At 40.2% G+C, this 286,756-nt stretch overlaps 8 protein-coding genes and 1 pseudogene across 9 annotated transcripts; 4 read left to right on the forward strand and 5 right to left on the reverse strand.

Annotated features, from left to right (window-relative positions):
• Positions 1 to 44,151: 44,151 nt before the first annotated feature.
• LOC310931181 (thromboxane-A synthase-like) lies at positions 44,152 to 58,888 on the forward strand (annotated as a pseudogene). Its single transcript has 10 exons — positions 44,152 to 44,166; positions 46,179 to 46,661; positions 47,346 to 47,480; positions 47,637 to 47,724; positions 55,421 to 55,545; positions 55,810 to 56,161; positions 56,259 to 56,347; positions 56,855 to 56,964; positions 57,879 to 58,041; positions 58,799 to 58,888. The product of its transcript is annotated as a thromboxane-A synthase-like (transcript).
• A 2,955-nt stretch (positions 58,889 to 61,843) lies between these two features.
• tbxas1 (thromboxane A synthase 1 (platelet)) lies at positions 61,844 to 69,337 on the forward strand. Its single transcript, XM_083893220.1, is given in 15 exon segments — positions 61,844 to 61,869; positions 63,134 to 63,279; positions 63,434 to 63,527; positions 63,963 to 64,015; positions 64,665 to 64,761; positions 64,900 to 65,016; positions 65,180 to 65,268; positions 65,364 to 65,512; positions 65,825 to 65,955; positions 66,175 to 66,529; positions 66,633 to 66,711; positions 66,811 to 66,948; positions 68,004 to 68,166; positions 68,997 to 69,072; positions 69,075 to 69,337. Coding segments are annotated over 14 exon segments (1,767 nt in total). The 5' UTR covers positions 61,844 to 61,869; positions 63,134 to 63,178; the 3' UTR covers positions 69,200 to 69,337.
• A 373-nt stretch (positions 69,338 to 69,710) lies between these two features.
• Positions 69,711 to 77,810, reverse strand: parp12a (poly (ADP-ribose) polymerase family, member 12a; the record flags this gene model as incomplete). The annotated part of the gene is made up of 11 exons (XM_083894015.1): positions 69,711 to 70,289; positions 71,730 to 71,881; positions 71,960 to 72,090; positions 72,169 to 72,256; positions 72,751 to 72,986; positions 73,823 to 73,997; positions 74,129 to 74,318; positions 74,417 to 74,569; positions 74,662 to 74,917; positions 75,032 to 75,167; positions 77,485 to 77,810. The coding sequence occupies 11 exons, from the start codon at positions 77,808 to 77,810 to the stop codon at positions 70,033 to 70,035; spliced, it is 2,100 nt and encodes a 699-aa protein (XP_083750141.1). The 3' UTR covers positions 69,711 to 70,032.
• A 973-nt stretch (positions 77,811 to 78,783) lies between these two features.
• On the forward strand, positions 78,784 to 82,141 carry cfap263 (cilia and flagella associated protein 263; the record flags this gene model as incomplete). The annotated part of the gene is made up of 9 exons (XM_083894292.1): positions 78,784 to 78,875; positions 79,021 to 79,177; positions 80,072 to 80,233; positions 80,340 to 80,489; positions 80,693 to 80,803; positions 80,934 to 81,032; positions 81,142 to 81,249; positions 81,617 to 81,772; positions 81,989 to 82,141. The coding sequence occupies 9 exons, from the start codon at positions 78,784 to 78,786 to the stop codon at positions 82,139 to 82,141; spliced, it is 1,188 nt and encodes a 395-aa protein (XP_083750418.1).
• Positions 82,142 to 83,518: 1,377 nt separating this feature from the next.
• srgap1a (SLIT-ROBO Rho GTPase activating protein 1a) lies at positions 83,519 to 159,481 on the reverse strand. Its single transcript, XM_083893571.1, has 22 exons — positions 158,865 to 159,481; positions 132,456 to 132,651; positions 126,003 to 126,165; positions 118,622 to 118,684; positions 115,277 to 115,456; positions 114,263 to 114,391; positions 112,533 to 112,754; positions 111,919 to 112,020; positions 107,033 to 107,230; positions 106,628 to 106,712; positions 105,197 to 105,224; positions 103,599 to 103,632; positions 102,784 to 102,844; positions 101,656 to 101,733; positions 101,437 to 101,571; positions 98,547 to 98,652; positions 98,204 to 98,428; positions 96,819 to 96,898; positions 93,013 to 93,193; positions 90,285 to 90,419; positions 86,806 to 87,193; positions 83,519 to 85,893 (listed from the first exon to the last, which is right to left on the reverse strand). Exons 1-22 carry the CDS (start codon positions 158,926 to 158,928, stop codon positions 85,486 to 85,488), a joined length of 3,261 nt encoding a protein of 1,086 aa, XP_083749697.1. The 5' UTR covers positions 158,929 to 159,481; the 3' UTR covers positions 83,519 to 85,485.
• Positions 159,482 to 161,162: 1,681 nt separating this feature from the next.
• Positions 161,163 to 165,078, reverse strand: rxylt1 (ribitol xylosyltransferase 1). Its single transcript, XM_083893171.1, has 6 exons — positions 164,886 to 165,078; positions 164,566 to 164,754; positions 163,811 to 163,913; positions 163,338 to 163,652; positions 163,037 to 163,207; positions 161,163 to 161,890 (listed from the first exon to the last, which is right to left on the reverse strand). Exons 1-6 carry the CDS (start codon positions 165,031 to 165,033, stop codon positions 161,488 to 161,490), a joined length of 1,329 nt encoding a protein of 442 aa, XP_083749297.1. The 5' UTR covers positions 165,034 to 165,078; the 3' UTR covers positions 161,163 to 161,487.
• A 1,723-nt stretch (positions 165,079 to 166,801) lies between these two features.
• LOC310931284 (protein C19orf12 homolog) lies at positions 166,802 to 168,112 on the reverse strand. Its single transcript, XM_083894408.1, has 3 exons — positions 168,021 to 168,112; positions 167,567 to 167,727; positions 166,802 to 167,360 (listed from the first exon to the last, which is right to left on the reverse strand). The coding sequence occupies exons 2-3, from the start codon at positions 167,724 to 167,726 to the stop codon at positions 167,095 to 167,097; spliced, it is 426 nt and encodes a 141-aa protein (XP_083750534.1). The 5' UTR covers position 167,727; positions 168,021 to 168,112; the 3' UTR covers positions 166,802 to 167,094.
• A 1,984-nt stretch (positions 168,113 to 170,096) lies between these two features.
• On the forward strand, positions 170,097 to 178,348 carry uri1 (URI1 prefoldin like chaperone). Its single transcript, XM_083893893.1, has 11 exons — positions 170,097 to 170,443; positions 172,070 to 172,104; positions 174,178 to 174,256; positions 174,508 to 174,643; positions 175,694 to 175,785; positions 175,870 to 175,933; positions 176,053 to 176,251; positions 176,327 to 176,564; positions 176,653 to 176,804; positions 176,899 to 177,139; positions 177,318 to 178,348. The coding sequence occupies exons 1-11, from the start codon at positions 170,372 to 170,374 to the stop codon at positions 177,504 to 177,506; spliced, it is 1,497 nt and encodes a 498-aa protein (XP_083750019.1). The 5' UTR covers positions 170,097 to 170,371; the 3' UTR covers positions 177,507 to 178,348.
• A 54,842-nt stretch (positions 178,349 to 233,190) lies between these two features.
• Positions 233,191 to 249,257, reverse strand: tshz3a (teashirt zinc finger homeobox 3a; the record flags this gene model as incomplete). The annotated part of the gene is given in 3 exon segments (XM_083893241.1): positions 233,191 to 236,709; positions 249,065 to 249,209; positions 249,213 to 249,257. Coding segments are annotated over 3 exon segments (3,495 nt in total). The 3' UTR covers positions 233,191 to 233,404.
• Between the last annotated feature and the right edge of the window lie 37,499 nt (positions 249,258 to 286,756).

The following is a 286,756-nucleotide window of genomic DNA, read 5'->3' on the forward strand; positions in this document are numbered from 1 at the left end:
ATATTTTACACTGAGTGGCCAGAAGTAACATAGTAAAGGTGTTGTGTTCACTTTTTTAAATTTTTTCATATGGCAGTAGAAAAAAATGGAAAATCTCAAAAACTCACTCTAATGTACACATAAACATAAAATTCAGCAAACAGATCCAAACAATGAAATCATTTGAAAATCCTACACTGAGTGGCCAGAAAGTAAGTTTAAATAGATATTATGTTCATTTTTAAGGTTTATATCATGTGGCTGGAGATTAAAATGGAAAATCTCCAAATGAGCTTAACTCACTCCAATGCGCACGTACACATAGAAAAACAGAAAACAAGTCCAAACAATGAAATAATTGCAATATTTTAAACTGAGTGTCCAGAAGAAACATTGTAAAGATGTTATATTCACTTTTTAAGGTTTATATCATGTGGCAGGAGAAAAAAATGGAAAATCTCCAAATGAGCTTAACTCACTCCAATGCGCAAGTTAACATAGCAAAACAGAAAACAAGTCCAAACAATGAAATAATTGCAAAATTTTACACTGAGTGTCCAGAAGTAACATTGTAAAGATGTTGTGTTCACTTTTTTAAGTTTTTTCATATGGCAGTAGAAAAAAATGGAAAATCTCAAAAACGAGCTTAACTCACTCTAATGTACACATAAACATACAAATACAGCAAACAGATCCAAACAATGAAATCATTTGAAAATCCTACACTGATTGGCCAGAAAGTAAGTTTAAATAGATATTATGTTCATTTTTAAGGTTTATATCATGTGGCTGGAGATTAAAATGGAAAATCTCCAAATGAGCTTAACTCACTCCAATGCGCACGTAAACATAGAAAAACAGAAAACAAGTCCAAACAATGAAATAATTGCAATATTTTACACTGAGTGGCCAGAAGTAACATAGTAAAGGTGTTGTGTTCACTTTTTTAAATTTTTTCATATGGCAGTAGAAAAAAATGGAAAATCTCAAAAACTCACTCTAATGTACACATAAACATAAAATTCAGCAAACAGATCCAAACAATGAAATCATTTGAAAATCCTACACTGAGTGGCCAGAAAGTAAGTTTAAATAGATATTATGTTCATTTTTAAGGTTTATATCATGTGGCTGGAGATTAAAATGGAAAATCTCCAAATGAGCTTAACTCACTCCAATGCGCACGTAAACATAGAAAAACAGAAAACAAGTCCAAACAATGAAATAATTGCAGTATTTTACACTGAGTGTCCAGAAGTAACATTGTAAAGATGTTATGTTCACTTTTTAAGGTTTATATCATGTGGCAGGAGAAAAAAATGGAAAATCTCCAAATGAGCTTAACTCACTCCAATGCGCAAGTAAACATAGAAAAACAGAAAACAAGTCCAAACAATGAAATAATTGCAACATTTTACACTGAGTGTCCAGAAGTAACATTGTAAAGATGTTATGTTCACTTTCTAAGGTTTATATCATGTGGCAGGAGAAAAAAATGGAAAATCTCCAAATGAGCTTAACTCACTCCAATGCGCAAGTAAACATAGAAAAACAGAAAACAAGTCCAAACAATGAAATAATTGCAACATTTTACACTGAGTGTCCAGAAGTAACATTGTAAAGATGTTATGTACACTTTTTAAGGTTTATATCAAGTGGCAGGAGAAAAAAATGGAAAATCTCCAAATGAGCTTAACTCACTCTAATGAACACATAAACATAGAAAAATAGAAAACAAGTCCAAACAATGAAATAATTGCAACATTTTACACTGAGTGTCCAGAAGTAACATTGTAAAGATGTTATGTTCACTTTTTAAGGTTTATATCATGTGGCAGGAGAAAAAAATGGAAACAAATCTCCAAATGAGCTTAACTCACTTTAATGTACACATAAAAATTGAAAAACAGAAAACAAGTCAAAACAATGAAATAATTGCAACATTTTACACTGAGTGTCCAGAAGTAACATTGTAAAGATGTTATGTTCACTTTTTAAGGTTTATATCATGTGGCAGGAGAAAAAAATGGAAAATCTCCAAATGAGCTTAACTCACTTTAATGAACACAAAAACATAGAAAAATGGAAAAAAGTCCAAACAATGAAAAAATTGCAACATTTTACACTGAGTGTCCAGAAGTAACATTGTAAAGATGTTATGTTCACTTTTTAAGGTTTATATCATGTGGCAGGAGAAAAAAATGGAAAATCTCCAAATGAGCTTAACTCACTTTGATGTACACATAAAAATTGAAAAACAGAAAACAAGTCCAAACAATGAAATAATTGCAACATTTTACACTGAGTGTCCAGAAGTAACATTGTAAAGATGTTATGTTCACTTTTTAAGGTTTATATCATGTGGCAGGAGAAAAAAATGGAAAATCTCCAAATGAGCTTAACTCACTCCAATGCGCAAGTAAATATAGAAAAACAGAAAACAAGTCCAAACAATGAAATAATTGCAACATTTTACACTGAGTGTCCAGAAGTAACATTGTAAAGATGTTATGGTTACCTTTTAAGGTTTATATCATGTGGCAGGAGAAAAAAATGGAAAATCTCCAAATGAGCTTAACTCACTCCAATGCGCAAGTAAACATAGAAAAACAGAAAACAAGTCCAAACAATGAAATAATTGCAACATTTTACACTGAGTGTCCAGAAGTAACATTGTAAAGATGTTATGTTCACTTTTTAAGGTTTATATCATGTGGCAGGAGAAAAAAATGGAAAATCTCCAAATGAGCTTAACTCACTCTAATGAACACATAAAGATAGAAAAATAGAAAACAAGTCCAAACAATGAAATAATTGCAACATTTTACACTGAGTGTCCAGAAGTAACATTGTTAAGATGTTATGTTCACTTTTTAAGGTTTATATCATGTGGCAGGAGAAAAAAATGGAAAATCTCCAAATGAGCTTAACTCACTTTAATGAACACATAAACATAGAAAAATAGAAAACAAGTCCAAACAATGAAATAATTGCAACATTTTACACTGAGTGTCCAGAAGTAACATTGTAAAGATGTTATGTTCACTTTTTAAGGTTTATATCATGTGGCAGGAGAAAAAAATGGAAAATCTCCAAATGAGCTTAACTCACTCTAATGAACACATAAACATAGAAAAATAGAAAACAAGTCCAAACAATGAAATAATTGCAACATTTTACACTGAGTGTCCAGAAGTAACATTGTAAAGATGTTATGTTCACTTTTTAAGGTTTATATCATGTGGCAGGAGAAAAAAATGGAAAATCTCCAAATGAGCTCACTTTAATGAACACATAAACATAGAAAAATAGAAAACAAGTCCAAACAATGAAATAATTGCAACATTTTACACTGAGTGTCCAGAAGTAACATTGTAAAGATGTTATGTTCACTTTTTAAGGTTTATATCATGTGGCAGGAGAAAAAAATGGAAAATCTCCAAATGAGCTCAACTCACTCTAATGAACACATAAACATAGAAAAATAGAAAACAAGTCCAAACAATGAAATAATTGCAACATTTTACACTGAGTGTCCAGAAGGAACATTGTAAAGATGTTATGTACACTTTTTAAGGTTTATATCATGTGGCAGGAGAAAAAAATGGAAAATCTCCAAATGAGCTTAACTCACTCCAATGCGCAAGTAAACATAGAAAAACAGAAAACAAGTCCAAACAATGAAATCATTTGAATATCCTAAACTGAGTGGCCAGAAAGAAAAGTTTAAATAGATATTATGTTCATTTTTAAGGTTTATATCATGTGGCAGGAGATTAAAATGGAGAATCTCCAAATGAGCTTAACTCAATCCAATGCGCACTTAAACAGAAAAACAGAAAACAAGTCCAAACAATGAAATAATTGCAACATTTTACACTGTGTGTCCAGAAGTAACATTGTATAGATATTATGTTCACTTTTTAAGGTTTATATCATGTGGCAGGAGAAAATAATGGAAAATCTCCAAATGAGCTTAACTCACTTTAATGTACACATAAAAATGGAAAAACAGAAAACAAGTCCAAACAATGAAATAATTGCAACATTTTACACTGAGTGTCCAGAAGTAACATTGTAAAGATGTTATGTTCACTTTTTAAGGTTTATATCATGTGGCAGGAGAAAAAAATGGAAGATCTCCAAATGAGCTTAACTCACTTTAATGTACACATAAAAATGGAAAAACAGAAAACAAGTCCAAACAGTGAAAAAATTGCAAAATTTTACACTGAGTGTCCAGAAGTAACATTGTAAAGATGTTATGTTCACCTTTTAAGGTTTATATCATGTGGCAGGAGAAAAAAATGGAAAATCTCCAAATGAGCTCAACTCACTCTAATGAACACATAAACATAGAAAAATAGAAAACAAGTCCAAACAATGAAATAATTGCAATATTTTACACTGAGTGTCCAGAAGTAACATTGTAATGATGTTATGTTCACTTTTTAAGGTTTATATCATGTGGCAGGAGAAAAAAAGTGGAAAATCTCCAAATTAGCTGAACTCACTCTAATGTACACATAAACATACAAATACAGCAAACAGATCCAAACAATGAAATCATTTGAATATCCTAAACTGAGTGGCCAGAAAGAAAAGTTTAAATAGATATTATGTTCATTTTTAAGGTTTATATCATGTGGCAGGAGATTAAAATGGAGAATCTCCAAATGAGCTTAACTCAATCCAATGCGCACTTAAACAGAAAAACAGAAAACAAGTCCAAACAATGAAATAATTGCAATATTTTACACTGAGTGTCCAGAAGTAACATTGTAAAGATGTTATATTCACTTTTTAAGGTTTATATCATGTGGCAGGAGAAAAAAATGGAAAATCTCCAAATGAGCTTAACTCACTCCAATGCACAAGTTAACATAGCAAAACAGAAAACAAGTCCAAACAATGAAATAATTGCAACATTTTACACTGAGTGTCCAGAAGTAACATTGTAAAGATGTTGTGTTCACTTTTTTAAGTTTTTTCATATGGCAGTAGAGAAAAATGGAAAATCTCAAAAAGAGCTTAACTCACTCTAATGTACACATAAACATACAAATACAGCAAACAGATCCAAACAATGAAATCATTTGAAAATCCTACACTGAGTGGCCAGAAGTAAGTTTAAATAGATATAATGTTCAATTTTTAAGGTTTATATCATGTGGCTTGAGATTAAAATGGAAAATCTCCAAATGAGCTTAACTCACTCCAATGCGCACGTAAACATAGAGAAACAGAAAACAAGTCCAAACAATGAAATAATTGCAATATTTTACACTGAGTGTCCAGAATTAACATTGTAATGATGTTATGTTCACTTTTTAAGGTTTATATCATGTGGCAGGAGAAAAAAATGGAAAATCTCCAAATGAGCTTAACTCACTCCAATGCGCACGTTAACAGAAAAACCGAAAACAAGTCCAAACAATGAAATAATTGCAAAATTTTACACTGAGTGTCAAGAAGTAACATTGTAAAGATGTTATGTTCACTTTTTAAGGTTTATATCATGTGGCAGGAGAAAAAAATGAAAATTCTCCTAATGAGCTTAACTCACTCCAATGCGCAAGTTAACATAGCAAACAGAAAACAAGTCCAAACAATGAAATAATTGTAAAATTTTACACTGAGTGTCCAGAGGGAACATTGTAAAGATGTTGTGTTCACTTTTTTAAGTTTTTTCATATGGCAGTAGAAAAAAATGGAAAATCTCAAAAACGAGCTTAACTCACTCTAATGTACACATAAACATACAAATACAGCAAACAGATCCAAACAATGAAATCATTTGAAAATCCTACACTGAGTGGCCAGAAGTAAGTTTAAATAGATATTATGTTCATTTTTAAGGTTTATATCATATGGCTGGAGAAAAAAATGGAAAATCTCCAAATGAGCTTAACTCACTCCAGTGCGCACGTGAACATAGAAAAACAGAAAAAGAGTCCAAACAATGAAATAATTGCAATATTTTACACTGAGTGTCCAGAAGTAACATTGTAAAGATGTTGTGTTCACTTTTTTAAGTTTTTTCATATGGCAGTAGAAAAAAATGGAAAATCTCAAAAACGAGCTTCACTCACTCTAATGTACACATAAACATACAAATACAGCAAACAGATCCAAACAATGAAATCATTTGAAAATCCTACACTGAGTGGCCAGAAAGTAAGTTTAAATAGATATTATGTTCAATTTTAAGGTTTATATCATGTGGTTGGAGATTAAAATGGAAAATCTCCGAATGAGCTTAACTCACTCCAATGCGCACGTAAACATAGAAAAACAGAAAACAAGTCCAAACAATGAAAAAATTGCAAAATTTTACACTGAGTGTCCAGAAGTAACATTGTAAATATGTTATGTTCACCTTTTAAGGTTTATATCATGTGGCAGGAGAAAAAAATGGAAAATCTCCAAATGAGCTCAACTCACTCTAATGAACACATAAACATAGAAAAATAGAAAACAAGTCCAAACAATGAAATAATTGCAACATTTTACACTGAGTGTCCAGAAGTAACATTGTAAAGATGTTATGTTCACTTTTTAAGGTTTATATCATGTGGCAGGAGAAAAAAATGGAAAATCTCCAAATGAGCTTAACTCACTCCAATGCGCAAGTAAACATAGAAAAACAGAAAACAAGTCCAAACAATGAAATAAATGCAACATTTTACACTGAGTGTCCAGAAGTAACATTGTAAAGATGTTATGTTCACTTTTTAAGGTTTATATCATGTGGCAGGAGAAAAAAATGGAAAATCTCCAAATGAGCTTAACTCACTCCAATGCGCAAGTAAACATAGAAAAATAGAAAACAAGTCCAAACAATGAAATAATTGCAACATTTTACACTGTGTGTCCAGAAGTAACATTGTAAAGATATTATGTTCACTTTTTAAGGTTTATATCATGTGGCAGGAGAAAATAATGGAAAATCTCCAAATGAGCTTAACTCACTTTAATGTACACATAAAAATGGAAAAACAGAAAACAAGTCCAAACAATGAAATAATTGCAACATTTTACACTGAGTGTCCAGAAGTAACATTGTAAAGATGTTATGTTCACTTTTTAAGGTTTATATCATGTGGCAGGAGAAAAAAATGGAAGATCTCCAAATGAGCTTAACTCACTTTAATGTACACATAAAAATGGAAAAACAGAAAACAAGTCCAAACAGTGAAAAAATTGCAAAATTTTACACTGAGTGTCCAGAAGTAACATTGTAAAGATGTTATGTTCACCTTTTAAGGTTTATATCATGTGGCAGGAGAAAAAAATGGAAAATCTCCAAATGAGCTCAACTCACTCTAATGAACACATAAACATAGAAAAATAGAAAACAAGTCCAAACAATGAAATAATTGCAACATTTTACACTGAGTGTCCAGAAGTAACATTGTAAAGATGTTATGTTCACTTTTTAAGGTTTATATCATGTGGCAGGAGAAAAAAATGGAAAATCTCCAAATGAGCTTAACTCACTCCAATGCGCAAGTAAATATAGAAAAATAGAAAACAAGTCCAAACAATGAAATAATTGCAATATTTTACACTGAGTGTCCAGAAGTAACATTGTAATGATGTTATGTTCACTTTTTAAGGTTTATATCATGTGGCAGGAGAAAAAAAGTGGAAAATCTCCAAATTAGCTGAACTCACTCTAATGTACACATAAACATACAAATACAGCAAACAGATCCAAACAATGAAATCATTTGAATATCCTAAACTGAGTGGCCAGAAAGAAAAGGTTAAATAGATATTATGTTCATTTTTAAGGTTTATATCATGTGGCAGGAGATTAAAATGGAAAATCTCCAAATGAGCTTAACTCAATCCAATGCGCACTTAAACAGAAAAACAGAAAACAAGTCCAAACAATGAAATAATTGCAACATTTTACACTGAGTGTCCAGAAGTAACATTGTAAAGATGTTGTGTTCACTTTTTTAAGTTTTTTCATATGGCAGTAGAGAAAAATGGAAAATCTCAAAAAGAGCTTAACTCACTCTAATGTACACATAAACATACAAATACAGCAAACAGATCCAAACAATGAAATCATTTGAAAATCCTACACTGAGTGGCCAGAAGTAAGTTTAAATAGATATAATGTTCAATTTTTAAGGTTTATATCATGTGGCTTGAGATTAAAATGGAAAATCTCCAAATGAGCTTAACTCACTCCAATGCGCACGTAAACATAGAGAAACAGAAAACAAGTCCAAACAATGAAATAATTGCAATATTTTACACTGAGTGTCCAGAATTAACATCGTAATGATGTTATGTTCACTTTTTAAGGTTTATATCATGTGGCAGGAGAAAAAAATGGAAAATCTCCAAATGAGCTTAACTCACTCCAATGCGCACGTTAACAGAAAAACCGAAAACAAGTCCAAACAATGAAATATTTGCAAAATTTTACACTGAGTGTCAAGAAGTAACATTGTAAAGATGTTATGTTCACTTTTTAAGGTTTATATCATGTGGCAGGAGAAAAAAATGGAAATTCTCCTAATGAGCTTAACTCACTCCAATGCGCAAGTTAACATAGCAAACAGAAAACAAGTCCAAACAATGAAATAATTGTAAAATTTTACACTGAGTGTCCAGAGGAAACATTGTAAAGATGTTGTGTTCACTTTTTTAAGTTTTTTCATATGGCAGTAGAAAAAAATGGAAAATCTCAAAAACGAGCTTAACTCACTCTAATGTACACATAAACATACAAATACAGCAAACAGATCCAAACAATGAAATCATTTGAAAATCCTACACTGAGTGGCCAGAAGTAAGTTTAAATAGATATTATGTTCATTTTTAAGGTTTATATCATATGGCTGGAGAAAAAAATGGAAAATCTCCAAATGAGCTTAACTCACTCCAGTGCGCACGTGAACATAGAAAAACAGAAAAAAAGTCCAAACAATGAAATAATTGCAATATTTTACACTGAGTGTCCAGAAGTAACATTGTAAAGATGTTGTGTTCACTTTTTTAAGTTTTTTCATATAGCAGTAGAAAAAAATGGAAAATCTCAAAAACGAGCTTCACTCACTCTAATGTACACATAAACATACAAATACAGCAAACAGATCCAAACAATGAAATCATTTGAAAATCCTACACTGAGTGGCCAGAAAGTAAGTTTAAATAGATATTATGTTCAATTTTAAGGTTTATATCATGTGGTTGGAGATTAAAATGGAAAATCTCCGAATGAGCTTAACTCACTCCAATGCGCACGTAAACATAGAAAAACAGAAAACAAGTCCAAACAATGAAATAATTGCAATATTTTACACTGAGTGTCCAGAAGTAACATTGTAATGATGTTATGTTCACTTTTTAAGGTTTATATCATGTGGCAGGAGAAAAAAAGTGGAAAATCTCCAAATGAGCTGAACTCACTCTAATGTACACATAAACATACAAATACAGCAAACAGATCCACACAATGAAATCATTTGAAAATCCTACACTGAGTGGCCAGAAGTAAGTTTAAATAGATATTATGTTCATTTTTAAGGTTTATATCATATGGCTTGAGAAAAAAATGGAAAATTTCCAAATGAGCTTAACTCACTCCAGTGCGCACGTAAACATAGAAAAACAGAAAACAAGTCCAAACAATGAAATAATTGCACAATTTTACACTGAGTGTCCATGAGTAACATTGTAAAGATGTTATATTCACTTTTTAAGGTTTATATCATGTGGCAGGAGAAAAAAATGGAAAATCTCCAAATGAGCTTAACTCACTCCAATGCGCAAGTTAACATAGCAAAACAGAAAACAAGTCCAAACAATGAAATAATTGCAAAATTTTACACTGAGTGTCCAGAAGTAACATTGTAAAGATGTTGTGTTCACTTTTTTAAGTTTTTTCATATGGCAGTAGAAAAAAATGGAAAATCTCAAAAACGAGCTTAACTCACTCTAATGTACACATAAACATACAAATACAGCAAACAGATCCAAACAATGAAATCATTTGAAAATCCTACACTGAGTGGCCAGAAAGTAAGTTTAAATAGATATTATGTTCATTTTTAAGGTTTATATCATGTGGCTGGAGATTAAAATGGAAAATCTCCAAATGAGCTTAACTCACTCCAATGCGCACGTAAACATAGAAAAACAGAAAACAAGTCCAAACAATGAAATAATTGCAATATTTTACACTGAGTGGCCAGAAGTAACATAGTAAAGGTGTTGTGTTCACTTTTTTAAATTTTTTCATATGGCAGTAGAAAAAAATGGAAAATCTCAAAAACTCACTCTAATGTACACATAAACATAAAATTCAGCAAACAGATCCAAACAATGAAATCATTTGAAAATCCTACACTGAGTGGCCAGAAAGTAAGTTTAAATAGATATTATGTTCATTTTTAAGGTTTATATCATGTGGCTGGAGATTAAAATGGAAAATCTCCAAATGAGCTTAACTCACTCCAATGCGCACGTAAACATAAAAAAACAGAAAACAAGTCCAAACAATGAAATAATTGCAATATTTTACACTGAGTGTCCAGAAGTAACATTGTAATGATGTTATGTTCACTTTTTAAGGTTTATATCATGTGGCAGGAGAAAAAAAAGGAAAATCTCCAAATGAGCTTATCTCACTCTAATGCGCACGTTAACATAGAAAAACAGAAAACAAGTCCAAACAATGAAATAATTGCAAAATTTTACACTGAGTGTCCATAAGTAACATTGTAAAGATGTTATATTCACTTTTTAAGGTTTATATCATGTGGCAGGAGAAAAAAATGGAAAATCTCCAAATGAGCTTAACTCACTCTAATGCGCAAGTTAACATAGTAAAACAGAAAACAATCCAAACAATGAAATAATTGCCCAATTTTACACTGAGTGCCCAGAAGTAACATTGTAATGATGTTATGTTCACTTTTTAAGGTTTATATCATGTGGCTGTAGAAAAAAATGGAAAATCTCAAAAACGAGCTTAACTCACTCTAATGTTCACATAGACATACAAATACAGCAACAGATCCAAACAATGAAATCATTTGAAAATCCTACACTGAGTGGCCAGAAGTAAGTTTAAATAGATATTATGTTCATTTTTAAGGTTTATATCATATGGCTTGAGAAAAAAATGGAAAATTTCCAAATGAGCTTTACTCACTCCAGTGCGCCACGTAAACATAGAAAAACAGAAAACAAGTCCAAACAATGAAATTATTGCAAAATTTTACACTGAGTGTCCAGAAGTAACATTGTAAAGATGTTGTGTTCACTTTTTTTCAGTTTTTTCATATGGCAGTAGAAAAAAATGGAAAATCTCAAAAACGAGCTTAACTCACTCTAATGTACACATAAACATACAAATACAGCAAACAGATCCAAACAATGAAATCATTTGAAAATCCTACACTGAGTGGCCAGAAGTAAGTTTAAATAGATATTATGTTCATTTTTAAGGTTTATATCATATGGCTGGAGAAAAAAATGGAAAATTTCCAAATGAGCTTAACTCACTCCAGTGCGCACGTAAACATAGAAAAACAGAAAACAAGTCCAAACAATGAAATGATTGCAAACTTTTACACTGAGAGTCCAGAAGTAACATTGTAAAGATGTTGTGTTCACTTTTTTATGTTTTTTCATATGGCAGTAGAAAAAAATGGAAAATCTCAAAAACTCACTCTAATGTACACATAAACATAAAATTCAGCAAACAGATCCAAACAATGACATCATTTGAAAATCCTACACTGAGTGGCCAGAAAGTAAGTTTAAATAGATATTATGTTCATTTTTAAGGTTTATATCATGTGGCTGGAGATTAAAATGGAAAATCTCCAAATGAGCTTAACTCACTCCAATGCGCACGTAAACATAGAAAAACAGAAAACAAGTCCAAACAATAAAATAATTGCAATATTTTACACTGAGTGTCCAGAAGTAACATTGTAATGATGTTATGTTCACTTTTTAAGGTTTATATCATGTGGCAGGAGAAAAAAATGGAAAATCTCCAAATGAGCTTAACTCACTCCAATGCGCACGTTAACATAGAAAAACAGAAAACAAGTCCAAACAATGAAATAATTGCACAATTTTACATTGAGTGTCCAGAAGTAACATTGTAATGATGTTATGTTCACTTTGTAAGGTTTATATCATGTGGCAGGAGAAAAAAATGGAAAATCTCCAAATGAGCTTAACTCACTCCAATGCGCACGTAAACATAGAAAAACAGAAAACAAGTCCAAACAATGAAATAATTGAAATATTTTACTCTGAGTGTCCAGAAGTAACATTGTAATGATGTTGTGTTTGTTGCGGAGATTTGATTATAAAGTGAGTCGACCAAAGATGGAGTTTCCTGGAGTCAGAGATGAGTTAAGTTGAAAAGCTTTATTGGAAGCAGCTCAGATCTGAGGAGAACTGAGACAATGCCGAACATAAACCAAGTATGTTAACAGTTGGGCATCCTCTGTCAGTCTGCCTGTGAGTCCCAGAGTTAGGATACTTAAAGGTGCTTCTTCTGCTGATACATGGAGCTGACCTTGGGGAGGACTGCGCAGTAGCGTCAGTCCTCTGCCCCAATCCGGTCAGGCTCAGCGAAAACATGAAGAGACGAATTCTGTAGACAACAGTGCTATACTGAGGTCAATGTGACAACAACAGTTCCAGCAGGCACTGTCCTGAATTGTTTTGGCTTGTGCTTAGGAATGGGAGCTGATAACTTTAGAGAAGGCCGAATAATATTTTTCACTTACATATATCATGTGGCAGGAGAAAAAAATGGGAAAATCTCCAAATGAGCTTCACTCACTCCAATGCGCAAGTTAACATAGCAAAACAGAAAACAAGTCCAAACAATGAAATAATTGCACAATTTTACACTGAGTGTCCAGAAGTAACATTGCAAAGATGTTGTGTTCACTTTTTTAAGTTTTTTCATATGGCAGTAGAAAAAAATGGAAAATCTCAAAAACGAGCTTAACTCACTCTAATGTACACATAAACATACAAATACAGCAAACAGATCCAAACAATGAAATCATTTGAAAATCCTACACTGAGTGGCCAGAAGTAAGTTTAAATAGATATTATGTTCATTTTTAAGGTTTATATCATGTGGCTGGAGAAAAAAATGGAAAATCTCCAAATGAGCTTAACTCACTCCAGTGCGCACGTAAACATAGAAAAACAGAAAACAAGTCCAAACAATGAAATAATTGCAATATTTTACACTGAGTGTCCAGAAGTAACATTGTAATGATGTTGTGTTCACTTTTTTAAGTTTATATCATGTGGCAGGAGAAAAAAAAGGAAAATCTCCAAATGAGCTTATCTCACTCCAATGCGCACGTTAACATAGAAAAACAGAAAACAAGTCCAAACAATGAAATAATTGCAAAATTTTACACTGAGTGTCCATAAGTAACATTGTAAAGATTATATATTCACTTTTTAAGGTTTATATCATGTGGCAGGAGAAAAAAATGGAAAATCTCCAAATGAGCTTAACTCACTCCAATGCGCACGTAAACATAGAAAAACAGAAAACAAGTCCAAACAATGAAATAATTGCACAATTTTACACTGAGTGTCCATAAGTAACATTGTAAAGATGTTATGTGCACTTTATAAGGTTTATATCGTGTGGCTGGAGAAAAAAATGGAAAATCTCCAGATGAGCTTAACTCACTCCAGTGCGCACGTAAACATAGAAAAACAGAAAACAAGTCCAAAAAATGAAATGATTGCAAACTTTTACACTGAGAGTCCAGAAGTAACATTGTAAAGATGTTGTGTTCACTTTTTTATGTTTTTTCATATGGCAGTAGAAAAAAATGGAAAATCTCAAAAACTCACTCTAATGTACACATAAACATAAAATTCAGCAAACAGATCCAAACAATGACATCATTTGAAAATCCTACACTGAGTGGCCAGAAAGTAAGTTTAAATAGATATTATGTTCATTTTTAAGGTTTATATCATGTGGCTGGAGATTAAAATGGAAAATCTCCAAATGAGCTTAACTCACTCCAATGCGCACGTAAACATAGAAAAACAGAAAACAAGTCCAAACAATAAAATAATTGCAATATTTTACACTGAGTGTCCAGAAGTAACATTGTAATGATGTTATGTTCACTTTTTAAGGTTTATATCATGTGGCAGGAGAAAAAAATGGAAAATCTCCAAATGAGCTTAACTCACTCCAATGCGCACGTTAACATAGAAAAACAGAAAACAAGTCCAAACAATGAAATAATTGCACAATTTTACATTGAGTGTCCAGAAGTAACATTGTAATGATGTTATGTTCACTTTGTAAGGTTTATATCATGTGGCAGGAGAAAAAAATGGAAAATCTCCAAATGAGCTTAACTCACTCCAATGCGCACGTAAACATAGAAAAACAGAAAACAAGTCCAAACAATGAAATAATTGAAATATTTTACACTGAGTGTCCAGAAGTAACATTGTAATGATGTTGTGTTTGTTGCGGAGATTTGATTATAAAGTGAGTCGACCAAAGATGGAGTTTCCTGGAGTCAGAGATGAGTTAAGTTGAAAAGCTTTATTGGAAGCAGCTCAGATCTGAGGAGAACTGAGACAATGCCGAACATAAACCAAGTATGTTAACAGTTGGGCATCCTCTGTCAGTCTGCCTGTGAGTCCCAGAGTTAGGATACTTAAAGGTGCTTCTTCTGCTGATACATGGAGCTGACCTTGGGGAGGACTGCGCAGTAGCGTCAGTCCTCTGGCCCAATCCGGTCAGGCTCAGCGAAAACATGAAGAGACGAATTCTGTAGACAACAGTGCTATACTGAGGTCAATGTGACAACAACAGTTCCAGCAGGCACTGTCCTGAATTGTTTTGGCTTGTGCTAAGGAATGGGAGCTGATAACTTTAGAGAAGGCCGAATAATATTTTTCACTTACATATATCATGTGGCAGGAGAAAAAAATGGGAAAATCTCCAAATGAGCTTAACTCACTCCAATGCGCAAGTTAACATAGCAAAACAGAAAACAAGTCCAAACAATGAAATAATTGCACAATTTTACACTGAGTGTCCAGAAGTAACATTGTAAAGATGTTGTGTTCACTTTTTTAAGTTTTTTCATATGGCAGTAGAAAAAAATGGAAAATCTCAAAAACGAGCTTAACTCACTCTAATGTACACATAAACATACAAATACAGCAAACAGATCCAAACAATGAAATCATTTGAAAATCCTACACTGAGTGGCCAGAAGTAAGTTTAAATAGATATTATGTTCATTTTTAAGGTTTATATCATGTGGCTGGAGAAAAAAATGGAAAATCTCCAAATGAGCTTAACTCACTCCAGTGCGCACGTAAACATAGAAAAACAGAAAACAAGTCCAAACAATGAAATAATTGCAATATTTTACACTGAGTGTCCAGAAGTAACATTGTAATGATGTTGTGTTCACTTTTTTAAGTTTATATCATGTGGCAGGAGAAAAAAAAGGAAAATCTCCAAATGAGCTTATCTCACTCCAATGCGCACGTTAACATAGAAAAACAGAAAACAAGTCCAAACAATGAAATAATTGCAAAATTTTACACTGAGTGTCCATAAGTAACATTGTAAAGATTATATATTCACTTTTTAAGGTTTATATCATGTGGCAGGAGAAAAAAATGGAAAATCTCCAAATGAGCTTAACTCACTCCAATGCGCACGTAAACATAGAAAAACAGAAAACAAGTCCAAACAATGAAATAATTGCACAATTTTACACTGAGTGTCCATAAGTAACATTGTAAAGATGTTATGTGCACTTTATAAGGTTTATATCGTGTGGCTGGAGAAAAAAATGGAAAATCTCCAGATGAGCTTAACTCACTCCAGTGCGCACGTAAACATAGAAAAACAGAAAACAAGTCCAAAAAATGAAATGATTGCAAACTTTTACACTGAGAGTCCAGAAGTAACATTGTAAAGATGTTGTGTTCACTTTTTTATGTTTTTTCATATGGCAGTAGAAAAAAATGGAAAATCTCAAAAAATCACTCTAATGTACACATAAACATAAAATTCAGCAAACAGATCCAAACAATGACATCATTTGAAAATCCTACACTGAGTGGCCAGAAAGTAAGTTTAAATAGATATTATGTTCATTTTTAAGGTTTATATCATGTGGCTGGAGATTAAAATGGAAAATCTCCAAATGAGCTTAACTCACTCCAATGCGCACGTAAACATAGAAAAACAGAAAACAAGTCCAAACAATAAAATAATTGCAATATTTTACACTGAGTGTCCAGAAGTAACATTGTAATGATGTTATGTTCACTTTTTAAGGTTTATATCATGTGGCAGGAGAAAAAAATGGAAAATCTCCAAATGAGCTTAACTCACTCCAATGCGCACGTTAACATAGAAAAACAGAAAACAAGTCCAAACAATGAAATAATTGCACAATTTTACATTGAGTGTCCAGAAGTAACATTGTAATGATGTTATGTTCACTTTGTAAGGTTTATATCATGTGGCAGGAGAAAAAAATGGAAAATCTCCAAATGAGCTTAACTCACTCCAATGCGCACGTAAACATAGAAAAACAGAAAACAAGTCCAAACAATGAAATAATTGAAATATTTTACACTGAGTGTCCAGAAGTAACATTGTAAAGATGTTGTGTTCACTTTTTTAAGTTTTTTCATATGGCAGTAGAAAAAAATGGAAAATCTCAAAAACGAGCTTAACTCACTCTAATGTACACATAAACATACAAATACAGCAAACAGATCCAAACAATGAAATCATTTGAAAATCCTACACTGAGTGGCCAGAAGTAAGTTTAAATAGATATTATGTTCATTTTTAAGGTTTATATCATGTGGCTGGAGAAAAAAATGGAAAATCTCCAAATGAGCTTAACTCACTCCAGTGCGCACGTAAACATAGAAAAACAGAAAACAAGTCCAAACAATGAAATAATTGCAATATTTTACACTGAGTGTCCAGAAGTAACATTGTAATGATGTTGTGTTCACTTTTTTAAGTTTATATCATGTGGCAGGAGAAAAAAAAGGAAAATCTCCAAATGAGCTTATCTCACTCCAATGCGCACGTTAACATAGAAAAACAGAAAACAAGTCCAAACAATGAAATAATTGCACAATTTTACACTGAGTGTCCAGAAGTAACATTGTAAAGATGTTGTGTTCACTTTTTTAAGTTTTTTCATATGGCAGTAGAAAAAAATGGAAAATCTCAAAAACGAGCTTAACTCACTCTAATGTACACATAAACATACAAATACAGCAAACAGATCCAAACAATGAAATCATTTGAAAATCCTACACTGAGTGGCCAGAAGTAAGTTTAAATAGATGTTATGTTCATTTTTAAGGTTTATATCATGTGGCTGGAGAAAAAAATGAAAAATCTCCAAATGAGCTTAACTCACTCCAGTGCGCACGTAAACATAGAAAAACAGAAAACAAGTCCAAACAATGAAATAATTGCAATATTTTACACTGAGTGTCCAGAAGTAACATTGTAATGATGTTATGTTCACTTTTTAAGGTTTATATCATGTGGCAGGAGAAAAAAATGGAAAATCTCCAAATGAGCTTAACTCACTCCAATGCGCACGTTAACATAGAAAAACAGAAAACAAGTCCAAACAATGAAATAATTGCAATATTTTACACTGAGTGTCCAGAAGTAACATTGTAATGATGTTATGTTCACTTTTTAAGGTTTATATCATGTGGCAGGAGAAAAAAATGGAAAATCTCCAAATGAGCTTAACTCACTCCAATGCGCACGTTAACATAGAAAAACAGAAAACAAGTCCAAACAATGAAATAATTGCACAATTTTACATTGAGTGTCCAGAAGTAACATTGTAATGATGTTATGTTCACTTTGTAAGGTTTATATCATGTGGCAGGAGAAAAAAATGGAAAATCTCCAAATGAGCTTAACTCACTCCAATGCGCACGTAAACATAGAAAAACAGAAAACAAGTCCAAACAATTAAATAATTGAAATATTTTACACTGAGTGTCCAGAAGTAACATTGTAATGATGTTGTGTTTGTTGCGGAGATTTGATTATAAAGTGAGTCGACCAAAGATGGAGTTTCCTGGAGTCAGAGATGAGTTAAGTTGAAAAGCTTTATTGGAAGCAGCTCAGATCTGAGGAGAACTGAGACAATGCCGAACATAAACCAAGTATGTTAACAGTTGGGCATCCTCTGTCAGTCTGCCTGTGAGTCCCAGAGTTAGGATACTTAAAGGTGCTTCTTCTGCTGATACATGGAGCTGACCTTGGGGAGGACTGCGCAGTAGCGTCAGTCCTCTGCCCCAATCCGGTCAGGCTCAGCGAAAACATGAAGAGACGAATTCTGTAGACAACAGTGCTATACTGAGGTCAATGTGACAACAACAGTTCCAGCAGGCACTGTCCTGAATTGTTTTGGCTTGTGCTTAGGAATGGGAGCTGATAACTTTAGAGAAGGCCGAATAATATTTTTCACTTACATATATCATGTGGCAGGAGAAAAAAATGGGAAAATCTCCAAATGAGCTTCACTCACTCCAATGCGCAAGTTAACATAGCAAAACAGAAAACAAGTCCAAACAATGAAATAATTGCACAATTTTACACTGAGTGTCCAGAAGTAACATTGTAAAGATGTTGTGTTCACTTTTTTAAGTTTTTTCATATGGCAGTAGAAAAAAATGGAAAATCTCAAAAACGAGCTTAACTCACTCTAATGTACACATAAACATACAAATACAGCAAACAGATCCAAACAATGAAATCATTTGAAAATCCTACACTGAGTGGCCAGAAGTAAGTTTAAATAGATATTATGTTCATTTTTAAGGTTTATATCATGTGGCTGGAGAAAAAAATGGAAAATCTCCAAATGAGCTTAACTCACTCCAGTGCGCACGTAAACATAGAAAAACAGAAAACAAGTCCAAACAATGAAATAATTGCAATATTTTACACTGAGTGTCCAGAAGTAACATTGTATTGATGATGTGTTCACTTTTTTAAGTTTATATCATGTGGCAGGAGAAAAAAAAGGAAAATCTCCAAATGAGCTTATCTCACTCCAATGCGCACGTTAACATAGAAAAACAGAAAACAAGTCCAAACAATGAAATAATTGCAAAATTTTACACTGAGTGTCCATAAGTAACATTGTAAAGATTATATATTCACTTTTTAAGGTTTATATCATGTGGCAGGAGAAAAAAATGGAAAATCTCCAAATGAGCTTAACTCACTCCAATGCGCACGTAAACATAGAAAAACAGAAAACAAGTCCAAACAATGAAATAATTGCACAATTTTACACTGAGTGTCCATAAGTAACATTGTAAAGATGTTATGTGCACTTTATAAGGTTTATATCATGTGGCTGGAGAAAAAATGGAAAATCTCCAGATGAGCTTAACTCACTCCAGTGCGCACGTAAACATAGAAAAACAGAAAACAAGTCCAAACAATGAAATGATTGCAAACTTTTACACTGAGAGTCCAGAAGTAACATTGTAAAGATGTTGTGTTCCCTTTTTTTATGTTTTTTCATATGGCAGTAGAAAAAAATGGAAAATCTCAAAAACTCACTCTAATGTACACATAAACATAAAATTCAGCAAACAGATCCAAACAATGACATCATTTGAAAATCCTACACTGAGTGGACAGAAAGTAAGTTTAAATAGATATTATGTTCATTTTTAAGGTTTATATCATGTGGCTGGAGATTAAAATGGAAAATCTCCAAATGAGCTTAACTCACTCCAATGCGCACGTAAACATAGAAAAACAGAAAACAAGTCCAAACAATAAAATAATTGCAATATTTTACACTGAGTGTCCAGAAGTAACATTGTAATGATGTTATGTTCACTTTTTAAGGTTTATATCATGTGGCAGGAGAAAAAAATGGAAAATCTCCAAATGAGCTTAACTCACTCCAATGCGCACGTTAACATAGAAAAACAGAAAACAAGTCCAAACAATGAAATAATTGCACAATTTTACATTGAGTGTCCAGAAGTAACATTGTAATGATGTTATGTTCACTTTGTAAGGTTTATATCATGTGGCAGGAGAAAAAAATGGAAAATCTCCAAATGAGCTTAACTCACTCCAATGCGCACGTAAACATAGAAAAACAGAAAACAAGTCCAAACAATGAAATAATTGAAATATTTTACACTGAGTGTCCAGAAGTAACATTGTAATGATGTTGTGTTTGTTGCGGAGATTTGATTATAAAGTGAGTCGACCAAAGATGGAGTTTCCTGGAGTCAGAGATGAGTTAAGTTGAAAAGCTTTATTGGAAGCAGCTCAGATCTGAGGAGAACTGAGACAATGCCGAACATAAACCAAGTATGTTAACAGTTGGGCATCCTCTGTCAGTCTGCCTGTGAGTCCCAGAGTTAGGATACTTAAAGGTGCTTCTTCTGCTGATACATGGAGCTGACCTTGGGGAGGACTGCGCAGTAGCGTCAGTCCTCTGCCCCAATCCGGTCAGGCTCAGCGAAAACATGAAGAGACGAATTCTGTAGACAACAGTGCTATACTGAGGTCAATGTGACAACAACAGTTCCAGCAGGCACTGTCCTGAATTGTTTTGGCTTGTGCTTAGGAATGGGAGCTGATAACTTTAGAGAAGGCCGAATAATATTTTTCACTTACATATATCATGTGGCAGGAGAAAGAAATGGGAAAATCTCCAAATGAGCTTCACTCACTCCAATGCGCAAGTTACCATAGCAAAACAGAAAACAAGTCCAAACAATGAAATAATTGCACAATTTTACACTGAGTGTCCAGAAGTAACATTGTAAAGATGTTGTGTTCACTTTTTTAAGTTTTTTCATATGGCAGTAGAAAAAAATGGAAAATCTCAAAAACGAGCTTAACTCACTCTAATGTACACATAAACATACAAATACAGCAAGCAGATCCAAACAATGAAATCATTTGAAAATCCTACACTGAGTGGCCAGAAGTAAGTTTAAATAGATGTTATGTTCATTTTTAAGGTTTATATCATGTGGCTGGAGAAAAAAATGAAAAATCTCCAAATGAGCTTAACTCACTCCAGTGCGCACGTAAACATAGAAAAACAGAAAACAAGTCCAAACAATGAAATAATTGCAATATTTTACACTGAGTGTCCAGAAGTAACATTGTAATGATGTTATGTTCACTTTTTAAGGTTTATATCATGTGGCAGGAGAAAAAAATGGAAAATCTCCAAATGAGCTTAACTCACTCCAATGCGCACGTTAACATAGAAAAACAGAAAACAAGTCCAAACAATGAAATAATTGCAATATTTTACACTGAGTGTCCAGAAGTAACATTGTAATGATGTTATGTTCACTTTTTAAGGTTTATATCATGTGGCAGGAGAAAAAAATGGAAAATCTCCAAATGAGCTTAACTCACTCCAATGCGCACGTTAACATAGCAAAACAGAAAACAAGTCCAAACAATGAACTAATTGCACAATTTTACACTGAGTGTCCAGAAGTAACATTGTAAAGATGTTGTGTTCACTTTTTTAAGTTTTTTCATATGGCAGTAGAAAAAAATGGAAAAACTCAAAAACAAGCTTAACTCACTCTAATGTACACATAAACATTGAAAAACAGAAAACAAGTCCAAACAATGAAATAATTGCACAATTTTACACTGAGTGTCCAGAAGTAACATTGTAAAGATGTTGTGTTCACTTTTTTAAGTTTTTTCATATGGCAGTAGAAAAAAATGGAAAATCTCAAAAACGAGCTTAACTCACTCTAATGTACACATAAACATACAAATACAGCAAACAGATCCAAACAATGAAATCATTTGAAAATCCTACACTGAGTGGCCAGAAGTAAGTTTAAATAGATATTATGTTCATTTTTAAGGTTTATATCATGTGGCTGGAGAAAAAAATGGAAAATCTCCAAATGAGCTTAACTCACTCCAGTGCGCACGTAAACATAGAAAAACAGAAAACAAGTCCAAACAATGAAATAATTGCAATATTTTACACTGAGTGTCCAGAAGTAACATTGTAATGATGATGTGTTCACTTTTTTAAGTTTATATCATGTGGCAGGAGAAAAAAAAGGAAAATCTCCAAATGAGCTTATCTCACTCCAATGCGCACGTTAACATAGAAAAACAGAAAACAAGTCCAAACAATGAAATAATTGCAAAATTTTACACTGAGTGTCCATAAGTAACATTGTAAAGATTATATATTCACTTTTTAAGGTTTATATCATGTGGCAGGAGAAAAAAATGGAAAATCTCCAAATGAGCTTAACTCACTCCAATGCGCACGTAAACATAGAAAAACAGAAAACAAGTCCAAACAATGAAATAATTGCACAATTTTACACTGAGTGTCCATAAGTAACATTGTAAAGATGTTATGTGCACTTTATAAGGTTTATATCATGTGGCTGGAGAAAAAATGGAAAATCTCCAGATGAGCTTAACTCACTCCAGTGCGCACGTAAACATAGAAAAACAGAAAACAAGTCCAAACAATGAAATGATTGCAAACTTTTACACTGAGAGTCCAGAAGTAACATTGTAAAGATGTTGTGTTCCCTTTTTTTATGTTTTTTCATATGGCAGTAGAAAAAAATGGAAAATCTCAAAAACTCACTCTAATGTACACATAAACATAAAATTCAGCAAACAGATCCAAACAATGACATCATTTGAAAATCCTACACTGAGTGGACAGAAAGTAAGTTTAAATAGATATTATGTTCATTTTTAAGGTTTATATCATGTGGCTGGAGATTAAAATGGAAAATCTCCAAATGAGCTTAACTCACTCCAATGCGCACGTAAACATAGAAAAACAGAAAACAAGTCCAAACAATAAAATAATTGCAATATTTTACACTGAGTGTCCAGAAGAAACATTGTAATGATGTTATGTTCACTTTTTAAGGTTTATATCATGTGGCAGGAGAAAAAAATGGAAAATCTCCAAATGAGCTTAACTCACTCCAATGCGCACGTTAACATAGAAAAACAGAAAACAAGTCCAAACAATGAAATAATTGCACAATTTTACATTGAGTGTCCAGAAGTAACATTGTAATGATGTTATGTTCACTTTGTAAGGTTTATATCATGTGGCAGGAGAAAAAAATGGAAAATCTCCAAATGAGCTTAACTCACTCCAATGCGCACGTAAACATAGAAAAACAGAAAACAAGTCCAAACAATGAAATAATTGAAATATTTTACACTGAGTGTCCAGAAGTAACATTGTAATGATGTTGTGTTTGTTGCGGAGATTTGATTGTAAAGTGAGTCGACCAAAGATGGAGTTTCCTGGAGTCAGAGATGAGTTAAGTTGAAAAGCTTTATTGGAAGCAGCTCAGATCTGAGGAGAACTGAGACAATGCCGAACATAAACCAAGTATGTTAACAGTTGGGCATCCTCTGTCAGTCTGCCTGTGAGTCCCAGAGTTAGGATACTTAAAGGTGCTTCTTCTGCTGATACATGGAGCTGACCTTGGGGAGGACTGCGCAGTAGCGTCAGTCCTCTGCCCCAATCCGGTCAGGCTCAGCGAAAACATGAAGAGACGAATTCTGTAGACAACAGTGCTATACTGAGGTCAATGTGACAACAACAGTTCCAGCAGGCACTGTCCTGAATTGTTTTGGCTTGTGCTTAGGAATGGGAGCTGATAACTTTAGAGAAGGCCGAATAATATTTTTCACTTACATATATCATGTGGCAGGAGAAAGAAATGGGAAAATCTCCAAATGAGCTTCACTCACTCCAATGCGCAAGTTACCATAGCAAAACAGAAAACAAGTCCAAACAATGAAATAATTGCACAATTTTACACTGAGTGTCCAGAAGTAACATTGTAAAGATGTTGTGTTCACTTTTTTAAGTTTTTTCATATGGCAGTAGAAAAAAATGGAAAATCTCAAAAACGAGCTTAACTCACTCTAATGTACACATAAACATACAAATACAGCAAGCAGATCCAAACAATGAAATCATTTGAAAATCCTACACTGAGTGGCCAGAAGTAAGTTTAAATAGATGTTATGTTCATTTTTAAGGTTTATATCATGTGGCTGGAGAAAAAAATGAAAAATCTCCAAATGAGCTTAACTCACTCCAGTGCGCACGTAAACATAGAAAAACAGAAAACAAGTCCAAACAATGAAATAATTGCAATATTTTACACTGAGTGTCCAGAAGTAACATTGTAATGATGTTATGTTCACTTTTTAAGGTTTATATCATGTGGCAGGAGAAAAAAATGGAAAATCTCCAAATGAGCTTAACTCACTCCAATGCGCACGTTAACATAGAAAAACAGAAAACAAGTCCAAACAATGAAATAATTGCAATATTTTACACTGAGTGTCCAGAAGTAACATTGTAATGATGTTATGTTCACTTTTTAAGGTTTATATCATGTGGCAGGAGAAAAAAATGGAAAATCTCCAAATGAGCTTAACTCACTCCAATGCGCACGTTAACATAGCAAAACAGAAAACAAGTCCAAACAATGAACTAATTGCACAATTTTACACTGAGTGTCCAGAAGAAACATTGTAAAGATGTTGTGTTCACTTTTTTAAGTTTTTTCATATGGCAGTAGAAAAAAATGGAAAAACTCAAAAACAAGCTTAACTCACTCTAATGTACACATAAACATTGAAAAATAGAAAACAAGTCCAAACAATGAAATAATTGCACAATTTTACACTGAATGTCCAGAAGTAACATTGTAATGATGTTATGTTCACTTTTTAAGGTATATATCATGTGGCAGGAGAAAAAAAGTGGAAAATCTCCAAATGAGCTTAACTCACTCCAATGCGCACGTTAACATAGAAAAACAGAAAACAAGTCCAAACAATGAAATAATTGCAAAATTTTACACTGAGGGTCCAGAAGTAACATTGTAAAGATGTTGTGTTCACTTTTTTAAGTTTTTTCATATGGCAGTAGTAAAAAATGGAAAATCTCAAAAACGAGCTCAACTCACTCTAATGTACTCATAAACATAGAAAAACAGAAAACAAGTGCAAACAATGAAATAATTGCACGATTTTACACTGAGTGTCCAGAAGTAACATTGTAATGATGTTATGTTCAGTTTTTAAGGTTTATATCATGTGGCAGGAGAAAAAAAATAGAAAATCTCAAAAACGAGCTTAACTCACTCTAATGTACACATGAACATAGAAATACAGCAAACAGATCCAAACAATTAAATCATTTGAAAATCTTACACTGAGTGGCCAGACGTAATTTTAAATACATATTATGTTAATTTTTACGGTTTATATCATGTGGCTGGAGGAAAAAATGGAAAATCTCCAAATGAGCTTTACTCACTCCAATGCGAACGTAAACATAGAAAAACAGAAAACAAGTCCAAACAATGAAATAATTGCAAAATTTTACACTGAGTGGCCAGAAATACGTTAAAATAGATATTATGTTAATTTTTAAGGTTTATATCATGTGGCAGGAGAAAAAAATGGAAAATCTCAAAAACGAGCTTAACTCATTCTAATGTACACATAAACATAGAAAAACAGAAAACAAGTCCAAACAATGAAATAATTGTAAAATTTTACACTGAGTGTCCAGAAGTAACATTGTAAAGATGTTATGTTCACTTTTTAAGGTTTATATCATGTGGCAGGAGAAAAAAATGGAAAATCTCCAAATGAGCTTAACTCACTCCAATGCGCAAGTTGACATAGCAAAACAGAAAACAAGTCCAAACAATGAAATAATTGCACGCTTTTACACTGAGCGTCCAGAAGTAACATTGTAAAGATGTTATGTTCACTTTTTAAGGTTTATATCATGTGGCAGGAGAAAAAAATGGAAAATCTCAAAAACGAGCTTAACTCACTCTAATGAGCACGTAAACATAGAAAAACAGCAAACAGATCCAAACAATGAAATCATTTGAAAATCCTACACTGAGTGGCCAGAAGTAAGTTTAAATAGATATTTTGTTTATTTTTAAGGTTTATATCATATGGCTGGAGATTAAAATGGAAAATCTCCAAATGAGCTTAACTCACTCCAATGCGCACGTAAACATAGAAAAACAGAAAATAAGTCCGAACAATGAAATAATTGCAAAATTTTACACTGAGTGTCCATAGTAACGTTTTAAAAATGTTATGTTCACTTTTTAAGGTTTATATCATGTGGCAGGAGAAAAAAATGGAAAATCTCCAAATGAGCTTAACTCACTCCAATGCGCTAGTAAACATAGAGAAACAGAAAATAAGTCCAAACAATGAAATAATTGCAAAATTTTACACTGAGTGTCCATAGTAACGTTTTAAAAATGTTATGTTCACTTTTTAAGGTTTATATCATGTGGCAGGAGAAAAAAATGGAAAATCTCCAAATGAGCTTAACTCACTTTAATGTACACATAAAAATGGAAAAACAGAAAACAAGTCCAAACAATGAAATAATTGCAACATTTTACACTGAGTGTCCAGAAGTAACATTGTAAAGATGTTATGTTCACTTTTTAAGGTTTATATCATGTGGCAGGAGAAAATAATGGAAAATCTCCAAATGAGCTTAACTCACTCCAATGCGCAGGTTAACATAGAAAAACAGAAAACAAGTCCAAACAATGAAATAATTGCAAAATTTTACACTGAGTGTCCAGAAGTAACATTGTAAAGATGTTGTGTTCACTTTTTTAAGTTTTTTCATATGGCAGTAGAAAAAAATGGAAAATCTGCAAATGAGCTTAACTCACTCCAATGCGCATGTAAACATAGAAAAACAGAAAACAAGTCCAAACAATGAAATCATTTGAAAATCTTACACTGAGTTGCCAGAAGTAAGTTTAAATAGATATTATGTTCATTTTTAAGGTTTATATCATGTGGCTGGAGAAAAAAATGGAAAATCTCCAAATGAGCTTAACTCACTCCAATGCGCACGTTAACATAGAAAAATAGAAGACAAGTCCAAACAATGAAATCATTTGAAAATATTACACTGAGTGTCCAGAAGTAACATTGTAAAGATGTTGTGTTCACTTTTTAAGGTTTATATCATGTGGCAGGAGAAAAAAATTGAAAATCTCAAAATGAGCTTAACTCACTCTAATGAACACATAAACATAGAAAAATAGAAAACAAGTCCAAACAATGAAAAAATTGCAACATTTTACGCTGAGTGTCCAGAAGTAACATTGTAAAGATGTTATGTTCACTTTTTAAGGTTTATATCATGTGGCAGGAGAAAAAAATGGAAAATCTCCAAATGAGCTTAACTCACTCCAATGCGCACGTTAACATAGACAAACAGAAAACAAGTCCAGACAATGAAATAATTGCAAAATTTTACACACAGTGTCCATAAGTAACATTGTAAAGATGTTATGTTCACTTTTTAAGGTTTATATCATGTGGCAGGAGAAAAAAATGGAAAATCTCCAAATGAGCTTAACTCACTCCAATGCGCAAGTTTACATAGCAAAACAGAAAACAAGTCCAAACAATGAAATAATTGCAACATTTTACACTGAGTGTCCAGAAGTAACATTGTAAAGATGTTGTGTTCAATTTTTTAAGTTTTTTCATATGGCAGTAGAAAAAAATGGAAAAACTCAAAAACGAGCTTAACTCACTCTAATGTACACATAAACATAGAAAAACAGAAAACAGATCCAAACAATGATATCATTTGAAAATCTTACACTGAGTGGCCAGAAGTAAGTTTAAATAGATATTATGTTCATTTTTAAGGTTTATATCATGTGGCTGGAGAAAAAAATGGAAAATCTCCAAATGAGCTTAACTCACTCCAATGCGCACGTTAACATAGAAAAATAGAAAACAAGTCCAAACAATGAAATAATTGCAAAATTTTACACTGAGTGTCCAGAAGTAACATTTTAAAGATGTTATGTTCACTTTTTAAGGTTTATATCGTGTGGCAGGAGAAAAAAATGGAAAATCTCAAAAACGAGCTTAACTCACTCTAATGTACACATAAACATAGAAAAACAGAAAACAAGTCCAAACAATGAAATAATTGCAAGATTTTACACTGAGTGTCCAGAAGTAACATTGTAAAGATGTTTTGTTCACTTTTTAAGGTTTATATCATGTGGCAGGAGAAAAAAATGGAAAATCTCAAAAAAGAGCTTAACTCACTCCAATGCGCATGTAAACATAGAAAAACAGAAAACAAGTCCAAACAATGAAATAATTGCAAAATGTTGCAGTGAGTGTCCAGAAGTAACGTAAAGATGTTATGTTCACTTTCTAAGGTTTATATCATGTGGCAGGAGAAAAAAATGGAAAATCTCAAAAACGAGCTTAACTCACTCTAATGCGCACGTAAACATAGAAATTCAGCAAACAGATCCAAACAATGAAATCATTTTAAAATCCTACACTGAGTGGCCAGAAGTAAGTTTAAATAGATATCATGTTTATTTTTAAGGTTTATATCATGTGGCTGGAGATTAAAATGGAAAATCTCCAAATGAGCTTAACTCACTCCAATGCGCACGTAAACATAGAAAAACAGAAAACAAGTCCAAACAATGAAATAATTGCAAAATTTTACACTGAGTGTCCATAAGTAACATTTTAAAGATGTTATGTTCACTTTTTAAGGTTTATATCATGTGGCAGGAGAAAAAAATGGAAAATCTCAAAAACGAGCTTAACTCACTCTAATGTACACATAAACATAGAAATACAGCAAACAGATCCAAACAATGATATCATTTGAAAATCTTACACTGAGTGGCCAGAAGTAAGTTTATATAGATATTATGTTCATTTTTAAGGTTTATATCATGTGGCAGGAGAAAAAAATGCAAAATCTCCAAACGAGCTTAACTCACTCCAATGCGCACGTAAACATAGAAAAACAGAAAAAAAGTCCAAACAATGAAATAATTGCAAGATTTTACACTGAGTGTCCATAAGTAACATTGTAAAGATGTTATGTTCACTTTCCTAAGTGTATATCATGTGGCAGGAGAAAAAAATGGAAAATCCCAAAATGAGCTTAACTCACTCCAAGGCAAGGCAAGGCAAGTTTATTTGTATAGCACCATTCTTACACAAGGCAATTCATAGTGCTTTACAGGCAGGAAATACATTTGAAATTAAAACACAATCAATTAAAAAATCAAGTATAGAAATTAAAACCATTTAAAACATCAAACAATTTAAAATCAAGCAGAAATGAGTGTAATATAAAATCATTTGAAATTTAAGCACAATAAATTCAAAAATCAATTATGAAATTAAAACAATTTAAAACATTAAACAATTTAAAATCAACAATTTAAAACATTTAACAACTTAAAATCATGCAAAAAAAATGCAATTTAAAATCATTATTTTAAAATTATTAAAATCTTTAAAAAGGAAAGTTAAAGTGTTTAAAATTGGTAATATTAGAAAGCTGCAGTAAACAATAATGTTTTTAACCCTGATTTAAACAAGCTGACAGTTTGTGCACGCCTCAGGTGTTCAGGGAGCTTGTTCCACAGGTGAGGACCATAGAAGCTAAATGCAGCTTCGCCCTGCTTGGTTCTGACCCTGGGGACGCTTAGTAAACCTGTCCCTGATGACCTGAGGGGTCTGGACGCTTCATAATCAATGAGCAGCTCTGACATGTATTTAGGCCCAAGACCATTCAGCGACTTGTAGACAAGTAGCAGGATTTTAAACTCGATCCTTTGACTCACAGGGAGCCAGTGCAATGATTTAAGGACAGGTGTGATATGGTCCATTTTCTTACTGTTGGTCAGGACTCTGGCAGCAGCATTCTGGATAAGCTGCAGCTGCTTGATTGATTTTTTACTAAGACCTGTGAAGACACCATTACAATAATCTAACCTACTAAGAATAAATGCATGAACAAGTTTTTCCATGTCTTGTTGAGACAGAAATCCTTTGATTCGTGCAATGTTTTTGAGATGATAATAGGCTGATTTAGTGATGGTCTTTATGTGGCTGTTAAAGTTCAGGTCTGAGTCCATAACTAAACCAAGATTTCTGGCTTTGTCAGTGGTTTTTAGTGTCATTGAGTCAAGTTGGTCACTGACCTCAAGCCTCGCATTTTTGGGACCAAAAACAATAACTTCTGTCTTTTCTGCATTGAGCTGGAGAAAATTCTGGCCCATCCACTGATTGACTTGTTGGATACACTCACTCAGCAACTGTAATGGACCGTAATCATGTGGTGACACTGTAATATAGAGTTGTGTGTCATCAGCATATGAGTGGTATGAGATGTTATGATATTCCATGATCTGGGCCAGTGGGAGTATGTAGATGTTGAACAAGAGTGGCCCAAGAATGGAGCCTTGAGGGACCCCACGTCATCTTTGTTCGCTCAGATTCACAATTGCCCAGTGAGACAAAGAAGTCACGATCTTCTAAGTAAGATTTGAGCCAATTTAGCGCCGTACCAGAAATTCCGACCCACTTCTCCAGTCTTTGGAGCAGCATGTTGTGATCAACAGTGTCGAATGCAGCACTGAGATCCAGTAACACCAACACTGAAGTTTTTGATGCATCATTATTAAGACGTATGTCATTTAAGACCTTAATAAGTGCAGTTTCAGTGCTGTGGTGTGGTCGAAAACCTGACTGGAAAGCATTGAAGAGATTTTTTTGGGTCATGAAAGAGTGAATTTGTTGATAAACAACTCGCTCAATGATCTTGGACAAAAATGCAAGGTTTGATATGGGTCTGTAGTTACTTATTAAAGAGGCATCCAGATTAGGCTTTTTCAAAAGAGGTTTGATCACTGCAGTTTTCAGGGCCTTGGGAAATTGTCCTGATAGAAGAGAAGTGTTAACTATCTTTAATACATCTGGGGCAACACAATTAAAGACATCTTTCAGCAAGCTTGTAGGCAGCACATCAAGACAGCAGGTCGTGGATTTTAGATTCTGAACCGTTTCTGTCAGAGATGTGTGGTCTACGAGTTGAAATGTTTCTAGGTTTCTAGAAGGCTGAGGAGGAACCAGTGACATAACCAAGTTGCCTGCGAAAGAGCCACATGCTGTTTGTCTTATCCCCTGAATTTTATCTGTAAAAAAAGCTGCAAAGTCATTGCATGACTTGTTGGACAGCAGTTCTGGAGGGACAGATACTGTAGGGTTTGTCAGTCTGTCGACTACAGTGAATAAAGTGCGGGCATTGTTGGTGTTATTTCTGATAATCTCAGAGAAAAAAGACTGCCTTGCCCTTTTCAATTCTTGGTTATAGATGTGAAGGCTATCTTTATAAATGTCATAATGAACCTGGAGTTTGGTTTTCCGCCATCTGCGTTCAGCCTGCCTACACTCTCTTTTTTGAGCTTTCACCTGAGTGGCGTTCCTCCATGGTGACTTTTTTCTTCCAGAGATAGCTTTGGTCTTAATCGGAGCAATGGCATCCATAACAGTTACAACACTGGAGCTGAAACTATTCACAAGGTCATCAACAGAGGCTGAGGGCAGAGCTGGTGCCTGAGTGAATAATGTACAGGTGTTATTGTTAATAGACCGCTTTCTTATCACCTCTGCTTCTCCTTTGCTAATACTAGCAGGGATGGTCATTTTACAATAAACACTGTAATGATCAGAAAGAGCAATATCAGTCACCACAACATCAGAAATGTTTAGACCCTTGGAAATAATTAGATCCAATGTATGGCCCTTGTTATGTGTTGGATATGTTACATGCTGTGAGAGTCCAAAGGTATCAAGAATATTTAAGAGTTCTTTTGCACATCCATCATTCACATTATCAACATGAATGTTAAAATCACCCACTAGAACCACACGGTCAAACACAATGCAGATAATAGACAGTACTTTGGAAAACTCATCAAAAAACATTGCATTATATTTTGGAGGCCTGTAAATGGTTAGAAATATTACACGACATGAGTTTCTCGACTGAACAGCAACATATTCAAAGGAGTTGAAATCTCCATACAGCATTTTCTTGCATTGGAAAGTTTCATTAAACAAAATGGAAACTCCACCTCCCTTCTTATCCACCCTAGCTTCACTAATGAAACTGAAGTTAGGAGGCGTTGATTCGACAAGGACTGCTGCACTATTTTCTTGGCCTAACCAAGTTTCAGTTAGGAACATAAAATCTAGGTGGTGCTGTATAATGTTATCATTAATTAAAAACGATTTGCCTGCTAATGACCTGACATTTAATAGTGCTAGATTTGATGTGTTAGAGGCAGTATCCATACGAGTGTGGACTGACTGCAGCTGACATGGAATAGATGTTAAATTTGATGTAACCCTGTTTCTTGGCAATTTATACATTATTTTTCTATTACCAATCATGACATGAACTAAAGAAGCTTCCAGTACACTGGGCCCCGACTTTCGCTGGGAATAGTCTGGAGTGACATCTTTAGAGCCTGGACCCAGAACACATCAGCAGTCAGATATAGAAAAATCTAAGTGTGCTGAGCTCTTATCAGCTTGGGGAGAATGAGTCTGACGCCTGTGTAGAAGGGGTGGGGGTGGTGCATGTCTTAACTTTACTGAAGGCAGGGGGCGTTGCAGGGGCATTAGGGGAGAGAAAGGTGCAGTGGGCCGGGGGGTAAATTGTGTCCCAGCGATGACCAGCTTGTTCATTTGGCCAGTGAACTCCAAGAGGGGGGACGAGGGCGACAACATGCTCACAATGGATGGTGAACTAGGTGGGGTTTGGTGGGGTGTGGAAAGTGGATCCTCACAGGCAGCTTTTGGTGTTGAGGATAGAGGATCCTCTTCCTGCTCGCCCTGACATCGCTCATGATTGTAGCTCACTTCAGCTGAGAGTTGTGCTTGGTCTCCTTCATGATGACGAGAAAATCTCCAAATGAGCTTAACTCACTCCAATGCGCATGTGAACATAGAAAAACAGAAAACAGATCCAAACAATGATATCATTTGAAAATCTTACACTGAGTGGCCAGAAGTAAGTTTAAATAGATATTATATTCATTTTTAAGGTTTATATCATGTGGCAGTAGAAAAAAATGGAAAATCTCAAAATGAGCTTAACTCACTCCAATGCGCACGTAAACATAGAAAAACAGAAAACAAGTCCAAACAATGAAATCATTTGAAAATCTTACACTGAGTGGCCAGAAGTAAGTTTAAATAGATATTATGTTCATTTTTAAGGTTTATATCATGTGGCTGGAGAAAAAAATGGAAAATCTCCAAATGAGCTTAACTCACTCCAATGCGCACGTTAACATAGAAAAATAGAAAACAAGTCCAAACAATGAAATCATTTAAAAATCTTACACTGAGTGGCCAGAAGTAAGTTTAAATAGATATTATGTTCATTTTTAAGGTTTATATCATGTGGCAGGAGAACAAAATGGAAAATCTCAAAATGAGCTTAACTCACTCCAATGCGCATGTTGACATAGAAAAACAGAAAACAAGTCCAAACAATGAAATAATTGCGAAAATTTTACACTGAGTGTCCATAAGTAACATTGTAAAGATGTTATGTTCACTTTTTAAGGTTTATATCATGTGGCAGTAGAAAAAAATGGAAAATCTAAAAAACGAGCTTAACTCACTCCAATGCGTATGTAAACATAGAAAAACAGAAAACAAGTCCAAACAATGAAATAATTGCAAAATGTTACACTGAGTGTCCAGAAGTAACATTGTAAAGATGTTATGTTCACTTTTTAAGGTTTATATCATGTGGCAGGAGAAAAAAATGGAAAATCTCAAAAACGAGCTTAACTCACTCTAATGCGCACGTAAAAATAGAAAAACAGAAAACAAGTCCAAACAATGAAATAATTGCAAAATTTTATACTGAGTGTCCAGAAGTAACATTGTAAAGATGTTATGTTCACTTTTTTAAGTTTATATCATATGGAAGTAGAAAAAAATGGAAAATCTCAAAAACGAGCTTAACTCACTCAAATGTACACATAAACATAGAAAAACAGAAAACAAGTCCAAACAATGAAATAATTGCAAAATGTTACACTGAGTGTCCATAAGTAACTTTGTAAAGATGTTATGTTCACTTTTTAAGGTTTATATCATGTGGCAGTAGAAAAAAATGGAAAATCTCCAAATGAGCTTAACTCACTCCAATGCGCATGTATACATAGAAAAACAGAAAACAAGTCCAAAAAATGAAATAATTGCAAAATGTTACACCGAGTGTCCATAAGTAACATTGTAAAGATGTTATGTTCACTTTTTAAGGTTTATATCATGTGGCAGTAGAAAAAAATGGAAAATCTTCAAATGAGCTTAACTCACACCAATGCGCACCTAAACATAGAAAAACAGAAAACAAGTCCAAACAATGAAATAATTGCACAATTTTACACTGAGTGTCCAGAAGTAACATTGTAAAGATGTTATGTTAAATTTTTAAGGTTTATATCAGTTGAACGTGTGGATAGAGTTTGGAGAGTTTGGATAGCGTTTATATATACGGAGAGTTTAGGGAGAAAGAGAGATTTATGAGAGTGAGGATGGAGCCAGTGAGGAAGAGGAGGATTTCTCCTGTCCTGTACATCCAAGTTACACATGCGTAATCTGTGCACTTTTTGTAGTTCCACAAGCACTTTCATTGTCCTCTACCTGATTACGCCCCTGCCATTTTCAGAAAAACATTGCACAACCTGCCATATTATGATCATAGCTGCCAACTCTCACGCATTGGCCATGAGACACACGCATTTGACTGACGTCTCGCGCTCTCACGCCACACCTCCGATTTCTCATGCTGAAGTACATCCTGGTTAGAAATAGTAGTGGTAGTCCAGTGGTTAACCACAAAAAAAAAACCTGGCTTTGATCCTACAACCTTCCTTATTCATACAAGGAAGGTTGTAGGATCAAAGCCAGGTTTTTTTTTGTTGTTTTTTTTTAATATATGTATACCTTATTATTGTATAAAGTATTATGAATACATAAATCATTTTGAGCAAAGAATTAATAAGCTTGGGATGCATAAAATATTACTATAAATAAATATATTGGGTGTGTGTGGTGGTAACTTTGACTGGGCCAGCCATACATTTGCCCCTCATGCCACGATGTCTCACTCACACACAGAATACATTCAAAAAATGTATCATACACATATGTGATAATTTATGTTTTTTGTTCATGCATTTTTTGTAATTCAATCATTCCCAACAGACATAAGAGACAAAAATTTAATGCATCACACATTACGTGGTTCAGATAGAGCTGCCTGTGATTATACACTTGGCCAGTAGGTGGTTTCGTGTGCACATGAAGCTTCGAGAAATGAACCCTTTCTCGAACCAATTGGCTCAAGTGTTTCAATGCCTCATGAGGCTTCATCTCACCATCACTACTGAGACGAACCCAGGAGTGTGGCGATCGTGGAGCTTCCATGTCTTTGCCGCAGGCAGGAGACGTGGCGACCGGCGGTAGCGAAACTACGATCTGACACTGGTTCCCGCTTAAGTAGCGCTCCTGATTGGAGATCAGGAGCAGCTGGGTGGAGATGCGCAGGTGCGGTGATCAACAGCGTCATCAGGAGAAGTAGGTCAACCACGCCCCCTGCAGAGATAGAGCAAAGACACGGAGCAGCAGGGAAAAACTTTGCAGGAATGGATGAATGAGTGAGTGTGGATTGTGACATAACCACTCTCGCAAGAGGTGCAATTTAAAACCACTTCACTGTGTGCTGACCACCAACGGAGAGGAAAAGGGCACTATTTTATTCAAAGCCATGAGAGACATTAAAATAAACGAAGAACTCAAATTTGACTACGGGTTTGAAAGAAAAACCTTCAGAGGAGAAGGACTGGAACTCGAGTGGCTGGATGAATGAGCAAGCCCATGTGCTGTTTGTTATTTTCACTTTTTTACATTTCTCACCATTTGTTTTGCACTTGTAACCACATTAAATATTCTCTTGCTTCTAACTACCAGTGTTTTCACTTCAATTTTGCACCAAATTCACTCAAAAACACATTGGACACACTATTTGGGGTGGACTTTCTGCTGATAAAGGGATGTTTATGGATGAATTTTGTTCATTTTCACCACTTCTCGGACTCGCTCACCAAAATCAGATACAGTGAGTGGCACACCCGCTCCAAGTCCTGGAAGTAAAAAGTCAATACTTAGTCATTTTTTCACTACACTCTGGAGGTCCACACCGGGACTTCCACACACACTTACCCAGCCCAGGAGCCCCTGGACCGGCCACATCGACCAATAACCCGCTCCAAATCATAGAAGTCCCAAAAAGTCAATTTTTTTTACCTTCCCAAGGTCGAGCCGTTACGAAATTTGCACCACTCATGCGTCCTCACGTCCTGATGAACATACTGAAGTTTTGAATCACAGAGTTTACACACACTTTTTGGAGCTTGAGTGCTCGCCGTTGGCAGAAAAAGTGACCAAAGTGCCTGAAACTTGGTCTGCGGACCTAAGCTGAGACCCTCATCAGTCTATTAGAGTCCCAGGTCTGTAGACACTCAGCAGAAGCTGAGAAGCTCTGTGGTGGTCTGATCGCAACAGGACAAAGAAATCCTAAAAGAAGGCTGTGTGGTGCACGACATAGTGAAAAATCAGGTTCCTGTGTGGATGCTTTCAGGAATTATGACCCGAAATACACCTGAACGGCTGACCTTTGCCTTCCCAAGGTTGCATTTTCTCTTGCCCCTCAGCAGCCGTAATCAGCTTCCCATGGTAGTCGCACACAATGTCTCCCTGGGCAAAAGGCTTGGCTGTGACCACTCCTGTAATAAAAGAGAACATGACATTTTGAGTTGGATCAAAATAATGACATATGGGTTAAAAATTACAGTTTGAATTAAATATTTATAAGGCAGCTTATGCGTGGTGAATTTCAGACCTGTGCGACCTTGGGAAGGGCAAAGATCAGCCCCTCAGTGTGGCAATCGGAGGTCAGAGGCCTAATATTGCAAAGTTTTGTTTTTTTTAAATAAATCATAAAGGCATTGAGCTAGAGCTCTGAATTTGTAGTATGTGTATCAGGGACTCAGTGAAAAATCATTTTCCTGGCTGTTTGCTTTCAGGAATTTTGACCAGAAATACACCTGCGGGGTGAAATGCCTGAGGTCACACGGGTCTGAAATTCACCACGCATAAGCTGCCTTATGTCCAGACACACATACAGAAAAATCAGACCTCTGCCTCTTTTCCTTTATGAATTACAGCAAGAAATCTTGGCTAAAGGCCTGTCAGGCCTGATGAAACCACACTGAGGGGCTGACCTTTGACCTTCCCAAGGTCGAGCCGTTACCAAACTCGCACCACTCGTGCATCTTCACGTCCTGATGAACATACTGAAGTTTCGAATCACAGAGTTTACACACACTTTTTGGAGCTTGAGTGCTTGCCGTTGGCAGAAAAAGTGACCAAAGTGCCTGAAACTTGGTCTGTGGACCTAAGCTGAGACCCTCATCAGTCTTTTAGAGATGATGATATATCTGTAGTTTGACTAAATATTTTTTTTAAATGTGGAGACTTTAAATAAATAATAATAATAAAAAAATGTTTTCATGTACATTGAAATTTTTTTCTCTTTAAATATTTTTTATGGGTTAGGGTTAGGCCATCAGCTGTTATGATCAGCTGTTAAATCAGCTATTATGATCAGCTGTTATGATCAGCTGTTAAATCAGCTGTTATGACGCTGTTATAATCAGATGTTATGACACTGTTATGATCAGCTGTTATGACGCTGTTATGACGCTGTTATAATCAGCTGTTATGATCAGCTGTTATGACGCTGTTATGAGCAGCTGTTATGATCAGCTGTTATGATGCTGTTATAATCAGCTGTTATGACGCTGTTATAATCAGCTGTTATGCTGTTATGATCAGCTGTTATGACGCTGTTATGATCAGTTGTTATGATGCTGTTATAATCAGCTGTTATGATCAGTTGTTATGAGCCCTGTTCACCTCCGCTGCTGTTATTACGCCGTTATGCGCTGGTGTTTACATCAGACAGCGGCGCTTTACGACAGTGCAGCCGGCATCTGTTTTGGTCAAAATAGAGAAGGGTCTTTTTACACTACCATGAAACTACAAAATCACTCAACAAAGCTTTCAACAAAATCAACAATAAACTAAACTATTGCTGATTATGTCATTAAGGAGTTGTTACCTATTTCCAGGTAGATATGTGAAACTCTGGTATCTGAATCAAACAGAGTTGGACATCAGTGGATATTTTGACGAATGAAGTCATACAAAAGCTCTGAAACACTTGATTCTGCACAGAAAGTTGTATAACTTTCAAATCCATGTAATGAGTACAAGAAATTAATGATATATTATTTTTATTCGTGTAACACAAAATAAACTTTTTACACTTTTGACAAAGTGCCCCTGCTGGAACAAGGGCCTTTCTGCATGGAGTTTGAATGTTCTTCCCGTGTGTGCGTGGGTTTTCTCCAGGTTCTCCGGCTTCCTCACACTGTCCAAAAACATGCAGATTTGGGGATTAGGTGATTTGGCCGTAGGTGTGAGAGTGTGAGTGAACGGTTGTTTGTCTCTATATGTGTCCCTGTGATGGACTGGTGAACTGTTCAGGGTGTGACCCCGCCTATCGCCCTATGTCAGCTGAGATAGGCACAGCACCCCCCGTGACCCTTCAGTGGAGGACAAAGTGGTAGGTAATGGACAGATGGATGGAAAACAGTTTGACTCGAATCACAGTCGCTGAAGAAAGTCCTCACTCTAAAGCGCTCTGGAATTTGGCCAAGAGGCTTTCGAGTTTGAGCCTTGCTTCATCCGACAGGTGGCTCTGAAGCTGTTCGCTGAGCAGCGTTATCTCACTGATAAGACAAAATGATACAACAAAATGATGAAGTCATTAATGACACTCACATACATTTGGGAATATACACTGCTGTGAAAGTTGGTTTAACAGTTTTATAAACTATCTGACTTACCTCGAGTCAAACTTATTTCCACATTTGTACATCTCAGTGGCTTTGTCCTGGGAAATGGAGTGTACAACTGCCAGGGCGAATATTGTTGCCTATGTCATGAAGATTAAGATTGTGTTGGACAGTGACCATGTGTTAAAAGGAGACATATGCAGTTATATAAAATATGTAGTCTTTGAATTAGTGTCTGATATCTCACCTCTGGCAAAAGTACATCCATGACGAAAGCCACTGGATCAGCGTACTTCTTGTCTGTCTTTGTACTTTCAAGTACTCCAGACAAGAAGCTCATCACCTTGTCCACTTGGTCGTCTTCTTCAAAAAGAATGACGACCCTGTCCTCCTTCTTGGCCCAGGGAGACACTGTGCTGCCGCTGATGATTTTCTATAAATATATTATAGGTTTTTAGTTTGGGTATTCTTATATAAATACAATAAATAAATAAATCCCACACAAAATGCTTTTTGACAAACTCACTTGAAGGTGTTGCAGCATGCCTTGATCCTCAGTAATTGCTTGAACTAACAGGCAACTGGACACGCCGTTTCTTTTTTGCCTGTTGGGCCCTTTCCTAAAATGAAATTATACAATGCATAAATATGCATATATATTCAAGTACTTTGAATAAGACAATTTCTTTCCCTGATTATTTGCACTTCCTTATGTACCACAAGACTCTTTGTGGATGCATCATCCGAGCTGACCAAAGTAACATCACTGCCCTAAATGGATACACAGATAAGTTTGAATGAGACAGAACACATCTGTGTGTTTACTGATGTATGAAAGAAATGCTTAGACTAACCAAGTCTTTTGCAGGAAAGATGTACGGCATCTTGCTGTATATATGGTCATCTGCATCCGATGGCACCTGTAGACGATCATCATCACAATCAGAATTGTGCCAGCATGTGTCATATGCAAATGTAAACAACTTCCAAAAGAGATCCATGTTGGATTCAGAATGACACAGAACCATAGTTAACATACTACATGTGTCATAACAATCCATGGAGTATGTATTACTGACCACAGTGGAGTCTGAGTGCCTTCTTTTCCGGCTAACCCTGAGGACAGGTGCTGTGTTTCCTTGAGCTGTTGCTCTGCCTTCCTTGGTGAAGTGAGCAAACTTCCTCCCATAGCTGCAAGTAAAAACACATTTCTTCTCTGTAGGACTGAATTTATGCCAGGTGTTCGCCCAAGATCACCTCCAAAAAAATTATTTTCAAAGTTGCTTTAATCGCATGCAGCATACCCCTGCAGCTCTACAATTGTAGAACTGAGGTCACGTTTTCAAATTAGCAAAGCCGTGTGCAACTTCAGTCATTTAAAGATTTAAAAAAATGACTAGATAAAACTAAATAAAGAGCATGTAGTTTATCGTAAATGTTTCTTAGTGGAAAATGTGACTCACTTTGTCAATGTTATAACCTGTATGAGTAAAGGCATTTAAGAAATCATTAAAACAAACTAGAAAAAAAAATCGCTTCTCTTGCTTACTGATACAGTCGCTACGGTTACAACATGTAGACACGAGTCACGACTGGTTAGCAAACTAAACTTAATTGACTTAATCTATAATGTATAAATAACGACAATAAATACAGTGTTCAATATCAAACTGTGTATTAAACCATTCTTACCTTTTCTTCCGTCATTTTGAGAACTTGTGTAGATCTGCAGCTTTCCTCTCTTTCTAACTTCTCGCTTCTCGTCCTTCTTCAAATTAGACAACGTCATCGCGTCAGACGTGATCTCCACCCAATCAGTGTTGAGGAGGCGTGCCCGCGTGTAAGGGGAGTGCCCGTAATGGTAAGGGGAGGGATGGCGTGGGGACTCCGGCCCGGAGTTAGACCATGGATGTATTATATGAACTGGATAGAGCTCCGCCCCCTCTGCCTTGAAGACAATCTTTGCATGGTGGCCACTCTGGGTAACTGCAACAAAAAATCCCATGGAGCCGAAAGAGCAATTTTCCCATTGACCGCAATAGTAAAAGAGACGCCTGTAAAAGTGTCCACAGGACACCTCGAGACATGGACACGGGCTTTTATAAATCTTTATATTCTATATTTTTAATTCATGGAGTTTCATGTTTGAAAAACATTCCTAAGGGCCATAAAAAGCCCAGACAAATCTTATTTCTCAGAGTGACGTCACAGCTGTGTACGAGCACAGCAAAGCGCGGTCATGTGGCGTCTCGGGAACAGCGCTGCTGTCAGTGAACCGAACGACATGAAACTTCATGAGAAATGTGAATAAATGAAGACAATGAGGGGGTTTCGTTTACATTTTTTGAAATATTATGACAAAGCAGGTTTTAGTTGTTTATTCGGCGCTCATTAACATTTATTTTAAAACGTATTATCGATGTATTAACGAGCTGTTGTGTGGATTCATTGAGGAGAGGAGACTGACATACTGCGGTCACGCCAGCCGTCTTTCGTTTTCCCGTGGTCAAGCCAGCCGCTCCAACATTTCAAGTGCGCCCTTACTGCCAACACTATGGCAAATACTTTGGGACAACTGGGAAAGTCAGCGCGTTGGCTCGCTTACTGCACCGTATAGAAACTTCCGGTTTTCAAAATAAAACGTGGGTATTGAATGTATGAATATATATATATTTTTATTATATATTTTTTCATTTTTTTTAAAGAAAGAAATAATGTGTCTCATGAAGCAAGTGTGATCCTGCACTGATTTTGGGAGAGCAGCTGAAATAACCTGGAAACTATTGAGCTAAAATGCTCATATTTAAATTATAAAAATTATAAAAAATATAAAATTACTATAATGGAATAAAAAAAAGGTGTGTCCTGACTAAGCAGTCTAGTACTATGTGTCTGCACTGATTTGGAGTCTTTAGGTCACATGATCTGGAAGCTATTGAGCTAAAATACTAATATTGACATTAAAAAAATTATTAAAAAATATAAAAAGGTCTAAAATGGAATAAAAAAAGGTGTGTCCTGACTAGGCAGTCTAGTACTATGTTTCTGCACTGATTTAGAGTCTTTAGGTCACATGACCTGGAAGCTATTGAGCTAAGATGCTAATATTGACATTAAAAAAATTATAAAAAATATAAAAAGGACTAAAATGGAATAAAAAAAGGTGTGTCCTGACTAGGCAGTCTAGTACTATGTGTCTGCACTGATTTGGAGTTTTTAAGCTTCATGATCTGGAAGCTATTGTGCTAAAATGCTAATATTTAAATTATAAAAATTATATAAATTATAAAAAGGACTAAAATGGAATAAAAAAAAGGTGTGTCCTGATTAGGCAGTCTAGTACTATGTGTCTGCACTGATTTGGAGTTTTTAAGTCACATGACCTGGAAGCTATTGAGCTAAAATGCTAATATTTACATTAAAAATAATATAAAAATTATAAGAAGTACTAAAATGGAATAAAAAAAGGTGTGTCCTGATTAGGCAGTCTATTACTATGTTTCTGCACTGATTTGGAGTTTTTAAGTCACATGACCTGGAAGCTATTGAGCTAAAATGCTAATATTTACATTAAAAACATTATAAAACATTAAATTTGAGGATTGAAGCTCAATAGCTTCCAAGTCAGGTGACCTAATGACTTGAAATGTGTGCAGAAACATAGTACTAGACTGCCTAGTCAGGACACACCTTTTTTTATTCCATTTTAGTCCTTTTTATATTTTTTATAATTTAAATATTAGCATTTTAGCTCAATAGCTTTCAAGTCATGTGACCTAAAGACTCCAAATCAGTGCAGACACATAGTACTAGACTGCCTAGTCAGGACACACCTTTTTTTATTCCATTTTAGTCCTTTTTATATTTTTTATAATTTTTTAATGTAATTAGCATTTTAGCTCAATAGCTTCCAGGTCATGTGACCTAGGGGGTCAAAATCAGTGTAGGACAGTTTAGCTACACTTGCTGTATGAGACACACCTTTTTTTTATAACATTTCAACACTTTTCATATTTTTAATACATTTTTTAAAATACATTTCATACAGTAAAATATGAGCATTGTAGCTTCCAGGTTATTTCACCTGCTGGCTCAAAATCAGTGAATGAACACACTTGTTTAATGAGACACACCTCTTAATGTTTTTGTTTATTATTTAGAAATACAAAACAAATCTTAACACTCATATTTAAAAAATAAAGTTTTGGCACATTTAATACTCACTTTTATTTTGAAAACCGGAAGTTTCCACACGCTGCAGTCAGCTCGCAAACGTATTTGACATAAAGTCGGCAGTAAGGGCGCACTTGAAATGTTGGAGCGGCTGGCTTGACCACGGGAAAACGAAAGACGGCTGGCGTGACCGCGGTGATTCCCGGGGAGGCTGTTTGTCTTATCGTCACTATCGGTTCATAAAGTTACTGTTAAATGTGATGAATACGCGAATTATAGTTGAATACAAACGTGTTGAGTCAAATAATCGGGAGTTATAAACCTACTTTAACACGTTGTTATTGTTCCTAATAATAATTATATAAGTATATAAGGGAAATCAGACAAAAACAACACGATTCCTGTAACACATATAAAGTAATAGTCACGGTCCTAACCCAAATAAACCATTTTTATTGATCGTTTTAATCTTTAACTCCGTCATTGTACTTTTCAGCTTCACTATATTCACTTCGCTATCGTTGATTTTGCATTTATTTACAAAGCCATGGTTTAAAGCTAAAGTTAACGTGACGGTGGTATTCATGAAATCCGCTAGCACACGTCATTAGCATACTCCCATCATGCCTTTCGCTGTTCATGTACGCACCGAGCAAGTCGATAACGCGGACGGCTCGTTCACATAGCCGAGAGGAATGATGGTAGGGACACTACTGCGTATGCTCTATGGGCCCCGTAAACCGGAAATAAACGCGGAAGTCAAAAACTTTTTTGGCATGTGACTGATAATGTCATTCTTTTTTGTATGATCCGTAATATAATTGTAACCTTTATTATTTTCCATTCCAGGGTCATTTTATCCACACAGCCACTCAAACAGATGCTAACACTGTGCCACTCAGCTGTCAATTGGGACTTTGAAAGAACACGTGAACAGCAAAAGTAAGTAGAATTGTAATTTTGTAGAATCCAAATACTGAAGAGCATAAAATGTTCACACATCTACTCTGTAGGGAAACAGACACCAAAATGGCGTCCATGGAGGTCAGACTGGCATCTCTGGAGGAAGCAGCTGTGGAATCCAGAGCAACAAACTGTGGTTGTTCTGATACGAAGAGCAAAAGAAGGGTCACAATCCAAAAATTGCGGTATATACGTTTCTCTCGTCTTCATAACTCAGAGTGAAATGACAGGCGTTATGACTCCATACAAGCGTAAGATTTTAAAGGTCACATAGAGTGGTCCTGTTGCACATATATGTTAGTTATGGAGGTCTACTTACATATATTAACTTGTTTTTATGGTCAAAAACCTCCTAGTTGCTGGAAACAAGCCGATAGAAATCTGTCCTTTTTGAAGCACTTGTCAGCTGCACTATTTCAGACATAAATCTCGCCTGAGAAGACAGACTGTGTTGTGATTGGCCAGTACCCCGGAAATGACATTCGGCACACCCGCTCTCAGAAGTGCAGCTCCCCCTTCTGGAACGGTGGATGCACTGCTCCTCATTATCAAAACATTGTTTTAACAGTGTTAAAAATAGCTTCTTCACGACTCCCCGCCGCAGTCCCTTTTATGACTTTGACCCGGAGTCAGACCCAGAGTCAGAAGACACTGTCGCTCGTGAAACACCTCCACAACGGACGTTATTCTTCTTCTGTGGTTCAATGTACCAACCGGATGTGCCCGGACTAGTGCCCGGAGCAGGACGATCGGCTGTTCAGGAGAACCGGTTTGTTTCCAGCTGCTGGAAGCGAGGAGAGCTGTTTTAACCAAGGATGAGATGGAATTCTGCAGGGGCATCACAATTGACCTGATGTCTGATGAGGAGGATGGAGGACAAACTGTGTTTTGTAATTGATTTGATTTGATGGCTCAGCTGATGGAGAAGCTGGGTGGATAGTTCAGCCTCCATCCTTCAACAAGAGAGACTGGAAAGGGACCCAGAGTAACAACCCACAACAGAAGGCTGCATAATGTTAACCTGTTCCAACTTCTGACCCTGAAGCAGCCAAGAGAGATTTTTCATAAAGCATGTTTGTTATTTGTGGTTTCTTTTGTAAATAAAGCTTCACTTTCTGTATGTACTTTCCTATGTCTCTTAATCTCTATTGTGACATGGAGTTATCACTAAATAATAATAGCAATACGAATAATTAGTAGTAGTATCATTAATAATAATGTTATTATTAATAAATGTATTATTATAATCATTATTAAAAATGGGAGGGGCAAATGGCCATATGTTCAAAAGGTGACCAATGAGTGAGGGATTTGCTGTCCAATCACAAAGGATTTTACTTTGGAACTGTCTGTGGTTTCATCCAATGGATCAGGGGTCACCAACCTTTTTGAGATGAGAGCTACCTTAAGGGTAAAAAATAATATGGAGGGCTACCATATAATATTTTTTTGTTTGTTTACCATTTAAATGATTAATATTATGCATTCAACTGCATACACATTCATTCCAGTGCTTACTCCTAACGATTACCAGTTTTTATAAACAATATCAAAGATATTTTACTGAGCGATCATACGGATACATGCAAGTGAAGTGAAGTAAAGTGAGCCCGCGGGCACCGTATTGGCTGCCTGCGGGCTACCAGGTGCCCGCGGGCACCACGTTGGTGACCCCTGCAATGGATGTTTGTGTCAGTCAGCTCAGTTCTGATGATCGCGACATTGACATGCTAATTTGAGCCGTTCGCACTTAGCGGGGGTTCGCGAGTGGGCGGCTGCTATTATACACATACATTGCACTCGTGTGAGTGCAATGTATGTGTATAATATACACATACATTATTACATTATATACATATTATTTAAAATCTATATATATAAATATATACATAAATATTGATTTATGTAGTTTTCAAATATACACATACACAACAAAACAATTTTAAACTGTAAAATAAATATAAACAAAAGAAAAAAAAAGTAATCTTAGGAATGTTAGACAAAGCTGAGGATTAGAGCTTTTAGGTGATCATGATTGTAAAATGTCATCAGGTTAACCTTTTTTTTTTCTTTGTCTTTCTTCACTTCTACAGATGCCACATCCTAAGGACAAGCGGGAGTGCCCCATCTGCGGGAAGTGTCTGCAGGTCATGGCGAAGCACCTCAGAGTTAAGCATGGGCTGAAAAATGCTAAGGAGAGGGCTATATTGAACAATTTGGCAAATCAAAGAACGCCTGTGCCACCGGGGCCCTGCCCTTTCCTGCTGTGTTCTCCATACATCGTGTACCTGGAGAAGCACATATGGACTCACAAGGACTTTGACGATATCCGGAAGAACAGGGAGATCCGGGCCTTGAAGAGGGCTGCTGGCATGAAGCTGCTGGCTGAGTTAAGGGCCACAAACCCTAACCATGCCATGGTCTCCAGGCTGGACCTGGCTGACCAGCAGGATTTTGATCCGGAGGAGGGGGTGTCCGGCTTTTGCCAGCGGGCAGCCTGCGTTCGGAGCAGGAAGCGGACCCGTGAGGTAGAGGAGGAGAATGCAGAACTCAGGCGGCTGTACGCTGACGTCGTTGTGAGTGAATGGACACACAACATAGCAATTTAACGTTTTATCCATCTTTAATTTCTTTGAATAATGCAGTCATTACGTTGTGAATTAATTGCAGTTTTCTCTTGCTGTTTGTTTTTCCCTCTTCAGAAACAGCTGAGGGAGAGCAGGGATGATGATGATGAGGAGGAGAAGCAGAAGGAGGAAGAGGATGATGATGAGGAGGAGGAGGAGAAGAAGGGGAAGGAGGATGACGACGATGATGATGATGAGGAGGATAATGATGATGATGATGAAGAGGAGAAGAAGGAGAAGAAGAAGGAGGAAGAGGATAATGATGATGAGGAGGAGGAGAAGAAGAAGAGGAAGGAGGATGAGGATGATGATGATAATAAGAAGGAGGAGAAGAAGGGGACGGAGGATGATGATGAGGAGGAGGAGGAGGAGAAGAAGGGGAAGGAGGATGAGGATGATGATGATGATGAGGAGGATGAGGATGATGAGCAGCTGCCGCCGCAGCACCAGCAGCAGCCACAGGTGCTGCTGAAGAGACTGCAGGCCAATCACCTGTCTGCTCCTCCTGAGGTGAGAATAAAATAGATTAGTGTCATTCATTGTCATAATCATGTATGTAACTTCATTCAAGTCAAGTCAATACACATTACATACACAGTTATTCATGTCTCTTTATTGTTTTTCTCTCTGCAGAGAAGTTCCTCTGAAGAGGACAGCGAGGAGGATGAGGAGGAGGAAGAGGAGGAGCTGTGGCAGCCACAGCCGCTGCCAGAGATGCGAGTGCTGCTCAAACGACTGCAGGTCGATCACCTGTCCTCTCGTCCTGAGGTGAGAATAAAATAGATTAGTGTCATTCATTGTCATAATCATGTCTTTAACTTCATTCAAGTCAAGTCAATACACTTTACATACACAGTTATTCATGTCTCTTTATTGTTTTTCTATATGCAGAAGAAGAGGAAGACATAATCCTCTTCTGAGGAGGAGAGCAGTGATGAGGGGCCACCGCAGCAGCAGCAGCAGCCGGCGCAGCAGCAGCAGCAACCAGTGGTGGAAGAAGTACTGAATCTCAGTACTTAAGTAAAAGTACAAATAACCAAATAAATATTTACTTTAGTAAAAGTAGAAGTACCAAAATGACAACCCTACTTAAGTAAAAGTAAAAAGTACCTGATTTTAAACGTACTTTAAGTATTAAAAGTAAAAGTACTTGCATAATGATTCATTCTCGTAATGTCTATATTAATATATATAAAAAAACAGACTGTGGCATTTTAATAAAGTTTTAGGTTCATGTAATGTGCCTGTGTTAAATATCAACAATAGAAAAACCAACAAAGAAGTCTGGTTATACATCTTTAAAAGATTTATTTAACTGCAACACACATATTTAATGTCAATTGCAGTACATTAACTATTTTAACATTGTAACAAAAACACTGTTAATTACCATATGTGTCCAGCCATGGCAAAAGGGTTCACATGTCTACTTCGGGACATTTGGAGTTATTTACAGATTCCGAAAGTGTGAAATCTAAGCTTTCCAACAATGTCAAACCCATGTCCATCTGATAATTTTTGAGGAAGATGTGGTCATTTGAATGTAGGCACTCCTCAAACTGCTTTAGGGAGAAATTCAGCCTGAAAGATTTTGACCTTCTTGAGGAGCCAGGCCAATAGCTGCTCATTTGCATGACATTAACATGGTCACAACCCCCCACCCAGTCTAGCTGTCAGTGACATCTGATGTCTGTTAGCCCACAGGACAGAAACAGTGTAGCAGTTTGGAAAAAAAAAGGAATGAATGTAGTTCATGTCAATGTAAGGCAAGGCAAGTTTATTTGTATAGCACATTTCAACAACAAGGTTATTCAAAGTGCTTTACATAAAGCATTAAAAAGCATAGAAAAGAGACATTTATAAAATCAGATATAACATCAAAATAAAAACAAGCAGGTAAAATTTAAAGATTAAGATTAAAAAATAAAATAGATACAAATAAAATAAAAAGATAAAAAATAAAATCAAGAGTATATATAAGGAATAGAGGTTACAGTGCAGTATTGGAAATTACTGAAATGCAGCGGCAAACAGAAAAGTCTTCACTCTTGATTTAAAAGAGGTGAGAGTTTCAGCAGACCTACAGTTTTCTGGGAGTTTGTTCCAGATATATGGTGCATAGAACTAAAATAAAGAAATAAAATATATCTAAGTGTGTGAAGGAATATTTTCCAGACCATGGACTATATTATCATCTTCAATACCAGTTCCTCCCCCACAATGTGACCCACTCTGTCCATCACAGTTGATATGCGGACTAAATGATGACATCACAAACGCACCCTCTTCTGCTTACTCTTCTGTGCTGTAACCTTTGGTGCTTGGCATGTGAAGTATTTTGCCTCATCAGAACAGAAAGGCCGGATTTTTTCAAAAAGATACGTCTGCCTGTCCATGGTCAGTCCAGGTGGGGCCAGGACGGGAAGACTGTCAACAGGGGGCAGAACTCCTGGGTTGCGCAGTAGCTGAAACTCGATAGGCTCTGCATCACTGTGAGTTTGAGCAAGCACCACACCTGGTCTGTTGGCATCAAAGCTGTGACAGAATAGAAGCACACAACAGTATATTTTAAACATGGCTCACTGTTCACATGGAACACTATTATGTTCATTCGTGATTTTTTATTCATAAAATGCAGAATTTTGAATATGAATACCTAAAGTGCTGATAACTCTCGATCTGTGGGAGCTTTCGAAAGTAGGGACTCAGATGTGTCTGCCAGTCGATGGTCTTTACTATCACTCTGCTATCTGCCGTTCCAACAAGCTGCGGAATATTGAGGCGACTTTCAGGAGAGCTGTGTTCCACTACCTGTTGACAGCAAGAACCACAATGAAAATAATTATTTTACTTTTCCAAAAAAATCACATTTTACACATTACATATAGCAGTCTATATAAGCATTTGGCTATTGTATAGAAATCAATTTATTCACATACCAAGAGCCTTAGCCAACCTCATGTATAGACGCCACACTGAGGCCTTGGACACATGGGTTGGCAGCAACTTCACATGTCAATCCTTATGCCCAGGATTCTGAAAAAAAATAAAAAAATACTTGTTTCAGATCATGGTTCATGTTAAAAGGCATTTAATCACTGAATCAGTATAGATTGATCAGTAGTATTGCTTGAATTATGTGTGAATGCTACCTTTATGTGCATGAATTGCACGTGTAATTAACACGTTCATCACACATTGTGTTAATCATGTGTGATTCATGCATGCAAAGGTGTGGCTTTCACACATCATTCAATGCAATGTTAGGTTTCGAACACGGGAGTTTCGTCTCAAAGCATTTGAATTATCAAACTGAACCTGCGGGTGTACAAAATCTCAAAGAGGGCCGTGACATGCTCCTCTTACGGCTTATAATACGCTCATCTGGCCGAACAAATGTTTCGATGTGCGCATCATTCTCATTGTAATAATACAGTACGGAGCTAAGCGAGCACAGCTAATAACAATGTAGCCAAACGGCGTTATGAAACGCACAGTGGATTATTAAAAGACAGCGTCCCTATGTGCGTCTGTATGTGACTTTGAATGAACACTAACATAACATAGATTAACAACGTTAATGAAAACTCACGCCATAAGAACTTCAGTGCCTCCGATCATAAGAGGTCCGGGCTTGCTTCCTTTTCGTTGCAGTTTTACGTCTGTTCGCCTCCAAAAGTCCAATTTGATAGGAGAATGCGCGGTGCTGGCGTCACGTCATCATCTCAGACAACTACCGTGTGTGTCCTGCTCTTTTTCAGCCGCGGAATAATCATCTGTTTGTTGTTTTTGTGACGATGAAGTCTGCTAACACGTTAGCATAAAGATCGCTAGCTTAAAATGCTAACAGTCCACACACAGCCGTCTCTGTGCTTTGTCTGTCCTTGTCCGTGAAGAAGCTGCTCAGCCACAGCTGACTTATTGTCCTGTTCTCTTTGTCTTCCTTTGTCAAACAAAGCTTTGATGATGACTGCTTTGATGATAATCACGCTTTAATTTCGCACTGCACACACACACACTGCACACATACGCTTGACATTCGACACACTCTCTCTCTCTCTCTCTCCCCCTCTCACCCTCCGTATAATTAGCCATGTGTATTCTCCGTGATCGTCAGCTGATTGGCTGAAAAAAACAACAAAGGCTCTGGAATGTGAGATCGCCACACCCAAACTAGGAGCATTCACAGCGATAAAACAACCTTAATTCAAACACAAAGTTTATGGTTTTAAGACCCACAATACTGTGATTTGAAGCATGTAGTGGCTTCTTCAAAACTTCAACTTGTGTAATTTTGAAAAAAACGAAAATCCCTAATTTTGGCAAAAAAAACCTTTTTCCTGTTTTTCTCGTTTTGCGCTCGGCCGACTTGTTGCCTTTTGGTCCGTGGCGGGTCACAAATGTTCCTGAATGTGTGGTGTGGATGTAAGTGGGGGTTTGCATGTTTTTCTTTTAGTATGATAAGTAGACACTATAGGCTCAGACAATTACATTTACATTTAGGGCATTTAGCAGATGCTTTAGTCCAAAGCGACTTACAATCAGCAGACGGTATTGTCTGCCTTGAAAGCATTTCTACACAGTGGACTTGGTCCACCACCCTATCTATTCCTTCAGATTATGTACTACTATATACAAAGCATATTTATACGTGTTAATTCATTGCTTTTTGAATTTTTTTCAGAATGCCACCAGCAAGGAGAGAGCCGTGATACAGTGTGCAGGATGTGATTGATATCATCCAAACTGAAGAGAGTGAAGTTGAGATGGAACTCAATGACACTGATGAGAGTGATGAAGACTCAGTTGAAGATGTCTGTCAACAAGTGGACAAAGAAAACCAACCACCCATGGACTGTCCAGCTGATAATTACGTGGACATCGAGCCAAAAACAAACAAACACATCATGCACCGTGACAGGTGTTGCTGGCCGAAGAAATATTTCATCAGTCGCAACACAGATTTTTCTGGTCTGGATATGATCTTAAGGCAAAGAGAGTCCAGCAACACAGACAGTGACATCATGAAACCTCTGAATGCTCAGAAGAGACCATCCAAGAGATGTGCACACCTGCCATTGGACGTACACAAGGACATGAAGACAGGGAGAGGATGCTGCAATAAAGGATTCACCAACACACAATGCAGCAAGTGCCTTTGCTTTTCAGAGGACAAGAACTGTTTTTAGGACTTTCACTAACAATGAAAGTTTGTCATGAATAGAAAAAGGAATGAATAAGTTGCTAGAAAAAGCTAGAGTTTTATCCTGTTTATTTATTTATGTATTTATTTTTAATAAATGATTTCATAAAAATATGACTAATGTGTGATTATTTTTAAATGTTATATACATTTATGGAGCTAAGTAAGCAATCAAACTTGCAAATAAACCCTTAGTTATTGTGAATTGTTGTTCAGACAAAGTGAGTAAAAACACAGAAATTCTGCTACCACCAAAGCCCAATGTTGTAAAATTACAACGTTTCTCTAAAAACTTACATAAACATTTTTTTTCCAAAAACTCTTTGATTTCTGCATCAAAGGCCTCCTACAACAACATCTGAATGGTCAAATAATTTTTTTTTTAGGTTTTTCTTAATTTGGGTCTTACAGGGTTAAAGGTGTTGCCATGGCAGCGATGCAAATTCGGATTTTTGCAACAAACATGCAAACTGTCAATCCTGGTCCGATCTGCACCAAACTTGCTAGTATTGATGACAGGCTGTCCTTGAAGACGTCTATATGAAAATATTCAATTTTGAAAACAGCACCCCCTGGTGACATCAGACAGAATTACATTTACAGTTTTTCATGCTGCTCTGACAGGGATTGCTGTATCCACCTTAATCGTAATATGTGAGACCAGATACCCGTCTTGAATGTCTGCAAAAAAAAGACCTCCCAACAGGAAGTGGAACGCCCGAAACATGAAGTAAAGTCTTTTATTGTCCGATCTGCACGAAAATTGATATGTGAGACAAGGGAACTCCCCTTAACACGTTCACAGACAAGTCTTTGTACCAACAGAACTCGGTCATTTTAAACAGGAAGTGCCCTCAAAATTTGCTGTACAATGACCAATCTGGTCAATTTGCAGTACACTGGTCGATGGAACGCCCAAAACAGGAAGTAAAGTATAACATTGTACGATCCGCACAAAACTTGACATGTGAGACAAGTGAACTTCCCTGAACACGTTTACGGACATACCTTTGACCAACCGGAAGTCGGCCATTTTAAACAGGAAGTGGCCTCTAATTTTGCAGTACATTGACCGATCTGCATGAAACGTAATATATGAGACCAGATACCCATCCTGAACATGTCTGCAAAAGATGACCTCCCAACAGGAAGTGGAACGCCTGGAACAGGAAGTAAAGTCTAACATTGTTCAATCTGCACAAAACCTTATATGTGACACAAGAAAACTTCCCTGAACTCGTTTACTGAAACACATTTGATCAACAGGAAGTCGGCCATTTTGAACAGGAAATGACTTCAAATTTTGCTGTATATTGACCAATCTGCACGAAACATATGTGAGACCAGGGATCTCCTGAACATGTCTGCAAAAGATGACCTCCCAACAGGAAGTGGAACGCCCAGAACAGGAAGTAAAGTCTAACATTGTCTGATCTGCACAAAACTTGACATGTAAGACAAGTGAACTTCCCTGAACACGTTTACTGACACGCGTTTAAACAACAGGAAGTTGGCCATTTTTTAAAGTGCCCTTTAACTTTGCCATTTGTTGCACGATCCCCTCGAAATTTGAGCGAGAGAGCGGGGGACTCTCTCTGACGCACTCATTGTGCAAGTCGCGATGGCTCCGCAGCCCGACATGCATGGGGAGGTCACTGAAAATATCTAACCACAGACGCTGCACTCAGGTCACATGCAGTCTCCCTGCGTTCTCACATGCGCGCGTTGCTTAGGACGAGTCACGGCCCATTTTTGTGAATGGAATACACAACAATAAGCCGTCTACACGATTGAAGACGTCATCTCACCCAGTCAAGATCCTGCACTCTGGTGAACACAACAAGCACAGGTTCAAAAACCTGAGTCGTCTGGAGACATACCTGTGCCAGCGGAGTTTCTCTCTGTTCCGCTTTTTTTTTTGACCCTCATTTTTATTATCGCTGCTTTGATATTCAATAATGGACCGTTTTTGAGCACTACATTGCACTGTAGAATAGTTAGTTTCCACCCCCGCATTGCTGCGGTTGCTGCTGCTGTTAAAAAATAAATAAAAAATTCTGAAATTCCCATCCCTAGTTACGCCATATGAACGCACTTCAAAACGGGTTGTGTATATTTTATTTATTTATCATTATTATTATTATTATCATTATTATTATTATTATTATTACATTTAATGACTGTCTAGCAGTTCACAGATGTCAAAAAACTGAGTGTGGTAAAGCCACATATTTTTATATATACATATATATATATATATATATATATATATATATATATATATATATATCTGCAATCTGCACTTTGTGTGACTTGTGACTGACTTTCATTTTAACACCAGGGTTCCTTCTCAGCACTTTATGTTCAGATGTTTGTAAGTTCCAAATATGCTATTGTGATTGAAGTAGTTAAATAAAAATCATCTATTCATGCATCACCTCATGTCATCATAACAGAGGTCTGTCTTCCAGGAAAGAACAGTTTATTTTTAATGTTATATAGTATTGGCCATACTTATGATGTATTGCTTGTCTTTGTTTAATAATACAGAAGATTAAGATCTTTAAAAAAGAATCGCATCGCAATCGCAATATTGGCACGAAAAATCGCAATTAGATTTTTTTCCATAATCGTTCAGCCCTATATAATGTGCACACAAAATGCTATTTCGTGACCAGGAAATAGTAAATTGTGGCCACAATGAGTGAGTCGCTGAAGATGGGATCATCAGCAGGGGGTGCTGCAGAACCGATGGGGTCCAGTAGAGAAATGAGGATCCTCACGTCTTCTTTCCTGATAGAAATGCCGTGTTATTTAAATTTTGTTTACATCCACCGGTCACCGTGATCCTTTCCAGGGCCTTGCAGTTGGTCAACAATGAAATCTATCCCGGCGTCCAAGTCGTACCTCCGCTGGTAAAGCAACCAGGCTCTCAATATTCTGTTTAAATATCTCTCAGTAAAAATGGTTCCTTGCAATGCCAGGCTTTTCAGAATATCTCTGTAGCTCATTCCCAGACTAAACTTTAATCATATTAGTGTTTTCCCTTTCCATCTTGTAGCTGTCTCCTCTCTGCCTCTACCTGAGACCTTCGAGAAGTTGCGCTCAATTTGGTTACCCAGCTGACCAGGAAGGATAATATTATAACTTCCACAAATTAGTATTTACTGCGCACGTTATAGCTATATTGTGGCCACAATTGAATCTTTTTTTGACCATGTCATGTCCGGGGCTCCGTTCAGGAGAGATATTTATGCATGAATACAATGAAGAAAAGACAGTGACATAATTATGCATAGGACTAGAAACTGGAGGGTTTGTAGATTCAAGATTTAAATCGCAGAAGTTTTTCCTACATAATCCATAAGTGGATCATACATTTGAAAAAAGATTATGGTGTGTTTTTGTTGACATGCTAACACATTTTCTTATGTATGCTCTGTTTAGGACTAAATGTTGTATACACACGGACACATACAAAGTGTGTCTTTTTGTGTGTGTACAGTTGCTTTTCCTCACATCATGGCTTCACTGGCGGGACTCCTCCCCAATAAAAGACTAGACCAGATGAATCATTTCTTTATCAAAACTATTCAGCGAATCATCAAGCAGGAACAGCCTCCTGAACAGGTGTGATTTGTTATCATAAAAAGTTCATCTTGTTTTTCAAATAACCTAGAGATATCAGTTTGTGGACATACATTTTTACATCCTTTAAGGAGCTTGTGTTCTTGATAGCCGACACTTGTCTGAAAGAAATGATGTCCCAGATTTCGAACATGACTGTCTGGGTGTTTAATGGCAGTTGTGTTCAATAGCTTCTGAAGTTTCTCTCATCTTCTTGTTTTTTTAATGAATTAAATTATTTGTATATAATTATTTTATTACTTGCAGAGACGCAGAGACTTCCTTCAGCTAATGCTGGATGCTCGCACCAGCAAAGAGACGGTGTCTTTGGAACATTTCGATACACTGAACCCCACCGATGACCTCAGTCACAGGAACCAGCAAGCACAGCCATCGGCCTCGGATCAGAGCAGTTCACACGCACAGGGGCCGCACACCAGAGCGCCTCAGAGAAAGATGATAACCGAGGATGAGATTGTGGGTCAGGCTTTAAGTCTTTCTCCTGGCAGGTTATGAAACCAGAAGCAACACGCTGGCTTTCACCTGCTACCTCCTGGCTCTGCACCCTGAATGTCAACACAGACTACAGGAAGAAGTGGACGAGTTTTTTACTAAATATGCAAGTATTAACTAGCCATTTGTTCTGATCATGTTTGCTTAATCTAGTTATGAAAAAACATCACAGTTGTGGGTTTATCTTGTGCGACCTGTTGTAGGAGTCACCAGATTACGCAAATGTTCAGGAGCTGAAGTATCTTGACATGGTTATATGCGAGGCATTGCGTCTCTACCCTCCTGCATTCAGGTAAAGGAAGTAGCCAAATATATATGCTATAAGGATATATTAGGTCCATTGAACATGTTGGATCTTTTTAGGGCCCTAGCATGGCCTGACGTGCTGGAGTGAGTGCGTTAGGCTTAGTCTAACACAGGAATTTTTGACACGAGATAAAGTGGTCAAATTTGCATAAAATGCAACATTTTTATATTTTTTCTTTTGTGTCTAATTCGCACATAGTTGTTCAAATTTGAACCAAACTTGGTACAGTTGTTGCTCTCATGATTCCAAACAAACTTCTAATGCACTTGCATTAGCTCCGTCCACCCAAAAGTCAGCCATTCTGAAAAACCAAAATGACTATGACTATGTCTATGAATGAAAATAAAGCGAGATGACCGTTGAGTGAGGAAGACGGTGAGGTCGGGGAACTGCTGCAATCACCGAGTTGCACGGAGCGAAGGCCCTTTCATGACTGGGCAGTCCTAGTTTTTTTTTTTTCCTTTTTTTTTTAAACTGCATTTTGTCCCTCAGGTTTGCACGAGAAATCGACCATGACTGTGTGGTGAAAGGCCAGTTCCTGCAGGTTTTCTCCATCATGACCCAGAGCATTGGCCAGAACCTGAAAGGTTCAACCCTGAGAGGTAATAAACATTGCATTTTCATAGACATCCGTGTTCATTGACTAATTAAACCTGGATTAACCCTTCCAAGTCTCGTGCAACAGTTTGCGATAATGCCCCAATATCCATCCATCCATCTTCTACCGCTTAAACTTCCACATGTTGGTCACGGGGGGTGGTGTGCCAATCTCAGTTGACGTAGGGCGATAGGCAGAATCACACCCTGGATAGATCCCCAGTCCATCACAGGGTCACACATAGAGACAAACAACCAGAGAAAACCCACGCACACAACGGGGAGAACATGCAAACTCCATGCAGATAGGCCCTTGTTCCAGTGCTCACCACGACACCAACCATGTGGCCCAGATGCTGCAATATGTTCAGCTGCAATATTATCCACACAACAGGTTTTTTAAAGTCGGCAGCTTAAAAGCATCAAAAGTCTGAAGTCTGTTGTCTGAAACTTTGAAATATAAGCAGTTGCCTGTTAGATTCAATGTCTAAGCAGTGATTTCTTTTATGTCAAGACAGATGCAAGCAACAGTAACACAGTCCTTGGAGCTGTCCTTTCAGAAAGGAATTTTATTAGCCTTCAAATCTAGATAGTTGCCTTCCATTGTGTTACATGGGATTCTCTGTCAGACCAAACCATCCAAACCTTGGCTTTTCTGCACAAATCATTGTTGTGTCTTCTCTGTCTGTCTCTAAGAACACCAGCGTGCTTTCTGGCAGATATTTTGTTCACTCCACCAGTTTTCTATAATGATTCCCAACACATTATTGGGTCCTATGAATGCTGCAAAAAAGCAAAGATAACTCTATGTTACAAATATTTGGTAGACTCAGTTAATGTTTTAACGTGTTTAACTCTATGGACTGTGTTTGTGTGTGTGTTTTCAGCTGTGTGTGTAATTTAAGTTATTGCTCCTCAGATTCACACCAGAGGCCAAGGCCAGCCGACATCCATTTGTGTATCTGCCGTTTGGGGCTGGTCCCCGAAACTGTGTGGGGATGAGACTCGCTCAGCTGGAGATCAAAATGGCATCAGTTCGTCTGTTTCACAAATACAACATTGTGGTCTGCACTGAGACGAAGGTGGGTTTGACTGGTTAAACACCAAAGACAATAATGTTTTAATTATCAAAAAAAAAGACTGTGAACCAGCAGCTGACTTCAGAGATCCAATAATTATTGGGGTGCTGAGGTGAATGGAGGATGAATGGATGATTTTCCTGGGTATGGTAACATTTAATTCAGTGCACTGCTATGCAGACCAGACACGAATCGTAAAGTTACAGTAAGTAAATAACTCACCTTAGTAAAAGTGTTCACTTGAGCCAGCAAACATCAGTGGTCATCCCCAGGAATATGTTTGTCTCCAGTTTCCCCACAGGAAGTAAATGGCTCCAATTTTAAGAAATAGCTTAACTTGTAACACAACTTAAATAAATGAGTTGATCCACAATGAAAACCCTAAATATAAAGTATATTACTGGGTTAAAACCAACCAACTTAGTGGTGGCAGCATGCTCTTCAAACAAAACTACCTGGCTGCTGCTTCTTCTTTTGGCTTTCTGGCAGTCTAGATGCCTTAAGGACTTACTGCTGCCTCCCTTAGGTTAACTATGGGATTACATATTGATTTATTTTCCTAAGTATGACAATCCAAGATGCAACGCTGCAGAAAAATTAACTTTAATATTGCCTTATCCACTCGATGATCCATAGATGAAACTAAATACCAGGTGTAAATTGTTTGAATCCTCACATGTATTATTTCAGCAGCAAAAGTATGTACATGGCTGAAAATAAGTAACCTCCTTTCACTTTTTCTTTTCTTTTCTTTGTGCAGGTTCCTCTTGAGCTGAAGTCAGGAAGCACTCTGGGGCCGAAAGACGGCATCTTTGTGAAAATCACCAGGAGAGACGTGGAGGCAAATTAGATTCACATCCAGATGATTTAAAAACTCACTTTGTAGGGATTAGTTTTAAATGTGTGAGCAGTTTTCACAAATCAGAAATATTTGAATCTTATAGATTAAAAAAAATAAAAGTTAGACTTTGATTTTTGTGCTCATCTATAGTAGCTTCTCACGTGAACGAAAAAGTGAAAAAACAAAGATGAGAGAAGTGAACAAAACACACCTATGAAAATTACCATTTTGAAATATTTTATTTTATCAGGAGCAGATTATAACTGATTTACAGTGTGCTTTTAAGAATTATTTTCCCGTTTTCAAATATTATGATGATATATGACAGTAAATTTATGTTTCTGGGAAAAAATGTGTGAGTCGATGGCGAAAATAACAAAAGTTGAATAAAACGAGCTGATGTGCTACCCTTAAAATGTGTTTTTTAACACCAGCCCATGCATGTGCTCTGAAATGCATGGGATGAGGTAGATCTAATCCAAATCATCCCAAACTCAGTAACTTGGTGCAGTGCCTTTAGGAAGTATGTATTCCTATAGTGGGAGCTGAAGAAGATTTTTCAGTTATGGTAATGCTTGATAAGGAACATAAAGGCTAAAATAATACAAACACTGTGCAACCTCATTAGGCACAACATAAATGTTTTCATTTTTTATTAGCATTAGCGTAGCTAGCTGTTAGCATTTGCGTTGTGCCCATGGATGTATTATATGAACTGGATAGAGCACCGCCCCTTTGTCCCTATGGCAACAAGAGTGGGAGGTACCCATTTATTTTTCCCATGGTTCTAGAAAATCCAAGGGAGTCATGGTATTGCTTAGAAAACACTTCAACCATACCATATCCTCCGTTTTAGACGGACCCTTATGGAAGATGGGTGGTTTTGAATATGATTGTGCAGGAGAAAAAGATTTGTCTTGTTAATTTGTATGGGCCAAATACAGATGATCCTGCTTACTTTGAAACAAACTGTGATACTATACAACATGTACAAGGTACTTTTGATTACACAGTAATGGCCTATCGCCCAAATGTCTGCTGAGATAGGCACAGCACCCCCCGCGACCCTCTGGTGGAGGAAAAAGCGGTAGATAATGGATGGATGGATGGATGGTAGGTGACTACACTAATACACTTGATATAAAAGGAAATAAGTTATCGATCTATCATCAAAGAGCCCTTACAGAAATAATAAAATCTAAGGATACACTTGATCTAGTAGATGTGGAGACTAAGAAATCCAGACACGTCTAAATTTACATGGAGGAGAGCAAATCAGGCTAGCCGTATAGATTATTTTCTAATCTCCTTCTCTATGATTTCAAAAGTACGATATATGTAAATGTACCTGTTTAAAAAAAAATATTCTGAAGGGACTGTTGGACCCTGGAAATCGGGCCCCTGTTAAAAAAAAAGGTAGACTAGAGCAAATGAAACCTGAGGGAAGACTTTACACCAGTGCCCTTAAAAATGCAGCATGCTAAAATCTCCCTCTTGAGTGGTAAAAACATGAAGACGTTCCCTATTGGCTGCCATTCATAAGTGGCCTCTAAAGCAAAATATGCATTTAAATGTGTTTTTTTCTAAAGTAGTGAAATTCTTTTGGCGATGAATGGTGCAGTGTCCGATAAGATGCCATTTCCTCTATGAGTCCTTCCAGTCAAAAAGGCTGCCGTTATGTAGTCCTTTTAATTTTTGCCCCTCTCTTTCCAAATGTCCCTTTCCATTTTTCTTACTGTGCATTGTTATGGTGTGTGTGGACATCTGTCTGTCACTTTATAAGTCCTATATCTGTGCTGTGCATTCTGGTCTTGAATTGTGGGATTATAACACACGAAAAGTAATTCATTGTTAAAATGTCATTTTAAAATCCAGCACTTTACAAATTTATGAGACATAAAAACTTTTTTTTTTAAAAGAAATCTTTCAAAAACAAAATGTTATTGTTATTTATCAGACAAATAACAATCTGAATTCACGTTTTTGTACCCACATTTGACCAGGAATGCAAGTAAATAACTACAATTTGACATCTTATTCAAGATAATGCAATAATGTGCAGTATGTCACAAAAACAGCATGTCATTTAAAAACCAGGCTTCCTTCTTAAAACAACAGATGATTTGATGGTTTAGAAATCATTAGAAATCATCAATTTCGTTATTTGTCTCTCCCGGTCTTCACATCCTAATCTGGTGTTGTCGTGTTTTTATCTTTTGTACATAATGTCCCAATGCATGACAACAGATTTGACAATAGCAACCTGTTTGTCGGCTCTCCCATTCTCCAGGAAACAGGAAAACAACATGGTTCTCTCCCCTCAGATCTAAGCATCCCTACGTTAACTCCCTGTTGGGCTTTATTTGGATTCTAATTCATTTCATATGTGGTGTGTATGTGGTGCTCAACTCAACTCCCTTAGTCCATGTCAGAATGATGGATTCCTGAAGGCCTTTTCATCGTACTGTACGTCTTTTCCAGACTTATAATAGGACATTTAAAAATAAGAAAATTCTGTGTGATTCTTTCTGGGGCAGACACTACAACAAATACATTTGAAAATTCATAGATGACATTAATAATTATGGTTATGGTTTAAGAGCTTCTCCATACTGGTGTATTAATCATTACAGAAAGATTAAAAGATATATATTTCATAATTACCAATGCTGTTTATAGGGCAGCTTTGACATAAACCTTACACTGGATAGTGGTTTAATACATTTGTTAAGCACTGTACATAATAAAACAACTAACATACAAATAATAAATTACCTTATATGGTACGACCCTCATCCCATGTCCTTTCTGCATTATCCATTCTTATAATATCAATTTTGACCAAACAAATTCCCTGTAAAATAATCATTTTCTTCCTGGCATGTGTCCTGATCCACACTCCTGTCCAGTGAGTGGCAGTAATGAGCATTTCAAGTAACAATAAGCCTAGCAGAATAAGAAGAAGAGCAATAATATTGACATGACCTAAGGTAAGTTGAGGATACACACGTACATTTAGCTTTCATTAAACAGACTTTCTCCAGCTGTAAGAACGACCCTGTCATTTTACATGAAAGTGTAAAAGTGTATTCATGAACCATGTTTCATTTACATGAAGTAAGACAAGACATGCGAGGAATATGCTACTGTGTTTTGTTAGCTTCCGGATAGCGTTGCATCTGTAATGTGACACAGGAAGTCAGGATATTGGTGTTAGAGGGTGTTTTTATTATTATTTAAACGTGGAATATTGTCGGATTCTGTGTGAAGTACTGTATAAGTGTAAGTAAGTGGGTGATAACGCTGTTATAGACATGAGCTGGTTTAAAATGCAGGGGAAACGTGAGCACTGCTAAACAAACAAATCATTAACATGTTAGCAACTCAGTCTAAGGTCCAATATTTGACTTTGTCCGCTGGCGTGTGTCTAACATATGATGTTGTTCCCTGTCACCCACTAATGTTTGAAAAGCTACATGTGACCTAGTGTGAAGAACTCTTTTGGGACATTTAACATCTTGTTCTTCCTATTAAAATGACATTCTTTACTTCTTGCAGTGGATATTCCTCCACAGAAAAAAAGACTTGGCTTTAAAGACACCATAAATCCCCACAAACAGTCAAAATCAATAATGAGCAGGGCTGAAATTTCGAAATATGGCCTACTGCAATTTTCACATTGCAGGAGGCACACTATTTCTTCAAGCCAAAATGTGTCAGATTACCATTTAAGATTAAATATTGTCCTGATCTATACACGTCATATTCTACAGACTAAAGAAAACATCTTTGTTTTTCACAGATCTGCACAAATATCACACAGTTATCATTTTACTGTGAGTGTTTACCAATGAAAATGAGAATAATTATGTAAAAATAACCATTCCCTCAGATTGCAATGAGATAATTATATAATATAATTCAGCTCTAATAACAAATGAAAAAATTCATCAATCTAAGTATCAAGTGATGAGAAAGAAAATAGAGAATTACTCCATTAATTAATTTCTCTAAAAAAGCAACAAAAAAGAAAAGGAGGAAGAGATTATTTAAGAAAGAAGCTTCAGAAAAAAATGCATAATAGTTATCAGTCTAAATATATGCATATTTATTTTGGCTCTGTATCTTGATGGATTAAATTCCTAATTCTATGATTTAATTTTGGCTATTTTTTTGATTTGTTTAATGCTACTGCTTATCTGATTATTCAGCATCTATTACACTGACCTAATCTGTTTATGTCCATCTTTTCAGGCACGTTTACCTAATGCTTTAAGACCTGAAAAGTGCTCTTTCAAAATGGATGCTGTCGTTGGCCGCCTAAATGTTTTCCACAGTGAGGACGGAGGATTTCCTGTGACACTCAGCCTCCTTCTCATGTTTCTGTGTCTTCTCTACTGGTGAGTAAATACCAACACTGCTCCTCTGTTTAGGATGTAGTGTGTGACTGTAGAGGAAATTAAATCATCTTCTAGTAAAAAAAAGCAACAACTGCATTTCAATATTTTCATGAGTTTCCAAGACATCAAGACAAAGTTGTACTCTGTCTTCCAGGTATTCAGTTTACCCGTTTTCAGTTCTCTCTCGCTGTGGCATCAAACATCCAAAGACAGTGCCTTTCTTTGGCAACCTATTCATGTTTCGCGAGGTAAGACATCGATGGAACTTCGATGCATTAGGACATCCCACCCTACTACATTGTATTGTAAATGTATTACAATATTAAGTATTGTTTTTTTTCACACTCATGGCCACCTGACCCAGACAATAATAAAACATCATAGAATGTCAGAAGTGTATTTCTTTACACACATTTCTTTACAGGCAGCACAGCTATGGAATTAACAAAGGCAAACAGAAACAGCCCATTATGAAGACTTTAAATGCAGACTATTTTATCTCAGTGAGTTACACCTTCATCATCACTTTCATTCTAGTATTTCAAGTTTTGGATTTAAGGTCAGAAAATTTTTAATTTGAAGGAGTTGGAATAAAACCAGGTTTCTGACAAGTAAACAAGCCATTTCCTGCTCTGCTATGATAAGTGTTTTTTTTATTATTATTTAACATTGTTTTTTTTCAGGGTTTCTTTGGCCCGATATCTGATCTTATAAGGACTCATGGCAGGGTTTGTGGGTAAATATATATTTTTAAATGTTCTTTATCTACATGGATTAATGAATTTAAAGTTTGGACATTTGAATATTCCATATTGTGAAATGAGATATTTGTTAAATTCAAACAGTGACATACAGTACTTTGCGAAAGTTTCAGGCACCACCAGCTCTGTTGTTTTTCTCTCTGTCAAATTCTGTGATCATGTGAATTTGGAATGATTCGACTTAAAGCTGGTCTTGTATATTAGCGAGCTGTCAATGAGTTTAACTCATGCAACATGTGAATGTAATGCTCAAGCATGTCTTGAATAAACCTGGCGTAATAGATTTACAGCAGATATTTCTTTAAATTAAATAGCAGGACAAACACAGGAATTAATTAAGGTTTCACTCCAGTATTAAAAGAGCTGTGTTATTGTTTAAGTGTAAGAGTAGATCATGCTAAATACTTGACACCTGTAAAGGATGGGTTTTTTTTCAGAATTTTTTTATAACAAAACAAAAAACTATACAAATTTTCTGGATGTGTTCCAGTAAAGTGAAATAGAAATAATGATCCTATTGTCATTATAGCATTGCTAAAACAACAAATCTGACTTCTGCACAGTACTGTACATGAGTAACATTAATGATTATTTGCATTGAAAGAGACTCTTTGCTGTTGATAGGTACTATTTGGGCCGCAGACCAGTGGTGGTGATAGCCGACCCTGACATGCTTCAACAAGTGATGGTCAGAGACTTTAGCAGTTTCACAAACAGAATGGTGAGGACAAAAGCACACACGCATGCACGCATATACACACACACATCATGTAGTTTCTCACAACTCAAACACGCTCATTGCTGTTTTTATAACAAACATGTTTTTTTTCCCTGTTCCCATTCTGTCCTTTTGATAAAGGCTTTTCGCTTTGCCAGCAAACCCATCTCCGACTGTCTCCTCATGCTGAGAAATGAACACTGGAAAAGAGTGCGGAGCATCCTGACCCCGTCCTTCAGTGCTGCCAAGATGAAAGAGGTGAGATGAGAGTGCTTGGACTGTTTGGGTACTTGAGATTTGTGACTAATACTTGAGGGTTTTTTTGTACATTTCCCACTTAGTGAGAAGTTGGAAAAAAATTACTATTTTGTGAACAGGTTGGTTTTGAGGGGTATATTTATGATCATTATTTTTTTTGTAGATGGTTCCACTCATTAACACAGCCACCGATGCCCTAATGAACAACCTGAATGTATGCGCGGAGTCTGGAGAGGCCTTTGACATCCACAAGTGACTACATGAAATTTAACTAAAATAAGACAAATGCCGTCTTTTTGGTGTCTTCTTTCTGTCACGTCTCAATTTTATTTGCTTCTGTTTCGCAGATATTTCGGCTGCTTCACCATGGATGTTATTGCCAGTGTGGCATTTGGAACTCAATTGGACTCTCAGAAAAACCAAGACGATCCATTTGTCCGCCACGCTCAGATGTTCTTTTCTTTCTCTTTCTTCAGGCCGATGTTGCTGTTTTTCAGTCAGTTCAGGTCTATTTATATAACTTAAGTATTACAGGAGAGATATTTATGCATGAATACAATGAAGAAAAAAAACAGTGACATTATGAAGAAGACGAGAAACTAGAGTTTACAGATTCAAAATGTTCTATCGCAGAAGTTTTTCCTACATAATTCATGACTGGATGATACATTTCAAAATAAATTGTGGTTTTTGTTAACATGCAAACACATTTTATTCTGTGTACTCTGTATAGGACTAAATGTTGTGTAAACAGATCCATACAAGGTTTACTTTAAGTAACACTAACAAATGGGTTTTCTGTGTACAGTGGCTTTTCCTCACATCATGGCTCCACTGGCGGGACTCCTCCCCAATAAAAGACGAGACCAGATGAATCATTTCTTTATCAAAACTATTCAGCAAATCATCAAGCAGAGGGAGGAACAGCCTCCTGAACAGGTGTGATTTGTTATCCCAGTTTCAAAAGACCTTGAGACAATTTTTTTTGAATTTTGATGATATCCCAGATTTCCTCTTCAATAATTCAAACATGTTAACCTCTATGACTGTCTGGGTGTTTAATGGCAGTTGTGTTCAATAGCTTCTGAAGTTTCTCTCGTCTTCTTGTTTTTTTTAATGAATTAAATTATTTGTATACATTTATTTTATTGCTTACAGAGACGCAGAGACTTCCTTCAGCTGATGCTGGATGCTCGCACCAGCAAAGAGACGGTGTCTTTAGAACATTTCGATACACTGAACCACACCGATGACCTCAGTCACAGGAACCAGCAAGCACAGCCATCGGCCTCAGATCAGAGCAGTTCTCACGCACAGGGGCCGCACACCAGAGTGCCTCAGAGAAAGATGATAACCGAGGATGAGATTGTGGGTCAGGCTTTAGTCTTTCTCCTGGCAGGCTATGAAACCAGCAGCAACACGCTGGCTTTCACCTGCTACCTCCTGGCTCTGCACCCTGAATGTCAACACAGACTACAGGAAGAAGTGGACAAGTTTTTTACTAAATATGCAAGTATTAACTAGCTGGTTGTTCTGATCATGTTTGCTTAATCTAGTTATGAAAAAACATCACAGTTGTGGTTTTATCTTGTGCGACCTGTTGTAGGAGTCACCAGATTACGCAAATGTTCAGGAGCTGAAGTATCTGGACATGGTTATATGCGAGGCATTGCGCCTCTACCCTCCTGGATTCAGGTAAAGGAAGTAGCCAAATATAAAATATGATATAAGGATATATTAGGTCCATTGAACATGCTGGATCTTTTTTTCAAATTGCATTTTGTCCCTCATAAGGTTTGCTCGAGAAATCGACCATGACTGTGAGGTGAAAGGCCAGTTCCTCCCTAAAGGAGCGACGCTGGAGATCCCTGCAGGTTTTCTCCATCATGACCCAGAGCATTGGCCAGAACCTGAAAGGTTCATCCCTGAGAGGTAATAAACATTGCATTTTCAGTTTCCTGTGTCTAATAGACATCTGTGTTCACTGACTAATTAAACCTGGATTAACACTCCAAGTCTCGTGCAATAGTCGCAATATCCATCCATCTTCTACCGCTTAAACTTCCACATGTTGGTTGCAGGGGGCTGTGTGCCAATCTCAGCTGACATAGGGCGATAGGCAGGATCACACCCTGGACAGATCCCCAGTCCATCACAGGGTCACACATAGAGACAAACAACCATCCACTCTCAAACCGGCAGTCAATTTAGAATGTCCAATTTGCCTAATCACCAATTCTGCATGTTTTTGGACTGTGGAAGGAAACCAGAGAACCCTGAGAAAACCCACGCACACAACGGGGAGAACATGTAAACTCCATGCAGATAGGCCCTTGTTCCAGAGCTCACCACGACACCAACCATGTGGCCCAGATGCTGCAATTATGCTCAGCTAAATGTTATCCACACAACAGCTTTTGAAAAGTCAGCAGCATAAAAGCATCAAAAGTCTGAAACTTTTAAAAATAAACAGTTTCCTGTTAGATTCAAATCATTGACAGATGAGTTCACACACAACACTTTGACGGTTCCACACACAGGAAAACGTCCTACGCAGTGATTCATTTTATGTCAAGACAGATGCAAGCAACAGTAACACAGTCCTTGGAGCTGTCCTTTCAGAAAGGAATTGTGTTAGCCTTCAAATCTACATAGTTGTACATAGTCCATTGTGTTACATGGGATTCTCTGTTAGACAAAATCATCCAAACCTTGGCTTTTCTGCACAAACCATTGTTGTGTCTTCTCTGTCTGTCTCTAAGAACACCAGAGTGCTTTCTGGCAGATATTTTGTTCACTCCACCAGTTTTCTATATTTGGATTCCCAACACATTATTGGGTCCTATGAATGCTGCAAAAGAGCAAAGATAACTCTGTGTTACAAATATTTGGTAGACTCAGTTAATGTTTTGACTTGTTTAACTCTATGAACTGTGTTTCTGTGTGCGTTTTCAGCTGTGTGTGTAATTTAAGTTATTGCTCCTCAGATTCACACCAGAGGCCAAGGCCAGCCGACATCCATTTGTGTATCTGCCGTTTGGGGCCGGTCCCCGAAACTGTGTGGGGATGAGACTCGCTCAGCTGGAGATCAAAATGGCATCAGTTTGTCTGTTTCACAAATACAACATTGTGGCCTGCACTAAGACGAAGGTGAGTTTGACTGGTTAAACACCAAAGACAATAATGTTTTAATTATCAAAAAAAAAGCTAACCCCAACTAAAATCATATGATCTAAGCAGGTAGGTTTACTATAACTCCAGAGATCCAAGAATTATTTCTAACACTTGAGTGCTGTGGAGTTGGGGTGAATGGAGGATGAATGGATGATTTTCCTGGGTATGGTAACATTTAAACTCAGTGCACTGCCATGCAGACCAGACACTAATCATAAAGTAACAGTTAGTAACTCACTCACCTTAGTAAAAGTGTCCACTTGAGCCAACAAACATCAATGGTCATCCCCAGGAATATGTTTTTCTCCAGTTTCCCCACAGTAAGTAAATGGCTCCAATTTTAAGAAATAGCTTAACTTGTAACACAACTTGAATAAATGAGTTGATCCACAATGAAAACCTTAAATGTCAATATATATTATTTGGTTAAAACCAACCAACTTAGTGGTGGCAGCATGTTCTTCAAACAAAACTACCTGGCTGCTGCTTCTTCTTCTTTCAGCTTTCTGGCAGGCTAGATGCCTTAAGGACTTAATGCTGCCTCCCTCAGGTTAACTCTGGGATTACATATTGATTTCTTTCTTAAGTACGGCAATCCAAGATGCAGCGCTGCGGGAAAAATTTACTCTAATACTGCCTTATCCACTCCATGATCCATAAATGCAACTAAATACCTGGTGGTAATTGTTTGAATCCTCAAATGTATTCTTTCAACAGACAGAGTATGAACACGGCTGAACACAGGTAACCTCTCTTCACAGAAACAATGTTTCACATTTGGCTTTTCTTTTCTTTTCTCTGTGCAGGTTCCTCTTGAGCTGAAGTCAGGAAGCACTCTGGGGCCGAAAGAAGGCATCTTTGTGAAAATCACCAGGAGAGACGTGGAGGCAAATTAAATTCACATCCAGATGATTTAAAAACTCACTTTGTAGGGATTAGTTTTAAATGTGTGAGCAGTTTTCACAATCACAAATACTTGAAACTTATAGAGTTCAAAAATATAAGCTAGACTTTGGTTGTTGTGCTCATCTAGTGGCTTGTCACGTCATGATAAATGGGACGTGCAAAGGGTGTCGGGTTCCTTCTAAGTCCTGACTGATGGTCTCATCAGTTATCATGGTGATGAATAAAGAGAGAAAGTGAAAAAACAAAGAGGAGAGAAGTGAACAAAGCAGTACTGTGATCTACTGTCAGCCTGTAACTATAGTGCATAGCAATCCTAGATAATGTGCAGCTGGTATTAAGAACAGTCCAAAACACTACTGTGAAAATTACCATTTTTATACTGATTTACAGTGTGATTAAAAAAAAAAAAAAATGATTTTCCCGTTTTCAAATATTATGATGATTTATGATGGTACATTCATGTTTCTGTGAAACAATGTGTGATTCAGTGGCTAAAATAATCAAAGTTTACTAAAACAAGCTGATGTGCTACCCTTAAATTATAATTTGTTTTAATGCCGTACTGTTACAATAAACATGAAATAATAACATGCGTACACAAGCCATAACATTTGAAAAATTGTTTATTATATAACCTGATATTCTTGTCTGAACAAAATAGACACCAGCAACCGTGGAAAAGTATTAAGTGTAAGTTTGTGTACATTGATTGTTGCCAAACTTAGATTCTGTCTTGTATTTTATACAAACCATGACTTTTTTGCTTTCTCCTACTTTCTGACAAAAGAAATATCGATATCAGCTTCTAGATTTAACTTTACGGGTTTGGGGGGAGGGATCGTTAATTCTGCTTTTAATTCCGCTTGCCAAAGTAAAAAGCATCCCATAATCGTGTTTTCCCCTGACTCAAGGAAAGGAAACATCCGCAATTAGGATTTAGGAGTAGTTGATAACATACTCTGGATAAATCTGATGTTTTTCAAAGATAACAAAGATGCTGGGGTTGCGTTCGCAGTTCACACAACTATCGTACAAGTTTCCGCTGGTTCCTTTTGGAGGGGGTCTGACAAAGCTGCTCGTTCCCTTGCAGTACTCTCCCACCAAGACCAGAGCCACAAACATGATCTTGTTCAGGTTTCCTTTGGTGACGGCATAGTTGTCTGAGTAGGACGAATCTCTGGCAAAGTAGCTCCCTAACAAATGAAGACATGTTATTGTTAGCACAGTCAACGGGGACATTTGAGACAAAGCTTTTTGGTTTTGAAAGCCTTTGGTGAATCCAAAAAGTCCATTATGTCCTACATTTCCTCCTATTAATTTTTCCTTGATGGAATATGCCAACTTGGTTAAGGAAATGTGAAAAACACTTCCTAAAAGACAAACTTGGTGAGTTGGAATTTAAACTGCACTGACACTAGACGACTGACATCGATGACATAGTTCTGCTGTGATAAAACTAGTTTACACAAAGAATCAAATACAACACCACAGTTCATACCATTGTCTTTTCTCCTGTCTTAAAGCCATGATCCGAGTCTCATGTTAGCTCATAATCTTTTGTGGACAATACGAAAGGAAGGAAGATACTAAAAGGAAGCAATCAAGCTCTTCTCCTAAGCATTTCAAGAATTACGAATTAAGAATTTACGTAACACTTTCTATGAATACCACATCAATTGTGCATTATGAGCGCATTCATAGTGAATTATAATGCTCACATAAACACACATAACTGAGCTGACTGATGGGGCTTATAATACATTCTGACTACCCCACTATACACACACCTCAACAATCAACTGCTATAAGGACTCATAGGATGCTATAATACTCTATGAATGATCATAAGTTATCAATGTATGCTTTAAGTAAAGTGAAGTTCATATGGATTCATCTATAATGCAGCATACCTCATCATAATGTTTCATTGTTGGTGTTAAATAAAGTGTAACACGTTTGCATGCATTTAAAAGAATATATGCTGCATCATAAGTCATTATGTCAGATAGCAAAATATAGAGAATTACATTAAGATTTGTCTGCTTTAGGAATATAACATTAAAGTGGACATATTATACCCTATTTCTCCAAGTTAACTAGTTCCCTGGTGTCTTCATGAACATGTCTGTGACAAGCTTTGGTCAAAACACCATGAAGCATCACAGCAGTTCAATCACGCTGCCAAAAACAGCCCTGTTCAGAATGCTCTGTTTAGTAGTATCTCTTTTAAAAAAATTAAAATGACATTTTTAAAAAAAAAAAATCAGCAACAGAGGCTACTGGGAGCTAACACCAGTTAGTTTGTTTTACAGACAAAGCAGAGCTCTGCGAGACAACAATTCCAGGAATTTAGCACATTGAAGTCCCAGTGAGCGCAGAAGTCAACATTGTGTGTTTTATCTCCTGTACTTAGACTGAGGAGGACCACAAAAACATGAGTGAGTCATTTTTTTCACATTTGGCTGACTGATAGGACCTCCAGAGTCCAAAATATAAGGATTTAAATGATTAAAAAGTTTTGCATAATATGTCCCCTTTAAGAAATATTGCGACTCCTGCCATTTGAAGACAGGCCGTTGTGTGAGTTTGATAAAATTTCAATGAATTGTTCTAATGCAGCTGCTTTACTGTACCTTTGCCATAGGCCACACCGTGGACACCACACATCCTCCAGTCAAAGTTTTGCTCACAGATGGCACCAACCAGGGACTCGTCTGTCCCATGGAATAAATACTGCTGATCCACAAGTTTTCCTTTATTTCGCCCTGTCATCTGCTCCCTCTGCCTGAATTTGCACCAAAAATTATATTTTACACACTGCATTCATTACGAGTAAATGAGTAAAGGGAGGGGTGGGAATTACCATTGAAAGACTTTCCACAGTGAGGGGTTCTGAATCCTCTGGATGCTGGTAACTTTTCTCTGAGGCATAGTGTTCTTAAATAACTTCTCAATCATCCCATAGTCCTTTGCAGATTTGGAGAGAAGAACAAGCTGTAAAACAAGAGTAGATTACAGATTAACAAGGTCATAAATTCAAAATTCAATGATGAAACCGAACAGAACAGTTACCTTGTATCCAAGCTCAGGCAGCGCAGTCTTGTCCCAGTAGGGTGGGACAGCGTCAGCCTGGGAGGAAGTGGAGCTGTGTAATGATGCACTACAGAGAGAGGGCATGTGCAGTAAGAACTGTGGGACTGGTGCCGTCACATGAGGCACAGAGATGTCCAAAACAGCATTTTCGGAGAATTTAAAATATAAAATCATTGAATAAATGATGGGCCACACGGTTGGTGTAGTGGTTAGCACTCTTGCCTTTGCAGCAAGGGCCTTTCTGCATGGAGTTTGCATGTTCTCCCCGTGTGTGCATGGGTTTTCTCTGGGTTCTCCAGCTTCCTCCCACAGTCCAAAAATATGAAGATTTGGGGATTAGGTGAATTGGTCACTCTAAATTGACCGTAGGTGTGAGAGTGTGAGTAAATGGTTGTTTGTCTCTATATGTGTCTCTGCGATGGACAGGCGAACTGTCCAGGGTGTACACCGCCTATCGCCCTATGTCAGCTGAGAGAGGCACAGCACCCTCCGGTGCAGGATAAAGCGGTGGATGTATGGATGTATGGATGTATGGATGAATGGATGAATAAATGATAATACCTGTCCAGCTTCATCTTCACATCTTGCTCGGACACAAAGCGAGGCCTTCGTCGGATCTCTCTCTTGGTTTTGTATTTCAGGTTCTCTTGATACATCGGGGGTGTCCCTGGCCCACCGTTGAAGTGGAGGACATACTGCTGGTTGCCAGCACTGAAAGGTATCGGTGCATCTCTGTTGGCCAAGTACGTGTTCTCCAGAGTTTCAGAAGTGATGGATGCTGCTGTGTCTACTTGCCCCTAAAGACATGAACAAACAGAGGGAAATCAGGAGAAGTTGGCACTATTTCAACTTGACCAGATTGTATTAATTGCATTATTTTTTATCATGGACAGCTCAATGTAGCAGTTAACTTAACCCTTAAAATTAAAATAGGATATAACAAGACTTTTTATTCCTTTTGTTACATTTTTCAAAATGTTTTATTTTCAAGTAGAAAGTCAAGGTCCATGAAGGTACCATATATGGTTCCTTGCCCATCTGTAGTACAAAGAAAATCCATAGAGCAAAACCACACAAATAAAGTGAAAGGGACATATTTTAGAGCATTATAGAACAGTTTTTTCTAGATCGTGGTCCTCAATGACCGGGGGGCCACTTGATGAGTAGGAGGCCGGTTATGTGGGGAAAGAAGTTGATTTTTTTTTAGAAAAGGTTGGAAATAATATTTATCATAATAATTACAAAATAAAAGTTTTTGTTTTTATGTGGGACGATGAATAGTTCACAATGTAATCGTATTTATGATTCAAAATGAATCTATTTATATAGAGAAAACACGCATAAATAACTCATTCTAACTTTATATTGAGTAGAACTGTACCAACTCGCAAGTTGGTGGGGATTATGGGTACGGCAGGATTGTTATGGGAATGAAAACTTTAAATTTTAGACAATATTGACAGAAAATGGTATGCTAAAAGGAAAATTGGATGATCATCGCATCAATGGTATCTTGCCAGTAGTACTGAAGAAATAAACAGGCATCGATTGATCAGCACCCAAGTATCGTGATACAATTGAAACCGTCCCAGCCCTGAACGCAACACGGCTGTCTGTGTACAAAACGACTGACCTGTCCAAACTCCTGCCATTTACCAACTTCATCCTTCCAGTACCAAAGCCACTGAGTTGTAAGAATAAAGTAAGGAGGCTTTGATACGGCAGAGGCAGTGGACAGTCGACGGACTGGAGATCCTTCATACTTCATCGTCGTGAAGTCGACTGAATCCAAAGCAGCTGGTAAGGAGCTGAAAGCAATGTAGATACTGTCAACTTTCTAATTATCTCAAGCAGATTTATCTTTATTTGTATTTTCAAATATTAATTTAATGTTAGTAGTATAATTATGAACGAAAAGAACATTTTGTCTTTGTTGCACCTTTGAAGCCGAAGGAAACTGAAAATCCCTGTGGTGACTGATGGTTGAGTCGTACAGTGTGTGCCATTTGCAGGGTCACAGTAGGCCTTCTCAATATCCTCCATATTGGGCAAATCCTTCCAGGTCACGCCATCAATGTCCAAAACCTGCCAACTGTACGGCAAGTTCCGGTGGACACGAACACACTTGTCTGGGGAAAACAACAAATTCAAGTGCACTGGTGAAAACAGTTCATACAGAATGACACCATTACTTACTTATGTGAACGGTCACTTCTGGCATTGTTACCTTTGAAGCTGCAGTTTCCGCGAATGAAGAAGAGACAGATTTCATTCCTGTCAGCATCAGTCATGGGTTTAGATGGAGCTGCAGACCTGGTGGGGGATCCAGGGTCACTGCTCGAGGGCTGCTGAACGGGAACTCTCACCTTTAACGGTGTTGCTGCGGAATATTACAGTACATAAAATGTCACTCTTTTACAGTGATGGACTGAGAAAATGAGTTAAAAAAACTGAGTAAAAAGATTTCCTTACGAGGAACAAAAGGTGCCGATTGAGCCATGATGATGCATTTATTCCTGTAGATCTCAGGAAGGTTGTTAATATTCTCGTGACTTAAGCCGCGGAACATCCTCCCTCCTGGAGCATCGATGTTATGAGTTCTCTTACACGAAGCACCAAACTTACAGTCACCCAGGAGAAAGTGCTGGCAGACGTGGAGCTTGTTGCAGGTGTTGCTGAACTTGCAGGTGCCATGCTCACCGTTGCCTTTATTGTAATGCGGGCATATCTACACAGGTATGTAGAGGTGGACGACCATTGAGACAGAAATACATTACAGTTAACAACAGTGGAGGATTGTGAATGTCCACCTCTTTCTTAATCCGCTGCTGTTAAAACTTACCTCAGGAAGCAGAAAGGGATCATTCTGCAGCAAAAGCCGGAAGAGCTGTTTTTCTGTTAAATCTTGAAGACCATGTCTTTTTAAAAGCTGTGCGTTGTGTGCAGCAGCCACAGAATGGGGATTTTTACACTTGATTCTAAAAAAGAAAATAAACACAATAAGATATTAGGTAAGGACTACACCAATACTGTAGAGTGAATATAGCTTCTATAGATATATAAGATATTTATAATGATGTAACATACACTATGTTAACTTTTCAATAAATTACCTGGATACCATCTTGCTGACAACAGTGGCCTTATCATTTTAATAGGGATGTCCCGATGTCACTTTTTTGTGTCTGATCCCGATTCCGATATCAAAAACTCGAATATCTACCAATAACGATATATAATTCCGATGAATTGTGAACTATGAAACTGTTAACAACACATTTGTGCTGAGTCATTTCAGAGACATAATTCTCAAACTGTGTAAGAAATATTGTTCTCCCAAAAAGAAGAAATAAACAGCCCAAAGATGACTCAGCTGAAATGGTTTTGCTGACTTGTATTGACATTTTTACACTCTGTGCATAGTGAAGCATGTGATATATAGGATTTTCGGATATTACATTTCTATCCGTCCGATTGTATCCAGTAATTTTGACTGGTATCGGACCGATTCACATCCCTATATTTCATCAAATAAATATACACAAATAGTATACAAATTAAATTCTGCTGTTGTCTGTTGATAAACACTTGTCTCTGACTGTAATAGCATCAAAAAGTACTAAACAAACATAAAAACATAGGCCTAAACAAAGTTGAAACCACCCAGAATAGTTCATTTTAAGTTAAGATACACCAAGGACCTTTATTCTGGTTTATCTTATTGTTTTTTTCTGCTCTATTCTGAATAGTTATCATGCCGTGTGAGCCACTCACTGAAAAACCAGTTCCAACTTGTATGAAGGCCCTGATAACAGGACACACCTGTTTATGTTTTCATGAGCATGAACATGTTTGTTCACTTAATTAATACAAAGACGGAATAACTTTACTTCACAATTTTGTCTAGTATATAATTATATATCTGACATGATTTGTGGTCACATGACATGGAAGATATTGGAAGTAAGATTACAGCATTTATCAGAGGCACAGAGGGATGGTGTCCCCTCACTGCTTGTCATTTAAACACCTTCTTAATTTTAGGTCATGTTGACTCCCCCTGGGCTAACTAGCAAAGCAACTGCTAAAACACAAATGTTTTTGATCAATATCGTAAGGTTTTATCACCAACATTTCCTCGCCCTTAGCGATAACTGACTGGAAGTTAAGAAGCTGGCGTATATTTTAGCAAAAGCTGTAAGTGACACCAGCAGTTGTGACATCACCCACAAGAATCTGAACTCAATATTCACAATTTGGCTGGCACCATTGCTGAGAGTTTGCAACCAGAGGTTCACAGATATCACCTGCAACCAGGCACCTACTGAACAATACCAGCTGTCTATCATTCTGGTGTCCACTCATATGATGAGGAAGATGCTTTATCATATTTTCCTCCGAATGGGAACATAATCGAGAAAACTGCAATTGATAAAGACCTGAAACTAGTGAGCGAGACCATTAATTATGTTCAGTAACGTTGTAGTATTTTCCCATAAATCTACAATCAAATGAACTTCTTTTAACAGCATCCCCCTAATGGCTATTCAATATATTCTTACTTCCTGGTTGGGTTAAACCTGCAAACCAAAAGACAACGTCCACTTTCTATAATATATTCCTAAGAGACCATATATTGGCTCCTATTGTTATCCTTAAGATTATTATTATATCTGTGGCTTTCTGGTCATTTTTGAAGGGGTGAGCATGCATAAAAACTACTGAAACTTGGCATGGAGGTCGGGTCTGGCAAAAATGCGATGTTGGCATAGGTCCCGAACTCGTGCGCCGCTCAAGGGCTCTATAGCACCAAATTAAGAGCATTTTGAGGCTGATTCTATCACATGTACTTGTTTTTGTGATGGAATGGATTTTTTTTTATTTTTTTTACCTTGTTTATTGTTTATTCTGTGTATTAATTGTGTAACTCGTGTTATGTGTTTTTGTGTGATCTTAGCCAGGTCTCACTTGGAAAATAAGTTTCTAATGTCAGTGGAATTTACTTGATTAGGAATATGGTGAACTCAGAGCTCTTATTGTTAGAACAAGTCAACGTGGCTGCCCTGCTGGAGTTTTATTTTGGCTTCAATTCATGGGAAGTTGTTTTGAAGTCAGTGAGTCACAACACGACATGGACGCTACTGAAAACAACACTTCCCTGTTGAAAATGGAATGTACAGATGGAACTAACTATATCAATAACAATATCTGTGACATGCTGTAAACCACACTAATTATAAACATTGTTTGATGAAATAACAATGCTAAAGCCTGGCACGGCAGCACAACTCTTACCCGAAAGTGCAGTCGCCGCAGACAAAGAACTTGCACAGGTGTAAGGCCTCACACTGAGGACACTCTCCGGGTTTCTTCTGACAGATCCGCAGACTGGTTTTAGCCACCACCAGACTGTCAGAGCGGACATTCAGACCCCGGGTCGCCGCCTGCTTCCCCGGCCTGATGGCTGTTTTACTGTCGTCCACAAGGACGCTCCGCAGTAGATCTTGGTCCGCACTCGCAGGGAAATGTCGGGCGACCAATTTCTGGAGATGACCGGCGTCCAAACAGCCCTGGTTTTCGCACAGGGTTTTAGTGATAAATGCAGAGATGGATGAAGTCATCCTGACATACGTTTAGTCCATTGAACTGAGAGCGACCTGACCGAGAGCTGCTCTGCTCTGCTCTGTTCTCAGTTTCAGAGAAACGAAACTGAAAGTTAAAAAAAAACTTCTCTTTGTGAATACTGTGACTTCTTTAATGCTGGCACACAAATAAATCTGTTATGTCACAATACGAGAACATTATATGATTTAATTTGATTATGATTTTAATTTTATTTTTTGAATCATGTTAAATTATTCTATACCTTAAATCTAGTTTTATTTCAAAGTGTTACATTCATAAATGTTTTCACACATACACGCTTAAACAATCTAAATTCGCCAGAAAATTAGACTTATTTAAGAGGGAAAAAACACAGAAAAGACTGACACATCCAAAAGTCATCCAGACTATGAATGTTCCCAAAATCACTATTTTCAAGAGAGTAAATATAATGACGCTGGAAAATAAATGCAACTTGTTCTTTATAGTTTTGTTTATGTGACCAGCTATTACGGAGGCCCGGTGTGGTCATGGTGGGAAATACAGGGTGTTATGCCGAGTTCTGTGTATCTGTCAAGAATGACGTGCCTCTGACGGGAGCGCGCACAGCTGTCACTCGAGAACCTAGTGCTTTTTTTAATGATTAATGATACGTTATCCCGAGAACGGTGATTGCACCCAAGCGCCACTATTTCATCCCAAATACATGCAAAATAAAACAAAATGGGGCCCATGTCAATTTTACCATCATTTGCATCCCACTTTTATTTATTTAAACGTATTAAATTAACTCTGTACGAAAGAAGACGTTCATATATACCATGAGCTTCACTATTTCATCCCTAATACAAAATAATATACAATTTCTTTTTTACATACAAAGTTGAACGCAAAAACTATTGCGAGGGAATATCCGACACAAAAGCAGGGACCTGAAGGCAACACTTTCCCATAGCAACCACTGCAGGAGTTGTGTTTGCCGTAGCAACCATGGAGATTCCGTCGATTGAAGAGGAAAATGGCACGAATTTGGCAGAAAAAGATGAAAAAGAACTTCTGTACAAACGCGTCAAGGACTTAAAGTAATAACAGAACACCATCATCCATGAAGTTTGTCCTCCTGAAGTTCCTTTTATGACGCTGCCTGTTTTAAGCAGCATGCTAATGCTTTAGCTTCAAACTCTTTCTTCATGTGATTGGATTTGTTGTGATTCACCTTCTGTCCAGGTGTTCCATTGCAGCCCTCCAGGCTGAGAATGACATGTTTGAACGTTTCATCAGTCGACTGGATCCTCACGAGCTGGTGTCTCAGACTGCTGCTGCTGGTGGTGGTGGTGGTGGTGAGGGCCCGGGGCCAGCAGGAGCCTCCCAGCAGGAGAGTGGGGTCAGTGACAGTATTTAGATTCTGCACACATGGATATAGAACTGTCTGTGTTGGAAATGCAACCCTTAACACTTTTCTCATACTATTAACATTTTGATACTTGCTTTTACTGAGTACCAATACTAAGCATTACATGTGCTAAATAATAAATTATTAATTATTCATTAAATGCAAATTAAATCCAGCAGGGATCACAGACTCTCACATATACACTAGACAACAAAAGATGTTTTTGGCCTACTATCAAGTGTCAACTGTGGCCTCTAAGGCATTGGTCTCAAACTCGTGGCCCCTAACTTTTTTTTTTTTTTTTTTAATTTAAATTAATGGATTAATTTTGCGTCAAAGATACATTTACTAATTGTGAACTAAATATTGTTGCATATTGAAATAAAAACACCTGTCCAACTTCATTCCTAAAGTACTCTAAAATAACCATAGGGCTGTCCATAATAATAGATAAAAGACAGAGCAAATATTAAATAAAAGCTCAGGCGAGTAAAATGCATATAAACATTTTATAAAATAAATGAAAAGACATACAACAATAGAAAATACTACCACAAATGTTATGCCATTGTTACTCTACCACGATCACTAACACGTTAGACATGTCAAAATGGCTGCTGTGTGAAGGCCCCATTTGTAATGAACACATTCAGTGTTATGTTCTGTCAGTGGAACAGGAGGCACATAAGTCAGTGTAGGTTTATGTTATTATTTACTTTTACACCAGATCTTACCTATATATTCACCCCAGACAAATGCACACAAAACTGAACACTCGTATGAGCACAAGTGGCTTGTGTAAGACCGATACTGATATCCATATTGGTGCATCCATACTGTGCATCCATACTGTGAATGATAGTGTTTACGTCTATGTCATATAAGGGCTTAGGATGGAGGCGGAGGTCCCGGCCATCTATATCAGATCAACTCCCGCAGCTGATCATTGAACAGAAGCTCTATGTGGCACAGAGAGAAGTAACGGAGACACAACAAGACCACGAAAATCTCAACCAGAGATACGAGAGAATCCAGGACAACTACATGGTTTGGTTATAATGCACTCTTTACCGACTAAAGAAAAACAAACCAAACACAACACGCGGTAATTGCGGTTTATCTCTCCACTGTGATTCCTGTTTGTGATTTCCAGGTTTCCTTGAAAGAGTCAGAGGTGCGGCTGGCAGAGATCAGGAAGGCCAAGAAAGAGTTTGAACGCAGAACGCTCAAACAGACAAAGGACAACAGCCTGGAAATGAAAGAGCCAGAGATGCTGCTCCAGTACATCATAGACAAGTTTAAGGTGAAAATCTACCACAAAAATGCACTTTAACTCCAGCTCCTACACTAAATAGTTTGTAAAATTTGGTGTTGTTTTTGTCTTTTATAAGTTAATAAAACTCATAATATGATTGGCGTCATTGTAATTAAGAAGAGATTATACAAACGGACAAATAACACATATTTGTATACGCTACATGGAGTAACAATGGCTATCACTAACAGGTCACTCAGGTGGAGAAATTAAATCTGAAGAACCAGGCACTGAAGATACAGGAGAAGAAACTCCAGCAGCAGCTTCAACGCCAAAAAGAAATGGGAAAAGCTGACTATGAGGTATCAGCGATTCTGCTCTGTGATATGCTTTTTGCTACAATAGTTAGTAAACTGAATATGTACAAAGTTATAATATTTACTGCTACTGTTTTTCCTTGTTAACAAACAAGTGCCGTGTGTTGTGCTCCAGGCAATCTTCCCAGAGTACAGCGAGCAGAGGACTGACAAAAACCTGGATGAACTTCAAGTGAACAGCTTGAAAGTACAGCGCGTCCTCACTTCACACAAGGTGACACTTTACATACATTTGTTTGTAAACAGACACTGTTTCTAGTCGTCTTGGATTTAATTTTAAGGTTAATCTTTTTCATCTCACATTTGCGTGTGTGTGTGAACAGGACAAGCTGAAGAGTGTGACATCAGAGTCTACAGATTTGAGCAGTGACATCACCAACAGGAAGCAGATGCTGGCAAAAATTGAGGAGGAGATACAGCAGGCTGAGAAGGTTTGTTATTAGTTCCAAACATTTAACACAATAAAAGGCTAATGTGTTGGCACTGTTGTGGAAATTCTCTGTGCTGCTGGTGAAGAATGAAATAGAGACTTCGAAGATGAAGGAAGACCCAGAGCATGGCGAGACCTAAACATTTATACCTGAGGAACACCCCTTTCAGATCCCTTTGTCTGTTGTAGGGGTCTGCCCCTCCAGGCCGTGCTTTCACACCCATTTGTCTACTGCAGTCTAGACGTCCTAATTTGAATACACAAAAGGACCTGGTATCTTGTGTTAGGAAAGGCTCTAGCTCTGAGACAAAGAAATTGAATTGAACTGAACTAAAACGCGTACAAATATGTTTCCTGTCTCACTTCAGGAGCGTTTAAAGGCAGAAACCTTGAACCAACACCTGCACCGTCAGATGACAGACTATCAGGCTCCCGATGTGACTGAATATATGCACGTCAAAGACAGACACAAGAAGCTGCAGCAGAGAATTCATACGTGGCAAAGAAAGGTTGGGATTGCTGAGGTAAATCAAATTCTTTATTAATATCTTCATCTAAATACAGTAAACTCTCTTACCTCTATGAAATATGCAATCAAATTGGTAAGAGAAGTTTCCTTTTTGACATAAATCAGCCCAAAATGTGCCTCAGTTCAGCTGAGAGAAAGAAAACGCTGTTGTGTGAAAATATTCCAAACAACAGTCTCTCGCTCTTCTGCTTTTTTTTTTTTTTTTTTACAGATGACCTTGAAGAGCGGGAGCAAACTTTCTCTTACTCCTACTAACGGCACTGTAGCTCGAGCGAGGTCTGGGAACAACTACATACCAGTGAAGCTTCCATACATTACAGATCACAACACATACAGCAGAAAGGCAGAGTCAGAGGGCCTGTAAAGACATGAACCAGGAAGAAAAAAATTAATAAGTCTTATTTATAAGATTTATCATAACTATTGAATACTTTTTTGTGAAGTAAAACATGTCCCATGTTCTGTAATTATTGTATTAAATAATAAAAATCACTCACTGGCAACTTTAACCATACTCTACAGCAGGGTTTCTCACTCCTGGTCCTGGGGAGCCACTGCCCTGTATGTTTTAGATGTTTCCCTTCTCAAACACCTAAACACATGCAGGACAGTGGCTCCCCAGGACCAGGATTGAGAAACCCTGCTCTACCGCTTTCTAATGCAAATATACTCAACAAAAATATAAACGCACAATCTTAAAATGGTGAACAAAAATAGAATGTCATGACATTTGCTCAGATTCTTGATGGATTTGTTTATGGAATGATTTGTTTTGCTAAAACCTAGTAGTCCAGTGTCACTTGGCCACTCCTATTGACTACAATCTTAGATTGAGTATTTCAACATCAGTCATGGAGCATGGCAGAGTGGTGGTCAATATACGTGACCAGTACACAAGACACTCCTTATGGTCTGGTCATTAAAAGGGCACACCAAAATGTGGACTTTTGTCACTTGTCAATATGCCACAGATGTCACAAATCATGAGGGAGCGTACCATTGGCATCCACGATCATTCCAGGCCACGATCGATAACCTGGTGATGTCCATGCGTCACTGTTGTACCGCTCTGCGTGAGGCTTATGGTGAACACACAAGTTATTGAAGTTTGTGAACTTGCATCATCGACACCCATTGTGTTCTTTCTGCCATTACTCCAGGACTTTTGTTTTGAAATTGATCCTAATGCTCACAAATTAAAGCCACAGTTTTTTTGTATTTTTGTTGAGTATATATATACGTATATATATATACGTATATATATATACATATATATATATATACATATATATACGTATATATATATATACACGTATATATATATATGTATATATATACATATATATGTATATATACATATATATATATACGTATATATTTATATACATATATATATATACATATATATACACATATACATATATATATACACATATATATATATATATACATATACATATATATATATATACATATATATATACGTATATATATATACATATATATACACATATATATACATATATATATACACATATATATACACATATACATATATATATACACATATATATATATACATATACATATATATATATATATATATATATTACTTGTGCAGACTGGCCATGACGATGAATTTACGCAGTGTAAAAGTGTGCGGGGGGAAAAAAACAAATCCACATCAGACTCAACAAACTATTTTCTTTATTAGAAAGAAATAATTATTGGAGGTGTAAGCTCTCAACAAACTCTAAATGTTATGATGTTACGATGTTACATGCCATATGTACAGTTATATACACAAAAGTGCAATGTCACGATGGATGAGCTGTGTTTTTTTTATTTTATCATCATTACTTTTGTCAAATAACTGTTTCCCGGAGAACAATGGCATCGTCACCCTCTTCCTGCATCCGACATGAAAATGCAACAGAATGTCTGAAGTTCCTCTAAAACGTGTTTTTTAAAGGCACTTTCACAAGTACATACTACAGATGTACATCACACCACGGAGTAGCTGAACGCCTACAGACGGCATAACTGAGACCTACTGTTGATGATAGTGACAAAAGCACATACTTTATTTTACAACGGCTTCATATTGTCAGTGGGACATTTGTATCTCTGGATATTTACTTTACATTATTTGTTCTAATTTTCTACCCAGAAACACGACAAAGGTTATAAAAATAATGAACGTTAGTAATTCAGATATCAATGAACTTTGGATTAATTCACACAAAAACGTCAAGTCAAAGAGAGTGTAAACCTGCTGTTAGAGAGCATTGCTAATTCACTGCAAAACAAACCTCTTCTAAGTGTTATTGTGCGAGCCAAATATTGCCAGGACATGCAACCAAAAACTGTGATGTCTACAGTACAGAGCTTAACTTAAAAAAAAGACACACAGTCACTTGACTCGGACACATGAGACTTGTTCGACATTGGTCCACCATTTTGAGTATCATCTTCTCCTCAAGAAGTCCTCAGAGATCAGATACTCATTGTGAGTAGTCTGACGTGACCAGAAAACGAGACCAGAGGGACTTAAGCAAGCTGCTGTTTTCAGAAACATGACGTAGAGACGCATGAGGGAGGCAGGGTCAGCATATTAGGCGGCTTTCACACTAACAGTCATTAGGTCCATGGCTACTGGCAGCACTCCCGTAGGACACTGCCTTAAGTCTAACACACAGTCAATATGAAGAGTCCATGCTTTACACTCACACAGACATGTCTTTGGGTAGATAAAGTAAAGCAAGGCAGAAAAGAAGCTCTGGCATGTGTTTCACAGCATATAGCGTTGCGGATACTGTCGGTAGGAGATGATTTGTCATCAAAATTTTTTACACTGCTCTCCATATTCTATACAGAGAGAAAAAGGCTTAATTTATTAGGCATATTATATCCCTTCATCAGTTATTAATGCGGAATTTACAGAATAGTTAGTTAATAATGAAGTAGTGGTTTCATCCAATCATCATATCTCAGTCCAGGCAATACTGGACATGTTTAAAACCTGTGGCAGGGAAAATCATATATGTATATGTGTATATATATATATATGTTTATATATACACATATATATATGTAAAAAAAATAAAAAAGACGAGTACCGTGTAGTTATGAAGCAGTCCAACCTTCAAACTGTTTCTGTCCAGGAAGTCACAGCACCTTTAGCATATTTTTTCATTTCAATTCTGTTTCATCTCAAAGTCAGTAAGGTCTTTGAAGCTTGTCACAACATCCCCACCCTGGTCCTTTTCATCAAGCTCTCTTTCAGGTTCAGTGTTCAGCAGAGGAGCTACACGCACCAGGTTTGTTCAAATATACACAGTTCATGACTGCCTGCTGTAAACTAACACTAACTAGTATACATTTCTTAAAACCTCCATGGAAGCCTTTGTGATTTGCTGTTTGGATTCATAAAAAAAAAAAAAGACGTTAGATCATATTTACCTCAACATATTAACATTTCAATATGTTATTGACAACTACTGGCCTGACTGACAAATCTATCTACTCAGTAACTGCTAAAACCAGTCTTTGAAATCCTGTCATTTTCAGTTTAATTTGCCCCCAGAGAAATATCTGTTTTCCTGCATATGTCCATGCACGTTTCATGCTCTTACTGTATTTTGTTCACAGCACACCTATGACACAGCATATGTTTTTGTTTTACATCTCTGGTTAAAGTTCCAGAGGTTACATGGTGCAGGACTTGTCCAGAGGATCCTGAGAAGATGAAGCCGGCGGCTGCGCAGCCTGACTGGACTTGGGCAGAACCATGGGCTTGGGCCTTAAGGCAGGGGGTTTGAGTTGCACCCCCATGCGGGGCGTTACCACGGGCTTGAAGGTGCTCATAGTGTCACTGGAGGAGCTGGTGCTGCGGCGGATGGGCGGCTCAGTGTTGGCGGTGGACCTCAGCATGACACCGTGGATGGGGCTGAGGGACTCGCTGGAGCTGGCCGGTGTGGGGCCTCCACCGCTGCCGCCCGAGTTCTGCCGCTGCTCCAGGGTGTCCAGCACCACGTCAGGGGCGTGCTTGGCCGAGCTCTGCCGCTCCAGCTCGCGTAGCTCATTCAGAGCAGTGTTCATGGTTTCTTCTATGTCCTAAAAAAGACAAAACAGAGCGTGCATAAGAAAAGAGTGGGCATATACGAGGGTGATAATGACATAGATGAGTGAGTGAGAGGCACAAAGGTTAGAGTTAAAAATAAAAGAAATATAAAAGCCAAAGTATGATGATTTTGTTTTACCAAAGCAAATAAGAAACCAGATGAAATAAGGTGTTAGCTGTGCAAGAGGGCTGAACAATTTTGGTTAAATAGGTTACACTATAATTCTTCTGATGTTTATAGAATAAAGAAGAATAAAACGGTATAATTTAATTGTAGCCTTTGCGATTTTGCTAACTGCATTGTTTCAAATTGTGATTTTGATCTGATAACTGTTCAGCCCTGGTACGCAGAAAAGATGAATCCATGGGGACCTTTTTTTTATTTTTATTTTTTTTTTTAAAGGAAACATGACAGAGTTTTAGTATCACTTAGCACCAACACCTCTCCACCTGCATGCTAATGACTTTGGCTATCAGAGAAAAACGCAGAGATGACAAGATAACGTTCATCTGAGCATGCTCCGTGTACACAGGCAGACAGACAGCCCAACACAGTCTTAACTGCTCTCTGTGACTTCTACTTTGCAATGGAGGCTCTTAACAAGCACAATTTACAGCTCTACTATTAATACAAATGTTACACAAAAAATAGAATATAATAAATAATAATAACACAGTTATTTTTAAGTAATTAAGATGATAGTAAATGTGTGGTGAGGGCTCCCAGGCTCAGGCTGTGCTCCCTGCTGTCTGCCTGTGAAACTTGTCTTTTGTGTGATTTCAGCACATAGACAGTTGCAGCCAGAGGAAGCAGAAGACAGGGACTGACTATGTTTTTACAGGGTGGGGCAGGGCTTTGATGGTGGAGGGAGCTGCGGTCGGGTCGCCGCTCGTCCTGCGCTGACCTGTGCGATGCTCTCCGGGTCCAGTGGCTTGCCACCATGGTGGAGGTGGTGGAGGTGGTGGTGATGGGCATCGGTGAAGCCCGTGTACTGGCCAGAGGAGGTGGAGCGGCGGATCGGGGGGCTCTCCATCTTTTTCAGTGACTCGTGTCGGCTGATGTTAGTCAGACTGCCGTGCCCGGTGCGGCGCCGTCGTTCAGGACTGTCCATGGGCATGTGGCTGCGACTCCGCAGCATGTCCCGCGGGCTGAAGTGGCCCAGAACTGGGGAACCCATCTCTGGGGTGCCGCCATGTCCACCATGACTCTGCTGAGAAGTATGTACCATGCAATGGACGTCAGTGGGGCGGGCAGGGGGCCGTCGAGATGGTGGGTCTAATCTTTTCTTGTGCCTGTGGGATTAAAAGAAAGTTTATTTCATGATTCCAATCCCATTAAGGCCTTCTTTTTGAGTGAGAATTGGTCAGAACAGGCAGCAGCAAACATAACTCACCACAATGCACACATAAGGGACAACAGAAGACAAAAACTAAACATTTGAAGGGGGTGGGAGGCCTGTTGAGCAATGCAACAAGCTACAGCTGCTTCAGCAGAATAACTGCCTGAACCTGGACAAGCACATCTCTCTCCATTTAAAACACAATGTGAGAGAACGGAGCATACCAAACTTACACAGACACATACGTTTGCCGAGTTCTGTACAATACTGCAGCACACAGCGCTTTATTGCTCCATAAAAGATCATAAAAGAGCAGCACATCCTTCTCAGTGTAGACTTAAAAACAGCTCTACAGCTGCAATATTGAAATTATACAATTACAATCACTATTACTGTCAGTCTAGTAACAGGATCAATAAGAGTTCATTCAAAATGTGTAAAGTAAAAAAAAAAATTATTATTACTTTTACCATTTGCAAAAATGGCAAAAACTTGATTTATTTAATTAACAACATATAAAAACGTATAAATATCTAACTCGAACTACTTACGTCTGCATTGATTCTTTGTGGTGATAAACAAACAATGAACTGCTGAAGTACACTGCCTCATTTGAGAGTAAACAAACACCGTCTCAGACAGCCTTATAACTATGTTAAATAAAAAGCAATCACAAGCATCAATATGAAGGACCATGAGGCTCTTAAAGAAGAAAAATATGTTCCTGTACAACCACTGCTCTCAATGAGCTTTATATTGTATTTCTACATCAGTTTTAACGTCACAACAGAAGTAATGACAATAGTTTAAAAAACAAAAACTATTGCACGACTCACAGATTACCAGCAGGGGGTGCAGTCTACATTCAGAACACCAGGCCCCCCTCTGGGGCAGTGCAATACAACCATGGATGTATTATGACTGCAAAAGGCGCTGCACACTCACTCTGCAGGCCGTCTCCACGGAGACAGCTCACGCTTTGTTTATTATAGCCTCGGCTAATAATAATTTAAATCACAAGACATTCCATGAGTTGTTCTTCATCAAAATGGAAAGTGGACCAACTGTAATAGTTATTGTCACTAAAAGAGACTCGCAGTGAGAAAAGAGAAACGCCATGTTTGCTCACATGCGTTGAGTGTGGGGCTAACATTTGTTCTGTCCGTCTGCTCAGTGTGCAGTGGATTGAGAACGCCATGAGAGGAAGAAAAAAAAAATCTAAATAAAGCTCTGTATATAAATGATTCAGCCCTTACAAGGATTGTCTGAATAGAAGAGCAGAAAAGTGAGTGGGGAGTAGACAGGAGGAGGAGAGAGGAGGGGGGGGGTCACCTGGGAGCTGGTGACAGAGAATCATTACGCTGTGGATGTGGAAAACATGATTCTCTCGGATTTGTTCTTCATCCGTATATAAATACCCACAGTGGTGTAGATATGTGGCCTCTCGTATGAATCATCAACATTTCAATGGTGAATAAGAGCAGAGAGAGAGAGAGAGAGAGAGAGAGAGAGAGAGAGAGAGAGAGAGAGAGAGAGGCTCTGAATAAAATAAGATTTGTTCTTGTGTTTGGCAAGAGCCAGAAACAGACGTTTCAAGGTCGCTTACACCACCAGCAGAAACACAGCAATGACGAGACAAAATACTGACTCTCTCGCAGCAGCAGACGCTGTCAAAGACTGATGTGATCGTTGTGTGTGTGTGTGTGTGTTTAATTCTGCATGTACAGTGTTTTCCAGTATGATTTGCTGATGACTAAGCAGCAACGTGAAGTGGATATTTAATACTCATACTTAAAATGTGACCCGTCTGTCAGTGGAAATAAAATAGAGTGGGAGAGGTGGGCTGAGGACAACAAGTAAATGCGTCACTGAGGATTAATCACATACTCAACAACTCTGCTCACATAAGAGGCAAGCCAAGGAAATGACATCAAACTGCTCTCTGATTGGGCAGTGAGATAAAAAGTGGACATCGTTGTCCGGTTTGCTGTTTGGGGCCAACCAGGATTTAAGAATATGTAAAATTTCCACCAGGGAGCGACTCCACTGGTTCAAAAACAACTCTGTTTCAATGGAAGTCTCACTTGATGTCTATTTGGTTAAGTATGCTCTCATTTAGAGGAAAATAGATGGTAAAGCATGACACACGTGGACACCAGTGTGACTGGTTTCAGCGTGAACTGTGAACTTCCCATTGAAAACCTCAACATTGGAACCGGTCAATTCACAAGAGTCAAACTCATAGATAACATCACAACCAGTTGCCACTCACTTACACTTGAAAATACTTATGCACCTTAGATGTTTCTCCAGCTCAGCTGTAGTATGTATTGTTAATATAAACCATCCTTTTATTCCAAATAGGCTACAGACAGAAAAGTAAAAAGCATGACTTGTCATATACTAGAGAAGACCCAGAAAATATTTTGTGAGCTGTATACAAAAAAAAAAAAAAATCCCACACACCTAAATCCCTAGTAGGAACATGTATCAAAATCCAAATTGAATTGATACTGGTTCCTCACTGGTCAGTACAACAATATCATTAGGAATCTGAACAAATTATACAGCTATTGATATTTGTGTTCAAGTGTCAATATGACCCAGGTCATACTTTCCATGCAGGTTCATGCACAGAGATCCACTAGGGTCTGTGTGACATACATTTCACCAGTCCACTAGGTGGCACAGTCTTATTTTGGTCAGTTAACATGAAAACTTAAGGTTATGTTCCCCAGTACCCACACATGTACAACTCTGCACTCAAAGAATACAAGGAAATACAAATGAGGGTGATTTTCTGGTGAAAAGGAATGTGAGATTGAGCACACATGCGTGGAACACTAAACTGAAACAGACCCTTGTTAAGTATGAATGGACCACAGATCGAATGTGGAAATATGAAACATTAAGCGCGACCCAGGCCTATGGGATCAGCAGTATCGGTACAATCTGAAGTCTTTAGTAGAATTGATCAAAGAAAAGGATTCAATATTCCAGTCCAGTGTATTAGATGTATATTAGAGCGCAGTTTGAAAACCAACCTGGTGATGTAGGCCTCAGAGATCCTGGTGTCAGTGGGTGAGCTGACATCTTTCAGGCATTTATCCTCTGCAGCGTGGCCACTGCCGGCCTCGCTGTCAGCCTTCTGACTCAGAGTGTCTGAGAAGTTGTCATCTCTGGGGCACAGAGACAGAGTGACATTGAGACATAGAAAAAGAAAAGAAGAAGACAGACTGTTGACAGACAAACAGGCCACAAAAAGGGGTAAAAAACAAACAAACCAGTCTATGTTTTCTTTATATATATATATATATTTGCTTGTTCTTTGATGACAAGATTTCATATCAGTTTCCTGTGTGTCAGCATGTCTCCATCTCTTCCTCAAGGTCCAGAGAGTCAGATGAGTCATATCCCTGGGCCTCTCAGTATTCTGGTGATGCACTGTGGTGGTAACACTTTTACACACCCACACACACACACACACACACAAGCCAGATGCATGGTTTTCAGTGAGGTCTGTGACTGGGTCAAGTAGGTACCTGTCAGGTGGCAGCAATCATAGCTACTGAGCAGCATGGCCAGAAAAAAAACCCAAAACGCAGTGGACAATTGGGGTGAAATATCTAACTTGCTATTTTTCTAACATCTTGTGATTTGAGTTGTGATATAATTTTGTAAGTCAAGCTTCAGAAAGACACTTAATTGGGTTCCAGATTCAAAACAAACTAATACACGGCTGAAAAATTTAACATTTAACATTTCAACTTGTTCATCACGTATTGCACTTTTCAAACTTGCATTAATAAACTGCAGCCACGGGGTATTTGCATCGGCAACTGCAATTCTGATTTGAAATCTATTAGTTTACAATTGTATCCACATGAATGCACAGACACAGATCGGGGACGCAAGGATTTCAGAAGCGGAGGTGGCATTAAACAACATTTATATGATATAACCCTAACCCACAGGAGGAAGTTTAAACAACTGACAGACGCATCCTGAGAGGAAACATCCTGTACTAAAATTGTCTCTAGGACATCTCTCTGAATTTTTCATTCTGGGCTTTTTTTAATGGGCTAAGAGAAGATCCTAACCCCCGGGTGCTCTTCACTCCTCAGCCTGTTGTGTTTAAATAGAGAGTAGGAAGTTCCTACACTCCGGGACAACCCGTGCAGCTGTAAATTCCCCTACTCTTTTATAAACTAAGAAGGCCCCCCCAATCGGGGGTGAATTATTAATAGAGGCGCAGTGATGGGCCAGCAGCAAGAGCAGAGAAGGAGAAGAGGAAATAGGGGACAGCACTCTAAATGGCCATTTTGTTGGCCAGCTCCTAAGTGATTGGAGTGATTCTGTTCTGGTCCTAATGAGACACTGAGTGCAGTTCATTAGGCACCAACAGCCAGCAGTCACCATGGCAGAGTGTATGCTTGTTAGTGCTGAGAGTCAGAGACAATGACAAGAGGGTTTTTTAAGGATCCTGGAGATGGAGAAGGTGCCACACTTGAATGGAGGGAAACAGTGGTGGGCACGGCAAACAAGCCTGAAGGTCCTCTACACACGACCCCACAGTCAAACCGTGGCCCAAAGTCAACAAGACAAACAAGACAAGTGTGTCGTTTCATCCACTGTGATTTTCTCAAATAGATTCTCAAATAGAACTGGAGGATTACTCTTTAAACCAAAACCCTAATGCTCTGATTTTGCACCCTGAGTAGAAAGTAAGATTTACACAGCAAACAGGCTGTGTAATATTTATATTTCTTGTGCTCAACAACCACAGCAATCTCAAATATGCCGAAATGTGTGCACTGCTCAATATTTTTAAAATCATCTTTTACATCAAATCTCTTAAATACATACACAAATTAGTCAAACAATTTAGGAAACAATTGACAGTAAGAAACAACCAATAACTCTCACAGAGCCATGTTTTAAGCAGCCGAATAAACACATTTCAGAAATGTGGAACAAATCCTTTAAAAACAGTGCACTGAAAAAGCTCAGCTTTACTTTATTTGGCTTACATTTAAACTAAAGCACACCTCATGTCCAAAATACAATCAGCAGGCCTGTGATTTTAACTCAATCATTCATGCTTAATGTGTTCACCCAATAACTCGTCAGTAAACAGATATCAAGTTTTCAGCCAAAACAGTTTAAACCATAATGGCTAATATTGTCTAAGACCACATCCTGCCACCATAGCAGCTGCAAACATGGAGTCCACAAGACCACAGACACTGATCAGCTACAAATAATGTAGGAACAGATCCTTTAAAAGGGGCTATATGTAAGATATGTAACCCCCTATTCTACAAGATGAACAGAAGCTGTGAATATACTGTCTGCACCATTGTTATCAATAAATATAGTATTTCAATTTGACATGTTTTCCTAATGTCTGGTGATATATTGTGCTAATTTTATGACTAAATACAAAACATTTCTCAAATGCTCACGTTTAAATTCTGATTAGTCAAGTCAAGTCAAGTCAAGTTTATTGATAAAGCACATTTAAAAACAACCGCAGTTGAACCAAAGTGCTGCACAGTTATTTGAACACAATACAACCACACACAACATGACAACAAATAAAAACAATAAAGGAATAGTAATATTAATATGGAGAACCAGTTTATTAGCAAACACATGGTGTTGTGATCTTTATGCATGCACATTATTCATAATGTTTCCTTATTCCTTGAGCAGGAAGTGGTTTTCATGTTGAGTACTTGTGTAAGTGAGCTGTAAATGTAAAACACTCACATGTCTTGGACCACAATATACTGGTGCGGCACCAGGCCGTCGATGCCGTTGTGCCGTCCCTCCCACCAGTCTTCAGACGCCCGCTGATACAGCAGCAGAGAGGCTCCCTTCTTGAAGGACAACTCTCGTGAAGAGCGCCCCACATAGTCAAACTTGGCAATGGCTTCGATGGGCTCGCCCTCTGTCAACAAGAAGAGAGCAGGGTCATGTATGTCAAAGGCATTGAGTATAGTGCAGACATTTTAATGATGGATACAAGTGGTTCGAAATCAGTTACAACAAAGTGCTGACTCATGTTTATACACATGGATGCACACTTTACTGCACGTGGAGTTTAAAGTGTGCTCAGCAGTTGGTCATTTCAGTTGTAGTTGACAGTAACCCAGCTCTACAACACCAGGGCCACAGCAAGCCCAGGGGAGCTTTAGCAGGATATTTATAGAAGCTGGTTAGGGGAGATCTATATGACTTAGGGGCATGTCAGTCACTATATGGATCATTCGGTTGGGTTGATACCTACTCAACAGCTGTACAAAGAAGCCTGGATCAGTGGCAAGGGAATAAATGTGGAAAAAGAGGAGGGAAAGTTATTACAGACGATGCTTATTAATGACAGCTTGAACAGTCAATTTGACTATTTCACTAAAATGTTTTAGACTGATGTCAATCCTGGCAAAAACATCTGTCCTTTCAAGAACAGCTAGTCGACTCTGAGTCGATGTGCACGCACACGACAGCAACACAGGTCTAAAAATAGCAGCTTTATCCTTGCTTCACTCCTTCCTCTGCCCTCCTCCTGTCTCACTTTCTCACTTTAAGTCAGACAGGGGGTCCCTGGACAGACGTAGTCTCACCCAAATACTGCCTTACTATTTATAAACAGGTAGATGAGTGAGTGAGTGAATGGCCAGAGTAGAGTATGATGTATTTTTCACAGGAGATTCCCAAGATGAGCAGAGAATCCACATGGGAGAAGGAATATAGTACGTTTTTTTTATTGTCCTTTTCTGAAATCTTTCACGTTTTCCCCTTCAACTTGCCACCTCCCTTGCATTATTGGATTGTCAGAATTGACAGAGTGTGGATGTAGCATGCTCCAATGAAATGTGACAAGAAGGAATTTACCGTCTGAATTAATTGAACTGCACTGCAGGGGACAAGGCCATTAATAAGGTTGACAGAACCTTTTACTGATCTGGGGGATTTCTCTCCATCTCTTTTTTATTTTCTCCATCTTTTACTTCAACCCATCTGTCCATCCTCCTCTAGGTCTATAAATATTTGTCCAACATTTTTGCCAAAGGCACACGCCCACTGGCACTGCAGTGACGTGGCTGCGGCTGAAAGCAGCGGGCTATAAACTCTAATCTCAGAGCAGCGGTAAAGGATCCCCTCTGTCATGTTGTGCAATTATAACTGAGAATGGTTTCAGACTTAACCACCCAAGGTTACACATGTAGACACTCTTTCTCATACTGTGACTGGAGCTGAAGAAGTTGAACCCTGAGAGATGGAAGCCTGCAGTGTCAGAGATACACACCGTCACGTCTTACACGAGCCAGTGGAGCGAAGTTGGTGTGGATGTTGCCCCACATCAGGGTTCATACACAGAAATAGGGGTATGCGATATAACTTAAGATGAGTATTCATTTCCCTTTTTGTCTTTTACCCACATTCCTCTTTTGAAGACAAATATTAATCTAAGGGAACTTGCTGCGTCAAACATAGCAGGAGATGTGGAACGATGAGGGTTCTTTTCTTATTTTAAAATGCAAGACTTTGCAGAGTTCTCAAAAGCTTGATCGTATATTCCCCCTAGAGTTTTCTCGAAGTTAAAAGGAAGTTGTGCAGCTGCTTTAAAAAAAAATGTGTCGTGTATTATTTCAGCTGAACTGTAACTGGTGAGCTGTCTTGGCCAAGTCTCCCTCATAAAATACATTTCCATCTCAAGGTACTTACTGTTTAAAATAAAGGTTTAAAAAAAGGATGTTTTATAGAAGAAAATCCTCCATGCACAATAAATAACATGCTAAACAATATATGCAGTACGCGTGTTAGGTTACTTGAAAATAAGAACATAGAACTGTACTCCCACAATGAGATATACAACCAATGTGCCAGTTAGTTCACCTCTGACCTTGTAGTGCATATACCAGCATAAAGGACATCAATGTATTGATGTTGTGCTAGAAGTGCCACTCTAAAAACAGACCGTTTATCATCCTGCCTAACAGCCAATGCCCAGGACACTGACATGAGCATCAGCAATGAGCATGGATATACTGAGACCATGCCTCTTTATAGCCTTGGTTTTGCCTCTCATCTAGTGAAAGAGTCAAGTCAAGCAGAACTAGTTTTAGATTAGGATTAAGAGACACAACTTGCACATTTAGAGCCGTGCACATGCTGTAAAATTTTTAAACTAGCTTTTAGTTTTACGTAAAGGTAATACATCAGGATCACAAAGAGTAACCTTTATACGAGATATAAATACGACAATATCTTGATTAACATACATTTTCTTTCATTTTAAAAGCAGCAGTCAAGCAGCTTTATCCTGTGTGTGCTGTGTGTCTAAATCTGGCTGGTCCAGATTTGTGTCTTAAAATTCAAATGAGGTCATGGCGATTTAAAAATAACTGACGACAATAACTTAGTCATCGTTTCAAGAGAGGAACCCGTAAACGTGGACAGCGTCCAAGTCTGCGCAGAAAATCCTTTTGGACAAAGCCCGTGGTAACAAGAGACGTCTGGACAATGTAATCTTCTATTAATTGCTTGAAGAGTTGATCGATTCCAGCTGTGCTCAGTTGTAGAGAGACGACTTTCATTGGTTGGCTGAGTGATTAACAGCTGACGTGATTAGAGGAGATCAGCCGATACTTCCGAACTCCATCTATGGAGACGGATGATGGATGACAACAGGGAGCCCCCTAAATTGTGTCTCTGGGTGTGAAAATGTGACGACACTCGGGCAGCTGGTGTCACCATGGAAACAGGTTTTCGGGAAGTCTGTTACCAAGGGAGACAACTGTAGATTGAATCTTTTCACTCAGATTGTAACACATCCTTTCAGATTTCGGTCAAGGATATACATAACTTTTTAATGAGCTGAACTTCGTCTTTCTGCGTGCCTGTTGACAGTTTAACAGCAAAACATATTTTGGTTTCAACTAAATTGGACGTTATTTGACTTGGACCTCACCGACTGCTATCCATTTCAATCACACAAAGGACAGCGTGTATGATCACACAATGTAAAAGCAGTTCCAACCTCGTCTGAGAGAAGGCTATCACTTCCCCATACATGCTATGTGAGCCTGGTGTTTTTGTAATTCTGTTGGACACACAGGTGGGTCAACATAGAGAAAACACAGACACGGTGTGATTTCTGAAAAAGCTATGGAAACATGACACTCTTGATGCACTCCATACATTATTCTTTTACTGATTAATGTAACAGATTTTATCCCAGAGCTGTAACCCTTTGAAAAATGTCTATCCCAATGGTGTAAGTGGGTGTAGACGACCATGGAAATCTCCAAGTAGGGGGATATGTAGATGTCTAAAAACTGCATTAGAATATGAATGGTTGTCTGTCAGTAAATGTCCAATTTCCTAAGCCCTTCAAGGTTACTGCATGTAAGAGGCTGAAAGACAGGATTAGCTGCAGAGAGCCGAGTTTAAACCTCGACGACAGTATGTCACTTCACATCTGTGTATATTTTGATGTGTGTACATTTCCATATGTAACATAACCCGTGTTGTGTGATTGTGTACTGTATTCATGAATGTTAGACACTCACCGTCCTCGCTGGTGTGTGTCTCTGTCCCTACTTCATTGTCTACCTCCTCCAAGGCTCCATGCTCACTGTAGGGACTCTCACTGTGGAGACACCGGGCAAACCATGAGGGTCAAAACAAAGGCGGGGGGGTGAAGGGTCAGGGGTCAGAGGTCACACACACACACACAGATACTTGCACAACTATTCTTATTGAGAAACGACACTGACTTCCCTTCATTTGGACAGCCTACCTACCTAACTTAACCATAACCAGTTAACATAACTCTATAACTGTAGCACGTAACTTTTAAACATAAACAAATGTATGTTACATTCAAACCATTGTCAAATTAGTTCACACAATGCAATAGTAATTAAGCTCCACGGCTCCATGCGACTCTCTTTCGCAGTATAGCGCTGATTAGAGGTTGTGGCCCCCAGTGACATTCTTGCTCTGCATACAGGAAGTGATTTGTATATGTATATATTTGTATACAGCAACAGCAACATTGTGCTAGTAAAGGAGGTCGGCTGCAAACAGGTTGGTGTATGAATGAAAACACGAAGCAGTGCTCACAAAGAGTTTCAGAAGTATTCTGTGTGCTCTGACACATGCATGTGCTCACACAGACACACAAACGCACACACACTTTCTAACGTGTCACTATCTGCCTCCTTCTCTGCAAGAATAGGGAGGCAGCCATGTCAACAAGTCTTCCCCTTGGCTTCGTGACACTCCCTGGGGACACAGTCATGCTGAGACAGGTGATTAGCTCCAGCCTGGGAAAAAAACCTGCCAGACTGAGATGATGTGGGTGTGTGCGAGTAGAAAAAAAGCAAAAAAACAAGGGCAGATGCATCGAGGCAGAAACGTGACAAGGCGTATGGATTTTACATTTACTCATTCTGCTGTGATGGTGGTGGTTAAAGGTATTGTTTCAGCCCGTCTCACCTTAAAAGCAGTCCACCATCTAAGTCAGTACACAGAATCATGCTCAACTATATCATGTGTGTTATTACTCATATAAGCTCTAATGACAGTCTACTGACACAGCTGCACCGATGAGTGTGCAAGCATACCTGCATGTTGAGTGAATTACTAATGAAGCGAGGGTTTGGCAGTGTGCCGTTGTTTCATTCACAGTAGAAAAATGGAAAGAGAAAACCACAGCTGCCTGTCTGACTCTCCCACATAGATCTAATATGCAGCTGCATGTAGTGATCACACCAGAATGCCTATTTTTTATTTGATTTTAATCCTGGACCACCTACCACTGGACACTCAGACAACAGTGACCGGGGCGACTCAGTAACCACACAGTGTTCATTGTACAAGAAAGATCATGAGTTGTGCTTATTCTGAATTCAGACACTAAAGCGTGACCTTTCAAGATCTCATTCCTCACCAGTAATCTCCTCCTGCCATGCACTTCTCATAAATGGGTCCATCCAGTTCTTTGGCATCAGGAAAGATTGTCTCATGGTGGATGATGATGGTCTTGATGATCTCATTGACGTGGGCCTGGCAGGAGACCTGGTCTTGGCTCTCTGGTGTAGGCATGAGTGTTGGGCCAAAGCATATGGCCAAGTTGTATGGGTCCATCATGTTCTCATCACTGTACTGAGACAAACTGGAGAGGAGAGGAGAGATGAGGGGATATGTCAAATAAGAAAAGGATAAAACACATCAAATCATAGCTTACAAATGGCATTAAGGATCAATTTACTGGTTGGTGTCTTTAAACTTACTGGTTGAGGAAGGCGAAAAGGTAGCGCATGACGATGAGGACTGATCTGGGAATGGTGAGGAGGATCTTACGAATGTACAATGCTCTCTCATACAGGTTCTCTACTCCTAGAGCAGCAAAACAAACAAACAGAGAGGATATGATGTTAGAAAGGGAAACGCTGCAATACAATAGCTTTTATTTTAATTGAAATAAAGTCTGCTTCGTTTCAGAGTCGCAGCACGAATACGATCCAGATGCCTTTGTCTTTTCACTTCATCAAATGCACACACATAAAATGCCCTCATTCCTAGGGACATGGACGTGGATTTAATGCAATAGTGAAATACAGTTGTATTTTTTCCAACTCTCAATTTAATATTTATAAACAATATGCATAGAGGAAGTTTTGTTCAATTGATCAAATATACCTCTAAGAAATGCCTAGTTTACGTTTTACTGCCATTTTACTGTGCACAAATATCAGTTTATAATGCAATTTGGGTCACAATATACAGTAAATGAGTTTCTCTAGGGAAAAAAAAGTGTGTTATGTTTACTCTGTGTGTGTGTGTGTTGACGGGTTTTCATATGTGAATATGTAGAGGCCACAGGAAATACACTGACTGTGTTGCATTGACCTTCACCTCAGCCTGTGTTACTCTGCTGACACCACAGTGGAAGAGGAAAGGGAGAAGGACGTCAGCATTCTTAATCGCAGCTTCATGGACAACAAGTACTTTTCCCTGATTTGATTTGTCCAGTTTTCTTAACATTTCTCTCCCTGAAAGTGACCTAATAGCAGCAAGAAACAAAATGGAATAAAAAGTAAATCTTCCACATGTTGAGTTGCATCAAAATACAAGAGGATGCAAACCCTAATGTTGTTTATTACCATCACATTTGTTATGCTGTGGCACTTGAAGTAGCCAATTTTATTTGTCTGAGCTCGGGCTGCACTGGCAGCTAAAAATAGTCTTGTCACCCTCCAGCCACTCTGCCATCTGGGATTTGGGCTTATGGGATACTTGTAATTCATTTCATCTTTCATGAATACCTAACTAGGATTCTGCAGTACTGCTCCCAAGTACTTCAGAAGCTAATATTCAAAGATTAACTCCAATGAGCACTTATGTAGACATCAAACACAGACATCCAGGCAAAAATGTCCATACTGTAATATTCCAAAAGGAAAGGTATCAGAAGTCACAGTACGCCACTGTGATGAAAGCACATGCAGTCCGCAAAGAGTGGTGAAAGGGAAAAGTGATCGTGTAGCTGGCTTGTGCTGCTCCATATGGAATAAGCAGAGGGTTTTAAATATGGAGGCTGCTGGGCGTTTTGCCCACTCACTGGCATGTTGAGCTGGGGAATGTAAACAGGGAATCCCCATCACTCATCCTGCACAAATGTGTAAAAGTACACCCAGCAAACGAATACGGACACACTTCACACTCTCAAAGCACACAAAACGCTTCCATCAGAACACACACACACACGCTCATTGCATGCACACATGCGCACGTACATAGCTGCTCGAGGAATTATGTCATGTGTTGTGTCCATGTGTTTGTGCGTGTTCAATTTAAAAGATAAAAGCCCACAATGTCATATCCTAAAAGATCAGAGCAGACAAAGAGCTGACTGAGCACTGAAGCAGCTCAAAATGACAATATAACTATTCTTGAAAAGTATAGACACAGCTCCGGGGCTAAAACACTGCTCCCTTCTGTGGACATTTAAAATTCCACCACCATCCCGTAAGAGTGGCCAGCTTTGTGCCACTTATGACAGATACTTCCCTCTCAGTAGTCAACCAAATACCACAGAGTAGTAATCACACAGTGTTATAACGGGAACACGGAGCCTTTCTGCTGACAAACATTACTAGCATTATGTGTTTGATTTTGAATATTTAAAGCAGATGAAACACTTTAGCTAATATACATGTTAAATAAGTATATATATTTTGACAGCTATCACTGATCTAGACGAGAGTGTTTGGTCACTGTCATGGATCTCTCAGTCTTAGGGGTTTACAATTTAATCTAAGAGGAAAATGTCAAAAGCAGCAACAGACAGGAAGTTAATCAGAAGAAAGTAACTCTAATTTTGTGTTTTTAATAAAACCTCAAAGATGGAAACAGGAACCAAACATTAAAAGAGCTAGGTCTGAAACAGAAACACAACAAATTCCCACTTGCTCTTAAAGACACACAAAATCTTGACAGAATTTGGGTGTTCAGCAGCGATGCTGGAAACACGGTTGGCAGATGAATGTAAACACTTGCATATTTTGTGGTCATGAGCAAAACTGCAATAATTTGAGGACTGGGTTCTTCAACGTCTCGAGGATAAGTTAAATTATAAGATCATGAAAGACCACAGGACTGTGCTTCTGGGGCTGATAACTTAACACATGACATTTTCATACAGAGGATGTGGACCATGTCTGCAGGCAAAATGACAATCGCAACTAGCTGTCTGAAATGTGATCCTTCAGTGTTCTGATCAGTGGCTCGATGTTGTTGGGAAAATATACTCGATGGAAAAACTGACTCATTTTCGGAGAAAAAAAGCAGTGACCACAACAAAATGCTCTGCTGAAATGACTGCATACAAGAAAAGGATATTTTAAGTTTACAGCTGGAATAAGATCAGATAAATAAAAATGCTATACAGTTTATAATCATGTGTCAGGTGCATGCATGTGTTTTTATTCTGGATTGTGTGGTGATAAATGTCAGCTGAAAGTGAACAATGAAAAGAAAATAGATACAAACCTATCTTTAAGAAAAGTCAATTTTTCTAAAAGATACATTTGTTTGGAGTTTCCAATTTCCATTTGAGTGATATAAACAAATTACATTTAAAATTTAAAGGAGATATATTGAAAGAAAGCATGTTCTTACTGATGCAGGAGAGCAGGTCACTGAACCTCTCTTTGGGGAAAAGAGGGTTCTCCAGACCCCGGAAGTAAAGCTTGAGAACGCCAGCCACTGAATTGATGTCATGATTGTTCTCGTCATCTGTCAGCGGGTCATTTCCTAAGACACAGAAAAGTCAGCAGCATTTCATATGTGATTCACGTGATAATATATAGCTATTATATTATAAAGATCATTTTGTACCTCTCTCAAATGAGTTCTTGATGTCGTTGACTTCCAGCTGGGATCCGGACACGCGGAATATTCCTTGATGTTGGAGACCTGCACAAAAAAAGTACAAGGAGTGATGGAATGAACAGAAGGTGAACAAAAGCCTCTGTCACTCGTCCTCAAAGGCACAGCCTTTTCTTTAAGCCCCATCAGGCTTTTTAAAAAGGGACTTCAGTGAGGATTAAGACATTCTGAGAGGAGAGGTCAAGAGTCAGGAGCAACATCATTAGTTTGCAGTTTCCCTACTTTTCAGATTTTTCTCTGCAAGTCATCAGCTTCTTGCATGAAAAGATGCAACATATGATTCTGCAAGTACTCGGTACATTTACGTGGAATTTGAAAAAAGTTAAAATTGGACTTTAAAATGTGTGTAAACATGGAAATTAAATTAATTAAAGAATCATCAAAGTTGTACGAACACACCCAGATGAGGTGATTGGAAGTCGAGCTACTACTGCATGTATGCCGTCAGTGAAACCAGAGTTGGACTTATGCCAAAGTTTCCACCCCTAGCTTTAACCCAGAATTAAGCTGGTACACAGCAAACGACAACATCAACAAAAACATGGTGAGATCCAGGCCTGTACTTTTTTCAACTGACAAGGAGACAGAAATTAATTAATATTTTAAATTTCATGGATGGTACGAAAACTCAAAATGGCACACCTTGCATTGTGGAGTTGGACAGACAAGCAGACAGACTACGCACTAGTGCTTGTATACTGGGACAAGGACAACCAGCCATAGCTTGACTTAATTGAGCATTAAAACTCAGCTTCCAAAACCCTTAAAACTGACATTTTGACCTGGTTAAAAACCAATGTTTGTTGTCATCACTGCAAGGCTAAGCTATCCATCTGTCCCATTATACATTGGGCTGTTCCACTGTTAGCAGGGTGGAATGTGTACTTTCCCATGACTGTGCCTGAGGTGGAGCAGACTGAAGCATACACATACACCAAACAATCAACGCCTATTAATCAGTGAACTGCATAAATGAAAACCCCAAAACCAAAGCAGCTTGGTTGGATTATATGAAAGGAATCATCTTATCAGATGAAATAAATATACAGAAGCACACTGCAATAACAGTCAACTCACCATACAAGTTTATGTAGCGAATACAGCTTTCCACCACACGAGGGATAGCCTGTCCGGAGTCCTGTGAAAGCAAAACAAAAACATGCAACATGTAAGCAAATCTAACCGACATAAATATTGAAAAATAAGCTCAAATTTTTGGCCTATAAACGTACTGGTCAGGCTCTAGGAAGTGGTCAGTGTGAAGTTAAGGTATAAACGTGCACAGTGTCAGTGAAAGTGAAGCTTGGAGCATTAAAATACAAAGTTAGCCTTCAGAGATCTGACAAAAACAGACTGAGTTGACTTCACTGGCTATTTTAACAGTCAGTGTAATACAGAGTGTGAAATATTATGAATGATACAAAATCACACACTGGCTACAACAGTGAGCATGCACAAACATGTTGTCCCACACATTTCAATTGGCCTCAAGTGCTGCTAAATATATACTTTGAATTGTGTTGCTTGCTGCGAAGCACGTCTTGCCTTTGAATTAACAAAAGCTTATCTGACGGGCCACACATCAGTGTAGAACGAGATGCGAGGCAGCGGTACATGACTTTAATGATACAGTGGATCACTTAGGTCATGTGACCATGCCAAAATATGCAATTGTAGGACAGCTGTAAGTTATGATGCCACAAAATGTTTGTTGAATCTCTCGATTAAGATTCTTGTCAATCCAGTCTGTCTTGGTCTGCTCACATAATTTAGCTGATAATTAGACAAAAACACAGAAAGTAAGTAGCAAATATTAGTGTAAGACAGATAAAAGAAATGAAAGAGCACAGGCAAGCAGCATGGGCCCCCCCAAGATGCTTCAAGGTGTCTACCTGATGTCGAGCGTGTGAGTTCCGTCGTCCGCGGCTACAGAAGTGCCGCAAGAGCCAGTGATGAGAGAGAAAGAGAGAGAAAAGCAAGACCCAGATTAGGACACAGCTGCCCACCAAAGCCTTTACTAAGAGTGCACCCTCATTCCGCTCTGTGCTGGCAGTGAACCCAAAAGAAAACCATTAGAACTGGACAGGACTTGGCCTCCAGTGAGAGCCAGTGAAGAGGTGAGAGGAGGGAGGGAAGCAGCGCAACTTATCAGTCTGGCGTCGGTCCCCTGACTGCCATTTATTCTGCTGTCTTGACTGGCCCCTGCTATTGCTCTGGAGAGATTGCTCTGCCAGAGAAACTCAGTGATGCCAGGTCAGCAGAGTCAGGGGCTCAGACGGAGACCAACATTTATCCCTCCAACTGCCACTCCTCTCTTCCTGCAGCACTCAACAGCTATCAGTGCCACCCCGTTCATCTCAGACCCAGACTGCGAGGGCTCACTGACTCATGAGGAAGGTTTCCAGAATCCATCTCAGCACAAATATGTTGTTGTTGTTGTTTTGCTGTTGTCATTATCGGTAACAAATAAATCAAAGCTAAGATGCTTTGGGGGAACCCACCAAAATGGCCAGAAAGCCAGAGCAAGAAAGAAAATGGAAAGGAGGAGGAGTGATGTCGAGCGGGTAGACTGATAATCAGTACCTTGATAAATGACTCCAAATTGCCATTAAATAACCTAACATTAAAAACAGAGCGGGGTCTAGCCCGCCGGGTGCCAGTGTGGGTTTTGAACAGACCGTTGGGATGTCTAGAATACAAAAAATGCATTAGGAGATGTAAACAAGGCAACAGTGCAGTTCTCCCTCACTTATCTTCAAAGCTCTCCAATGGGAGTGTGAGACTTGATGCAATTTGGCTTCATGTGACCTGTAGGACTAAGATTAAAAGAGTACCCTGTTTTTTTCTTAATGGACACATGATTGTTTCAGTACCAACTAATATCATGATCAATGTGAGCCTTTCTTGAGTAAAAGGACTGAATGTCAATGTGTGTCAAATCTATTTAGTTTCCTATGCTATATATCAAAGCTACCAATTTACAGGAAGGTATTAACTATCAACTCCACAATTAAACATGTGCTTTCAAAGATTCTTTTGTTGAATTTTAAACTCATTTTTCTTCTCCTCTATCTTGCCTCTTAATTAGATTCTAACATTCTCCACTTTATAGTCTGTGATTATCTCTAAATGCCTGACAGTCGGTGCTGCTGGGACTGCGAAATAAACTAACCAACACCACATAATACGAAATTGGGCTTAAAACAGAGAGGCCAGCATCTGCTGAATGCTCTACAGGAGCTTTGTTTTCGGAGTCTAACTACAGGCTTCTTGGCTTTAAGGGTCAAAATTTACTTCACATCAGAAACTTCCTAAGGCAAAGTGTCCTCCTTTGACGGCGTGCAACATGTTAAGTTCCTGTAGCTGACGAAACAAAAGTGGACTGGTTGTGTATCTAAAATATGCACAGGTCCTTCGGAGTGTGTGTGTGTGTGTGTGTGTGTGTGTGTGTGTGTGTGTGTGTGTGTGTGTGTGAGAGAGTGCACTTTACCTTGTGGTCATGTAGTCTGCTCTGTGGCCTGCGGGTGAAGAGAGAACAGAGGAGAGATGTGAGGGGAAGTTAAATGTGACGACATGCCAGAACCTGTCTCTGAGGTCCCTGTGGAGCATTGTGCATATGCCTAGTGGAGCGTTTGAAGCCTGCCATCTGTCCACAACCGTGGGCCTCATGAGCAGCACATAAAAACACACACACACACACACACACACACACACACACACACACACAAACACCTGAGAGCACAAACGCATACGAGCAAAACACTTGAGTTTTGTTACAAGTACAGCGCAAACAAACATTTACCAGACATAAGGTTGCACAGTTTATAACTGGTCTGGGCACACAAATACAGTCATTATTACACGGATATGCACAGCGTCAAGTTTGAACAAGCAGAGTAATGCAGTTGACAAAACAGCCTCCAAATGGTTTTAGAGAACAGGAGTCTTGTCGTTTGTGTGACGACCTGTTCCTGTGAACACAATCTGACCTGTCTGTGTGACTCGCACTCTACTTCAGCTCACTGACAACATGATTAAGAAGCATGTGGGACAAGGAGGAGGTTTTTTCTTCCTCAAAATCACACGACTCTGTTACTCATTATGCGGACAGTTTGAGGGAGACCACCGGGACTGCTGGTTAAAACAATGACTGACAGATACTCGCTTGGTCGATGGTAGATTAGCTGATGCCTCAAGGAGATCCCACCAGTGTAGAACAAGGAGAGACTGTCGTAATGACTGCCACCCTTTTACTTCTTGCAGTCCATTATGCAGGGAGTTAATCAGTCACTAAGATGGATAATGCAAATTCACAATCCCCTTCAGCTCTGGCTTTCCTGGATAAAACCCAGATTACCATCTAACAACTTGGACTAGGAGAAAATGAAGGCAAACAATGGGAACTTTGCCACAGAAAAAGATCGAAGTTGCTGAGGTAAAAGTCTTTTCCCCGAGCAATTTACTTGCACATAAATAATATTTTTCAAACCCATATCAAGCAAACGTGAGCTTTAACATAAACAACGGAACCAAGCAAACTGTCCTCTCTTCTTCAATGTTGGCTGTAAACAGGTATTTCTTTTCTTCTTGTTTTTATTCAGTAAAATTACTTCACAGAGGACTGATTCCACCTGATTCTTCCTGTGATGCAATCTGCTTAAATCATGTCTTGCTTAATGTGATTTGTGAGTTTGCGTAACATAAATGCACAAAATTGTGAATATTAATAATTGTGAGTGAGTGAGGAAGTCATTTATCATTTGTTATTTGGTCTGTCGGGACTCTGCTTTTAGTTAATGTCCAAATTTTGGCCGAGAACTTAACACATTTGAAAGACAAACATTAAGTAAGAAACTCAGCAGTGAGAAATCAATAAGAGTAATCTATAAGAGAAAGGTAAGTAAAGCAACTGTAACTGTACCTTCACCAATTGTCCTCTTCAGCAAGTCGTGTTTGGCCTGCAGCTTGGAGATGAGATTACTGCCCTCCAGAAACTCGCGGAATTTCTGTAGAGAATTCAGAGTAATTACAAAGTGGTGCCAGCCAGAGCACCTACTCCCAAGACAGCAATCTACGATAAGGCAGCCAAGGGCAAAAGACGAGATGGGAGTCTTTTTAAAGTCTTTATCAGAGCATGCCCATCTTTGGTCAGAGTAGTGGTTAGCCTTAATGGTAGCACTAAACAGCTGATCAAACATTTCAAAAAGTCAGCTAAACAGAGAATAATGCAAATCTAGCCATCAAATCCAATTTATAAGAGACTTATTTCTATTCTTATACATAAATATTAGATTTGGATTACTAGTGCATACATATATTTTCTCACCATGAAGTAGAACTGCTCAGTCTCCTGCTGGTTGGCCCTTCGCTTGGCAATGCTAGGTTTGCTAAGGTACGTCTCGGACACAGTGGACTTGACCGATTCAGTGGAGCGGCTGTGGTGGAAACACTCAGACACGTCATAGTCTTCGATGGTTACCATATCCTGGATGGTGGTCAGGGTAGCCTCTGATGTCTTTTTAATCTACAAGGTGAAGAAGATTGGAATTTAGAGTCAGTCCATCATATCATATCCAATGGGTTGCACAATAATTACCCCTAAAAACCACTTTCTGTATCCCAAGACAAGAAAAATTCAGGTATTTTCTCTCACATTCCGAAAATGTCGTGAGTAAAACTGTCGACTGAATAATAGCACATTCAGTCCCAGACTTTTTAGATTCATTTCCACCTCTTCCTTGTCATGGAGAGTGCATCTCCTCAATCCAATAAGTACCAGGACTAGGCTAAGAGTGGCCTGCCACTTTTGCAGTGAGACAGATGTTTTGAGTGTTGCTACAGGAGGACACCAGATGACAGGAAACACATACAAGCTGTGTATATAGAGCCGGTTACACTGTGGGGTAGAAGGAGATGTAAAAAAAAAAAAAAAAAATCTTTATTAATTGACTTTACTAGTTCATATAACTTAAGGGTCTGTCTTTACCAGGTTTAATAAAAAAAGAAAAAAAAAAAGAAAAAAAAAATGTTGGTACAAAATTTCATGGTGATTCATAGAATAGCTATTGACATGTTTTAGTCTAAATCAAAGCTGTGGATAGACTTATCAGCATTGGCTGAATATGGAGCCAATCTGACAGCTAGGCTAAAAGATGAAATGTTCAGATGATCAATGACATCGTAAAACGTTTAGAAACATGTCATCATGTTAAAATAATGACGTTTTAATTTTTAGACAAGACAGTAATTTCCCCCCAGTAACCATTTGTTGGCGGGTAACAAAAAAGAGACAACTTAAAAGGCACAAATTAGTTTTTGCTCATATGATTAATAGCGTTGAATGTGGACATTAATTAAATGGATTAAAACAAGAGATCAATCAGGTCAACAGCAAATGTTCTGTTGGAAGTTTAATCCTTCATAGAAATTTTTCAAGTGTCCAGTTTACGAGAATAATAGTAATAATAGACAGAGACTTAGAGACTGTCAAGTGTGAGTATAAATCACCGATGTGAAAACTCTACAAAAGGGGGGGGGGGGGGAGCTGAGCTGATACAGAAACACAAACGATGACTGTGCTTTTGAAAAATCCAGCAAAACTCTCCTTTGCATTGAAGAGAGACGGTGGGAGGAGAGAAAAATGCAGCTTGATTGTGTTGGCTTTGAAAAGGTGGGGACCCCATAGGTCAAAGGGGGGTTGAGTGAGACGCAGCTGGGAGTCTTCCTAATTATTCTTAATGGTCTGGAGGTAGTGACCCCATCCAATAGATATTAAGTTCAATGACATCAGCGCTAATCAAAGAACAAGGTGTATTCCTGGTGTGGCTGGTATACACAACAACACAACAGTGGATTAGAGTCTACATGCAAAAAAGTGCATGACCTGTGACTCATCGCGCCTCCAAGACAGAACAAAAACCACCTGAAAATCAAGGTGGACTTCATCTCTTTCATGTGCTGCAGTGATGGATTACAGTGCTGACACAAGTTTGGTGGCGACACAATGTGGATATAGTTACAGTGTCATCCATCCCATGAAGTAGAAACACAGTGCATGTTTGAACATGGCTAATAACAGCGTCTAAGAGAAAAAGGGGGATTCTGCTATCATAAAACTTCACAGACATCCTGTATGTTTTTGTCCTATGACAACAGAAAGTTATCTTCTGTACCAGAGCAAAAAAATAGGTTTTCTTGTAGTTTTGATCCACAGGAGGCTCGGACATAAAATCATTAGTATCATGAGAAGTTTTGACTCTGGTTGGCGGCCCCAGCCCAGGTGATCGCCCGTGGAGCCAGGAGACCAAGCTGTCATCGTGAAGACAGAATCCATGCATGCGAGAGAATCGCTCCCAGTGAAAAGGCTGTTGAGTTTATCCATTATTCAGCAGATGAACAGTCACCAGAGTACACAGCTGGACGCAATTACAACATGGCTTTTAGAGAGACGTGGAGGACACGCCCATCAGGACACTTCAGCTGTGTACTTCAAACCTGAGGAGAAATCCCTGATATTTACCTAGGTTATATATTTTTTAAAAAGAAACCACAAACCAGGTGTTTTCTGTGGTCTTGTGTTGAAAGGACACCAATACGAGGAGTTCAATCAGCCAAGCATGGATTACAGTCATCATTCACTGTGCTAAAAATAGGTGTTGTACTATCAAAATCCACTCACCACATCTCTCAATGTTATTCTGCAGGGTAGCAGCACACCCCCACCCCCAGTTATCTCAACATTTATCGTCTAGATTGCTGTCCTTTGGTTTCAACAGACCCTGTAGTAAAGAGTGCAATCTTCTGATCATCCAGCTATGAGTTTACAAGCGTTCATAAACACACACACACAAGCTTTTGATGCGACTTCCTGAGATTTAACAGAGAAAAACAAACACTTCCTGTGAGGTGGGGTTGGTTTTCATAGTGTGAAAAAGTCTTGAGAGCAACCATTAAGTGTGCTACTGTGTCAAGAGGACAAAAGACAGCAAGGTAGAAAATCATTCTCTGGTTCATAAGGAGACAAATGAGTTTTAAATGGCCAGATTATTAAACCTGCAAAAAGATTAACAACTCTGCATACATGTGGAGCTGATATGAACAATGTCCTGTGACTTTCTCCTAAATTAACAAATGACTGTAGTTTCTGCTGCAGAGGAACACAGCAGGTCTTTGTTAACCCAAACAACTTAGTAAGGGGACAAGCCGTAGGCTTTCTCTCCACGTCACAACCCATCCACCACCGATGCCGAGTAAATTATTCAGCAATGTTTTCTTTCACCATTTCACAGAAGTCAAAGAGGTTTGAGGAAACAGCTGCACTTCTATTAAGCACTGCCCTGCAGCTTATCCAGAGCAAATAAAGACAGACTCTCTTTCTCCGTTGTGCAGTTTGACAGTCGTTTTTGTGGGACGACTCGGTGTGTTGAAATTTGTTTTTCCAAGGATGTATCTGGCATGCTGTTCCTAGGAAGGGAGGCCATCTGGTGCTCCCAACACAAGGCAGCAGTGCCCTCCAATTCTGACCCACCAGGACATCCACTTCATAGACACAAGGACATGAGGCAACAAGGACTTGTCATCATACCCTTAACACACACACATACACACCCACACAAACACACACATCTATTTGCAGGGACACATACATAATTCCAGAGCATGCTAATGGTGATGCTTAATTCAGTATGTGTTTGTTTCCAAATGTCTAATAAGGAAAATCCCACATTTTCTGTTTCAGCTGCTGCTTCACATTAAAAACATTGCTAGATTTCTGAAGAAACAGGAACTGGATTTTACTTTGAAGCAGTGTCAGGAAATGCAAGATATTTGAAAGAGAGGCAAGTGCTGACAGCAAGTGTTTTATTAAAAAAAGTGTCCGTAAAGCTAGGCAAAATATATGTATTTTTTCAATTACTTTTTTATAATGCGGGTTATGGCAAAGGAGGAAGGAGCTGCTGGATGAACAGGTGACACCAACTCTGTGGCAAAGAAATCATCCTCACTGTGGTGTGGTGTGTGTGTGTGTGTGTGTGTGTGTGTGTGTGTGTGTGTGTGTGTGTGTGTGTGTGTGTGTGTGTGTGTGTGTGTAGGACCTTTCCTGACCTCATTTCTGAGTAAGTGGTCAAGTTTAAGACCACTGAAACTGGTTAAGGTTAGGGTGAAATGAATGGTAGACAATACTGTGTCCAAAGAGCGCAAACCAGTGTGTTTGTGTGTGTGTGTGTGTGTGTGTGTGTGTGTGTGTACAGCATGTATGTGTGTGTGGGGCATTAAACAACCTGCCCCATGTGGTTGCTTATGGCACTATAGGAAAACCATGCCAATTATTGACTAACTTCTTCACTGGCATGTCAGTTAGTTTGATTAAGCTATGACATGAGTGTTTGACACGACCCAGATTTTAGGATCTAATGGAACTACATCTACTATGAACCCACCTCTGCTCATACTTAAACTCTATCACGATTCATTATCATAAATGTATTTTCTGTGGAAGATGCAGCAAAATAATCACAAGAAATCTGAATGAGAAGTGGATGTAGAGGAAGGAAGTTGAGTGACATCCACCTGTGCATGTCTGTGAGGTTATAAAAGGAAGAGAATGGAGTAATGTGAAGGGAGTGAGAAAAGATCTCATAGAGGTGAAGCAGGTCAGGTGTGACAGAAAAACCACTGCTACGGGATAGTTATCTGTGAATTAGCAGCAGCTTCTGCCTTTCTTCCTTATCGACCTTTGTTTGATTTAAATAATCGGCTCAGGCATATTGCATAAACGTTAAAATAATACAGCCTGTGAAGCAGAGATGCACCTAAAGTGTCAGAGGGAAAGCAGCACATGATAGTTTTGTGCAAACAAAAGCAAGACTTTAAATCTAGCAGTGGGGGTAAAAAATGGAGGCTTCACGGTGTGGCTTTGATGGCTTCCTGTAGGGCATGAGGGAAGGGGTAACACCGAGTGTGTACGTGTGTCATGTGTACATGCCACAGCAGATATTCTCTGTCTCACCTTGACTTGACCTCTAGCTTAAGTGAGCTTTATGTCATAGCTTCGATGCAGTGTAGCTGTGATCTCAACCATCTCACAACCAAAGAGCAGCAGCGTGTCCTGCATCTCTGATGCAGCACTAAACTGTTTTGACACATACAATGATATAGCTAAACCCCCTTTTGCGCAATAATGTATAAAGGAAACTGTTTTTGATTTGAATCTACCTCTTCATTTTCAATCTTCAGCGTGGCAAGGCGAGACTGCAGCTGCTGGAACCTCAGGATGAGCTCTCCATTCACTGGGGGCTGCACTGAGATCTGACACACCTGAGGAAAAAGCAGAAGCAAAGAGCACATAATCAGCAACCTACTAAAGGAATGAGGTCATATAACCTCTGCTTTACAGCATGGGCATGGAATTTCTGCAGATGGTAATGCCGAGCCAAAAAACAAAACAGACATGATATCAGCGTTGATAGTGTCAGCCAAACAGTAAAATTTGTAGCACATGTTGAACTACACGGGGGAGGAATAACACATTATTTTTCAATTTCTCTGCCCTAATAAAACCTGATCCAGCAGCCCAGATGCAGTAAAACGCTGCACTTAAGCCACTGGAAATCAGACCTCATTAACTCTTGAGACTTTTTTTAATCAACTCCAAACCCACTTACATAGTATTCACTGTAGTTTTCATGCAACACATTTAGATGCAAATGTTTTTTTCTGGCTCAATGCAATTTAACAGCCAACTAAATTGCATTTTAAACCAATTTAAATGCATACAATTAAAAGATATCCTCACGTCTACAACTACTACTGCTGACGGTGCCAAGTACCTCATCCCCCATGTGAGACTGAAACTCAAACTTTGCTGGTGGGCAGAAGGCTGTCGGGTACATCTCCATGAATCGTTGCCGGTCACTCCGTGGGTCCAGACTGTCCACAGCATTTTCAATGATGTCAAGACCTTCATGGCGTGACGTCTCGAGGTTGTATTCAGCTGACAGGTAGGTACGCAGGGCTCGGTTGAGGCTGGCATGGTAACCCAAATCACAGCACTGGATGATGAGAAGGAGGGTCAGTGTCAAGACAGCACTTATGAACCAGTTATGATTGTAGTTGAGATGAATTTTTGAAGGATGCTCTCCTGAGAGTATCCAGGCTGTCTAATGTAATAGCTTAAAGGAAGTATGTGTGATCCATGTGTGTTCAAATAGTTGACTGACACCAAACACAACAGAGACACAAACAATTCTACAGGTGACATGATGCACAATTTGCAAAACTATATCTAGTAAGTTTGTAGTGGGTATATAAAAGACAATTCATTTTCTACCTTGTCACCTGAAAACAAGTCACTGACTTATTGTTGATGGTGATACATTTTTTAAAGCATAGTAATGTGAATAAACACATTACACAACATTTATTATAAAAGGAAAGCAAATATACCTGTTAATGGATTGCATTTGCTGAATTATTACAGAATGACATTGAAATAAGAGGAATTTCTTAAGTTAACAGTCCAGACCTTTCTGAGCCTGCAGTGCTGCCTCTGTGTTACACAACCTACATGTTGCCTCTAGGATCTAATGGTGATCTACAACCTTGACCAAAGTCTACCAGAGAAGACTCACACACCACAGCCAGGCAGGCACCCACTATACAAATATACACTTTAAACCCAGACAAATTGTATGCTTTGTTTTCAAATATTAAACGTTTCCTTCATCAACAACCAAATGTGTGTGGCTGCACATGCATGTGTGCCCTAAACACAACTGTGCACGCTACACACGCTCAGCCTGGTGAGATGCGAAGGCTTGTGAGCAAAGCGGTAAAGGGGTCATTTCAGCACACAGCAGGCTGCTGCTGAAAAGAAGTTGTATATCTCTTCTCCATCAATTCTGCCTGGAATATATATAAAACCAAAATGTGACTCGAACCTCATCCCATTTCCTTAGAAATGCTACAGAAAATAATACCCAACAAACAACTCTGTTAGTAGCTATGTGTCTTTACAGTAGCAAACAAAGACAAATGCTTGCAAGTGGGAGTTGTCCATTGTAATTTGCTGAGGTGAATGAAGTGATGAGCCATAAATGTCAAAAAAGTAGGTCATAGGGTAAGAGCTACTCCCAGTTTATATTCAGAGAGCTCAATGCAAGATGGAGGAACATTTCCACAGAGTTAAAGAATAACATAATACAATATATAATACAATATATTATCTGAGATTTCAGTAATAACACAGAAAGGAAGGAAAAAAAGTAATAGGCTGCTTTCTGTTCAGCGCTGTAATTTCCATTCCTCCAGTCTGGTGTCCTAGTGTCTCTTTTATATTAAGCGCAGCTGCTAAATTATGACCATTATGATCTGATTATGATTTTAAATCTCTTCTAAAGGTCAATGAAAACATCACTATATAAAAAGAGGACATCCTTGGTTGGAGAGACCAAGAAACTTTGGATAGATGCAGTGTGTGTTCTGCATCTTTGCTTTTAATGGAGACTGAAAATGAAGACATCTCAGAAAAAAGCTGACAGATATGCAGCGTCATACTTACATCAATTAAGTCCGACAAGTCGTGGATGTAGTATTTGAAAACGGAGGCGTTTGAGGCTTCCAGTGTCAGTAGGTACTCATTCCGTGCTTTGATTGACTTCATCTTGTTCTCTGAGTACTTGGCTTGACGCTGATGAGAGAATTAGATGCAGAAATGAGAAGTAGACAACAACAGAGCAAGAGGGCATGGCTTTAATGAAAACTGCTTTTTTTTTGACAAGTGATTGCACATTCAGTTCTCTGCAGGCACTGCACGTCACCCAGCTGCGACCAGATTACTGGCAAAACAACTACTTCAGTCACATTAGAAAAGAAATAACTTAAAAATAGCAACAACAAAAAAGAACAAAATCAGAAGAAGAAGAAAAATCACATCACTTCATGTCCTTGAGTTCGTTCTACATTTCCTCTTTAGAAGACAAACAAAAAGCTGTTAGTCACCATTGGCTGACTGGTGAGCCCTGACTCACAAACTTCTAAATCATCCATAATTTAATACTTCCTAAATACATTACAGGAAAAGTCGTTTTTTTTGTTTTTGTTTTTTAAAGATCCATTCTTCTAGACTTTATTCATTTGTCACAGAGATTTAACCAACATGTTCTTAGAATACAAAGCCTGCTCATTTGGCTATGACTAGGCTTACAATTTGTTTTTCCTTTACTTAGCTCAGCGGGACGTTTCGGGGGGGGCGGGGGGTACTCGAGTTTAGAACGAGTTTAGGACAATAACACAAGATTTGTATTGTTTTCGCTTTTTATCCAGATATAAACAGTCTGTACACTGGGTGCAAACTATTATGCGCATGCTCCACGTCTTGTTCTCCATTTTTTGTGTCTTTCTGTGGCAGCATTACAGTACCACATACAGGCCTGGCATATGAACTTTCTGGTGCGTAAAGGAAACGTTGCCGCATTTAAAGAAAACCTTTTAAGAACTAGAAAACAAAAGATCGTATAGGGCGAAAATTCCATGTCCATGTGGATAAAGCCTTATTTAACCTCTGGAATCTTACCTTTTCTTTCATCTTTTCAATCTTCTTCACAGAGCTGCGCCTTGGGTGCCTGTCCTCCATTCGGATGCTGAAGACAGGATCGCCCCTCCCGATCTGCTTCTCCTCTTGCTTCTCTGCCTCTTTCAGCTTGCTTTCGGCACTGATGCTCTCTGAGTGGTACATGTGATACGTCTTCATCACCTGAAGAGACACAGAAGTGACATTAGGCTGAAAAAAGTCTTTAAGCCTAATCTTTTATTTACATAACTGGAAAAGGGCAACTTCCTGAAATAGGATTTTCTAGTAAAGAAACATTAAGTTTCTGTGGTGAAAGGTCAACTTTGTGAATGAAACAAACCTTTTTTTAATACACGAATAAAGCCTTCATTCTATTGCCTGCTCATCCCTCACAATTCAACTCAACTCATCTTACAGCAGGATGTTGGTCTCTTCTCTCCAAACCACAAACCAAAGACAGATTCTCTGCAGCCTTTTAATACAAGGCGCTCATAAGACCACAACAACCACAAGTCACTGCAGCTCAATCCAACAAGCTGCCTTCACTGCTCTGTGTTTTGTAAAAAGGAAGTAGATTTGTTCGTCCCTTGGTTCTAAAATACGTAAGGACGTTGACTATTCCTTTTAGTCTTTGAGACCATTTTAAATTGTTCAATTGGTTAGCAGGGAAAAGAGAGTCCAAACTCCTAATTCAACTCATAACCATATTTTAAAGCTCAACTTCATTCGTGTTAGCCCATGTTAGCCCTTCATGGTTGCCTAGTGAAGGGCATGTTAGCAACCCTCAGGTACTCTATGGTCCCCTTCACACATTGGATTGGATTACAATCAGATAGCGCCTGACCACTTGTAAATACAGGTGTAAAAAATACACCCCAGACTCATTGTGGATGGATTGTTATCCGATCTGCCAAACCACTTCAGGAGATGGTCGCAGAAGCATTGTGACCACATTGAACAGAAGTGCAAAAGCAATGAGGGGAAATACGTTTGTGGCTCAGCGGACAGCTAACGTGAAAGCAGCCACAAAACTGCGCAGTCCTCTCTGCTTTCTGTCGACTTCATCTAATCGGATAGCAATCGGATCTTGATGTAGACATGGGACACAGAAAAAACATTCTAATACCAGGTGTAAAGGGGGCCTGAAAGTATGTAGACTCTGACCTGAGCCATCATTGTTACTCTCATGCTCCCATGGATCCAAGTAGTGACTCAGTTTAGTAGCAAGGAAACCATGAAACACAAACAATGATTTCTTCAAGGACAGCGTGGGTGGAGAGATTATTGCAGGTTTTAACATTGGTTTTGTCAAAAAGAGAATGAAGGACAAACAGACACCCGTTCCTTCTGTGGGAACGTTACAACCAAGCTCATGAAACTAACATGGAGTAATGGGTTGATTACACAGAATTTAAAAACCGTCTCCATCCTAATGTGAAAATGTAAGAAATACAATTGTGTAAGAGACCTTGAGATTAACTTAAACTAGATAAATTATTTCATTCATTGTCTATTATACATTTAGCAGATTGCTAATTGTACTGTTCCGTTGTGAGTGTACAATCATACAGTACATTCAGACGCCCAGGACAGCCCAGAAGGATGGAGCACCACTGGTTTAATCTGGAATGAACCAAGTACAGTAAATTATAGCTCCACAACCCGTGTATGCAACACCCTCGTCAACAGAAAATCTCAACTGCAGTTCAAATAGAGACTCAATCATCTCAAAATCTAAACATCTTTAACCCAAACTGAGTTATTTATGTGTGAATGGAACAGCGGGGAAAGCCTGGTGTGTCTGCAGCCTTTTTCCTTTGGTGGGGTTTGGCCTAACTGGAACCAGTTTAAAGATGGGTGACTGACCTTGGCCGTATAGTCCTCACTTACTGGTTTGGAGTCTGCTGCTGGTGTGTTTACTTTGGTGCTTCTTTTAGAGGGACATATTTAGAGATAGAGCAGACCTGTTATTTCATTGGCAGAGGCTGACATCAGGACCGTGGCTGCCTGATGCAACGCCGACACAGTGTGTGCAGATATACATGTGTTTGCGTGCGTTTCCTCCCACGGGGGCTAAACAAGGTCACATTTGGAGTGCGGAGTGTGGTGAGAGTCTCACACACACACAGTAGAGTAGAGTTGGAGTAAGACATTGTTTGTTATTGGAGCCCCACATCCACTGACCGGAAGTGCAACCCCTGGAGTTCCACACAGTGAGTAACAAGAGAGCAAACTGAACAGCTGTGCAATCCATCTCTTGGGAGGGAGCAACAACTGCCTCGCCTTGTATCTGTGTACATCTCAGGCAGGTTACTATGGCAATCAATGAGTAGACACAATGCTTTTGAATGTTAGTGAGGAATGACATGACTAGGCAATGAGTTCCACTTTACTTCCAATTACATTAATGACATATTGTCTTGAGTGCGGCTCAGCCACAGGAGCATATTGACCAAACGCACCTGTATTTTTTGTCATAGCCCAATGCAAACCCGGACAGTTAGAGTAAAGTAAAGCATAAATACAGGAAGAAGCAAATACGACACACATATTCTAATATAATCTAACTCTATTCAACTCTTGAGGACATTGAAACAAGTTCAAAAGAATTAAAAGATAAGCAATGGCGACAAATAGAGCTGAAACGATGAATTGATTATTAATCGATTACTATATTAATCGCCAACTATTTTGATAATCGATTAATCGGTTTAAAGCTTTTTTCATGATTAAAACAAGATTTCAGCTTCTTAAATATGAATTTTCTTAGTCTTTGCTCCACATAACAAAGAAATCATTAAAACTCAATCATTTTGGTTTGTGGACAAAACAAGACATTCAAGAATATTGTCATTCCCAGGTTTGACAAACACTGATCAATGTTTTTTTTAACATTTTCGGACATTTTATGGACCAACCGATTAATCGAGAAAATAATTGACAGATTAATCGATTACGAAAATAATCGTTAGTTGCAGCTCTAGCGACAAATAAACCAATGTGTGAGCCATGGAAACAAATACTGCAAAACAGCAGCTGGTCACAGAGGACATAAGGTAAGAAGTCACTCATTGATGCATCCTGTGGAGACCACCCCGAATGTGTTTTTTTAAATCAGATGCGAAGACACAGTCAGGAGATGTTGGGTGTGTTCAGAATTGTGCTTAACTGTCCACTTGTCGTCACATCACCCAGAGCGGACGTCAATACCTGGTCTGAACAGCATCTGAGCTACAGGGCTAAAGATGCCAAGCTTTTGCAGAGAGTGTTCTGTTGCTATAGGCCAGTCTAAATCACTTGTACTTGAGTGCATCAGTAGAAAAAAAAACTGGAGTCAGTACTACTTACAGTGTATAGCTCATTTAGGACCTTCATTAAGTCTTCCTGGAGTTGAAAGGCTATTTCCTTGCTCTGAAAGAGAAACACACAAGGAAAAACAATGATACAAACACTCAAAATCACTGATATAAAACTCACATTAAAATGACTCCCCGAGAAAAATTGTAGTTAATGACCCTGTTAAACCAGAAAACCATATTGTCAATATTGTTTGCCACGTTTAAGCTCCATTAAAAGTACTGCAGTTACCATTTTTATCATGAGCACAGGGCTTACAGTTATATTAAGTTTCACATGAATGTGTAGTGACCAAAACCATGACCACGCTCTAGCTTATATGTTACAAACACAAAACTCGAGAGTGCATTTATCACCCGGTGTCAAATACACAGTGTCTGTGAGAAAGTGGTATCAGCATCAAAACAGCTTTTCCCTTCAAATCATCGAATGCAGCTCAAGTTTCACCGTCCACATGCTTAACACATTATCTGGCTTTTATGGTTTAATGTGAACGATTTTGCTCAAATATGTTAACTCAATCAGTTTTACCACAAGGCTGACTCAGTAATACTATCACACACACAAGTCTACATTAAAGCATCTCACGGTTATGGGATACAGTTTAGCACAGACGCTGTGATGGATTTTGTGGTGCATTTGCTATTAATTTAAATTTGGCCCTCCCACGTTTCCCTCGCACCAAATCATCATGACACGATGAGTCATGGCAGTGAATATTTGATCTCTCCACTGGAATCAATAATGCACACTACTACCTGGAGAATGTTACATCATTTGGCCCCGCACCGCAAGTCTTTCTCTAAACCAATTGTCTTCAGACAAATTTAATTCTGGGAGCTGCACAAAGCAAAAAGGATGGGAGCCGATTCTGAGAGGGCACAGAAACACCTTGTGCTGAGGGGTAGAGCAGTAGTTTACGTCTAATTATCTAAAATTCAATGGTGGGTGTGAGCAATGCCAGACTTCTGGATGAATGCAATTATAGTGTATTACTGTACATGGTCCGTCAACTCAAGAAATAAAGTTGCTTGGTTGTCTTCATTGATTCTGACCCAAGCATTTGACACAAGTGTTCAGGCTCAGTTTTCGTACTGATCAATTGGCTTTGACAGGAAATACATGTAACTACTTCTATAATTATCTCAATGGCAGAAATTCAGCAAGTTAAAATGCATACCAGGACCTGATGTAACTGATCTCGTGGTACTTTTGTGAGCTGTGTCTCTTACTGTAGTGCTTAAAAAGTCATTCAAATGTTAAGCTGAACAATGTCTTAATATGTGAATAAACGGAGAGGATAAAAAAAGAGGATTAGACTGGGTTACTGGCTGCCAGGCTGGTGTCTGAAATTAGAGTGTCTTGCTGAGTGACTTGAGCCGATCGGTAACAACTTTGTAACACCACCTGGTCTGTCAGTTCCCTGATTTGTAGTGTTTGCCTAATCAAAGGACAAATGGTCTGTAAGCTTGGATAACCAGAGCTTTAGATCCACCTAACTTGGCAAATGGCAACCACAGGCATGTTTAAGAGTGGAGTGAAGATACGGCAGCAGAGAGGTCTTGAGGTTCGGTAAATTATAGGATGATCTGGCCCTTGATTTTATCATAGACCTTTAATCATACATTACTAAATATGACAGCACTTTATTAAAACTAAACTGCCTATTAATTGTAGACATATCAAAAATGTCGTGAAGACAGGCCTTCTCCTGCGGAAAGAGCCACAAACAAGTCAGTTCAGAAGAGAGAACCTTGACTGTCTGTCAGATCTAACACTTGTCAGCTCTTCCCCATTGAGAAGCCTGGGAAGTGATCCAGAGCTCAGTGAAAAAGCCTTCTCATGGATCACATGAGCAGCAAAAGAGTGAGAAAGAGAGAAGCCACAACAGAGATGAAAGTAAGTAGGAATTACATTCGAGGCATGTGCTTTTACCGGAAAAGCTACACCTACCATGACATCTTTTAAAGATAAAATAAAAAACACACCGTCACTGATTAAATGGTTTGGGGTTTTTCCAATATGGTCAACGTCATTAAAATGATCTTACAAACTTCCCCATTTCAACTTCAACATACCATCTGTATTCCATCCACATAAGAAGGATGAAATAATCCTAGGGAGAAGAAACACAGTCAGCTTTTTGGGAGGAGTGGGTTTTACATTGCCACTGAAATTAATCATAAAATACAAATAGCAGTTGTAAACTTAACTTGTGTTTGTGTGTGTGGGATGCTCAGTGGAGATCTGTCTTTTATGTAATTATACTTTGGTCATTTATACGATGATAATATGATTTAGAGTTTATTGCTATGTTCAATAAAAGCATAATTTGTCTGATACAGCTGCAGCGCCTCTTGTCATCCGCTGGATTTCTTTAACTCCCCCAATGATTGATCATCACTCATAAGTACAGTACATCTAATGTTGAGCCCCAGAGGTTTCCTGATAAGCAACTCACCAATCATGTTCCATGAAGACAGACACTTTTACAGGAAAAACAGGGAAGCAAACAAGGTCTCGACAAAGTGTTGGTAGGTGTATTTTTCACTTTTTACAGAACTCGACTGGCTAATTTCCCTTCTAGTCTTTATGCCAAGCAATGATACACAGAACGTTAACACCAACTCTGTACCTCATGCACTGACAAGAGACTGAGGCCATTTTTAGACGTGAGGGTAATGTCGGTAGATTTGGGTCTGGACATTCTCCAGATATTGTCTTGAGTAAGACATTTTCACAACAGCAGGAGAACCTCCTGAGTATCAGGGCAAAGAGGGTGGTGCCCGACTAGATCATGCAGGAGGCATGACATTCACTCACTGTGAATCCTCACAGATCTTCACATGAGCTCACTTTGGATTATGTGAAGATTATATTAGGGAGTTGACAGGGGTCAATTTCCAGAGAATCACTGCAAGTAAGCATGTGTGAAAGAAGCGTAATATTAGTTGCTTTATCTCACTTTTAGGGAGTGAGATAACACACTTGTACATCTCAAAACATTTAATTTTTCCTTTAAGAGTCACGTCATCCAAAAGCCCACATCCACAGCTCTGGAAGTGGCAGCGAAGCAGGGTCTATTGTAAAATAAATTCTTTCCAACCAGCACAAACTTTGCCTGCGGGGAAAGTGCCTCAAGCTTTGAGAAATCCACCTTGTAACTGCAGCCACAGAACGTGACTTCCATAAATAAAACACAGCAGAATAAAACAAAGAGCTTGGTCTATGAATAATGAAAAATATGATAAGATCTGTGCAAGCATGAAGAAAGACAGAGGGGTCCAGTATTCCACTCTTGGATTCAAACCAGAAAAATCAAAGAAGCCTAAATGGTATGTTTTCAAAGGAATTTGTGGTGATGATGGTTGCTTTAAAAGTGAACACAATGCAGTTCTGCAGAAATAAATACACATGCACGCTGAAGGACGACAAACAGGCTGACCGGAGGATGTTGACAAAGACACAGGGGCTAAACCTGGGGTCCTACTCCACTGTTGCATCTCACAGCATCTCACAGCATGAGACCAGAACATACAGGGAAATAAAAACAGGGTCTTTGATGTGCAGGACGGATGACAACAGTACAGCTGTCTCGTCTATGCTGTGAGGAAGCCCATGTAACATGGGGGACTTCTCTGTTGTTTGTGTCTCGTTACTGTGGCTCTACTGAGATCAAAGGCTCTGAGGCTTTAATTAGAGGGTGAACGGCATCTCAGGTCTCCTATGAACTAGGACCTCCCACTAGGCTGTAACAATGTCACCTGGTTCCACTAAAGGCCACATTATACTTCTCCGACTGCGTATGCGTTATCCGTCTGCGTCACCACGGAGACGCCTCGAGCCTTTATACTTCTGCGTCGTGGTGACAGACACGCGCTGCAATTTCCCGCCCGATCAGTAGGGGTCGCTGCGCAAGGTTGTTGTGCTTCTGGCTACAGTGAGCAATGGCGTCGAGAGAAAGACTGTTGTTGTTGAAACAGTAGCCGTTTCTCACTTTTCTGGGTCACGGAATGCAGTTTTAAGATCATTTGAGGCGAGAAATTGGCCATTTAGAGTCTAAACATGTGTTGTGTGTGTTAAGATATGACGTATTTATAGTTTGGCAGCGGCATTATCGGCGGGGATGAGCTCCGCCTCTGTGGACGGTCGGGTGCGCACTGTGAGCCGGCACAGAGCAGCTTCACTCGGCCTTTCCTGAGGGCCAATTGCAGCTCTTACCGTCTCCGTAGTCCCTTGACGGAGTGACGGACACTTAAAAAATATTTCGTGCAGTTGGAGACTACGTAGAGCAGGGGTCACCAACGTGGTGCCCGCGGGCACCTGGTAGCCCGCGGGCAGCCAATACAGTGCCCGCGGGCTCACTTCACTTCACCTCACTTGCATGTATCCGTATGATCTGTCAGTAAAATATCTTTGATATTGTTTATAAAAACTGGTAATCGTTAGGAGTAAGCACTGGAAGGAATGTGTATGCAGTTGAATGCATAATATTAATCATTTAAATGGTAAACAAACAAAAAAATATTATATGGTAGCCCTCCATATTATTTTTTACCCTTAAGGTAGCTCTCTGACTCAAAAAGGTTGGTGACCCCTGACGTAGAGGCTCTTCGACAGGCTCTGCGTCGACGCAGAGTCTCTGCGTAACCTACGCAGAGCACTTTACGCAGAAGTATAAATTGGGCTTAAGGTTTCTGTTTTTTTTTTTTTTTTAAAACATTAGTTCTGTTCCGGAGACACCTGTTGTTCACTCTAACCTGATGTTTTTCATCACCCAAAAATGAGAAGTTTAGGAATGTTGCTAGCTTATTTGAAAACTCCAGGGCCTTTCCTTGGAAAAACGATGACACTGTAAAGCCCAATTTATACTCCTGTGTAAAGCGCTCTATGTTGGTTACGGAGACCGCTCTACGTCCCTGGAGAGCCTGTCGGAGAGCCTCTCCGTCGTCTTCAGCTGCATAAACTATTTGGGACAGCGGAGAAGGCAAGGGCTGTGATTGGTCCTCAGCCAGTTGCTGGGTGGCATCAACGGGCATGCGGTGGGTGCCCTGATGATTAATACGAGGTAGCACGCGGCATAGAATTTCCTCCAATTTACCAGCCGACATTCGGAAGTACCTGAAGTGGGTTATTTCGTCCATGTCCCTCATCAGTCCAACAAGTTTATTTCACCTGCCATCAGTCTCGGTACATTTAGTGGACATACATAGCACCTCCGGCCATGTCTCCTAAGTCTTTCACGTCTCCATTTTTGTATTAAAAGTATCTGTGTTTCAATGTTATTCAGCATCGACAACAACAGTCTTTCTCTCTCAGACGCCATTGCTCACTGTAGCCAGAAGCACAACAACTATTGGCCACAACATGATTATAAGCTGTGCACGAAAAGGACTTTCTTTTCTCTTCTGTTACCAGAGGGGTTATAGGAGATACACGCAAACTCCTAGACCGTTTGCGATATCTAGAAAATTCAAAAACTATGGACTGGCGATCTGTCCAGGGTTTGAGCCTGCCTTCTGCCCTATCAGCTGAGATTGGCACAGCATCCCTGCAACCCTCATGTAGAGGATAAAGTGGTAGAAGATGGATGGATGGATCCCAGAAAGCAGAGAAATTGCCCCCATATAATTCTCATTATGTGAGCCCTCAGAAATCCAGTCCAATCAATCCAGTCCAATCACAGACAAGATTCACCAGCATGTCACACATTTGTGACGTCAGCTTCTAAGTACTGTAATTTCTCAACGGTTGAATAACTGCCAGATAATGAGAGTGAAAGTTATCTTGGAAAAAGGTGCAGAAGCACTGACTCACTGAACACTTTTTGTGAGAATCTGCTTTCATTTTACAACATGCAAGTCAAGTGGACCTTAATGGTTACATATTAAAAATGTCCAGGTATGTTACAAATAATTCCAAAGTAGTGTTAACATCTGTCCTCGGTGAACATATGACTGTTGACAGCTGGCATTAAAATGTATCCTGTCTGTGTTTCTTGTGTTTCTTTAGTAGACTATGGATGTAGCCTTTATGTGGGAGCCAAAGAAAATAAGTGGGAGGCAGCAGTGAAAACCTTTGAACTGGTGATGCTGCAGGTAAACAGGGAGAGAAGTTTCTCTTTTTTTTTTCCAACAAATGGACCAGGTTAGCTCTTAGGGAGTGATCGAACACCTGCTGTTTTCACAGTGAGAAACATGCCAGCATAAAATTCAGGAGAATGTCCAGAAACCATATCTCCAAACATTATTGGGCAAAATCCTAGACAAGCTCTGAAAATGTAATTGCAATGTTCACCAAAATACGCCGTTTTGAGAAAGTGACATTTTTGTAGCCATCAACTTAGTTTGGAACTTTTGTGTGGCCCACATTAAAGGCAAATTTTTCCCCATTTCCTTCGTTTTCCATTTTTCCAAAATCATTTAAGTCAGGAAAGTCTTTTTGTTTTGTTAAAGTGGTACTCCATCATTATAGTAATTGCAGCATGTCGAGTCTGGGGAGACAACATGATGCGACTGTTTCACATCTGGTCCCATTACCGGAACCATAGGTCTTTAAGGCCTGTTAAAAGGAAATTACTGCTGCAGCTTACTGTTTGTATGTCGGGGGTTTGGGTTAGCATTTAAACAAGAATCATCCCATACAATTAGTTGACATGACAACCATCAAGGGATGTCTCAGAGTTTGAGTGTGACACTTTCTTGTTCGGGCAAGAAAGAAACAAAGAGATCAGAAACGGCGATATAAAAATTCACAAGCTAAACTGACACAAAGACACGCCCCTCTGAAGAAAAGCCACTTTGTAATTTGGGCCTGTGGTGAGTTCATGCAACTCCTGCAGCATAGGAGCTCATAATATGTTAGGGAGTGGTCATCTTTGTGGTGGGGAAGGCAAGCAGAGGCTAGGTTTTGGTCATGAAGCCACAGTTCAGATGGGAGAGTGAAACTGTGGTAGTGAAGGTTCCTTTGCAATACTCTAATTCACAAAACTAAACCACAGGAGCCCAGCAGAGATTCTTACCATCAAACAAAGCTCAATGCTGCGTGTACAATCTTGCAACTAAATATACTGTACTTCGTCAGAGTTACTTGAAAGTAAGAGACATTTATATAACATCAGTGACTGAAATGATCGCGATGAGAAATCTGGATTGTGAAATCTGGATTGTGTGTGAGTTTTGACTTCTGTTTTGTTCAAATAAAAAAAAACATGTCTGACCTTTTCTGCTAGAGGTCAAACTCCAGTTTAGAAAGTAACATAGACATGTGTGGGAGGTGGAAGCAACGAGAAAGACACTTAAGGTTTGTGTGTAAAACCCTGACGATCACATTTAAGCTAAATGTGATCATTACCAATGCTTTCTTTACTCACCTTCTTGAGTAGCCGCGTGGAGTCCTCGCTGATCTGCATGAACCTCATGATGACATTGTTGAGGTAGATGTCACTCAGTGTGGCATGGTCCTTACTCTCCCTCCTCACCTGGTTCAGCAGCAGGTACCAGCAGTTGACAGGTGACAGCAGATTCTGGTCTTTCCTACAGTGACCAGAGAAAAAAAGTCTAATGTCACATCAGCTGTACAAGATCTAATCATGTCGTGTTCTTTGTGACACGTTACGTAAGAATCAGACAAGGGGAAGCATCAGTGATGCTGACACCTCCTCTGTTAAGTTCCAATGTAAAAATTTTATGAACAAGTACATAAGTGCATGACGGAATTGCTTACATGTGTTTCCTGTGCATTTGGACTGTATTCATGCCAGTGTTTCAGCTTTAAATTCTTTAGACACATCCTCTATAAGGCAAGGTGTGTATAGGAACATCCACCACAGCAGGGCTAAAGTGTTACTAAAGCGGGAGACAGATTTAGAAAGTCTTCCCTTGGTGTTAAATGCCCCACATACAGATGGTTTTATGCATAAAAATGTCCCCATATATTAAAATCACTACACTGTTAAGTTAGAAATTCTCTGTATCATTGACATTTCTGGGGCAGAGCTCTTGCCGTGCAGTGAGCCAAGCGGACTTCCTACAGCCCAGGAACAGTGTGCCGCAAGCTTTAAATACATGTCGTGGTATGAAGCTGAGAAGCCATGGATGTATTTTAAGTTAAGCTGAAAAGTAGAATTACACATGAATTGTGACAGCAGATGACAAACAAGGAAAAGAGAGCCATCTGAGTGCAAAAGAAAAGCTAAAGAGTACAAAAAGGGGGAAGCTTGAGAGCTGTTTCCGGTGCTGTGTGCCGGCTGCTTCCATGCTAACTGTAGGACATTGTCCAGGCCGGAGTGAACTGAGGCCCTGTATTAACACTGGCCTGCAGGCTGACTTCCTCTGGGTTAATCTATAACATTCCTGCTGCCTGCTAAATAGCAACACAAAACGGGAGTGTGTGCGCCTGTGCACCAGCGTGTATTTGGGAAAGGTTTTAAGGTCGGGTCTCGGGTCAAGTCCTGCAGGAACCATATGGAGGCTCTCCTCTGCTCTCCACTTACAACGTTCGTTTGCATAGAGCGGCAGCACTTGTCAACACAACAGGTGAAACTCTGCACTCAGCAAGTGACCCAGCCCTGAACTAGCCTTCAGTATTGGCACCATATCTGCTGCAAGAGCAAAATCAAAGCATTTCTCCAAATGAATAACTGACACAAACATTCAGACCAGCTGAAATGTTCCCCAGGATTCTGCAAAAACAGGAAGCGAGCTACAGTTGATAAAGGCAGAGCTGAGAGAAACATCCGGGAGTCTTTTTTTTCAATGACACCAGGAAAACAAGGAATGAAAAAAACTTGATTTAGCTGAAAGCTGAGTGATGTGATTGTGCCATATGCCCGGGCTGCCAGACACATGCAAGCGAAGCTGTGCCAGAGTTACAGCAGCAGGACTGCTGAATAGAATCACACCCACACACCCAACATAGATCCCTTCTGCATTATATATCTACAGAGTGCAATGCTTCTGTTCCACAGAACTGCATCTCGGTATGTGTGTATGTGTTTATAAATGCATTCACCTCTGCATGTGCAGATGCATATCGACTCCATAACATAATGGACCATTTTTCCATGGTATCAAAATGATCACATGTTATTGGTGAAACTAACAAATGACAAAAGCGAGAGCAGCAGTATTTGATTTGCCTGAACAAAGCAGAAAAATGTCAACCTATATGTCAACACCATAAGTCCACAAGTAAATATTCAAAATTTCAGTTCGTCACACAACAGATGAATGAATGAATGAATGAAGCACTACTTTTTTATATTAGATATGTAAATTGTTTAATTTTAGTAAAATAATGAATGCAAACCTTTTATTACACTGCTATGGCTGGACGATTATCTGGTGACATCACAGATGTAGTACTTCCCACAAATACTGTTAACAGTTCCTTGCGCATCTTAGTGGGCACACTCAAAAACACAAAAATAGAAGTCAGCGATTAAAGGAAGTCAGAACAAGGAAACAAGGGCCGACACAGGTGATGACGACAAAATCACCACTGGGAGTTGCTTACTCCAACATAATGGCAGGAAAATCTCTCACTGTCATCATTTCCGCCCTCAGCTTGGGCAGGAACTAAATCAGACAAACACACACAGACAGACAGATAGACAGACGCCCAAGGGGTCAAACCCAGGTATTTAATGGGAAGCTAATATCCAGGCATGGCAGGGGCAGAGATTGGTGAAAACAGAATTCATTAATAACTTACTGTTTCCTATAATTGTGGGTGTGTACACATATTTGTACTGTAGCAGGATGTTTAAAATTATGAATAATTACCACTTCAGTATGTAGGTTATTGAAACACGAGCCCTTTATCTGCAGCTGAGGCAAAAAAAAGTACTCTCACACTGATAACATCTGCTATTGACAAACCATAGTGGCCGTCTTAAGGCTGCAATAACTTACATATTCAATGAAGTCATTCAGCAGCTGATAAAGGAAAGTCCAAAATGAACCAATGTTATTATGTGACAGGAGAGCAAACATTGATATTTTAAAAGAATGTAACCAGGTCCGGAGCCTACATTGCTATTTTCAAACACCATTGGAGTTAAACTTAGATCAAATGAGTGTTGTTGTAGGTCTCTCAATAATAATATCTACATTTGACCAATTGTACAGTATACAACTGCAACACACTTAAACACAGACAAAAAGTCCTTTCACCAGAAACTTAATTCTGCATAGAAGTAGCCCAAATCAAGATGCTCCCAGCTGTAGTTTTGGCAATATAAATAATGCAGTGATTCCAATGCTCACCATGTCCATGTTTCTGCTTGATAAAACTTCACATAATACAGTCTACGGGTGTGTGCATGTACATGAGCAGGTGCACATACGTGCACAAGGCTGCTGCTGCTGCTGAACTCCTCCTCCTAATCATAGGAAGGGGCAGACGAAGAGTGTCAGAAATAATCTGCAGCTGTTTAAATGGCAGAGATGGCGATTCTCTGCAGGTAAAACAAACCTACAGAGAACAGCCCCGTTGTTACCTCTGATAACTATCCCTATGTATGCAGGGAGCAACAATATGGATTTCTATTCATAAAAAATTATGTAGCAGTGCGATAATCACCTTTTGGAAACAAGCAGAATAATTATGTAATATAGAATGTATTATTTCTCAGTTGTCTAAAAAAGGCTGTATCTAATGTGGTGTGGTAGATAATTGTTGTAGCCCCCATTTTCCCATGGCCGGCACCCACAGTGTTTAAAAATATCCATCTATAATGTCACCCATCTTCTACTGCTGTCAGCACCAATTTTGTCAAATTCAGAATTGCACTATATACTGCACATACACTGAATCAGGATCCTCTCCCGACAGCTAGAGGCAATATTCCCACAGGTGGCACAGAGTCGGAGCTTCCAGACAACCGTACACTTCCTTTCACTCCTGAAGAGGATTATGAACTAAACTCCCACTGTGTCACAACTTTTTTCATAGCATGGAGGTGCCTTTTTTAATGAGAGAACATTTCAAACCTGTATGAAATTGGATATTAGTAATGCAAGGTCAAAATATGTCACAAAATACAAGCAGAGACCTGCGTTCATGCACCCGACATGGACGTGCATAGCAACAAACGCAAAAAGCAATATCAGCAGTCCGGATCATGCGTTTGTAGATTTTATAGCAACATGAGCTGTATGGTGAGAGGTGGGACTGTGGAGGGATTGTATCAAACTCTACCTGTGTTTCGCCCCCCTTGATAAAGTGTCTTTATGGCAGCTGGAATTCATTATTGTTTTGTATGGAGAGGGGGTTTGTGGCCGTCTATGTAGAAAATTGCCATATTCCACTTAGGGATGGGGCCGATCCGATCCAGTATCGGTATCGGGTTCCGATACAGACGTAATTGACGGATCGGAAATCTGTACAGTTGGATCGGAAATTTCCGATCCGTCTGTGTGTGTGTGTCTGCTGAAATGTCTCCACAAGTGATTCCCTGAATGCTCTGTTAGCTGGCTTAAAAAAGTGGAATGGCTTTCCTGAACTGAGGCGTGTCTCGATGAGACAGGAGTAATGATGCACGACTCCGTTCAGGAAAGCCATTCCACAGTTTACAGCCAGCTAGCAGGCGAGCATGATTGACCAGGAGTTAACCAGGAAGTTCAGCTCCGCAACCGGCAGCCGAGCCGACGTAATCCCAGCCGTCACCGTTTTAAACACCTGCTCGCTGAGGAGAACAGTACTGACAGCGGCATAAAAACAATGAAAATCACACTCCTCCAAGCCAGGGTTCACGTTAGCCGGTATATATGCCGTTTATGGCTGTTGTCACGTGAATTTAGCTGGCGAAAAAAAATATCCCCAGCCAAAATGTCCGGTAAAATCAATGATTAACACGGAGACGCTATTTATTTATTTATTTAAAACTGCGGCATCGCGTTGTGTTTGGAGATTGATCATTCACGGCTTGTCTGTGACTCCGTTTATGTGTGCGTCTGTGACTACGTTTGTGTGTGCGCTGCTATGCGTCGTGTGTGTGTGTGTGTGGGGGGGGGGGGGGGTATGTGTGAGTGTCGCCAGGGGTCTGTAAAGTCGCTGCAAACGTTGTAAAAGTGGTACATATCACACTTGGCTGTATAAAGGAGTTTATTAAAGCCTTATAATCAAAATGATGACAAAAACAATGATAATAATATTAAAGCAAACAGAGCATCCATATCGGAATAGTATCGGAGTATCGGCAGCTATCTAAATTCAGATATCGGGATCGGATCGGAAGTGAAAAAAGGTGGATCGGTGCATCCCTAATTCCACATTAGGGGAAAAAGGACAAACTAAACACATCGTGTGTCAAAGTAATGCAGTTTCAACTGAGATTGTCTTGACTAATTTCCCCAAAAACTGTGCCCCTCGTCCGAGGACTTCCCTGCTCCAATGTGCTGACCTGTTATGTGACAACTGGCTAAAGGCTACACACAGAATTAACACTCATTTTCTTTTACAGCACAGACAAATCTGTCCAATGAAAACAACATGGAGAACACGGAGAACACAGAAGCCTCACTGTAAGCCTGTTATTTATGAATACAAAAATATAGGCTACATGATTTAAAGCCCACAGAAGGGTCTTTAATGTTAGTCAGACGTCTATTATTTACTTAAAAAATATGCTCCGAGGCACATGCCAAATGTTTATCCTGTGAATGAAGTGACCAGACTGTACATCACGTGATGAAAACCACAGAGCGCCATACCAGAGTCCCCTCTCCAGTTAGACACATGGGCACCCACAGCTGCTAGAGCCATTGGAGCTTTAGACAGACAGTGGGAGCGATTTGCAGACAGTGAGAACAAATATAGGTTTTATTTTTGTCTCAACCACAAGTTCAAACACTGCAAATGTATGCTTTTACCTCATAGTGTGTAATAAGACCTAAAAGTGCAACATGTTTAACTGTGGATCCTTAACAAAGCTCCAAGTCAACTTCAACAGCAGACTAACCCTGGATTTCCACTGGGCGCGGAACGGCCGCGGAACGGCAGCGGCGCGGTCGCCGTTGCAAATCGCTTCCATTCTAATCAATGAGAGTATTCCCACCGGCCGCGCTGCGGACCGTCTCAGCAGCGGCCCAGAAGCGGCTCGCCGCGCCGCAGCGCTATCGATAGGAATCAGTTCTATTTTTTCCGTTGCCGCTGCTGAACCTTGTAAATTTCAACGAAGCAGATCGCACCAGACAGGCAAAGCGACACAGAATCAAAGTAAAACATTTCCGCCCCCCTTTCAAAATAAAACACAATACGCAGGTAATATCGCCTGTCACAACTTCACATCAACATTACGTCGTCACCGCTGCTGTCAGGTAAACAGTCAATTAATCAGAGCGTCTCGGAGAGTCATAATGTACGACGAGAGACTGATTGTTGAAGTGGAGAAACATAAAATCATTTATGACACTAGATCAACAGTTCTTCCACGTCGGAGAATGAAAAGAAGCTGTGTTGTTGTCGTTTACTTTATACACACAGTCTATCGCTGGATCTCGCGAACTCGCGTCCGTTCGATATTATCACGCGATCTTCCTTGAATACCGCCGGCTCCCAAGGCTCCGCGCCGCTGCCGTAACGCGCCCGGTGGGGATTGACGCTGGGGAGAGGACGAAGCAGAACCGCGCCGCTGCCGTTCCGCGGCCGTTCCGCGGCCGTTCCGCGGCCGTTCCGCGGCCGTTCCGCGTCCAGTGGAAATCCAGGGTAAGAATGAGAATTCCCATTCTGAATCTCAAAGACTATTACCTGGTTTATGAATGAACCCACATTCAAATTTAAACACAGTGACCACAAACAAACAAAAGCAGTGTGTCCTCACTTGTACTGCTGGTGGTCCTTTGTGCTGCGAGTCTTTGCCATGAAGCGTTCAGCCAGTTTCTCCAGGTTTCTGGAGTATTCCATCTCAATCTCTGCCTTTTTCCTGAAGAAGTCCTGCAGGTCCTGCAGCAGCTGGACCCTCATCTCGGTCTGCTGGTCCAGACATTTCTGCTGCTCCACTAATTGGGCCCGGATCTCTGAGGAAATGTAAACAAAGACGCACAGATCAGGATAAAGTCAGAAAGCTGAAGGGTGAACATGGGGTTCATACCATTTGCAGATTATGTCAAATCTGTATGAGGGAAGAAAGCTGCTGTGGACTGTATCCATCTTTGAAATAATACTGTATTTGCAGATATATATAGCTAATGTCATCAGCATATTGTAGAAAAGGCAAACACAAATAGAGCTGGAGTTTCATTATATCCACTGACAGACATTGCTGAATATCGTGTAGGATAATTATTCCCATTTATTGTTTGTCTCTAAAACCTATTGATCGGTATAAAAGGGATGATGAATCAGAAAGATGAGCTGCTGGAGTGCAATGTTCACATCACATTAGCTGTGTCATGTTCACAACAGTGCAACAGAACAGAGAAAATGCAGCCTATTATCCTTTAGTTATGGGTCTTCTGAATGCTAGTGGAAATGTGAGGTCAGCAATGCTGGTCCCAGGTGTTTCATTAATGCTGAAAATAACTCAAAGGTGAATGGAACCAGATTCCCAACTCAACCAATGTTACAGCACAGAGTGCACACACACACACCCTCATCAGTGCCTGTGAGTGCAAACCAAAGCCACTTGAAGAAACAGGGGAGCGACAGCGGCTCTCACTGAAACTAGTTTCATGTGCAGGTAAATTACCCTCTGAGGTCTTCTCTGAGGAATCACGCCTGTTAGATTGCCCCTCATTTACACTTCCTACCCTGACATGACAACGGAGACCTAACATACCCGTGCATACATACAGGCACACACAAATTGTTTCCTCTGGTGTCTCCTGTCTGGTTAAGGCCATGTGTAATGGATTTTATCCTAATGGAAGGCAGCCTGAGCTTGACATCTTCATTAGAGAAAACAGATTACTGAGGTGATTTGCAGTCACATAGACGTCATCAATAGAGAGTGGCAGAGAGAGAGAGAGACAGCCATAATACCAAAAGGTGGAAAAACCAACCTTGCACATGGCTTTATAATACAAGCGTGCAATTTACTGGACTAGGTGTCATTGAAAAAAGGGCATCTTGTAAAGCTGCTTTCAAAGACAAAAACATGCACTGTTGAATGTTGATTTACAACATGGTAAGATCATAATATGTATTATGATCAGTAAATTGGACTAAAAGCAGGAGCAACGATCTTAGATGATATTTTTGTGAAGGAGGAAATGGAAATGACGGTTATATTTTTCTCTCTTTTTCGCACAAATGGGTCTGCCATTTTTAGACTTGTCTAGTTTCATTCCTGTTTCGAGTGTCTACGTGGTGTCATGACTGATATAATGTCCATCATTTGATTGCAATGTACCGCGCTAAGGCATTATGTATATCCAGTAAATGCCTAAATGCTAGACTAACACAGACCCTCGTCTAAGTATGGACATAACTGTGGGTATGTTTGTTCGCACAAGGGGAAATGTGAGGCTGCTCTCTGCAGATGAGGACATGCTAAGTATGACCAAGTGCTAAGAAAGAAGATCCACTTGTTATGTGGTAATGTTTGATTGCATGTTTGATTGCTGAGACCATTAAAAATATTTAATTTTTTTGTTTAGGAAATCATTCGGACAATGGATTACAGACCATAATAAAATACACAGTACTAAGAAATGCACTAAGCAAAATTGATTATATTCAATTATACAAAAATATAGTGAAAGGAAGTGCAACTGAAAGCTGCACATTCACTGGTATGAATTAATTTCAGGTGCCCATCAAAGTTTGGTGACTTCCTGCTATTAAATGAATTTGTAGATGAGTAAAAGTAGATTTTGCCCTCTGTGACACAGGGATACTGAGACCTAATTAATTAAACATGCGTTTCAGTCTGATCCTGGTCATCTAAATCATTGATTTCTTTTATGAGTCATGGGGCACAGTTAAGAGGATCTCTTATTATTATATACACATGAAAGTCAACAATTATATTTGGGTTTGTTGGTTTGTTTACATGCAGGAATTAAAATGCTCACCTGCTTTAAATGTTTAACTACAACATTTTGGTGGAATTATATACGCCTTAAAACCTATTTTTATGACTATTAAGAAAATGTGGACACATAATATCATTATAAGATTGCCCCATATGAAAACATTTAATGTTGTGCAGATGTCCTGCACATTTCCTTCTCTGAGCAGGTTCATACAGTTATTCCCAGTGCAGAAGTAGGCCAGGCCTCAATAGAGGCTCTGCCACAATTACTAGCTTTCTTGATGTCACAATATATCACGTTTGCTTCTGGTTAAAAATAGTTTAGGAATGGTCCTATTCAGTGTATGTCAATCCCTGGCAGGGTGTTCAGCTTTTGACTAACCACATAAGAGACAGTCATTTAGACAATGGCCATGTTTGCTCCTATGATGACTGAAAGTTCTGTTGCTGCTTCCAACTTAAACTTCCCAACGTAATGTGCTTGTGGGGCAGTATGTAAATGTGATTTGCTGTAGTTATTGGTTTTTCACATGCAGTTCTTCAAGTTGTCGTCTATGTCCCTGTTTATTCCACAAACTCTCAGCTCCTAAGAGAGCAACAGAAAAGGATTTTGAGAGTACTTATTTTTATTCATATATACACTCAAGTATCTGGTGACCCACTGCAACAGCAACACGTGCATCAGCAATAAAGCCAATCGATTTTGGGGCCTCTAAAGAAGTCCATTAATAGTTCAGCGCATCAAAAAGATGATCAAATGCTGATTCAAAGCTTGTGAGATGAGTGAGAGGTGTACTTTAAATGCTTGATGCGCTAATTAAATTATCATTCCATCCATCCATCAACATTAAATCTTAAAGCAGTGTTGATAAATTAATGAGTGATTTAGATCAAGTTTTTTTTTTTTTTTTAACTGTTGATTACTTTCTGCATTTCGAAGTAGCAGCTGCCTCTTTCTGGCACTCGAGAGGAAATAAAACACTTAAAGAAGGATGGGACACAAGAGAGGTGCTTTCTGTAATACTCAAGTTTATCACAGCACCAAAAGTCACAATCACTGTGAACCACCAACCCAATTAATGTGGGGTTTTAGCAGCAAAGTAGAAACTCGGAAATTTAACATTAAGAACACCAGGCCACTGAAAAACCAGGAAACTACCAATGAGCACTAAGACAGAGGCTGGGTAATGAAAATCCACTAGGCCTTTTTTGATCAAGCTTGCAATTGCTTCCATCTCCAAAGGATCTGGGGATTTAAACAAAGCTACCAGGGCACTAACATAAAGGAGCATACTGGTTCATTTAACACAATTACATTCATGACTGCACACGGAAACTCATTAAATCATTCATTTTCCAAGTCAAACATTGGCCAGCATGAAGCTGAAGTTTCATGGAACTAATTCTAAAAGGTATTCACTCGTCAGAAGAAATTATAAGTCTGACATTGTTATCTTATTTTTTTAGTTAAAGAAAAGTCGCCATTTACGTCAAACCAGGGTCATGAGCAAAGCAAATAATTATTTGTTTTTGGCCTTTCGTCATCTTTAGAGTTATTGAAATAATGATTGTACTTTGTATTGAACCCTTTTTAAAGCAGACCTAGACCGCAAGTTCCAATTAACGCTGTTGTTAAATATGTATCTGCGTCATTACCTTGTTTACGAAGCCCTGAAGGTTCAAAACAAACAGTTTAGCCACTGCTGAGAACGCTGTGTTTTATTGTAATCTCGGGCTCAGCGAGATCTCTGAAAAAACCCGGTCTGGTTACGTACAAGGGTTCTCCAGAACAGCAGATCATCCTGCTCCGGGCACTAGTCCGGGTACATCCGGTTGCGTACATTGAAATGCAGAAGAAGAATAATGTCCGTTGTGGAGATGTTTCACGAGCATCAGTGTCTTCTGACTCTGGGTCTGACTCCGGGTCAAAGTCATAAAAGGGACTGGGGTGGGGAGTCGTGAAGAAGCTATTTTTAAACATTGTTAAAACAATGTTTTGATAATGCGTAACAGAGCGGGTGTGCTGAATATGTCACTTCCTGGTATTGGCCAATCACAAGACAGTTGGGAAGCCTCTATGCTGGCTGGCCAATCACAACACAGTCTGTCTTCTGGGTGGGAGACTTGAGTCTGAAATATCGGGGCTGGGGAACAGCATCAGAAAAGACAGATTTCTATCGGCTCGTTTACAGCAACTAGGAGGTTTTTGACCATAAAAACAAGTTAATGTATGCAAGTAGACCTCCATAACTAACATATATGTGCAACAGGACCACTCTATGTGAGCTTTAAGTGTGAATTAGCATTATTTCATGTTTGTCAAATAACAACAGCTTAAATTATTTAATATGCTCCAGGTTTCTGTTTTTATTTACAATAAATTTAGACTAATAAGACTACCAGAAGGTGTATGCTCCATGCACTGACCTGCAGTATGACCAGGTGACGGCTATAAAGCAGTTCTGTAGAGCCCAGAAAAAGTAATCTAACAATTAAATGTCAGAAAAATGGAACCGTTTTTTTCGTTTTTTCGATCCACAATTCTGTCCTAGCAAGTGCTCTTCGGATAAAACATTGCACATTCCTGGCGTTATGAGGTCACCTGTATGGTAAACATGTGCAGAGATTTCTATTCCAACAGATTAGATTGAGGGGAGAGAGACATCTGTGAGACCTTACAAACTAGGGATGCACCGATTCCGATTTTTCAAGAAGTTTGACCTGCCGATACCGATTTTAGCCGATTCCGATTTAAATTTTTTAAACCACTTTTCAGCATACAGAAATATATATATTTTTGCATCTTTTCTCTTTAATAGAACATTTAAACATAGAAATACAATCAGTTCACAGCTAATATCCAACTAAAAATACAAAACGAATCACTATAAAATAGAAGTATATATAAAAATACAAAAACAATTTGAACATGCTACCATGGAACATAATAACTTAAAGTGTGACTTTTTGAACAGATTACCACAATAAAATAGAACTAAATAATGCTGTGGAATATTCACACACATCTTAAAAGTGCAGTGTTATGGAACCATGTTGTTCACATCCAATATCCAACTAAAAATACAAAAACGAATCATTACCTGTATATGTAGTTTATTTAAGCTTAAACATATTTCACAACATAGTACCTAAACACAACAATAAGTAAAGGACCTCTCTCTCTCTCTGTGTCTCTCTCTCTCTCTCTCTGTGTCTGTGTCTCTCTCTCTCTCTCTCCAGCCCCGTGCCAACAATGCCTCGCGCTCTCTGGCACCCGCCACAGCACTGGGGGTGCGCAGATGTTGTGTAATCAAATACACCGGTACGGCCGTATATTAAAAATTCCTATCATAACGGAAAAAAACGGTATTCGGTGTGAACCGGTATACCGCCCAGCCCTACACTCTACTACATGTGCGTGTAGCCGCGTGCACATGTGTTGCTGATGCTGCGCGATGCGGGTGCATTTTGATCGGCTTATTAAAATCGGAATATTCTGACTGATCGGCTGGTCACCGATTTCGGCCGATCACGTGAAAATCGGCCGATTCCGATCACTGGCCGATTAATCGGTGCATCCCTATTACAAACTAGAGAATGGAGGGGTGATGAGTGCTCCAGAACACTGTGTTGAGAAATGGAGATACAGAGAGAAACAACAGTGTAATGTTGCAGAAAAATAATAAGAGTCAGTTACTCCCATTTCTCTTCTGTGCAAGGAAACAGTGTAACAAAGCTACAGAGGCTTTCATAAACATATTCAAGTACTGACACACGTACACATAGAGGTTGGCAGAATGAAAACTATAAAGCTGTCAGCAACAAATCCAGCTGATGAAGGACATCAGTCAGTGGGGCCCAGAATGCATATACGTAATGCCAATATAAACAATGAAAAAAGCACTGCTGGGTCTTTGTGGTGATCATTTTGGACCAATGCCCTTTTGTTTCTGGACTGGAAGTTATCCAATTGCTGCTTTAGAAACTGCATCACATAATTCCCATAACCCCATTCCTGGCGACAAATATGTTCAGATTTGCAGGTCAGAAGGGCTCCCGATATGCCAGATAGGCCTGTTCCATTGTCACCGATACTGTCATGTAAGCACGATGGGTACTGACCCACAATATTGACCTCACGAGCGAGAAACTGGACTCCAGTAAAAACAACTCACACACTGTAAGAGAGCCACAGAGATAGGCCTTTTTCCGACTGTTCTGAATGCCACAATATGTCCTCTCCTGATGCTCTCAATTAACCTTGCTATAATTCAATCTGTCTAAAGAGCATTGCTCTTTTGCTTACAGCAACTGTGTACCATAAGCGATTATACGATTCAGTTTCAACAGTTTCTCCTAGTTGATTACAGTGTTCACCACCAGCTATCTGGGACATGCTGTACCACATCAGTCCCCAAGCTGCATTTCCACATGCAAAGTGGCTCATCAGCAGCACCTGAAATAGCAGCAGAGGCCTGGGGATGGACGATACAGGAGGGCACCCAGCCCCGCCATCTGCTTCAGATCTAAAGTATAGGACTCGGGGAGTTGCCTGTGCCTCTTCTACAGGATGGATACAAGACAGGATAAATACCATCAAAGGTAATTATGAAACAGCACATCAGTTTTTTAAACGGAGCACAAGCTTTCAATTAAAGATGGAGGGGGAAACACATGCCAGAAACAGCTGAGTATCTACAGAATGTCCTCTTGTGACATTTTCAGAGTATTTGGATAATCCAACAAGGCCCCCCTGCCATACTTAATTACAGCATGTCAATCAGTCATTTTATTGTCTCTTTGACAAAAGCCTAACATATGGTAAACATTTATTAAAAAGTAGTTTCATCTATGCAGTTAAACTGGTAAAAGATGTGCCCACCATGTTGTTAATTTCCAGTGAGCATGAGCAATGGAACAGATGCATCAAGTTTTCTGGCACAAGGTATTTGTTTGTTGAGCTAGTCTACACACACTTTTGTTAGAAGCTTTGCATCTGGGCAAACAGAGAGTCTGCCTATGTATATAATCAGTGCAATTAATGTTACAAGACAATACAGATATTAAAGATAACAATGATTCTGGGGAGAATGCTGATATGAATGTGGAAAATATTAAGTTTGACTCATGCCCACAGGAACGCATGGTTCAACACTTGTGCCAATAAAGGGCACCAGGCTCCTTTAGTTGGATGTTGTAACCCAGTTGTAAAATTCACCACTGTAATCACCTCTTGGCCATCCACCTCCCCTTCTTCCTCTCTCTGCCCTCTCTCCCCACATTGTTAATGACAGGCAGATGAATGGGAACTTAGGCATGCTAGGCCCTGGACCAGACAGAGAGGCACATGAGGGACTCCTATGCCAAGCATTGACTAGCACCTTAATGGAGGTAAATGATGGCTTTTAAGTAGATGAGTTGCACTGCAAAAGTTATAAAAGGTAAAGCAATCAGACTGAGCTGAATCACCAGAGGCACTGATAACATACTGCAGCTACTCCTAAAATATGCATGTGAGTAATGCAAATGTAATAAACCAGGAATTTTCCAGCAAGGCACAGTGCCATGTCAACAACTGGCTGGATTCTGTACCTTAGCTTAGACTATATCATGGCATTTAACTGTAACACTGCAACAATACAAAGATTCATTAGAAATCAAAAATAATATTCTCCATTTTAACATGTGTGAATTATTTGTTGTTTACTGATAAGGAACAGTCTTAAGCACAAATCTGCTGTGAAAAATAGGCTTCACTACAACTGGTTGAATACTAGTTATGGATACTTTCTTTGGATATGTGCGTGACGCCTAACAAGTGGAATTTGTGTAATGCCAATGACCAATGGCCTCCTTCAAATAAAAGCCTGTTATCTTCTGGCAGTGATAGTGTAAATAAAGGCGTTACTGTTTGTGAAACGATGGTATGTAGGCCATAAAAAGATCCTAGTATAAATCTGTGATGTTGAGTGTCATAGGTGAATTATCTCAGTAATTGCATCCATTACCTACAGTGGATTTCAACTCAAGGAGTGGGGATGGTTTTACTATATTTAACTTCCTGACTCATTATGGCCAATAAATGATGACCCACAGAGCATTGTGCATTGACTTTGAGCTTAAGAGCTCACATGGCGTGCTTGTGGTAGATGACTGGTGTGATGTCTTCATTACGTTGGTGGTGTGAGTAAGACATTCATCATGTGCTTGGTATGTCAGACATTGTTGGACCCTACAGCCCACTCTGCCTTACATCTGGGCATAACAGCTGGAGTGTGTCACTAATTCCTGTATTTTAAATCTCATATTGCCTCATTGTTGAGACTGTACTTCTGGTATTAAGGTCGTCTCATTTTTAACCAGTATTTGTAATACCTGCCCTGACCACAACAAAGTGGGTACGTAAGGGTGAAAAAAACATCTTGAAAAAAAATAAAGCTGTCAAAGACAGTAACTACAGAACACCGATCACAGTCCTAACTATTGCAGTTCTGCCAAGTGAAGAGATTCTCTACAATCACCTGAAGCACAGCCAAACTCCAAACAACATACTGCTAGCTTTGCAAAAGTGTTTTTTCTTGACAATTTGCAGAAGTGGCAAAGTGGGGTCCATTACAGCATCTGATTGACATGTTAGCGGCGTCCAAAACCACAAAGAGGCTTCCAATGGGAATACTGCAGGCTACTGTGATCCAGAGAAAGACTGTTCATTCAGAGTGGAAAAGGTGGTGGCCCCATAATCCTCTGCTTCTTTCCAATGAACTAACTTTCTTAGGGAACTTTTCATGATCCAATAGTATGACTCTACTCCACTGAAATGAATTACAAGTGGCCTGTTTTACAGCAGCTTATGTGCAGTGGTGGCTTGTTTCTTGGTCACAGCTGCTAATTTTAGTGTAAAACAGAGTAGATTATGATTACGTACACCAACATACACAATTTTGTCCTGCTACTTTCGTGAGGACATGCCATAATACATTGCAGAGCTTAACCCAAACTTAACCACCACAAAGTAAATGCCTGACCCAAAGCCTAACCTAGACTTAATTTTGAAACAAACCCTGGAAGCAAGTTTTTAAACTCACAGCCCTTTTGACTGGTAAAGATGCCCTTCACAGCACACACACACACACCTCCCCAGTATATAGCAGACATGGGTGAAAACAGCAAACATGACTGTGTTTAAATTATTATTTTGTGTTTGTTTTCCGGAGTGTTGTAGCCAACGAGGTCCAGGGGTTCATAATTCTTCGAATGCTGTTCCAATTTTATTCTGATTTGTTAACATATGAGTCACGTCAACTAAATCTACTGACTGTTCAAATAAAAGAAACAGAAGTTTGGACGAGTCTGACTAAGAAAATAAACATCTTTGTTGGGGTTATTCAATGATGTAATAGTTAAATGTATTATTTCAATAATTACAATCTCTGTTTATTAGATTCAGCTGGACTGAATTGCACATGAGCCAAAAAAGCCATGGTTGCTGAGGCAACTCCCCTACAAATGAAGCCTACAGTGAGCAGGAGAGATCAATCACAGCTGACGTCGGGGTGGCCTGTAAGGACGACCATTTTGATCCAAATAAAATAAGAGTGAGGAGCTGAACGCTGGGATAAGTAAGCACACTTTAGAGGCTGGGCTGTTTGTTCAGCTGCTGTTAAACATCTAGCCATTCTGTTTGATCTGGACACCAGTCTGATGTGTTTGATCCGGCTGAAATTTGTGTAGCTGGATGTGTAGTTTGCATATTTGTAGGTCTGCTTCTTTATGTAAGGGAGCCAATGCTTCTTTTTTTGTTTGAAAACCGTGCTAAAAACTTTTGGATATCAAATTCTCACATCTGTAGACTTGATATGTGGCTCTTATTTTGTACATTTTGGGTAGCAGCTAAGATTCACAGTGAAGAACAAGACAAAGTGAATTGAACATCAAAAGAATGCTGTCAAAACACAGCTGTTGTGTCATCTTTCCCTCCACAGTTGATGTGTTGATTTGTTTTACATTTTGTATCATCACACATCTTACGTCTAAAAAGTTAAGAAAGTTCAGATAAAAACCTTGCAGAAGCTCAAATTCAGCATGTGGAAACTAAATGGATAGTCAATTATTTGAAATGAATTGAGAGGAACACATTTAGCTGATATTTCAGGGTCACTAATCACTTTGTAACTGCTGTGAATCAAAGAAGTAAACAGCTGGCCGCATGCAAAGAAGCTAACTGTTAACTTTCAAAGACACCTTTTAAGCCCACGGGTTCAAAGAATTTGACACTCACACATTTCAAGCAGAGTAACCCCCAACAATAAAAAAATGTGGAATAGAACGGCTACAGATAAGACGTGGTTACGCCTGTGTGGCTCAGCATCAGAGAAAACTGAATCTGTGAGAAATACATTAATGTCGTTCAGTCTCTTGGCCAGACCTTATCCACTTTTCTCATTCATCTGTAGACCATACCCAGCTGCTCTGTAGAAAGAAAGAAAGAAAGAAAGAAAGAAAGAAAGAAAGAAAGAAAGAAAGAAAGAAAGAAAGAAAGAAAGAAAGAAAGACCTACAGTATCTAAATATCAGAATACTACTTCTGTTTTTTCCTAATGAAAAATGACACCTCACCTTGCACCTGGCTTGCCTATGTGCTTTTGTTTGGGGATATTAGTGATGGGACAGATAAAGGAGCTAAAGCTCAGATGTCAAGGCAGCGAGTCGCCTTCTCATTATCAGCAAAGCTCACCTCAGGCTATAGACTTGGCTGGGCAGGCCTACAGCTCTTACAGTTGGGATGTTTGTTTGGGTTAACAATACTATGAAAATTCTGCAGTCAGACAACTGAAGAGATAAATGCCTGTAAAAAAAAAAAAAGAGTGTTGCACGAGAAACATCTGGAACTGAGGTGCACAGGCTTTCATCTATGAGGATCTTTTCCTCCCCACACAGTAAACAAGTGGAAACTGTAGTGTGCTGACTAGGACTTGAATAATACAATCTCTGAAAGGTGAACCTAAAGAAAAGGGGAGAAGTTATTCGGCCTGCTTGTATGGGTTTTGAGGGGGGGTTGTTTCTAAGAAGCTGTGGATATGGGGCCCCAAGCCGACAGGAAGGAAACAGGGAGAACAACGGAGCATATAAATGAATAAATGCACAATGTGGCTCCTCACACACCCCCCCCCCTCACACACACACACACACACACACACACACACACACACACCTGCATACACTGAAAACACTGAAAACAGCTTACAAGGGGAAGTGCACCTGTGATGGAGTACATTGCAGGTATGCAGACTGTCACTGCAGATACATTTGTTTGATGGCTTTGTCATCAACAAGACTTACACCTGGTTCCCCAGTGCATCTCCCGATCTCGCTACACTGCACACCGGATTTGGTCTAAGCTCATGTTTTGTCATTGGCCCCTGATGACACCAAGAGCTGACCAGGGGCCTCGTTTATAAAGCTTGTACAAAAGAAGGCATATGCCATTTTCGACACAAAGTTTTTTTTTTATAAAAACCAAACTTGACAAGAAACATGCAGTTCTCTGCAAAGCTCTGACCCACAGGAGAGAGGAGAAAACTGCGACTCAAATGGCAGAAGGATGACTAACCAGAAAGTGTTTAAAATTATACCACTGTGTAAATATATTCACATTACTGCTCACAACAAGATTTTGTGTCGACAAACAGAGTTGACGTTTTTTTAAACAAACACACACATGCTTGACAGAAACACGCACCTTCACACACACCTCAAAACATTTAAATAAATACAAGCCAATACTTTATCGCAAGAATAAAAATAAAAGTTGCTTTCTCAAGAATAATCAAGTAAAGAGACAGATTACAAATGCACAGTCGTAGAGTGAATTTTCCATAATGATCATAATGTGCTTCTAATGATGTTTTCATGTTTGGGCTGTCATTTAATTCCCGCATAATAAAGAATTATGTGATTGTGATGAATGTTGTATCAGTGTTTAGATACTGTGCTGTACAAATAAAATGGATCAATATTATTATTGTTATTGTCATCATTGTGCAGAACAGTCTGTCATTTAGGATCAGTTTAATTGCTACACCTGAAGCTGTTCAGATTCAATCAGACTGGTATAAAGAAAATGTAATTAGAGTGTGTAATGATGCAAAATGGCTTAATTGACAGTGCTACAAGAGGTGGTATATGGAAGACATTAGAAGAAGATAATGTTCAGGGACCATCAAGATTTGCTGGTCAGTGACAATCTCTGTGCCACACTGAGCCGATGGTTAGAGAGAAGCACTCGCACTGCCTCTGGTGTCCGGCCATCTATACCTATGACATCTACATGTCTGTCACCCTGATCATCGTTTCAACTTAAGTGTTTGTACATCTGCCTTCCTTCACAGTATATCGGCAACATCTCTATTTTAAATGCCTGCTTGTTTGCGTGTCTTCCCACACAGCAACGTGGAGACACCAGAGCTGGGCAGGGACTCCATGGCCTGGAGCCAGCTGAAGCCACTGCCAGTTTGAGTTGACAATGTGTTCCCACAGTCGGGACACTGTGGCACCGTTGGGCCAGAGGAAAGTATAGAGGTAGACAGATGTAGCCTTTGAGGTTCTTGATACAGTTTCAGCTGACAGCTCTCCTCAATAATGTCTACATAATATCCTTAGCAGAGGAGGGAGAAGCACACCTTGAGGCAGTTTTTCATTCTCCTTCTGATGCTCAAATATTTCAGCTTTCCATGTAATGAAAACAAATACCAGCAAAAAGATTGCCCTGTGATTAACATAATCCATCTTTTTATGAGTCCAATAAAAGATCTGTAGGGAGGTTGTGTACTTCAAAAATATGTTAATGTGGGAACAGGTTCTAACAAACAAACAAAAAAGGCAGCAACAAAAAAATGAGCAAGCTCCTGTTGCTTTGTGCTTTCATCATGCTTCATAGCCTGCATTATCACTGTGTGGGTCTTCTCTATAAAGACACTATTTACCTATGATTTCAATTTTCATTTCTGAATCTCTGTGGATGATTTACTCACAGTCACCTGACGGTGTGTAATATAACTGACTATAATGCAGCAATAAATAACATAAAATGCTAAAATAAACATTCACTTGGTTAATAAAATGACTCATAGTACAGCCATCCTAACAAAGCTCTACTCCAGGAGCCCTATTATGCATACTCTCAATTTCAGCTGTTTGTAAACTGGGCATTATGGGATCGTTGATATTTGGTTGTAAACTTAATAATTAATTTATTAAAGAAAATATCTTATGTAGAAAGAAACTGGCAAGGTATCATCAGGATGATTCATTCACTTGGCCTAAATTACTGCGTTAATCTGACTGAAACCTGATTTTAATATGATCACGTTAGACCAACTGAAAAGGGACTGAATCAAATTTCTCAAAGTCAAACCAACACACCCAGATAATGCAATTGGGAGTCAAATTACTATTGCATGCATGTACAGGTTTAGTAGGACCAGAGTTGGACTCAAACTGGCCTGGGGGCTCTGTGCATGCACCACTGCTCCCAACCCCCAGCTTAACCCTGAAATAATAGAAGAAGCCGGTACAAAAGAGAACGAGATAACAAATAATAGTAATAATAACTATAAATACAGACCAGTACATTTGTTGAACTGATGAGGAGTGAAATTATAGGCTCTGTCAGCTTAAAGAATTCGGAAGAGCAGGATTGGTGCTAGACATGCTAACAACTAGCCGCCAGCTAAACAACAAATCACTTAATACCAACAAACTGAAAGTGCAGCCGAGGTAGACACTTCATTCAATAAATCGATTCCCCCGATAGACGCTAGTAATTGCATACTGCTTCCAGGACATATGTCCATTTGAATGGTGTGGTCGAGCTACAACCATAGCTCGCCTTAACTGTTCATGGAAATGTACTCAATGGATGTTTTGCAATTTGAAACTAAACCAAAGTGGATGCATGAATTATCAAAAAGGCTAATTCTGAATTGGGACGCACTGCAACTCAACCTCTAATCCTGTATATTACATCAGGGTATTTGGAGGACACCACCTCGACAAAATGTGAACATGTGGAACATTTTCTTTCCAAACAATCATAAGTCAACATGAAGTGGATTAAAAGTCCATCATTGCCAAATACAAATTGCATGTGGTTGCTTTCTTATCGTAGGGAGGGAAGAGATTAATCTCCTGTGATATGTTGTTGATTCCTACTCATTTCTGTCTGTGGTTGGGTCAGTGATTGATGACACCTTCAGCAGAGCAAACAGCCAGCCAGCACGTGTGTGCCACAGGCAGAAAGGACAGCGGCCAACCTCAAACTTGCACAGCCGAGCACATCATAGGGATGCATAAATACCATGAATTCAAAGAAAAAACCCACATGGGAAACATCAGCTATCCCTTCATCATGTGCACTGTATGCACTAAAGAGCAAAGAAAATATGATTCCCCCCAGTCACGCGTTTCCCTTCTTGTCGATGACTGTGCTCCTCTCCTTGGCCAGCCACAAAAAACAGCACCTCGCAGGATGTGTGGTTTCTGGTCTTTTGATAGGGTTACGCCAGCAGAGGAGCTGAAAGGACCGCGGAGGAACAGCCCTACTATTCAAGACGAGGTCTCTAATTCCAGAGGCATGGACATGTGCTACAAGCCCACTGGGGAGGCTGAAAAAGCAAGTGCAATAGTGTGGGAGACAGAAATGCTACAAGACTGATAATTAGCTGAAAAACTGTTTTCTATGGACTATAAGACCAGAAAGTCCAATAAAAAGTAAGCACGCTTGAACATGCCAATGTTCAGTGCACGACAATTGTGAAAGTCCTTTCTAGAGTGAACACAAAAGCTTCCATTTGTTGCTCTTAGCTCATCTGTAAATCTTCGATCTGCTTTAGCAGGAACCTTTCCCCCTTATTCTATTTATCTCTGACGTCAAACTCAAGTTTTTAAAAATATTTCCCCAAATTTAATGTATTTTCCACCAAAGAGTCTCTGAAAAAGTGACAAAGATAAATCTTCAAATATGTAATCCATTCCAGCCTCCCGTTCGAATTTTCCAGGAAGAGGTCTAAAGAAAAACAGCTGATTTGAAAAGGATGGATAACGGGGTAAATAACTTGTTGTCAGAGCAGCAGCTGGGCTGTGACCAACCATGGCTAAATTTGTGCTATCATGTACACTCCAAGCACAAACACATGCCCATTCAGCCTCCTCTAAAAATACTTTTACAAACACCACTGTCTCCACACACAGGCAGTATTGATTATAGGGGTAATGCCTTCAAATTAGACTCTAAGCAGGACACTGCATCCTTGTGTAGTAAAGCTTGTGGGTGTTAATAGGATGTATTTAATGTTTGTTTAGGACTGCGCTGTGTGCACACACACTCCATTTGCTTCCATGTCTGTATATTCAAGTTTGTCACCTTTCCAATTTTTCTAGTGTGAAAAATTGCAGTTGAGCACTAAAAACAGAGACTCTTCTATCTCCGCTATTGAACAAAAAGCAGAAACTTGCCCCAAAAATATATATATTCCCACCTGATGCACTGGGTTTTGACAGCTAAAACAGCTCCTGGCGATGACTTTAGTCTCGTGTTAAGAGACTGTGGAGGCTGAACTGCATTCTAATGCTCTTTATTAAACATGAATGATGTCTGAGGATTAAAGTTTGTCTCTCCGCTGATGTCTATGATAGGTTCCTTGATTTGATTAAATGTTACAGTTAATAGCATATGTTTAATGTGATTCTAGACACCTGTCATTAGAAACCACCAGAACTGATTTAAGTACTAAGATGACATGCTATTATTTCACATTGTGAGGGTTACTTTACTTGGTCGTCTCTGTGCAGAGTAAAGCCAGATCGATCACTGGATATATCTGAGCATTTTATATCCCATGTGTTGTTTTTAACAGTATAGACATTGGGGAGTATAAAAGCATGATAATAACTCCCCGAGTATTTAAAAATCCAAACAAGTTCTAACACATGTATAATTATCAACTATTCATTCAAATACATACAAACACCCACCCCCACACACTGATGTTACCGCTCCTCTCTTATGCGCCATAAAAATCACAGTTTTCATTGCTTTATCAGCAGTGCTGCTAGTATTAGCGTATTAATATGGCACTCAAAACTCCCTGAACAGAAACTCACCGATAACAGGGAGAAACTCAGACAGCTTTGAAGTAAAATGTTAAAATATTCCCTCATAGTTGAGGCAAACGTCCCAACTCAATTTCTAATGTTGTTTGTCAGAGCACTTCCGAGACATTCCAGAAATCTTTTGTTTATTTTTGTCCCCAGTATTCTGTCTGGCTTCACAGGCTGAGGATTGAGGGCATATTAGTTGGGGTCAAAATGGCCAAGTGGGGCATTTCAACAATGATGCACATAGCAAAATCTGTGGTAGAAGATTGAGCAGAGCATTGATGGCAGGTGGTGGATGGTGGGGGTGGGTTGGTCGCAGGTCTTGAGTTGCAATCGACCACAGTTACAGGTGATGTCAAAAGAAATGCTGGAGGTTTTTTTTTGGTCTCCATCTGATGCAACATTTGTAGGGCCTCAGCTGTACTGCAAAGCATAATAATGAGGCTGTCATGAAGGAGACAGCCAGCTCACTGCAGTGTGGCAGGGTTTGGTGGTTTAAACTGAGACATGGAAAAATATTTGCTTCACAATCCTCCTCCCAAGATCCAACATAGAGATCCTCACCTGACAAAGGAATCTTGAGATGAGGGGGCAGAACAATCGGGCAGGATAATTACATGTTTGTCAGACTGTGAACTACACATTTAAAAACACCACCAGCAGGGCAGGTTTGTGGGAGAAAAACAAAAACAAAAATCATAACTCACAAATCATGAATGTGTTGATGGATTGTTGTCCTAACTTGATAACAGGTCTACCTTAAACTTGGCTGTCGTTTGCATACCACTGTCTTGTCAAAGATAGCTCTCTATCGTCCTATTCTTATCTCAGCCCATCAGAGACAAGGACAGGATAACATCATAAAAAATGTGACAGATTGTCACGATAAGCGTTCTACAGTTGACCTGCAGACATGAAGCTGAGCTAAACTAATCCTGGTATTGATGACTAGTTTGTGACCTTGTCTGTCACAAGTCATTGAATCACTAACAACATAATATGTGGTTTTCTTGAAAGCTTCTTTCTTGCTGATTTCTCCTCTCAAGAAATTCCAGTTGATACTGATACAAGGACTTTTGAAAAACTGTGACCTGGATCAATTAGAATCTACACAGATGTGTTTTCATTAGGAAAAATATCAGTTGGCAACTCTGAGTGAAAGATTGTAAAGCGTGCGCACTCACAGCAACTTCAAAATCTAATCACAAGACAGCACATCATGTAGTGTGAGATGCACACACAACGATCATCTGACTCCGAAAGTCATGAAGTGTGTCCTTGGCTTTAATAGAGACAGTTGTATTTTAAATCACATCCAAATCTTTCCACTCATTCAGCTTTCAGACCAAGCGCCCACACAAGCATCCCACAGTGTAGTCTGACGTAGCCTGAGGACCAATCAGTCCCCTTGTCACACACTTGCTCACAGCCTGCGGGGACTGATTTTTCACAAGGCATCTGCAGTGAAAGCCAAGCTGTGGGGAATGAGGAAGTCATCAGTGACAACCCCCTACCACCCTTCCTCACAGGGTACCAGAGGCCAAAGACAGGCTAACATGAGCAGCTCAAAGGCGCACACACACACATAAAATGGGGGGATCAGGAGGTTTCACAAAGACCTAATTTCCAGATAATTATAGTGGAAGCCAATATGGAGGAAATGACAGAGTTATGTGCTGTTATCTTCTCCAAACTACCCTCTGGGAAGCTTTAGCTGCCAATCCTTCCCACGTCTCTCACACTCTAAGCACACTCTCTTGGGTGACATGTCTTCCACTGAAAAAACGTCTTTCAAAATATCTCATTAGATGCTTTTGTCATCTTTCCTGCGGTACACAAACTTGACATGGCAAGACAGGTGAAATCAAATGGCAGCTTTGCCCACCGGAGGCAACACCACATAGGTTCACCTAGAGCTTCTGGATGACCACATGTGATGCGAGTTGAGTATGGCCAGAAAATGTAATTGACCTCAGGGCAGCTGCTCAGAGAGCAAGAGCGAGAGACAAAAAGGGAAGAAGAAGAAAAGAACAGACAGATCAGCTTTCACTGCTCTTTGTTTCTCCACACTACAGTGAGCAAGATTGGGGCTTTCTCTTTTTGTCAACTATTGAGAGGGGAGGAAAGAAGCCACCCTTTCATAATGTGCGGGTGTAAGACCACAGCACAGTCAACCATGCATGCACCACACACCTAGCCAGGTTCCATGCATCACGTACCTCTGACACGCCATTAACCAGAACAAATCACAGAACCCCAGGGGAGATGGTAGCTTCCTTCTCACAGTCTGATTAAAAAGTAAGATATATGAGGCTTGTCCACAGTGCCTGTGTCCACACTGAACAAGTATATGCACACACACACACACGCACACAGAGAGACTGTGCTGACATTTTCAATCATTGCAAACAAACATATTCACCAGATGTAACGGTGCTTCAGTAATTCTGTCATCATCCTCCACAATGATGGAAATTACTGAAGCATCTGACCGGGATGTCACTGGTGGACAGAACTTTGCACATCACTCCTATTAAACTATAATAAAGCAGCCCGTCAGGAGTCTGCAGGGACTTCTTGCTCAGAGCAATGTGCTCCACTTCATCCTAACCTAAAAACATCCACTAGAATAAGAAATGACACGGCAAAGTTTTCCTTGAACTGGGAAGTGCAGTGTTGCGGTTGTGCCAGTTCCTTCAGGAAACAAACCCCGGGTGCCCCAGTTATAAATACTAGAAAAGGGAGATGTGTTTCTTGAAATGTCCATGAATGTTGATAAAAGAAAGCTCTAATCCCACTTTCCCGACTTCTCAAAATGAACAAGCCCACAGCCATAGCTTTGTGTCTCATGAAGTGGTGAAAAAACATTGTGTGGCTCCATATTTCCAAGAACTATAATTTTCAGAAACAGATTTGCCAGTTATCATTTACTTTGCAAGCCCATGGCACATTCAAGTCAAGCTCAAAATGAAATTCATTAACCATTCAGTAGCAGGAGAGGCACATCCATCTAAGTGAAGAGAAATTACATGGCTGAGGTCCGGGGGCTCAGGTCAGTTGTTGGCGACAAAAGGCCGCCAGCAGGGGGTCATTGAGAGGGTAGAAACAAAGTAGTTCAATCACACTCCTGTGTGTGAATGTGCCAGAAATAGTCGATGACTCAGCTGGATCATTTGCCTTTATCTGACAGTAATCCATAGGCAAGAAGAAAATCTAAAGAAATATCAGCTTATTCATCTGTTGCATAATAACCACATGACACTATGCCTCATGACAATTAAATAATTGTGCTATTTGTGGAAACAGCTGACCAGCATTGCAAATAAGTAAAGAGAGATTCTAGGGAATGTAACAGCTTCATAAAAGCCCCCAAAAGATAAAAGGGGGATATAACATACTTCACATTCACATATTCATCTCCATCTGTCATGATTAGTTTATTTTAATGTTGATGCTAGCTGTGGAGAAACTCTCTTTGAAGCTTAAGAAGCAAGTAAGTGGAAACATAACAGGAAAAGGAACATCCACCATATGTGATCACTGATCAGCAGGGAAAGCTGTAGTAGAACATGGCTGACAGATCTTTAAATGTAAATGGTTTTTGTACCCAAACACCCCACACCTAGGCCCCAGGTCATACTTTCCATGTTTGCAGAGGTCTTCTGTAGAGATTTTCTTCTGTGTATCAGGTTATTTTATTAATTACAGGTCAAAGGCCAGGCTTTGCACCTATGGAACATGTGCAGAGAGCCCGAGTCCAGCTATGGTAATTTGACAGTTTTATCTAGGTTACTGTATACAAGTTTTAGTTGGACTAACACAATTACTTTTTTCTTATGTCATGTAAATGTACCGAGTGGGGCTCTGGATTCCATCTCGAGGGAGGATGGTAGAGAGTTCAGGACAGAGCTCACAAGACCTTTCTATGACTAGTCTGACACCGACAATGGCTGCCCACTCCGGTTTGGACCTACTACTGTCACAACCCACAATGAGCTCTTATTGTGAGGGTGATAAGCTCAGAGCCGACACCATGGGAAACTATGTCCAGTTTCTCCTCTGCACAACTAAATACAGACTGAACATACTGGGGAAACCACATATATATGGAGTAGAAGACATTAAATAGTATAGATATTTTGAGGGTGCCTTGTCTGTTCAAATAACTTCAGGGCTACATTCTGTTGACGTATTGTTCATTTCACACTTTTCCTCAGGGCCACACAACATGGCAGCTGTGCCTTTAGAGATTGTTCTCTGGCTATTGATTACAAGGGGAGCACAAAGCCTATTGCCCTCAGTCACGAGGACAAGGCAGGCGAAAGAACAATGGGGGGAGGAGACCTGGACTATATGCAGGATCAGTAAATTAAACCTCCGTTCATCAGCGTTACAGGGGTTGGTAGGAAACATGGTTTATGATAGGGGGAGAAGGGAATGACTGTTTTTAAGAGACACTGTAAAACCTCATGTTGCACCAATTTGATTAATTCAAATGTAGGGATACACCTTTTTTACCAGTGAACTTCAAATGTGAACTGAGGGAGCTGTGTTGATGGACAATACCCCATGAGTTTTTTCCTGTTATTGTCAGAGACTTTATGAGTTGATTTCCAACAGGATGTAAAGAGAATTTGTGAAAAGAAAACTACTGAGAAGAAGATGAACAAGGGGGCAGTAATGCAACATAATAAGTGCCAACAGCTGTTCAACTCCAAAGAAGAAAATGAAGACGTTTCCAGAGGTTTATTTTTGTAGCGAGTGCAATTAAGTAAGCAGTTATATATAAAAATACCTGACTTGTGAAAAAAATGAGGGTTCTTATAAAGGAAAGCATCATCATCAGTTTCGCTGACTCCTAAGCTACATTTTACACCACCTCATTACCTGCAGCAATGTTGCAAGATGTTTCTTCCCTGAAAAAGCTTTATATTTTTTTATGTTTTGAACTACGTGACACTGCACACATGTAAATGGGCATTCAAAGGACTGAAAAGTTGTTCATTTAGCAATGCTTACTACAATTGCATGAAAACAGTGAGAGCACAAGAAGGACCTGGGGCTCCACACAGCTCAGACTTGGCTTCCATGAGGTTCATTGAACAGAAATGGAGTCGCCTGATGAGCCACAGCTTGTAAACAGATTGTCAAGGTAAGTAAAACCACTGACACAAAGACAAGGAAGGCAAAGTGGCAGATGTCACAATGTTTAAGTGAACGCCGGAAATAAGAAAGAGCAAGAGACTTTAAACTTAGGGCGTGTTTGCTACCACTTAAAGCATAAAAGTCTTACATCCTGCAGATGAAACAACTGCAGACACACAAAGACATGGATTAAAAGAAGTCAACCAAGTCAGAGCTTATGACAACCGCCTTCACTTATTCCTGCACTGACCTCATACTGCTCCTCCCCATCCCCCAATCTCCTTCCTCCTAATCCTGTGTTGCAGGCGGCAGCATGGCCTGATGGTCAGTCTGAGTCTGTCTGCCTTCCGGTCTGTCCATCTGCTGGGTCCCAGCAGTGGTTCAAGGGAATTAAGGTTGTTTAGAAAGTATCTAAAATCTCTTATCACCCTTTAGCTTTCCCTTTTATTTCACATTTAATTCCCCTTCACTTTTAATTCCTCTGTTTTCTGTGTTTCAATACCCAATTCAATTAGCAATGTGTGCCTTATATTAGCTAACGCAGTGTAGATACGTACACTGAATCTCCTCCAGCTCATTACCCGACACTCTGGCTCCACACGCAGATACTTCTCTCTGCCCCAACATCATGAGAAGAGAGCATGGAGTAACTTGGCACTGGGGACGGTTTTAGTAACTGAAAATGACACGTGCGACTACTTTGTCACTAATCGCTGTATGATTCACTCAGTTAGTGTCGGCTGATGTCATGCAGCAGTGGGCTTGATTTGCTCCTTTCTGAGAAGAAATTGAATTAACCAGAGTCACTTTCAAGTTGTGACAATACAGCGGCCAAAAAAAAAAAGCACAGAGGGGAAAGTGAGGCCTTGCTTTTGCTCAGCAAAGTTTATTAAAACAGCAAAAAGGGTGAATGGCCACAGGTGGTGGCATCCATAATTTTTCAACTACCCATAATAACACACGCCGACGAACAAACACACCTTTGTGCCATTCCACTGGGTGGAAACACTTACTGTCAAAGAGCGTTTTCAAACTAAATTAAAGCCAACAGCATTTTCAGACTTCTCTGTTCACTGGGTTGAAAAACACTGGAGTGCTGTGGAGAGCAGGAGTATGTGGAGCAGGGTTTATGCATTTTTAGATGGAAAAGGTAAAAAAAAAAAAAAAATATGTGGCATATAACCACAAGACAAATCCATTTAATTTGAAAGATAGACACAACCACACCACCTCAGAGCAGTTTCCTGCCTGTAATCCCCCTCCACACAAACATTTGCAGACCACTCTCTTTCAGTATGCAGAGTGGCAGGGCTCTGATTTCAAAATACCATGAGGGCAGGTCAAAGGGGGCAGAGTTTATGATGAGCCAGGCGAAGAATCCTGTCGGAAGTTCAGAGTCCTGCTATAGCAGTCACGACCACCCCTGTCACAACCAGCAAGCCACAGGCTGACATCTAACCAACACTTTGTCAGGGAGAAAACAAGGCAGTTAAGTTACACCACACATTGAATACCAGTGTATCCACAACCTTACCCGAACTGGTTTGAAACAACTTCAATTGAGTGCAGCTGATGTGCACAGTTAGCTTTAAACTGTCTTAACCAAATCTTAAAGTATCTGTTTTTCCCAAAAACGAGCAAAATCTGGTTGTAGAAATTTTTTTTATAATTATATAAATATATATACATAATTCCCATGATCCAGAGCTTTTTCAGTGAAAGGATCTTTTCTTAAACTTCCAACACAGTTATCTATTCTGAGGGGGAGGGTTAAAAAATGAAATGTTGGACGGTTATTTTAGAACAAGAACATGTCAGCTAATTGAAAAGTCGGCCCAAAAACAGCAATCCTAACGATATGGATGGGAAAAAAATGCTGCAAAATAACTCAATGTGCCTTATCAATATCAGGATAGATGGCTCCAGATGTTGTTGTTTAAGATCAGACGAAAACTGTTTGCCAGGTATTTGTCAAAATCATTGTCATAATTACACTAATTTTAAAGGTGCACTGCAGGCTAAAAAACTCCAACATCTGCTCCAGCTGTTTTCTGGGCTGTTTGTAGTTCAGCTACTTGAGCCCCTTTTAAAGACTCTACCTCTGGCTACCACAACTTCACTGCAGATGTGATTCCACTCATTATCGCTGCAAACTCTTAACTCATAAAAAAAACCCTTAACAGCTGCAAAACCAGGAGCAGAAAATCTAATGCTGGCAAAAAATTAAGCAAACCATGTTTCCAAGCATTTTCTTCAACTGCTAACTGCTGATTTGCTAATGAGCCTGGCAGCTCTCATTCCATATAATCTCATTTGACCTACTGATTGCTCTCAATGTAAAACATGACAACAGGAGTAAACACAAACACACCGTGGTTAATTAGCATATTAATGAAAAACAGTCATTTTTGCCACCGTTACCTGTGATAAAAGGCGGACGATGTTATGCGTACTCCAAAAATGTCGGTGTACAAAATATAAATATTAATAAATCAACTAAAGCAACATTCAAAGAGGCCGACCAATGCCGATTTGCATTGCAAAACATACGTACGGTACTTTATGCAAACCTGGCACTTCCTTTGATGTTGGCTCCCCTAAAATAATATCTGTACGATGATAATAATAATAACCAAACATCCAACACAGCCCCAGTGCATTGCCCTCACATTTGATACAGCATATCTTTATCAAAACAAAAACACCTTCATATTTATTAACTGGGGCACCAGTGGTCTCATCAAGCACTAGCGATTCTCATCACCATCGAGTTTTATTACGACCCCGCTGGGTCCTGCATGTCAAATGAGAGGCTTCGTAATCTCTTGTTCAGCATCCCCTATGACTGTGCATCATCCTCTATTATCGGCTGAAAGCCCTTAGTCATTCTCCCAGAGAAGAAAGGGTACTGAGCATTCCTTGCAAATGAGAACTTGTGCTCGGCCACATGCAGCCGTGTAATTCCTCAATCTGAACTGCTTCCTTCTCCCATCTACACAAATCTAAACCCCAACGACCCCTACTAACCTCTGTCCTTTTTCTGGGGACGTGAATAGGTGGTATTTCAGAATGCTAACAGAAGTGTAGGACAGTGTTGATTGGCTCTGGGCCAAATCCCCATGGTTACCCTGGAGCAGCAACTGCCTCTTTCCTGTGCTGGCCTGTTTGGGAGCAAAGTACTCTGCTCTGCATGCATGGGGGCACATGAAGGGGACGGAGGACACAAGATAAGTTAGGGTGGTATCATTAGGGTGTCGCGCATACATTTAAATCACCTTCAAATAGCTAAATCAAGCCACATGGCAACCTTGTACTTTGAACTGTGTGTGTGGCCTTGAAACATCAAGAAGGTACTAAAGAGGGTGAAGAAGTGTTTTAAAAAGAAAAGAGAGACACAGGCACCAGCGCCCAATTCTTCTGAAGTGCCCCCAAGAAACAAACTGAATCTTTACCCATAAGAACACTTCAGTTTAAAGCAATCTGGGGGAAGCTGGAACAACTATAGCAATATAATTTTCTTCAACAGCATTAAAACAAAAGTTCAAAGTTGTGTTTATGTTCCTTGAGATATAACGCATAGAAGATTTGAATGATTTACCCCATACTTCTGAAATAAGTAATTGTGGTTCAGCAATTAAAAGCTGAACAATTTGGGAACTTAAATCTGTTCAATAATTAAGAGAACAGAAGGCAGTTATTTCAGTAATGACTTAATTATTGTAGCCAACTGTTTACAATTTACTGACATTTAATAGTCGGACTGCAGGTTGAAACCCCCTTGTGTGTCAGGAACTACGGTGGCCTTCACATACCAGAAACTACATTCTTATTCTTTTAATAAGCTTCTGTTTTAAACATGAAACCCATGCTGTACTGATGTAGAAACACAACAGTCTCCATAAAAAGAAGACCCTTGCTATTTGTATTTCAATTATACACCTAATAGACAAACATACTTAAGGGAAGCATGTTCACTTTCTGCCAGGAAAGTTGCACACTGTTCCTTTAAATATCACTTATTACTATAATCATGAATAATTGATTGATTTGAACGCTTTTATCATGATAAAATTTAAATACATGGCCTCAGTTGCATAACCCTGTGGAGACAAAGCAGTTACTACAAAGTCTTACACCAACTGTGATAGTGAGAAACCCTCAAACGACTCCAGCTCAGACAGTAACAGGTTGTTAAACGTGTTACATAACAAAGAAAAATGCAGCAGACAGAGTAGTGATAGTCAAATGTGATCGCTGCACTGAATTGCTGTGACCTGATTGGTCAATCGACTTGTACTGATGATTTGATTGGCTGCACCTGTGAAAGATAGTGATCGGTGCTGTGGGTCTGTGGCGAATGTGCTGCTGAGCAATTACATGTGCTTTTCACGTGCAAAACGAGTGAACAAAAAGAGTCACCGGTGCTCCTGAACTCGAACAGCAATCTTTTTATTTTGCTAATAAAGTTCACCCTTTCAAATGCAGACATGCATACAATTAGACTGAACTACTTTTAATTTTAAATCCAGACTGAAAACAACGGTGTTTTTACTGTGTGCAACACAGTCTGAGGTCATGTCCATTCATTCCAACCCATTACATAATTTGTATTTTTCAATGTATATTATTTGACCCTTTAACCCAACATCGAACATTTTTAAGCTACTCTTAAGTGTGTATAGTTTTGTAATTACTTATTGGTATTTTTTTGGTATAACTAACTTCTAACTTCTCTTATGCTCTTTTTCCACAAATTAAATACTCTTCAACTTTGTACTTTTAAAAGTTCTTAACAACTAAAACAGCCTTGGATGGAAGGAAACAGCTACAGGACATCATCTTTTCTTTTTTTCATTGAACACATCACATGCTATGACTCATACATGCAGGTAGAGATGAACTCGCCTGGTCCCACTTATTTCTTTCATCACGCTTCCAAAAACACATTCCCCCTTACCTTTCACTTGACTCTCGTAGTCCGCGATGATCTCTTTATCCTTTTTAAACCTCGGCGTGGACATTTTGGCGTCGTCTTGTGTCCCAAGCTTGTTGGAAACTTCTTGTGAAAACTGTTTGTCAACAAGCAACAAATCCTACAGCAGCCAACGCATCCCGCACAAGAGGGGGGGGGAATGAACAGCGACACACACACACAAACAAACACACGAAATGACTCCGGGAAAGGCGCAAACTCGGAGGGAAACGGTTATTCCGGCATTGTTCCTCGTCCCCGTGGAGAAGCGGTAGAAACACACACCACACTAGGGCCAATGCGCAATCCTGCTCCAACCTATGAATCCACTCAACTCCGGGAGCAACAGCACCGACGTTACTGCCGCTGCTCCAGCTGCACAACAAGGAGAAGAAGATGGGACAGAAAAAAAACTGTCACGTAAGTTTCACAGCAGCTTTTCTCGGCTCCCGGTAAAAGTGGCGCTAACAAATCGTCCCCAAAGTCACACACTGTTCCGAGCGTGTGTAGAGTTTTCGCAGTGGTTCCCAGTTTGGGATTCGCTGTCTCTCTCTCTCTCTCTCTCACTCCCCCCCGAGCTGACTGGCTCGCTGTCCCTCGACGGTTCCTCCTTCCCCCCTCCACCACCACCAACTCCCGGCAGTAGGCTCAGAGCGGACAGGACAGACCGACTGCAGCACACAGCAGCCGGAGCCAGGCAGAGAGGGGAGGAAGACGAGGGAGGGATACACACACATACACACACATACACACACGCATACACACACGCTCTGGTTTCCATGACTTCAGAGGACATTACATTCATTTCCTGGAGACTTACTCTAACCTGAACTATAATTACTACTGGCCTAATCCGAACCCTGACTTTGACCTAGCCCTAACCTCAGAATAACTTTAAAACATGTCTTGTCAAGTAATTCACGTGATGTGTAAACAGATTTAGGTCCCCACAACATAAGGAATACCAGATAGGTAAACAAATAGTCTGGTTTCTATGGCTTCAGGGGACATGGCATTGATTTACTGGAAGCTTACTCTAATCTTAACCATAACTAATAAAGTCACCCTAACCACACATTATAGTAATATACGTGGGGACAAGTACAAATAATGTGAACAGGTTTAGGTCCCCATAACATTCATAATACATGGAACAAACACACACAGAATGAGAGATTTGCATAGCTATTCTTCTGAGGACACCGCATTGCCAGATATTAGGTTCTGCCTCACTAGCACCAGGTCTTGGTATATCCATGATCACTACTGGTCCTGACAGGATTACCTTTTATGCCAGAAAAGTTCCTAAAGAGGTAACAAATACAAGTATACACACATACACCATAATTAACATTAGAAATGAGGTTCTACCTCTTTGGTAAAAAATGTTTTTAATGATTTTGATGTATTACCCCCCCCCCCCCTGTATTTTGTGTATTTCTTGCTGTTTATAATACTAACATACAACTTTAATATTTGCACTATCAGATTTCCCTGTCGTGGAGGATTATTTTACCTTTTAATAAAATGCACCGTGTCTAAAGACTTGCCTTTGTATAATTTTGTAATTTTAAACAGTCAGCAACCAAATATACATGCATCCAGTGCTGTTGCCCTGAAAGAAAAAGAAGACACAGGATCCATTGGAGGCAGATGGCCAAGATAAAAAATTCAGGTGTGTCCCTAAAGATTTATAGATTTAATATTATACTATAATATTACACTTATAATTTACATATATTATTTAAGTCAGAGCTTGAAAATAAGAAGAATCTGAGAATACCAAAGCACTTATAGTTGCTGTATTTAATCTGTGTTAGCTTAATAAATGTAAATGTTTGAAAGCTTTTCTCCTTCATTCAGAAAGCATTTGTCTGGAGTTAAAAGTAGTAAGTGGCATTGAAAACTAGTTGGTCCACAGCGCCATCTTCAGGGTAAATGAAAACACAGGACATCACATCCACGGACTACAGAACAACTCTCCATTTTAATGTATTGCACTGTCTAAAAACATGCAGCACTGGACTGAGATAAATTGAACAAAAATGTAGTTTTTCGCTGCCATCACCAAAAAGGTGACCCATGCCACACAAACATCCACTCTAGCTGCTCACAATACAAAATAGATCTATGTACCATTTCAAAATAAGATCTAAAAACGCATTATCATCTCAGTATACACCTACATTGTAGTCTTTCAAAAAGAAAAACAAATCACAATATTAAATCCATACAAACAGAGAGAGATATAAAACAATTCAAATACTGCAGGAGAGCAAAGAGCAGAGGCAAAGGCAGCATGTTACTCATGATTTCAAAATGCCCAGACCGTTCACAAAGTAAATATTTAAAGTCATAAATATATAGTAATGGATTTAAGGCCATTACAAGACTTTTAAACTTTTATTTCTTTTCTTTTTTCAATAAAAGTTTAAAACATTACAACATACATAACAGCTTTATAATACCCTGCACGGGAATTACACTGAACATCACCAGGTTCACTATTCCAGTAGTACATCACATTTTCCACAATAAAGAAATTAAATAACTGTTAAGTGTTCCCCCCCTGTTCATCTTTAAGAGGTTTGTTGGTTAAGCATCACAGTCAGCCGGTTTTGAAGAAAGTCTCCTCGATAACCTCAGTGAACCTCTCTTTCATCTGCTGACGGAAACTGGCGTACCACTCCAACAGCCTCCTCCTCCTGTCCACCCTCTGCTCGTGGCTCAGTGCTCTCTCCCTCTCCAAGATGGCCGGCAGCTCTTTCCAGTCAGTGACGAAGATGAATGGCGCTCCTGCAGCTTTGAGGAGACGCAGCGGGGAGCTGGGTCCTGCTGCACACGTGCCAGGTGTCAATGCGTCTTCCACCACAGGCACTGAGCCGTAAGAGCTGGCTTCATAGATGCGGTAGCACTCCGTGTTGATCCCGACAGGGCAGAGGGTGAGCTCACTCTGGGCCAGTGCAGTCTGATAGCGCCTCAAACTGTCTGTTGTCTCCTGAGGAAGCCACCTGAGGAGGGAGTGGAGGGTTAACAGAAATGTTGTTAGATAGCCAAAGCTACATTTTAATTTACAGAAATAATAACAGGAGATATTATTTCTATGAACTGTAACTCTATTGAGAAGAAAATAAAAGCAGACCACAGTTCTTCACATTCTATAAAAGTAATAGTAAAATATAGGCAGACATTTTTGCTGTTTTAACTGTTCAAGCAAATACATAAGGAAGATTATTCTTATATAAGTGTTCAGTAAACCTAGAGGGTATCATCTTCTTTGTGATTTTTAGTCCATTTAGTCACAATTCATGTGGTACAATTCACTATGAAAGCTCAAAGAAATTTAACAGCATAAGTGAGGACTTGAACCTTTAAGACATTAATAAGATAAAGTATTTCCAATAATTCAAGGCAGGAGCCTTGAATTAATTTGACAGTTAATTGAGTTTGGTGGATGTCTGATAATTTACTATAATTAACTGTAGCTGTATTTAACATCATGCCTGAACAGTTTTAGAAAAGTCTTATTATAGTGAATAGGATACACTAATCAGAAGAGACATTTTGGTATATAATATAATTATATACCAAATATAATTAATCTGGAGCCGCAAAACCTATTTGACCCATAAAATTAAGATGACATTTTCATAAGAACTACAAAAGGAAAGCTGTTTTTACCTGTTAACAAAAGGGCAAAAAGACACTAATATGTGTAGGCCTACCTTCAAGTAAACCATAGAACTTTGTAGATCTATTTGAGTCCTTCCATTATTACACTTGGAAATAAATAAAACAATGTTTAGATTTTATGTAGTTCATGCTTAAAAAAAGCTGTGTGTGTAGTATGTGGGTGTAAAGAATGTGTACTTCCTTCATGTACACATGATTTAATTTCAGTGTTGGGAATGGCTTTCCATATTTAATGTGATGTGATCCATATTTTTTCGTAGACCAAATATAACACTTATTTCTCGCCTTGATCTTGTAATAAGAGGTGTCCACTTAGAAAAAAAAATCAAAGCTACAGGGAGCCACTGCAGAGGGGCTGAAGAGCCAGATGCTGCTCTCGTGTAGGTAAGAAGAGCTTTGATGGACAAATGTTCTCAACATTATAATCAGTCTAATATACCACATCAGTGCTAAACAATACTTACTTCTCTCTTGCATTGGTAATGCAGTCCTTATCCAGGCCTGAATGTGTTAGCACTTGCATGAGTGTTTCTCTGGAGGAATTTTTGTACACAGTTCCAAGGAAATTGCAGAGGTATGGTCTGTTGGAGGTAATCAGCTGGGCATTAGGCCTGATCATAGGAAACTGCCTGTATCTGCACAAAGAAAACAGAACAACATGTTAGACCATATTATCAATTTACAAGATAACCTGCACAATATAATCAATGCCTAACACAATGCTAACATACTAACACATGCAAAGAGAACTACAAGATGACGTACGTTGCAACACCGAGGGGCCACTGGAAGACATCTTTGTCATTGACCCAGGGGCTGTCGTACACTAGAAACAGCAGATCCACAAAGCCCCCATTTCTCTTTAGGTAGGGACCGATCCAGGCGTTGTTGCAGTGCTCATTGCCAAGCAGGACCACAGCCACATGCATCACAGTGTGGGACTGCACCAGAGCTTGGACATGCTCCAACCATCGTGTGGAGTAAGAAACCTTTTGCTGTTCACGGCCATTCAGAACCAGAACCAGACTGTTCATATCCAGAGGAACATGGCCCTGGACAACAGCAGGACCTGTGTAGAAACTAACAACAAGGGTAAAAGGGGATGGATAAAGATATAACTAGTGTAACTGCCTTTATCAATGGTGGTTTGTTAGTGAGGTGTATTTCATTGTTTGTATGTTTGGGCTGAGCAGGTTTTTTTTTTCTTTTTTCAGAAGACAACATCAGTGACATATTACCTGAAATCAAGTTTTCCTGACTGCAGCTCCCCCTCTCTCCATTGTGCCACCTTGTCAGTAGGGTTGAGGGGTCCTTCTAAAATATGTTCCCAAAGGTAAAGTCCTGAGAAGAATAAAGAGGGTTTACTTCTGAAATTAAAATATAAATGTACTGTATGTTGTACCAGACTGTAATGAGTAATATGTTGCAAGGCTTCCACAGCCACATACTCACTGTATATGTAGACATTACTGGTATTATCATGTAAAAATTATAGATTATAAAAAGTATAATTTCTAATCCTCAAGACCATCAAAGTTGTAGCCCTTTCTCTAATGTAATCAAAACCACACTTCTTAAAACGATGTACAACTAAAACACTCCACGCACTTGTTTAGGGTGTTTGCTTTATTTTGTATCTTGTACTATTGAAAATCGTAATGTAAATGTTTAATACTTTTACACTTTGGATTATACATTACACTGAAGACAAACCTGATAATATTTATTTATGCAAGTGGGCTAGTTATCTTTTCCTTGCATGAACAATATTCATGAATGCAAAATCTTTATTTTAAGGCTCTAAAGACATGTGTGTATTAAAGAGGGTAGTAGTTAAATGAGTGTAACAAATAATATAACATTTTCTTTTATTAATGCCTCCTTTCATATTATCGTTACTCTAATGTGATGGGTAAGCACGTGGAAACTACAAGTGTGAAGTAACAGCATGACCAGATCACAGATTATTTGATAAACCAAGTGAAAAACCTACCAATGGCAGCTTTCCCCCACACTTGGACTTTGAATCTTTGGGGTTTGTTCTTATCAATTCGATTAAGGTGCTGTTTAAAGGCCTCTCTCCTTTTGCTCAGAGCAGAGTTGTACTCCACCTCTTCATCCTCCCACGGATTCCACTCATCTGCAACAAATGGAGCAACAGCACCGCCATCTCTGACAACACCTGTAAACACAATACAAGAATTATACAAAATAATATAAGAACTAAGCGTATCGACACGCATCGAAGTCTTAAGTACTTTAGAAGAATGTCGATTATTTCATCATGGCTAGACTACAGTTAGGCAAATTTACCTGAGGGTGCTCCTGGCTCTTTCTTCACCACCCTGTGGACGCGGGAAATTACTTTAGTGCTGAAGAAGACATTGTATGCCGCATAGAGTGAAAATGCGACATAAGCAAAAATAATTAGAAGGAATAATTTCCTTTTTGGAATTTTCATTTTTCTTTTCTTTTTTTCCTTCTCATGTCACCATTGTGTAGCTCACCACCGTTTTTTTAGGGGAGGACACTTGTTTACATCATGAGGACCCCTATAAATAGCTGGCTTAGATGAATGCCTGTTGGATATTATTGGTTAATTTCGGTTTGTTTTTTTATTTCTGTGATTACGACTAATAATTTGCTATTTTAAAGTCCATTTTAAAGAGTCATATATTCTGTACATTTTGTAATTTAAAAAAATCCCCGCTATAATAATTCGATAAATCCACTTGGTTCAGGCGTCACAAAGAGCGGAACGTTCTGAGACCGGAAGGTTTTTCTGGTAACGCAAATCAAATTGAGTCTGGTTAGATTATACAATATCGCATTCCATACTGTGGGCGTATGGTTAGGGTTTAAATTTCTCTGTTTTGCAGAGGAGATGCTGCCTTTAGCCGCTCGTCCCTGATGCAGGCAACCAAACACGCGGTTAAAAGTATGGTTTTCTCCTCAGCTAAGGAGCTGGTGCCTTCCGCTGTGAAGGGGCAGATCTGCTGTCAAAGTAGCCATAAGATCTTTGAGCTGAACGATAACATGGTAAAACTCTGCTTACTGGCACTTCCCATTTGACATATTTAGTCACTGTGTTAAGAGTGAAGCTGGTGTACTTTCTATGCTTTTATCAGCCTGTTCACACGGATGGTGACTTTTTGTCGCTAGCAGGAAGTAGCGTCACGTCACATACTTCAACTGAAAGTAAACAACGAATACAACTAAATCAGTTCTTCTGTTAGAGAGGCGCCTGTGAATATTGCAGAGCTGCGTCACCCTGAAGATGACAAGGATAGAGTGGTTAACCCCAGCTACGTCATCGTCCTCGGTGTGCGCTCATATTTTGGATTGCGTGCCCATCGCCAACGCCGGTGACTACGGTGGATACTACTGTTCTTGCCATGGCTCCCACTATGACGTTTCTGGAAGAATACATGCTCCTCCGAACCTACGGTCATAGTTGGATAAATAACTGTGTGTATTTAAAAATAAATATATATTTTCAACAATATTTCTGGTTCAGTCATATTTTTAAACAGCGTCACTCGAAATACATCGAGTAGTGACTCAGATCATTTCAGATCAAATTTGTTTCTATCACCTACATTTCCCAAAAATGTTAATTCAAAGTTCAAAGATTAACAAACGAGGCGAAAAACAATTTCCTTGATGGAAGGCATTAGAATACACAAATGTTTATGTAACTACAATGCATACCTAGTGACCGTATTCACATGTAACCAAATCTATGTACAATTGTATTTGAAAGTACTCATTTCACTCTTTGTATGGCCACATATTAGATATTGTATTTTTTTTATATGAAAAATATACAACAAAGCTTTTGAACTTACACAACATTACAGTCATGCACAAAGTGAGGCAGAACATAAATGTTGGCATTTATCAGCCCAACCTCTAAAGACATACAGTGCTTTTGATAACACCAGCAAGTCCAGTCCATGGGTCTTTCTTACAGGCATTATTACACAACACTTGGTTGTATCGATCTAACGAGGTGCAGCAGCAAAATGTGACAAAAGTAAGATTAACTGCTACTGTTTACAGTGTATTCTGTGATTTAAGTCTTAATCAAATAACATTTCCATAAAATTTACCTGGCTCAGTGATGACAACACAATACGTTTTGATTCAAACAACTTTAAAAAAAAGGAAAACACTTGATAAAATCACATTAAATGATTGTAATTATTTCACATAGCACAGCAGGTACCAACCCTCAGCTTTCAAATATGGAAGTAGAGTAATGCTTCAATGTAACTACAGTCAGGTGTTTGTAATTATAGGCTAAATGAATGAATAAATAAATAAATAATTCAACCTTCGTATGTTCACCAAGAGCTATCCTACTTCACAACAATGTGTGGACCTGCTGATGACCTGTCTGCAGGTGTTTCACATTAAGTTAAGAGTCTCTACATTCACATGAAAAGTTCACATTATCATCAAATGCTAAATCCTCCTGAGCACTAAGGCCTCTGAGTGTTTTCCAGTGTTCCCACAGACACTAATCCACGTAGTGCACCTCGCCCTGAAGCTCCTTGGTAACATATCCAAGAAGAGCACCCGTCAGCTGCTGCTTTAGGGCAGCGTTGCCCATCACCAGAGCAGTAAGCTGGACCACGTCTGTCCACTGAATGTCTCCCATGATGGCCATGAGATCCTCATAAAGCTTCTGTTGCTGAATTGGACTGAGCTCCATTATGATTTGAGGCAATGGTTTGAATTGTCCACTGGTCAACCAGCAGCCCAGAAGGCCTCCAACAGCCCCACCTGCAGGAGAAAATGGTTACACAATTGTGAAATGAAGAAACTGGATTGATCAATTTAGGCAGTCCCTCAGTCATATGACAAGTGAGTATTTGCTATTGTGATAACAGCAGAGACACAATGAGTGGTTCCAGTTTGACAAATGAGTCACAATGACTGTAAATATTTTGTAAACAAGTTAAAGGAGCCGTTTCTTTTCCTTTACTTACCCACTGCAATACCAAGAGGACCCCCAACTAACCCTCCAGCAAAGGCTAGTCCTCCAGCTGCTGCTGCTCCCTTCCCTGAGCCCTTCACCGTGGTCTGGATTTGCTGATTGGCTGATAACTCACAACATAGCTTCATAACATCATTGACACGTTGACTCATACTGAAAATCAGATGTACAATGTTACAAGACAAATACACTTTTAAGATACCAATCTATCCATAACATATGAGCAATAAAAATGATAATATGAAAACACAGACTGACACTGGCGTACACCAATGAGTTCATATTAAAACGGTTCCATTTTCAGATCTACATACACGACTTATGAATAGCACCGACTGCACCAGAAACCATATGAACTAATGTTACCCAGTGTAGCATCTATTAAACCCATTTTAACACAATAATATCTCAGTCAAATAGAGTGACAGTAAAAGCATCACACAAACCTTGCCAGGTTCTTATATCCTCATTAATATTTTATCTTGAGCTTGTATTTAGATGAATGGTTTTGTCCAGTCTGTCAAATGTTGCCTCTGACTTCTGAGCTAGCATGACTACGGCCGCAATGCATGGTGGGAAAAAAAACAAAATCGTTGTGTTCAGGGACAATCGACAGTTTCGGAAATTTCTGGTGTTTTGTCGGACAATCAAAAATACAACCAACTTCCAGTACTTTGCTGGTCGTGTAACCTTTTAGAGAAAATCCGATTGTTATTCACTTATTTTTTAGTTTTGACTAGTAGAATATTAATAATTCTCTGCCAGAATATGCTTTGTTGACCAGAAACTGAAGAAAAAAAGTACATCATCATCAAAGGATATTATGTTTATGATTAATTGCTTTTATTTTTAAAAACTGTGATTTAAAATTAAAGTGTATTGTGTGATAATTTGATTTGTGTTTTAGAGTTTTAAGTTATGGAAATGGGTGTAATGGGTGTATAGTCTGTATGACAAATTGTTTTTATTAAATTTAATTCAAATACAAAGAGGAGCAAATGTGTATTAATTATTTTGAGGATTGTGTTTTAACCAGATTAACCTATACCTACCTAGTATTATTTCTCATGTGCAGATTTCGAGATAATAAATTAGAGACGTCTTAAAATAATCAACCATTGACTGAATTAAAGCTTTGTAGCAACAAAGCATAAGTATTCTTTTTCAAATATTTAATATGTATATTTAAATGAATGTGCACAGTTGTATAATTACTTGAATTCTCTGTCAATTTTGTCTGATTTTGATAAATCACCTATGGAATTAGTATTTTGAATGTGCATAATTGTTGATCATGATATTTCTGACTGTTACTAAAAGCATCTATGACAACCGGAGAGTGTCAGAGTAGATGAAAGGTGCAAAGACCACTGGTGATTTTCTATAGGTTACATACCTTTTATAAAGAAACCAAACATGTTTATCATAACTGGTACGTCTGGGCTTATATCCATTTATGTGAGCCGTTAGAGCATATGGATTTTATTGAATATTTGTGTCATTATCTCTTAACTATGTTCGTGCAGCTCAACGCAGATTCACGACGTTAATCTCACAATCCAATCCAATCAAATCCAACTTTATTCATAAAGCGCTTTAATGCAACCACAGTGGAAGTTTGTCGATTATTGTACAGTGTTTACATACGTACAGTAGCAGCAGCAGCACAGTCCATTCTTACCCAGAGGACACCAGGAGAAACAAGGAAGCAGCTGCGTCAAGTTCACGTCACTAAGATGAAAAACGGAAACATGTTTTTGTCTTCAAAACAAAAGTATGAGATGATCAATAGAAAACATAGTTGTACTAAGATTACTATATTAGAAAGCATGTTGTTAAGTCATAGTAATAGTAAGCTTCAATTAGAAAATGCAAAGTGAATCACATGGCTGGTTTGTCCATTCAGGCTACTGTAGAAACATGGCAAGATGACAGCTTCTGTAAAGCAAGGCCCTTGACCTGAATGCATACATCAGGCTTACTTTAAGACTAGAAAATAATCTGAATTCTTTGTATTTTCTCTTGCCTTTGCAACAAGAAGAGCAGAGTTCACAACCCGGCAAGGACAAGGGCCTTTCTATATGGAGTTTACATGTTTTCCCTGTGTTTGCGTGGGTTTTTAGCTGCGTTTTTGGACAAATTGGCAAATTGGACACTAAATTAAGTAGGTGTGCATGAAAGTGTGGATGGTTGCTTGTCTCTTTATGGGGTGACCTGTTCAAGGTGTACCCACCTTTTGCCCCATGTGAGCTGGGATTGGCACCAGTGCCCCGTGCTGGATGGATGGATTTTTATTTTAAAGGGATTACACTCTTATACAAACACATTTATGGATATTCCAAATTTTACACAATTACTCTTCACATGATAGATTGTGTTGACATATTGAATGTCTTTCCTTTCATTTGTGTGCAATTTATTCAACACACTCACACACACCAAAAACCCTGAAGCGCTTTTATTTTGAACAGTCCAACCGGAAGTTGTGTTGTTATTGCTGTCGTACTTGGATCGAGGTGCATGGCGCAGCGAAAGTGAAGAGGACTATTAGCTAATGCTGGAATATTAACAGTCGTGGATATATATTTTTTGGAAAACATGCAGAAATCCTGAAATGAGAGTGTGAAATGATATCACTTCCGAAAGTGTGGATTACCATCATTGCCTCATTGATGAACACGAGCAGTACGGGTCGCAGGAATAGCTGCTGCTGCATTCATAAACACTTCTTTAGGACTCACAACAACCCCTGAGCTTTGTGTGGGGTCACAAACGCACACAGTCCTGTGCGTTGGCAATGGCTGAAAAGGGGGAAATTAATAAAGGTGATCTCGGTGGAGTGTTCAGGCTCCGGGAGGAACACGAGGAGGTAACGTGCAGTGATGACACCAAATAATGCTGCTGCTTAATATTAACGTTGGCCCAAGCACAGGCAACTGTTGGCCACGCGGTGGACCAGTGGACCTCTAACATGTCTGCTCTTCCTCTTGTTATAAACTAACAGTAACAACACACACACTCACACACACACACACGTGCACCGTCATACAGTTAGCAACACGTTGGAAGTTGAGCTTTTATCGTTTTCGAGAAGCTTCCTCACTCACAAGTTCTGGTTCTGTCTGAACCGTTTCCTGTAGGAAGACGTGTGTGTGTGTTTTCACTTCTGCTTCGACTGTTGGTTCTACGTTGTTGCTTCTACTTTGATAAAGTCACGGAACAGGGAAATAATAAAAAAACGTTGTTATTTGTCAACTAGCAAGCTTTGCTAACAGAATGTGGGCTCGTGAACCTTCCATGTAACACACCCCCTCTTCCTCTCCACCTCCCCTCCCCCATCTAATCTCTTAATCTAACATTGAAAATAGTACAAAATCAGGCATACGAGGCAGTTTAATAGTACAGTTGCACGTTTGGACTATTAATCTATTGCAAATTTACCCTTTGCAGGGACTGATCATTTAATATATGGAAAGTTTTGTTATGTAGAGAAACGAAACTGAAATCAGTGAATTTATAAACGACTTCCCTTTATGTTCAAGACACAATCTAAAAAGGCTTATATTGCATTTACTTGTAATCAATACTTGGGGGGCAATAATGATCAATAGTGACGTCATGATTGTTATTCACCTATAACTCATACAAAACATTCTTTACTTCAATGTTATGCTTTGCAAAATCTGGGTGTGATTGGAAGTTTAGCAGGATGTTTAGGGCCCAGACCACAATAATTAAAAGATAAATCCTCTTAATTGTAATCAAATGTTTTGTCCATAAAAGCATGTGTGTGCACTTGTTTTTGTACTTCTTTCTGATATAAACATTACTTTTTTTTGTTTTTTTTCTAGGACCAGAAGTCCTCATGGAGACTTAATTAAGCAGTACCTAATTTCAGAAGGCTCTGGTTTAAACTAGTTTTAAGATATGAGTTAGACATTAACTGGTTGAGGTTTTATGGTTAAGGTTAGTCCTGTGCGTGTTGGAGGGCTGCAGCTAATGACTATTTTCATAATCGGTCACTCTGTTGATTGCGTCTTGGTCAAACAGTTGGTAAATAGAATGTTAAGGTCTGTGTCGTTTCCCAAACAACAACATCCTCTATTGTCCTCGTCATTGTTTTGCCCACAAACAAAGTTTGTCTGGTTTCTTTTGTACATTCAGCAAACTCCCCAGAACATATTAACTTTGAAGAAGCTGAAAGTAAACTGTTAATAAATGTTTACATTGAATCTATGCGTTACTGTATAAACACGTTAAAGAAGAGGTGTTGGTCTTCCTGGCCATTTGGGTGTTGATTTTACAGCTGTATTTATTTTTCCTCTCCTGCTTCCCTGCTATTTATATATATGTTCTGTTTTGTCTTGTTTTGTTATATGTCACAGTTCTATAACTGTAGCATATATACATACATACATACAACTTTGATATCGTATAAACACTTGCACATTGTTCATAATAACATTATTACAATGATGTGTCCTAAAAAAAACAGGTGGTGAAAGACTGTGAAAGTCGGATTTTACACTGGTAAGTCCCATATACTGTTTTGGCAGCTGCATGGTGATTGCATGTTTTACTTTCTGTTTGCCGTTTTGAACACTACATAGACTACAAAGGTCTTTTACATGGTAGTACATCCTTTTGAATGTCACATGCTTAGTGTTTGTGATCATATGAATACAGCCAAATTGGAAAGACAATGAATCATTTTTGTTTTAGAAATGAAGCTTTTATTCTTATCTACTCACCCTTTCTGTGTATTCATTTTTTTAAAAATAATAACCTCAAGCTTCAAAGTGTCTGGATAATATTAGTGTTTTGCATTAAAAGCACCAGCTGTGTTCAAAATCACCACCTTAGACAGTCCCTGACCAATCACAGCCATTTGTTCCACGTGTGCCACAATTAGCTCCTTTTATTTCCTGCTTTCTAAACAGTTGCGGTGACAAGGAGCATTTTCAATACAACAGCAGCTGTAAAAGGCCCTGCACACCAATACAGCGGGTCACAGTAGTAATGAATTACCGGATAGGCCAAAGGCAATTATCCACCTCTGTGAACAATAACATTTTATTATAGTCACTGGCACTCTATTAGACCTCTCCTTAGATTTTAGTTGAGGGCAGAGCGATGGTGATGTAGTCAGACTTGGTGCAGATCAGTTATTTGGAGTTGTCACAATAGTGTCATTCACTCCATTATATCTTGATTCTTTACATTTGTGTTTTTCCATTTACAGTTATGTACATTCAATAAGCTAATTATGTTTAATGGTTTAATCTTTGGAAAAATACATCAATTATGTCAGATCTTAGTCAGGTTGTCCAACATATCGCATACCAACCTTTGCGGCTCAGCTTTAAAACTGAGATGCAGGAAAATGGAGGCGCATCAGCCAAGAGTTCCTCCTCAGATGGGCATTAATCTCTGAATCAGTTTACTGACTCCTCCACAGTGAAGCAAAAGACGAGTTAAAATCCAATTTGATCAGTCAAATGTATGAAAATGACCACCAAAAATTACATGTTTAATGTTTTTTTTTTTCTTCAGTCCAGATTTATCAAAAACAATTTTTGATATGCACAAAAAAACCTCTTATTGGCAGTCTGAACAAGGCCTTTGACACGTCACAGTGAGAGAAGCACAGGTGTGACGCACAGGTGTTCACTCTCATGCTATCCTGATTTACCTGAATGGAGCAGAGCCATCGTTAATGTGATCAATAACACCTGTGCTCTTTCTGCTAAAACATGCCAAAGTGTCTGCTGTGAAAAGGATCTGTTAATGTGGAACTGAAGACAGTTTCCACGATGAAAAGAAAATAATGGTTCAACTTTTAATCAACAAAAAAAGTTTTATATCTGTTTTGCAGAACTGCAAAAAAAATAAAATTAAAATGGCAGTCCTCTACACACTTCAGCCTCAATTTAAATCCTTAGGGTTGGACAAATTGAGTCCACTGACCTTATGAATTTCTTAAAGTACCTCAAACCATCTTTAAACTAATGCTGTGCTAATGTCAGCCAATGTCATGTCAAGTTTTTACCCTTAATTAAGAGCTTTCACTTGACTTACTATATATATATATATATATATATATATATACATATATATATATATACATGTTTTCGCCAAATATGTTTCTTATAACTATTTAAGTGCCACATGGCAGGGTGACAGTGAGCCAACACGCACAATAGCGGGGGCCGTGAAACTGGAGCGAAATGGGCTCTTTACACGTCAGCCATTTTGACATGTTTTAGCAAGACAAGCACAGGTGTTACTGATCACATTAACGATGGCTCTGCTCACTTCCTGTATGTCAGAACGGTGTGACAGTGAAGCAGCGTGTGCCCTGAGACTCAGTTTACACCTTTGATTCTCCTACTGTGCTCAGTCAAAATGGCTGCCGAGCAAATCTGTACTTTGTATTGTAAAACTTTTTTGTTTTGTTATTTTTATTTTTATTATTATTATTGTTATTATTATTATTAATAATAATAATAATAATAATAATAATAAACAAATAGAGACAAGACTTAAGCCGTGAAAAAAAAATAATAATAATAAGTTGAACTGAATTATTTGTTGTTTTTGCAGGAAGAAGGTTTCCGGGGACTATGAAGCCCTGAATGATCGTCTCAAAACTCTTCCTGATCAATTGTCCTATGACATCATGGTTAGTGCAGACCTTGTTTACGTGTGAACAGATTAATTTACACACACTGTGCTTTGTGAGTATTGGGTTTTGTTGTAGCTTTGCAGAAGCAGACACTAAATATACTGTGTTTATGTATATATATATGTACACACACACACACACACACATATATATACTGCTGACACTGAAAGTTGTATTTCTTTTTGTCTCGCACATTTTTCCACCTGCTTTGTCTCAATCCTCAATCCTTCCCCCTCTGCTGTAAACAGGTGCCGTTTGGCTCCCTGGCCTTTATGCCTGGGAAGCTGGTGCACACCAACGAGCTCACGGTGTTGCTTGGTGACAACTGGTTTGCCAAGTGCTCTGCCAAGCAGGCTCAGAAAATAGTCGACCACAGGATGAAACGTGAGTTTGTTTTCGAAAGGATCGTCTGTCTCCCGACCTCTTTTCTAAACACAGGGTTGTTTACTCAACACTACCCACCGCCATCCACCAGATGGTGTTGTTGCATCGAGTCTGAACACTGCAGTGACAATCCCACTAACAGTTGTGCCCATGATTGATCACATAACTGATGGAAGAACTTGTTTTTGTCAATGCCGTGCACAGATACTGTTTATAATTGTTGCACTGGAGAAGAACATTATTTGTGACATTCCCCTTATTTCACAGGGTTTTGAGCATCATGTCTCATTTGCATCACTGTGTTACACTGAATTCAGGTGAAAAATGTCTGCTGCAAATCTCATGATAGCCACTCACACCTCAATGGAGTCTTTAAAGAATACATAAATTCTCATATTGGTTAAACACAGTGTAGCTGTGTTTTTGTGTGCGTGCCCCTCCTGCTGTTCATTCTCGGTCTGAAAATATCAAGTCAAATGGGCCCAAGTAATGATCTCTGATGTGAACATTATTAGGGTGTTTAGTGAAGCAGAAATGTGCTTCCACAGCCCATCCGCAGCCGTCTCTGTCCCCCCCCTGCCCCCCACCTCCTCTCCCCTGACCCTGCCCACCCTGCTATTACAGAGCTAAGTGCTGTAATACAAACATGGCTAGCTGAAATGTGTCAGACAGCGGCTGAGTTGTCAGGCCTTCTGTGTTTGACCTTTCCTCACTTCCAGTTGATGCACTGACTGGAGGGGCTCCCAATTGCCATAGAAACAAGGGCCCTCTGCTGCTATTAGTAAAAGGGCTTAATTGTTGTGAAGATTTAATGATCCGGAGTAGTATTCAGGGCATAAGATATTATGAACTGTTTGTGTCATCGTTTTTTTTTTTTTTTTAGTTTTCTTCACCCCCAACTTGTAAAGGATTTTAACTCTTTTGCAGCTGGTTGTTATTGTTATGTTAACATGTAATGTCATTTTGTTTGCACAATGGGTGTCAAATGGGTCAGTTTGCATCCAACTCTCTACATGTATTTTCATGTTAATGCTCTTTTTTCCCTCTCAGATGTAAAGCATGAACTTGACGATTTATCCAAGACGATGAAGAACTTTGAAGCCAGAGTTGGGCTTGTGAAGGATTTGGAGACAATCTCAGCGGTACGTTGCATTACCATGCGTTATCTTTACGTTTGAGATATTGCATTAAACATTGATAGGGATTTATTTTTGCTTGTTCTTTAGAATAAAGGGGACTGTGTTGACATCAGAGAAGAAGTCAGAAATAACGGCACTTCGGTCACCAAAGGTATATTTCTCAGCCTTTTCCTCTGTCCTTATTTTACTTCTATATCTTGCAGGTCTTCTGATGACTTCTGCACCAAACGTGTTTTCACATTTAGACTTCTGTTTTGTCTGCTTTATCAGGAAGACAAAGAGTAGCTCACAAACCAAATTCTAAACCTAAGCTGGATGCCATATTAGATCTTAAAGAGGTGGATGAGGAGAATGATGGAGAGGAAAGGAGAGATGAAGGGAGTGGGAAAGGCATCCTGACTGAGGAAGAGCTGTGGGCTAGATTGGATGAACTTGAAAAACTGGAGGAGCTTGAAGATGAACAGGACAGGTACACGAAAAACACTGTCTGTATGAGTAGTTTTCATTTGTAAATGTTTCACTAACTCTTTTTCTTTCTCTTTAGATTATCCGACAATGCAGATATGAACGGTGAGGACACATCATCCTCTTCTTCGGAGGAAGAGAAGGAAAGAGACGCTGCTCATCCTGTGAATGGAGTGAGTTTGAAGCCAAGCTGGACCTCTGTGCCTCATAGTTTAGCACCACCAGTCACGGACAAGAAACAGGAGGAGGAAGATGAAGAAGAGGAAGGCAACCGTTTGCCTACCATCTTTTTCTCTCACACTGTTGAACCCAAGAAGGTCAGGTGGTTAAAATGTTATTTGTATAAGTTGTTTTGTGATCTTTTAATTGTGTTTTGGTGACTTTTGGTGATGCCTTTTGCTTCAGGTGAGGATAAACACAGGAAAAAACACCACATTAAAGTTCAGTGAACGGAAAGAGCAGAAGGTGCACTCGAAGAGGCAAAAGAAAAACGGGCACAACAACGGACATTCGCACCACGAACTTCACAAAATCACCACACCAGCAGACATCTACAGGTAAACACAACACAGTAGGACTTATTAGGAAAATCAGACTTTACATTTATTCAACAATTATTCAGTGACACTGGCGGATTTTTGATCGTCTCAGGTTGTTTGTGGACGTGAAGAACGGGGAACCCATTCCCAGAAAGTCCATCCTAAAATCCCGCAGCCGAGAGAACAGCGTGTGCAGCGACACGAGTGAGAGCAGCGCGGCAGACTTTGAGGAGCGCAGGGTGATTGGACGGAGCTTCAGCTACGACGACGCGACGCACAGCGACACCAGCGACGGCAACGCAGACGAGGACAGTCCTGTGGCAGTGCCGATGCACGCTGCCAGCAGGTTTGAGGTATATTTAGTCTCAGTTACAGTGCAAAGGACTCTTATTATACCTGTTTACATGTTTGGGACTCACTCAAAACGCCAACAGAAACCTCTTAGAGTTAAAATAGGGGCTAATATTGTCAGTTGTTAGTTGTTAGTCTGAACAAAGAAACACAGCATTAAAATGTCTCTCTTCCTTTCAGGCTTTTTCAGGGACAGTGATTGAAAAGGACCCGATGCCGTCGGCTGTCCCCCACCTGACCATCACTCCACCAGCTCTGCCGACCATACTGGAGAGGAAACTAGAGGAGGTGGCGTCTGATTTCGCTCCGCCTCAGCAGGCCCCGAAAAAGGTGTCAAAATTTAAAGCTGCCAGGCTGCAGCAGAAGTGACGATCAAATATCTTTATTCCACAGTAATCGTTCTTTAAAGGTGCATTATGTAATAAATCCAAAGCAACTGGCCATAAAATCCTCCTAATATATCACAGAGACTCAGGAGTAATGTTCATAAAACATATTGAACTCACCAACAGCAACAGTACAGCCAAAATATTTGCATTAAAAAAAATATTTTGCAGACTGCAAATCATGTTTATGTTTTGAAATCATGTTTTGTCATGTGGCGCCACCTACCGCCGTCTACCAATCATTGCAGTCAGTAGAGTCTCAGCTGCCGAGCTGCAACCACGGGTTGCCAGTTACGTCAGAAAACGAAACCTAAAAGACCACAGTGTTTTGAATTTGAATGTAGTATTTGTTTTTGGCCACATTCTTACATATGGCGCCTTTAAAGAAAACCTTTGTTCCTTTTCTACCGGATGATCCATCCTCTCATTTCTCTTTTGTCTTCAATTCGATTCCACCGATTTCTGTGTGTGAAAAAAGGTTTAGTAAACCATGTTAACAAATGAGCCTCGTGTGTAACTGTTTTTCATCAAGGTCTGAACAATAGGTGATACAGTCTCTTTATCTTAGCTGCAACTACATTATAAATGACACGTCAGGATACTTTGCCTGTTTGCTTTCTGTCATACATTTACCTCTCTATTGCTTTTCTGTTGCTTTTGTCAGTTTAGATACAAGTCTTGGCTGAAACAGAATCCAGTGTCCTCTGTAGCTGTCATTTTACTTTCTTGTGACCTGCCTAAAGAATGTATAGTGTATTCCTTTGTGATGAGCTTTATATAATATTGATAGAAACTAAAAAGGAAAATAAAGCGTTTTCACTACAAGTACTATTCTCTTCTTCTTTCCTTGGAATAAAACAGTGTTTATTGTGAAAGTATTTCCATTCCATCATGTTCAGCAGACAATATTCCGCTGACAAATCTTAATTTTCAATCTCGGTTTCTAAATCAGAAACAGCTTATTAAGATTTTCTAAAATATGTGTTACTCTGCAAGTATCTCACAGTAACACATTTTCCTCTTGATACCTGGTGTGAAATGTTTTGGTATTTAAACAGCTATTACCACACACTGACTGAGCTAATATCGTTCTTAAAAAAATTCATATATTAACTAATTGTTGCCCTTAGTGAATCTCCAGGTGAGCACTAAAATGTGAAGAGCTAAGTAAAGCACAGACGTGTGTTGCAGTCAAACTGTCGATGTAGCATCTCACCATTGAAAAGCTAACCGAATGCCTCTCACTTAGTAAAATGCGGTCAAACCGTATGTCAGTGGAAGAGGACGACTTTCTGAGCATCCTTTCTGACAAACAGGAGGGGGGAGAGTGGGGGGGGGGGGTTCCATTTGCAGATTACAGTTTATATTGATTGGCAGCAGCCAAGTGTACATGAGATAAATTCCCAGTACAGCACATACATCTCTGAGTGGATCTGTGATGATGATGTGAGATGGCTGCCATAATGTCTAGTGGAGGTGAAAAGTTGGAGCTCCGAGGCAGCGGTGCAGCAACACCTTTAAATGTAGAAGTGCACACACACACACACACAACAGACAATTCTGGCATGACAATGTTTCACCTTGTCACGAGACAAGAAAAGTTTAAACAAGGAAATCTAAATTTGCCGGAAATTATGGAAAATCAAACTGACATCAGAAAGCAATGGGAATATCCAAACATAGTTCTGAAGTGATAGACACATTCTGAGGTGTAGAGGTGTAGAGGTGAAGGAAGTACTCAGCAAATGTGTCAGAACAACAATGCAAAAAGTCTTTCAAAGGTATATATATATACATATGATTAAAGTAATATATCACTTTGCAAATAAGGTAAGTCATGTTCACAAGGTAAAACAAGCGGCCCGTACCAACACAAGAAGCAAAGTGGAGAAACACTCGGTGTGCAAACATCTGTCAAGGCCACTCAGTTTCCATCTGCTTCCAAAAAAAAAATCACCTCCAAAATGTAACAATTTCTTCCATTGGCCAAAACCTACATCATCAAAATTCATGGTTCACATTTTTGTCTTCCGCTGCTGACAATCTGACAAACAATCACAGGCCAAAACAAAACCTCCTTTGTTTGAGCGATGAAAAACAAAAGACAACTGAACTCAGGAGAAACCAAAGTAAACAGTATAAGTTACTTCAGTGGGTTTCTCAAAATGAAATGTGGACGGTTATGAGATGACGGCATGAGTTTAAAAAAAGTTCAGTCATGTTTAAAGTTCAGAGTTTAGAGGGGGAAAGATGGAACTTAGATGCTAGACGCTACTTTTTTTGTAAGGGAAATGGGCCAAGTGCCTCAAAATTGTACTAAGAAGACTAACACAGTCAATGCAGGATTTAAGACAAAATATGTTATGTTTTTATTTAGCCTCATATCAAAATATAATTAAAATTATATAAATATATATATTTATCGTAATGATATTGATATAATTGATTGCTGGCTAAAATAAAACAACATAATATATATGTATATTAGTTTTATTTGACTTGCAAGTTGTGTTTAGGCAAGTTTTATTATATGTTATTCTACTGATTATGTCTTATATACATTTGACAATTGTTAATGAGTGTAATGTAGTTTAGCTTGTAGTTGTGATGTACATGCATTTACATTTTAATGTGTTTGATCATACGTTATGATGATATTCATCCTAACTAGGGACAAGAGTTGCAAACTAGTAACAGCTACTGTATAAACACATCAGTTGCAATTTTTTTCTATTGGAGCTATATGTTAACTGTATTGTCCCGATTTAAATAAAATTCTATTCTATTCTGTGTTGAATCTTAACAGGTGACAAACACATGTTTCCTGTTTTGAGAGATCCAAGAAAAACAGGTGACACTTTTAAATCACCTGTGAACGTTTGGACCAGCTCACAATATTCACCTCCATGCCTCAATTATCATGAGAAAAGTGTCAAATAGTGGATGAGAGACAAGGCTGCAGTGTTTCGGATATAATCTTGATTTTTTGGGGGGGTGGGGGTGGGAAGTCATACACCACTGCACTTCATCTCACCCACAAGTAGCTTTAAAGAAAGCCGCTGCGTGTGGCTGAAAGGCTATCGCCCCTCTTTTAGTCAAATAGTGGGAGTGTGGTTTTCTGATGTTAAGCCTTTAAACGGGTCCTAAGGTGACTCTGCCCCCCCCCCCCCCTTCTGCGCCTTCTCTTTCCTTCATCAGGATTATTTATCCAATATGAAAATCCAGGTAGCATGAGACAGATTATTGCTTAACATGCTGCCGTTTGTGTTGGTGAGACATAGATCAGTGGAATGTATGTAGGTTAAGCTATGAAGGTAGCATATGCTGGAACATAGCAGAACCACATTTCAAAGAAATCGAGCGTAACAACTATGTAATGAGCTGAAACACATGCAAGATCTCCAGTGGAGGGGATTAAGAGGGATTTTAAGAGTTATGTGATGAAGGATTGGAGCAGGTATTGTTGTCCAGACAGGTACTTGGGTCCTAAGAGAGTTAGAGCAGGAGTTAAAGTTGAGCTCAAATTGTCAGATACATGCTTGAAACAGCGGCTTTGCAGCACTTTAAACACACATTTATGTCATTTCCATTCACTGCCTGTAAGAGGAACAGGTTTTCCGTTCCTCACTCAAGCCACTAATGAATCTCAAGTGGAAATCTTAGGTGAGAAACTGTGCAGGTGATTTGCGTTGTCACAGCTCTGTAACTTGTGACACTGGTTTGTTAAAACCACTCCAAAACATTCAGAGTATACAACCCACTGAAGATACCATGTTTTTAAGGCTTCTTTTCAAGACAAAAGAAAATGCATGTTCACTACTTTCTTTATCCGAGCAGTTTCTCAAACATGTGCATTTCCTGCCTTTTCTAGTTTTTTTTCTGTGCAGCTTCTCCTGTGAGGGTCTGGGCTGGAAACAGTCCCAGCTGACAAGAGGCAGGTGCGACCTGAACCAGTCTGTCTACACTATATTCAAATAAATGGCCACTTTTTTCATAAAAAAAAACTATCATTGAAGACACACTATTTTGTGTATGATCATCCAGTTTATAATAAAACAAGTGTCAGATTATGGTCAAAGATGTTACAATAAAAAAGATTTAACTCAATCAATATGGAGTGATGGTCTTAATTGTGGTTTTTAATATTCTTTATTGGCAGAATATAACAAAGATTTGATGTAGCCTGCTAAGACTCAAAGGCTGATTTGTGTTTTAGCTTCCAATAAATGAGAAGTGTATAATAAATCATAAAATGAGGACCAGTGTTTATGTACAGTATATATGTTGTAGTGTAAATTATAGAATATCCTCACCACACTCAGCAAACCAAGGACCTGTTGCTGCACTGGCTCTCAGGTGAGTTTTGTTTTCCTCTTCTTTATTAACTTCTGATTATGTGGTGGAATCTGTCATGTCTGGAATCATTTCACTTATTTCAATTGATGTGGCTCCAATCCTTTCTTGACTCCACAGTGGGATTAACGCCAGTGAAGGTCAAATGGATGGTAGAAATGTGATAATTAAGGTTCCTTATAGAGCCATAACTGAAATACTGACTCACTCAAGTGCAGTCATTCTTCATTCTCCCCGCTGACCTATAGTAACAAACAGTTTGGGTCCATAAACCGAGAAGCAGATGCTACAACACACGCGAGTAAACATCAGTCTCAGTAAAAAAAAGAAAAAAAAATCATGTCTAAAGAGCACATTTAAAGATCACCGCGCAAGGCAAGTTTTCAAAGAACATAAAAGTACCACTTGTACTGGTAATCCCTAATACCAAATTCGACACGCATAATTCCACATAATACTTTGATATGCCTGCACCTCAGAGGAGGGATTGATGTCTGCGCCCTCGACACGCCAGCGCACATTTTACGCACGGTGCCAGTCTGTTACACTTGCACACCAGCGGCCAGATGAGGGAGACATACGGCTTCAGGACATGTCGAAGATAAGGGCACATTTTTTTTCTCTCCAAATAAAATAAGATTTCATTACCTCTTTCATCAACTGGAAACACCACAGAGCGACGCGCGCCGCTGCCGTTAACACGGCGAACGCGTTTTTTTTTTTTAGTCGTTTGTTTTTTTCAGAGAGAGTCTCGAAGCGAGAGTTCAAGGCGAAATCTGGGTCCGACTGTGCCGCGCTGGGCGTTTATGATAAAGCGTGTGAACGCGTAAACGGTCCGTCAGTCAGCAGTCAGTCATTCAGCTCAACATCTCCTCCACTGATCTCTCCAGCTGTCAGCCACCGCTTCTCCTCCGCGTCTCCACGCAACTGACCAGGTAAGAAAAGAAGGAAAAAGTCTCCGGCTCCGCTTTTTTTTCTCTCAAGTTATCTGTGGAAAGTGTGTGACTCTAAGTTTCTGAAGAGTCCAATGTGTGTAGACTCGCGTTTTTTTTCTCCATTTCACATTTGGCTGTAAAAGTAAGTACGATTGATGACTAAAATGGCACTAAGGGATTCAGGTCGGTACTTAGAGTTTTTTTTAATTTTTTTATTATTATTATTATTATTATTATTATTTTTTAAACATTTAAGTACCTGTGTTGCAAGTGTAGGAAACAGCCAGCGTGTTTGTGTGTGTTTATTTGTGTTGCACACGACCATATCATTTTTTCACATCAATGTCTCATTTATGCAGCCAGAAAACACACACTTAAAAACAAACACAGTGCACTGCACCAGTATCACAACAGTGTCTGTACATTACCATGTGCACTGATGCCTGAAAAATCATGACATTAATTCCACAATTTATTTATTTCTTGAAGTTGCACATTTTACTCCTCTAAGACCATTTCTGAGGCCACGGCTGTAGATATTGTAACCTTCTTCGTATTGTCACCTGTACAGGGGGGCACCACAGCTACTTCCAAAGCCACCCTCACCCTCTGCTCCCACCCCCCACCCCCCTTCTCCCTCCTTCTTCCTCCTGTTTCCAAATGCTCTCCTTTGAAGCGATGATGCCCCATCTGTCATATGTGAGCAAAGAGAGACCATGCTCTGCTCTTCTCAATTACTGAATTCTCCTCATGCCAGCTCCGGTGGGACAGGAGGAGGAGCAGGTGGGTGGCAGTCAGTGCGATCAATCAACATGAAATATTCAGCTTTGAATATACACATCATTTACTGCTGCTGCTGCTGCTGCTGCTGCTGCTGCTGCTGCTGCTGCTGCTCCTGCCATTCTTGTTAGAAACACTCCAAAAAGAGTTGAAGGGTTTGTCTTAAGTGTTTTGTAATGGGGGGTGGGGGGGGGACCATGTGAGCCATGTGACACAGGCCCTGCTGTATATATCCAGGTGTCACCATCTTTTTAAATGTGAAAACTCTCCCCTGTGTGGAGACTTGAGGTTTGTTTGAAATGATGATAAGTAAATCAGAGAGAGCGGGCGCATGAGTGGATGAAACTGTAGCCTATTAAATGTAGCGCCATGGCCGTTTTCTCATTATGGCGCAGTAAATTCATTCAGCTTACATGACAAAGCTCTGTTTGGCAACTTTCTCCCCCCGATAGAAGCACTTGTTTGAACAAGAGGCACATGATTTGAATATCTGTAATCCATGCTGAAATCAACAGGCCAGATGAACTTTTTGGCACTCTCTTACCACCACATTGAGACGGATTTTCTTTCCCCAAAAATGCCTAAGCTATTTAGACTTAGGGCTTTAATCACTTGGAGAAAAAAAACACACAAGCAAGGCAAAGTTATTTGATTTGTCTTTCCCATGCACACCGCAGAAATCCTGGTATTTAGAAATCTTCCCAGACAGGAAATCGGAAATCTTTGCAGTCACTCAAACTCTTCAGGAAACTTTTAATCTCCAAAGTGTCTGCCCTGTGATAACAACATCTCTGTGATGTTGCCTCATGAAATTTGCCTGAGCACCATGGCCTTAAGTATTTGAGCTATGAGGCAATACAGTGAAAAGCATAGCCCCTCATATGAGAACACAACAGTGAATAATTAATAACCTTGCTCCCAATTCCAGGAAAACAATAGCATATTGTAGGAACACTGCACTAATTTAACTAGAGGAGAGAGAGGGGAAAAAAAAACAGTTGACAACTTTGACAAAACATGGAATGCATCACCATTGTTATAAAGCAATGAGTTTTGGTCGAGTTACTTTAAAAAAACAGCGGCTTTGCACACTTCATGTACAACTGTGTTGTGTGTGTCCACACACTGCGGTGTTGCATGCTATGTACGATATTGTGGTGTAATGTTGTTTGCCTTTGAGATTAATCAGAACCCATTAAATACCCCTCTCTCACCTGCTGGCAGTATGTGAGGTGGAAGTGCACATGCAGGAAGCTATTTTCCACAGGCCTCCTCTCTTGGCTGTCAGCTCCCATTAAGGGGGAAGGTGTCATATCTGTAACACAGCTGAGTGCAGATGGCAGAGTGGAGGGGATGGCTCACCGATTTAAACAATGATTAATGAACAGAGATGGAAAACAAATTACATTGGACTATTGGAAGCAGGGAATTGTTTTTATGAAAATGTTAATTGTGTCTGCCAGGCTGATACCAGGAGTGGGGGGAAGGGTGGAGCGAGGGCAAGGCAGCGAGGCAAACCGAGGGACTACTGATAGGACATCTACTACCCCCCTGACTCAGATTATTGGCGTGTCTCAGCATGCAGTGTTTAATACCCTACCTTGCATTTAAGACCTCTAATGCGCTGTAACTTTTAAGGTTTGGATTTTTATGATGAACCCCATGAAGAATTGTCGCCCACCACTGCACCAATTAGCATTATCTCTAATAATAAGTGGTTGTAAGTGACGAGAGAAGGCGCCCTGTTCTAGTTGTAATTATTGCAGGCGGGTGCAGCTGCACTACTTAGGGAGATGATGATAATTATTTTTCTTTTTTTTTTTTTCATTGCGGGTTGATTATTTAAGAGCATCATACACTCATCAGAGTAATCAGGAGAGAGTGATTAGTGAAAATCCACGAGGCTAACAGCTGCCACATTAAACACTTGCCTCTGTTGCCAACACACGGAGGCAGAGCCCTTCCACAGGACAGAGACGAACCAAAGCACTTCACCTTCAACTCCAGGATCACATGTGTTTGTTAGAAAGTCAGGGCTGAGGGCGCACGGAGAATTAAATAACAGAGCGCCACATGAAAGGACATGTTGTTGTGCACCAAGGTCAATCTGCAACGCTTCGATTCACGAGTACAGCGGCGCAAGATGAGGGGGAGGAAAAGTTTGATATGGCATTTTTGAAAATGTGTGAAAATTGACGGAATTACTGCGCTGTGAACTCGCTCCCGAACTGTTTCCTCATTGTGTTCAACTCGATAAACTCTGAGTTCCTCATTGAGGGCTGTGTGATAAGTTGTGACGGAACACGCGGAGCAAAAACTACAGTCTCAATTAGAGATGTGTGTCACGGCCATGTCCGGTGGTCATGCGGCGTTGCTTGCCACTGTGTAAGGCCTGCTAAACTAAGGGCTAATTCTCTTAGCCCAGATGTTGCTTGAGCACAGTCCTGGGATCCCACTGGGTTGATGAGCTCAATCAGTGAAATGATGAAAAGATGATTTTGTCCCTGTAATTACAGTGTGTAAACTACTTAGCTAGGATTGCAAAGGAAGTCATTTTCTAATTACGCTGGTACCCCGTTGTCTAATGGTGGATGTTTTGTTGTTTTAGAGAGTGAGGGAGAGCAAAAGGGGGGGGGGGGGGGTGGGTGAGAGAGAAAGAGTGAGAGCAAGAGAGAGAGAGAGAAAGAGAGAGAGAGGGAACTTCATAAGGGGCCTGGGTTCTGTTGCTGCTACTGCATCTGAAAAAAGACCATCACAAGGGCAAGATGGCTGCCAAATGAGGGTTCATTGAATTATCAGCCCAGTTAATGTGCCTTGGATTATGCTCTTTGTTTGTCAGTTTTTTTTTCTCCTGTAGATGCCATATCTTAATGAGATACTGTAAGTGGCATTACCAGACTCCCACTGTGATTTTGTGATGACTCGTTTAACGACTTTTGCCTTCAAGTGCTTTAGCAACTCAAAGAAGACGCATCTATTTCCCCCCCCCCCCTAATTTTTTTTGCTACCTCTTTGCAGCTTTGCAAATATTTAGAAGCATGTATGGTAAGACACAGTGTACAAACAACACAATCGTGTCTCTATAAATGACACATTGACGCGCCTTACTCTGGCAGTCTGCTTCCCTTGCACCCGAGGAAGTTGTACTTCTCCCGAAAAGCAAAGCGTGACAGTATGTTACGAAGTGAAGAAGCGCCGCTCTTTGAGATCTGCGTGAGTTCTGTTGGAGCTGGCTGCCGTCCTGCAGGGCTCAACCATCTGATGCAGCCCACACCATGTGGATAGGCTTCTCTTGTGCAAGGCATCCCCTACGCACCCCACACTGTTAACAAACTCCATCATACGCCAAAGCATTGTTTGTGTCCAGAATGGACAGGTGGTCTGTGCAAACAAGATCAACTGTTCACACATTAGTGATTTAAAATACATTCTATATGCACATGCATGTCTGTGCATGTGTGTGTGTGTGTGTGTGTGTGTGTGTAAGAGAGATAGAGAAGAGCATTAGGGGGATTGGGCCAGCAGGTGTCTTTGCATGTGCATGATGAGCGAGAGATGAGGAGATAGTATCTTTTATTTTCTAGCATGACAACAAAGTTTATACAACGACGCACACACTTTAATCTGCTCACAATATTACATATCGCCTCCAATACACTCATGTATATATTTCCCCACTGTGGGACGAATAAAGGACTTCTTATCTTATTATTTACTCAGGCATTGGTGCATGTTTCTGCATAACTGTGATTTATTAACAGTTTGTCATTTGAAAACAAACGGTAAATTAGGAAAAAACTGATATTAAGGTTTTTCCGCAGACTCACAAAATGCACACAAACACAGCTGGACACCACTTGACAATAAGCTGTTGCTTGTGTTGCTCGAGAAACTTGTTTCCTTGCTGCTGCATTCAAGGCCTCTAACGTGCATTACTGAATGAGAAGAGCATGAATCGAAGGGTTCCTTCCCTCCACTGAACAAATCTGAAATAGCTGACTCCCAAATAACTGCACATCACCGTTGCACCACGTGTACGCCAGATTTATTTTTACAGGGCATGAGCCAGATTTTTGATAGTTGTTAAAGGAGTGGCATAGATTTACTGCATCCACAACAAATGTGTATGTATTCCTTTATGAGTTCTTTAGCTATTACTCACAAGGAGCTAGTTTGTCAGTGCTGTGTGTGCTCTTTCTGTGCTCTGCAGTAATGAATGGTGCTGGTTAGACTATTCTGTCTCAGTCAGGCTTTTGGGGGGGCCTACAGAGAAGCTCCTATAGGGTTTCATTAATCTGGCTGTCAGAAAGTATATGGGTGCTATCTTTTGTACGGGTCATGGTGGGCAGCTGTGTTACCACTGCCCTCTTCCATGTGCAGGCTCTTCATCCCTTGACAGGGAAGTCCACGAATGGTTGGCTGGGCGATTTTTGGTTTGTGGGTGTGTGAGAGGAGTGAGACACAGGGGGCATAATGCATGGCAATGGGCTTTTACTGTCTGTACATAAGCCTGCTCTGTAGTAATGAATAAAACAATTGTTATCTGCTGGCTGGGAAGTCAGGGAATTCCAGGAATTTTTTAAAAACCGTGATCTCTTGTTATGTGTGATTTTGAAGTAGGCTGAGGCACAGCACAAAGAATCTAGGACATCAATTTGTATTATGTACAGCGTCGCATTGTGTCATAATGTATATGAGGCGATATCAGTGATTGTATCATTAGATATGACTTTCATCAGAATGTCATGCCATTACATATCACATATTTAACTTTGAATAAATGAAGCTTTTTATTATTCTGTCATGAATACATGCATGGGCAGACAGTGCAAATTCATCTAAATCCAAAATAACGTGTATACATGTTCACATCAGATAGAAGGAGGAAGTTAGAAAGAGAGCAATCAGAAATGAACAGGGGATCAATAATCCATCTTTTTTGTCTTCTGAGACAACTTAAAAATATTTGTTTTGTGGAGCTTGACTCATTAAAATCATTGTATTATATTTTACCCTTGCAGGCTGTATACATCAGTTACTGTGTCATCACTCTACCTATTTATTTTTCCTGGCTCTACCTAATTTTAGATCACAAAAGGTAGGTTAGGTCACTCTAACTGTCGGTTGCAGGCTCATGCATTTGTTTGTGGTGCATTCTCTGTACTTTCCAGCTCAACTATCCCCATAAATTATTAATGCTTTGTAACTGCTGTTATGCACTTCTGATCTATAAATTTTATTCATGTGTTTCATTCCTCTGTCACCTAACTATGGATTTACAATATTGTCCATCTATCCTGGCTGACAGCGCACCGCAACTACAGAGCAAAAAGATCATGCATCCACTCTCTTGTAGATTAAACACTGGAACACAAAACCCTCGGTCTGACTGCGGTAAAAATAAATCTAACAATGTTTGTGATATTGTCAGATCTAAAAATCAACCAGAATGCACAGCTCCCAGGGCTGGTTTAAATGTGTACGTGTCACATTTTTCTTTTATTGCCTGTGCTAAATCACACCTGCTCCTTGTTTGTCTACAAGCGACCACACCTAAGAGGCACTACTGTGACACGATGCTTAATAACAATCAAGCACTCTTTCAATCTGCAGCAAAGACCCTAATCCACTCTGACAGACAAAACACCTGATGGCCCCTCGTGCCGCTGCCTTTCTCCACCAGTTCTTACAGCTCTCTCTCTCTCTTTTTCTCTCTCACACACACACACACACACAAGCAGTGATGAAAGTTTTATGCCTCCTTGCTATGCTTAGTTAATCAGAGGAATACCACTTTAGCAAATATGAAGTGGATCTTGTGTATGCTAATATCATTCGCTCACTTTCTCCCTGTCAGATGTGATTAGGTCAAACCTGTATCCTTACATTGATCTCAGCTCAGAGTCGACACATGGCTCACACCAGCCACAAGTTAACTGCAGGCATGCCAGTGTTTTTATTTTATTTTTTATAAAACATTAATTACTGACCAAGGTTTCTAATAAACTATATGCAACAGCACACGTTGCTAAGACTCACAGACACGGGCGCTTTTATGCACATAATAAAAGTTATACGAGTCAAAGTTAAGATGCTGCATACGCAAAGCCATTTGAATGTGAGCTTGATCAATCATTATTGATTGGATGCAGACTTCAAAATGGACACTCTGTACACCATTACACAGCCAAGGCTACAGTACAGTAATGACATTAATAGAGCCAAATGCAATAATAGTTCAAATGACTGTAATTCTTGAAAGTGGGAGGGAGATGGAGGGGAACATCTCCTCCTCTCTGCTCTGTCTGCAAAGGAATACCAGTGTAAGAAATATGTATGTGGAGAATTTATTGTATACTAATATAATTATGTAGTTCTTCCCTGTCAGATATGATTAGGGCTGTACCATATGCTCAAATTGATTCCTGATCTAAAGCTTAAAACAAACAAACACAGTGCTCACACCAACCACTGCTGCCAGCCTGCCAGCTCTTTATCTGTGTGGGTTTGTGTACATCATTTTCATGACTGACTGAGGTTGCAGTCCAGGATGATGTAAGCCTGTGTTAATTCAGTGTGGACAGTGCAGGCTTTGTTCTGTGCCCTTTGGTGCTGCACTAGAGCTGGGCAGGGTGAGCTTATGTGACCTCTACCATTGTAGCGCGATGTGAATTTGAAGCTTTGTTTTGCTGCTACAGCTGAATCAAAAAAAGGGGGTGCTGGGCACATGGAAATTAAGGCATACTTTAGCTTTTCATTTGGACAGTTTCCCTTTCACTTGAGTTTGCATTTTTTAATCATTAAGTTGTTTATTTTCCGTAGCACTCCTGCGACATAATTATCCCAGTAAAGGTTTTATTCAAATATGCAGTAGACCTGCTGAAAAAGCTTAACTTTTTTACTTTAATCTTTTCGCAGATTTGTGCAAACGCAAAGGAAGGGCATGTACACGCACACAGACTTTGATGTTTGTGTGCTGCATTTGTGCTTGTTATTGTGTGTCAGTACAAAATGAGTTCTGCACAAAGATCTTCACCTTACCCTTAAGTAAACATGAGACATTTGTTTAAGAAGCATGTGTGGTTTGGTTTGACTTAATCAGCATTTTCACAGTCTCCTACAATAATCAAAAACCACAGTTATACTTAACACAGGATGAGGAGAGTCAGAACCTGCTTTGCTCTATTTCCTGACCTATTTGTGGTGCATCACTATGGCACTATACTGCAGTTGCAAAAGTAGATGCTTACAGCAAATAAGTGTTTTTGTTTACTGCTTATTTTCCTGTTAATGGGCTTCCTAAGCTGGAAGTTAATGTGCCTGACTCTTTTCTTTGTTTGGGCATAATCTGAAATTCACTAAATGTTCCTTTTGTTTTCTCTTTAGGTCTGAGCTACAACAAACAAACATTTCATGAGAACGACATGAATCCACATCCTGTTTCAACTGAGTAAGCGCAAACAGTCAGCATATAGTTCACTGCTTAACTGTTGGACTGTCTCACACCAGCACTCCTGACCACCATACTGTATCATAAGCCAGTCCCTGAAAGGACAGCTTCATTACCCCATCCTGTCATCCAATTAGGAGCCAGATGGCGCTTCTGGCCAATCAAATCATGGATGCAAGAATTCTCAGCAGTATGAATGGAAGAGTAGAGCTTTCCCAGTTCCTGAGAGTCACGAATCAAAGCATCGCCTCCCAGATAAATTCTGCCCAGGATGACAACCGCAAGAACCGCAAGTATCCCTGCCCACTGTGTGGAAAGCGTTTCCGCTTTAACAGCATCCTTTCCCTTCATATGCGCACACACACGGGTGAGAAGCCCTTTAAGTGCCCATATTGTGACCACAGGGCTGCCCAGAAGGGAAACCTAAAAATACACCTCCGTACTCACAAGCAAGGCCTTTTGGGCAAAGGTCGAGGAAGGATTAGAGAGGAAAACAGGTTGCTTCACGAACTAGAAGAAAGGGCCATACTAAGAGATAGACAGATGAGAGCAGGTCATGTTAGTCAGCAGCAAACACCCAATTTACCCCAACTTAAAAATCCCCAGCTGTCTCCACCTGTCTCAATGCATAATCAGCTCTTAGCCAGCTCTGGTGTAGCAGAGAACCAGCCACATACGTCCACATCTCCTAAGGTGACTGCTGTCCATGAAGAGCCAAACCAGCCCCAACCCACTGGCTTCCGCTGCTCATTCTGCAAAGGAAAGTTCAGGAAGCAGCAGGAACTCGAGCGGCATATCAGGATCTTACACAAACCCTACAAATGCACCTTGTGTGAATTTGCTGCGGCACATGAGGAGGAGCTCATTGGCCATGTTGAGATGGCGCATATAACTGCAGATAATGGCTCAGGTCAAAAGCCTGCCGTTGGGCCTGGTGACAAGGCAAAGCCTGTTGGTGAATTCCCCTGCGAGGTGTGTGGCCAGACCTTCAGCCAGGCCTGGTTCCTGAAGGGTCACATGAGGAAACACAAGGACTCTTTTGAGCACTGCTGTCAAATTTGTGGTCGTCGCTTCAAAGAACCCTGGTTTCTCAAGAACCACATGAAGGTCCATCTCAATAAGCTGGCTGCTAAGAGTAATCTCCCCGCTGAGCACGACTCTTTCAAGATGGGTAACCTAACGCAAAACCACCAGAGCAACCTCTACTCCCAGTACATCTCCCGCATTCACAACAGATTCCTCACAGCTGAGAGAGCTGACCATCCAGATTATAACCAGACACTTGCCCCAGCAGGCATTGACATGAAGGTAAGGGAGATGTTAGGGAGGATGATCTCCTCAGGTCCAGGCCCTCTGACAGATGCACAGAGCTCCCCGATGTTGGGTTTGAATCATCTCCCTCCTCCGTTGAGTTCTTCCAGCATGGAATATCTGCAGAAAGTCATTTCTAATAGAGATGCACTCAACAGCAGCAGCATTTACCCAGGCTGGCAGATCATGACACCAGGGCTACCTGTTGAACATCAAATGTTCACTCCTAAAGACCAACAGCAGCAACAGCAGCAGCAGCAGCAGCAGCAGCAGCAGCAGCAGTGCGCCCCCTACTTGCTTGAAAGATGTCTTCCTGCTGATGATGTGAAAGTGTGTCTCAGTGACCCAGACACCAGGGTCATCAGCAGACCCGGTAGCACCGACAGCATGAGTCACCATGGGCCGCAGGAGATCACTACAGAGACAGGGAACTCTCACCCCAGCAGTTCCCTGGACCATCGGCCACAATCTTCTTCTCCAGCTACAGGTAAAACGGTCATGGAAACAGAACCATGTTAAAGGGAATGTTATAAGATCCTCTCAGCAGAATAATGTATTTCATGGCTGGTGCCATCATAATAGACCCTGATGACATCACTAGGCTTTTATTTCCTCAATTCAAAATTTATTTGAGACATTTTAGTCTTTATTTTGATGTCTAAGTTAGTAAAGCAGACAAAGATCGAAACGAACAAGGTTGTGGTTTACGTTATGACAAGTCCTTGAACTTAATGCAAGTGACACACTGAATTGCTTAAGTATCTCATTAATACAATATGTTGTCTGGACTTTTGCAGGGTTATGCTAATTAAAATAACTAATGGTTAAAATCATAAAATGATAGATTGATTGGTTGAGTATTCTTTTTATTATTATTTTACCATGCGTAGAACATATGTTCAGCCCAAATGGGCTTCGAAATTAACAAATAAATATTTAACAAATAAACCTTCGTGACATTTCATCCACTAAAGGTGCTCTTAATTCATCATAATGAGGACAATACAGAAGAGAGTGTGACTCATTTTCAATTTCACCTAATTCACATAACCTATTTTCTTCCAGAACATTTTTTAATCTGCCATTTTCAAACAAAGATTGGTGCATTAAAGATTTGCTGAGAGTACTGAAACCAAATTAAAACTGTATTTTAAAAAAACACAAAATCAAGTTGACAGCTTTGGTTTCATCCCCCCTCCCCTCGTTCACTGTAGGTGGGCTCTGAAGCGCAGGGTCAGTAACAACACCACAGACATTACTGTCATCCACCAGGACTTTGTCTTCCTTTTAAAGATAATGGCATCATGTTGAAATGTGAGGATAATTAGTACCCTCTATTTTATATCTGTCACATCCCCACCCCTTGCCTACAGGGGCACAAGATGTTAATGCATGCCATCTGGTGTTTTTAATGATTTGATATATACCACCCAGTGATTTTTATGATTTGATCTACCACCTGGTATTTTTATTGATAGTCTTCTGTTCCACCTGGTGATTTGGATGATTTGGCTCTTTGGGTAAATGCCTTTCTTGTCACGGCATCCTGCTAACATGTTATCATGTGCCTAAATCACAGCTATAACAGCTTTGTAAAGAGCCGAGAGAACACATAAATACAAACTTTTGCTCGGCTCCTTCATAGCTTATGACTTGAGTTATTTTCATACTGCTGTTGTGCACATTGAGTCGGATGTTTTCTAGTGGGATTTGATCCACTATCCTTTTAAATGATGGCCGTACAGCAGAGATAAATGGATCCAACTAATCTCATTAGATTCATTGTTTTAATATTGTACGCACATAACTAGTATCTGCATATTTACATGCAAATGCTTGCAGTTTGATGGGCAAATCCCTCTCTGGTTGCTCTTTAAGAAACATATTCAAACTCTGTTGTTTTCTCTTCCTCTCTTCTCCCGCTATCTCCAAGACCATACGGTGTCACTTCCAGAAACATTTATGATCGCTGGCTAGCAAAGGATTTGAGTGTGCGCAGTTCTGGGATGACACATTCTGTATCAGACTCTAATTTCAGTCAATATTAAGCATGGAAACTAATTCATTGTAAAGGTCAGGCGTCATTGCTTCAGTCAATGATGGATCCGGCAGGCTCTCTCTCCTCCTCTCCTCCTCTCCTCCTCTCCTCTCTGTTCTTAGTCCTGTGTAATGGTAGACTCACTCTGGGGGCTTAGCACCGCATTGTTTAGCTCTGACAATATATCCCAGAGACCTCTGCAGCTGCTCCCTGCGCTCACAATGACAGATTAATTAACACAATCACACGCTGCTGGCCCTGGCTCAACACACAGGTCTGCTGCGGGACAGATAGGTAAATCCTACACATATGGAGAACACGCACCACTTGATGAGGGTTTAATAACAGGGATAAGTTTTTTCAGAGGTGGGGGGCTGTAACCGATCAAGTCTGTCTGTCTCGGCGGTTGAACGTGGAGGAAACGAGAGCAAGAGAGCGAGTGTTTTCTAATTCAGGAGAGCGGAGATGCATGAGGAAGAATTACCACTGCCAGATGTTCAGCTTGAGGAACATTGATTAGTCCAGAATTACTAACTGCATTATTCATAGTCAGCCTATGGTGGTCATGAAGTTATTGATGTCCTCAATATGGATAGCAAATATAGTACAGTCATGGCTGTCAGGGTGAGAGACGGCTTCTTTGCGTGATCCATCCAGATACAGTGCTGGATTTAGAGGTAACCACAAATACCCGGCACCATAGCTCAGAAACCCCTGCTTTGATTTCAATAGAGAATGTGCGTGTGTTACGAATTACTTCTCTCAATATCTAATCAGGACAGATTTGTAAATGCACTTTGACTTTAATTATAAACTGAGATGAAGAAAAAAACATCTCTTCTTAAAATGATAAACTATTGAAGGGTGCACGCTTCGGGCCTCTGACCTACATTGGACCAGTAAGATCCCAGCTCCAAGTAAAAAACATGCCCAAACATAAAATGCTCTGACAGTTATTAATTAGTCCCATTCAATACTCTTAACCTCAAGGTCAATGAGCAGACACCATGTAATGATGTTGTCCCCACATGTGTTTTGTCCCTTATTCCCTGCTTTTATGCAAATTCTTACTGTAAGTACTAAAGCCAAGAGTGCCCGAAATGATAAGCGTCTGTAAAGATGTGAATGTAATTTGAGTAGTGGTTTACCCAGAAACACAGAAAAAAGCTTCTGTACAGAATATCATGTTCATTTGATCGTTCCAGTCACATCAGCCTTTTCTTCAAGATTGCTGACACTAAAGCATCTTTTAACTAAAGGCTCCTTATCAACTTGCGTCTGTCTTCGCAAAAATTCCGCTCTTATTCAGAGATCAGAGTCAGTCTGACTGGTTTGTGTTGAGCTGATTACCTGTTGGCTTTTCCGTCTCCCTCTCACTTCTGTCTTTTAATCCTCTTTTTAATTATTATTGCAGATATGAGGCTCAAATTAAGCTCAAAATGCTTGTTTTCCTAGCATGCAGATAAAAAGATTTACCCAGGGAGTTCTGAACACCTGCCTTGAAATATTGTTCCACCGTCTCCTGAATGCCATTTGGCTTAATTGACTTGGAAACGTCCCAAATGCGTCATTGACTATGTGGTCTAATTAATATTAATAATATATGCTATTATAAACATCAAAGAACATCTGGTGCCCCTGTTTTTCTCACCAGTCTTGTGTGTGACTCTCACTCTCACTCTGTTTCATCTTGAAGCGAACCAGCCTCCATGTATCTCTGCTTCACATTTCAGGTGCTTGATTGCAAATATATATAAAGAGTCAAACCTCCACTGTATTTAGAGTTTGATATCCACAAATATAACTGCCAAAAGCCTGTGTAAGCATATAGTATGTGAGCCTGTGATTGCATTGACAGTGATGTATGGTTGTAAATCTTAAAGCCTATTTCCATATGAAATGAATCACATGTCCAAACCCAGCTGCATGTATTTTTTTCCCACCCATAGTCACAGCTCACTTGAGCCATTTATTTATTTACCTTTTCCTCCACCACGCACATCCAGTAAGAGCGGATAACTCATATGCATCACTTCATTAGATGCTCTGCGCTAGGTGAGAGAGACTTGGTTTTGTAATGATGCAGTAATTGGAGTTTTGCTTGATAAATCTAAGCTCTAAAATTACTCCGCTCACATAATGTGAGCCTCGGCTGTGTAAGTAAATCTTAAACTGATTAAGTTAGCATGAACCAGGCAATCACAAAGATGGCACCCGTCCAAAGGAAGAGGGGGAAAAAAGGCAGAGTCTCTCGGCTTTGTGTTGTTTTACTGCTCTTATGTAGGCTGGCAAATGGGTTTAGGAAGAGCCACGCTGAAAGATGAGGTCAGATATATGTGTTTTCTGCATCTGAGGCTGGTCTCTAATGTCATCGTAATTAAAGCCACAGAATAATTGAGATATATAGTGTGACTGAAAGACTTCCATTAAGCTGTTTGGATTTTTTTGTCTGTTACTGGAGACAGGGGTGTGGCACTGTTGAAGTCTCTTTCCCGCTCACACACACAATATGTACAGACATTAAATCAAACATACTGTAGACGCACACACACACAGATAGACGGTGTACAAACAGCATTTTTTTCAAGGTCATGAATTTGCCTTTTTCAGCTGTGATTTTCATTGCTCCTACGTTCACCTCTTTTTAATTAATGCATGGGTGTTATTTTATTATTTTCCATGCAAGAAATAATAAAATGCAGCACTTCTTTTATTACCATTCACCTCACAGTGGTGGTTTTTCTAATAAACTTTGCAACAAAGTAAAGTAACAACTACAGATCATTAGATTTAGATTTACCTCAGTGAATTACCTCAGGGTCAGATCTTGAGGTGTATGAAATTGATATTTCTCTGGCGGGGATGAATCACTGTTGTAACTCAGATATTAGTCCATTAAAGAAGAACAATAAGGCATCAATATGCATAGAATTAAATTAATGGTGGTGGGTTTATCTTCCTATCCCAGACGCATCCCTAAAAGACACAGTATAATGTATGACCTGACCTTCAAATGCCAGGAGAGTGTTGGGCAATAAACTGCCAATATTTGTGGCTTAATGGCGTCGGATGACTTTTACTGTAATTGGAATGGCAGCGAAACAGCTGGGCTATTTAAAGACAGTGCAAGGCTGAGGTCCCAGACAATCACTAACTCAAAATGGTCACAGGGAGTGTGTTTAACCCTGGAGGGTGTTTCTGTGATAAGTATAAGGATTAAACTGTAGGTAAACAGAGGGAGAAAGACATCTAAACTACCTTTAATTAAAAGTTATGGCATACAGGATCAGATTCTGTTTCCAGATGGGGATTATTTGCTGGAAAAAAAAAAAATACCCTTAGTCATTTGCCTCAATAATATGCTTTGTACTTTTTGAATTATGCTCTCATTGCACCATTTTTCAAGTACGAAGCTAAAATAAACTCAACTACAGTGCATAGTGCAGTTAATCAGAACTGCTCACATGTTGGACTTTGTTATTCTTGACTGGGAAACCCACTTACTGGTTTTGATGGAATGAGGTTTTTGTCTGCGACATCTGCCTTGTTCTGGTTGCTGTACAATTTCACTGTTTATTATTTCTGGAAGAATCTTGTTTGGTGTTAACATCTTTGGGTGTATTTATTGCACATGGTGGTGGCGTCCATACTGTAAAATGATGGATCACTGGAGCTGAAAGCTGATTACAAGCTTGATTTACTGCAGGGCAGCGCTTAAATCATTCAACTCAGCCTGGTGTGGGATTGCAACATTTTTCATGTTTAGACAACAGTTGTTGTTACATAGTTCCGCTAGAAAGCTCTCTATGTGTGTGTATATATATATATGTACACATAGTTTGCCAATTGAATTTGAATTGTTCTGTGTTTTGCTGTGATTGTCTGTGTTAGGTGAGAAAGTCTACAGGTGTCCACTCTCCAGTGACTACACCACTGCACAGACAGCCTCCCTCAGCTTCCATCTGGAACGCTACCACTTCCCCCACTGGCAGAACAGCAGGGATCTTTCTTCGCCGCTACAGCCCAGCAGCAGCAGCAGCAACAGCAGCAGCAGCAGCAGCAGCTCTAGCCCCGATGCCAAGCTCAGACCCAGATCCAGGGAGGAATGGAGCCCGGCTGCAGGTCACTACCTTGGTCTGGAAAACCACAGTGACAACCCTCTGCTCACCAACAAGCAGTCAAACGTGCCCGACAAAGACGAAGGTGCGGACGCTTCTTTATCAGCTCAAACCAGGAAGTCCCAGTATGAACCTTTAGATCTGTCCGTCAGGCCTGAGTCTGCCACGTCTCATTCAGCCATGTCTCCTGCTGTAGTGCCACAGATGTCTGGCATTTTTAGCAATGGACTGTCCTCCTCCATTACCCGCCAGTTACAAAGTTACTCAAATGCAGCAGCTGAACTAAGTGTAACACCTGCGTATCAGGGTGACCTTTTGGTGCAGGGACCAAAAGAAGACGGAGGCTCCAGTTGTCACAATGGTGAAGAAGATTCTGAGAATTCTGAGCAAGGGAGGGAGGACGAAAACGATGATGTTGCCAAGTGGCCGTTAAAAAATAATGTCCTGATGCCAGAGGAGCTGGAACATGGCAATACTGACTTCCAGGGTCTTGGTGAGAAGCAAGAGAAGCCAGGGCAGTGGGGCAGAGGTGTGGCTGATTCTCCCATCTCCTCTCTTGAGAGCCTGACTCCAGCACAAGCTGATCCTCTCCAGTACCAGGGCGGCCTGCTCTCCTTCCTTAGATCCCAAGGGAGTCTGGGCAGTGCACCTGCCGGCACCCACAAAACCAATCTGACCGGTGGGGGGAATATGGAGAAAGATGTTACATCAGGTGAGCTTCAGCTTATATCCTATATGTTTAATGCAGCTGTCACAGTTAACAAGATGAAGCTGCTACAGTCTCCAGATTTGAAAGTATATATTGCCACCTAGTGGACAAAGACTAGTCTCTCACATTTTCCCTCTTGCTCTTGCATATCAGTCACATAGTACATTTCAGTTCACACAGTTCTATATTTGTGACATTGTCAGTAACAAGAAGGCTGCTATAGAAATCCCAAAAAAGTTTTTTGGCATGTCTCAGCCCTCATCACCTGACAGCGGAAGTGTGAAGAGGGAGTGTGAGCGTGTGAATGAATCATGCCAATTACGAACAACACGCTTCCCTTACACTTACAGCACTCCACTTTTTTTGTCTTGCCAGATCGTATCTCTGATCTCAAATAAGGGCTAAAGAAGACACAGGTGTGTGGCACTGATTACCTCTACACTTTAAAGGATGATGATATCCTTGTGTGATAGGTTACAAATCTCCCAAGCCAGTGGAGCCCACTGATGGAGAGGCTTAAGCTCTTGTGCTGGTGTGATATGCTGAGTACAGATTTAATAATGTTGTCTCTCAGGAGAGGGAATCCAGCAGCTGGGGTCTTTGATATGCATGTATTATGAGTGCAACATGATACACCTTCTCTCTGATCCCCCTCTTATTCAGAAACTCAATATGTTCACGTGAAAGACAGGAAAGTGCCTGTCAACTCCATTAGGGATTAACATCTGTTCCCTTTCTTTGTGATTCTAACAGCAAGATGTAGTTTTGTATTTGATTTTACAGATGGTTATTATAATATTCCTAAAAAAGCAGCGCCTCCCCTTCAACTTCTGTCATAGCTGTCACACTTCTCACACTTTTCTTTTATTACACGTAATTGTGGTATAATTGAAAGTCAGGAAACTGGCAGTTTAAACTTTGTTTTCAACTTTCTCTGACAAAAGAAACTCACAACAACTGGCAGCGTCGAACCGTTTCCTCCATGAGATAAAATACTTTACTGTAACCACTGCTTGCGTTTCCTCAGAAATCTGACCAGCGTATAGTTAGCTGCCAGGGGTTATTTCAGGGATTGCATGCCCTTTGTTTGCTGCAGATCGATCCACCATATTTATTCTTTCCCCCCAAGGAAGCCGATGTCAAAGACACAATAAACACCTGTCAGTCAAACCGGACATGGTGACAGGTAACTGACATTGAGAGTCCATCGAGTGTCCTCTAAAACCGAAATAAGCAGGTGGCGCAGCAGCCTATCCTGTCTGCAGTGCTGACCAGGTGGCTTTGTCATAGGGCTGTCTCCTGTTGCCCCCATCCTCTCCATACTGTATGGCACGTCGAGTGGCATGGTGACATATTGCCGGGCAGTTTGGACATGGAGTGATGTGTTTGTGATGACAGTTCAGGTCAGCTCCAATGTGCCAGCAGTGGTAATTGGCCAGATGGTGACCTCTGGTTGAACCTGTCTGCATGCTCATTAGTCTCACTGAGCCCCCCCCCCCCAACTCTCATCCCTGCACTGCTCAACGTGAACCACTAGATGGCACCATTCACCACCGTAACACTTGGATGCTGCAGGAAAAAGCAAAAACCTTTCCCCACCAGCTATTATGGCATGCATTCATGTCACACTCATAATTAGGACAGCTGTTTTTAAGATTACAGTCGTGTCACACTGTGGCGCAGTGGCGTTGTGTGCGTTATCCGCCTTTAATGCAGGTAACCGGTGAACTAAACTAGCAATCTTTTCTGTGGCAGTAGATCAGGCCTCCCTGACGCATGAGAGCAAGTTAATATGAGAAGATCAATAAAGAAAGGATTAAGAATGAAAGACCACTGAGGACAGCGAGAAAGAAAGGGCCCTGATTTGAAAGGTTGAAAGGGGTGAGTCATTATCTCATTGTCTGACCTCCGTGTACCCTCCACAGAGAGGGTGACAGAGAGTTAGAGAAAAGGAGCGAGAAAGATCACTATAGATGGAGATAGATGGAGCGACAGCAAGGTGAAAGAGGAGCAGTAGTGCGGCTGTCTCCATGAGCAGATGTCGTTTGAGGGCAGCGAGAGGGCAGCGCGGCCTGCCTTTGTGCTGTGCTTCTCCCCGTTGAGATAATGAAGGGTGGAGCTTTGGGAAGGATGTGCAGTCATCACTCACTGTCTGTGTGCCATCAGAGCTCAGGTCTGTGTCATCCGTCACCATTCAGCTCCTCGGCCCCCAACGGCCCCGCCACTGTCATCATGGTCATTATGTCAGTTTGTGACACACACACACACAAGGCCTTTTATAGGCCTTTATAGATTACTATTTTGGTTACTTATCACCGCAGTAGACAGGTTAACGTGGGTCATCTTGAACTTCCTAAGCCAAAAAACTATTAGACTTAGAAATGTTGTTATCTACAGAATTTATCTCTACAGTCTATGGAACATGTTTCCCACTCATATCAAATGTTCTGAGAGTTTATATGAATTCACACAATACTCAGATATATGAACCGTTAAAAGATGCAGAGTAATGCATCTGTTTTGTTTATTTGATCTGATCGGTCAGTTTAATCTGGTTTATAGGTGAGTTGAATGCTGTTGTGAGATCAAGGTGGTGAATTGTACATTTTATTTTCATTATGTGGATGATTAGTAACCACCGTTGTAGAAGCTAATTAGGATCTAAATAAACAATTAAGAGAAAAACAAAACCAGCAGGTTTCCCCCCCTGATACTGAGTTTTAAGATATTTTTTAACACGTTACACATGAAACCCTCAAATCTTTATGTAAACACAGTGCAGAAACAGCTAAATTGATATTTAAATCTAAACATACCTAAGCTAGGGCACTCAGAGAGCACAAGACAGACAGACTCTGCCAAGGCCACTCAGTTTCCCACAGTGTCGGTATACTCCCCTGTCTTACAAGGTTAACGATAGAAAACAGACTCTTTTGTCCAGCGCAATATACTTTTGTTCAGTTTTCCTGCACGTTGTGCATAATTTATTTATTGCATGTATATTTATGTTGTTATTTTCAGTGTGCTCACGTTCAGTTTTCACTCAAGTAAAGTAGATTAGAATATGATGAAGCTGAACTTTTAGCTCCTTTATTATTTACAGCCTGATTGATCTGTTTGCAGAGATGAGGACATCTCTCTGATGAATATTGTGTGATTACAATTGATGGGAAAGATGACTAAAAGCACAAAAATGTTGTTTTTCTTCTACTATTTGCACGTCTTTCACTCTTTTTTTTTCCCCTCATCACCGCAATCCACAGATCCCATTTCCTGTTCAGCCTGAGAGTGTGTCTGTGCATGCAGGAGAGTGCATGTAGAGCATGTTTATGAACATATGCATGTGTGTGTGTGTGTGTGCGGCTGCTCTGAAGCTGTGGCTAGAGTGGCCTATGAATGGAGGATCATGTGGTGGAGAGATGGATGGCTCCAAGCCCACTGCTGTCTCCTCTAATTGTAAAATATTAGTTACATTAGACTCTTGTCTGTGATTAATGGAACTAATTTGGAGGTTGCCCTCTCTTGGACTTTCCCTCTCCTCTAGAAAAGAAAGAATAGCAGACCCTGGAAGATGAGGAGGGAGGGAGAGGAAGAAAGGGGACAGAGTCGGCGCAGGGGGAGTCAAACAGGGCAGCTTGCGACTGATGTAGACACAAGACACAAGGCTTATTATTATTTACAGATTTTTTTTTATGAAAGCATAATAGGCTGCAGGATTATTCATGTTGTTTGTGTGCATTTACAAGATTTTAATGAGACTGGGGGGGGTGGGGGTGTGGTTGGTTTATCAGGATGTGGAAAATTCAGGCAGGTGGAGTGACAGTTCTTTTGACCCAAGGAAGCAACACTAAACTTTCAACAAGTGAGTAAGAAATACACACATCATCAGCTGTTCATCTATTTCCTGTTTATCTCATGTCTAAACTTTCGTTTTTAAAATAGTTTCTGCACTCCTTCACACGATTTATTGCTCTCTCCCTCTTTCTCTGTCTCATACAAACACACACAGTGTTTACACTGCTATTCTTGTTAGGACACTGCAGTGACTTCTATACATTTGGATTGCCTAAACAAAGCGTTATCCTCAACCTTCATCATAACCAGTTAATACAACCTAACTGCAATTTATATCTGAGCCCTGAAAGTAACTAGCACTTCAGAAATGAGGTTCTGCCTCATTAGGACCAGATTCTGGTCTCAATGAGGACTACTGGTCCTGACAAAGTCAGTGTTTATACTAGAAGAGATCCTGAAAAGGAAACAAATAGTGTACACACACACACTCATTGCCATCCTGATGATATTCAGATGTGTCAGGCCTCATCCTCTCTCTGTCTAGTGTGTGTGTGTATGTGTGTGTGTGTGTGTGTGTCCTTTACCGCCATCAGGTTATTATACATGGGCAGATGGAGCATTACCTTTTATTGCCTGCACCTTCTGTGAATTTTCCCACTTTCCCCCCCAAAAACACCTTTTTTATGTAGATGCGAAAGTGAGTGTTCAGCTGTGTGCAGCTGTCTGAGAACCTGATGAGGAGCATGATAGAGAGGAAGAGGCGAGGGTGGGGGTGAAAAGGCTGAGACAACCCTCAGTTTTTGGGAAGTGATGTCAAATGACATCAGCATATAATGGTTTACTGTAACCATGAATCACAGAAAAACACGTTGAAGTGTTAGACAGAAGGTGGGGGGAAGAGAAAGTTGTTCTGTGAGCTAACATCTCAGAAATAGCACAAAGAAGTGAACAAGGACATGTCGCTGTCGAGGTGGAGAGGTAGACAAGTTTGTTTTGATCTTGCGGCTTTGGTGTCATGCCGATTTTTTTATTGAGGTCAGATAAACTTCTGGAAGCGATTAACAGTAGGCTTTGTTCTTTGTGTCTGAAAGGTAAGCTGAGTGCCTGCGCCGTGTTGTTTCACATTACTTGTAGTGGAGTTATGTGGTGGGCGCTGAGGAAGGGGACAGACAGGAAGTTTTGGCATGCTTTGCCTCCCAGCTGCAGACGTCTGTCATTCCTCATCTCAACACTTGTGTGTGTTTGTGTGTGTGTGTGTGAGTGAGAGAGAGAGAGAGCAGGAAATGAGTTACAAACTAGAACTTGCTTCTTTTTTCTTTCTAAACCCCCCCCCCCCACAAAAAAAAAAAAAAAAACCTGTCAGCCCATGTCACAATGTTTTGGTTAAGCTGCTCTGCTCGAAAGTGTAAATTGTTATTAAGAAGCTAAACCGGTGTCACAGTTTAGACCACTTTTTACCTTAAACAAAAACATTTGCGTCTGCAAAATGACAGTGACTTTTGAACATTATGACTATTAAATATGTTTTTAATGCTCACTGTGCAGGATGATTTTTCTCTCCTCCGGCATTTCAGAAATGTCAACATGTTACTTCTCACCTTCTAACATCTGGTCCAGAATACTGGGGAAAAAAAAAACGTGCCAAGAATTCAAAATGTTAAATTATAAACGCGCATTTTCCACTGAAGTCAATCTCATCCACTTCATTTTCAGATAATTGTTTCATAATCAGTAACCCACTCTGGGAAACATTCTAAAAAGTTTTGACTAGAGGTATTTATTTCCTTGTTGTGTTCAGCTTGGATTAAACCCCCGAGAGCAGGTAAACAGCACAAACTGTGAAATGTATCATTTTAAAAATCCTCCACTCTAAGTTGGTTATTATTGTTATCAATATATTTGGCACACACCAGGTGGTTGTTTCAGACTCTGACAAGGTTAAATGACCACAAACTGCACCTAAATTAATGTGTTTTCTCCATCTGCCTCTTTTCTTTTGCAGCTCGAAAGCCATTCCAGTGCAGATACTGCCCGTACAGCGCTTCCCAGAAGGGCAACCTGAAGACCCACGTCCTCTGTGTCCACCGCAAGCCCTTTGACAACAGCCTCTACCCTGACCGTCGCCTGCGACGCTCACACGCGCCCTCCAGATTGCCCCTGAGCATCACAGGAGACAAACACGCATCAGGGAGAGACCAGATTGGAATGACATCACTCTGTGGAACTTGATGTTGTCATGGCAACTGCAGATACAGACAGTTAAGGTTATTGTTAGCTTCACCTCAGAAAGGTTAGGATGATTGAGACTGTTTAAAAAAAAAAAAAAAAAAATGTTAACCAATCTTGATGTACATTCCAGTGTTTACTTGAAGAGCCACAGTACGTATTTATCTGTAGCAAAAGAAGCTGCCTATAATAATAAAGTCCATTGTGATGTGAAAGTGTAGAGGGGTATTTAGTGACGTTCATTTTGTCAGAAGTGTCCAAACGATTTACTTGTGTTTACATGCATCTATCAGTTCAACACTTGTCTAATAGGCAGAATGTACCGTGCCAGCCTAAAGCACTTGTTCTTTCATCCAGTAAATACCCTGTGTTACATTTTTGTAAATATCACTCAATTTCCCTTCCAGTCCAGAAGTCTTGTCTATCTGTCAGGATATGGTGCCAGATGTTCAGGCTTTAATCGCAGCAGATGTAATGAAGTAGAATGTTGCACATCGGAGCTTCCATTTGTTCTATATTCCACTCTAGGGAGAAAGCCTCTCTCACATATAATTATTGCCCATTAACTCCTATGCTTCATGCCCTCATGCTGGAACAATGCTCAATTAAGGGGAACCAAGGAAATGGAAAACTGCTGAGATTCATTGATAGTACATTCAAATCCCTTTTTCCCCCCTACTTTTTTAATTGAGTGGAACTCCCCGCATGTGTGTCTACCAGATTTGCCCACTAATGTAAAATAAGCCCTATCAACACAACTATTGTATGCTACAATAGCCATGTATGGTCATTTTAACATGATCTGAGCTGCCTGTGCCAGTAGTGTGCCTGTGTGCCCGGAAATCAACCTTGGCAGCTGTGTGCCTGTTCAGCCACGGCCTGGTAGCCGCATCGATGTGACTTTGACTGACAGTCGGCCTGACAACTCCATTCATGCGCCACCTGCTAGCTGTCAATCAGGGCGGCCATCCCGGGGCTATTGACGGAGCTGTCAGCCTGTGTGAGATGTGTCTGTCAAAGCCCACCCACTCTGCCACTCCGTCTCCCTGCCAGGGCACTCTGACATTCGTTTACACCGTCCAACTTCAATCCTTCTTTCCCTGCCACCTATCTCTTTTTTCTCCCCCCCCCCCCCCCACACTCTCCGTCTGCCTGTTTCCCATCAGAGACATGGCACCCCCTTAATCCCAGATCCAATCACAGATTCTTTGGGTACACATTTGTCATCCTCAAACCCTCTACTTTTTGTAATGGAGTGCTTCACAAACACTTCAGCAGGTGACTCTGGCCTGACACACGTTTTTTTTTTTTGCTGCTTGTGTACCAGCTGAACGCCAATGTCACCACTCCTTTCTCCTTTCTCAAGTTTCTCTTCTGCTCTCTTCCTCCTGTTTCACCCCTCCTCCTCCTCTTCCTTCTCCTCCTCTTTTATTCACTCAGCCTTCATCTTTGTACCTGACAGGTGACAAGGTCTGCGCTTCTAGCTGACTGGCTAATCGGAGGACTGTCATACCTGTCAATACTCTTCCACAGACATTCCGAGCCAGATCAGGCCAGGCCAGACCATCTTGGGAGATGACCAAGGGCACAGAGTTTTGAGGTGCCGGAGGAGGAACTGCTCTGTAGGCTCACAGCTTTGTCGAGATTCTGTCACTTGTGCCCTTCCAACAGCCCTCTGGATACAGATCATCCCCAAGGCCTCATCCTGTCAAACCTCCTAATTAAGCACAGTTTTCCTTAAAGCGGGGCCCTTTTAATTAATGCTGGGGAAGTTTGTTTATTACTCCTAATGGTGATGAATGTTTTAGTTAATGTCTTGCACTGTTGTCAGTGTCATACAAGCACTTTTGGCTGCTTTTGTTAGCACTCATCTTTCGAGCGAACAGCCCTGTTTTACGGACTGGTTATCGAAAGAGCGCAGCCTCTGTGTTAGTAAGTTCTGTCATGTCTCCACAGCCTGATTGGCTTGACAGAGGAGTGAAATACAGAGAAGCCAATCTCCTGTATTTTATCCACCTAAGCTGTGGCTCACCTTGACCTTTTTGCTGTGAATGACGGCCTGTTTACCTGCAGTAAATCAATCCTCATTTTCAGACACCTATAAATAACACTTCTCTGGAGAAAAAGCAGACACGTCGTCTCAGACTGTTAGCTTGGCGTTCATCCTATGACCTCAGATCAGAATTACATTCTTTTTAATTAAGCATAAGTGAAATAATAACAATGGGCGACATGGCAGGGTAGTGGATAGCACTGTTGTCTTACAGCAAAAAGCCCCTTTCTCCTTGTGTGTGTGTGTGTGGATGTTTTCTCCGGGTACAGAAAACATGCAGAGGTTAACTGGACACTCTAAATTGACCGTAGGTGTGAATGTCAGAGTTAATGGTTGTTTGTCTCTGTGCGTTTGCCCTGCGACGGACAAGCGATCTGTCCAGGTTGTACCTCGCCTTTCAAGCTGTGTCAGCTGGGATTGACTACAGTGACTTCTGACCCTCATGTGGAGGATAAAGCAGTAGACAATGAAAGAATTGGGTTATGACCGAAAGAACAAGATCCCGGATACAAGCGGCTGAAATTAGTTTTCTCCGCAGGGTGGCGGAGCGCTCCCTTAGAGCGCTCCCAGCTGAGGTGGCTCGGGCATCTGTATCGGATGCCCCCTGGACGCCTCCCTCGGGAGGTGTTCCAGGCATGTCCCACCGGGAGGAGACCCAGAGGAAGACCCACGCTGGAGTGACTACGTCGCTCGGCTGGCCTGGGAACGCCTTGGGGTCCACCCGGAGGAGCTGGAGGAAGTGTCCTGCGAGAGGGAGGTCTGGGCATCCCTTCTTAGACTGCTGCCCCCGCGACCCGGCCCCGGATAAGCGGAAGAAAATGGATGGATGGATGGACGGACAATGAAAGAATGAGTATACAGAGACCACATTTTTGATCTTAATCTTAATCTTCTGTTTACCTTAGACTTTTCCTTTTTGTGCCCATCCTCTAATCGTTATCCGTCCCATCATCATTAGTATTTACAGTTCCTTATCTGCAGATCGTGTCTGAGGTCTCTTTCTCAGTCTCTCAGTGAGAGGCGGGCCATGTACAGCTAATCAGCCTGAATAAGTAAAGGAAACAGTTTGACAGGCCAGGTAATGAGAAGTAATGAATCACTAATCACAGTCTCTTACAACCCTCGGAGCACAGATGAAAAATTAAAGGTAATTAGCTTGCACAGTTGTGAAAACAATATTTAAGACTGTTGGCATCACATGGCACAGACTTAACAGATTTTCTCTGCCGACAACATACATCAACACTGTGCTGAAATCCTAATATGAAGCTGTTTTTTGAAAAGCATTCCCAATGTAATTTTAGTGACTGATCTGATCAGGGCATACAACTCCCCCCCCTCTCCATCCTCCATCCCTCCCTACTTTTTTTTCTCCAAGGCAATCTTGCCAAAATGCAAGCATGAAAAATGTTTTACCCACTTTTCCCCCTAAGATTTCCTCTATGGAGGATAAGAGGAGACATGCCAGGAACATGCTTCTGAGATTTCATTTTGTTGAAAGTAACATGGTGGAACAGGTGAGTGTGAGATGATATTCAGCCTCTATACCTCACAGACACACACACACACGCACGCACGCACGCACGCACGCACGCACGCACGCACGCACACACACACACACACACACACACACACACACACACACACACACACACACTTACAGAGTCTTAGGTGGCTGAGAGACATGTGGTCAGAGCCGTGAACCCTCTGCAGCTCTCTCTGGCTCCTGTGCTTGACAGCAGAGTGAGGGATGCTTTGACAGAGTCTGTGTTTGACAAGTCTGCGTGAGACTCAAAGCACAGGATCCAGACATGGCCTGTCAGTCAAAGCCGACACATCTCTCCGCTGAGACGGGCCAGTTTAGTCACAGCTACAAAGGAACTAATATGCATTAACTGGAGCAAGGCACACATATGGGCCGGGTAGAGCCTTGTGTCCCGAGGCTGGGATTGAGTGGATGCCAAAGAACATAAGCCCAAGATATAAAAAGAATTACAAGGGGACAAATAAAACATGGGGATTATGTCAGTGTGAGAAATGGAGGCGTTGTAATTCTGCATGTGCGCCGGCTTGCCTCTCCCGTTTCAGCATCCAGGGCCTGTGGGCTCCAGCCCTGCAGTCCTGCACCTGTGCTCCGACTATCCAGGAGCTTTAGAGATGGAATGGAGAGGAGGTTGTTACGCTGTATGTGTCAGGGAAGGAGGGAAAAGCAAGAGGTAGGGAGGGAGAGTTGGAGGAGTAAAGTGGAACAGGACTGACCGACTTGGTGTATTGAGACAGCCGTCAGCCCCCAGAATGCTGTATCTGCCAAATCAGCACCCATGTTTTGAGTTTTAAGCGAACATGTAGGAGAGTAACCCTCCCTCATATTGTACAATACACTTGTTCAGTTAAACAGGAGTGACAGGAAGTGACTAGTTTTAAGCCTACAGCTACTCCCCTGCTCATCCGCTCGTGTCGTGTTGTCACCCGAAGTTCATTTGTGTTTCTCTCTCTTCTCCCTCTGCCTCTCTCTCTCTCCCCCCTCCATGCTCTCTGCTGAAAAGGCCTGTCTTGCATAACAAACAATTGCAGCAAACTCCATTAAAATCACTTCATGGGCATGTGATAGTGCCTCAAGTAAAAGGCTGTAATTGAAAAGCATTTGACAAACCACACACCGCAAAACGACAATAGACAAGCTGTGATTCTCACTTGAGGTATTCAGTGCAAATGATTACCATCATTTTATTCTGTGACCTACACAATTTGCTTTAATACTGCGCCTCTAGTGATTCTCGGATTTGTTCATGCTAACGATCGTCAGATGGATAGATGCTACAACATGAGTCACTGTGTAATGGCCACTGGAACCTATATACGGTTTTGTTACGAAATAAAAGCAAAATATTAGCGTCTCTCGAATATTTATTCTCCTCTTGATCCAATGACATCCAAACAGGCCTCCCCTGAATGCCACTGTGACAACTTACTGTTCTCCAACCTGCACTGAAGCGCAGTGTAACCAGTCAGATCCTCAGAAGTGGAAAGTCTCCCTGGGAAGATGCTCCCATCCATTGATTTGAAGTGACAGCCACATCCTTGACAAACACACCTGTCATTGTTCAAGTCACATCACATTTTCAGTTTCATAGATGGAAGACAGTAGAAGTGTGCAGGTGTGTATGTGTCTTTTTCTCTCTCTCCATGTGTGTGTGTGTGTGTTGGCTGGCGTTTTATGCACATGTGAGCACGAGTGCCCAGTATATTCACCCCACCCCCCCTTTGTCCCTCCCTTTCCCCCCTGGTTTTATTTTTTATTATTTGTGGATAGATAAGCCGACTCTGCTCCAGCTGTTGTTTAGGAACATGGCCAGATTCTTTCATTGGCTTCTTCAGCCAATGTTTATGAAACAAGACATCTGGGGTATTTATTTTCAAACACATGTCAAAAATGGATTTAATGCACCCGAACCTGCTGACCATCACTTTTCGTGTGTATAAGTTAGTGACGGTCAGACCATATTCACTGTGTGTGACTCTGCAGTGGTGTTGAAGTTGTTTTTTTTGTTGGTGGGGGTGGGAGGTGTGGTTGGTTATGGGGACTGAGGAAGGGGGAGGGTGATGAGCTGCTGCAATAATAAGCAGATTTTAATGATTTACTATAAATCAGCTGCAGAGGCCTCTGCTTGGGGAGACTGAGGGGGATGACAGCTCCTGACTCACACACCTCGCAAATGCCTTGCTGATGATGTGTGTGCACTTCAGCTCATCAATCACAGGGCACAAGCACACACACACACACACACACACACACACACACACACACACACACACACACACACACACACACACACACACACACACACACACACACACACACACACACACACACACACAGACGCAGCACTTTAACAAAAACATGCTTTCAACACACATAGGCAGGTGTACACACACACACACACACATTCAAACATATGTGTGGCCACACACATGTTTCTTGTCTCCAGCGTCTCCTCTGCTGTGGCAGGGGACAAATCAATCACGGGTACAGAAGTTCAAGGGGGTAAGAGATTGTCTGGTCCGTTTTTCCCTATGCTATTGATCCCATTTTACTGGCATCATCGCTGAGCTGTCTCGCAAGCCGTAGGACGGCGATGGATTGAAAGTGGATGATTGAGAGAGGAGGTAGGGTGACATTCACTGTAATCTCAGTCCCCACCCATTCCCCGCCCCGATCCTAATGCACAGGCAAATCCAGTGACATTGAAATGATTTTTTTCTTCTTCTTCTGAGCAGGTAGATGCTCACATTAGCAATGTCTCACAGTGGTGGATATTAACATTGTTTTTTTTTTTTAACATCCTTACATTTACATGTATGTTCCAACGATCATCATATATTGTCTTAGGTGTTGTGTATCATGTGTTCCCTTACTTTGAAAACCACACAGGAAAGAACACATGAGCTGATGAGACAAAAAAGGGTGACACAGAGCATTTCTGTGAAGGTTTTGAAATAATGCTAGTTTTGAAGAAAAAAAAAAAAAAAATGTTTTTCTTGTAAGGACACACGTCGTGGCATTACTTTCATCTGTAAAGACAAATGAAGGGGAATTCTATGACAGAGAGCTGTCTGGTCCATGTGTAGTGAAATGACTGCAAAGAGATTTTCCAGAGGAGAGTCATATCCTGCTTGGGAAGGTTTTACGTCACTTTCTTCCCGTGAAGTGCTGATTGGTCTGCATCAGTCACCTGGTACTGTAAAGCGTGCTAATTCATATCTGCAGTTGAAAAGAACTCGCACAGACACCGACAACATACAGCAGAGTTTCTAATTTGATGTCCTGAAGAGTTACAGTGGTATTTCATATTCATATTTTAACTGTCTGTCCCGTTCAGAACAGATTCTTCAGGCTTTATTGGAAAGTTAATTTCCAATAAAGCCCCTGAATGATACAGTCTCTAAATGAAGATATACAGTAGTTTATATCTCTCAGCACCAGGTTTTACAATGTAAACCCATAATGACAATATAGTGCAAATCATTTTACTTCAGGATTACGATACCAACCTCAAGCTGTGATGACGCTCAAATCATTCACTGCAACGTAACAGCATATTACCGTCAGGCTGTTTATCATATTATTTCTACATTATGATGATGTACACGTTTAATTACAAATAGATGAATGCTTCATTCATCTTTCCTGTTGCTGACATCTTGATTAAAAATGTTTAAAGGATTATGCATGGGGCTCCCATTTGTGTCCTTGTGTTTGTCTTTTCAACTTTCATCCACTCACTTGATTTATTCCCCTTGTCTATAAATAAGTGGACAGGGTCCATGTGATGGATTAGTCTGTTGACATTGTACCAACTGCAGGTAAACAATTACTATTCATGCTTCATCGTCGCAGAATCTATACCAGGATGCTGCCACTTAGTAAGGGACAAAAGGTTAGATTGCGAGCTATTGTTCTGCATTTGGTCAGATGTCATTCATTTCATAAAAACAAACAAAAAAAACAACTGCATAAGCAGAGATTCTGAGGTTTGCAAAAAGGTGTAAAGAAATCAACAGACTATCCTGAACTTCATGTGAAAAGCGAAACAATACTGTGGAATTTGTTGAATCACATCCATCTTGTAATCAAAGGCAGGCTTGTTTTCAAATCAGTGCAGCCGTGGTGTGTGTCTGTCGACTGAGTATCCCTTTACATTGGGTGTCTCTCCCTCACACTCTCTCACACACACACACTCACACACTCACTCACACACACACACACACACACACACACACACACACACACACACACACACACACACACACACACACACACACACACACACACACACACACACACACACACACACACACACACACACACACACACACACACATTCAGGCCCTCTTCATATGTCATTTATTGTTTATTCAGAATTCAATGTTGCTCCAACTCTTAGCCCCTGTGGGCTGGATCAGTCTGCGGTCATTATGCTGATATAGGCAGTGAGTCAAAAGAAAGAAGGGGTTAAATGTGTGTGTGTGTGTGTGAGTATATAAAAGGCGTACATCTGTCATAGAGTGATTACAGCGTTAGGAGTTTATGAAACAGCCTCTGTATCAACATTTATTCATGTCCCTTAGGCCACAGAATGAAATGCCTTTTTTTTTTTTCAGACTGTGGAAAAAAGGATTAGGCAGAATACTGTGAAGACGGAAAGGAGAACACATTGTTACAATACAATCATTTCAATTCTATTCAACCATTCTTTTATTTAAAGTCAAATATACTACATAAAGAAAAAAGCCAGTGACAATTACAGACTGACGTGAGTCATGGATCAGGACCATATTTAGTCATGTTCTGACACAGGCTATGGCTGCGGTTTGAGTGTTCAAATAAACACATTAAATCAAGTTTATGATTTACAGAACCACCACCCATATATGACTATCCGGAGTGGAAACCCACTATGACATCAACCACTGGATTGTGACCTGCCATTTTGAAGGCTCGGGATTTGCAGTATTATGTCCTCCAGTGCCATCTTCTTTTTTCTTTCTTTCTTTCTTTCTTTCTTTCTTTCTTTCTTTCTTTCTTTCTTTCTTTCTTTCTTTCTTTCTTTCTTTCTTTCTTTCTTTCTTTCTTTCTTTCTTTCTTTTTGTTTTTAAACCAGAAGAGAATGGTGGCAAGTAGTAATATCTTATCCTGACATCCCCTGTCACTCTATAGCTATGCTCTAAAACATATCCTGATTTATTGTCTATTTTAATCCAATTGGGAGAATAAATAATAATGATAAAATGGCCTTACATAAAACCCAACATTTTACAACCAGGAGTTGCCCCCTATTGGCCATTCAAGATACTACATTTTTCAGCACTTCTGAATTGGCTTGACTTTACTGGACGTGCAGACAAAGTATGCCAAATATTTACATTCTGTCCATGGATTGTCCTCATTGTATAATACTGGTTAATCGACATTTGAGTCTTATTTTCCATAGTTCTGCTCATTATGTCTATGACTTTGTTTACGAGTAGATAACTGCTGAGATCTTAGTACACACCAACATTGCTACAATGAAACTCAATGAGGCAAGAAACATTAGCAGTTAAACAATCAGGCCAACTCTAAACTATAATCAGAAGACTCTCTAAACCACTTGGAAAAGATTGGGTGATTATTAAAATAATTGAATATAAAATAAAAGAAACTGAACTGCAACCCAATAACAAAAAAAGGGCAAAACTTAAGACACAAAAGACAGGTAGGACAAACAGGATCTAAAATACTTTCCTTTAAATCCACTATGTATTTTGATACTTGGAACTAAATAACGCTCCACAGATAATTATTTGTTGGATTAGACACCAAAGAGTCTCTGTTACTTTTTAATGCTGATCAGGACCAGAATCAGAGCTGAAACAAAGCAGCAAAGGGAACATGCGACATGGGAGTGAAGTATTGATGTGGTTAAGGCAGGTGTTTACATGGCGACACATTAACAGACAGTGACAAGCAGCAGGCTGCTGTTTGGACTCTGATGTGATGGAGAGACAAAAGCTGTGGCATGTGGTTCATCGGTAGAGACATTACTGGGCCATTTCTGTCTGAGGCGGCGTGATGCCTTGTCACCTGACACTGGGCTGCTTTGAAAACCTGTAGCACCTTCGCTGAAGTGCTTTGAACACCTCATGTACACACACAGTACACATCGTCAGTTTTTGTCTAGGACTTGCTGCATGTAGTAGTGTGTCTGTCAATAAGAAGAAGTCATTCTTTAAAGATTTTTTTTTTTAAAAACGGTCACAAAAAAAAAAGAAATATGGCAAAAAAAAAAAAAAAGTCAGGCAAAATAAAATCCGGCACAAAAAAACAAAAAACAGGCACAAAAATAAATTAATTGGCCATGGCTGCCTCTACAGACGCGTCGATTGAGCAGTACTTCAGAATCGGCTATAATAATAAGGAAATTCTCTCTCTTTTGACTCATAAACACGGTGTGGTGATAAGTATTAGGACGCTGAAGAGACTGTGTCGGAAACTTGGTTTGTTCAGGAGGATAAACCATACAAACTTGGAGGAGGTGGCCGCATTCATACAAAATGAAATAGCTGGAACGGGGCAGATGCAGGGGTACTGATGGTTGCAACTGCGTGCGATCCAGAGAGGGTTTGTTGTATCACAAGATACAATAAGGCAACTGATCAAGTTGCTTGATCCTGTCGGTGTGGAGCTCAGACAGACGCGGCGTCTGAGACGCATTATTTATTTAGGTCTGAGTGTGAGAATGGGTTTTTTTTGTCTCTATATGTGGCCCTGTGATGGACTGGCGATCTGTCCAGGGCGTACCACGCCTTTCGTCTACTAATGTCAGCTGGGATTAGCAACACGACCCCTGTAAACCTCATGTGGAGGATAAAGTGGTAGAAGACGAGATGAGAAACATATCAATCATAGATGTATATATAAAATAGCAGAAATTGTACAGTAACAGAAGCTTATAGAAGAGAGGCAGAGGGTCACAATAATAACTGCCATTCTCAAAATGAGGAAACAAAGAAACTGGTTACCGGTTTTCACTGGATCTGTTTGTTTTCGAGAGCAGGCCTCACTGGAGAAAGCTGATTTCAGTGATGGCTATTTTGTGAAGACAACAATACTCATAATCTCTCTATTTTTTTAAACATCACCAAACTCTGTCTTTTGTTATTGTTCTAACTAAGGGGTTTCTGGTGACAAGAAAATTGTTTATTTAGGTTACAAAGGTCTAGTGGAAAAAAATATTTTCTTTTCAGGATTTGAGTGTTAAATCACAATCACACCAGGAAACCTGGGTGGAACATGAATAAAAGTCTGTCTTTTTCCCCACAACTCACAAGAAACCAACAGCAACACACAAAAAAACTAAACATTTTAAAGGCTTGGGTGAATCATACACACGGTGTGCCAGCAGAGTGACTGCAAGTGTGGTTCAAGGAAAGATGTTGTCTCTTATAGTAGAAGGTGGAAAAAGTACTAAAATATTGTAATGGATAGGATTTATAAAGTAACTAAGTACAATACTTGAGTCAATACGTACTCAAGTAAAATACAAAATCCTGATTTTAAATTGTACTTAAAATATACGAAATACACAAAAAAAGTATTCAATACAGTAACTTGAGTAAATGTATTTCATTACTTTCCACCTCTGTTTATTGTACATCATTTAAGTGCATTTTATGAATTTGAGTTTACTTAAATAGTATTTATGGGTTTGTATAACCCAAAATCCACTTTTTTATACATATTATGTGCTCCTGCCTTGTCTAGTCACTGTATAATATTTTTTGTTTCAGTTTCGTAGTGTTTCAAAAAGTCATGTAAAATAACATGGTCACGGGCCGCGGTTGCATTGCCACTGTTAGCAGCGAGACGCCATGTTTCTACCGGAGCCTGTATAGACAAACGCGAGAGAACAAATCAAGCGTCGCTTTACTTGTAGCGGAAGTCCCGCCTCCACTCTCTCCGCTTTCTCCTCACGGCCGCGGTAGCTTGCCCTCTCCCTCTCCTCACGAACCTCATCTGCTGACACGGAGAAAGACGATGAGGACGACATTTGACTGGCTGTGGACACTGTAGCACTCAGGGAAGGGAGGGGGTGAGCAGAGGAGCAGTTCTTTGTTGTAAATTTCAGCCTCTCCTCTAGATGGCACTATAAACTACTTACTTCACCTTTAAGTTTGTTTTTTGCACTTAATTGTGTCTTAGTGTCTAAATGGTTTTGCTTTGGGTTTCCTTTATCTCGTTATTCTGTTTTTTTTACATAGCACTTGGGTCAAAATGGTCAGAACTAACCCAGAACCCAAAACCAAAATATTACAACATAAAGCTAGCTGGCTTAGCTGCTTCCTTGTTATCAGTCGTTGTGCTTCGCTAGTTTTCTGTCAGCATTTTTAACCTGTGAATCGTGAACAAATATGAAGGCAGTATTGATTTTCCTCTAAACACAAAGTTCACTGGGTGTAAAAACTCGCCACGACTCTCAGAAAACCAGTCAGCCATTTGTGTTTCAAAAGCTTTCTTTCCTTTTCGTTGTAGTGAACAACTTGTTGGCTTGTACACTGACTGTCAGGATAACATGAAAGGTCAGAAACTGAGATTTAGACGGCAGCTGTTTGTGTTGTAAATATTGACTGAACTGTAGTAGACCACAGGGAGAACATGGGAATTGTTAAAGTGAGCTGTAAAACCCTTTAAGTGGTGTGTTTGCCTTAAACATTAACCTGTGGCTGCCTGCAGCATGCATATAGCATGGAGCTTCCCTGTATTGTACATCTGTTTCCGTTCTTCACAAAATAAGAACGACAAAATTTATTGTATATCTGTTGTTGCATTTATGAGCCTGTGAATTGCGTGCATTTGTTGTGCGTCACAGTACAACACAAACACAGCGATCGTGTGCATCTGCGGGTGCATGTGTGTGCTTTTTATCGACATGTGTCTATAAACATGTTACATTGTCCAGTAAGTCTCAAGAGGGATTATTTTCACGTCCCCTCCTCCACCCCCCCAGGAATGGAAGACATTTCTTGTGAGAACAAACCTTTAATTGTCTGCCCTGTCGACATGTAAGGGAAGTGGTGCGTTATATTATATCATCACTCTCCCCGATGTCCCTTGAATGACCCCCAGAATCAACGATTTAGCTAAATGGACCTATTGTTGCTCACAATTTAGTCTCAACCATTCAGTCATCTGATGATGTCATTTTTAAAAAAAAATTTTTTTTAAACTAATAAAATCAGAGCCCGTTTAAATCACTGCCTCTGTCATTTCACAGATATCTGATTGGGTTTGACAGAGGCTCCAGTTACAGTCTACTCCTAAGGGCCGCGGTCGATGAAGAACATCCACCATCCTGGTCAAGCCTTAAACTGTTACTGCTCTATCTCCTTTGTTCTTCCCCGTCTGTGGCAGCACCAGAGGGGAGAGCTGAAGAGGGACTGCAGCTGAGTGACAACACTGACTGAATTATCCTTCACCCTGTGAGAGTGCAAGTTTGGGTCACTTACTATCGACAAGCCTCTGCTGAGCTCTGAAGTAGCTGGAGGGGAAGAAGGGATATATTGTTGTCCCCTTTTGTGCTTCTATTATTGGGCTAAATGTTTCTGCGGGTTAGACAAAACACATGAAAGTAGAACTCAGAGCCAAAGAAAGTAAAGTGAGCATACACACACGTCCCCGGCACAATGTCTACATTAGCCTATTTCCCTGGTGGTAATGGGGGCACACATTCTTTCCAGTGGCTGACAACTAAATCAACTGTGGAATTACAGTGCTATTTCCCCCTTTGTACATGTTGCCTTACACAAGCCGGGGCCCGTATTGGATAACTAATTAGGCAAAGAAAGTAAAGTGCGAAATCTAGCATCGCTGAAAGGTTAGAGAAGGAGAAACAGCAATGCATTCTCAGACAAGCAAGTGTTTGGCGGACATTATTGATTCAGAAGCAGAGGCAGAGATCAATGAAAAGAAACAGACTGAGACAAAGAGTGGCATTTAAGGGTGGAAAAAGCTGACATTTTCTCCATCACTGTCACAGCCGCAGCCATAAAGCAGCAGCAAATATTAAAACATTTCTCATCTGCGCGGGAGTATTGGCAGAAGAAATTGTTTTCTCCGCTGTGTGATACTCAGGCTGAACTCCCAGTAGAATCCCCGGGGACTGCAGATTGGTGCCTGTGACATATCGGCTCCAGCATTTACACACACCTGCCACTCATTCCCAAACAGCCCAGGAGCAGGGCTGTAGAGGGCAGATAGCAGCCGAGGAGGCTGCCGGTTGGACTGTTGTCAAGGTGGGTCGGTGTGGTGGAATTCATCACTGATAACACGCTTATGTTTGTAGGCCGCACTGTGAGCTTCTATTAGTCAGCAATGCTCCAAACGCTGTATACCGGCTATGCATTTGTAACAAGCATGTGTGTTTATGTGTGAATGATGTTGCTTATCTGTGTCTATAGGTGTGCTTGTGTTCGTGCATTAGTGCAGAGCACCGCGGCATGTATGAAATATACTGTAAGTTTATGCATGTGCGCAAACCAGATTGTGTGCAATTACCAGTGTGTGTGTGTGTGTGTGTGTGTGTGTGTCCTTTGAGTGCACTCCCCGAGTACTGAACTCTGAGTGACACGGCCATTGTAGGGTCATATGTCTATTTGTGGGATAAATGATATTATGCTACACTAAGAGAATTACATAGAGGATGTCCCTTGGAGTCACCAGGCTCTGCCATCACTCATAGTTACTTTGTGCGTCTCTAAAGCCCCTCTATCTGTACTCATCCATTGGTCTGGAACGGGTGTTAAATGGATAGTTGACCACATCCTGTCATTATGGGCTTATGATCTGAGCCTTATGACAGAGAACATGAAAGAACGGGAGGGAAAACAGGCAAATTAGGAGAAAGAGATCACTGAAAGAATATGTCGTATTAATTTTTACAATATTTACTCGTATCCTTTTTTGCATCACATCTGTGTACAATCACAACTCAACATTGATCTCATCTCCCTCTGTTCATATTTCCCTTCATCAATTCCTTTTATTTGTCTTTTTTTCTTGCTCTTTTCTTTCTGAAAGCTGCCTGCCTGATAAGTTCTCCTACTCCTGCACCTCCCTCCACCCCTCACTCCTTACTTCTCACTCCTTTGCTCTCCCTTGGTGGTATTTGATAGCAGTAAAGCAGGAAGGAGGAGAGCAAACAGCAGGTGTACCCACTCTAATACTCAGCTGTGCCATCTGCTGCAGTCACATGACAGAGATGCAAACCCGCCCTAACGCCATGATGCCCCATCATACCTGACACACGGATCAATCATGACCAAAGAGCAGGAACGGGAAAGAGAGAAAAGTCAGAAAGAAATCGAAAACACTGTCATTCCTTTATATGAAACTTTTTTTTTTTTGACTATTTTGTTTCAATAAAGTTTTTGTGCTGAGTAGTAAGTTTATCTTTAGGTCATACAACCGTATTATCAATTCAAATGTAATCACTACCATCTGATTGCAGTATAATCATGCACAAAAATAATAAAAAAAGGAATACAATAATACAAATGAATCCATAAGTCCTCCTGTTTAACCAAGTTAAGGGAAAACCAAAGGTCTTGATTGGGTGTGAAAAACACATTCAATTACAGCAACAGTGGCCACAGGAAATGATTTCAGTCAAAAATGTCTCTACCAAAATTAAGCTGTGTTAATTATGTATTTCATTAAGTAAGTGGATTAGAAGCAGAGCTGATGAAATCATAACGGGCTTCGCCCAAGGCCAGGCTGCAGAGAACAGACAGGAAACGACTGATATATCTCCCTCTCATGTGTGCCTCCGTCTTATACCCTGAAATAACCCCATAAATACTTAACACCTTTAGCAAACTATCTAGGTTGTCTTCGTTCGCTTACCATCACCTGGTCTCCGTATCTGCATGCTGTTTTTGTGTAAGGTCATATAGTGTAATTGTGCCATAGATAGTGCTGACATTCACATGCTGTCTGCGAGTCCTCTGCGAACGATGAAGTCTCTCCGTTTCGTCTAAGCCAGTTCATTACCATTCAGGTGCAAAAAGGAGATAAAGTGGAAATGCAGATTCTGGTTCTGTCTCTCCCTCTTTCGCACCCATACTGTCTCCGTCTCTCGCTGTCTTTTCCCCTCTCTCACTCATGTGCACTCTTTCATTCTATGTCTCTCTCCCATTCTCTGTGTTCTCTGATGTTTTATTTGATATCCCACAATAAAGCCTCTCTTTGAACTGCCATCAATTGTGTATGGATTTTTCCTCTGAGGAGAAACAGAGAGCTGTCTGAAAGGGCTCCAGTCCCGCAGGCTGCCTTCATATTGATGCAGAGGAGTATTGCCATCCTCATTGCTGGATCAATCACTCACGTCACTGTTGTTTTATGGCTGGGGCCACTTCACAGAAAGAAGCCTGACAACATCACCGCAGAGGTTTGCAAAACGATACAGATCTGATAGTTGAGGAGGGCGGAAGAGGAGGTGGAGGGCTGCGGGAGGCTTTTGGAGGCAACGGAAGATGAATTTAGATTCTGTAACTGTCACACACATGTGCTAGCACATAGCTCTCTTCTCTACAGCTGTGGGAGTCTCTGGTTTATGGCTCGGTGTGGTTAAGTCAAACAGAAAGCATTGAGCAGACCACAGGCTGTCGTCAAAGCTTGATTTCAGTCACCTCGTGGTTGTAAAATCTCTTTGTGATGTTCTCCCACTTCCACCCCTTGTCTGTGTGAGCCCTAGTCAATTTCAGCACGTTTGATGGGTGGTGCTATACTATCAATTTACCCTCAGAGCAATAAAGTCTTGCTGTAAAGTTTTTCATCACTAACTGACCTCTACACATCATTATTAAGTATCGATTCCTTTCCTTATTCCACGATTATTCCGATATTTCCAATACATGAGAAAGCATCTCTTTCTCTTGTATTAAATTCATATGAAAACAGCATTTTGTTTTCTTGCTACCACTTATTTTTACAGAGCCTTTACCTACAAGTGTGTCTCTCTAGGTCAAAGCTAAAATGTGTGTTAACCTGCCTTCTCAATAATTTCTCTTATGTATCTATCTGCAAATAACTAAAAGCCAGTACGCCTTACATTCCAGTGACATTGTTCATTTGACTGTGTTTGGAATACTCTCCAATCTGAACCCAAACTGACAAAACTAATTTAATTTGAAGCTTTTTGCGTCAGTGTAAATGACAGACAATGGGAATCTCATGTATTTTCTTTTTTATTATTAAGATGTGTGCTGCTGACCTCTTGGCCAGGTTACCCTTGTAAGTGAGACCTCAATCTCAATGGGTCTTTTAACTGCTTAAGCATTGAATCTACCATCTACCTGTGTACATAAAAGCAAGCCTCAGCCACACATTAAAAGTAAAACTATGCACAGGAGTGTGAATATTAGTCAAGTGGACTTAACTGGAGTTTTTTTTTTCCACGATGTTTCACCTCTTATCAAGTGTTGTCTTAATTTCTGAAGAATGCAGACAATGAGGTGCACATGAAAGCAGTTGTCTTATAACTGGTGTTCTACTTCACCGTGTTACAGGTAAATGGGTAAATAGGTAAATGGCTTCCTCTGAATGTCATATCCTTTCGGGAGCAGGTGGTTATGTGTGGTCACCTGCTTCAGCCTTTGTTGTGTGAACAATGCATTTAGAGCAGCACTATCTCCTCAGGCTAGACCTGACGCTACAATGACTTATTGTAGCGTCAGGTCTGGGTTTGGCTGTATAGTAACTTCAGTAGGAGCAAATTGGTTAAATGTTGGTATGCTATGTTTGATCACTTTAAAATTAAAGAAAATAATCATTTGTAGCCTTAGAATAAGCCTTTAATTACTTTTACCTTTAGTACGTGCAAGGGCCTCGCTTTACAGAAGCTGCCGTATTTACTACAGCAGCCCAAAAAGAGGTCTGTTTGTGCAAGAGTACTGCGCAAACAAAGAGGAGCCAATGAAAAAGAGGAAGGAGGAGAGATACATTGGCTAAGTGCAAGAGTGGAGAGTTGTGTTGTGTTTACATCCCCTCTGGTATGTGGAAGCCACCACAATTCCCTGAAACACTTAAAAAAGAAAGAGATGAGAGAGGGAGACTCAGTGTGTTTCAATTTGTTATATTTGACTAATTCTTACATACTTGACCTTTGAATGGCTTCATCCAGTGACACCTGTTCGATTCCTTACGCTGCTGCTGCTGCTGCCGCTGCTGCTGCTGCTGCAACTCCACCTTCTCCATCATGATGAAATGATGATCGATGATACAGCAATCAGCCACAACTCAGTTTGTATTTTCAATCATTTTCCATCTTTAACTGTCATGACATTGCATCCAGTTATTTGGTGGATGTTTGTTTACAGGCATGATCATGATGTTTGATGTTATAATAGGTTTTGAGAGCCTCCACAAAGACAAAGTCCCTGGTGCTGAATCTTACTGGTGAGAACTGGATCAGCTTTGTGGCATATTGTTACAACAGGTGCTGGGATTTCTACACTTCTGTTCTTTTACCTGGAGGAAAAAAAAAACCCTGTGAATGTGGGGGTTTGCACTCTGGTGAGGTTTCCCAAACCCATGTCACAGAGTTAGTGAATCAAATATTATGGACACAATGTGAGAATACGACCTAAAATGACTAATGTTAAACTACATCTTTGTAGCTTTTGATATTTAACCCTTTAAGGTACGCACCAAGAAAAATGCAAAAGAAAAATGATTTCTTTGGATTATATATATTTTTTAATTAGAACCTACAGTATTTTAGATACAGGCCTTTACCAAACGGTTGAGATGTCTGTTCATAATAAAGCTGGTTTGCATAATTGAGATATAGCAACATAGTGTGGTCGACCAAATGGTTGAGTAGTACCTTTTAAGGCACAGGTTAAGGCAACTTTTTTTAATCTGAGGAGTTAGCAGACTTTAAAAGTTGGATTTTCCTTGAGCTGTTTAGTCAATTAACGGTAAGAACGTTGTTTGAAGACTTAGGTTTCGCCCTATTTGTCTTTGGTCTGGTCCCAGCTCAGTCTGACCAGCTCATACCCTGGTCTTTGAGGTGCAGCAGCAGACACCAGAGTCCCTCTCCAGCCATCAGTCAACGCTCTCACTCTGAACTCTAGTTGACCTTCCCCTCTGCTCTGGAAGATTGGTCGGCTATATGTGCACTCTGGCATTTCCATTTTCACCTTAAAGAGACAGCACTAACTTTTTTTTTCCCTTGAATAAACCTCGATGGTAAGTTTCCTATTTCAGCTCTTTTTAGGTACTAGGGCTGACCTACAAGCGGCAAGAACAGGGTGTGAAAGATCAGTTGAGGTGGAAGTCTTCATGTCTGGTGAATGGCCCTTTAATTCCCTCTCCTGACAGAAGGCAATGGCAGCCTGGAGGAGGGTCAGGACACCAGTTGGCATGAATAGACACATTTTTGTCTTCTCTCCAACTTTCTCTGCTCCGTGCCTCCACTGACTGTAACAACTAATTTTTTCCCCCAAGCTGGAAGTCTCAACAGCCATTCTCTTGTCATCGGAAGGCGGGTGGGCAGCTCTCTGTCTCTCCACTCACCGATGAATAGAAAACATTGTGCCAAAAGCCCCAGAATCACCAAGCTGTTTTCGATTGCATATAAAATACAGAATCTGAGAACATGTTTGGAAATGACAGGCTGATTGGCTGTGGTCATTTCAGGCTGTGTGGGCCTCATTTTTTCTTGTGTTTCATCAGTGGGTGCATTCATCCATTCAGGATAGATTGAAGCAGTAGCCTTTAATAAAGTCACTAGGCTTGAAAATATATGAATAAAATGACATCCATTGCCTTGAATGGATCAAATTGACTTATCCTGGTAATAGCCCAAGGATAATATGTGCATGTGCGCGAGGAGAGACAGTTTGTCTGTGCAGAGAGAGAGAGAGAGAGAAAGAGATACAGAATGAGAGCATAAACGGAGATGAATGTAGTGTTACAACAAAGGCTGGAAAGACAGGAATATCAGAGAAATAAAACAAACTTGACCTGAGGGGACAAGATTCAAAGAAAACCTGAAGCTGGACACATGACTTTGAATCTGATTTGTATTGGTGAAAGTGACCCATTTCAGACACAAGCATTATTAGAGATGCTGGAAAGGAGAAAAACAAAGCCATTAAAGGGGGAAAGCAGGGGAGGGGTAGAGATAAACTTGATCCTAACAAAGTTAAAGGTTTATTCAACTCAAAACATTAAAATTATGAGTCAAATTTCTTCAAATCTAAAGCAATTTGATCACGCCGAGCCACCGAGGACTTCCAAATCAGTACACCAGAGGAGACATAAAAAGTTGAACAAAGGGAACAATGATGACAAAGAAAGTTTCATATTTCAGTCAATTATAAGACAAATTCACACAATCTTATATCTTGACCCATTATACGACTTCCCTTTGATTGTTCCTATTTTTCTCTGTGTTTGGCAGATGAACTGGGATTTTGACAGTTGTGTTGCTGAACCACAGTGATGACAGTTTGAAGCGATGGCTGTGCAAGGAGACACATGTCTGTTCTCTGCTCTTCAGATGCACAGCTTAAACTCCTGTTATGTGTGAATAAAGAGGACAGGAAGTGGCAGTTTGGCAGCTCCAACCAGGAGTGTCACTCTCAATTGCGTCCCCTGCCAGCTCCAGACGCGTTGCGCGGCCGAAGAGGTCGCAAGTCTGACTCCTCTTTTTCTCTCTCTCCTTCCCTCGCTCATCGGTTTTACAGGACATTCCATCTCAATGCCACCTACACAATGCATAACAGTCAAGTGAGGAGACAGAATGATGTACAGAAGACACAAGCCAGAGCGACGGTGGCATATTTTTTGAATGGTCCAATAAAACATGAGGCTTGTCTTGTCAGATTACCCTGACATCCCGTGTCAAAAACCCTGCCATGTCTGTGCGAAGCAGAAAAGTAGATGTCCTGAGTTTGCCCTCCTCTGGACAGAGCTGTCAAGATTCTCTCATGAAGGACACTGAAGACACCGCACATGGAAAGATTGAGTTGTCGGATGTTAAACTTTTTGCGGTGAAACAGGAAACTCGGAGATGAAAAATCTGTAGAAGAATTTATTAATCTTCCTGAAATAACACTGCAATGTTCTTTGTTTTAAGAACAATCTTGAGTTAACTTTTAATTATTAATAATTCAGTTATAATTTAAGACTATTTTTATCTAACGTGCAAAAATTGTTTGTGTAATAATACATTTTTAAATTTTTTACCCATTTACTTAAAGGTGCATTATGTAATAAATCTAAAGCAACTGGCCATAAAATCCTCTTAATATGGCTGAGGAATAATGTTCATATAACAAACTGAACTCACCAACAACAACAGTACAGCCACATTATTTGCATAAAAAAAATATATATTTTGCAGACTGCAAATCATGTTTATGTTTTGAAATCATGTTTTGGCATGTGGCGCCACCTACCGCCGTCTACCAGTCATTGCAGTCAGTAGAGTCTCAGCTGCCGAGCAACCACGGGTTGCCAGTTACGTCAGAAAACGAAGACCTCGGTATTTTGAATTTGAATGTAGTAACCGTTTTTGGCCACATTCTTACATATGGCACCTTTAAAATTAAAATGTTATATGTAAACCTTTACACCTTTAAACAGATCTGTTAAACCAGATGCATTGTTTTTGATCAATCCATTAAGCTGCTTTTAATATATTTTTAATTTTTTTCTGTCATATATTTCATATGTGTATCTCCATTTTAAATATAAACACATTTTGAAATCTCAGCTCCCAATAGCTTTTTTTTTTTGCCTCTAGTGTTGTTATAATATATTTCATTTTTATATTTTCATTTACTGTCATGATGTTACACAAGAAGCAGGTGACGGGTGAAACTGCAGATGTTTTTGTGCTGTCCAATCTCATATCCCTCAATGGATTCAGGCTCACATATGAACAGATAATTTGAGAAGTTGTCATTTGCAATAAACTATGATTGCACATTTTATTTCTTGTTACTTATATTCACAGTTTTTTATGAGCTGGAAATAGGCATTTTAAATGTGTACCATTTAAAATAGGCCTCCTCCATGACACCATCAAAAAATGCTGCACATTAAAAATCCTGTATCCGTAATAGCCTAGAATTTCAGTGGTATCACTTAAAACAGCAGTATTTTGATACTTGGGAATTCACCTACAATGGTGTATTTTTTACAGTATGGTAATTCCATTACCGAGGTCAAACAACTGCGCCTCTGCCTCTGATGTCACCTTCTTCACTAGCTGCTGATAAAACAAAGCTGTATGGTCGTAGAATTAAATACATTAAACCCAGGGCTTCGGATTAAAATGCACTCATAAATGTCATTTGTACCTTATAAGAAAACGGTTCTTGACGATAATAATACTTAGCCAAACAGAAGGGGAGTCAAATGGATTTTGATTCCTCTCCAAATCATTCAGTAGCTTCTCACTAATGTAACTTGATCAGAGCACTCTCAAACCCGAGCTCTGTGAAATGACAGTTGAGATTAATTTTGTCAGCCTTGTAATCGCGCCTTATTGATGTGTTTCCTGTGAAATGGCACATTGGAAAGAGCAGCTTCAGCCACGGGGCAACTGTGTTTCGTATAGTAGTCGTGGATGGACATTTGATGTTGACCTCCTGATCACACACCTTCATACCGTTGGGCAGCCACACACACACACACACACACACACACACACACACACACACACACACACACACACACACACACACACACACACACACACACACACACACACACACACACACACACACACACGCACTCACACATAGGTAATGCTCTATTATGCTGATTTATTGAAGGTTAATTTAATCACTCTTGTAATACCTGACCAGGGGGTGTTCTTAGCCGCGAAAAACCCAAGTAGCAGGAAAAAAAGGGAGAAAAACATGACAACAAATCAAAAAGTGATTTCACGAGGGTGGCACTAGAGACAGGCCAATCCATCAGAAGGGCAGCAGAGTGTGGACGTGTTGCCATGCATGGTGCCAGGCGAGGTGCCAGGCGGTCCAAGGCACATCCTCCATGCCAGCGCCCTGAGGCTGTGTCCTCGTCACAAGGACAGAGAGGTCGTTAGGACCAACTGCACTAAATCACATACCTTCACCCACCCACTGTCAAGGCTGACAAAGCAGGTTGGTGCTGAAATCCTGGTAGAGGAGCGACTGGTCAAATCGACTGGTTTGTTCCAAGTTGTATTCCTCACATCCTTTTATTCCAATTGATACAGTGATAAATGATGTTGTTATGACACTTCCCCTGCTTTTCACAGCACACCAATGTCAAAATCGCTTTACACTGAGTGAATGATTCCCCCTAAATGCATTTTAGAGTTTTGCACAAATACATTTTCAGAGCTAAGTAAACAATGCAGGCCATTATCTAGATGTATTGTTTATGCATTTTGCGCTCTGTGTCTGAGCAAGTACAAAGAGAGAGAGGGAGAGAGAGAGAGCGACAAAGAAGAGAGAGAGAGGGAGAGAGGCAGCTTCCCTTTCCAAGAGACATCAGCTCTGCGAACAGCACACGCAGAGTTTTCCATTCTGTCAGCATTTTTCTTTACGTGCTGAACAGATAGCTAAAGGTACCACTTAATGTGATGGGAGACAGGATCTAATGGATTGATACACAGGTTTTGACATGCTATTTGAGCATGGAGCTTGCTATAATTGGTCATGTCATTGTGCATTAAACTAACGATATATAGAGTAGTGCCCTGAGACGAGTATCTTTAGCAAATCTGTCAGATATCACACCAAAATACCTCTGACAGCTATCTCAGGCAGCAGCAGCAGCAGCAGAACACTGCAACACAGTGGCATGAAAACCTGCGCACACGAGAGACGGCACATTTGGAAATCAGACCCCCCCGCAAACTCACCTCTCTTCCTCTTGGTCTTGCCGTTTCTGTGTCTTTGCCACTTAGTTCCTGAATGCTGTTGCAAACCTGTTTCTTTGTCGTCTCTTCAGTGTTCACATGTGCCATACTAATAAATTCAGACCAATAACCTCACTGTCATTTCACCCTATGTCAGCTGAGATTGGCACCAGCGCCCCAGCAACCCTCATGTGGAGGATAAAGAGGTAGCAGATGAATAACCTCATCTTCAAAGACTTAAAAAACATAGTCCCAGTTTGGTCTCCACTGGAATTAAAGCATTTCTCTACAGCTGCAAATTTCCACCATTCTTTTTTGAGGCGTTTCACTCTTTAAAATATATATACTCATCCTAATTTCAACCTTTGTGATTATTTCCAGATCTGTAACTCATTAATATTGCCACCTGAAACTATTCTTGAGAGTATTTTAAATCTTTACACTATAACTGAAGGTAACGTCTCCAGAATTGATAATAGTATCAACATAAAAACGGCTCTCTGGCTGAATGACTTCAATGATATTCTGCAATATAATCTTTAAATTATTTTCTTATCCATAAACTGGTTCAGAGTGGGACAGACAATGAAGTAAACCAGAACCAGCCTCCCTCTCTTGATCACACAATTTCAAATAGTTTTCAGATATCTTTGACTCTTGGGTCCATTCCAATCCCTTGATGTCTTTATTTGGTGTAATCCCAGAAAATATCAAACTAATAATTCGGTTAAGTAAGATATTAGAAGTTATACTGACTTTTCTCCTAGCCTGATAATGTTCAGCACTTTGTTGAATTAGAATATGGCTTCTCCACTGCCTTACTGTCAGTGGGTGTGGAGTGTTTTATATAATCTTAAATTAGACAAAATACAGTTTCCCACCAGACATGTGCATGTACTCTTTACTGAAGCTTGGGATAAAAGTATTGACAGGAGATTATTTTTTCAAAACTATTATGCAACTGTGCTATATCTTTTTTATTTTATGATTTTGTGTGTGGGTTTTTGTAGTCTTTTCTTTTTCTTCCTTGGTTAATCTGTTATATTTGCTTGACTTGTTTTAAAACAGTTATATACATACACCACATGAATATATATTCATTCATTTCTGGTACAAATGAAGACGGGGCCAGTGACCTTCTTATTGGTTTCCATACATTAGAGACAGGGGTCAGAGGTCAAATGTGAAGCCAACTTCACATGACTACTGACCTGCAGTCAGAGGATATCATTTTACTTTATGAAAGGAAGCGGCATAAAAGATCAACATCATCTTCCATCCTGGCACACAAGTATTTTGGCCGACTCGAAGCTCACATGTCGTCAATGTCATGGTTGTTTATGAAATTGCGATGTCAGGTCAGACACATTAGAGTTACGTTTGATTTGTTGTTTCTTTTTTTTATTAGTGGTTCATCCATTTTTATCCTCATAACCTGTTGATATTTTTAAGACCTCCTCTGATTAACTTGAAACATTAAAACTAGAAGAGAGCCGGCTTCTATAAATCTTACTGAAATGACAATTTATGGTTTTTCGCAGCAGCATACTTGTGACCCATCAGTTTACACAACTGCACATGCACGCTAAGACGGGAGTGATATCTATCTGTCTCGCTCTTCAGACATCTGCCACCATTTCTGCAGCCATTTTCTTTTCCTAAATACAAAACCTCTTCTCCTCAGCTGTCTGTCTGTCGGCGCTGTCAGCCACTCTCGTGTGATTGGTCTGATGGGCTTGATGCTCATCACTCTGTCAGGCTTTGCTCGCCTTTCATTAGTCTGGGCCCCTCCATCCGCCACACTCACACAAATCACATTGACATCCAAACTCCTAAGATCCACAGAGCAATTTAACTGATATTCATTAGAAGGATGACAAGAGCTGATGGGAGATCTGTGGAGTAGAGGAGTGGGGGGACTCATTCTCCTCCCATCCTATCCCTGTCCTGTCCGCCTCTTTTCTTCCCCCTTCACTGCTGACTTTGTTTTAGGAGCACTGAGGCGCATCGGCGTCTATAACTACCCAGCCTCAAGGATACTCAAGACAAAAGAACAACGGATAATACATCTAATCTCCTCTTTATTATCACAGTAAAGTACAATTGAGAGGAGTTTTGTGTTTTTCATGCTAAATAACAGGCTACAGCGTATACACAGTTCCTACATCGCTCTGCTCTTAGAAGCCACTATAATGTGCATCCAAGCAAAAGTCCAATCATTTAGCCCTCTCCCTCCAGCCGCTCATTAACCCCCAAAGTGTCAACTATCTCATTAACGCCTCCAACCATCCTCACCCCGAGTCCTTTACCAAGCCGAAGGCATTCATCAGTGCTTACAGTGTTGGGGGAAGAAATGATAATGTCTGAGAGATCATTTTGAATCTGCATAGATGTTGTAACCACGAAAAACTGACAAGATATTCAATAAGACAGCTCGGCCTTTTTCATTTGCATTACCAATGGCCACTGGTCTGAATCCCATCTTTCAATTATCATCCTTTGTGAGTCATCACTGGGTTCTCCCACAACATTAGACCAATGTATCCTAAACGTTGAAGGGCCGGGAGCAAGTCTGAGGCGGTAATGAGTCTGTGTGAGAAGACGGGGTCAGGACACAGTGTGTGTGTGTTAATTAATCTGTTCCCGGGTGGGAGGAACTGAAGCGAGATGATGAGATTTAAGAGAGTAAATGGGTGTGCTGCACTCGAGCTGTCCTCTGTTGAGTGAGCGAGCAGGGTTAGAGGCTGGGCAAATGGCCGTCACCATAGTAACCAGATAACTTCCCCGGCCCCAAGTCACTCAGTCAGTCAGTCATGACAAGCAAAGCCTGGGAACATCAAACACAAAGAACATGGTGTCCCCAGGCATCTTCAAATAAGACAAAGGTAGATGGTAGAAAATCTGTGCAGTTTATGTGTATGTGTGTGTGTGTACCTTTATCATGCATGCAGCACATCATAAAAACTTTCTCATTACATGGCACTGAGCCCGAACTGTGACTACTCTGATAGCATCAACACCTGCCAGTAATATTGTTAGATCCAAAAGCCTGCTTTGAGGGAATAGCACCTGTCTGCACATTCTGCACCGCTGTCAGCTTGTCTCAGTGCGCGTATATAGGAACCACTTTATTTTTTCCAAGGGACAGTCTTGGAGTCCAGGTGTGTGCCAGATCTGCTGTCTGTGCCCAGGGCTCCTGATGGCATCCAAGCCCCCGTGGTAATCAGCCCACTCTGCCTGCTGTTGCAGCCCGCCTGCCTCCTCCTCCCTCCTCCAGTGGCTCGTTTCAGAAACATCTGGTGGTTTACATGCAGCACACACCACCTGCCAGACGCCTTGCAGGCAGTGGCACTGCTTGTACCTCACAGGTCCGCCCCACAACAATGCGACGACAGAGAAATCACCAGGAATATGTAGAGAAATTGTGGTCATGAAGACAACTACAGAGATAAACGCTAAGGGGTCTTGAGCTCTGGTCAGGGTGTCTGCAGATGTGGATTTGTTGGAAATGTTTAGTCACTGTACTGTAATGTGGGAGGGCTTTTTTTCCCTTTGTAACTGCAGGATTTTCCAGAACACTCAGTGAAAACTTGAATTACATCAGGAAACTACATATTGAGCAATATTGTGATCAGTCAGTTTTCTGTCCTCATTAACCACACCATTGAAACTGTGCTTGGTGAAATATTGCTTTGTAAAATACATTATACACCTTGACCTTACACATTCATCAGACTGGCAGATATGAAAGACAACATATGTTTTATGCAGCAGTTATTCCAATTTAATCATAGAAGCACAAGGCATTAACATATTTGTATTGGTTTTTTTTTTTATCAAATAACATTTATAAAACTATTGTGCAAAACAGTGTCCTTTTAATCTTTTTCAAGGGCTCTGCACCAGTGGATAGTCATTGTCCTCTTAAATTAGGAAATATACCAAGTATGCATAATTTAAACAGCAAGTACGCTTATACACTATATATACATTTTTACACAGACCTGGATTTTAAGTGCCCCTTACTCAATGATAAAGAACAAGGCAACTTTTACAATCAGTGAGAAAACCAATAGGCTGTACAGAGAAAACAATAAAAACAAGATTTGCTGTTTGGCAGGTTCTTTTAAAGGAGCTTTCCCAGGCATTTGGCTGTTTTAACGTGTTGAAAAATAACCAGAGACCAATTTAAAATCTGAACAGGACAGGAAAGGACTGCACAAACATAACAGTTAAACTTGTTGTACATGCAGTCTACCAGCAAATCAAAACCAAACTCACAAAGTACAAAATAAATACGATAGTTAATACATTTCAAGTTACTAGCTGACCTTACAGTCAAGAGATCCACTGTGGAAATTAATCTGTCCTCTATTGTCTCACATGGTTGTACACTAAGTGAGGGAGACAACAAAGCTGACAACAGTTGGGGCTGGAAATCTTTGTCTTACCACATATTTTGATGTGAAATAAGTGTCTTTTGAAATGTTTGAGTCAGAAATGTTTATAGGCCGAATAGATGTAAACACTTTGTGCTGACATTTTTAACAGCAGTTCATGGCATCTTTGTGCATTAACACATTTTTCATATACTCTGTTTTTTATTAATTCTACATATGCACTCTCATATGTCGACTGCTGAGAGTAATTCAGTGCTTCTCTAGTTCGCACACATATAGCAGATGGTCCTCTGGAGACTTACCATGGCTCTTGCTGAGGTGAAGCTTGATGGCGTGCTTGGTGGCAAATTTACGGACACAGAGCTGGCAGCGGTACACTGCCCCGTTACTACTGCAGTCATCCTGTGACTGTGGAGAGAGTAGGGACTCCAAGGGCACCAGTTTCTCAGTGAGACATTGGGGGTCCCTCACAGTCTGTTTGTGATACAGCTTGGCCAAATCCTTGATTCTGAAGCCTAGGTGGGCTTCCAGGTGACACACATAAGCTGCTGGAGTCCGGATCTGCGAGGCACAGTCACTACAGAAGAAGGTGGGCTGACCTGAGTCAAGGTTCTTTAGGAACTTGGTTCTGCCCGTTCTCCTTAGCTGGTACTTAACGTTAGCCAGCCAGTGGCTGATGGTGGTCATCGAGAGACCTGTGAAACGAGATACGTGCATTCTTTCCTGTGGGCTGAGGTCATTAATGATATACTTTCCTTCTGACGTCTGCCTCAGGCTTGAGGCAAACTGGGCCTGCAGAAGGAGGAGGTGCTGGGGGTTCCAGTTGGAGTGACGGCCTTTACGCTTGTGGCCATGCAGGGACGCCTCGTCGTCGTCATGAGTGGACCCCACAACCTCAGCTTTATCTGTGACCCTGGACCGTGAGGGAGGCTTTGGGACATGGTGGGACTGTGTCAGGTTCCTAAGCATGTCTGAAATATCTGACAATGCATTTTCATGTAGAGGGCTCGTGGATGTGTAAGGTGAGACCACTGTTAGTTTTGTAGGAGTAACAAGAGAAGCAGGAGAGATGGAAGAGGCTGTAGATGAGGGAGTTAGGGGGGCAGAGCCGACAGAGGCTCCCCTTTCACTTTTCCCTTTTGTGAGGTCCATAGGCTGGTCATCACTGGGTTGACCGAAACTATCAACTACACTTTCCTGCTTTTTGATTTGTGAGGGAGGGGCAGCCACAGCAGCCCTCTCAGCCATGCTATGGCTGAGCCTAGACAGCAGGCTCAAGGGATCTTGGTTTGGCAAGGAAGGCTTGGCTGCTTTCCCCAAATGAATGTTCATTACTGACTGAAGAGCACTTAGAGGGTTGACAAAGGGCTGCTCTGGAGGAGTATGGCCAGTAATAATGGTGGTGCTGCATCTCAGTGTAGAGGCGTGAGGGGACTTGACTGCCGTCTCTCTTTTGGGTTCTGTTGCTGGGGATGCTCTGTCACTAAGGCTTCCCCTGTCACTATTGGCTGGGGTGACTGCCCTCCACTCCCGAGGCGAGTCAGCCTCTCGGCCCTTCTGTAACTCTCCAGCTTCACTACTGCAAGGGGAGGTGGGGTTCTCCTTCTCGGGGGACAACTGCTTCACCCTTTGCTCTACTTTTGCTACTTTCTCCGTCACTTTTTTGACTAAATCTTCTATTGCCTGGAAGTTGTTGCTGGGAAAGGGGGAGGATTGACTAAGTGGTGGGGAAATAAGGGGTTGGTTCTTGGATAACTCTCCATCCCCTCCATTAAACAAGAACTTCATTGGGGAATTCTTTTCCATGCTGCCCTGGTGGAGTTTCAGAGCACTAGGGAACTGATAGGCTGCATGGATGCTTGGGTAGCCCCCCCAGCTTGGGTTCCCACTCTGAGCCTTGTTGATGGCTGATGTCACAGTATTTTCCAGTGATTTTAGTATATCAAAGCCCCCTTTAGGGCTTTCTTTAAGATCTTCTTCAGTAAGATAGTTATACTTTGAGATGTCATATTTTTCCTCCTTCTCAGAATCTTCCTCCTTCCCAACAGGAACTACAACTAGCTTTTCCTTTGCAACAGCCTCTTTTTTAGTGCACTCTTCCTCAAACTCCTCCTTCTTGATCTCTTTGAGAGGAGGGGAGTTGGCAGGGGGAGTTGTGGTCGTCTGAAGAAGGGGAGGAGAGAAAGTGGAGGGTGCCAGTGGGACAGACTGGACCGTTTGTTCGGTAGGTGTAGCAACCTTCCCACGGCTGGGAGAAGTGGCCTCAGGAAGCGTTTTGATTCTCTTTCCTAAAGTACTGGTCATCCTCAGAAAGTGTCCTGTCACCATCATATGGGTTCTCAGCTCTTGCAGCGTATTATAGGAACTGCCACACTCCATACACTTAAGAATTTGGAACTTGTTGGATTCAAACTGCCAAGCATAGCTACCACCATTTTGGTGGCCATAGCGGTTATTTGTGGTGGTGTAGGGGCTGGAGGAAGGTTTCTGCGGGTGCTCACTCAGGTCTGTCTGTGGGTGCATAGCTTTGGAGGTTTCTTCTTTAGAACGTAGTGAGGCAGTGAGGTCCAACCCCACGAGTCCTCTTTTCTTAGAGGACATTATTTTGGTTGCCACAGGGGCCATGGGCTCCTTCAGAGGCACTTTCTGGTAATGCTTGGTCTTAATCATATGGACACTGAGGTCCTGGAGGGATTCAAAGGAGTGACCACAATACATGCACTTCAAAACTTTCTGGGCATCCTCCTTCCCTTCCATCTCCAAAAGGGAACGCTTCCGTGGTTTAGACCAGCGTTTTGCACCACTGCCTGTCTTGTCGTGGTTGTCATCGCGGTAGTGGCCTGTATCATTCATGTGAACTGTCAGCTCCACCAAGGTGTCATAAGCAGCACTACAGCCCTTGCAGCGGAATTTACTGGCCCCAGTGAAGATTGATCCAAAAAGTTTTGGGTTCTGCCTATGGAGCTGCACTGTACTAAAGAGGCTGGGCTCAGACTGAGCAGGATGACGGCTTGGGGGAGGATGCTGTTGTAATGTCTTTGCTACTGCAGTCTGGTGCCAGTCATAGCTACCACTGCTGCAGCTACTACTGCTACTAGTGCTATTGCTGCGAGTTGGCTTCTCTGCAGGAGCCGGCGGCTGCACCTGTGGCTGTGTGGAATTGAAGTTCATTGGCGACCACAAGGGGCTGGTCAGGAAACTGGAGTAGATAGCCTTCATTTGTTCTAAGGTGTCCATGCCTATGGGAGGTGTCTTGGTGCCACCATTCAGAGGTGCTGTGCCCAAGCTGCCCTCGGCATTTCTGGAGGGGCTCTCAAAGTCTGAGAGCCGGTCACTGGTCTCACTGACATGTGACTCACTGTCCATCTCTTGTCCCGAGAGCTCTGCAACTCCAGCTGATTGCTGGTCACATGCCTGATCCTTGACAGGCTCTACGCTTTGCTCCACAAACTCATCTTTCTTTGGAGGGTCATCCTGAGGGGCTGAGGAAAGGTCGTCTACTTCTGCTTCCTCATCCTCCACAGTGTGCTCTGTCAGCTCCTCTGGAGAATAGGCTGCAAGGAGAATGGAAACAAAGAGAGAAAGAAAGAGATGAGTTAAATTGCAGGGAGTGAAAACGCCACGTTAGAATAACTGGAGAAAAAGTTTCCCTGCTATGTGTGCCCGAGGACTCCCAGGGATAAATGAGCCATCTGTGTGGGAGCCTTTAAAGCTGAGCTGAGAAATTACAGTCATCCCATTTCACCTCATCAACCGTTGAGGTGTTATTTTCCTCTAGGCGAGCCTGTATTTATATACTACCCCAGCCACACGGAACTTATGCCTCCCCTCTTTTCACTCCTTCTATTGGAGGAAAACAAAAAAGAAATATCTTGGCAAAAACATAATGCGCCATTTTATTTATCTCAGGGCGCAACAGCTTGAAATGAAAACTAAATCTGAAATTAATGAAGCCCAATCTCACTGTGGCATTCTCCTCTGGGGTAATAAATGAGTTGGATCAACCTCCATCTGTCAGTTAATATGTCTGACGCCTCTTCATCTGCCTCTTCTCTGATTACACACACACATAGAGAGAGAGAGCGAGTGAGAGAGAGACAAAGAGCAAATCTTTAAGAATTTCAAAAAAAAAGGTGAGAGACATTTGTTGTGAAATTCTGATATGTTCAACAGACATTGTAATCTGGACGGGTGAAGTGAGACAGTCATTGTGCAAGTTGCATTATTACAAAAGAACATCAACAGTCCAAACAGGTGTTAAATGTTATGAAAACATAATATAAATAATTTTCAAATGAAATGAACAAAAAAGGCAGGAATAAAGGGAGACTGAGATAAGAACAAGATGAAAGTGAGGATTGTCAACAAGACGGCAATGCATAAGCAGCCCTGTCACTTTGCATGCTGTGTCCCACTACTCACATGGAAAGAGATGAAAATCGTGTGTGTGTGTGTGTGGTGAGCTGATCCACCTAAGGCCAGCTCCCCCCTCCCTCTGCAGTGCCACCTCCCCCCCCCATTTTCTGTCCACCTCGCTCACTAAACCACTAAACTTAGAGAAAAACAAATAATCTCTGAAACAGTGGATGGCCTGTGGACAGGTCTGAGGCTGTATGGACATTATTGTAAACTAAGACAAATGCGGCAGAAAGGAGCTCTATAGTCTTTAATGGTTTGTGCACTTACACAGTCGAGTCTGTGCATTTGTACACAGACACAAATATGCACACACAAACACACACTCACACATCCATTCTAAACAAAAATGTCATAGCTGAAATAACTCTCATTTCCAGTGCTAACAGCCAATCTCGAGGCGGCCATGTGGCTGGCGCTGGTCTGATTTTGGCCCTGGGGGCACAGTCAGCAGGCAGCCCCACCGAGAGGCTAGTCTAATGGAGACCTGGCAGGTGCGGCCCACTCTCCGTCCTCCCGGAGATTTGGTTTGTCACTGGGTATCCATTACCTGCCATTCTCCGCTGATAGGCACCGACAGCCCTGATCAAAAGATGTCGTCGGGCCCCAGTTCGCTTGGCAGTCAGTGGCATGTCGTTTGTAAAAAGAGCCAAGCGGGGTGTAAATAAAATGACATGATCACTTCCCTGGCCCCTCATGTTCTGGACACAATTATGATAATGTGGATGTGGAGGAGAGGGGGGGGAGATGAAGAAGGTGGCGAGGAGGTAAATCGTTCATGCGCGGGCAAACATGCAAGGGAGATATCTCACTCCCACCAGTGCTCAGGCGACTGCCCACACCCTTTTCCCTTTTGCTTAACTTTCACTTCCGCCTCTCTTGATGGTATTCGTGTCAGATAATCATTGGAAAGAGGAAATCCAGACAGGGCGAGGTGGATAATATGTTTGTGTTCTGACGAGCTGGTCACAGACGTCAGTTTTCCTCAGGTGATCCTGGCATGCTGCTTGACCAAGTTGTCTGGTTGCCTTTCTCATCCACAACAAAAAAAATATTCCCCATATTTCTCCACACGGTCATTAATCAAACTACTACTATTGTATTCAATGTCATGTCCCACTATCATATCTGTAAGTCTTACTCTGTCTTTCTCTGCACATTGACTGCATAGTAACTACTTTAAATTACCTCCTAATAAAAACACAGCCCTATAGGTTATTGTTCATTTGTCATTAAACCAAGATAGCGCAGAAGTGGGGTTGGTGGGTTTAAAAGGACTAACTATAAAACCTACAGAGTCTAACTGTGCTCCCAGGCAATTTAAAATGCAAAACAAAAACCATTATGTCTGAGCACTATCTGTTAATTTAATCCCCAATGACTGATAATCCATCACACAGGGCGACAACCACATCCAATTATTCTCCCTGGCTTGACTGACAACAGAGGTGATTTATCAAGCTAATAAAAGGTGATGGGAGTATAGAGGCTCCCTTAGAATAAAAAAAAAGAAGATTATTATGAATACAACAATACTCTTGGATGCAGTCTTAACTAATATCTCGGCACATGGTGTCGGACCAATGCATGAGTCTTTGTGGTGTATGTGTGCGAGAGACACAGAGAGCGAAAGTGTGTGTGCGTGTTTGTGTTTTGTGTGTGTGTGTTTGTAATGATAAAGTGAGGTGAAACCATGTGGGGAAAAGACAAGAATCATTAGGTTCCATGAATGATTCCTTTGGGGAGGGGCTGTGGATAAGAAGGGTAGGAGGTATACGCATACACACAATCAACATCTCAGTCACGGCTCACATGAAAATGGCAGAAAAACGTTCTTGAAAAACACACATACTACAGTGAATATGTGGCACTAATGCAGAAAAAGGCACAAATGCAGAAGATACACAACCTCAAAACACCCCCGCACTCGCACACAAACACAAACAAACACACTCATGCATACACATAGATGCAAGCGATGAGGGAAGACAGTGACATCTTGGCTTGCAAGAGGCATTCCTGTGGAGTATCATTTTCATAAACATAAGGGCCGCAGACGAGGAGGGAGAGATCATCTGATAGAAATACTGCAGTGCTACTATGACGATCAGGAACAACAGACAGGGGCAGGGACAGGGGGGTGATTAAGCATGAAGGTGCTGTGGCTGCCTGTAAAACAGAGCCTTTCAGTGTCTTGCACTCTCTCCGTCTCCTCTGTCCCATGAGTTATTCTCCTCAAGTGCTGCTGAAAGCACGGTCTGTTTTTGATGTGTTCAAATAGGCCTTATATGCAAGAGCGATAATATGTAGACCAAAAAAAAAAAAACTACCATGTATCTCTCAAGTAATATCTTTGCATTTTTTTTGGATGGTAATAACAGGAACCGGGAAAGTGTATATTCCAGGTCTGGCTTCCATAGTTGGAGAAACAGTCTGGGAGCCAGATCACACCCAGTAGCAGAGGAGTAAACAGGATGTGTCATTAAAAAACTCTACCTGAGTCTGACCCTCATACTCACATGACTGCTTGGTCTCAAGAAAAAAAAAAGAAGAAAAAGTACAACCTTGCCATAGGCGCTATGTTGAATTAAAAAAAACTCAGTCCATCGTGGGGTCATAGCAAGCACAGTGTTTTTTATTCTCACCAGGTGGCATGTGGACGTCAGAAGAAATAAGGTTCTTTTTCTCTGAAACTATGCTGCCATATAATACTATGTACTTCATGGAGAATTATGTCAAATTGGACATGATACTGAGTCACGAAGATACCGAAGAAATATTAGAATGTGTAATTAAGATCTTAAAGATTGCAAAAGCAATGTTTACATGGTTTTTCATAACTTCTGTAGCTCATCGTTTTTTTTATTGCTGTGTGCACAAAGAGACTAGTGAGATCCAGGGAGGGGAGAGGAAATTGTCTACATGGGTGGTCCCTCGGAGCTTACTGTAAAGATTACAGGAAAGGTTTTTGGCATTGTTCAAAGACAAACAACAAGAAAAAAAAAATCAAAGGACAAAAGAAAATAAAGAAAGCACTGAAGGTAAGTCAGTTGTGACTGACTTAATTAATTTCAGATTTTCTTCTATAGACAGTAAAGAAATAATCCACATTAGAGCTGCCATTCTAAAACATGACATATTGACAACATTTATTTATTATCCAGTTAAAGAGATGCCACATCCTTTGATCACACTTTGGCAGAGGTATTTGAAGTTAGTCGGAAATGCGGGAAGACTGGGAGAGGAGAGAGTTAAACTGCGTCACAACATGACAAGAGTTTCTTGACATGTGCACACTATTTTAACTGGACCTTGACGCCCTTAAACCAACACGGCCCCTCAGCAGGGGGCTCTTACTGACAGGAAACAGCTCCAGAACACCACAGGACAGGAAGTCACCCCAGTCTCAATCAAACAACAACAAAAAAAACAAACTTTAAACTGCAGACTTCCACCCACTCTCTCAAGTTTCCCAGCTGCCTGAAACCCTTTAAATAGATCAGAATAATTTAGTCCACAAACAGCCCCATTCTGTCAAAACAGCAGCAGATCAGTAACATACCTAAAATGCCTTTCTGTTGTACACATTTGTCAAAGGTACCATACTCAATCAAACTTAGTCCTCTGCCTTCTTTCCCTTTGATCCTCACATACTGGCTGGAAGTCCCATGAGAAACGAGGAAATATGTAACAGGTGATCTGTGGCTATTTGTAAAATTAACAAGTCCTGACATTAAGTCGCTTTTTACTAATTTGACCAGAGAAAGTGCTGCTCACATTCTTCTTCTTCTTTTTTTAATGCTACTCCTGCTACCTACACTCTCTTCAAACAACATATCACGTTACAAGCAATCATGGATGTCTTTGTCAGTTTTTATTTGTGTGTGTTCTCTACCCCCCGATGGCTTTGTGAATACATTGTGTCCGTCGATTGTAGTGCAGGATGTGTGATATGGGAGATGGGAAAAACAGAGAGATCATTGTGGCCCCAGGCAAAGCTTAGGGCTGAACTTTGTCAATTCACATAGTAAGGAGAGAGAGAGAGAGAGAGAGAGAGAGAGAGAGAGTCAGACAGAGAGACAATAAGACAGTGAGGCCGAGAGAGCAAGCAAAGGAGAGAAACAGACAGACACCAAATAGATTCTGCCCTCAGCTGATGGTTGTGTTTTGACTGGACCTCGTAGCTGTCAGCTGCACAGACAGACCTTGAGAGCTAAACATTCATTTTGTATCTCTGACATGAGAGAAACACATAAATGCCTCCAGTTACCAACACTAACCCAAATTTGTCAGGATCCATTGTGATAGTTGCTACAGCCACAATAAGTGATTAACAAAATGTAAACTCAGAAAAAGAGCCAAACACAAAGCGCTCTCACAGGTGTCGATCCAAGGGCAATAGCTAACAATGATGGAGGCACCGCAGGAAGACGGTGTTCCAGTGCGACATATATGCATCAGACCTGTTTCGTCTAATCAGACTTTGTTCAACTCACTTCCTGTGGTCCATCATTCTACCTAAACGCCTTTCTTGGGCAGTTCTATAGGAAAAGGCCCCTGAAGCAGAACTGCAGTATATTTCCCCATTCCTTAAACTGTTAAAAGCCCAATAAAACAATGCCGTTTAAAGGTCATCAGGTTGTGTGAATAAGGCAAGACCGTAAAACAGCAGGACGACGGTGAGGCTCCAACACGATGCTCAACATACTCTAATACAAAGACTACGGTGCATTCGGCTTCTTTTTTATTAACAAGTTAGATCTTAATTTCAGTGTCTGACAAAACTAATATAAGCTTTTAAACAATGTGCCAGTTTTTAACCCAATAATTAAAATTCAATGATTTTATTTTATTCAAAAAGTGCATTAGTCTATGGGAACAGTGAGTTAAGTTCACTTAAAGCCACATGCACCACGTCTATGGTAGGTTGAGTATATCAAAGTCATACCACTTTGCAGTGCTCAGCTTAGTTAATCATTTGCATGTTTTAATGTCTTTCTTTCCATACTGATTAAACCGGACTAATTTAAACCCAGCCTGATTTGTTTTCTTTGTTCCACTCACTTGGTCATAAATGTCTCAGTTGCTGTTGTTACAACATCAAGACTTTTTTGTTCTTCTTTTGTCCTTGCGTATCGACTGGCAGATTGAGTTGTGCCATCATTGCTGATGACAGAAATGTTGTTTTAAAATATGAGCTACACATGTGACACATGTAGGTCTGACATTTAGGTTGTAATAAACGTTACTGCATGTCGACGTCAGGTCAGGTCAGGCAGTATGGGAAGAATATGAATTGACAGAAGAGACAGACTCACTTACTTCTGACACAAGGATTAAGTTTGTAGCTTGTGGCTGCGACTGAAAACAGGACTGTGTTTAAAGTTGAATCTTAGGTTAGGAGTGGGGGGGTAAAATAGAATAAAGTCGGGGCTTGGGACAACCAAACCCCTCTCACAACGCACAGCTGCTGCCATGATCACCTAGCAACGAGGAGGTGATGGACATAGACTGAAGATGGATGGCCACCATAAATCACAGTAGTGTGTAGGAGGAGGAGGTAGAAGTCAGACGCAGGGAACAAGAAAAAACAAAAAACAGTTTTTTTACTTCACCGTAGCAGCAGAGCTGGCCTTGCCTTGACCTCTCACTGTAATATTTTATTCATGATTGTTTGGGAATGATGCAGGACTGGAGACGCCTTTGGTCAAAGCTAAATGGAGACACCTCAAGGTAATTATACAGTCACTTGTATTGGCGCTATTGGATTATTATATAATGTGTAATCCAAATAAATGCCGCTGGGTCTTTGGTGTGTCTTCCAGTGTCTAAAGTTTTGTCGTGATTCTAACTTTTTTAAAGGATGATAATAAAGACAGACTCTACCTTTCATAAAAAAACGCTTCAGGCAAGGCAATCTGGGTAGTGTAGTTGCGGGATAAACATCCCTGGGCTATCTGATTATGGCCTACTGCTGCGGCACTGGTGTCTTGTAACACTCAGAGAGAGCGCTTAGCCATCCATCACACAGTGAGTGTCTGTCTAAGGCTTTCCACCCTGCTTCTTCTCGTCCTGGCTCTCCAGTTACAGCCATACACGGCTGGCCTAAATAATATTCTTCATGATAAATGGCACTATAAGCCTGGTATCCATCATTAATCTGATTTTTAAAGAAGCATCCATCTTAGAGAGAGCCTGTTAGGGCCACGGGAGAGAAGAGAAGCTCGGGTTCATTTAAAGGCCAGGCTGCTGCATGAGTGATACCTGTCAGCTGCGCTCATCAGGGAGTAGCACACACACACGCACACGGGCACGCACAACATTAAACATTGACGCCATATGGCCAAATGTGCACGCGTACACACACATACACATGCCTCAACAATGTCTCTACGCCTGTCTGCTGTGCATACATTACGAGTACACAACGCTAACACACTTGTCGGACGTGTACACTGGCAAAGCATATTTCTCCCCTTTCCTTCTGACATCCAGAGACGTGTCATGGAAGAACATTCTGTCACTCATCATCAGAAAACGACTCAGAGTAACTCAATCCACCCTGTCATCTCGAAAAAATCTCCCCTCCCAAACACATCTCCTCAAGGCTTTCAGGAAAACTCGCTCTTCCCTGGAAAAACTCACACACACAAACAACTCTCTCTCTTTTCCTAGCTCTCCATTCCTCTCTCTCTCTCTCTCTTTCTCCCTTTCTACTAACTGCACACCTCATTCTCCATTCCTCTCCTTCTCTTTGTCTGTCCTCATCTACTCTCTGTCTTGTTTTCCCCTCTTTTACTCTCTCTTTCTCTTCCTCTCTGCCCCCATCCCACCTCCCTTCTCTGTGTGTCTGGTAAAGCCTGTTTGATAAATGACACACGTCACCGTGTCAGAAGCAAAGGGTGGGTCAGTGATAAATGACTCTGTTGAAAAGGAAATCGGCTCTCTGGCATGGCCGGGCTATTCTCCTCCTGGATTGGGTTTCAGGACCCCTGAAGACCAGAGTGGCTCAGTTTCCCCGAAAAGAGCACACATCCCACCAGGCTCTGACGCTGTCTACCTCTGGGAGACTACGAGGAGGGGGGTAAGTGGGAGCCGGGCTGAGGCGGGGGGGGGGGGGGGGGGGGGGAACCAGCCTGTCCCAATTGTCGCCACAGTGCAGCTGCATCTATCACAACAGCGGTGGGACTATTTTTACAAAGCCTCCAACTCAGTGCCAGACAGCAGTCCCAGCTAAAAACCTCTCGTGAAAGCACACTGAAAGCTGAAAGGGAAGAGTGGATGGCTAACGGTTTTTCTATTTGTGACACTACTACAGCACTTACTCTCTTCTTTCTCTCCTGGAGTCCAACCCTATAGCCTGACATCTGCCAAGTGTGTGTTAAAAAGGAGAGAAGGCCCATTTCACCGCCCCCGCTCTTCTCCTTTTCGTCCCCACCACCATCGCATCCTCCTCCCCTCTCTACCCTCTTTTTTTTTTTCTTTCCTCTCTTGCACTCTCTCTTTCACTCACTTGCTGGCAGGGTGGCACTGTTATCATTACACGGGCAGGATTTATGGAGTCAGGGCCTATGGCAAAAACAAAAAGGCATCTGTCAATACCTGTGGGAAACACTGTCAGCCTTCCTCCTCCTTTCAGTGGTGCTCACAGCCTCATTAGGTATGCACTTATCAGACACATAGATCACAGACGTGACTCAACCTCACCGGAATCCAGCTACAGGACTTTCATTAGCAACAGGGCCTGCAAGGCCAAAAAAAGTTGCCACGCTCACACCTGCAAACAACACCAGGGGAGGCTTGTTGTTGTTAAAGCTCACTAACGCTGTCAGTCCATATGTCGGTCGAACAATTAAATCCAGAATCGAGCTGCTTCATGCTCTCCACACATTAACAACAGGAAGGCAGAGAGATAAAAAAAAAAAACAACTTACATCATTTGACATGTGCATCAATATAACTGTAATGTGCGCTTGTGTTTTTATTGGCGCCGACGCTGCATGTCTGGCTGTGATGTCTTGTGTTACTATAGCTAACATGCAAAGAGAAAGACGGAGGAGAAGAAAGTGGGCGAGGGAAAAGGTCCACAGGGTTAAGAGAATTATGGTCTGACCCCAGTAGGTGGTCTACAGTTACAATTCCTTTCATCACTACGACAAGCAGAATGACACACACGCACACGCACACGCACACACACACACTGTGAAAAAATGGAAAGTACACTCCGGTTGATCTGAGCACACACACATGCATGCAAACACGTACAGTGAGACAGAGAGACAAGAGTGATGGCTGCCAATCTGGCAGCTGTAATCCTGACCCTGCAGAAAGAAGAGACTGTTGCAGTGGTGCTTGCTCTACACACACTCCCTTTCGTGTCAGACTCTCTTATAACCCATTCTCACTAGTCAAAAAAAACCTGTTAAACACTGGGTTTAAACTGGATTTTGACCAGTATAGGGAATGTGTGTAATTTCACTCCCGGGTCTGTTGGTTTTAAATCAGCTTCGGCTCCGATCGGGCATAAGTGGAAATGCAAGACCTGGGTGAAAAAGCTAATTTCTTTTTTGTCTTCATTTTTGGCAGTGATGCAAATTCCGGCATTATTTCCACTGCAACACTAAGATGCACATTCATCTTCTGGCTGTTGGCATAGCCATTAGCCATGAATGTTTTTAATGAACCTTACTTTTTACAACTTGGAACGGTGCTGAATATTTTTCATCTCATCCTCCTTCATTTTATTTCATTTTAGTAGCGCCTTAACATCACTTGCCAACGAAGGGATCGACGTAAAAGTCACGATATAGTAACAAATGTATAATCAACGTTTTGTTTGTGGTGCATTTGTGGCTTCATATTTCACACACACACAGGTTAAAAAAAAAACACCACAGGGTAACAGAGCAACCCCTGACAACGGAAATCACCATTTAAATCTGATTCACCCAGGTTCACAAATCTCAAGTATACCCACTCATTTGAGAGCGAAACAGGCTTCATACACGCTAATGCACAAACGTCCGCAGTGCAGGTTGTAAAAGAGGGAAACGGTTAAGAGGATTTCTCTCAGGTGGCAACGACACACAAACACAAATGTTGTCAACACACTGCCCACCCTCCTGAGGACACTGTCCAGGTCAGACATTCCAGCGAAATTGCTGTGCTGTTGCCCACATGCAGTAAAACCCATGTCAACTTCCTGTCAAGTCGCTGGAGTATTCTATCTTTCTGCAGCCATTGCAACAGCTTTGGGCTGGACGAGGGGTCTGTATTTCCACAGCTGTGGGAATATCTTTCCTCATGTTTGCTCGACTGTTTACGTGGCCAGCTGCCCTTGGTTGTTAAGAGCACTCAGACCTGACCCAGGTACGCAGGCCCATTTGTCACTTGCAGCGGAAAATTGAGTTACAGCACAACCAAAGGCGAGCAGCTCTGTGTAATATCAAGTTGATTACATCAAAGTGGTGGCAAACCTCATTGGGCTGGGCACCCCAAGCTTGTCATCTCCAATCACAGAGCCTGTCAGGACTCCATCAGCCTCACGGCTAATTGGTCCACCGCTAATGAAGCAGGCAAAACAAGTTTTCTACTGTGGCGAGAGAAACCCTCAGACAGAGGAAGGAAAGAGAGAGGGACAGAAAAAGAGAGAGAAGCTGAGAGTGTGTGTTTCAGAGACAATGAGAGAGCGAAGCAGGGTGGGAGTGTGTGTATGTGTTGGGGTGGGTTGCGGTGGGGGGGGGGGGGGGGTTTCATGCAAGTCTCAAGGTTGCAGTGGGCTGACTCTCCCCCTAAGTCCCTAATCAAGGCCCATCATCTGTCATCCTTTTCTTTGCTTTCTCTATCACCATGCTCTGTGCTGCAATCAATTCATCATCACCCTTTGTGTGCCACTGAACAGTTGACAACTTTATAACTTGCAGCTGCACGGGCTGACTGACAGGGGTGGAAGGGGAGCATGAAAAAAAATGAAGAAATGAATAGATGAATGAATGAACAAAGATGCGTGGATTGAGGAGGAAAAAAAAAAGTTGTTTTCTAAAAACACAAAACTATCGATATTACAGCCTTTTATCACCCCGATCGTCAACAGAGAAACAGCAGTGTGGCAGGGAGGAGAGAGCAGAGACGAGATGATGAAGAAGAAGAAGAAGAAAAAAAAAAACATCCTTCTCACTGATCTGAAATCAGAAAGCTTTCAGTCATTCTTTATGTGCTCCCCGCGGCCACTCTGAGCCAGTGAGCATGTACATTAGGGCTGGGGCATTTTGATGAAATAAAAGCCCAGGCCAGCTTATGGCTAAACAGAATGGGAGCACTCACTCAGCCTGTCTCTGATTGACCATTAAAGCCATTGATGAATGGGCCTGTCAGGGGAGAGACAATTAAATCAAACATGAAACAAAGCCGTTGTGACGGCCCGGTCTGACAGAGCAAACCCATTCCTCCCCTCCATTACATAGCACACGGCTCCTTTTACAACCCCTAACCTACTCCTCCCGCCTCCTCTACCCACTGTGTGTGTGTGTGTGTGTGTTTCCAAAGTGAACAAGTGAGCATGTGTACTTCGGAGTGATGTTTTCTGCTTTTAATGTGTGTGTGTGTGTGTGTATGTGTGTGTGTGTGTGTGCATCTGTTTGTGATGTCTCACTGTTAAAGCACTTTGTCCCCCCCTTCTTTCACATTTTCGTGAGTCACTTTGCCATTACAGTGAGAGAGAGAGACTGTGTGTGTGTGTGTGTGTGTGTGTGAAAAGTACACAGGGCCTCTCAAAGTGGTTTAAACGTGACGTCAGGGGCCAGGCTGCAGCACATGGTGGGAAGTGATTTTCTGATGCAAATCGGGAAGGATCGGATCAAAGCCGCATGACAGCCAATCAATCAACCGTCAAATCAGACATGGCAACTGTCGATTACGGCTCCTTCCAGCCCACGAAACCCCATTGTCTGCCCTCAAATTGTTTATCTTTTCCCAAGGAAGGATAGAAAGCACGGAGGTAGAGCTTTTCTCGCTTAGTGCAAAGAAGTTATGCGCTGAGATCAAATGCGCACACAGCCCCCCCAGCCCCCCATGTCCCCGTCAAGCAAACACTGCTTATTTCCACATGGTTTTGCAATGATACATTCAATAAAGATGGTAGTTCAACTATCGGGGATTCAAGTTGGAAACAATAGGAAGTGAAAGTTTACAGCAGCCAACTCGTCCGGTGGGACAACAGGAGCTGCGCAGCGCGTGGAGAGCGACAAAAACGCAGATTGTTGTCTCCAAACTGTACAGACCGTTTGATAAAGATAACCGTTTCTACGTGAGAGCTGTGCTGTGAGAGCTGTGCTGTGAGAGAAGCAGCAAGAGTGACAAGACGCAGCGTTACAACAACACAAAGTGGAAACGGAAATGCGGTGACTGTAAAGTGAGCTTCACAAAACAAAAAAAAAGGTAACATCCGCTGCTTTATTCATTTTACGCACATTTCACTTGGATTCGCGTACGTACCTGCAGCGCGCTTGGGCGCTTCTTGTTTCCTCCGTGGCATTTTCTTTTCTTTTTTTTTTTTTCTAATACGAGGATCTCCGGTGAAAACTCTTCTCTCCTTTATTTCATATACCTCCTCGCTGTATCCGGGAAGATCCACCAGCACTCAAGGGAAAAAAAGATTCACGCCTTCGCGTAGTAGACTGCACAACATCGGGGAGTCCGAAGGGAAGAAGAAGAAAAACTAAGAATCATCGTCGCGGAATAGCGGGGGGAAAAGTCAGCGGTGAGGAGGGGAATCAAATGAATGAGGTGGCGCAGAGTGATGTGTGTCTGTGTGTGTGTGTGTCTCAGATCGGCGTTAGTGGCGTTAAAGATGTCAGTGTTGATAGCCAGCGTCCACCTCGGCTGCCTGGTCTGGCAACAGCCAAAGTTGAAGGATAAGAGAGACGATCGCGTCACTCACAACAGGAGAAAGGGCAAACCCACCGCTCCGTTTACTCTTTACTTCTCAGGGAGAGGGAGGGAGAGGAGGAGGGAGAGGGAGGGACAAACACACACCACACACACACACACACACAATCAGTCTCCTCCTGTACACATGTGCGATTTTGTGTGAATCACAGTTCAGTGTGTTATTACGCACAAAAGGCCGATTATCTGCAGCCACAGAACCACAGACAGACTGAGGAAAAATCCTATCAAGTGCACAGATCCTCTCATCATGAAAGAACTGAAGCTTTGTCACAATTTTGTTTGTTTTTTAATGGAAAATGAACATTACTATTTTGTAATTTTTACTATTAAATTTCACTTGTGCCAAAATCACTCAATTCTCAATATAGCAGGATCTCTCTTGGCATGTGTGGATTATTTTTTTTTAGTTTTGAATACATATTCATGTATCTGTATTTATTTTCTATCACTTCTACTGGGACTGGGGGCATGTACACATACGTTTATACTTCTGCTTACTCCTTTACAAACATGGGACGAGATGTAAATGTATAGGTTTTGTCATTGTAAATGTTGCACGTGTTTGAAATAAAACTATCTACTTCTACTGTCGGGCTGTTACATCCTCCACAATGTGACATAAAAAACATAAAAGGTGAAGAAAAACTAATCAAATGTTGTCACAAATACTATAGAACAGTATTTATGTACAAATATATTTTACACAACATAATCAACATTTCTTGCACCATCATTCTATGCCATGAATGAATAGTCATTAATTGTTATTTTTATTTAAGTATTGATCTACATTATCTGCTCCTTTACACTTTGAACTTGATTGTTTTGGTATATAATATTAGCTCATATTAGAACATAATATATTCACTTCCGGACACAGTAAGTAGGACGGTATAAGGCAGTTGGGAGTGTCATAATGGGTTTAAGGTGAAGTTGGGATTACGTGAGGGATCAACTCTGAGCCCTTTCTTGTTTGCAATGGTGATGGACGGGTTAACAGATGAGGTCAGGCAGGAGTCTCCGTGGACCATGTTGTTTGCAGATGATATTGTAATCTGCATTGAGAGTAAGGGACAGGAAGGAGAGAGTCTGGAGAGGTGGAGGTCTGCACCTGAGAATGAGTATTAGTTGTAAAGTAAGACAGAATACCTGTGTGTGTTGGACACTGAGACAGGTGGTGTTGTGAAGTTGCAAAGGAATAGAGGTAGCAAAAGTTGACAAGTTTAAATATCTTTGCTGCACAAGAGAGGTGAAGAAGTGAGTGAACGACAGGGTGGAGACGAGTGTCAGGGGTGATGTGTGACAGAAGGACAGCAGCAAAAGTGACAGGCAAGGTCTACAAGATGGGAGTGAGACGTGCTGTGATGTATGACTTAGAGGCAGACAGGAGGTGGCAGAGCTGAAGATGCTGAGAGTTATCTTGGGAGTGACCTGCACGGACAGGATTAGAAATGAGCATAATGGAGGGTCAGCTCAGGCTGAACGGTTTGGTATTAAAGTAACGGAGGCGAGGTTGAGATAGTTTGGTCACATGCAGATGAGGTATAGTACATGCAGTATATACGGGACAAAGGATGTTGACCACAGAAAAGGTTCATAGTTGTGAAGGAGGTCATAGAGGACAGTTGGTGTTACAGAGGAGGGATATGAGGGTGAGATGTGGTGACCCCTAAAGGGAGACAGACGTCCACTACCAGAAACACAATGCATTTTGTTGATAAATGATAGTAATAAACTATAAACAAAAGGTGTAGTTAGGAGTTAGTTTAAATATTCTGACACTTACAAAACAAAGAAAATATTATTTAAAAGGTACAGTATGAAACTATAGTACTACATCATAGGCCTGCAGTTATATGCAAATACAGTAACATGACTCTGATTGAATCTGATTATGTAATATACCATACAATGTAAACAACATTCAGGTTTGTAATGTATACAGTGGATAACTATGCTTTCAATGAGAGGAAGTACAGAACACAATGAGGCCAGTGGTCATGGCATTTATGTGCTGCTCGAATCTGTTTTAGTTTTCCATATCGGAAACAAAATGTGCACACACCGTCTGTGATACGTATTTGACAAGGTGCAGAAATTAGTCAACCGGCCCCGGCCCCCACTCTACTGCCTGTAAATGAAAACATAGCTCATGCCTTCTCCTCGCTAATTTAATGTGAGCATTTAAATGTTGGCTTTCATCACAGTAAAGGAATCAGCCCTCTCGTAGATCCACATTAGGAAGAGATCAAAGCCAATTCAAGGAAGGAGCGTTAAGTCTTCATGCTAAGGTAATGAGGGTTTTTTTTCCACCACTTGTCACTCCTTTTTCTGGAGCCAGCAGTATCTCTGTGTGGGATGGTCCCGGGGTACCGGGGGCCTCTCTACCCCCTGAGCCTCTGATCTCTGATGTGTGCTGCTGACCCTTGCCAGCAAAACAGATACACACTAATAACCAAAACATGCTGCATGGTGCGGGTGCTGCACGCAACAAAAATGCAATAGAAGAACTGCTCCCTCAAATCTCAAACATATAAGTAGGATCGAATATTGTGCACCAAGAACCGAGTAGAATCAAGAAAAAATATTTAATTTCATGTTTTGTTTTGGAAAAGGACAGGACATACTTTTTAAAATGCTTAATTTTTCTGTCATGTTCATTCAACATGCAGGCCTATATTGTTCTCATGTGTTTTGTTTTGTTTTTATATTTAATACATTTCACAGATTAATTATTTTGTTGTTCAGGTGACTGCACAGTGACAATAATGACAATCTTGAATGCTGTGTACTGAATGAATTTAAGACATCACACATATTTCCTTTACTGTAGTAAATAAAAAATTACTAAATTCTAAAAGAATAATATTTATAATATTTGTCTATTTTTTAACCACCCTGGACATGAACAGTTGAATAGATATCAACTGGAATTGACAAATGAAACGAACAATTTTAAGTGATACACAACCCTTAAAAACACACGTTTTTTTTCTCTGTCTCTCTGTCTCACACACACACACACACACGCGCACACACGCGCACACACGCGCACACACGCACAGACACACACACGCACAGACACACACTGCATCCTCACTCCGTTAACAAGAATTAAAGGCCTCTCTGATCATGACTCGCCCCTGCCGCCCTGACTCTAAGAGCACAGAGGCTGGGTCTCTGTCACTTTAACTACATGAAATTACAACCCAAATGGGATGTCAGGGGTTAGCAGTGTCTCTAAGAGAACTATGTGAATATATTTCCTCCTATGGACCTGCCCCCAACGTGACCTCCCCCAGGAACAAGAAGTAACCTGGTGATTGGCGTTTTTACAGCCAAATTAAACCGTCTTGCAGCCTACTGAAGGCAGGAGGAGAAAGCAGCCATTCCAAAATTAGTGAGCCATCATCATGACAGAAAGTAGTGGGGACATGGTGTCATCCAGCCACTGTATCGATTAACCCATAAATAGTATATGGCCTCTACAGTGTGGCTCTCCCAGGCTTACACTGTAAATGGAAGTTATCTCAGCTATGCATCTATCTTGCTTCGCTGTGTGCTTTAAAACCCTAATACCTAGAGACTACAACGCGATTGGGTGTTAAGCACATCACGAAAATGACCACATTATGAATGCAATTAGTGGAAATTGGCCAAATTGTATCTTGGCTGTTGTTTTTGTGCTTAAACATCGTTTCACTGAATGCAAAGTGCAAAACAGAATGTGAAGTTTTTAATTAAAAACAAAGAAAGCACACATATCCTACAGGATGGATTATTCCATTATTTTAAGATATACACAACTTTAAAAATAAATAACATTAAAATGCATATTCTGATTAGAGCTTTTTTTTTTTTTTAAACATGGCACTGTGTCTGTGATTCTCTCTCATGTCAGGCAGCCCTGCTGCATTATTCCTCATCTTCTCGCTCCAGACACCTGGATTATCATAAAAGAGTAATGCCTGTCAAGCCTGCATTGATTTGAGCACAAGTTCGCCCAGTTATTCTCAAAGTTGTGATTAAAAAAAATCTGCTTCTGTTTTCCTATTGAAACCTTTTGGCAAAAATAAATAAATAAATGGGAGAGGCCTTTCAATTTCATAGCCTCCAGAACACTCAAGTATTCATTGCACTCTACTTTTTGCTTTCAACCTCTCTGCGGGAGACAGAACTCGTGACATCTATGTATGCTGTTCCTATTCATGATGCTATTCAGCCTTCAGATTTGTGCTGCAAGTGATCCCTCAATACCATCAGATCACTCTTAATGGCATGCACACAGTTCCGGGGCCTGTCCAGAGACGCAGCGTGCTGCAGTGTCAGAGAGTAAACTGAGTCCAATTCAACACCTCTTTGTCAAAACTCCATTGCCGCACTTCTGTTGTGGCAAAGTTTCCCTGCTCCAGAATGAAACAACACTGAGTAGGTTATCAGTTTATTTCCTGCAAACACCAAACTTGTTTGTCTGTGTTCGTGCTTCGCTGGCTTATCTGTGTATTCATGTGGGAATGTTCATATGTGGGAGTGGATGCGTAATGCACGGCCACGCTGCGAAGAGTGATTGCTTTATTCCTGCCTTGTATGTGCTATGGGGGCCGGGGCCCTGTCTTTGGGCAGCTGTATGGATGGCTTGAGGAGGTCTCCATCATTCATAAAGCGCACTCCTACATGTAGAATTGATCTTGCAAAGAAACAGGGTGGCAATAGCAGTTCATCAGTCTTCTCCGACCACAAATCACTTGGAGGTGTCCCCCTGGGGAGAGGTGACACCATTGTCAGTGCAGCGGTCCCTTCGGACAAAGGAAGGGGCAGGGCAGGAACTCTCGCTCATATGGTGGCCCCAAAGTGCTCGAAATGTGAATAGCATTCATGTAAATATCCATAGATAAACTCAAAGAATGTACATTATGCAAAAATAAATAATGGGAAAGAAAAGACTAGTACTTTGGCTGACAAGTCAGCTAAATCGTGCCATAAAAATAAATCACACCCGACTCCTTTTCTTCACTGTTTAATACACATTTTCTTAATTTATTGTTACGGTTCAAACTGCCTTGAACAGATATATTAGAAGAAACTGATGATTCAAAAGGAGAAAGAGGCACAATTGCTATATTAGCTCATTTTTCAAGAATCTGATTAATATTAAATATGCACATACACGCCAGGCACTGAAGTCAAACAGGTTTTATAAAGAATGCATAATTAAAGCTACCTTTACTCATAGTGTTTAATATATGCATCTCTGCCTATTAATAACACAGGTCATTAATTTGTATAAATCAGCTATGTATGGCACAGAGTAATTTCCACTCCTGTAAAGAGAATTGGTGAGATGAAGCTCTTGCCTTTGGCCTTGGGTTGCACATTACACTCGTCTTACATTAGGGCACATGCTCCTCCTCCTCCTCCTCCTCCTGCACCTCCTCATTCCGTTTGGACTTTGTCATTGATCTTCATTCTAAAATAATCTCTTATCATTTCTCATTGTAAGCCTGCAGAGAAACCTTTCCCAGATCCCAATTCATTAGCTTCGCCCTGAAAATAGAAAAGCTTTGAGATAGGTGGACATGCGATGTAGACTCAAAGTAAGCACCTTTAAAATATGTCAGCCACTTATGATCCATCTGTAAACCTTTGACATGTCACATTATTTCTCTTTTAGGCTAAAGTGTGAACTGCTCAGTATAAAACAACGCCACTCTCCCCTCGGACTGCAGCGTTTCCCCGTTATCAAGCTGTTTATTTCAGTTTTCAGCTCATGTCTTCATTAAAAACTTTAACATTCACAAAATGAATGGGCCGGGCATTGAAAAGGTCTCCTTAACATTTCTCAGTGCTTCTCCCCAGACAACCAACAAGCAAGTCTTTTCTCAATCATTGTTCACACAGAGGAGGAGAGGCATGTGTGAGACGAAAGTAGATTTTGTAATTTCGTGGTAAATTATTAGGGGAAAAAAGTGATAAGGTTCATCCTTTAGAGGGTGGTTGATGACTCTACAGCGTTTCAATTAGCGCACTTCTGATTGTGGAGGCAGAACTCAGACGATCGATCAAGTCTCTCTCTCTTCTTCTCTTTCAGTGCCTCATTGCCCAAAATACCCTTTAAAATATTCAGGTAGATTATGAATGGTTACACCCCCTCTCTATTTATATCTTCTTTATTGACAGTATTACATTTATATGGAGTCAAGGTGAGGGATTTAATTTAAGATTTGCACAAAACTGCTTGGAATATTTATTTTTCTTTTTAAAAGACAGATTAAGGAACAGTGATTTATATGATTAACACCTTTTAACAGAGACAAAAGTTTAACACATGGATCAGCTTAACTGTTATGGATTTGCTGGCACACTGATCTCTGAACAAATTCAGGAATACTTCAATAAGTTTTGGGAGCTATGGTCTCACTGAGTGACAAATAATTGTGACATTACCTTGTTATGGAAATTCAAAGCTGCGTCTGGCACATCGCTCCTCTGATGTCACGTCAGTCTGCTTAGCGCTGTCAGCTCGTGTTTGAGCAAGGGCTGATTTCTCTCTTTCCCCGTCCTTCTCAGGCGGGGAACATAAAAGGGAGGATGTTTATGATGGACGGGCAGCTTTTTAAAGAGAAGCATCACAGGGTGTTGGATGGGAGGGATCCAAATCAGGACGGCTGTGATGTGACGAGACAGACAGGAACATCCTTCTCCCCGTGTCGAGATGTCAAGCAGAGGGAGACTTAGCAGAGTAGACAGTATCATCACTCTCCCAAGTGAAGCGAGAATTCGCAGTGGAGGAGAGAAGTGGAGGGACAGTGGTACAGAGTTGGCATCATCTCAGACTTGTTTGCTTGACCATTGTCAGCTTGGGATTCTTTTCTTTTTTTTTTTGCTTATTCTTTTCTTGTTCGTTACAGAATACGTAAATATCAGTGATCATTTGTGGCAGTTCCACATATTCATAGAAATTGCTTTTATCAACAGATATATGCATTGTACATGAAGTACACTTACTAAAATGTGGAAAATGCATGTTCTGGTCAAAGATAATAACATCGCCTACTTCTACATCACTAAACCTCACCACCGCAATTATCTCTTGTGAAAAATCTAATGATTTTACTCGGACTAACATTGGACACTCAGAAAACCAAACTATTGTCTTAGTCCAGACTTTTAACACTGTCTGTTTCTCAGCTTTTGATAAGAAGTCTATACGTTTTTCTGTGACTAAAAATTAGTTTTCATGTAAATCTGACCTTCCCTGAATAAGGTAATGGTTAATTAGTCATACAGATGCATTCCTATTAATAATTCTTAAGTTGATTAACATTTGCCTGATAATAATCAAGAGTTAATATTACTCATTCTTTGGGTAATCGGTTGTGTAATGTAATGAGAAATTGGACACTTTACCAGTTTCGTTTGGAATTGCATAGCTTAAATTTCACTTTTATTCTTTCCTCAAAATTAAAATCAACCCAAACAAACTGGGCACACATTGATGCATTGATATTATGTTGGTACATTGTACAGGATGTTTCTTTACCAAAATGTCAAAGTATAGCATAAATAAAATAATAATGGATGAAGTAGTATGACACCTCACTGGATGCAATTAATCTGTATTTGATTATCTTTCTCATGAGATAATCCAAAGGTAAGGGGCCAAAACAGAACTACTACTGTTGCTCTTTGCTTGTGTCTGTGGACATTCACACATCGTGTGCCTCTATCACTTGTATTACAGCTCAAAGTCAATCAAGTATTAGAAATAATCTGCATAAATTTACACCTTTAAAAAAATGTGAACGTTCTGTTCTGTCTTTCTCCTCCTCTGCCTCTTATCCTGTTTGGTAATTAGCCTTTGACCCCCCTGAGATCACGCAGCTGTGAAGACTGAAGGATAGTTTAAGAGACGGATTTGTCATATAAATTTCTCATCAGCCTGAAATCTTGAGGGCAGAGCTCCCAATTTATTATATTACAGAGCACATCTTGAGGCACTATCACTTAGGAGGGAAGTGTCAAGCAGAATCTGTCTTTGACTGTTGTGCCAACTCCATTTGCCTGGGTTTTACAGCGCGCCCCTTGACTTTGCCATGTGTGGAGAATCATGAGATGCTGGTGATGGGCAGTAATTCCCTTGCCTATGTGAGTGAGTGATCAGAATTCATATTAGCCATCTTTAGATGCTGATGGCAGCCTGAAAGGTGCCAAGTAGTCTCTCTCTGGACTGCAGTAAGTCACTCGTGGGGATGAAGCAGCATCCCATTTTAAACCTGCAGAAGAGGAAAAAAAAAAACATGCTTAATTCCATTACTGTCATTTGGAAGACAGAGAGGGACTTTTAGTTTGAGCAAAACATTCCTTCTGCAGTGTAAAACAATTATTATTTTGTGCTTATATTTTGCCACTAATGTAATGTAGCATTGTGTATGTGCAGGATTTCAGAGCAGAAAAAAAAGGTCTCCTATTCGTCCATTTTCTGTTAGAAGCCAGTAATTCCGTTCTATTGGTTTCTCTGTCAGTAATTTCACGAGATTAATGACACTGTCACACACTTGTGAAGCGTCCTTAACTAAGATTCAGAAGCATAATGTCCACTCCATCTTTGTTTCATTTCTCCCGTTCAAACAGCATTCCAATCAGCATTAGGCCATCTTGAATTCTTCCCCGTTCTGGCGACTGCGCAGCCTCGGTGCCAGAGTTGGAGGGGGAATGTTTTTGCCAAACAGATGGAAAAGCATCAGTGTGTTGCACACACACAGACACACATACTTCCACTTGGTGATTTCACGGCCTGCGCTGACATTCAGCCATTCATTACAAAGTGAATTAATGTGCCAGAGTTGCAGTTTCCTCTTAAAAACAGATGTCTCCGGAACATCTAATTAAGCAGCACACCAAATCATTGCCTTTCAGTCATCTCCAGCCATTTTACCTCTGTATCAAAGAGAAAATGTGCAGTAAAGATGGATCTTATCTGGATTAGGCGAGCTAGGTGTTGCGGCTATGACCTCAGTGCCCAGTAACCTAAATCACTATTTAAATTATTCACACAATAACGACACCGGAGGACTCCATTATGAACATTATTGCTGAGAAATGGGCTCGTCTGAGGTGAAGGATGAGTCTTATCTTTCGCTGTCAGTCAGGGCATTAGTCATGGTAACGGGTCCTCCAGACCTGTGTTCATGGTTTTCATTGAGGTTTACATAGCAGATTTATCACAGATCACAAGCCGATGTCAGCGTCCTAACATTGAGATGAAAAAAACTAGCAAAAGCTGTTCAATGTCATTATTGTAATTTAAGGTCTGTATAATGCAGTAAGTGGATATAGACATGGTACCAGATTTATATGGAATATATTTGGAAAATTGTGGCAAAACCATATTGTGAGTTAAACAGCAAAAATATCCAGCCCACCGCTGCACAACTTTGACATCTGCATTTGTTGTGGCTCTAAAGCAAATGAAACTGCACCAAGAAAAAGTTTCCATTCGAACCAAACAAGACAGAATAACGCCAAGTGTTTTCTCTGTCATTGCTCTTTCTTCTTGCGTCAAGAAGCCAAACTCAATTTATGTCAAACAAGGTTTAAAGGACCTTGGGATTAAAGCCATAAACTGGCTGCTGTCAGACCTGAAGCACTGCTAACAATTTAGTGCCAAACGGGCGTTGTTCAATATCATTTCATATTATATCATGTCACGACACAGTGACAGCTACACATCAGCCCAGTCACAGATGGTTTGCCCTGAAGAACTCCTCCGATGTCGGCTCCAATCGAAGCTGACTCCACTTAACTCTGATCTAAAATGGGAAATCTATCTGGAGTACTCTGCGGGGAGCGGCTACAGCTATTGGTAACGAATGCTAACAGGTCGATAAGGTAATGAGAAGACATATTTTGAGAATGGATATTTGGGTATGGGGGTGTGGACTGGGGCTGTAATGGAGTTTGCCAAAAGCCTTCTCTGGTTCCATGATAATGGCAAGTGACAGCACTAATGGAAAACTTGCCTGTACAGAGATACAAAACAGTCACAGCCAATATTTTTGTGATCGCAATTAAGCATATTGGTATTCCATGGTGCCAATTGAAGGCCACGTCCACACTCTGGATACATTTCACTGTTTATCTCTCACTTTTTTATACACTTGGTTCTTCTAAATTGCTTAAATTGTTTGAATATTACATTAACACATGCAATTTAAATGTATATATCTGTTTATTTCTGTTGCCTCAACACAGGCCACTTGTTGCTATTTGTTGATTACTACTGTTTGTTGATTACTGCCATGTGCATGAAGAAGCACATGGCAGCAATATGGTGATGTAGAACGGCTTAGGGAAACATGTAACTGCAATGTTTCTACTGTATTGCCATTTGATTTAAAACATCATTTAAAATAAGTTGTGAGTCTTAAATTGAACTACTCTGTAATCATATTGCAAGGATGAGAACTTAAACATATTGTGTCCAACATTCATGTGTTAAATTTAGAACTATAAAAAAGGGGAAAATTAAATTGTAGCCTTTGAGAGTGACTAATTGTGCTGTTTGAAAGTGTGATTAATCGTTTATCCTTATTACCAACAGCTTTAGTAACAACAAATCACATGAAATCCATAAAGACAAAAGCTATATATACATGTATAATATTACCTGTGTTAACAAACGTGCCTGCACGTGTGCAATTACTGTGACTGATAATATGCAAACAGTCTGTAAACCCATTAGTCAAAATATAGTCATCATATAACAGGACAAATGATGCTCCTATTTTTGTACAGATAAATAAATGTTAAGCAAACAAATGGTTTCCGTTTATACCGACGTCACATGTTGGCTATGTAGTATATGGTATGTTTTATATTCATCATTTTAACATGTGGTCCCATGCAGTATCCACAGTGATAAGTGGAAGTGAATAACATTGATGAGCCTGTTACACTTTTAACAAGTGGGACACATTAGTAGTAAGTTGTGATGTGGACCCAGTGGTCCAAAGATAAGCAGTTGGTGAACGGGGCAACAGGGTCAGACTCGTGTGGTGTTTACCTGGGGAAGAGTTGGCCCCAGGATGTACAACGATAAGGAGGAAAGCTGCAGAGGCACTGGAATGCTCTGGATAATTTCCTGATATGGATGTCACTTTGACATGTATGGTTGCAAACCAATTGTCCTCTTTTAACAGGATAATGCATCCTGTCACACAGCAAGAGAAGAAATGTAAAAATCAGATATAATCCCCCAAAAGAACCCCATAAATATAACATTGATGGTTCACCAAGCACAGGCTTTAAAGAGAGACATGCACCGCCAGTGTCTTGTGACCAGAATGTGAGTGAAGGTAATGTCTGTCACGATGCAGTGATCCTTTGAGCTATGGGGACTTATTTTAACATAAAAGAAGAAAACAAACGTTTATATTTTGTGACAGATTGTATAGGACTGATATCAGTTCATTGGAAACCAAAAAGTGGTATCAAGTCATTCTTATGCACAACATCAGGCTGGTGGTTTTAATGTATAGTGGTTGATCACAGTACATTTACTCACTTAATAATACCATACCAATAATAACAGCAAAGCTCACATGGTTTATATAATTTCAGTATATGCACGGTCAGCTGTTTCATTCTATAATCCAAAGCACGGTGAAGTGAACTGCATGCACACGTGCATGTCTGTCATAACACATATGTGGATGCTGATCAGCATTCATGGCCCAAGTAGTCTCAGAATACAAATTCCAATACACCGTCACCAGTTACCTACAGGCCTCTCAGTCTTTTGGCATTTAAGATGCACCGTATGATCAGCAAAGGTATAAATCTGTGCCTTGCACTTCATTACCCTGTGCGTCACTGTTTCTGAGTATCTGTTATTCTCTTGCAGTTAAACCTCTTGAGCAGAGATAGACGAGATGGAAGACTGCAGGAGCAGAAGGACGAGGGGACAATTTGTGCAATCAGAGGAAAAGGCAGAGAAGGAGAGTGACAGAGGGAGGGTGAAACCTCCACGTGTTTGATGGTGATTGGAGACATCGCTTACACAAACAATGAGGCGGAGGATGACAACATCTTCTGCATGATGAGTGTGTTTGTGAAGGCTGTCCTCACACGACGGAATGGCACTCTGAATCAGCGCAACACGCCCCAGACATATAAGCACAATGACACGGGCAAACATGTCCAAACACACACATGCATGCACAAAAAGACTTAACTTTACATTTTACAGCTTGATATCAAATCAAGTATGCAACTACAGGAGGTGAAGAGACAGGGGTGGAATTTTGATTTCAAAGGTGGAGGATGTGCGTGTCTATGTGTGTGTTTTGGTTGCAATTAATATGACCACAGATCCTCAAGAGAGCTTAAGTTTTTCATTTGCCCTCATTCAAAAAGAAAATATGCTACATGTGTTTCATGAAACAGATGCTCATGACAGAGCTGTTCTTATAGCTCATTTACATCACTACAGATGTAGTCGCAGTTTTCTTCTTTTTTAATAACTACCAAAAGTATAATTTATAAACTTTTACATGATGTGATATATTCCACATAGGAGACACTGAAACTATAGTAGAAGGTGTCCATTATCTAGAGTTATCATATTAGAAAAATAAACAAATTTGTCACCTATACCTTTTCACTCTTGCTCTCTTACTCTCAGTGATGGGAGGGCAAGGTAAAAAAAAAAGATAGATCTGAAGGTAGCAGCAATTCTTTCATTGGGGACTGCACACACACACACACATGCGCACACACCCCCCCCCCCACACACACACACACGCACGCACACACACACACACACACACACACACACACACACACACACACACACACACACACACACACACACACACACACACACACACACACACACACACACACACACGAGCCACACCTTTCATGATAGATACATTTGCAACAATCAGTCAACAACTAACTACCCCAAGATGAACCGTTGTATGTGTAAATAGCTAATGTGGTTAAACACAAGCATCAAATTAAAGATGGAATACTTTGTTTTCTGCACATTGGAACTTTGTGATTTAATTAGTTGAGAGGTGGACTTTATACTTGATTGTAATAACATGTAATAATATTAATGCAGAAATTCAGCAATATCACAGTTCAAAATAAAACAAAGGTGACCATCCAAGCATTAGAGTTACTGTGTGTAGGATTTACAAACATCTATTGATAAAATTCCATGTTGCAGATAAATATCTCTCACCTCACATTTCCTTTCCAAACATATAGGAGAAGCTACATTAGCCTTCAGTTAGCATTAAAACTCACAATGTGTTTAGTCTGTCCATTAACACATGGATTCCTCCACAGAGAAGATCCACACCTGATGTAAATATAAAAGGCTGTGGTAATGAAAACAAACCATAACATTCAGTTGACTGTACACTGTACACCATCAGTATATAAAAATGGAAATAATGTTACTTAAATCTCACACACCGGAGCTTTAAGCCCCTCTGAGATGGAAAAGCACTGTAAATCTGCTTTGTTAAACTCAAAGGAGAGAAACAAAGGCCACAGTTAAGTCACATCTGTAACATAGAGAAGCACTACATAGTTTGAAGAGTGCTCCACTTTACGCTCCTCCTCTTTTTCTTTCTTTGCTTTCCCTTTCTGTCATTCTTCCAACCTAAATGGCTTTGACAACTCACTGGTCTATGGCCATTCTACGACACTTTCCTTTCATTCGCTCTCCCCTTTAGGGTGATGTGATTTTACACAGTGGAAGTGGAAGGCCTCGCATATCTAGGAGCGGAGGATCAGTGGACTGAGAACCCGGGTCAACATGCTCCAACAGTGAGGTCTGGTCACGTGGCCGCCTTGTGGCAAACACTTTGAGAGGCGCAGGCCATACTCCACCACGACGCCTTACCTATACGAGACAGTCTTGTAGTTTATTGGTTGTCATTCTGTTAATGGCAGCTGAGGAATATTTGGAAATCTAGTGAAATACATTTAATATAATATTGAACAATATGTAGTTATTGATGTATAATTGTCCTTTAAGTATACATCTAAAGTGTGTATTCGTACACATGAGAATGGACAAATCTGGCTAAAACTGGCTATGTCCTTTCACATTTATGTTACCTGAAAGTCTCTGCTGTTTATCCTACACCCTGAGCATGGACGCTTTTTACTCTCACTCACTCATTGTTTACTACTTTATTCTCCACATGAGAGTCACAGGGAGCTGAGACAATCCCAGCTGACATAGGGTGAAAGACAGGGTCACACCCTGAACTGGTCCCTAGTCCATCTCAGGGCCAACACACACGCACAGGGACAAACAATCATTCACTATCACATTCAAACCTACAGTCTACAGTTTAGACACACACACACACACACACACAAGAACATGCACACTCCACACAGAAAAGGCCCTGGGTCGAACCAGAGCTCAAACTGGTGACCTTCTTGCTGTGAGGCAACAGTGCTAGCCACACATCTGCTGTGTGGCTGCAAGCTTTTCAGTTGCTCACTGCAGACATATAGCAAGCAACAACTTAAACTATTTACACATGAATAACCAACAAGCAGATTTAAAGGTTGTAAAAAAAAGGGCATAATTTCTTTATTACTAGTTACACACTGCTTTAGGACTGTATGGGTGTGTTTTGATCATGTTTAATTAGCACTGCCATGACGATAGAAAACAACATCATCATAATCTGAATATTTTCTGTTGAAAATGAAATCTCTTAATGGAAATTACCAAAATTCCTTCCTCCAATATTCATGTGATAACTCATCATATACTGTATATGTGGAATTGTGGGCTTAAAGTATAATGTTTCTTACTACAAGGAATGAGGAGAAGAAGTAATGGATGATTCAATCCAAAAGAAGGCAGTAATGCAACATTACAGATGACAATTTCTATTACCAACCAACCAATGAAATGTCTTCAAAGTTGTGTTATTTTGTCACACAGAGAGCAGCACTTCCTATATTATTACACCTATAATAAACCATTTTTTCCCCTCCAAATACAGTCTTCAAAAAAAACAACACATGACCATATTATATTACGGTCCCTGGACGAACAGTCCTTGTTTTTTTCCCTTGGTCTTACAAGGAGGTCAAAGTGCAGTCTCGCACACAACAGCCCCACTCACAGAGGTGATAATGTTTCAATGCTCAGTGGAGCAGATGATGCAAACATGGCGCTTGAACACAGACACAGTCAGACTATACTGCATCGCAATGTCTGATGATATGGACGATGCAGATCTGAAACGTGCGTGTAACAGATGTCATGTGCAGTGTGGTCACAATCGCATATTGCACACTTAGTCACCACAACAAATTTCTCTCTCTATATAACATGTCTCCTCAGGTGTGGTCCTCTCAGATAAAGACCATCAGCTGTGCATCCCACCATATTCTGCTGCCAGGCTAATAAATGGCTTGTGTCAGAGGCAGTGTCAGTCTATTGGTTGCTCATTTTGAGTTTGTCTCGGGCCTGGAGACGAGCTTTGCATTCTCTGCTCAGTGACTGGCAAAGTCCTGACTTTATTGATTTCTTTCTTCACTGCTCTTTGTCAAAATATCCAACTGCAGACCTTAAAGACCTCTGCCATTGCTCGACATCTGCAGCCACACACAGCTCCTCTTATATAAGGGTTGACTCCGGCACTTTGTTTTTTGAAGGGGGTAGAGGAAGGAATGATAGGCCGTGTGAGTGGAAGATGATTGGAGAACACAATCTAAAGCCTTAGCAGCTCTCTCTCTCTCCTTCTGTTTCTCTGTCTCACTCTCTCTCTCCCTCCATTTTGACACAGAGAAAATATTGTACACTGACTGGTTCCCATTGAATCCACGTTGTGATTCATCGCCCAATTTCAAACTGCCAAGCAGCTAAATTGCACCAGGTCTGCCAAAATTCATCCCAGGAACATGCAGGAGATGTGAAAAATTAAATGTCATCGTGGCACAGTGGCAAACTTTCACCTCTCATCGAGCAGAATATGCTCGCTTCATTCTGTACTGATGGATGATGGCTCGGGGCTATACTTAACCTACTTAGTAATGTCATGTACTGCAGAATGTGTTTACTTTTGAAAAATAGTGAGAAAACATAAACTCTATCAGAGCTTGACATCTACGCATTCTTCCTCCAAATAAAGTGGGTTTTTATGTTGATGCAGGAATGAATTTTCCCCCTCATCAGACTTGTTTGCTGTATATCATGTACTTATGCTGGAGGTGTAAAATCATGTAGGCACAATGAAAAGACAAACTGTGTCTAAATATTAAGGAATATCTGTTAGACTTCACTGGTTAAATATCTTTTGGTGATTTTCTTTTCCACGTGGCTACTCTTCAGGTGACAATTTCAAGTTTTTTCAGGGAAAGTTATGCCATGCAGACATTTTGAAAAAGATAACGGTATATTATTTAGTGCGGATGAGAGAGAGGGTGAAAGACAATGGGCTGAAAAGCAAAGAAAGGATGAGGTTAGGAGGCAGGGAGAGGGTAGGAGGGCTGAGCGATGACTGGCTACTTTAGCAATTAAAATGTGGGGCAAAGACACAGAGGCTTGGTTTGACCGAGAGACTGCACCATTCATCATCCCAGCTGCCATAAAGCAGCAGTAGATGGAATCTTTGATTTGAGCTTCACAGGAACATAAATCAAAATCCAAACCATGGCCTGTCAGGGCCATCGCCAGAGTAACCCATTTGAGAGAGGAAGAAAGAGGAAGAGAGGGGAGGTAAGGTTGGAGAGAGTAAAGGTACTTACTTCTCCGGCTTTGCACTCCATTCCACATCCACACATCCACACATGCACGCACACACACAAGCAGATACAGTTTAAAGACGCACTCTTTTGTCGTTCTACATGCATTTGAAGTTCAGACGCAGCTGCCTCACACCCCGGCACAATATCGAAACCAGGGATCATTGATCAAGTGGCTGGGTCCTGTCAGTGGCCAGTGGTGTGCCTGACCTGCCCCGCCCTGCCAACATCTCCCCGTCCACCCCCTCCTCTCTTCATACCCTCAAATACAAGGCAGAGAACAAGGAAGTGAGGTCATGCTGCATGTACACCCATCCATCTAAATAGCATGACAACGACAGCTAATAAATCATTCATTCATTGTTTAATCTATTGTCTGCCCGGGCAAAAGTCATGCGGCTGATATGAAGACAGATTTACCCCATGCAGGTGGGGCCCAGTTTTTTTACTGTTAGTGGTTTCCTTATCAATTAGTAATGTGTTCATTATACCTTGGAGCAATTAAAACCACTAATGATTGAAATAACATGCAGGGTCTTTCATCAAATCAGTGCCAAAGTAATTTAAGCCAATTTAGTTGTACATTTTATTTTCACTTGGGGTTTCTGGGATTCAAACACTGTGATTTACTGGTTCACCGTGGAGGTTAAAAGAACGATGAATGATTACTGATGTATGGGTTATTACAACATTACTTTCACCTGCACATATGGAGCGGGTGACTCTAATATTCACGTGTTTCATTTCAGTGGGGTTGGAGGTTTAGGGGATGTGAGTGAGTAGCAAGGTCAGGAAGGGTTCACTTTACATGCAACACACACTCTCAGAAGAATGAAAATGTTTAGGTTCATCTTCTCCACTGTGAGCCATGTTTAATTTGTTGTAATTACAGAAAGTCTGAGTGAAAGGCAGCGTGTTCTAAGCAGAGGTATCAACCCTAACATAACCCTATTATGGAGGGGTTACGTTTTCCCAGGGTGGAATCGATGTAAAACATGCGACTTGAAACAGCGCAGTACGGGTTAATGAGGCTTCATTTGGGATATGCATCTCATTATGACAGCCACAGGGAAGGTCACACTAAACACCGTACTATTTACCTTATCCCACCACTTAACAGACCCAGCCTTGCAAAACATGGCAAAATATGAAAAAAAAGAGACCTGCAGTTCATTACATTGTTATGGTCTGACTCAACCCAAAAGCTCACATTGCATTAGGGAAAGGTCACGTGCTCATAATGTCCCGCAGCAAAATATGTTGCCATATTTGACCTGTTGTTAAAGCGACGACAGCAATTGTTTTATGCCAGATGAGTCCGATACACAATATGATTTAGAAGCCATAAAAAGCGATGAGGTAGTGTTGATCTCTCAGACAGCTATCACTGCTGATGAATGATTGAGCTCTGGATGGGCTCAAAGCCGACAATTGGAGGCCATAAGAAGGTGCATGTTCATTTATGTGGTGGCGTACAACAGCCAAAAAGCGGTGTGTGTGGCACTCCTGTCTGTGCCCGCATGCGGAGCGTGGCATTAGTCAGTGTGTAAAGCCCTACCAGTCAGACAGGAGATGGGTTGAGGGAGATGAATGGGAGGCAGGTTCACTTTATTACTGTCACTCTGCTCTCTCCCAGTCTGCCTCAACCTCCCCACTACCACCCATCCATTAATCACATGTTACTGCCTCCTCCCTCCCTCTCTCACTGTCTATTTCTCCCTTTTCCACCTTTCTACCCCTCCTCCATCACTCCATCTATCCATCCATTCCTCACAATTGCATCACTTTTTTTTCCAAACTCTCGTTTACTTTCTTTCCTCACTCTGCTATTATCTCATCAAGTCCTGTTTGCAGCTTCCTTCCTGTTTATGAGGCAAACACAGACTCAAACAACACACTGTGGTGTTGTGTAAGAAAGAATAACCTCAGGTGTGACATTTATCAGCATGAAAAGAGAATTGTCTCCAGTTGGAATGGATTGCATCAGCTTTTTTTGTAAATCTATGACTCAGTCCGAAAGTAAATTCTCTCCTGCACGTTTTGACAGAGTAGTTATTTAAAACTTAAATATATTAATTGGTTTCTATAACATCAGTCCATTAAGAGCAATCAGCTGTGTAAGCAGAACGTCACTGTCCATCACAAGCTGTAACACAACTGCTAAAATGTTTTATGGCTCTATAGCAGCCAATGTTTTCTTAATGCAGGTGAGACACAATTTTATTTACATACATTCATAGAATAATGTATGTGAGAGAAAATGTATGGTCATCTTTCTCCACTTCCCTTGGTCTGTGAAGGTTCTCAGTCATCCAGGTCATAGAACTAAAGAAACCTCTGCAAGTCCAGATGCCTACAGCTAACTTCTGACTATGACCTGGATGACTGAGAACCGTTGCTACACATTTGCAAACAGAACTGAACAGACTGTTGGATATAAGGTGAGAAATCTTCAACCAAATACTGTTCCCAGCAACTCCTGCAGATAACTTTTACTGGCTTCTCAAAGTTTTAACTTCTTAAAGTTCTAACTTAACTTTAAGTCCTAAAAACCTTTAGGACAGGCTTCAGACAAAGACTTCGCTTGCCATGATTTCTTGGGTACCACCTACAAAAGGAAATGCAACGGAGAAACTACAAAGAGAAACCAGCCCAAGTATTTAAATCTACATGATCGGGACCATAAGACAGCAGCAGCACAGAACTTTCAAGTAGGCCCAAGGACAGGAGCATTTGCTCAGACAGAGGCGCAGGGGAGCTTGGCCAGGTCCAGAAGTGACCACACTAGATACGCGCACACACACACACACACACACACACACACACACACACACACACACACACACACACACACACACACACACACACACACACACACACACACACACACACACACACACACACACACACACACACACACACACACACACACAAGCAATGAACAGGGATCTACACAGAGGCACACATTCACTTCCAATAATTCACACTCACCACTCACAAGCAATAGATGAGCACACCCTAGCAACAGCCAAAAATTACAATCTCATTACCAATTTATGCAGTTCGGAATGAGAGAAAAACACATTCACTGTGACCTACAGTACTTCAGTTTTGTAGCCTGCTATTATATAATTATATACTTGTTATAATGTTTTCTAGCCATTTTCTTAACTGCAATTATATGTTTATTTTTCTCCAGTTTACATCAACATCAGACAGCTTTTTGACAAGGGTCAGGCCGGCCATATTTAATGCCAGATTTTCTCTCAACTAATTTTCTAATATTAGAACTTGTCATTTAGCTCAGACTTAACTGTAGGTTTTAAGTAGGCTGAGTTTAAACATAAGAGGAACATCTGACTCCTGGTCCATAAACATGCAGACATGCAGAGTTGAGACAGACCAGTTTGGAGAAGCAGCATCGCCACCGGCTCTCCTTGTGTCCCAGCAGCTATCAGCCTCTCTGCTGCTCCCATGGGCCTCATGTCAGACAGTAGTGCTGTGTTGATGCTTTTGCTACACAGGCTACTGTATATATATATATATATTTATATTTATATATATATCGCCAGCTTGCTGTGCCTCTCTGGGGTATCTGGATGAGCTGTGTGCTACGTGGATACCGTGGCTGAGGAGGAGGGAAGGAGAAGAGGCCCCCATAGGCTGGCCATGCCGCCGCTCCCCCGGATCCTATCGGCTAATGGGTCGGCAGGGATTTGGGGAGGGGGGTGGAGGTGGACAGAGACGGATGGCTCCTGAGAAACTCATACTGACAGCCAGTGAATACAGGGCAGCCTAGCAGAAAGGTCAGAGCAGGGATGGATAAAGGACCGCTTGACTTTCAAAGTTTCACCCTGCTTGGTGCCACCACACTGTCAGCGTGGAGCTTAAAGTATTTACAGCGCGACGGTTGGTTTCTATGTCAAGTTAGTTGTGTGCCTGTGCTAGCTGCCACTTCTCAACGACGCAAACATTTTTTTTTACATCTTTGCAGACATTTACATCCAATGCAGAACCGCTGCCCAAGCAGATTTATACTTGCATTAAAAGAAAAACAACCGTTTCCAAAAATGATCGTGCCTTTAAAATGTCCATTACCAAGTGCAACACATATTCAACAGCAGCTAACATTCTCATTAAGTCCTTAGTAAGCTGTGCACCTTCAAGGAGAAAGAATCAAACCCTCTCTAAATGAACTAATCTGGTGTTCACCCTAGAGGCCCTGTTACTGTGTGCGTATGTGTTTGTGCGTAGGTGATGTGTTTATTGACTCCAGCAGAGGAGTGGATAAGAAGAGAGGCTCTGACTGAAGAACACTGATCCAGTCAGATGTCACAGGCCCTCAGAACTGCCTCTAATGGGGCCCCAGGGACGCTCTATCTCTCTTTCACCTTTTTTTTCCCCTGCCTTGCAAGCTTTCTATAGAGCCGACCTCTCTGTGTTGATATGATATTCTGGTCCTATTAAACTGTGAACCAGTATGTGTATACTATCAAAAAAAAAAAAAATCTCAGGTACATCTACGGGTAAATTTGTGAAAATCTGAGTGGGTTTCTTCATGTGGCCACAGTCAGTACCTTATTTGCTGTATCTTTGCAGAAGTTACAAAGAATATTTTTGTTCTAAGATGACAAGATTTATTCCATTAATGTTTTTTTAATGTAATTTCATGAATTCCATGTGTTTGTATTTTGTTTAACATAATCAGTGAAGTATCCACTATCTTGCATTTCACTGGCACCCAGTATGTGCCACTGATTGGCTTGGCACTGGAATTAAAAAAGAAAGACAGATTTTACACAGATTAAAAGAAAAGAGAAAGAAAAATAACAAACCACATTTTTCTTTGACATAAACTTTCCTTTTCATTTTTATTTTATGTGCTCAACGTCTTACTTGCTTAACAACCATTGATATTTACACACATTTTCTTGAAAAATGATCTTCATTCATATCCAGGTACAGTTTTCTTATTTAAAAAACAACAACAAAAAAAACAGAATTCATTAATGTGTGTAGAAACTCCCTCAACCCTCACTTTCCCAAGCCTGTAATTACGGTAGCTTTCACATAACAGCAAGAATATTGCTAATTTATTTTTGTAGTAAGCTCTGGCTTTAAAAGTCAAAACACACACTCAGGCTGGTTTGTCCAGTCTGGCTGCTGTAGAAACATAACAGCACAAGATGGTGGCTTCTGTAAATCGAGGCCCTTGTCTAATATACATATGAAAATAAACTTTTCTTTTAAAGAAATTATACACTAATACAAAAACTACTTCACAGTAGTATAATACATTTCTTCTTTCTCCTAATTGTCACACACTGGCACATCAGTATGTCATCACATTTGAATATTGTATTCTTCTTCCTGTTTTATATATAGTATAAATATATACACACATATATAAATAGCACTCTTATGTACACTCCAGTCATTTCACTGTTGACATGGTTTAATCTTACCTTAAAAAAAATACATTCATAATGTTAAATGTGAATATCTGCTAAATCCACTTCTGCGAACACAACGGTCACGTCTTCCCCGATTACATGAACAAGAGTTCACACTTAACCACATTCGATTTGCCTACTTGGCGTGAGCTTCATCATGTGAGATCAGTGAGGACACCACTCGTCAACGGGACGGAGGAACCGGAAGGGACAGATCCCGGCAGGACGTGCACTCTTCCCACCGCTCCCAGAAGGCCATGCTTCAGCCATGTGTCCATCATCACTGTCGGGAGGCGTCCATTTTTGAGTCCTAGCGTCCTCCATCTGAAGCACCCCTGTCTCTTTGACGAGTCGTGTGACCTTTTCTCCACGTCAGGTGTCGTTCTTAGTTTCATCAGGGCGGCGACTGAGTGTCAAAATGTGGTCCTGTTTGTGTCTGTTGACTCTGTTAATGGTTTTACCCAAAGAGCACTGCTTTGGAGTGAAACACGATCTGATGTGAGCTGACAGGGTTGACACAGACGGGCCTGGCCTGGCTGTGTTCTACGAGGCGGCCTTGGCACGGTGGGAAGCGTCCTAGTAAGATGGGACACACACTGTTCCTTGTCAACATGGTGGAGAGCAGACTCCAGGATTAATGCCAGATAAATTATGCATCTGTACTCTTATGCATGTGTTTCTGACACTTCAAGACATCGGAGACACCACACACCCTGCACAGTTACAGTTGACGTCAGAGATTGTTGTGGTTGTGCTTTGGGTAAAAAATCTTTTACATTGTTAAAATTATGTGTAACATTTATTGTAGATGCTCACTCACTCATATTCTACTGCTTTATCCTCCACATGTTGTTGGTGCCAATCCCAGCTGACATAGGGCGAACGGTGGGGTAAACCCTGGACAGGATCGCCAAACCATAACAGGGTCACATAGAGACAAACAATCATCCACTCTCATACTCACGCTCAAGAGTGTCCAATTGCCTAATCCCCAAATCTACAAGTTTTGGTACTGTGAGAGGAAACCACAGATAGTTCCATTGGCCAACATGTTTCCAACACTCTTTAAATTCACAGAAATCTGTATTAAAATTCAATGTTACAATTGGTTTAATTTTGGTCACTTTATAATTATCATATGCTTTAATTGTCTCTGCCATCATTTCTGGGATAAACCCTCTATGAAACGAAATATTTGGCACTGCTAGTTAGCCAGTGTGTTGTCAGTGCTGTTTTACCCATGTTTGCTGTGCCAATCTTGCACAGGAGTACCAAAGGAGACAACAATAATGTTAAATTAAAAAGCAAAAATAAAAACATTACTGTGTACCTGCGTAGACGCTGTCCATGAAGCTGCATTAGACAATGTGTCTCTATGTTGTGTCATAAACCCTTTTCTTCCCCCTCATTTCATTTCTTGGGGGGGGGGCAAAACACATTGTGCTCACACACCATTGCCTGATTAATGTTAGAGTTGACTGGGACACCAGAGCCACTGACCTCCCCCTGAGGCTTCGCCCTTACCCCCTGCTGTTACTGTACTGTCACTGGAACAAGGGTCTGTTTAGTCAAACCCTTTACAGCGTCAACAATTTAATGTGCATATGCGACACTCTGCAGCATTTCTGTCCAAACGCTATTGCAACAGACCTTTTTAAGTGCTATGTATCAGTATCATGGTTTATCGGGAAGTGCATTAAAAAGGGGCTCAACAGATCACGCTTTGTTTCAGCTCACAGCAAGTCTTTTGTGCCATTTATTTGCACACACATTTGCTCCAGTGAAAAGCCTTGTAACGGATGGTTCTGTTCCAGCATTTAAACCTGTTTCAAAGACTGTTTGAAGCCTGGAACATTTGGTGTTAATAGGGCAGAACGGCAGGGTGTATTTGATAACCACAGCAGCTACAGTATGACATCCACAGCCAAACGATGGCTACCAGCTCTGCAAACAACCACCACACCCTCGATCCATTTTTATTGTATTTGAGCAGCAGTGTTATATTTCCTGGCCTCCCCTTAGCACCACACACACAGGGCACTCCAAACAAAAAATCCATACTATCGACCCGCCAATGTCACCACAATTACTCTTCCCAAACAGCCATTGAGGACAAATTACATCTGCACTGCCTTTTCACCCGGTCACTATGGCTGAGCAGTGGCCCCCTCACTCCACCTCCTCCTCATCCACCTCTTCTCAGCCTCCCGACTCCATTGGTCCCTGAACTGAAGTCTGGATGGAGATATGAAGAGAGCGGATCACAACAGGGGACGGGACAGCAAAAGAGCAAGACGGCCGATGGCTTTGACAAAGCATAACAGCAACACTTCATAAAATACAGCTTCACTGTGTTAGAGATCACACAGTTTCGGTTTCGTTCGTGCAGCTGCCACTGAATGCTATGTTGCTTGAGATTTTCCCTGTATTGACATGATAACGTGGACCACCAGAAAAAAAGAAAGGAAAAAGAGCCCGATAGTTGCATATGCTGCGTTGGAATAAGTGATGCTCAAATATCATCTACCTGCTATAGTGCCAGACTGCCAGAGAAGCTGCGAGCCGCATCTTTCCTCTACACTCGGGCAGGCCTCCAGTGGTGAGTGGTAATCTCACTCTGAGGTGTGAAGAAAACCACTTCCCATGTTTACATGAATACAGAAGCCCAACGCCACAGAAAACCCTTTGGTATTGATTTCCCTGTCTGGATACACTGCCAAAACCATTTATTCACTATTGGCAGCAGTGCTAGCAACAACCAGCATTTAATGCTCTTAGCTATTAAGTTTCTTTGCAAGTAATCTCAGAGAACGTTGTCCCCCCTCCAACAGCAGACAGGGTGATTGAATTTTCCTGATGTTACGATGGCCCAGGAGGACATTTAAATGACTTCTGGTGCAGGTGGTGTATACCTTGGTGTCGGGGTTTGATTCTGTTTCAGACAGTGTGTAGGTCCCCTTTCTGAATCAGGTTCATCAGTCACCACCCACACACACCCACACACACTGCCTTTCACCTTCATCTTAAACAATAAAAGACTCTACATTATTTTAACTGTAATAGCATCTACTCAGTATTTCTCCACATAGGAGCAGTCAAGTAGAACTGCTTCCCTCTGCTACATCAGTGGCTTCAATATTATGTTCTGCGGTAGTTTGAGGTTGGATTCAGAGCTTTTTTTTTTGTTTCTCATTGGACCATAAACACACAGATAGGCTACGTTTCAAAAGAAAAATAATAATACAAATCCTCAACCTGTTGGGATTAATTTCTCACATTTAGAGAATTGTGTGAAAAGTGAGGTTTAATAAAGGGAAAGGAAATAAATGGGTTTTTTTTTGTTGGTAAGCGCAGGAGAATGAACAAATCTCTTATTTTTCAACTTTAATGATTTTAATGAAGATACTTGACTACGTCGGATTCAGGGAAGTCCTGTGTTTAGGTTTTTAAAGAAAATAGAAGCAAAGGAGACGTTTTAACAAATTTCTTTGACACAGAAGTAGCAACAAAGATTCATCTAAATAAATCAGACCACCTCCAATTCACATGACAACCTATTACAGTTCCTCTCAAGCTCCTGCATTAATGCACAAATCTGCATTATAACACTAAAGCTCCACCTATCAAATGTGTGTGTGTGTGCGTGTGTGTAAGGGAATCATCCATGCATCTGTAAGTGTGTATGTGTATGATATATGGTGATCAGTCACAGGAGGGGATTTTACTGCGTGATTATTTCTGCTGTGACACTAATGAGCTTCGGCTGCAGATCCACTGCAGACCAATTACACTGGAGAAGGGGCTGCTTGCTTATTACACTCAGATAATCAGCGGGTTTTACCCTCCATGTTACAGCTCCTGCTACACATATGAACATTTGATTTTTTGTGCAGGATGTGCGTGGCAGGAGCGCTGCAGTTATATTTCTACTTATGTAGACATTTGTGTGTTTGTGTATGTGTGTGTGTGTGTGTGTATACATTTCTGCTATTCAGATGGACAGCAGGCTATTGTCTGTGATGCTGTGCTGTCTATATTGGGGAGCTCCAGCTTGTTGATTTATCACTCCTGCATTGTGTTGCCAGAGCTCTCCACTCGATTGTATCTTTGGTGCACCGATGTGCCACCTCTGCACGTGTCAGATTGTAGACGAGCTCGAGATGAGGGATTTGTGACTGGAGGTGGAACCCGCAAACAGGACGGAGAAGATGAGGAGAGAGGGGAAAAAAAAAGGGATCAAAATTTCTCTATGTGTGATGTGATTGGGTTATTCTAGACAGCACTGTCAGCACTTCCCACAAAGAGTTGCATAAAACCTGGGAGGGCAGGGTAGGGGAGATCTTTTGATGTATACTGTACCAGTGTGTGAGTATTACTGTGTGTGTGTGTGTGTGTGTGTGTGTGTGTGTGTGCACGTGATACACTCTAATCACCTTAATTATTTCCTCTAATTACCTGCAAACAGCTAATGAATTCCTCAGGAATGCTATCATGTTGTGTATGTGCTCACATCATCATCCGTTTTGCACGGCTGCCATTAATTTGCTCATAAACAAATACAATTAGCATAAAATGTTTCATTACAGGCTCATATATCTGGTTTAGTCTCTGTTAAGGATATGAAACAGCTGAACAACGCAAAGCATAGTTCTGTTGCATTTCCTCCCCCCCCCATGCATTTTTAGCTGGTGATTTCATGGTACGTATGTTTGTCGTCCTTGGGCATGTTGGTGTGTACATGCCTGGTGAGTCTGTGTGTTTGTATTTATTTTTTCCCCCCAATTTATAAATTTTCCAGTCAAGGACGTCCGGTGTAGAGAGACAATGGACTTTGGACCTGGGTGGACTGATGATGAATGTGTACATTTCATGACAACAAAAGCATAATGACCTTATTCTATAATGAATGGATTCATCATTAAAAATCTCTGGCCTGCGGCAAAGTCTTTTTTGCATATTCTGATGTCACCTCCTCTCTGAACATCAAATGCATTTGCACTCTATGCCTCTGGTGAGCGTGTGTGTGTGTTTGTAATTTCTGTGTGTGCAGTTTACATTTGTGTGTTTCCACTGTGCCACTGTGGTGCGAGTCCAGACACAGCAAACCGCACCACCCATTAACACAGTCAGACATGCTCGCTGGAACAGACTAGTGTTCAATCACTGTTGTCACATGGATGTTTATGGAAATACTATTGTTGATGTAACTAATGCTTTTGTGATTGCAGCATGTATATGCAAAATCTTTCCACAGATAATTAGTGATGAAAAAAAAAACAAATCCCAGACTGAGGCTCTGCCTTCCAACAATGTCACCAAACACAACAGTGAGAAACTGTGTCACAAAATCTTTAAACAACGTTGTGACTGTGCAGTGAAATTTATGGATTTTCAACTCTTATAAACAACAAAACCTTAAACATGCTTAGGCCAATTTAAGACATGTTGTATTAACAGTTAAAGTGGAGGTGATATACTGAATGTATAATTTTGGGCAGAGTGATTGTGTTTTTTTCCCCAAACTATTACATTTTTTTTTTGTATTTTATGTGTCTACTATCACTGTATAAGATATAATACAGTGTTATAGATTAAATTACCGCTATATACAATTGTTACCAAATAAAACTGTAAAAACTGCTTAACTCATTAATATGTTATATTTTTCATCAAATAGTCTTATTTCTTGGACTTGGCCCTTACAAAAATAATTAACAAAGAAGAAAAACAATAAAAAACACATATATATATATGATAATAAAATAGTACAATACCTTTTTTTATATCATAATAACACTCACAGGGAGCATTTTTGTACTTTCACATTTATAACTTTATTTTAGCTTTGACGACTGATATATTAGTGCATTTTATGTGTATTTCATCAATATTATATTAAATCATAATACCCACACACACATAATTATATGCTATTCTTTATGAGATTGTTCTAACAACTATTATTAAGCTATATATATGTCATATTTATGTTGCACATGATTAAGATGAGACTGTATGTCTGACTTCCATAATAACACATTATTGATGCATGACATTTATGTAATGGAGTATTCTTGTATTCGAGTATTACCACTCAAAAATATTGGATTCATTCTGAAGGTTTATATTTGAGGATTTTCTTCTCTCTGCCTCATTCCTCCCACAAAGAGATGTTTAATGGCTCCACAAACCCAGCACTGATTGATTGACAGTGGTCAATTATCAGTGCCTCTCTGTCCCGTATTGATCTCCAGGCGAGATTAGTATCGTTTCTCCGGCTCTCTGTCTCGCAGGTCATGTAACATGCTCTGACCCTGCTGTGGATACAAATGGCACATATATCTCCAGAACCACTCCAAATGTCACCTGTCAGACAGGATCACAGAGAATACCAGGGTAGAGAGTGGTTTGGGGTATAAACACACACACACACACTCACACTCACACACTCACACACTCACACACTCACACACTCACACACTCACACACTCACACACTCACACACTCACACACTCACACACTCACACACTCACACACTCACACACTCACACACTCACACACTCACACACTCACACACACACACACACACACACACACACACACACACAAAAGTAAACACTATCTACCACAGAATATCATTATCAACCTTAAGCCATCGAGATGTCCCTTGTTATAGGACACCAATTATGTCATTTGGCAGGTTTGTCAGCTTCACGATGTTTGCCCTGCAGGTATACATTTTCAAAAGGTGACACAGGAAGAAGTGCTTGAATGGAATATCCCATTCAGTGTACATTCACTTTTGTCTAATAGACAGAAACACTATTATTGAGCCTGTCACCACACCAGTCTGTCTCACAGATAAAGAAGCCCACTGAATTCAGAGGCCAAAGTGTGGCAGCAGGGGAACAAGTAGTGAAGTCTCGGTGCCAGGTTGAGAATTCAGAGCTTCCCCTCTGACTGTAATCAGGTGGGATGACAGGGAGCGAGTGCTGGTTGGTGGCTCTCTGGCAGCCCTGACAGCCTGTCACGGGAAGATCACTGCCACATGCCTGTCTGTCCACAACGATGATGGCTGACCCGTCCAACATGGCCCACCCCTCACTGGTCATGCCATCCCTGTCTGCTGTTGGACGTCTCTGACAGCTGACAAGACACCTGGGGCACGGCAGGTGTTTGGGGGCCAGAGCGCTGCTACCTGTACAGACAACAGGATTTACTGCCGCCGGGGATAAGAGAGGAAATAAATGTGAATCGGGAGCATTTGTTTTTTTAAAGTTCCTAAAATCTGACTATGGACAAAAGGGATTTGCTTCCAATTAGAAAGTCTCTATCAGTTTTTGTCTCCAAACATAGGTAACCTACAAAGTACAGTATGAAATATATAGTTAATATATCACATGCTTGCTTTTGTGTGTAAGTATGCTCTCTTTGCATGTGTGTGAGCATTACATTTTTTCTCCACAGCATAAGTTCCTTTAGAAGTGGAGACAAAGGAGGCAGGCAGCGAGAGTCTCGGCTGCTGCTGAAACATATGGGCCATGTCATTTATCACGTCTGCTGGTGAAGGAATGAGAGCCCATCAGTGGCCTGCCATTGATCCCTGTATGGGCCGGCCATTGTTTCCAGCAGCACCTGGTGGAGTTCTGTCTGCATCTAATGGGGGGGAGGAGGAGACGCAGGGAGAAAGCGAGGCTTTAACGCTTTCTAGGCTCCATTTATTTTTTGAGTTGCGGGAAAATTAGGAAAAGAAAAGTTTGGATTTTGTGTGTATGTGATATTGTGTCTTTTTGTACTTCAGAAGCATTTCTGAAGTCTGGGTTCTCAGGTATATGTTCTTGGAATCCAGGGCAATCTCAGCAGTCTCTGCCCACTATTAATGAACTTGTGCAGAGAAACTTTATTACAGAATGTAAATTCATTTAATGGCTATTGTTAAAAAGTGCAACTCTGAGAGAAGAGAAAGTGATGAATGAATATTTTCTTGGTTCCCTTTTTTTACGCTGTAGAAAATAAGAATAAAATAGAAGTTAGAATTTTGATGAGTTGATATTAGTTTTGTAGTTTTTCTGAGTGACATCTTCTACTGTTTTACTTCTAAGTTATAATTCATAATATTGGCATGGAGTTTGTTGATCTGCTTTTAATAAAAGCAACGGATCTATCAATAGGAATATATACAATAAACTCATGTTAAGTGAATAGTAATGTAGAATGTTTTCATTCTGGGTGGTCATGGCAGATTCTGCCACTGATGATGAACTTGTATACAAAAAAAGTCAGGAAATGTGTGTTTGGTGGAGTATTTTTTTGTTGTAACAATGCTTCATGGCAGTGAATCTTATACCGTTGAAAAGCCTGTTTATTTCCCTTTTATAATGGTGCTACATTTGTAAGGAAAGTGTATTTGTGGGCTGTGCAGCACAGTGGAGTATGTGGGTTGTGCCCATGAAAAACTTGCCAAATCTTCTCTGCCAATGCCAAACAGCTTATTCTGCTATAATCGACCAAACACACATTCCCTTACCTTTTGCGCCAAGTTTAGAAAGATTTCTACAGGAAGTCATTTTATTTAATGGATATTGCTGAAATAGTGTAACCTGAAAATGGCACCAAAAAGAGTTTTGAATTCATTACAACCCAAGAATTTTTAAGATTCTGTATGTTTTAAAAAACCCTCTGCAGCCAGTCTGTGTGTTCATTTGTATCATAATATGTGCCGGCATCTGTGCTTTACCACACTAATATAACTTAATGTCATATTTCTAGATGGAAATAAAACTAAATACATTAAATATCGACATCTTTATCAGATTTTACCGATGCAGTGAACTCCAAGGTGGCACACGTCTGAGGCTGCACCAACACGGGCGCTGTGCAGTGAGTCATAATCAGTGGTATAAAAATAGGAATAGGAATTAACAAGCATAAAGCAATAAAAGATAAAAGTTTTAAATAAAGTGTTGATTTTTTACGGCCTTTGCTGTTCTCTTCTTCTCTGTCCTTGTGTGCAATATATAATAAAGTGCAGCGTTCATGCACACAGCTTATGTTTTAATAAATGGCGGTCTGCACAAAAGCTGTAATATTTTCACCTGGCTTTGTTAAAAACATTTGCTTACTCAGCATTGTTTATCTGCAGTAATTCATCACACAGGCTTTAAGCTATTGATGGAGCCAGCATCCGTTAGCAGGCTCCTGTCAATGATTCACTCACTACGCCCATCTGTCAGACGCCCTCTGCTTCTCCCCTCTTCCTCTCCACTAGTGTTCCTCCACTCTGCCCTCCTCTTCCTCTGTGATGGATGGACAAAGTCTTTGACAGCCTCCAACGGCCACATTCAGGACAAGAACTCTTCACAGGTCCGGTTACTCTCACGTAATTAGTTACAGAAATTCAGCCAATTATTGTCTCAAAGTCACCTGTGGCACAGAAGGGGGGGGGGGACATATTTACAACTTTTCAAAAGGAAGGCTGTGTGGAGGGTGGTTTCTGGAGGTGATTGGTGACTATTTGAGTATTCACAGCTTCACCGAGGACAGTGATCAATAAATCAAGTGCTCACAGAATCCATCATGATTGTGCCATTAAATGCTCCCAGTACAGTCAATGATAAACTGTAGCCAGCGCTTTCATGGGAGATGGTGTGGTGCATCCCTGCAGAGCAGAGTGGATGAGGGGGGGGGGGGGGGTGAAGTATCTGAGTCTGAAGAGAAACCTGAGGATCTTGATGTGAACAAAAATCTGTGGCGTGTGTGAGTCAGAGCTCAGGAGTGGCAAAGAGTGCCATCTGTGGGCAAATTGGAAGAAGTGCAGGAAGGAGTCAGAGATTAAATCTCTCACGGCCTACAACAGAATGACCCACATATTTGTCAATAGCATTTTGTAAAATCTTGAAAATGGAAATTTGCAGCTTTCATCAAAACATCATTTTGATTTTACTACCAAGGAGGGAAACAAACCAGTTTGAAAATAAGAAATCAATTAATAGAAAGTGTCTAAATCCAAAATGATATCCTAGATTATTTGAGATATTAAAAATGAAAATGTGGACATAAAACCCAGAGTGTACAAACTTAATTCTCTAAGAATTTTATGTTATTTTTGTTGCATTTATATAGAAAAAGTAACACACAAGGAAGACAGATAAGTTATGCAGATAAGTGTAGGCAGATCAGTGAAATCTATAGTGAATACTAAGGTATTGATAGAACAATTTCTGATCATGATTATTATATTAATAATGATTCAAAGAGATTCAAAGTATGAACTTATATGAACAATATTGGGGGCATCCAATTATCTTCCTCTTTTCTTGAGCTGTCCATCATATCACATGAGCATTTACCAATTTGTCATAGAAATAGATGTTTCCTATTTTTCTGCTTGTTTAAATTTAACCATTCACATTTAACCATCAGGTCCTGTGTTTAAACACACACTTCTTCTGAAATAAAACAATCAATACTACATTAAAGTCTCACTGTGTAGGAAATACATCCATTTTGACGCAGTGGCCAATTTTAGGGCTTCAAACGTAATTGGATGCTTGGCAACTAAATGTTAACTTGAGCAGCCGTGTGTTGTTTTACTTTCAGTTTGTGCACAAAAGGTCAGCGTTTGACTGAGAGTTGATAGTTGCTGTCTGGATGTAAGGGTTTGTCAGTGTGAGTGGTGAAGAGGCGAGTACACACAAGTAAAGAAGATGACAATAACAACAAAAAAATACATCACAATAGTCTGGTTTGACAGGGACTATTTCACAAATGAGCTATGACTCCCACACAGTTCTTTCTTTGTTGTCCGTAGACTGAGTGAATGAGCACATAATCATTCGCACTGTCACGTTGTCCCTTCACTGCAAGCCATGATGCTCGGGATGACGGTCTATGCTGCATTGTTTTACTGTAGTGACACTTCCTGACCACAGGATTCAGCACAAGAATCCTGGTAAACCTCAGAAACAGAAAACCAGGCAACAGTTCACAGAAACACACAAAGAGAAACCCAGTTCTCTGAGCCAGCGACGCAAAAACCAGAATGACGGCAAGAGGTGAATGTGAGGACAATAGGAACAGCTGGTTCTGCTGTTGCTTTGACATGTACAGTGTGTGTCTGCCAATAAAAGTGACACATCGGCTTCACTGCTGATGGAAGCCGCAGGATAAATGCAGAGATGTGGCACATTATGAGATTTCATATTCAGTCACATGCATTAAAAGTCAATAAAGGGTTGATGATAATGAACATAAGGCCTAAACATCCGATGCTTTCAAGTATGACATTCACTTGATTTCAGAGCAAATGTCCAGTTATTGATTATAAAATATTAAATGTGATGATTTGGTTTCAAAAATAATGAGTATCTATTATTTTTGAACCCCTATATCTGAGTGCTATCTGCTGAAATTGCCATATTTCTGGAATTCATGTCATTATTTCACTGTGAACGGATTTATAGTTATTCCATGTGACAGATGAATAAACGGAGTAATCTTTTGTGACTAATCAGAGACTCATGTGCATGCACCCTTTGAAACACATACACAGTAAATAAAATAAGTCACTCATACAAGAGGGCAGAACATTTCATTTCCAATCTGTTATTGATCCTTTTATTCATTTTCCCCTGACCACAACATCTGGTGAGGCCTCAGAATGATTCCATGACCCCCATTCAGGGTCAGGGTGAGAATCACTGACCTCATTTAAATTAAATCTTGTCATTTTTATGTAGCGTTCATCATTTATTTTTAAATGTAATATGCTGGAGGTCAGTATGGAGAACAAACACGTGTAACTGTACAAATACTTGTGGTGTTTAAGTGTGATTGGGAAAAATCTTAAGAGAAACAGAACAGCACTTCTTTATATCATGTACTATTATTTGGAGCACCTGAATCCTTTATGGAAATATAATTCTCAATGGGAAAAACAACAACATTTCTTTAGCCTCCATTCTCATAATTTGTCAGCAATGCTTTTGTCCAGATTCAGGGAGGAATTATGCGTTGTGGATCCTTGTTTTGTGTCATAATAGTTGCTCTTGCGCTGATGTTTTACGAATCTTTTTCAAAATACCATTAGCCAGATGAGCTTCGAAATTAGATCCCAACTTTAGTGGTAGATTTTCCGTTAATGTTCTCTGGACACAGAACCTTCAGAGAAAATTCTGGAATTGATTTTCGTTTACTCTCCATCTTCCATTTGTCCTTGTGACAATTTCTATTTTTTTTTTTCAATTCTCAAACCAGGAGACCTTGTGCAGTAAAGCACTTAATCGGAGCGAGTCAACATAACATTAAACACAGTATGAAGGCAGGTATAGCTGACAATCTCCTCAGTGATAATAATGTTTTTTTTATCATTAATAATATATGATTTACTGACATTAACATCCTGCACCATGAACCATGTCAACCCCTCTGAGGCAGAAACAGGTTTTTCTTCCATCCGTTTGGCAACAAAGGGCTTAAAGTGAGGTGTAGCACAGTCAATGCGTCTCCAGCTGTGCAGAGATCACTGCAGCTTTCACTCTCCCTCTGAGAGCCTGGGCCCTCAGCGGTAACCCCCTCACATCAAACTTGACTGCTCATGTCCTGTCTGCATGCCGTGTTGTCGTGTAGGCTGTGTCGCTCTGTCACGAGACATGTCCCACATTTGCAGCCGCCATCGCTGCCCAGCAGGATGAGTGTGTCTGTCAGGAGAGCTGACACGCATGCCACTTTACTGGGCAACTGACAGAGGGCCACGCCACATTGTCACTTCTCCCATATCTATTGCCTGAGGAAACACACACACACAAACACAAAAACACACATGTTTATAACACAAATAAAGTGACTGACTGACAGTCTGACTGGATGACCGTTGGTCACTCAGGAAGCTCCAGAGCTGTGTCACCCCTCATTCTTACAATCTCCATCTGTCACATCAAACACTCTGCTCGTGTGTTGCCCCGCCTTCAGACTCAACCTGACCACCCTCCTCCTCCTCCTCCTCCTCCTCCTCCTCCTCCTCTTCCTCCTCAGCCCCCACCTTTTGCACTTCAATCTCATCATAAAAAGTATCCTGTAGTGCACGAGGGTAACATAGTCCCTCCATATTGCATCACACTGGTTGAAGTTGTTATCCAGCATTAATTTCAAGTATTATTTTCATCTCAGGGTGTCTGGTTTAGATGAACAAAGAAACTCTATAAGATTCTGATTTATCCTAGAACAGATTTCATCCAAAACATTAACTGTCTCTGAAACAAGTCAGATGATTTCAGGTAGATCTTCATCCATTTTGAATCTGTTGCTTGATAATTATGAGAAACAGGTGTCATTATACATTCTTTATCTTGACATTATTGTATGCGTCATGTATGATTTGGTGCTGTACACATTTAATTCAAGTGAATGTACTTTGTCATGGTATTTAGCTCTAATAAAATCACAATATTGTTTTTAAATTAAACCTCTGGATTGAAATGATGTTGGTTTTTGACCCTCTATAAAACCATTTTGTCTAAAAATGGGCCCCATGTAACTTATACAATTAAAAATGCTGCATACTATGTATCAGTGCCTCTGTTGATATTATATTGTTATCATGTTATTTAATCTTATACCCTGGATTGAGTCATTTTAAATCATGGCTATATTGGTGTTTTTACCAAAAATAGTAAATTCACAGTTGAACATGTGAAGTTGACACCTGGTGACTGGTAAAAGTCACAGCATATAAGTGAGATTATTTTCAGACTAATGAAACTGTGCCATAATCTTTTTCTTCAAATATATATTTAGATGGTTTTTTTTCCTTCATAATTTCCCCTGAGGTGGCGCTGCTGCTGCTGCTGCTGCTGCTGCCTATGAGATGAGGGCGTCCTCTGATGGCTGAAAGGTAAATTACACCATTTGAAATAAATAAATACATTCATAAATCACAACAGGGTGCATTTTATCTATGTTTATTCAGGATACTGTTGGGTCTAAGTTGCACTTTTTAAGAACACCCTGCTCACCGCCACAGCTGGAGCTGTTGATCACAGCTGTAAGCCAGAGAGCGGCTGCACAGGAACAGATTAGAGGTTCAAAGTCCTGATCAAGCTGCTGGAATAGAAAGACATTTCCATCTATGTCTCTACTTTGGAATTTGACAAACAGCTGGAGACAGGTGTGCACGCCTCATCTAAAGCCCAATCAAAATGTACTTAGGTAGAAAACTTGATTTGTATTTCTTTACACATGAAATAATAAAATAAAGACATTTTAAATAACTATTTTATAGATAATCATAAATTTGTTTAAGTATCCCTCAGGGGTAAACTGATGAGTTGCGGTGCCGGCAAGTCATCAGTAGGTGGCAGTGTGCATTCACAAACCACACTCACCTTGGAGGCAACAGAATCAAATTGTTATTTAGTAATAACATTTGCAACCATAAAGAGAAGTCGCTCTACTGGAGCATGAAAGCATCAGTGAGCTCACACAGACCTTTCATGTGCACCACACCGAGACGTGTGAATAGAAAATACATCATGGGCTCCTCCTCAAAAACCTACAAGGGTTTGAAACCCTCTTCTCAATCACGCTGTGGTGGTTATGTAAATGTGCTGACAGGCTGGATACAGACATCAGGACCATCAGCTGCATGCAACAGCTCTGTGTGCTTCCCCGGTGATGTGCTCCAGTGTCACAGCTGTTTAACTCCAGTAGAACTAGCCAATTAAATATGATGTAGTGCTGCCTGCTGGGACCTCCATGCTGCCGAGTTCATGGCGAAGACTCCCACACGCTCAGGTCAGGAGGCTACAGATTCTGGACATAAATGATTAATCCTGAAATTGACTTTGTTCCTCTCAGAGCTTCACTTCCGTTAATTGTTAGCTGAATAAAACAAACCGTTCCAGTTTAGTCGGCGACTTCCTTTTGCCAATCATTGCAGGAATAAAGGAAGACGAACTATATGGAAATACTCTTCATTTATATGTTAAAAGAAAGA

The sequence above is a fragment of the Microchirus variegatus genome (assembly GCF_963457635.1).
Source record: "Microchirus variegatus genome assembly, chromosome: 8".
NCBI lineage: Eukaryota > Metazoa > Chordata > Actinopteri > Pleuronectiformes > Soleidae > Microchirus > Microchirus variegatus.

Excerpts from the sequence above, each read along its gene's own strand:
- srgap1a (XM_083893571.1), bottom strand. The coding sequence starts at position 158,928 with ATGTCCACGCCGAGGTTTAAAAAGGATAAAGAGATCATCGCGGACTAC. Across the intron at positions 114,392-115,276 it reads TTGAAAAGATGAAAGAAAAG|CGTCAAGCCAAGTACTCAGA; the intron begins GTAAGATTCCAG and ends TTCTCTCATCAG. Across the intron at positions 96,899-98,203 it reads ATGGCAGGAGGAGATTACTG|TGAGAGTCCCTACAGTGAGC; the intron begins GTGAGGAATGAG and ends GTGTCTCCACAG.
- rxylt1 (XM_083893171.1), bottom strand. The coding sequence starts at position 165,033 with ATGAAAATTCCAAAAAGGAAATTATTCCTTCTAATTATTTTTGCTTAT. Across the intron at positions 163,653-163,810 it reads TCAGGAAAACTTGATTTCAG|TTTCTACACAGGTCCTGCTG; the intron begins GTAATATGTCAC and ends CCTTGTTGTTAG. Across the intron at positions 163,208-163,337 it reads TGGCCCCTCGGTGTTGCAAC|ATACAGGCAGTTTCCTATGA; the intron begins GTACGTCATCTT and ends TTCTTTGTGCAG.
- LOC310931284 (XM_083894408.1), bottom strand. The coding sequence starts at position 167,726 with ATGAGTCAACGTGTCAATGATGTTATGAAGCTATGTTGTGAGTTATCA. Across the intron at positions 167,361-167,566 it reads TCCTCTTGGTATTGCAGTGG|GTGGGGCTGTTGGAGGCCTT; the intron begins GTAAGTAAAGGA and ends TTTCTCCTGCAG.
- uri1 (XM_083893893.1), top strand. The coding sequence starts at position 170,372 with ATGGCTGAAAAGGGGGAAATTAATAAAGGTGATCTCGGTGGAGTGTTC. Across the intron at positions 175,786-175,869 it reads ATTTGGAGACAATCTCAGCG|AATAAAGGGGACTGTGTTGA; the intron begins GTACGTTGCATT and ends CTTGTTCTTTAG. Across the intron at positions 176,252-176,326 it reads CTTGAAGATGAACAGGACAG|ATTATCCGACAATGCAGATA; the intron begins GTACACGAAAAA and ends CTTTCTCTTTAG.